This window comes from Hemiscyllium ocellatum, chromosome 15 (genome assembly GCF_020745735.1).
Source record: "Hemiscyllium ocellatum isolate sHemOce1 chromosome 15, sHemOce1.pat.X.cur, whole genome shotgun sequence".
Taxonomy (NCBI): Eukaryota; Metazoa; Chordata; class Chondrichthyes; order Orectolobiformes; family Hemiscylliidae; genus Hemiscyllium; species Hemiscyllium ocellatum.
The window spans coordinates 1,943,918-2,163,078 of NC_083415.1; the positions used below are offsets into that span (position 1 = coordinate 1,943,918).

General features: G+C 42.5%; 2 protein-coding genes across 2 annotated transcripts; one reads left to right on the forward strand and one right to left on the reverse strand.

Annotated features, from left to right (window-relative positions):
- Positions 1-46,488: 46,488 nt before the first annotated feature.
- On the reverse strand, positions 46,489-206,544 carry rtf2 (replication termination factor 2). Its single transcript, XM_060835926.1, has 9 exons — positions 206,408-206,544; positions 194,795-194,889; positions 192,517-192,610; positions 148,637-148,776; positions 142,758-142,836; positions 85,126-85,239; positions 67,883-67,937; positions 62,039-62,128; positions 46,489-47,080 (listed from the first exon to the last, which is right to left on the reverse strand). Exons 1-9 carry the CDS (start codon positions 206,474-206,476, stop codon positions 46,866-46,868), a joined length of 951 nt encoding a protein of 316 aa, XP_060691909.1. The 5' UTR covers positions 206,477-206,544; the 3' UTR covers positions 46,489-46,865.
- gcnt7 (glucosaminyl (N-acetyl) transferase family member 7) lies at positions 102,456-127,102 on the forward strand. The gene is made up of 4 exons (XM_060836234.1): positions 102,456-102,660; positions 120,009-121,016; positions 123,658-123,753; positions 125,584-127,102. Exons 1-4 carry the CDS (start codon positions 102,633-102,635, stop codon positions 125,775-125,777), a joined length of 1,326 nt encoding a protein of 441 aa, XP_060692217.1. The 5' UTR covers positions 102,456-102,632; the 3' UTR covers positions 125,778-127,102.
- Positions 206,545-219,161: the final 12,617 nt, after the last annotated feature.

Consider the following 219,161-nt stretch of genomic DNA (forward strand, 5'->3'; position numbering starts at 1 on the left):
GTCAAGTGAACCTCATAGAATATGAGTTCTCTGATTGGGGCTGTTAATCTGGTCCACTCAGGAGTCCTGGCTAACAGATGAGAACAAAAGTGTCAGACATCCTGTTCACTCTGAGAGCTGCATCTGAGGGAGCTGGATCAGTGACAGGGACTCTCTACATCTAAGTAAAGGTTTACTCGGTGATGGGATACCAGCTTCTGTGAAGTTATTTCAAAGACAAACCCATCACCTCTAGAATCAATCTAGTGAACCTGCTCTGAACTATCTCCAGTGTAATTACATCCCTTCTCAAGTAAGAGGACTAAAATTGTACGTGATATTCCAGGTGGGATATCATTAATGCTTTGTATTGTTGCAGCAGTACTTCCATACTTTTATATTCTGCTCCTTTCCCAAGAAATATCAAAATTCCCTTTGTCTTCCTTATTACCTCCTGCACCTGCGGTTTTCTGTGGTTCATGCTGGAAGGACATCTAGATCGCTCTGCACTGAAGCACTCTGAAGCTTCTCTCCATTTCGATATTAAGTCACCTTTCTATTCCTCTGATCTAAATGGATAATCTTACACTTATCCACATTAAACTTCATCTGCCAAATCTTGGCCAATTCTGCTGTTGTAGTTCAGAAATTTAACAGTAATTGTTGGGTCACTTGATTCAACTGCAGATTTTATTAATGCCAGGATAGCTTTTATTTTCACACATAGTGCAGAAGGTTGTCAACAAACAAGCCATTTTCATGCTCAACACTGATAGAAGCCAATTTATAATTAATATTGTTAAATAATTGCTCGTGACTAGAATGTTCAACATTCTCTGACTCATTATAGATTCGAATCTGCCCCAGCCTGAAGCAGCTATTAAGTTCCATAAATACAAACCAGAATACCTTTTAAATAATTATCAGCATTAACTTGCACTGGAATTAACCAAAACCGTGTGGGAGTAAAGGTTGAGGAGGATGTGTTTGATGATCGGAGCCAGTGACTCATAACTGAAAGAGAAGGAAGCCTGAGGCCTTCATGAAATGCAGCATTGCCACCCATTCCATTTTGAGCTGTCAGTCCAGCTTTTTGTAGCTGCCTGGAAATCCTATGCAATTTCCACAGCCTGCTCAACTCAACATTCAATCTTTTCTTATCAACGCAATCCAGATCGTTGCAGTGGAAAGCCTGCTAACATCATCAAAGACCTGTCCCACTCTGGTATTGCTCCCCTAACAACCTCTCCCATCAGGTAGACGATGCTGAAGCTTGATCATATGGATCAACAGGTTCAAGAACAGCTTCTTCCCTGCTGTTATTAGACTGATGCATAGGCCTCTCTAACTTCAAATAATGTTAATCTTGCTTTGTGAACCTCTCTGCAGCCTCATATGCCTCACTCTGTCTAAGTATCCTAAGATCTGTATGTCTTTGCTTGTTGTGATCTGCAAATACTGCTTATAAAACAAAGCCTTTCACAGCACTTAGGTACATGTGACTACAATCAATCAAATCAAATCAAACTTCACCATGGTCATCTGAGACCACCACCAAGTTGTCTGGCAGAATTATGATTGTCTAAAATAAATTCCTACGTTAATGAATCAGCTGCATTTTTCAACATCCCCTACACCCACACATTCTGCCAAAAATGGATTTCACGAAATGGAGCGATCATTCCATCTATTTGTCTCAGCCATCACCTTCTATGCTTTTGTTTTTTCACAACCTATATAGTTTACAAAATCATGCAGCATAAAAGATGGTTATTTGGCCCATTATATCTGTGCCAGCTCCTTGCAAACCAATGCCTTACTCGATTTTCATTATCCTTTGCAAGTATTCCCCTTTAAACTCACTACTTTCACTGTCCTTAGAGGCAGTATCTTCAAATCAGAACAATTAATCATAAAAGACACTCGCCTCACTTCCCCTCGGGTATTGTTTGTGCAAAACTGATTATATTCATCACTTTTTATGTCTCCCATTTCAAAAATTCCAACATTGAGAGACTGAAAGTAGCAGTTTGTATTGAGATCTTGGAGTCTGAAACCTAAAATGTAATCCTCTCCCACAGATCTGTGCACTTACCACCTCTTAGCTGGAAGAGAGTACATGGTTACAAGTGTAATGCAATGGTGCCCAAGCAACATTTCTTCCTTTATCATTAAATAGTTGCCAATAATTACTGTTCTTTAAAGTGCTTGGGAAATGTCTCATAGTGTTATCTGTGAGAGGGACAAGTGAATGCTAGCTTTTCTCGTGATCAGCATGAGGCTGTGCTCAGATGAACCTAGACTTGTCTTTAGATCTATCGGATGCTGTGGTATCTTGAAGGCAAAGCCCTTAGACTGACCACGGTAACAAAAAAAATCATCCTGTACCGATCAGCTTCACCTTCAAACACCTCCAAGAGACTTCATGCGAGCTGGCAAGAAGACTGTGCAGACTTTAAGGTTTTGACAGTTTTGACAAAAAAGCCAGGGAAAAGACAAGAAATAGTTAAGCGTCTTGATATAATCCCTTTTACCATCAGTATAAAGAAAGGACATAACCTCACCACGGACAAGTAACACGTGGCTTTACTTAAATATTTGCTGATTGTGCAATGTCAGCGATGACTATTATCCAATTCTTCGTGTGTCAAATGTTCCACTGAACTCAGTATTGAGCAGTACCAGGTAGGATGTAAAACTAACATTTGACTTGGTCTGATGTTTCCCCATAGGCAAGTTTGATTAAAATTGAAACAAATTTATTACTTTCTTCTCCCACACCAAAATTCCTCTTCTCCAGTTCCTTCCCAATGCCTTTCAGCACTACACCCTATCCAGCATTCCCTACCCCTGCTCAAAGCTGCTTCCCTCCTGTTTAGGAAATTGGCTTCACCCACTGAGGTATGATTAGATATTGGATTAGTGGTGCTGGAAGAGCACAGCAGTTCAGGCAGCATCTGAGGAGCAGCAAAATCGACGTTTCGGGCAAAAGCCCTTCATCAGGAATAAAGCTTTATGATTAGATAGTCAGGTCTGAGATCATTGCTCGACGAAAGAGAGGACTGCAGATGCTGGAGATGAGTCAAGAATGTGGTGCTGGAAAGGCACAGCAGGTACACAGTATCCAAGGAGCAGGAAAATCGACATTTCAGGCAAAGGTGAAGGGCTTGGATGCTGCCTGACCTGCTGCGCTTTTCCAGCAGCACATTTTTCAGAAAAGATACCAGTGTTCATTATCAAGGATTTTACGGCAGAGCATTTAGAAAACAGTGATAGAATCAGACACAGTCAGGATGGATTTACAAATGACAAATTGTGTTTGACAAATTGACAGGAGCTCTTCAGGGATGTAACTAATAGAATTGATCAAGGGGAACCAGTGGATGTGGTTTATTTAGACTTTCGGAAGGCTATTGATGAAGTCCCAGATGAATGTATAAAATTAAAGCACATGGGATTGGGGGTAGTGTATTGAGATGCATAATGTATTGGTTACAGATAGGAAAATGGGAGAGAAATAAAGAAGTCTTTTTCTAATGGCAGGCAGTGACTAACAGGGGACTGCAGGGATCAGTGCTAGGACCCTGGCTATTTACAATGTATGTTAATGACTTAGATGAGGGGACTAAATGTAACATCCCCAAATTTGCAGATGACACAAAGCTAAGTGGGAGGGTGAGGTGTGAGGAGAATGCAGAAATGGTGCAGTGTGAACTGGACTGGCTGAGAAAGTGAATAAATGCAAGGCAGATACAGTACAATGTGGAGAACTGTAAGGGTAGCCACTTTGGTAGCAAGAATAGGAAGGTAGATTATTATTTGAATGGCTGTAAAATGTGCAGTAAAGAAAAGTGAACTGTGTGCTGGTCCTCATAGTGAGAGGGTTTGAGTACAGGAACAGTGATGTCTTGCTGCAATTACAGAGAGCATTGCTGCTGCAGTTACACAGAGTATTGTATACAGATTTGGTCTCCTTATGTGAGAAAGGTGATCTATCTATAGAGGGAATGTAGCAAAGGTTTATCAAATTGAATCCTGGGATGGCAGGGCTGACATATGAGGTGAGATTGAGTCAGTTAGGAGAAAAACCAAAGAACTGCACGTGCTGAATATCTGAAACAAGATCAGAAATCAGAATTAACTTCTCAAGGAGGGTCACTGGACCTGAAATAGTAAAGCTGCTTTCTCTAAACAAATGCTGCTAGGCCAGCTGAGTTATTCCAGCAATTTCTGATTTTGAGTAGATTAGAATTGTATTCACTGCTGCTTAAAAGGATGAGAGAAGATCTCATAGAAACCTATAAAATTCTAACAGGGCTAGACAGTTTAGATATATGAATGATAGTCCTGTGGTGGTGGGGCTTGCGGTGGGGGGAGAGGTGGGGGGGTGGAGTCCAAAACAAAGTGCTTATGTTTCAGGATAAGATGATGGAGATGAGGAGAAATTTCTTCACACAGAGAGTGGTGAGCCTGTGGAATTCATCGTCACCGAAAGTAGTTGAGTTTTCAAGAAGGAGGTAAATGTGGCTAGACAGATCAAGAAAGATGGTGAGGAGGAGGTGGATTTTGTATTGAGCTCAATGAGCCTTGAGGTAGAGGAGGATCAGTATTGGGGCTCTTTCTGGGGCTGGTGGGATCTCTACAAACAGCATGGTCTTCACCTGAACCAGAGGGGTACCAATATCCTAGGGGGGAAATTTGCTAACACTATTCGGGAAAGTTCAAACAAATTCAGCAGGGGAATGGGAACTGAAATTGTAGTTCAAGTAGACAGGAGGTTGAGAGTAGTGAAGTCAGAACTAAGGTTTCAAGGTCACAAGAATGCACCAGTAAGCAAGAAGTTGGTTTGAAGTGTGTCTACTGCAATGTTACGAGCATCCAGACTAAGGTGGGTGAACGTGCAGCATGGGTTGGTACCTGGGATTTCGATGTTGTGGCTATTTCAGAGACATGGATAGAACAGGGACAGGAATGGATGTTACAGGTTCCGCAGGTTTAGATGTTTCAGTAAGAATAGGGAGGATGGTAAAAGAGGGAGTGGTGTGGCATTGTTAGTCAAGGGCACTATTACTTTTACAGAACGGACGTTTGGGGACTTGTCTACTGAGATAGTATGGACTGAGGTTAGAAACAGGAAAGGAGAAATCACCCTGTTGGGAGTTTTCTATAGGCCTCCAAATAATTCCAGACGTGTAGTGGAAAGGATAGCAAAGCTGATTCTCGATAGGAGCAAGAGTGACAGGGTAGTTATTGCGGGGGTCTTTAACTTTCCAAATATTGACTGGGAATACTATAGATCAAGTACTTTAGATGGGTCAGTGTTTATCCAATGTGTGCAGGAAGGTTTCCTGACATACTATGTAGATAAGCCAACAAGGGGCGATGCCACACTAGGTTTGGTAATGGGTAATGAACCTGGCCAGATGTTAGGCTTGGAGGTAGGTGAGCACTTTGGTGATAGTGACCACAATTCAATTATGTTTATTTTAGCGATGGAAAGAGATAGGTATAAACTGCAGGGCAAGAGTTATAGCTGGGGGGAGAGGAAATTACGATGCGATTAGGCAATATTTAGGATGCATAGGATGGGGAAAGAAACTGCAGGGAATGGGCACAGTTGAAATGTGGAGCTTATTCAAGGAACAGCTCCTGTGTGTCCTTGATAAGTATGTACCTGTCAGGCAGGGAGGAAATGGTTGAGTGAGGGAGCTGTGGTTTACTAGAGAAGTTGAATCTCTTGTCAAGAGGAAGAAGGAGGCTTATGTTAGGATGAGAAGTGAAGGCTCAGTTAAGGTACTTGAGAGTTACAAGTTAGCCAGGAAAGACCAAAAGAGAGAGTAAAGAAGAGCCAGGAGGGGACATGAGAAGTCATTGGCAGATAGGATCAAGGAAAACCCTAAGGCTTTCTGTAGGTATATCAGGAATAAAATAGAGTAAGATCAGGGCCAATCAAGGACAGTAATGGGAAGTTGTGCATGGAGTCAGAGGAGATAGGGGAAGTGCTAAATGAATATGTTTTGTCAATATTCACCCTGGAAAAAGACAATGTGGTCGAGGAGAATACCAAGATACAGACTACTAAACTAGATGGGATTGAGGTGCATAACGTGGAGATATTAGCAATTTTAGAAAGTGTAAAAATAGGTAAGTGCCCTGGGCCGGATGGGATTCACCCCAGGATTTTCTAGGAAGCTAGGGAGCAGATTGCCGAGCCTTTGGCTTTGATCTTTATGTCATCATTGTCTACAGGAATAGTGTCAGAAGACTGGAGGATAGCAAAGAAGGGGGTTAAGACAACCCTGGAAATTATAGACCTGTGAGCCTTACTCTGGTTGTGGGTAAAGTGTTGGAAATGGTTATAAAAGATAGGATATACAAACATCTAGAAAGGAATAAGTTAATTAGGGATAGTCAACATAGTTTTGTGAAGGATAGGTCGTACGTCATTAACCTTATTGAGTTGTTTGAGAAGATGACCAAACGGGTGGTGTATATGGCTTTCAGTAAGGCACTTGGTAAGGTTCCCCATGGTAGGCTATTGCACAAAATATGGAGGCATGGGATTGTGGTGATTTAACAGTTTGGATCAGAAATTGGCTAGTTGAAGAAAAACAGAGGGTGATGGCTGTTGGGAAATATTCATCCTGGAGTTCAGTTCCTAGTGGTGTACCACAGGGATCTGTTTTGGGTTCATTGCTGTTTGTCATTTTTATAAATTACCTAGATGAGGTGTAGACTGATAGCTTAGTAAATTTGCGGATGACACTAAGGTCGTTTGAGTTGTGGATAGTGTGGAAGGATGTTGTAGGTTACAGAGGGACATAGATAAGCTGCAGACCTGGCCTGAGAGGTGGCAAATGGAGCTTAATGTGGAAAAGTGTGAGGTGATTCACTTCGGAAGGAGAAACAGGAATGCAGATTACTGGGCTAATGGTAAGATCTTTGGTAGTGTAGATGTGGAGAGGGATCTCAGTGTACAGGTACATAGATGCTTGAAAGTTGCCACCCAGGTTGATAGGATTGTTAAGAAGGCATTCAGTGCATTAGTTTCTATTGATAGAGAGATTGAGTTTTGGAACCATGAGATCATGCTGCAGCTGTACAAAACTCTGGTGCGGCCACATTTGGAGCATTGCGTACAGTTCTGGTCACTGCTTTATAGGAAGGATGTGGCATCATTGGAAAGGTTCAGAGGAGATTCTTGAGAATGTTGCCTGATGTGGAGTGAAGGTCTTACGATGAAAGGCTAATGGGTTTAAGGCTCTTTTCGTTGGAGACAAGAAGGTTGAGAGGTGACTTGAGACATATAAGATAATCAGAGGGTTAGATTGGTTGGACAATGAGAGCTTTTTCCCTCAGATGGTGATGGCTAGCATGAGGGGACATAGCTTTATATTGAGGAGTGATAGGTATAGGACGGATGTCAGAGGTAGTTTTTTTTTACTCAGAATGTATTAGGGGCGTGGAGTGCACTGCCTGCAATAGTAGTAGACTCGGTGACTTTAAGGGCATTTAGATGGTCATTGGATAGGCATATGGGACAAGAATGGAATAGTGTAGGTTAGATGGGCTTTAGATTGGTTCCACAGGTCAGTGCAACATCGAGGGCCGAAGGGCCTGTACTGCACTGTAATGTTCTGTGTTTTATGTCCTATGATCTGCCATGATCATATTGAATGGTGGAGCATGCTTTATGGGTCGGATAGCCTACTCCTGCTTCTATCTTCCATGTTTCCAGGTCATTTACTGTAAATGGGACTTCCGATGAATTATCAGAGCAGGGGACAGAGAGGGGAAGGCCAATCATAGTGAGGGACAGGAAATAAAGACCCATTGAAAGTGAGGTTGAGGGGAACAAATACCAATGAGAGTGAGGGAAAGGAAGACAATGAGACTGAAGGACAGGGGTTAAAGACTCAATGCGAATAAGGGATGTGGACAAACACCAATAAGAGTAAGGGACAGGGAAATGAAGACCAATGAGAATGAGTGATAAGAGAGCAAAGACAAGTGAGAGTGAGGGACAGGTATGAGGAGCAATAAGTGTGAGGAACAAGAGAATAAAGACCCAGTGAAAATGAAGGACAGAGGAATGAAGACCAATGAGAGGAAAAAGGGAGCAAAGGCATCCTGCAAATTATTCACATTTATTCGGCAGCACATTATGCAAAAGATTTGTTTATATAGATTCTTCATGAGTAGTACCATAGGAAATGCACAATTAAAATTGATAATGGTACCAATAATGGCCAGGAAGGCCCCAGAGCTGTGTTAAACCGATCGATCACAGAAGGAAGAATGGGGGAAATGTCCATTTCTTTGCTGAGATCTGTTTCACTATTAAATGACATTACAGCTGGTTCATGGCCTAACTGCATAGACTCAACTATACCCGATATCCCACCAGAGCTTTTCAAAATGGAAATTTCTCAATCTCAGATCCATCATCGATCCAACAACAACAGTTTGGAGAAGAATGTTCGAAACCTCTTCTATCCCATTGTGTATCAAAATGGCTCACTTCTTTTCCGCTCCCTTTTTACTTAGTTTGTCTCTTTTTCTTTCTTCCTCTTTTTCTCTCCTGTTTTTACACCTTCTTCATTTCTTCCCTCTGAGTTTTAAATGAACTCAAAACATTAATTCTGTTTTCTCTCTCTATAGATGCTGTCACACCTGCTGAGTTTTGCCAGCAATTTCTGTTCTTGTTTCACGTCTGCACCATCAGCTGCTCTTTATTTTATTTTACTGTCAGTGAGAGGCTGGTCTTATCACTTAGATTAAGTGATTAAGACTTAACAGCAATTTAGGTTTGTTCAATACATTGCATCAGTTGTATGACACTTTGATCTTTTACTAAATATTCTGTGTCCTATGATCCTGCCCCTCTAGCTCCCTGATGAAGGAGCAGTGTTTTGAAAGCTAGTGCTTCTAAATAAACCTGTTGGACTATAATCTGGTGTTGTGTGATTTTTAACTTTGTCCACCCCTACCCAACACCAGCATCTCCAAATCATGGCTCTCAATGATGAATATCCCAGTTGGTTCTGCGAGTGATCCAGTTATCAATACCATTGCACCACGTCTTTCCTGGATATTTAGTCACTGGAGAACAAAGTTCCCTGGGCAGGCGATGGTTCACGGGATTATCCTTGTTCCATTAATCCACAGACCCAGATAATGTTCTGGGGACCCGGGTTCAAACCCCAACCACAGCAGATGGTGGAATTTGAATTCATTAATAAAAAAACTGGAATTGAGGGTTGAATGATGACCATGAATCCATTGCCGATTGTTGGAAAAACCCATCTGGTTCACTCATGCCCTTTGGGGAAGGAATCTGCCATCTTTAACTGGTCTGGCCTACATGTGACTCCAGACTCATAGTAATGTGGTTGTCTCTTAACTGCCTCTGGGCAATTTGGGATAGGCAATAAATGCTGACTTAGCCAGTGATGTCCTCATCACATAAATGAATAAAAAAAACTGGTGATGAATTTGTTGGGGATGGTCATCATGGTTATAGAGTCAGAGAGTCATAGAGGTGTACAGCATGGAAACAGACCCATTGGTCCAACCCGTCCATGCCGACCAGATATCCCAACCCAATCTAGTCCCACCTGCCAGCATCCGGCCCATATCCCTCCAAACCCTTCCTATTCATATACCCATCCAGATGCCTTTTTAAATGTTGCAATTGTACCAGCCTTCGCCACTTCCTCTGGCAGCTCATTCCATACATGTACCACCCTCTGCATGAAAAAGTTGCCCCTTTTATATCTTTTCCCTCTCACCAGAAACCTATGCCCTCTGGTTCGGGACTCCCTGACACCAGGGAAAAGACTTTGTCTATTTATCCTATCCGTGCCCTCATAATTTTGTAAACCTCTACAAGGTCACCCCTCAGCCTCCAACACTCCAGGGAAAACAGCCCCAGCCTGTTCAGCCTCTCCCTGTAGCTCAAATCCTCCAACTCTGGAGACATCCTTGTAAATCTTTTCTGAACTCTTTCAAATTTCACAACATCTTTCCAATAGAAAGGAGACCAGAATTGCACGCAATATTCCATCAGTGGCCTAACCAATGTCCTATGCAGCCACAACATGACCTCCCAACTCCTGTACTCAATACTCTGACCAATAAAGGAAAGCATACCAAACGCCGCCTTCACTATCTTATCTACCTGCGATTCCATTTTGTCCAGATACCATCAAACTGAAGCGTGCCATCCAAATACACTACCCACTGCTTTCCCCCAGCCAGATTATTGCAGGGTGGTATCACCAAGCCACATACATAATCACACAGCAGTAACAGCACAGTCAGAGACTATTCTTCCCATCATGTCTGTGATACGATGTTTGCTTTCCCATAAATGTTCTCCCACTGACACTTGATCCATTTGGTCCAGCAATGCCTCCTTTCTCGTTGGACTGGAAACATACCTTTTTAGAAAATTCTGCTGAATATATTCAAGCAAGTTTTGTTGCTCTTCGCTCTTCATTACTATCCCAGTCAATGCTCAAATAATTAAGAAAACAACTAATATAGCTATTGTCTAGTTAGAGTCATAGAGATGTACAGCATGGAAACTGACCCTTTGGTCCAACCCGTCCATGCCGACCAGATATCTCAACCCAATCTAGTCCCACCTGCCAGCACCCGGGCCATATCCCTCCAAACCCTTCCCAATCATATACCCATCCATGCCTCTTAAATGTTGCAATTTTACCAGCCTCCACCACTTTCTCTGGCAGCTCATTCCATACACATACCACCCTCTGTGTGAAAAGGTTGCCCCTTAGGTCTATTCTGTATCTTTCCCCTCACACCCTAAACCTATGCCCTTTAGTTCTGGACTCCCCAACCCCAGGGAAAAGACTTTGTTTCTTTATCCTATCCATGTTCCTCATGATTTTATAGACCTCTATAAGGTCACCCCTTAGCCTCTAACTCTCCAGGGAAAACAGCTCCAGCCTAAGAGAAAGTGAGGACTGCAGATGCTGAAGACCAGAGTTGACAGTGTGTTGCCGGAAAAGCACAGCAGATCAGGCAGCATCCGAGAAGCAGGAATATTGATGTTTCGGGCCTGAGTCCTTCATCAGGAATGTGGCTGGGAGCCGCGGGGGGGTAGGTAGATAAATGGGAGGGGGGTGGGGCTGGGGAGAAGAAAGCTAAGAGTGCAATAGGTGGATGGAGGTGGGGTAAAGGTGACAGGTTGGAGAGGAGTGTGGAGTGGAGAGGTGAGAAGGAAGATTGACAGGTAGGACAGGTTATGAGGATGGGGCTGAGCCTGAAGATCAGATCTGGGATAAGGTGGGGGGGAGGGGAAATGAGGAAACTGGTGAATTGATGCCATGAGGTTGGAGGGTCCCGAGGCGGAAGTTGAAGCGTTCTTCCTCCAGGTGTCGGGTGCTAAGGGAGTGGCGATGGAGGAGGCCCAGGACATGCATGTCCTCTGCAGAGTGGGTGGGGCAGTTGAAATGTTCGGCCACAGGGCAATGGGGTTGATTAGTGTGGGTGTCCCAGAGATGTTCTCTAAAGTGTTCTGAGAGAAGGCATCCAGTCTCGCCAATGTAGAGGAGATTGCATCGGGAGGAATGGATACAATAAATGACATGTGTGGAAGTGCAGGTGAAACTTTGACAGATGTGGAAGGCTCCTTTGGGGCCCTTGGGTGGAGCACCAGCCTATTCAACTTCTCCCTATAGATCAAATCCTCCAACCCTGGCAGCATCCTTGCTAATCTTTTCTGAACCCTTTTAAGTTTTACAACATCTTTATGATAGGAAGGAGGCCAGAATTGCATGCAATATTCCATCAGTGGCCTAACCAATGTCCTGTATAGCTGCAACATGACCTCCCAACTCCTGTACTCAATACTCTGACCAATAAAGGAAAGCATACTAAGCTCCGCCTTCACTATCCTATCTACCTGTGATTCCACTTTCAAGGAGCTAAGAACCTGCACTCCAAAGTCTCTTTGTTCAGCAACACTCCCTAGGACCTTACCATTAAGTGGATAAGTCCTGCGAAGATTTGCTTTCCCAAAATGCAGCACTTTACATTTATCTGAATTAAACTCCATCTGCCACTTCTCAGCCCATTGGCCCATCTGATCAAGATCTCATTGTAATCTGAGGTAACTTTATTTGCTTTCCACTACACCTCCAATTTTGGGGTCATCTGTAAACTTACTAACTATACCTCTTATACTCACATCCAAATCATTTATATAAATGACAAAAAGTAGAGGACCCAGCACCGATCCTTGTGGCATTCCACTGGTCACAGGTCTCCAGTCTGAAAAACAGCCCTCCACCACCACCCTCTGTCTTCTACCTTTGAGCCAGTTCTGTATCCAAATGACGAGTTCTCCCTGTATTCCATGAGATCTAACCTTGCTAACCAGTGTCCCATGGGGAACCTTGTCAAAAGCCTTGCTGAAGTCCATATAGATCACATCTACTGCTCTGCCCTCATCAATCTTCTTTGTTATTTCTTCAAAAATTCAATCAAGTTTGTGAGACATGATTTCCCATGCTGAAAGCCATGTTGATTACCTCTAATCAGTCCTTGCCTTTCCAAATACATGTACATCCTGTTCCTCAGGATTCCCTCCAACAATTTGCCTACCACCGGGGTCAGCCTCATTGGTCTATAGTTCCCTGGCTTGTCCTTACCACCCTTCTTAAACAGTGGCACCACGTTTGCCAACCTCCAGTCTTCCAGCACCTCACCTGTGACTATTGATGATACAAATATCTCAGCAAGAGGCCCAGCAATCACTTCCCTAGCTTCCCACAGAGTTCTTGGGTACACCTGATCAGGTCCTGGGAATGTATTCACTTTTATGCATTTCAAGACATCCAGCACTTCCTCCTCTGTAATATGGACATTTTTCAAGATGTCACTATCCATTTCCCTACATTTAAAAGCTTCCATGTCCTTCTCCACAGTAAATACTGATGCAAAACACTCGTTTAGTATCTACCCCAGCTCCAAGGTCTCTGTTCAGCAACACTCCCTAGGACCTTACCATTAAGTATATAAGTCCTCCACACAAAGGCCACTTTGCTGGTCTTTGAGGGGCTCTATTCTCTCCCTAGTTACCCTTTTGTCCTTGATGTATTTGTAAAAACCCTTTGGATTCTCCTTAACCCTATTTGCCAACGCTATCTATGTTCCCTTTTTGCCCTCCTGATTTTCCTTTTACATATACTCCTACTGCCTTTATACTCTTCTAACGATTCACTCGATCTATCCTGTTATACCTGACATATGCTTCCTTCTTTTTCTTATCCAAAGCCTCAATTTTGTTTTGTAAATTTGTTCCCCTACATTTTCTCCAGTAGTTGATGTCCAACAGATTACACATTGCAATGTAATTATATCTTTTCTTGTTCATTAGCTGAAGCTAAATAGATTCTGTCCTTCACTTCTCTAGGACATCCCACTGTCCTGCACTGTAATGTTCTCATTAATCGATAGTGTGACATCCTTCTTTCCTGAATATCGTCTATCCAGGAGAGGGTAACACTTCTGCGTTGCTCTTTTTTGAACCATGACTCCATCATCTCCATAACATACTATTTCCATGTGGCCATCTGCAACTTTGGCACACCGGTCCTCTCCATCAATAGTCTGTACATTCCGTCACAGCTCACTGGGGTGCCATATGAGTCATAGAGATAGACAGCACAAAAAAAGACCTTTCAGTCCATCAAGTCCACACCAGGTAAAAGCACCCACCTAACTATTTTAATCCCATTTTCCAGCACTTGGCCTTATCCACTTTGGCTTCACAAATGCAGGATGCTTCTTCAATATGATAAAAGTTTCTACCTCTACCACCCTTACAGGCAATGAATTACAGCTTCCCACCATCCTCAGGTTGAAAAGCTTTTTCCTAAATCTCCTCTAAACCTTCTGCCCTTTCCCTAAAGCTGTGATGCATGGTCATTGATCCTTCCATCAAGGAGAACAGTTTATTCCTGTCCACCTTATCTATACCCATCATTTTATACATTTCAATCATGTGCCCTCTCAATCTTATCAGCCCAAGGGAAACCAACCCCAGTCTGTCAAATCTGTCTTCATACTGAAACTCTCCAATCCTGGCAACATCCTGGTAAATCTCCTCTGCACCCAATATGGTGCAATCACATGCCTCCTCTAATGTCGATTCCAGAACTGCGTACAATACTCTAGCTATAAACTGACTACAAGTGAATCTGTTGAATAGAACAGTTTACTATCTGGTGCAGCTTCAGTCTCAGTGTTTAATTTTGAGGGAAAGATGTATCTGAAGAACTGTCAACTCCATGAAGGTCACACTTGTATTGTATATAGTCAGTGACTGACCTTGAACATGCTAGAATGTGGTATCTTTTTCCGCTTCCTCTCAATGTACTTATTGATCTTATAACTTCACATTTATCTACATTGTACTGCACCAGTCATGTGTTCAACCACACACTCAACTCATCTAAACCACTCTTAACCCTCCTTGCACCTTCTTCCCACCCAGTTTTGTGTCATCAGCAAACTTGGAAATGTTTCATTTGTTCCCCTGATCTGTGTCATTTCTATATATCTACTCCTGGTACTTTGTCACATTTGCCACATCTACCAGTCGGTGGCCCTGAGTGAGGTGTGGCTTGCTGCCAGAGATTTTCTCTTGTCTTGGGTCTATCAGTGATAGAGAATACAGTACAGTGGAGTATCTACAGGGACATTGTTCTGTCATAACAAAGAGGTTTATTGCATGATAGCAAGAAGTACTACTACATTTGGTCAGATATCCTCTGCTCACTCTCTCAGCAGAGCAGGTAACGGCTGTTTGGCAGGGGCTGCTTGAAGGTTCAGTGACGTTTGTTTAACGGTTTAAATTTGAAAGTTTGTTTTTAGAAAAAGCGCGGAGCGGACCCGGAAGCTGGTGTAGCGCAAGCTTACCTGGGTAAGTTGTGTTTTTCCCCTATAAAGGCACGCAGGAGATGGGTGACAGTGAGGGGTCTGGGAGGAAGCAGCCAGTGCAAAGACCCCCTACGGCCGTTCCCCTCAAGAACAAGTATACCGTTTTGGATACTTGTGGGGAGGACGACTTGCCAGGGGTAAGCAATGGGGTTCAGGCCTCTGGCACGGAGCCTATCCCCGTTGCTCAGAAGGGAAGGGTGGAGAAGAGCAGAGCAATAGTCATTGGGAACTCGATAGTTCGGGGCACAGATAGGCGGTTTTGTGGGGGCGAGAGAGACTCACGTTTGGTATGTTGCCTCCCAGCTGCAAGGGTACGTGATGTCTCTGATCATGTTTTCCGTCCTTGAAGGGGAGCAGCCCGAAGTCGTGGTCCACATTGGCACCAACGACATAGGTAGGAAGAGGGATGAGGATGTTAGGCAGGCTTTCAGGGAGCTAGGTTAGAAGCTCAGAGTTAGAACAAACAGAGTTGTTATCTCTGGTTTGTTACCCGTGCCACGTGACAGAGAGTCGAGGAATAGGGAGAGAGAGCAGTTAAATACGTGGCTACAGGGATGGTGCAGGAGGGAGGGATTCCGGTTTCTGGATAACTGGGGTTCTTTCTGGGGAAGGTGGGACCTCTATAAACAGGATGGTCTACACCTGAACCTGAGGGGCACCAGTATCCTTGGGGGGAGGTTTGCTAGTGTTCTTTCAGGGGGTTTAAACTAATTCTGCAGGGGCATGGGAACCTAGACTGTAGCTTTAGGGTGCAGGACCTGGAGTGTAGGGAGGTTAGGAACATGGCATCAATCTCGAAGGAGGGTGCCTGTAAACAGGAAGGTGGCTTGAAGTGTGTATACTTCAATGCGAGAAGTATACGAAATAAGGTAGGTGAACTTGCAGCGTGTGTTGGTACCTGGGAGTTCGATGTTGTGGCTATTACGGAGACATGGGTAGAACAGGGACAGGATTGGTTGTTGCAGGTTCCAGGGTTTGAATGTTTTAGTAGGGTCAGAGATGGGGGTAAAAGAGGGGGAGGTGTGTCAAAGATAGTATTACAGCAGTGGAAAGGACGATGGATGAAGACTTGCCATCTGAGGTAGTTTGGGATGAGTTTAGAAATAGGAAAGGTGAGGTCACCCTGTTAGGAGTTTTCTACAGGCCTCCTAATAGTCCTAGAGACGATGAAGAAAGGATTGTGAGAATGATTCAGGAGAAGAGTGAAAGTAATAGGGTGGTTGTTATGGGGGACTTTAACTTTCCAGATATTGACTGGGAAAGCTATAGCTCGAGTACGTTAGATGGGTCGGTGTTTGTCCAATGTGTGCAGGAGGGTTTCCTGACACAATATGTAGACAGGCCAACAAGAGGTGAGGCCATACTGGATTTGGTTCTGGGTAACGAACCAGGCCATGTGTTAGAATTGGAGGTAGGTGAGCACTTTGGGGACAGTGACCACAATTCAGTGACTTTTACTTTAGTGATGGAGAGGGATAAGTGTGCACTACAGAGCAAGAGTTATAGCTGGGGGCAGGGAAATTATGATGCGGTGAGGCATGACTTAGGATGTGTGGCTTGGAAAAGTAGGTTTCAAGGGAAGGGTGTAATCGATATGTGGAGCTTGTTCAAGGAGCAACTATTGAGTGTCCTTGATAAGTATGTACCTGTCAGGCAGGGAGGAAAGGGTCGTGTGAGGGAGCCGTGGTTTAATAAGGAATTGGAATCCCTTGTTAAAGGGAAGAGGGCGGCCTATGTAAAGATGAGGCGTGAAGGCTCAATTGGGGCGATTGAGAGTTATAAGGTAGCCAGGAAGGATCTAAAGAGAGAGCTAAGAGCAGCAAGAAGGGGACATGAAAAGTCCTTGGTTGGTAGGATTAGGGAAAACCCAAAGACTTTCTATAGGTATGTCAGGAATAAAAGGATGACTAGGGTAGGAATAGGTCCAGTCAAGGAGAGTAGTGGGAAGTAGCGTGTGGAGGCTGAAGAAATTGGGGAGACACTGAATGAATACTTTTCGTCAGTATTCACTCAGGAACAGGACATTGTTGCCGATGTGAATGTTGAGTCACAATTAATTAGACTGGATGGCTTTGCGATATGTAGGGAAGAGGTGTTGGAAATTCTGGAAAGGGTGAATATAGATAAGTCCCCTGGGCCTGATGGCATTTATCCTAGGAATCTCTGGGAAGCAAGGGAGGAGATTGCAGAGCCATTGGCCTTGAATTTTATGTCCTCGTTGTCTACAGGAATAGTGCCAGAAGACTGGAGGATAGCAAATGTGGTTCCCTTGTTCAAGAAGGTGATAACTCTAGTAACTATATGCCGATGAGTCTTACCTCTGTTGTGGGCAAAGTCTTAGAGAGAATTGTAAGGGATAGGATTTATGAACATCTGGATAGGAATAATGTGATCAAGGATAGTCAGCATGGTTTTGTGAAGGGCAGGTCGTGCCTCACAAACCTTATTGAATTCTTTGAGAAGGTGACTAAGGAGGTGGATGAGGGTAAAGCGGTAGATGTGGTGTATATGGGTTTTAGTAAGGCGTTTGATAAGGTTCCCCATGGTAGGCTACTGCAAAAAATACGGAGGTATGGCATTGAGGGTGAGTTGGAGGTTTGGATTAGGAATTGGCTGGCTGGAAGAAGACAGAGGGTAGTAGTTGATGGTAAAGCTTCAGCTTGGAGTGCAGTTACCAGCGGTGTTCCGCAAGGATCTGTTTTGGAACCATTGCTGTTTGTCATTTTTATAATGACAAACATTATAAAAATGTTTGTAATGTTTTTATATTACAAACATAAAATATAAATGTTTGTATTTATATTTTATATAAATATAAATATAAAACCTGGAGGAGGGGCTAGAAGGTTGGGTGAGCAAGCTTGCGGATGATACAAAAGTCGGTGGAGTTGTTGACATTGAGGAAGGTTGTGGCAGGTTACAGCGGGATATAGATAAGCTGCAGAGCTGGGCAGGAAGGTGGTAAATGGAGTTCAATGTAGCTAGGTGTGAAGTGATTCACTTTGGTAAGAGTAACAAGAAGATGGAGTACTGAGCTAGTGGTCGGATACTTGGTAGTGTGGATGAGCAGAGGGATCTTGGTGTCCATGTACACAGATCTCTGAAAGTTGCCACCCAGGTAAATAGTGCTGTGAAGAAGGCATATGACGTACTGGCTTTTACTGGTAGAGGAATTGAGTTCCGGAGTCCTGAGGTCATGTTGCAGTTGTATAAGGCTCTGGTGCGGCCGCATCTGGAGCATTGAGTGCAGTTTTGGTCACCATACTATAGGAAGGATGTGGAGGCACTGGAACGGGTGCAGAGGACGTTTACCAGGATGTTGCCTGGTATGGTAGGAAGATCATATGAGGAAAGGCTGAGGCACTTGGGGCTGTTTTCATTGGAGAAAAGAAGGTTTAGGGGTGACTTGATAGAGGTGTACAAGATGATTAGGGGGTTAGATAGGGTTGACCATGAGAACCTTTTTCCACGTATGGAGTCAGCTATTATGAGGGGCATAGCTTTAATTTAAGGGGTGGTAGGTAAACGACTAATGTTAGGGGTAGATTCTTTACGCAGTGAGTCGTGAGTTCATGGGATGCCCTGCCAGTAACAGTGGTGGACTCTCCCTCTTTATGGGCATTTAAATGGGCATTAGATAGGCATATGGAGGAAAGTGAGCTCGTGTAGGTTAGGTGGGCTTGGATCGGCGCAACATCGAGGGCCGAAGGGCCTGTACTGCGCTGTATTTTTCTATGTTCTATGTTCTATCCTTACCAGTAACTAGGTGGAGCTGGTCCAGATCCATCTACACCCTCCAAAAGCTAGAATAGAACCTTCTGTCCCCACTTTCCAACTGTGTGGCATCAGCACAATGGGTGGGGTTATTGTAACAGGAACATTAACCCTTCTAGAACATTGCATTGTACAACAAAGACCATTCTCCCCTCTTTCTGGAATGTGCCTTTTTAAAGTCAGTCTGGAGGGAGATGCAGTGGTGTTTGAGATCCATCCTGAGCAGTTCCACTACTCTATTTCCACTGGGATTAACATCAGTTATACCTGGAGGAGTATTAGCTCAGTGAAAGACACTCTTTGGCCTGCCTGAAAGTTGCTGAAGCCTGGCACAATCCAAAGTCCCACACGACACAACTGAGGGATGCACTAAAACTTCAGAGTGCACAAAGGTTGGTCTGTCTTCACCTGTGGTATTATAGCGAGGGCTAGAAACTGAAACCTCTTGGGTTGTATGCTTTACATAAAGTTTAAATGATCAAGACAACCTATAACAGTAAGTATAGTGAAACATCTCAGAGAGCTACACATATTTAAAGACATTGAACAAAGAAAATCACACAATATTAACCAGAATGAGATATGTCCCTTTGGCAACGGGCTCTTAAGTTAGCTAAAAGAGAATAACATAAGTGAAACCAGCCTGAGTACAGAGCTGTCATTTGGACGAGGGAGCAGAACTGACCTATAACGTGTGCACTGACAAGAGGAAGGAAAACATTTATTAAGTATGCCCAGACTCCTGCCGGTAGCCAGCAGTGTGAGGTGATGTGCAATTGATAAAGCCAATCTGCTTGACACTCTTGTTTCAGCAATCACAGGAAACAATAAAACATGCAGCCATTCGATGGACAGCTGAAATGAGAGAAGTTACTCAGTGTGTAGGAGTGTGGTGTGTATGAGGCAGCCGCCTTTTCCAGATGGAGTAAGTGACAACCTCTATTAATGAAACAGATTTGAAGTTACAAATGTGATTCCATCTGGCGTCTTTCAAAACAGACCTGGTAATGTTACAGAAACATACATGTAACGGAGCTTCCTAACACAATAGGTACCAGATGGAATCAGCCAGGAATCTCCAGAGCTGGTCCTGTTAACTTGTCACTGCCTAGGTCATGTTGTTGTTACTAAATAAATCAGAGGTGAACTGCACCATGTGTTTTATACCGACCTGAAATTCTCAGATTGAAGTAATGGTCTAAGTTGGAGTTAGTTCATCCAGGCCGGGGGAGCAGGTAAATGATGGAAAGCACAAAGGTGTTTAGCAGAATCAGTGAACTCTGTCAGAAAGTTAGAATCATAGAATCCCTACAGTGTGGAAAAGAGGCCATTCAACCCATTGAGTCTGAACTGACCCTCCAAACACCATCACACCCACCTCCACCCTATCCCTGTAACCCTGCATTTGCCATGGCTAATCCATCTAGTCTGCACATCCCTGGACATTATGGGCAACTTAGCATGGCTAATCCAACAAACCTAAACATCTTTGGACAAGGGAGGAAACCAGAGCACCCTGAACAAAACCCACACAGACACGGGGAGAATGTGCAAATTTCACACAGACCTAAGGCTGGAATTAAACCTGAGTTCCTGGCACTGTGAGGCAGCTAACCACAGAGCCACTGTGTCACCAACCAAGTTGGACTTGGTTATGATTGCTCAGACAGTTGAATTTGTGATGTTTTAGAGGGATATATACAAACATAAAAAATATTGAAAGGGTAGACCACTTGGCCTAGTGGGTCAGAATTATAAGGAGAGGTGGGATAGGCTGGGACTTTTTCGCTTGGAATGTAGGAGACTGAGGTGTGACCTTATACAGGTTTATAAAATCCTCAGCAGCATACATAAGGAAGCTAGCCAACAGCTTTTCCCAATGATAGAGGAGTCTAGGACTAGAGGCCACAGGTTTAAGGTAGAGAGCAGAGGTACAAAAGGGGCAGCACGGTGGCACAGTGGTTAGCGCTGCTGCCTCACAGCGCCAGAGACTCGGGTTCAATTCCCTACTCAGGCGACTGACTATGTGGAGTTTGCACGTTCTCCCCGTGTCTGCGTGGGTTTCCTCCGGGTGCTCCGGTTTCCTCCCACAGTCAAAGATGTGCAGGTCAGGTGAATTGGCCATGCTAAATTGTCCGTAATGTTAGGTAAAGGGGTAAATGTAGGGGTATGGGTGGGTTGTGCTTTGGCGGGTCAGTGTGGACTTGTTGGGCCGAAGGGCCTGTTTCCACACTGTAAGTAATCTAATCTATCAGAGGCAATTTGTTTCACACAGAGGATGGCGAGTGTCTGAAACAGGTAGCCAGGGTAGCAGTGGAGGGGAGTACAATTTCATAATTTAAGTAACATTTAGACAGATACATGAATGGGTTAGATATGGAAGGATATGGACCAAATGCAGGCAAAGGGAATTAGTTTAAATTGTGAAACTGGGCTCCATGGGCAGGTTGGGCTGAAGTAAACCTCTATGATTCCAGCAGATACATGAGAACACCACCACCTGCAAGTTCCCCTCCAAGCCACTCACCCTCCTGAGCCGGAAATATATCGCTGTTCCTTCACTGTTGCTGGCCAAAATCCCGGAATTCCCTCCCTAATGGTATCGTGGGTCAACCTACAGCAGGTGGAATGCAGCGGTTGGAAAAGACAGCTCACCACCACCTTCTCAAAGACAACTAGGGATGGGCAATAAATGCTGGAGCAGGCAGCAATGCCCAGTGAATAAAAACAAAGCAGCCTAATAGGGAGAGGAAGTAAAATCCATATGGAATTGAATTGTTTCTGTAAGCTGTCTCGTTCATCACTGAGATACATTATTCTGTGTATCTTAACAAACTTTAAATATTACTCATTTACCAGCTCTGATATAACCATGGACAAGTAGGAGATTGTAGGTGAAACCTGGCATAGGGATCTGGAATTTGTGTCTAACTTACAAAAGCAGAGTGGCAAGGTGGCTTACAGTGCCGGGGAACCAGGTTCAATTCCAGCCTCGAGCAACTGTCTGTGTGGAGTGTGCAGATTCTCCCTGTGTCTATGTGGGTTTCCTCCCACAGTCCAAAGATGTGCAGCTCAGGTGAATTGGCCATGCCAAATTACCCATAGTGTTCAGGGATGTGTAGGTTAGGTGTACTAGTCAGGGGAATGGGTGGGTGGACTTGTTGGGCCAAAGGGCCTGTTTCTACACTGTAGGGATTCTATTGTATTTTTTTGACAGTACTGGTGAGGAACTGTCTCCCTATGTTTCCACTCCATCACCCAGCCATACACCAGGACATCAGCAGAGGGGCAGGCTATCCAGCAGGCTCGGCTCACCCAACAGGGGCAGGCTTGAACAGGAGAAGGAGGAAGTGAAAAACACCACATCTCTCTCTGTCTTTCTTTCTCTCTCTCTCTCTCTCTCATTCTCTCCCCAGGGGTCTTAAAGCAGCAGGTCCCCTTTGCTATTGGGGGTTCACTGGGCAGAGGGGAGAGAGCCTGATTGAGAGCAGTCTCCAAGCTTGGCAATTGGCAGGCCTGGTGGAAATAGTGATGAAGTGCCATCCCTTCATTCCCAAACTGCCAGGGTATCGGTATGGAGTCACATATCTTATCCTTTTATCCTGCCCCCCCCTGCCAAACTTAGGACTTTCTCCCTCCTGTAAATGGGGAGTTGGGGGTTGAGGAGGTGCGGAGGCGTGAGGGATGTCAATATTCGAGCAGAAAATCTTCTCACACAGGATGAGACTGTTCGGCCCATTGCGCCGGTTGTAGCTCTTTGAAAATGGTACCCAGTCAGTCCCACTGTTTTTCCAGAGCCCTGCACAGCTCTCCCTTGCAAACGGAAAGAGATCCTCAAAAAAAGTGGAAATGAAATAAAAACAGGAAACTATAAGAAGCAGGAACTGACAGCAGACCTCTCAACACCTGAGTGACAGGAATGAGGTGACCCTCACAATTCTCACCTCACCTTGAGCTGTCTTGACTTTTTCTGTCTCTGATGTGGTTGAACTCACTTCGTGACAGAGTGGAGAAAGGAGAAACGGTATCGGTGTCACAACTGATAGCAGATCCAGCACTGACAAACGCCACCTTGTTTCGTGTTAAATCAGCCTTCTCAAAAACTCTTGATATTCTATCTTTGCACAGAGTTTCCCGACACAGGGAAGTGGGAGTCTGTTCTTTGTTAAACCACAGCGTGGCATGTTCCAGAAAATGAGAATTATGTCATTTTTTTCCCTGTGCCAAACAGTTCCTAATGATCCCGTTTTTTTTGCCTCGCCTCGGACTGACTCCATGTGGGTTCCTAATTTCACCTTCAATTTTAAAACAAAAGCACTATTTTGTGGTCGTTTTCATGTCTGAGTAACTCATGTTTTCATGGCATTTCGCTTTCCTTTTAAGTTCTTGTCTGTATCATTATTAATAACTCTATAGCTTTCCAACACTTCCAAGGTGTGTGTTTTTTTTTAAAAAACCAACTAAATATATTTCAGCGACGCAAGATTAGGTGCAATTTGATTTCGGGGTATATCTTGGTGTGGATAATTTTGACTTAAAGCTGCCGACAAACTGCCCGGTGGGATCTGGAGACTGACAGTTTATCTAACACTAACCCTAGCCCTGTTGCTGTTCACTGTCTCTGGTCACACAGAGCCTTTATTAATGTCCTGAGGAGCCAGGGAACACCTTTTGCCCTTTCTGAAGTCAGCTATAGGGAGCTCAGAAATTCAGGAACAAACTCACAGTCAGAGTGCATTGTGTGTGTGTGTGTCGCCGGGGGGATCCCTGGTTTTCTGAAATTGACTGGCAGCAATTGATGTGCATTATAGAGGGGCGGCAGAGTCATTTCGTGAACGGCGCATTGGAATGGCGCCGAGAATGATATGGACCTAACCAGCAAATAATGATATTAGACCGTGTATAATTAGACTGTGGACTTCTCCCAGAGCGGTCAGAGATGCGCAGGATTGATGCCAGCTCCGAATGGCTTATTTGCGAAGAAAGCAAGGAATTGCATTCCTGTAACGCCATTCACCACCCCGGAATACCCCGTGGGCAGTATGTTTGAAACGCAGTCACAGATATAATGTACGAAACACTGCGAACAATTAAACAAACTCCTGAAAACAGACCCCCCCCCCCCCCCCACCCCGCGTTAGGGCCACGTTAAAGACCAAATGCACAAGTATAGCATGATCTTCCCTGAAAAGAAAGCATTAGTGCTATGTTTGCTTTTCAATGTCCTTCTTAATCCGAGATTGGTGAACCTCTTCCAGCTCCTCGACCCCATTCTTGCTTTCCGAGTGCTTCCCCCTTGTTTGTTGTTACATAAAACGGGAATAATGGCAGTAAAACAGCCCTTGGGATCATCAAAGTGCACTTGCATCCTGAGCTGGCTTTTCTCAGTGCCGGGTTGCTGAAAGGGAATCAGTGCAATCCCTCAGGCTGCCTCTGTTCCTTGTATTATACCGCCACCTACTGGTTACAAGGGAACAGCAGCAAATAGCTCACACACCCCGTTCATTCAGTTAAAAATCACATTGTACTTTGCTCGAAAACTGCATGAATCATGTAAGATTCTGTTAATTCATTTTCTAGATTAGAATCAATCTAAACATTATGGCCCAGACAGCAGCATACAGGGGCCTAATACCTTCAACACATTTTATCTGGGCTGACACCGATTGTTAAAGTTAAGCTGAGAATGTAACTCGTAAAAAAAGTTCTGTGATTTACATATGAAAGAAGTGAAACCAACATGTCCATTCTAAAAGATGAGAGACTTAACAAACAATCAAGGCATTTTTCAATGTATAATTTCAGTTACATCACACTGTAAACTTTTGCTATAAATTCTGTGTATTACAATCTTATACTCCACAACCACCTGATGAAGGAGCAGCGCTGAGAAAGCTAGTGCTTCCAAATAAACCTGTTGGACTGTGTGATTTTAAAATTTGTACACCCCAGTCCAACACTGGCATCTCCAAATCATGATTAGAGCAAAAGTTTACAGTGTGATGTAAGTGAAACTATATATTGAAAAATGCCTTGATTGCTTGTTAAGTCTCTCATCTTTTAGAGTGGCCACGTTGGTTTTAGTTCTTTCATGTGTAAATCCCAGAATTTTTAAAAAAGTTACATTCTCAATAGGTTACATTCTCATTTAACAATAGGTGTCATGTGGGCTCAGATACTGCCTTGAAGGTGTGAGGTACTCTGCGTGAGGTTGTCTGTGCCCCAATGTTCAAACTGATAGTATTTCTAAAAAAGGCATTTACAGAATCTTACATGGATTCATGCAGTTGTTGAGCAAAATAAAATGTAATTCTGCAAGTACAAATTCACCCCACAAACTGATATGTGTGTGTGCATATGGGTGTGTGTGGAGGGTATGAGTGTGAAAGAGTCTAAATATGTGTATGTGTGTGCGTGTGAGTGTAAAGGGGTATAAGTCTGTGAGTGGGTGTGTGTGGGAGTGGATGTGCGAAGGTATGAGAGAGAGCTTGACTATGACAGAGGGTCTGCGTGAGTGTATGCGATCTGTAGGTGTGTGTGTGTGTGCGCGTGCTTGTGTGAGTGTGTGTGTGTAAGAGTGTGTGTGTGGCTGTGTAATGCAGTGGGGTCACCTGTTGTGTGACATGAACCCAAGCTCCCAGGTGAGGCCATCCCGATTGTTATCAGCCTCTGCTCAGCCACTTTGCGTTGTTGCCTGTCTGAAAGTCCGCCTGAAGGTCCAAGGTCGAATGTCCCAGACCGCTGAAGTGATCTCCGACTGGGACACTCGCACACACACAAACACACTGAAGCTCCCAAGCACTGAAGATGTCACCTAGAAAGGGGACGAAACGTTTGCAACAAAAACTCCCAGTTCGGCGAACAGAACCACAACGGTGAGCACCCGAGCTACAAATCTTCGCACAAACTTTGAACACACACACACACACACACACACACACACACACACACACACACACACACGTCGTAAGGCCAGCAGCAATAGGCCAGCAATGTCACTGCAGCAGTGGATTTACTAGGAGATGTCACTGCTAATCCTGCACGTGGGCAGCTCAGACCATGGGGTGACTTCTCAAGTGGATCTTCACAGTCCCTGAGTGACTGAACTGCCTTTTTGGGGGTACACTGCTTACCTCCTTTACATGAAGAAAGTTCCCTAAATATACACGGTGGCACAGTAGTTAGCACTGCTGCCTCACAGCACCAGAGACCCCGGTTCAATTCCCACCAAAGGTGTCTTTCTGTGTGGAGTTTGCACGTTCTCCCTGCGTCTGTGTGGGTTTCCTCCCACAATCCAAAAATGTGCAAGTTAGGTGATTTGGCCATGCTGAATTGCCTGTAGTGTTAGGTGTAGGGGAATGGGTCTAGGTGGGTTGTACTTCGACGGGTCGGTGTGGACTTGTTGGGCCGAAGGGCTTGTTTCCACACTGTAAGTAATCTGATCTCTGGTGATCGGTTTTTCATGGCTGCAGTTATATAAGAGTCATAGGGTCATAGAGATATACAGCACGGAAACAGACCTTTCTGTCCAACCCATCCATGCCAACCAGACATCCCAACCCAATCTAGTCCCACCTGCCAACATTTGGCCCATATCCCTCCAAACCCTTCCTATTCATATACCCATCCAAATGCTTTTTAAATGTTGTAATTGTACCAGCCTCCACCACTTCCTCTGGCAACTCATTCCAAACACGTACCACCCTCTAGGTGAAAAGGTTGCCCCTTTGGTCTCTTTTATATCTTTCCCCTCTCACCCTAAACCTATGCCCTCTAGTTCTGGACTCCCCGACCCCAGGGAAAAGAGTTTGCCGATTTACCCTATCCAGGCCCCCCATAATTTTGTAAACCTCTAAAAGGTCACCCCTCAGCCTCTGATGCTCCAGGAAACCAGCCCCAGCCTGTTCAGCCTCTCCCTGTAGCTCAAATTCTCCAACCCTGGCAACATCCTAATAAATCTTTTCTGAACCCTTTCAAGTTTCACAACATCTTTCCAAAAGGAAGGAGACCAGAATTGCACGCAATATTCCAACAGTGGCCTAATCAATGTCCTGTACAGCCACAACATGACCTCCCAACTCCTGTACTCAATACTCTGACCAATAAAGGAAAGCATACCAAACACCTTCTTCACTATCCCATCTACCTGCAACTCCACTTTCAAGGAGCTATGAACCTGCACTCCAAGGTCTCTTTATTCAGCAGCACTCCCTAGGACCTTACCATTAAGTGCATAAGACCTGCTCAGATTTGCTTTCCCAAAATGCAGCACCTCGCATTTATTTGAATTAAACTCTATCTGCCACTTCTGAGTCCATTGGCCCATCTGGTCAAGATCCTGTTGTAATCTGAGGTAACCCTCTTCGCAATCCACTACATCTCCAATTTTGGTGTCATCTAATAACTTAATAACTGTACCTCTTATGCTCACATCCAAATCATTTACAGAAATGATGAAAAGTAGAGGACCCAGCACCGATCCTTGTGGCACTCCACTGGTCACGAGCCTCCAGTCTGAAAAATAACCCTCCACCACCACCCTCTGTCTTCTACCTTTGAGCCAGTTCTGTATCCAAATGGCTAGTTCTCCCTGTATTCCATGAAATCTAACCTTGCTAATCAGTCTCCCATGGGGAACCTTGCCGAACGCCTTACTTCAGTATAGATCACTAATAATAAGCAGTTAACTATTTCAAGTAGTTAAGAAGCAGCAGTTTAAATATTCTGCAGGTTTAATTAGACAGCTCCAGCCTGTTCAACCTCTCCCTATAGCTCAAATCTTCCAACCCTGGCAACATCCTTGTAAATCTTTTCTGAACTCTTTCAAGTTTCACAACATCTTTCCAATAGGAAGGAGACCAGAATTGCATGCAAAACTCCAAAAGTGGCCAAACCAAAATGCAGTACACCCACAACATGACCTCCCAACTCCTATACTCAATACTCTGACCAATAATAGGCAGACATACCAAACACTTCTTCACTATCCTATCTATCTGCACTCCACGGTCTCTTTGTTCATTAACTCCCTAGGACCTTACTATTAAATGTGTAAGTCTTGCTCTGATTTGCCTTTCCAAAATTCATTTATCTAAATTAAACTCTATCTGCCATTTCTCAGCCCATTGGCCCATCTGATCAAGATCCCGTTGTACTCTGAGGTAACCTTCCTCGCTGTCCACTACACCTCCAAGTTTAGTGTCTTGTTCTATTGAATGGAGAAGCAGAGGAGCATGGAGTGTTTGATTCTAATGGGTCCTTCCCTCAAACTCCTGATAAAGAATATAGTGGCCTATCCCTCTCACATACTTTCACCTACCCTCATTAACATCCCTTAATTTCAGAAACTGCAGTCCATGTGGTGTCTGAATCATTTTAACCAATGACCACAGGACAGCTACTCATATTGTCAGGATGACCAAGTTGTTTAGCCCACTTCATCTGATGGTCAGTTCTTTCATAGACCAAATTTCCCTGATTTCCAAACACTGCATTGACATATGGGGCCAAATCCATCCAATGTCAGTTCAATGGAATATAGAACATAGAACAATAGAATACAGAACAGGCCTTTTGGCCCTTGATGTTGTGCCGATCTGTGAACTATTCTCAGCTCGTCCCCCTACACTATAACATCAGTACCAATAGATGTAGAGTTCCTGGACTTTCAGAAAGCTTTTGATAAAGTCTCACATTGGAAGTTAGTGAGCAAAATTAGGGCGCATGGTATTAGGGGCAAAGTACTAGCTTGGATTGAAAGTTGGTTGGCTGATAGAAAACAAAGAGTAGTGATAAACGGCTCCATTTCGGAATGGCAGGCAGTGACCAGTGGGGTACCGCAGGGATCAGTGCTAGGACCGCAGCTTTTTACAATATATGTTAATGATGTAGAAGATGGTATCAGCAATAACATTAGCAAATTTGCTGATGATACTAAGCTGGGTGGCAGGGTGAAATGTGAGGAGGATTTTAGGAGATTACAGGGTGACCTGGACAGGTTAGAAAATGTGTTGCTGGAAAAACAAAGCAGGTCAGGCAGCATCCAAGAAGCATGAGCCCTTCTTCTTCCTGAAGAAGGGCTCATGCCCGAAACTTCGATTCTCCTGCTCCTTGGATGCTGCCTGACCTGCTGCGCTTTTCCAGCAACACATTTTCAGCTCTGATCTCCAGCATCTGCTGTCCTCACTTTCTCCTCGACCTGGACAGGTTAGGTGAGTGGTCAGATGCATGGCAGATGCAGTTTAATGTGGATAAATGTATGGTTATCCACTTTGGTGGCAAGAACAGGAAGGCAGATTACTACCTAAATGGAATCAATTTAGGTAAAGGGGCAGTACAGAGAGATCTGGGTGTTCTTGTACATCAGTCAATGAAGGTAAGTATGCAAGTACAGCAGGTAGTGAAGAAGGTTAATAGCATGCTGGCCTTCATAACAAGAGGGATTGAGCATAGAAGCAAAGAGGTTCTTCTGCAGCTGTACAGGGCCCTGGTGAGACCACACCTGGAGTACTGTGTGCAGTTCTGGTCTCCAAATTTGAGGAAAGACATTCTGGCTATTGAGGGAGTGCAGCGTAGGTTCACGAGGTCAATTCCTGGAATGGCGGGACTACATTATGCTGATAGACTGGAGCGACTGGGCTTGTATACTCTTGAGTTTAGAAGACTGAGAGAGGATCTGATTGAGACATATAAGATCATTAAAGGATTGGGCATTCCGGAGGCAGGAAACATGTTTCTGCTGATGGGTGAGTGCCGAACGAGAGGACACAGCTTAAAAATACGGGGTAGACCACTTAGGACAGAGATGAGGAGAAACCTCTTCACCCAGAGAGTGGTGGCTGTGTGGAATGCTCTGCCCCAGAGTGCAGTGGAGGCTCAGTCTTTGGATTTATTTAAGAAAGAGTTGGATAGAGCTCTCAAGGATAGTGGAATCAAGGGTTATGGAGATAAGGCAGGAACAGGATACTGATTAAGGATGATCAACCATGATCATATTGAATGGTGGTGCAGGCTCGAAGGGCAGAATGGCCTACTCCTGCACTGGTTGTCTATTGTCTATTATCATCCATGTGTTCATCCAAGGATTGTTTAAATGTCCTTAATGTGGCTGAGTTAACTACACTGGCAGGTAGGGCATTCCACACCCTTACCACTCTCGGAGTAAAGAACCTGCCTCTGACATCTGTCTTAAATCTATTACCCCTCAATTTGTAGCTATGCCCCCTCGTACAAGCTGACGTCATCATCCTAGGGAAAAGACTTTCACTGACTACCTTATCTAATCCTCTGATCATCTTGTATGTCTTTATCAAATCCCCTCTTAGCCTTCTTCTTTCCAATGAGAACAGACCCAAGTCTCTCAGCCTTTCCTCATAAGACCTTCCCTCCAGACCAGGCAACATGCTCGTAAATCTCCTCGACACCTTTTCCAATGCTTCCACATCCTTCCCGAAATATGGGGAACAGAACTGTACAAAATATTCCAAGTGTGGCCATATTAACGTTTGTATAGATGCAGCATAATACTGCGGCTCCAGAACTCAATCCCTCTACCAATGAAACCTACCACACTGTATGCCTTCTTAACAGCACAATCAACCTGGGTGGCAACTGTCAGCGATCTATGGGATCCATTCAGGGGCGGCACAGTGACCCAGTGGTTAGCACTGCTGCCTCACAGTGCCAGGGACCTGGGTTCAATTCCTGGCTCGGGCAACTGTCTGTGCGGAGTTTGCACGTTCTCCCCGTGTCTGCGTGGGTTTTCTCCAGGTGCTCCGGTTTCCTCCCACAGTCCAAATATGTGCAGGCCAGGTGCATTGGCCATGCTAAATTGTCCATAGTGTTAGGTGGATTAGTAATGGGTAAATGTTGGGGAATGGGTAGGTTGCTCTTCGGAGGGTCGGCGTGGACTTGTTGGGCTGAAGGACCTGTTTCTACATTGTAGGGCATCTAATCTCATGTACATGGACTCCAAGATCCCTGTTATTCTTCCCAAAGTGCATCACCTCACATTTAGCTGCATTGGACTCCATTTGCCACCTCTCAGCCCAATTCTGCAGTTTATCCAAATCCCCCTGCAACCTGTAACATTCTTCCACACTGTCCACTACTCCACCAACTTTACTGTCATCTGCAAATTTACTAATCCATCCACCTATGTCTGCGTCTAAGTCATTTGTAAAAATGACAAACAGTAGAGGTCCCAAAACCTCTACTGTGACACACCCTTAGTAACCGGACTCCAGGCTGAATATTTTCCATCAACCACCACTTGCTGCTTTCTTTCAGAAAGCCAGTTTCTAATCCAAACTGCTAAATCACCCTCAATCCCATTGCATCTGCATTTTCTCCAACAGCCTACCATGTGGAACCTTATCAAAGACTTTACTGAAGTCCATGTATACCACGTCAACTGCCCTACCTTCATCTCCATGCTTGGTCACCTTCTCAAAAAACTCAGAGGTTTGTGAGACATGGCTTGCCCTTGACGAAACCATTTTGACTATCTGAAATCAAATTATTGCTAGCTAGATGATTATAAATCTTATCTCTTATAATCCTTTCAAAACATTTCCTACAACAGAAGTAAGGCTCACTGGTCTATAATTACCTGGGTCATCTCTACTGCCCTCCTTGAACAAGGGTGCAACATTTGCAATCCTCCAGTCCTCTGGTACTAAACCTGCAGATAATGATGACTCAAATGTCAAAGCCAAAGGCTCTGCTATCTCCTCCCTAGCTTCCCAGAGAATCCTCAGATAGTTCCCATCTGACCCATCTACTTTCACTCCTTGTAGAATAGATAACACCTGCTCCTAACTAACTTTGATCCTTTCTAGTCTAATATTTCATACCTCATTCTTCTCCTCTACAATACTTTCCTTTTCCTGAGTGAAAACTGATGAGAAATATTCGTTTAGCACCTCTCCGATCTCCACAGGGTCCACCTTCAACTTACCACTTCTGTCTTTGACTGGCCCCATTCCTGGCCTAATCATCCTTTTATTCCTCACATACCAATAGAAAGTTTTAGGGTTCTCTTTTATTCTATTTGCTAAAGACTGCTCGTATCCTTTTTGCTCTTCTTAACTCTCTTTAAATCCTTCCTAGCTGATCTGTAACTCTCCATCGTCTCATCTGAACCATCTTGCCTCATCAACACATAAGCCTCCTTCTTCTGCTTAACAAGAGATGCAATTTCTGTAGTAAACCATGGTTCCCTTACCTCATCACTTCTTTCCTGCCTGACAGGGACATACCTATCAAGGACATGCAATATCTGTTCCTTAAACCAGCTCCACATTTCCATTGTCTGCATCCATTCTATGCATCCTAACTCTTGCCTAATTGCATTATAATTGCCCTTGCCCCATTGGTAACTCTTGACTTTTGGCAAGTACCTGTCCCTTTCCATCGCTAAACTAAACGTAACTGAATTATGGTTACTCTCTCCAAAGTGCTCACCTACATCTAAATCAAATACCTGGCCTGGTTCATTATCAAGCACCAGATCCAGTGTGGCCTCTTCTCTTGTCGGCCCTTTGACGAACTGTGTCAGAAAACCCTCCTGTACACATCGGACAAAAACTGATCCATCCAACGTACTAGAGTTAAATCTGCTACATGAACTGTGTGATTATATCATGAACTGCATGATTCTTGCAACCTGTCTTATCTCTTTATTGACTAGGAGTTTGGGAAGATAGTTCCTGCAGTAACAGCAGATAATTGAGATTGGAAATACTGGGTCAATTGACTACAAGACAGGAAAAGGAGAGCTCACAGCCGAAGCCAGTCTGTATGGAATCTGCCAGCTGTATGAATGTCCTGGCTACAGAACTAACAATAGTGCAATGCCCTATCAAAATAAACAAGGGTAAATGTCTAACCATTTGGGATATGGACATAGGGGAAGTAGCTCAGAGGAAGTAGCTCCTGGATTTCCCAAGTTTAGAAGAAATCATGATACAAATATGCCACTCTGTGTTGCACCAGGGGTTGGCAGGAAGGAGATGGCTAATGAAATGCAACTCCTGTTACCTTTGGGAAATAGTGAGAAGCAGTAAAGTGCTCGCAGGCACCACATCTGAAAACATGATAGTGATACAAGATGTTCTTTGCAAGGTTCCTGTTGTTTCAGGAGAAGAGGGAACCTAATGCTGAAAGCAGACCAGGACTGGAAAAGTTCAAGACAACGTTGCCACTTTCACTACCTTCCAGCATGAACTGTCGGAGTGCCTTGTTGAACCGTTGGGCAAGATGAAGTCTGAGGAATGCCCTGGGCTGATCAAATCAACTTCATTCCAGCAGCAGACGCCATTGGAAGCCCCTTTCAGACACTCCTAATGGCTACAGCCTCTCTGTTATTGAGACTACCTTCCCTGAGTGCAATGCTGGCAGGTGAGGCTCCTGTCACTGTGCACAGGGCTCCAACACACCAGCACCATCCCGGTCTCAGATTACCAAAGGATAATAATCATGTGTTCCAATGATGATCCAGCATTTACAGAGTGCCACTGCGAATAGAGTTGGGAGAGATATTCAAATTCCTTCATAGCTGCAAATTAATTAAACTGTAAAAAAAAATCTGAAAAAGTAAAAGAAGACTTGTCTCAGTACTGTTGTCATGAAACCATAACATAACAGTTTTAATAAAAACAAACCCCATCTAGGTAACCAAAGTTTTTGAACTGCTCTTGGACGTAACTTGGTACATCTTGCAATTCAATGGCAATTAGGGATGGACAATAAATGATGCCCTTGCCACAAAAGAATTGACAGGGTGTTGCTCAGAATTCCAGATGAAGGGCTTTTGCCTGAAACGATAATTTTCCTGCTCCTCGAATGCTGCCTGACCTGCTGTGCTTTTCCAGCGCCACTCTAATCCTGGCGTTTCTCAGAATGTGTCAGCACTGAGAGATTGTTGCTGGGTTTGTCATTATTTACAGTATTCATAAGTAGTGGTGAGAATGTGTACTGCGTACAGTTAATCCCTGGGAGTGTATTATGAAACTATGCCCGTGTTTACAGGGAGACAGCTAGCTGCATGCACTTAACTACAGGTGGTCTCCACTTTGGATTCTCCCAATACTGTGAATCAGAATGCCATCATAAACAGAGAGTCCTCAATATTTGCACGAGGTTGCCTTGTCAGTATTTACAGAGGAGAAATCGGACTTCCTTGGCCACGGTAACTGGACCATCAACATTTTGCACAGCTCAATTAAGTTTGCCTCCAACTTCCTCTGGTCTAAGGAGGTGCCTACGCAACCTTCCTTCACTGCTGCAATTTACATTTTTGTAATTCTCTGCCATACTCTCACCTTCCTGTGATGTGGTGACCAGAAACTGTACACCAAATTCTAACTATGGCCAAACCAGCATGGAGTGGAGGCAATGAGGGTCTGTGGGCATAGATAGATGCTATGTGTTAACATGGAAGTTCAACAGATCATGGATGCGGTTGGAGAGGCATAAATGGGCAATAGAATGGCCAAGGTTAAGTTCAGACAGACCATAAGACCATAAGACACAGGGGTGGAAGTAAAGCCATTCGGCGCATCGAGTTAGAAGGGCATAGGCTGGCATGGAGACTAAGGACTGAATAAAGGCAATTAAGTTGACATGAGAGTGATATAGGGCCATGGGTGAAAGGAAGGGTACAGGTTGGTATGGACTGATGAGAGTCTGTGAAATAGGAAGAGGTGTATAAGTTAGCATGGAACCGATGTAGGACCACTGGGGCAGTGTAGAACAGCCTAATTGGATATGAGTTTGTAAGGGGCCATTCAAAATGGGAAGAGGCATAAAGTGGCATGAATAGGAACACATGTGGGTTGGAATGAGGGGATGTGAGGGCTGAAACAGCTTGAATAAAGTGCCACAACACATACAGACAGGGTGGTTAAAAAGGTATTTGGCATGTTTGCCTTTATTGCTCAGACCTTTGAGCGTAAGAGTTGGGAAGTCATGTTGAGATTGTACAGGAGATTGGCAAGACCTCTTCTGGAGTGCTGTGCCCTGTTCTAGTCACCCAGTTATAGGAAAGATGTCAAGCTGGAGAGGGCTAGAAGAGATTTACCAGGATGCTTCTGGGTATAGAAGGTTTGAGTTATATGGAAAGGCTGGATAGGCTAAGACTTTTCTCACTGGAGATTAGGAGGTTGAGAAGTGAGTTTATAGAAATTTATAAAATAATGCTGAGGTGTAGATAGAGTTAATGGTAGGTATCTTTTTACGAGGATGGGAGGGTGGCAGTGGGTGTTTCTAGACTGGAGTGCACATTTCTAAGGTAAGAGGAGAGAGGTTTAAAAAGACATGAGAGACAATTTTTTTTACGACGGTGGTGGGGGGGGGGGGGGGGGGGGGGGTTCTTGTGTGGAAAGAACATCCTGAGGAAGTGGTGGATGTGAGTACAATCACAACTTTTAAAAGACATTTGGATTGGTCCATGAATAGGAAAGGTTTTGAGGGACTTGGCCAGCAGGCATGACTAGTTGAATTTGGGATTATGTTTAGCATGGAGTGGTTGGAGTGAAGGGTGTGTTTCCGTGCTGAATGACTCGATGAGTCTATGATACGAGTGAGGCAGCTCTTTTAAACCTTCCTGAAGAAGGGCTCATGCCTGAAACGTCGATTCTCCTGCTCCTTGGATGCTGCCTGACCTGCGCTTTTCCAGCAACACATTTTCAGCTCTGATCTCCAGCATCTGCAGTTCTCACTTTCTCCTAGCTCTTTTAAACAACCTGTTTCCAGAGCCGGCTGAGCCTGCAGCTGCCTCAAAACTGATCTGGGGCCGACTATAGGCACAAGACCCAATTCATCCAACCCCCGCTTCCCGAAATGAAGATCGGAACTTCTGGGACAATTCCCCGAGAGTCAGGTTTGCAGAGCAGGAGATTGTCACAACATTGCACTCCTGAACAAAGAATGAAAATTCAGGCAGCAGAATTTACAGGGGCCCTCGGGCTGGGGGTCAGGATAAGAAGGAGATTCTCAGCAGGTGGGTCAGTATTTACCAAGGTCCCTGGGAAACATAATGATGAGAACTCCCTGAGAGCAGTAACAATATTTACAGGGGGGTAACATGTGTAAATTCTTTGGGTTGGAGATGGGGTTGGAGGAAAGAGGTTCCCCGGGAGTGAATCAGATTGTACAGGAGTTCTCTGAGAGCATCATTATTTACAGCAATTCACTAGGATTACATCAGTACTGTATATGGAAAGGATTTGGGGAGTGTGTCAGTATTTAGACAGGATCCTCAAGATTAGGACAATGCGCTGGGAGTGTGTCCATATTCAAAGTAGAGGGTGGGGGTAGGGATGCTTGGAGTTTGTCATTATTCACAAAGTTGGCCCCAAATATGCGGCAGATCAGCAGATCATTGTCTGATAGAATTAGACTCTGATGAATACAAGATGATGCACTTTGGAAGAAGCATCAAGACAAGGGAGTACACAATGAATGGCACAGAGGAACAGAAGGATCTTGTGAGGAGGTGGGACGGGGGCTTGCCCAAAAGTCTCTAGAGGGTAGCAGGACAGGTTAAGCGAGTAGTTAAAAAGGCACACAGAAGTAAGGACTGCAGATCAAAGTCGAGAGTGTGGTGCTGGAAAAACACAGCAGGTCAGGCAGCATCTGAGGAGCAGGAAAATCGATGTTTCGGGCAAAAGTCTTTCGTCAGGAATGAGGCTGGAAGCCTCGGGGTAGAAAGATAAATGGGAGGGGGGGGGGGGGGGGGGGGGGGTGAGAGTGGGGCTGGTGGGAAAGTAGCTGAGAGTGTAATAGGTGGATGGAGGTGGGGATAATGGTGATGGGTCAGAGAGGAGGGTGGAGCAGATAGGTGGGAAGGAAAATTGGCAGGTAGGACAGGTCATGAGGATAGTGCTGAGCTGGAAGGTTGGAACTGGGGTTAGGTGGGGGGAGGGGAAATGAAGAAACTGGTGAAGTCCATACTGAGGCCATGGGGTTGGAGGGTCCCAAGGTGGAAGATGAAGTTTTCTTCCTACCAGTCGGGTGGTAAGGGAGCAGCGGTGGAGGAGGCCCAGGACCTGCATGTCTTCGGCAGAGTGGGAGGGGGAGTTGAAGTGTTCGGTCACAGGGCGGTGGGTTTGGTTGGTGCAGGTGTCCCAAGAAGCGCTCTGCTAGGAGGCATCCTGTCCCTCCAATATAGAGGAGACCGCATCGGGAGCAATGGATACATTAAATGATATTGGTGGATGTGCAGGTGAAACTTTGATGGATGCGGAAAGCTCCTTTGCGGCCTTGGACGGAGGTGAGGGGAGAGGTGTGGGCACAGGTTTTGCAATACCTGCGGTGGCAGGGAAGGTACAAAGAGGGGAGGGCAAGCTGGTGGGGGGTGTGGACCTGATGAGGTAGTCGTGGAAGGAATGGTCTTTATGGAAAGTGGATAGGGGTAGGGAGGCAGAGGAATTGGGAATAAGGATAGCATTTTCACAGGAGGGAGGGTGGGAGGTGGTGTAATCCAGGTTGCTGTGGAAAGTCGGTGGGTTTGTAGAAAATGTCATGTTGAGTCGGTCACCATCGATAGAGATGGAGAGGTCCAGGAAGATGAGGGAGGTGCCTGAGATGGTCCAGGTGAATTGAAGATTGGGGTGGAATATGTTGGTGAAGTTGATGAACTGTTAAACCTCCTCACGGGACCACGAGGTGACACTGATGCAGTAATCAATGTAGCGGAGGAAAAGATGGGGAGTGGTGTCGGTGTAACTGCGGAAGATGGACTGTTCCATGTACCCGACAAAGAGACAGGCAGAGCAGAGACCCATGCTGTTCCGAACATATACAACAGTCTCAATAAGCAAACCCCTTTAAAACACAGTACTTTAAAAAAGGATCAGATGCTCACAGGTTGAAGTTAAAAGGGCAGAAGAGACAGTTCCATACAGCTCACTGTTGCTCTCCCAACCAAAATGCTGACCACGCTTCTTTCATTATACAGGTCACTTCTAAAACATGACCACTTTGGCCTGAAGTCTCATCTGTTTACGTATAAACAAAAGGCCTCTCAAATTCTGAACCAAACCAGTCTGATCAGAGTCTGGTCTGGTTTATTACTCCTCTGAAAATAATCAAGGACAGAGTCTCCTTGAGACAAGGAACAGCTTTTAAGGGGAAAAAAAGGACTAGGTTTGTGACAGGGGGAGGTCATAGTGTATATAGGGCCTCTCTGCAGTATGGTTCTGTAGGTAAAAACAATGATTGCAGATGCTGGAAACCAGATTCTGCATTAGTGGTGCTGGAAGAGCACAGCAGTTCAGGCAGCATCCAAGGAGCAGCAAAAGCCCTTCATCAGGAATAAAGGCAGAGAGCCTGAAGGGTGGAGAGATAAGCTAGAGGAGGGTGGTGGTAGGGAGAAAGTAGCATAGAGTACAATAGGTGAGTGGGGGAGGGGATAAAGGTGATAGGTCAGGGAGGAGGGTGGAGTGGATAGGTGTAAAAGAAGATAGGCAGGTAGGACAAGTCATGGGGACAGTGCTGAGCTGGAAGTTTGGAACTAGGGTGAGGTGGGGGAAGGGGAAATGAGGAAACTGTTGAAGTCCACATTGATGCTCTGGGGTTGAAGTGTTACCTGGATTACATCTCTTTCCACCCTACCTCCTGCAAAAATGCCATCCCATATTCCCAATTCCCGTGTCTGCTCCCAGGAGGACCAGTTCCACCACAGAACACACCAGATGGCCTCCTTCTTTAGAGACCACAATTTCCCTTCCCACGTGGTTAAAGATGCCCTCCAACACATCTCGTCCTCATACCTCACCTCCGCCCTCAGACCCCACCCCTCCAACCATAACAAGGACAGAAAGCCCCTGGTGCTCACCTTCCACTCTACCAACCTTTGCATAAACCAAATCATCCGCCGACATTTCCGCCACCTCCAAAAAGACCCCACCCCTTCCCACCTACCGCAAAGACTATTCCCTCCGTACTACCTGGTCAGGTCCACGCCCCCCTACAACCCACCCTCCCATCCTGGCGCCTTCCCCTGCCACCGCAGGAACTGTAAAACCTGCACCCACACCTCCTCCCTCACCTCTATCCAAGGCCATAAAGGAGCCTTCCACATCCATCAAAGGTTTACCTGACTATCCACCAATATCATTTATTGTATCCGTTGCTCCCGATGCGGTCTCCTCTACATTGGGGAGACTGAACGCCTCCTTGCAGAGCGCTTTAAGGAACATCTCCGGGACATCCGCACCAATCAACCACACTGCCCTGTGGCCCAACATTTCAACTCCCCCTCCCACTCTACTGAGGGCATGGAGTTCCTGGGCCTCCTTCACCGCTTCCTCACCACCAGACGCCTGGAGGAAGAACGCCTCATCTTCTGCCTCGGAACTCTCAACCCCAGAGCGTCAATGTGGACTTCAGCAGTTTCCTCGTTTCCCCTTCCCCACCTCACCCTAGTTCCAAACTTCCAGCTCAGCACTGTCCCCATGACTTGTCCTACCTGCCTAACTTTTTTTTCCCACCTATCCACTCCACCCTCCTCCCTGACCTATCACCTTCATCCCCTCCCCCACTCACCTATTGTACTTTCTCCCCACCCCCATCCTCCTCTAGCTTATCTCTCCACCCTTCAGGCTCTCTGCCTTTATTCCTGATGAAGGGCTTTTGCCCAAAATGTCGATTTTACTGCTCCTTGGATGCTGCCTGAACTGCTGTGCTCTTCCAGCACCACTAATCCAGTATGGTTCTGTGTCAGTATTTACTAGGAGTCTCTGGATTTTTATTCCTATTTACAGCATGTTCCTGGGAGTGTGCAAATATTTACAAGGGGCGACAGAAGTGTGTACCTATTTACAACATGTGTTTCTCTTGACAGCATGTCCCCTGGGAGTGTGTAAATATTTACAGGGGATCCCATGAATATTGTCCTTTACTTAACAAAAATTACTTGATACGTGCCTATTAGTATGTCAGTATTTATACAGGCTTCCTTAGGGTTTGTCAGTATTTACAGAGGATCCTTGGAAATATGTCAGTATTTACATCAATTCCCTGGGAGCATGCCAGTATGAACAACACACGCCCTCTGGGCGTGTCACTATTTACAGGGTGTCACTGTCAATGAGTCAGCATTTACATCAACCTTCAAAATTGGGTTTGTAATCACAGCAAGACTCTCAGAATATGCCAACATTTAGAGAATTTATCAGTGTTTATGAAGTTTCCCTGGGGATGTGACAATATTAGTAGAGGATCCCTGGTTATATGTCAGTATCATATGAAGCTCTTGGGAGTGTGCCACTGCTAACAGGTAGCCCTAGAGATGCATTCATATTGATAGGAATCGTCTGATGTGTACCAAAATTTTCACAGGTACTCTGTATTGGATGTTCGCAAATTCACATTTACAGAAGAACCCATGTAAGGAATCCAAAACCGATGGGGCCTTGGTCTCATTAAGGAGAGTTTGAGGGATGGAAACAGGTAGTACATGGCTAAAGCACTAGCAAAAATCAGTATTAATTAGTGACAAGTCCAAGATTATTTTATCAGATATGCAGCATGTTTACATCTTTGTGATTTTCCTTTTAATAGTAATTCTGCACTGTTCAAGACAAATGCCCCAGGATCACTGTTAAAATAGCAGCAGGCAGGTGACTGCTGCAATAGCTACATTTTCTAGTATTCATGTATTGATGCCCTAGCAGAGAATGCGAATCAGGACAAATCTGCAGAGAAAAAGAACATAAAAATGAACTCACTCTGGAAACTAGTTTGTTTTATGGAAATATGGCCTGTAAACAGTATGGGTAACCGAAGGACAACGATGCAAAGAGGCACTGGAACTATAGCTGGGTCCTGGGGCCCCAGCTCAGAAATTGACTGTAATGAAAAAATACTCTCTATTCAACTAAATTGTCACCACAGAACACTAAGTGCTGGGTCATTGCATCATCTATTGTTTCTATTTCCCAAACTGTAAGAGTCCCTCCTGAGTGATCCCCACAGTCCAAGTTGGTAGACTTTGGATTTTCTCTGTGTAGGATGTGCGATGGAATTCTCCCCATTTGCCTGGAAGAATGCAGCTCCAACAACAAGAAGCTTGACACCATCCAGGACAAAGTAGCCCACTTGATTGCCACATATCCACAAGCATCTACTATCTCCACCATCAATGTTCAGTAGTAGTAGAGTGTAGCATCTATAAGATAAAGACCAGGAGCAGATAGGTGGGAATAGTTTGGTTTGGGATTACGTTCAGCATAGACTTGTTGGATCGAAGAGTCACTTTTGGTGCTGTATGACTCTGTATTACAGAAATTTACCAAAGATTCTCAAACAGCATTTTTCCAAACCCACAACCACTTCCATCTAGAAAGACAGAGTTGCAGATAGGTCAGAGACCTTTTACAAATGAAACAGCCACCATGTGCAGTGGAAGCACCCAGAGGATGACTTAGAAACAACATTTGATCAGCACAACAATCATCTCAGCAGCCCGAGTGAACAGGAATGGCTGAACTGCTTTCCCATTTTGAAGTCCTCCATGCATAATGTCCCTGCTTCCCTGACCATGTGTGTGCATGTACGCAAGAGAGTGGAGAGTTTAATAAGGGATCAGAGTTTCAAATAGTGATATAGTGATGGTTCATAATGGTGTACTTGTAGTTAGAGTCTATTTATTTATAATAAAGTCATTCTTGCTAAGTACAGAAAACAAGGCGACACTACGTCAGATAAATTTGGGAATGTTGCATATTTTTAAAAAAAGAACTTCAATCTGTTATGTCTCCAGGAACAGTGGGGAGTTTTACTTCCAAACCACCACCCTGCAGGCATAACAAAGTTTAAGGTCCCATCCTGGAGAAATCTGAAACAGAAGCAATGAGGATTTGGGTGTGGTATTTGTAAATAACGCAAGTGAAGGAAAACAGCAGGCTCTGTACTGGGTCGAAGACATGGATGTGGAAACCACAAAGGGTTAGGGTTAGGATTAAGGTTGTGTTGTCCCTAAATTTGAAGGGAGATTTCTAAGATTCCCAATGAATGACTTAATGGGTAAACTGGAGTTAGCAATGCCTGACAGAGCTAAAGAGGCCGAGATAATCAAAGGCCTATGTTCACTCGCGTGTGTTTAAAGAAAGTTCAAGTACCCCAGAGAATAAAATATCAGAATCAGGTGACATTCAATTGCAGTTAAAGAAACTTGAACATGAGGAGAGAATGCAGAAACCAGAGATGGAAATAAAGAGACAGGAAATGGAAATGAGATTAGTGAAAGGCGGATTATGATCTGAAAGGTGATAGATTGGGAAAGGGGGAGGCACAATAACACCAGGGTGTCCTTGTAAACCTGTTGCTGAAAATAAGTTTGCAGGTGCAGCAGGCAGTGAAGTGGGATGTTGGCCTTCATGGCATTAGGATTTAAGTACAGGAGAAGGGATGCCTGGCCATTATGCTACAGAGCCTTGGTCAGACCACATCGAGTTGCGTGTGCAGTTTTGATCTCTTTATCCAAGTTCTGGTTTGTCAGGCTGAGTCCTGGGATGGCAGGACTGACGTACAAGCAGAGTTTGGATCAATTAGGATTATATTCACTGGAGTTAAGAAGAATGAGGAAAGATCTCGTAGAAATGTATAAAATTCCAAACGGACGAGGCAGGTAAATGCTGGGAGGAACTTCCTGATGATCAGGAAGTTCAGAACCAAGAGACACAACTTAAAGATATGGGGTAGGTCATTTAGGACTGAAATGAAGAGAAATTTCAGCAAAAAGTGGGTGAAGGAAAGTGTGTGTAAAATCTAGACAACTGTTGTTACTAGTGGCAAGGTTAGTGACGAAAGGAGACACATTTGATAATTTAAAAAAAAATCCAGGGATGAAATGAGGAGATTATTTTAATAATGAACTTGAATTTTGGTGGCCATTACGTAGACTAATCTCTATCCAATTTCCCAGAGATTTTCAAAGAGACATTAGGCCCTTGAACGATGCAAAGACGCCTGAGGCCTACATGATCAAGTCTGTTTGAGCTTGGATGCAGCCAAGTAGAGCTTTGAACATGTTTAATAGGTTAATTTCTGCGTTTCAGCAGTTGAAGCATGAATAAAATTACCAGTGCTCCACCAGATGGCACTCTGCCATCACACACAGAGATCAAAGCTTGTCAGAAACAAACAAAAACAGAAGTTGCTGGAGAAACTCAGCAGATCTGACAGCATTTATGGAGAGAAAGCAGAATTAACATTGAGTCTAATGACCCTTCTTCACAAATGAAGTCACTATAAAATCCATTATTCCAAGTCTCAAATGTTTCCTTCAGGCTATTTTAAAAGATAAAACTAGGAAAGGGAATATCGTTTATACTGTGTCCCATTCTGTCCATCCATCAAGGCTAGGGCAGCAGATGAAGAGGACCCTTGTAAAGTTCCATATCAGTTGCCTTCATGAGTAACTACTGGCTTCCTCCCTACAATTAGATACTAATTGGCGAGTCACCGCTGGCGTTCACTTAGCACTGGGAGCTTAACTGAGTATAGTATATGGCCCTGCCATAAGGTAGCTTCAACTGCTGAAATACAGAAACGGTCCTATTCAATGTGCTTATAACTCCACTTGGCTGTCTCTTAGCTAAAACAGACTTTATGGTCTGAAAATGATAAAATTCATTGAATAAGACTGGACAACCCATTCATCCAGACTAAAATCAACAATTTCAGGGAACAGCATTTTAATGCTTCAAAGATGGATATATTACTCAGCCAATCCCAGTCATTGCATAGCAGAGCAACCTGATCACATTTCAATTATGCAGCTATAGTGGTATGCCAATTGTAACTGAGAGAATCACAAGTCTGCGCTTTGGATCTGAATTGCTTTAGATCTTTAAGAGAGGAATCATCTACATGCAAAGGACAATTAGCGCTCACAGAACATCCACGCACAATGTGTCAGTTACAAAGCAGCAATGATAAAAATGAATGCTTACACTAAATACAAATACAACAGCCATATGCTATGGTGATACTTCTTGAATAATTTACCTAGAAGATCAAAATGGCAAGAACAGCAACTACACCTGAACTCTGACTGGGTTAGAGCAACCATATAGAACATGAGACAGACAGATCTGTCTTCCATGGGTGATATTTGATCTTTGCTCAATGCTACTTTGTGACAGACCAGCAGAAATGGGAAACTATACTTTATCAGACAATAGCATGCATCAATGCTTTAACATATTCTTCAGATTAATTTTTAAGCTGAGGATATGTTCCAGGAGATATTAAGAATGCTATAAGATTAGAGACAGATTTACAGCATGAAAACAGGCCCTTCGGCCCATGTTGTTAATGTTGACCAGTTTTCACAATTTGCCTTCATTTGGCCCCTATTCCTCCATATCTATCCCATCTACGCCCCTGTCCAAATCTTTCTTAAAGTAAAAAATTGTACTCATCTCCACCACTACTGTTGGCAGCCTGTTCCAGACACCCACCAACCTCCGCATACAACGTATCATCCGCCGTCATTTCCGCCACCTCCAAACGGACCCCACCACCAAGGATATATTTCCCTCCCCTCCCCTATCAGCGTTCCGCAAGGACCACTCCCTTCGTGACTCCCTCGTCAGATCCACACCCCCCACCAACCCAACCTCCACCCCCGGCACTTTCCCCTGCAACCGCAGGAAATGTAAAACTTGCGCCCACACCTCCTCCCTCACTTCCCTCCAAGGTCCCAAGGGATCCTTCCATATCCGCCACAAGTTCACCTGTACCTCCACACACATCATCTATTGCATCCGCTGCACCCGATGTGGCCTCCTCTATATTGGGGAGACAGGCCGCTTACTTGCGGAACGCTTCAGAGAACACCTCTGGGCCGCCCGGACCAACCAACCCAACCACCCCGTGGCTCAACACTTTAACTCTCCCTCCCACTCCACCGAGGACATGCAGGTCCTTGGACTCCTCCACCGGCAGAACATAACAACACGACGGCTGGAGGAGGAGCGCCTCATCTTCCGCCTGGGAACCCTCCAACCACAAGGTATGAATTCAGATTTCTCCAGTTTCCTCATTTCCCCTCCCCCCACCTTGTCTCAGTCGGTTCCCTCAACTCAGCACCGCCCTCCTAACCTGCAATCTCCTTCCTGACCTCTCCGCCCCCACCCCACTCCGGCCTATCACCCTCACCTTGACCTCCTTCCACCTATCCCACCTCCATCGCCCCTCCCCCAAGTCCCTCCTCCCTACCTTTTATCTTAGCCTGCTTGGCTACTCTCTCTCATTCCTGATGAAGGGCTTATGCTCGAAACGTCGAATTCCCTGTTCCTGAGATGCTGCCTGGCCTGCTGTGCTTTGACCAGCAACACATTTTCAGCTGTTCCAGACACCCATTACACTCTGAGAAAAAAATTACCCCACTGGAGTCTTTTGGATTTCACCCCTCTCAAACCTATGCCCTCTTGTCTTCAACTCCCCTACCATGAGGAAAAGCTGCTGACTATCTACCTTATATATGCCAATGATGACTTTAGAGACCTCAATAAGATCACCCCATAGTCTCCTACGCTCCAGGGGAAAAAAGTCCCAGCCTACCCGGCTTCTCCTTATAACTGTCATAAAGGTTTACATTGTTTGATGAGAAGGTACGTAAGTGTTTCTAATGCCCTAGTCAAGGTTCCTCCTTCAATCAATTCTAACAATAAAAGATCAAGTGGTCATTTGTCAGATTACAGCTCAGAGGACCTTGCTGAACTATCAGCCCAGAGTTGCTGTAATTCACAGTAATTCACTACGAGGTGCCGAGAGACACCTTGTAAAGGACGAAGATAAAAAGGATGTTGTGAAACTTGGAAAGGATTCAGAAAAACTTTACAAGGATGTTGCCAGGATTAGAGGATTTGAGCTATAGGGAGAGGTTAAATAGGCTGGGGCTATTTTCCCTGGAGCGCGGAGGCTGAGGGGCGACCTCAGAGATTTATAAAACCATGAGAGGCATGGATACGGTATGGGGGTCCAGAACTACAGGGCATAGGTTTAGGATGAGAGGAGGAAAATTTAAAAGGGGCCTAAGGAGCAATGTTTGCACGTAAAGTGTGGTGCGTGTATGGAATGAGCTGCCAATGGAAGTGGTGGAGGCTGGTACAATTACAACGTGCAAGAGACACCTGGATGGGTAAGTCTGTAGGAAGGGTTTGGAGTGATGTGAGCCAAATGTTGGCAAATGGGAGAAGATTAGATTGCGGGCGGCACGTGACACAGCGGTTAGCACTGCTACCTCACAGCGCCACAGATCCGGGTTCAATTCCTGCCTCAGGCAACTGTCTGTGTGGAGTTTGCACATTCTCCCCGTGTCTGTGTGGGTGCTCCAGTTTCGTCCCACAGTCCAAAAATGTGCAGTTTAGGTGAATTGGCCACACTAAATTGCCTGTAGTGTTAGGTGAAGGGGTAAATGTAGGAGAATGGGTCTGGGTGGGTTGCTCTTCGGAGGGTCGGTGTGGACTTGTTGGGCCAAAGGGCCTGTTTCCACACTGCAAGTAATCTAATTTAATCTAATCAGGTTAGGATATCTGGTTGACATGGATGAGTTGGACCAAAGGGTCTATTTCCCTGCTGTACATCTCTATGACTATTGTCACACTTGCAATTTTCTTCTGCTGCTCAGTTCTATTAGATAGTTACAATCATCTCCATGACAACTGAAGTAACTGGCTAAAAGTGGTTTCTTGCTGAGTGACCAGTGCTTGTGGTAGAGTACAAAAATAATGCTTAAAAAGAAAATTTGGTGAACATTTTAATTTGCCAGAGTTAGAAATGTCATCAGATACTTCAAAAAAAGTTACAAATTTGCAGGCTGAATCCTAGCCAACTAAACTGATATTGAGTAAGAAGTCATTGCCAGAAAGCACTTGCACCCATCAAGGAACGTTAATATATGGATTCTACAGATTTTCAATCACCGGAATAGTATGATACAAAGGCCAAGTTTTATCTTTTACAACGAGGTGATTAATAAATGCTGCAAATAAAGTATTCAGTTGTAGAATTAACTTCTCCTGCATGTAATAACATGGAGAAGGCATCTATCTCATGATAATAAAGCTAATCCCATCAATTTAATATTAGGAAAGACAAGAATTTAAGCATTGCTGGCCATCTCAGTAGTAGTAAGCTGTGTGTGTGATCCAATTGGGTTTTTCCTCCCTTAAGCGCTTAGCTGAGCTATGAGATGTGAAGATGGATTTGTAAGCCTCTGATTTCTCTTCAGTTTCTGTAAAAGATCGTTTGGTGATGCCAGAAACAGGTTTACCAAGTTTCTCAGCTTTCCCACCTGTAGTGGATGTAGATGAGGACGATGACGACTGTGCATTTGCTAGAAAGAAAAACAAAATCAAATCATTAGTCATTTGCCTTGCATGTCACAACAGTAGTTTGTTTTTACCCTCCCAATACAGACTGAGAACTAGTGTACGTTGTGATAAGATTGCACTGCTGGACTGATGTACTTAATTTTTACTGTAAATTTCTCCACAATATAGCCTGCACCTTTGAACTATTCAGATGTTTAAGTTTGAGCAAATCCCACCCACATCAAATCATGATCAGTTCTCAAATGATCACTGTTAAGCTGTAGAAACATAGAAGGAACAGCAGTAGGCTATTCGACATGGTGGCGGCTGATCAAGATCAATACTGTAAACCCCCCATCCCCACATCCCTTGATTCCTTCAGCCACAAGAGCTACATCTACATCCTTTTTGTAAAGACAACATTTTTGCACCAATTATTTTGTGGTTGTGGATTCCACAGGCTCACCATCCACTGGATGAAGAATTTCTCCTCACCTCAGTCCTAAAATGTTTACCTTCGCCTTAAACTATGATCCCTGGTTCTGAACTGCCCCACCACTGAGGTCATCCTTCCTGCATCTAACCTGTCTATTCATTTTATAGGTTTTTATGAGATTCCCTCATTCTTCTAAACACCAGTGAACTCAATCTCTCCTCATATATTAGTTCTGCCGTCCCAGGAATCAGTGTGGTAAATCTTCACTACACTCCCTCTATAGCAAGAGCAGCCTTCCTCAGATCAATAGATCAAAACTGCTCATAATATTCCAAGTTTGACCTTACCAATACTATATAACTGCAGCAAGATATCCGTGTTCCTGTCCTTGAATTCTCTCGACTGCCTGCTACACCTGTGCACTTACTTTCAGCAACTGGTGCTCAAATACACTCTCTGAGCATTCCCCTCTCAATTTACAGCCATTCAAATAAAACTTTATCTCACATTTATCCATATTATACTGCATCAGCCTGTCCAAATTATATTGCAACATCTCTGTATCCTCCTCGCCGCTCACCCATACACAGAAAGCAGGTTCTAATCTCATCAAACTCAACAAAGGGCATTATCTTCTGAACATTCTGAACTAGTTTGATATCTATTGTTATTTCCTGAAAAACAGCAGAGAACAGTCAAAACTATTCTGTTCTAATGATGTGTTGGTCTCTCATTAAATACAAACATACAAAAACCATTTAAAAAAAACACAAATGCTGGAAATCTCAAACCAGAACGGCAGCATGGTGGCACAGTGGTTAGCATTGCTGCCTCACAGCGCCAGAGACCCAGGTTCAATTCCCGCCTCAGGCAACTGTCTGTGTGGGTTTCTTCCGGGTGCTCCGGTTTACTCCCACAGTCCAAACATGTACTGGTTAAATGAATTGGCCATGCTAAATTGCCCGTAGTGTTAGGTGAAGAGGTAAATGTAGGGGAATGGGTCTGTGTAGGTTGCTCTTCGGAGGGTCGGTGTGGACTTGTTGGGCCGAAGGGCCTGTTTCTACACTGTAAGTAATCTAAATCTAATCTAATCTAAGTAATCTAATCTAACTATGAAAGAACAGAAATAGCTGAAGAAAGTCAGCAGGTCTGGCAACATCTGTAGACAGAAAGCAGAGAAAATGTTTTGAGTGCAGTGACTTTCCTTCAGAGCTTCATACGAAAACCATTCGAGACATTGAACACAAAAGCCAGGAGCAAAGATAGGCAATTCAACCCCTTGAGCCTGCTCTGCCATTTAATATGATCACAGGTGATTTCATCTTTTTTTGCCCACCTAATCCTTCATTTCTTAAATAATCCTTCAACCCATTACTAATTAAAAATCAATCTTCTCCTTAAAACGACTAAACTTCCCAGCATCCACTCTACTGAAATAGTGAATTCCACAGATTCATGACCCTTTCACATAAGCAATTTCTCCACATCTGTTTTAAATCTGCTTCCCCTTATGCTTAAACTATAACCCCTCAAAGTTTGTGAGAAGATTTGTAGCTCAGGTGCTCGTTGTTGTGGTTCTGTTCGCCGAGCTGGGAATTTGTGTTGCAGATGTTTTGTCCCCTGTCTAGGTGACATCCTGAGTGCTTGGGAGCCTCCTGTGAAGCGCTTCTGTGATCTTTCCTCCGGCATTTATAGTGGTTTGAACCTGCCGCTTCCGGTTGTCAGTTCCAGCTGTCCATTGCAGTGGCCGGTATATTGGGTCCAAGTAAATGTGATTGAATCTGTGGATGAGTGCCATGCCTCTAGGAATTCCCTGGCTGTTCTCTGTTTGGCTTGTCCTATAATAGTAGTGTTGTCCCAGTCGAACTCATGTTGCTTGTCATCTGCATGTTTGGCTACTAAGGATAGGTGGCCGTGTCGTTTCGTGGCTAGTTGGTGTCCATGGATGTGGGTCGTTAGCTGTCTTCCTGTTTGTCCTATGTAGTGTTTTGCACAGTCCTTGCATGGGATTTTGTACACTACATTGGTTTTGCTCATGTTGGGTATCGGGTCCTTCGTTCTGGTGAGTTGTTGTCTGAGAGTGGCTGTTGGTTTGTGTGCTGTTATGAGTCCTAGTGGTCACAGTAGTCTGGCTGTCAGTTCGGAAATGCTCTTGATGTATAGTAGTGTGGCTAGTCCTTGTGGCATGTCCTCATTCCGTTGTCTTTCCCTTAGGCATCTGTTGATGAAATTGCGTGGGTATCCGTTTTTGGCAAATACATTGTATAGGTGTAATTTCAGAATGTCACATGCTAGTGAGGCGAGGAACAGGGACAGAGTGCAGCTAAGTATGTGGCTACAGGGCTGGTGTAGGATGGAGGGCTTCAGATACTCAGATCATTGGGGTACCTTCTGGGGAAGGTGGGACCTATACATGAGGGATGAGTTGCACGTAAACTTGAGGGGCACCAATACCCAGGGCAGGAGATTTGCTAGAGCATTTCAGGAGGGTTTAAACTAGTTTGGCAGGGGGATAGGAACCAGAGCTATAGATCAGAGAGAGGGTAGTTGTTGAACAGGCAGAAATAGAATCCAAAGAGTCTGTTAAGAAGGATACACAGTTGACAGGGCAAAGGGATGGGTTAAAGTGGGTCAGTTTCAATGCAAGGAGTGTTAGGAATAACAGTGATGAACTTAGAGCATGGATCAGTACTTGGAACTTGATATTGGGGCCATAACAGAGACATGGATTTCACAGGAGCAGGAATGGTTGCTGGATGTTCTAGGGTTTACATCTTTTAAAAAGAACGGGGTGGCAGGAGAGGGAGGGGGGTGTAAAGAGATGGGGATGTATCATTGTTAATTAGAGAGTGCATTACAGCTGCAGAAAAGGAGGTTGTAGAGGAGGGTTTGTCCACTGAGTCAGTATGGGTGCAAGTTAATAACAGAAAGGAGCTGTTTGGATACACTTTATTGGGTGTTTTCTCTAGACCCCCCAATAGCAGCAAGAGATGGATGAACAGACTGGACAGCAGATCTTGGAAAGGTGCAGATGTAACAGAGTTGTTATGGGCGACTTCAAATTACCCAATATTGATTGGAACCTCCTTAGTGTAGATTTTGTCAGGTGTGTCCAGGAAGGATTCCTGACTCAATCTGCAGATAGGCTGACTCAAGGGAGGCCATATTGGATCTGGTGCTAGTCAACAAGCCAGGCCAGGTGTCGGATTTCTTGATGCGAGAGCAATTCAGTGATTGACCACAACTGCATCACCTTTACATTGCCATGAAGTGAGATAGGAATAGACAGGATGGGAAGGTATTAAATAACAAGTTATACTGTTATTAGACAGGTACTATGGAGTATAACATACCCTTGGGTCCAACTTATCCATGCCAACCAGATATCCTAACTTTATCTAATGCCAGTTGCCAGCATTTGGTCCATATCCTTCTAAACCCTTCCTATTCATATACCCATCCAAATGCGTTTTAAATGTTGTAACTGTACCAGCCTCCTCTGGCAGCTCATTCCATACAAGCACCACCCTCTGTGTGAAAAAGTTGCCCCATTGGTTCTGGACTACCCACCCCAGGGAAAAGACCTTGTCGATTTATCCAATCCATGCCCCTTATGATTTTATAAACCTCTATAAGGTCACCCAACAGCCTCCGAGGCTCCGGGTAAAACAGCCCCAGCCTATTTAACCTCTTCCTATAGCTCAAATCCTCTAACCCTGGCAACGTTCTTGTAAATCTTTTCTGAACCCTTCCAAGTTTCACAACATCCTTCCAATAGGGAGGAGACCAGAACTGTACACAATATTCTAAAAGTGGCCTAACCAATGTCCTGTACAACCACATGACATCCCAACTCCTGTTCTCAATACTCTGACCAATAAAGGAAAGCATACTAAACGCCTTCTTCACTATACTGTCTACCTGCGACTCTACTTTCAACTCTTTTACTCAATGCTCTGACCAATGAAGGTTGCAAGTGTTGGATAACTTTGTCCCACTGAGACAGGCAAGGAATGGTAAGGTGAAGAAACTTTGGATGACTAGACAAGAGGAAAAAGGAAGCTTACTTAAGGTTGAGGAAGCATGAAGCTGGTACAGCCTTAAAGGATTTCAGAGTAGCTACGAAAAAACTCAAAAATGGACTGAGGAGAGCAAGGAGGGGGCATGAAAAAGCCTTGGGTGGGAAAGATTAGGAAAAACCCAAAGACATTCTACACTTACATGAGGAATAAGAGAATGATCAGAGAGAGAGTAGGGTCTATTAGGGATAGTGGAGTCTGACGTGGTAAGGATGGCCCTAAATGAGTTTTTTGCTTCAGTACTCACTAGAGAGAAGGACCTTGTTGATAGAACATCGCGGATCAGGTTAGCATACTTGAACAGATTGATATTAAGAAAGTCAATGCGCTGGAAATTCCTTGAAGCATCAAGATAGATAGGTCCTCAGGGCTAGACCAGACAGATCCACGATTACTATGGGAAGCAAGGAATGAGATTGTTGCGACTCTGGCGATGATCTTTGCATCCTCACTCGCCACAGGAGTAGTACCAGATAATTGGAGGGAGGAGAATGTTGTTCCTCTGTTCAAGAAGGCAATAGGAATATCCCTGGGAATTACAGACCAGTCAATCATATGTCTGTGGTAAGCAAGGGACTGGAAAGGACTCAGATAGAATTTATAACTATATAGAAGAACATAGTTTGACTAAAGATAGTCAGCATGGCTTTGTGAGCGACAGGCCATGCCTCACAAGCCTTGAGTTCTTTGAAGATGTAACAATTTGATGAAGACCAAGCAATGGATGTGTTGCATATGGATTTCAGTAAGGCATTCGATAAGGTTCCCCTGGTAGGCTCATTCAGAAAGCTAGCAGGATTCAGGGAAATCTGGCGGGATACAGAATTGGCTGTCCGAATGACGACAGAAAGTGATAATGGATGGAAAGTATTTCGCCTGGAGGTCGGTGACCAGTGGTGTCCCACAAGGCTCTGTTCTTGGGCCTCTGCTCTTTGTAGTTTTTATAAATGACTTGGATGAAGAAGTGGATGGGTGAGTTCGTAAATTTGCCGACGACACAAAGGTTGATGGTGTTGTAGATACTATTGAGGGCAGTTGTAGACTACAACAAGACATTGACAGGACACAGAGCTGAGCTGAGAAGTGGTAGATGGAGTTCATCCTGGACAAATGTGAAGTGATTCATTTTGGAAAGTCAAATTTGAATGCTGAATACAGGGTTAAAGACAGGATTCTTGGCAGGGTGGGGAAACAGCGGGGTCTTGAGATCTATGCACATAGATCCCTCAAAGCTGCCACCCAAGTTGATAAGGTTGTTAAGGTGGCGTATGATGTGTTGAGGTTTTGCTGCAGCTCTATAAAACCCTGGTTAGACCATACTTGAAATATTGTGTCTAGTTCTGGTTGCCTTATTATAGGAAGGATGTAGATGCTTTAGGGACAGTGCAGAGAAGATTTACCAGGATGCTGCCCTGGATTGGAGGGCTTGTCTTATGAAGAGAGGTTGAGTGAACTAGGGCTTCTCACACTGGAGAGGAGGAGGAGAGGTGGCTTGATAGAGGTGAACAAGGTAATGGGGGCATAGAGAGAAGATAGCCAGAAGCTTTTCCCCAGGGTAAAAATGGCTGTCGCGAGGGATCATAATTTTGAGGGGATTGGAGGGAGGTATAGAGGAGATGTCAAAGGTAATTTCTTTATGCAGAGAATGGTGGGTGCATGGGATATATTGCCAGCGGTGGTAGTAAAGTCAGAGACATTTGGGACATTTAAATGATTGCTGGACAAGCACATGGACAGCAATAAATTGAGAGGTTGATCTCAGATTAAAATAAATGCTCAGCACAACATCATGGGCCAAAGGGCCTGTACTGTGTTTACTCTTCTATGTTCATTCCTAGCTGAAAATGTGTTGCTGGAAAAACGCAGCAGGTCAGGCAGCATCCAAGGAACAGGAGAATCGACATTTCGGGAATGAGCCCTTCTTCAGGAATTCCAATGTTAAACTGGTTTGAACAGTGTTATTAGACAGACTGTGGCTGTGAAAGCTGCTGTAAGGTGGTGCTTAGGAATCATAATTGGACTTTTCACTTCCTTCAGATTTATCTCGAGAATAATGATGAACAAGAAAAAGCTATATTTAATGCTTCTCCCTACATCCTAACCTGACAGCCTTGATATATATTCTGGATTAGTGGTGCTGGAAGAGCACAGCAGTTCAGGCAGCATCCAAGGAGCAGCGAAATCGACGTTTTGGGCAAAAGCCCTCCATCAGGAATAAAGGCAGTGAGCCTGAAGTGTGGAGAGATAAGCTAGAAAAATGTGGGGGTGGGGAGAAAGTAGCATAGAGTATAATGGGTGAGCAGGGGAGGGGATGAAGGTGATTGGTCGGGGAGGAGACGGTGGAGTGGATAGGTGGAAAAGGAGATAGGCAGGTCGGACAAGTCCGGACAAGTCATGGGGACAGTGCTGAGCTGGAAGTTTGGAACTAGGTTGAGGTGGGGGAAGGGGAAATGAGGAAACTGTTGAAGTCGACATTGATGCCCTGGCAGTGAAGTGTTCCGAGGCGGAAGATGAGTCTTGATATAGATTTTAGCCTTGATATATATGTAAAGGTTCTCAGCATTTCTTGAGCACTTCACAAATACATAGATATGCAAACATTTCACCCCATTGATGCATAATAACACTCTGTGTTGCATTTCAGACAATTCCATTCCTATGGCATGCAGAGTGGAATTTAAATTTTGCACCATCGCTTCCAATTTCAAAACAAGTTTGAAACAAAATTAATTGCAAGCTATTTAATATTATAAGAGATTTAAAATTTGTTTCAAATTGGAGATTCAAATCTAAGTCACTGCTAACCTAAAACCAACTTCTGGAAAAGGTCACTGTACTCAAAAGTTAACTCTGCGTTTTGTCCACAGATACTGCCAAACCTCTCGAGTTTCTCCAGCAATTGATGTTTTTGTTTCACTACATTTATGTTGTGATCACACCGATTAAACTGCAAGGCAGAGTCTGCAATTTTACACAGTTGAGAATGCTCAGTGCTTCAGTAACTGGAACAGAGCCTCAGAAACTCAGCACAGCTATTGCAAAACTCTGTTCACAACTTTATCGGCTCATTTCCATTTTCACTGACGCTAATGTAAAAACTTCATAGATTAGTGGACAGTCAGCCTAATCCAGCTGCATATTAAATTTCAGAATGAGATAATGCAACTTCACTGTGCAGGGTGGCTGGACGTGTCAGTACATCATTCCATCATTTTCATAGTTTGCATAACCTGATCTGCACATTGCCAGCAAGAGCTGTTTAGACTTGTCACTGACAGCTCTTTTGACTATACAAGCAAGAATGCTGGTTTCCCACATTGTTATACTGCCTCCAATGCAAGAGGTTACTTCAAAGGTTAGCCTATGGTGGAAAGGACACCAATAAATCAAATAATTAGCAAATGAGGAGTACAGACTTGCACTAGATTACAATTATGAGGTTAGTGTGCAGAAGGATCCAACGTGAGAAGTTTGTTACATTTTTGCAGAGGAGAAAACACATTAAGTGGAAAATAAATCAACATAAGAAAGAAAACACTTATCAAAAACAAATATCCAAGAAGCATGTAAACAATCAGAATCAAGGGTGGCACCGTGGCTCAGTGGTTAGCACTGCTGCCTCACAGCGCCAGGGTCCCAGGTTCAATTCTAGCCTCGGGCAACTGTCTATTTGGAGTTTCCACATTCTCCCTGTGTCTGCGTGGGTTTTCTCCGGGTACTCCGGTTTCCTCCCACAGACCAAAGATATGCAGATTAGGTGGATTGGCCATGCTAAATTGCCCATAGTGTTTAGTGCATTAGTCAGAGGGAGATGGGTCTGGGTGTGTTACTCCTCGGAGGGTCAGTGTGGACTTGTTCGGCTGAAGGGTCTGTTTCCACACTGTAGGGAATCTAATCTGATGATATGATTATTTCTGGGTATGTTTGGTGGTGGAGGGATGAAAGTGAACATTGACAAAACTAACATGATTAATATTTCAAAAACAAGAATAAGCATTCATATTTGTAGAATGAAGATAATTAGTTCAAAAGTTCAAATACAGAGGAAGGTAATACTTTAGCAATAAAATTAACTAGAAATGAAAGGATAATATTTTGTAAGAGACTAGAAAGTTGAATGATCAATTCAAAAAGTGACTTGTAAAGAGCTTGATTGAAATTTTCTTTTGTATGGATGCCAGACTCGGACCTGACTAAAGGAGGACATCAGCATGTTAGTAACCATGAAGTACTGGTTTGGAAAAGAATGGAATGGATCAGCTAGATGAAAAATATAAATGAGGCAATGGATAAAAAAAAGTTTATTGAATGTAATTAGGAAAAGGCAGAGAAACAGGTTCGGACTCATTTTAAGAGGAAGCGATTTTAACAAAAGTGTGAAAGGGAAGATTTTAAGAGAAAAGAGGGAGAAGAGAAGGTTAATGCTGAATGGCTTGAAAACTGAAGGAAACTACTGGCAAATATAACATTCATAGAAACAAGGAATAAGGGTAAGCCATTGGCCTTTTGCGTCCATTCTGCCATTCAATAAGATCATGACTGATCTCACATTCTTGCATACCCTTGATAATCTTTCAACCACTTGGTAATCATGAATCTACCTCTACCTTAAAAATATTTAAAGATTGTGCATCCACAGCCTTAGGATGGCAGAAACGGAGGACACTCCAGCCAGAACTCGCCTGTTCTTGTTTTTCTTCCTCTTCTCTTTTTCTTCCTCTAAATGTTTCTTCTTTCTTCTTTGTCTTCTCCTCTTCCTTTTCTTCCCTTTGACTCCCAGCCTTTGACAATGATTCCCAGCCTCTGGTGAGGCGCGTTGATCCCCGCCCTGACGTAGCAGCCTCCTGGTACAGCATGGCATCCTTCCGGCCTCCCGCAGTGGCCTCTCGGCATTGGCGTGGAAACCGCTCAAAATGGCTTCCCAGTGTGGTGTGGTGACTTCTCAACCTCATGCAGCAGCGTCTCGACATTGGCATAGTCACCTCTTGACCTTGTTCAGCAGCCTCCGGCATGGCGTGGCATCCTCCTGGCCTCCCAGATGGCATGACGTCCTTCCAGCCTCCCACAGCGTTCTCGTGGCATGATGTGGCTTCCTCCCAGCATCCTGCAGTAGCCTCCCGGCACAGCATGGCATTCTCTCAGCATAAGCATGACAATCTCCTGAGCTGGTGTTGCAGCCTCCCTGCTTGGCGACCTCCTGGCCTAATGCAGTGGTTTCCTCCAGTCGGGGCCTCAAGGCGTAGCAAGGTGACTCCTGACCTGGCACAGCGGTGTCCTGGTGCGGGGTGTCATTGGCGCATTGGGAGCTAGGGCCCGATGCAGACTGGAAGCTAAGTGCCAGCATGGTCTGCTGTACTGAACTTTTTTCTGTAATGCTGGACATTTCATTTCTGTAACAAAAGAGGCCTAGGTATTTTTGTACATAGCACGGTAGTTGGCAATATATAAACGTTTCACAACACTGAGTATACGGGACAATAAAAGCTATGCTATTCTATTTTGAGGAAGGGAATTTCAAATATTCAGAACCTTCTGAAAGAAAAAAATGCTACCTTATCTCTTAAATAGTGACTACTTATCTTTAAATTATGATCCCTTGTTCTGGACGCTCCCACAAGAGGAAATACCCTTTCAACATCCACCCAGTCAAATCCTCACAATTCTTATATTTTGCAATTAAATCACCTCTGACTCTTCTAAACACCACAGAATATTGGCTCAGCTTGTCTAGCCTGTCCTTATAAGGTAATCCACCCATTCCAGGTGTTAGCATAACAAACCTTCATTGAGCTGCTTCCAATGCATTAAAATCCTTCCGTAAGTAATGGTCATCAGTCCTGTGCACAATATTGTAGATACAATCTCTCAAATGCCCTGTTGAATGGAAGCATAAACTCCCTAGTCCTGCATTCAATTCCCCTAGCACTAAACCACTGCATTCTAATAATTCTTCTGATTACTTCCTGTATGTTCATATTCATCTTCTGTGATTTATGCACTAGGATACCCAAATTCTGCTGCATCTCAGAGTTCTTCAACCTCTCACGGTTTAAATACGTGATTTTTCCCTTCTGCTAAAACAGACAATTTCACACTTTCCCACAGTGTACTGCTTTTACCAGATCTATGTTTACTCACCTGACTTACTTTTATTCCTTTGAAAGCTCCTTATGCCTTCGGCACAATTTAAATTCTTACCTATCTTTGTGTCATCAGCAAATTTAACTACCACAGTTACAACAGTCCCTTCATCCAAATCATTTGTTTAACTTGTAAAGAGTGCCAGAGGATGTAGTGGAGGCTGGTACAATTGCAACATTTAAGAGGCATTTGAATGGGTATATGAATAGGAAGGGTTTGGAGGGATATGGGCCAGGTGCTAGCAGGTGGGACTAGATTGGGTTCGAATATCTGGTCAGCATGGATGGGTTGGACCGAAGGATCTGTTTCCATGCTGTACATCTCTATGACTCTAACACTCCTGTGAAACAGCACTCGACACACCCTGTTCACCTGAAAAAGATCCATTTACTTGCACCCTCTGCTCCTTGTTGGCCAGCTAATCTTGTGTTTTTTTATATTCTGTCCAAGCTTCCGACCTATTTTTGCAAAATGATATGCCTTTTCTTTGAGCCTCATACTATCTTTGGCTTTTTTTTAGTACACCACAAATGGTAGGTCTTTCCCGTAGAACATTTCTACTTAGTGTAATGTATCTACAATGTACTCCTTAAATGTTAGCCAACATATCTCTATTGACCTATCCCTTAATCTAATTTGCCAGTTCATTTTCATTGGTTGTGATTTCATGCCCTCATAATTGCCCTTATTTAAATTTTAAATAGGAGTCTTGGACCCACACTTCTCCACCTTAAACTTTATATAAAATTGAAAAATATTATGATCATTGCTACCAAGAGGTGCTTTTTGCTATGAGGTCAGGAATTAATCCGATTTTGTTGGTCAACACCAGGTCTTGCATAGCCTGCTCTCATGTTGGTGCCATAACATACAGATCTAAGAAAATGTCCCATAAAATTCAATGAATTGCTTCTTTTGAATTTTTTTCCCATCTGATTTCTCCAGTCTATGGATTAAAATCTCCGACAATAATTATTCATTATTTCTTTCACCATTTCTTCCTTGACACTCTGTTCTACCATGGGGTTACTATGAGGAGGTCCAATTCCCCAAATGACTTCTTGCCTTTATCCTCATCTCTACCCAGACTACTACTTTTTTCTAGCTTTCTGAATAAAGGTCATCCCTCTCTATTATGCTAATATTATCTTTAATTAACATAACTACACCTCCAATCTTTTCTAGCTTCCTGTCTTACCACTCATTATTTAGGCCCATTTTTAGGTTATCCTGCAGCCACATTGGTTATGGTCACCAGATTGTAATTATTTATCTCAATCTGTACCACCAGCTCATTTGTTTTGTTCTGAATGCTATTATGTTTTAAATTCAAATACAGTGCCTCAAGTTTTGCCCTATTATTTTTATAACCTCTCATCTGCTGATTTGCTCTTAGATTTACATTCTGTCCATCCTGTCATTGTCTGTTTATTATTTTATAATATTTATATTATAATTTTTATGTTTATATTAATTCCTTCCTCTGTTGCAATTTCCACATTTTTCGGTTCACCACAGCGTCGCAAAATAGGATACTGGTCCTCCATATTTAATTTAAAACCAGTTATACTTTCCCACTTCACAAAGACACCGGTCCCAATATGATTCAGTTACAGACTGTCCCAGTAGTAGAGATCCCACTTGCACAGTACTGGTGCCAATATCCCATGAACCAGAACTCACATCTCCCACACCAGTCTTTCAGCAATACATTCATCTTGGTTTACCCTATGCCAATTTGCACACAGATCAGAGTTTGTGCTTAATTTGGTGCCTAGCTTCTCATATTGCTGTGCAAAACCTCTTTTCTAGTTCTATTTTTGTCACTGGTGCTTACATAGACTATGACAACTGGATCCTCTCCCTCCCACTGCAAGCTTTCCTCTAATCCAGAATAGATATCCTGACATCAGGCAGACAGCACAGCTTCTGTGCTGCTGAGAACAGCTTCAGTTCCCCTGCAGCTGTTGTCCCCCACTGCCACCACATTCTGTCTGGATGGCTTCCTGTTTTTGATTTGATTTATTGTAGTCACATGTATCTAAGTACAGTGAGGAGAAAGTGAGGACTGCAGATGCTGGAGATAAGAGCTGAAAAATGTGTTGCTAGGAAAACGCAGCAGGTCAAATCTAAGTATAGTGAAAGGCTTTGTTTTGTGAGCAATACTGGTAGATCATAGCAAACAAAGACATACAGACCATAGGATGCTTGGACAGAGCGAGGAATAAAAGGTTATGGCTGCATAGGAGGCACGCAAAAATCAACATTATTTGAAGTTTGAGAGGTCCATTTAGCTGTCTAATTATGGCAGGGAAGAAGCTGCTCTTGAATCAGCTGGAGCATGTGTTCAAGTTTCTGTATCTTCTGCCCGACGGAAAAGTTTGGAAGACAATATTAACAGGGTGGAAGGGGTCTTTCTGTGGTAACAAGTAGTCCCATGGCATCACTGTCATTTCACTCATCCATCCCACAGTCCCCACTCTCACTCAAACAAGCTGAACATCAAACATGTTTGACATTTGCTTAGGCTGACGCTCCTGTCCTTTGGGTGCTCTTACCTGCCTTACCTACTTGACCACTGCCCATATGAGAAGAACTTATCGAGTGACTGCCTCCAGGTACAAGGAATCCAGGTAAACTCCCTGCTCCATGATGCATCACAGTTTCTGTAGTTCAGCCTACACAGTTCAAACTTTAAAGACTTACCACAGAGATGCTTGGCCAGAATCACAATGGCATCTTTGAGCTCAAACATATTGCAGTTTTGACACACTGCCATTTTTAATGAGATAATTATATTTAGTTGTTATCCATACATTGTTGCCTTTTATGCAGTATACTAACTTTACCATCAATGTGTTTACAGGGTTAAACAGGAGAATACTGTAGGCTTTAACCAATTAAAAAATACAGAACTTTGACCAATCATTGGCTGTGACAGGTATTGATCTGATGTTTGGTTTAATTGTCCTGCCCTCAATTCCTCCCTTTCCTGACTTATAGACTTTTGACGTCACTCTTGTTTCTTACTTGACAAGAACTAACTGCAGAACCCTCTTCCCAGTCTGCTTCCCTACAACACCGACTGCAGAACCCTCTTCCCAGTCTGCTTTTCTGTGACAGCGACTACAGGACACTCTTCCCAGTCTGCTTCCGTGTGACACCGACTGCAGGACCCTCTTCCCAGTGTGCTTTCCTGTGATACTGACTACAGATACACTTCCCTGTCTGCTTCCCTGTGACACAGACCACTAGACCCTCTTCCCAGTCTGTTTCACAACAATGTTGATTGCAGGACATCCTTCGCAATCGAGGAGAAAGTGAGGACTGCAGATGCTTGAGACCAGAGTCATTCCTGATGAAGTGATTATGCTGGAAATATCAATTCTCGTGCTCCTCGGATGTTGCTTGACCTGTTGTGCTTTTCCAGCACCACACTTTGACATCCTCCCCATTCTGCTTCACCAAGAAACTGACTGGAGACCACACTTACTAGTCTCTTCCCAATGAAAAAAAAACAAGATAGAAATATGAAAATAATACAGTGAGAGAAAGATCATATTTGGGAAGAGCATACATGACTTCTGAATTCCTGACAGCAGGGCAAGTCAACACAGGTACAAACTAATTACTTCACCCAGAATTTCTTAAGACCATAAGACCATAAGATCTAGGAGTGGAAGCAAGGCCATTCGGCCCATCGTGTCCACTCCGCCATTCAATCATGGCTGATGGGCATTTCAACTCCACTTACCAGCATTCTCCCCGTAGCCCTTAATTCCTCGTGACATCAAGAATCTACCAATCTCTGCCTTGAAGACATTTGGCGTCCCGGCCTCCACTGCACTCTGCGGGCAATGAATTCCACAGGCCCACCACTCTCTGGCTGAAGAAATGTCTCCGCATTTCTGTTCTGAATTGACCCCCTCTAATTCTAAGGCTGTGTCCACGGGTCCTAGTCTCCTCGCCTAACGGAAACAATTTCCTAACGTCCACCCTTTCCAAGTCATGTACTATCTTGTAAGTTTCAATTAAGTCTCCCCTTAATCTTCTAAACTCCAATGAATACAATCCCAGGATCCTCAACCGTTCCTCGTTTCTTAGTACAAAGTGTGACCAAAACTTTGGGGTGAACCATGGTGGAGATTAAAGAAATTAGTTAAGGAATGGTTAGACACCCAGAGTAAAAATAATTTCCCTGAAAGGAGAAGAAACTCTGATTGCAAGTAAACTCAGTCCATTACATAGTTTACGTCAAGAGCTGGATTTGGATCCTTGTTTCTCAGGTATGACAATCAGAACTGAAACATACAACAGGAACTGACCTGCACCAGAAGAGCTCGAAAATCCATTCAGCATCTTGTCAATGGCTACTTTAGTCTCTTTGGGTTTCTGGGTTGATGACCCCGCAATTTCTATTTATAAAATAAAGGAAAGGATGCAGTGAGGGAACGGAATCCTCAGAATAAAAAGGGAGACACAGAGAAACAGAAGCGATGTACTCGAGTCCAGAATAACAACTGAAACATTGACACAAACTAATATGGAGAAACTAACTACTGTGCTTCATTATGTTGCTCCTAAATGTAATGGTTACTAGGAAGGACACAAAGTGGGAAAACGGGATCGAGTCATAGGTCTGCTATAATTACTGAGATTGGGTAAAATCAGTGACAAACAAATTCTCTTGCGAGTGAGACTAGACATGATATGACAGGCCAAGTTTTGAGCAGCAAATTTCAATTCAAATATTTTCTGTGGCTACATACAATATTACATGCATCCCATCAGGACTACGCCAGTACCAGCAATCAAACAGAGGCAGGGGGCACAGAGAGAGCAGGTTGGTGGCACAGAGCGAGGGAAGGGGATGCGAGCGACATGGAGCGAGGGGGGAGTGAGCAAGTGACAGTGCGCAAGCTACAGAGAATGAGGGGGAGTGAGTAAGCAACAAAAGGAGAGGACAGATGAGCAGGTAGATGGTGCAGAGAGGAGATTTGCAAGCAGAAGCGTCAAGTGGTTGATTCATCCTGGCCTCTTTACACGTTCCCCAGCATAACAGGGGCCATTCTTCAACCAATTTAACTTACTGTGTGATAAAAGGAATTGGCTGGAGACTCTTTGCTGCCAAGGCCTTAAGCACTGAAATATCCTGGCAACAGTGCTGAAGATCATTTGGTACACAAACAACAGGACAAAATCAATTGGCCAATTACCTTGAACTGTCATCAGTCTGCTAACCATCTTGAACAAAGTGATGCATGATGTCATTGACATGTTATCAAACAGCTCTTACTCCTAATTAACCTGCTCACTGACACTCAGTTTGGGCTCCACCACACCCACTCATCTCCTGACCTCATTACATCATTGCTCTATTCACAGACATCTGAACTCAAAAGGGGAGTGAGGCGAACTGTCCTCACCATTAAGACAGCGTTTGGTAAGGTTTGGGAACAAGAAGACTGTGCAAATCTGGAGTCAATGGGAAAAATACTCTTTATTAGTTGGAGTCATACTTGATGCAAAGGAATATGGTTGTGGTTGCCAGACGTCAGTCATCTCAGCTCCAGCATATCTCTGCAGAAGGTCCACAGGGTGGCATTCTGGGCCCAAACATTTTCAGTTGTTTCGATAATTACCTTTCCTCACTATATGTCCTGAGATGAAGAGGTGATTGCACAATTTGCAACTTCTCAGATACTGAGGTTGCCCATGTTCAAATATAGGCATGATCTTCACATGCCACACAAGTGCCAAGGACCATCTCCAACAATACAAAATCTATCACTTCTTGACATCCAATAGCATTACCATCAGTCAATCTCCCACTAACAATATGTAGGGAGTTTTTATGGGCTCGAAACTGAATAGGACATGCTGTTGACAAAATACTAGGCTGACAAGAGCAGGTCAGAAACTGGGAATTCTGCTGTAAGTAATCAACCCTCTGACTCCCCAAAGCCTGTCCACCATCTACAGAGCAAAGCTTGAGAGAATGATGGAATACTCTCCACTTGGAGATAGTGAGGACTGCAATACTCTTGCTCAGATGAGTACAGCTCCAACACTCAGAAAACTTGAAACCAACCAGGATAAAGCAGCCTGTCTGACAGGCACCCCACCCACCATCTCTATCAATCATTCCTCTCACTGACATACAGTGGCAGCGGAATGTACTAATCACAATTTGCGTGGCAACAACTCACCAAAGTTTCTTTGATAACTTCTTCTGAACCTAAGACCTCAACCATTTAGTGTGACAAGAGAGAAGAATCAAGGAAATCACTATCTACATGATGCTCACTGCCCATAATTGAAACTTTATTGCCGTTCCTTCACCACTGAGATGGGGGGGGGGGAGAGAGAGACGGGTGCTGCTGGAGGGACAGGCAGGGGAGTCTGGGGGGGACACAGGGGTGGTGGCTGGACGGAGAGATGGGGGTAAGAGGGCGTGAGGGGAGCAGGAAAGGGGGAGGGCCGCATGGGGGGGAGCTGAGTGGGAGGGTGTGCGGATGGATGGAGGTAGGGGAGACAATGGGGGTGTGGGGAGAGACTGCAGTCAAATGTGAGAGAGACGGTAATGGGGAGGAATGGGGCAGGGGAGAGACGGTAGCAAATGGGGGAAGAGACGTGGGGGAGAAGGACAGATGAGGGGTATGGGAGATGCCTTGGGCAAATGAGGGAGTGGGGGGAGATACAGGTGGATGGGGGAGAGACAGGGGGTTGGATGGGGGTGGAAGAGAGGGGAAGGGTGCTGGAGGAGAGGAGGAGAAGAGTGGGAAGAAGGAGGGACTATGAGGCCTTTTTAAATCTTGAACTCTCCTTCCTGAGAAAAAAAGACCTTTGTCATTCACCTTATCTATCCCCCTCATGATTTTATAAACCTCTATAAAGGTCACCCCTCAACCTCCAATGCTCCAATGAGAAAAAGCCCCAGCCATTCCAGTCTGTTTTTCCATCTGACCTGATGTGACCTCTTAACTGCCCTCTAGAAACGTCATGCTGCAAAAGAGAGAAACGATTTTAAACCTATCAGCAAAGGAGCATTCATCAATGTGGAAGTCCGAAAATTTTGATAACACTGAGGTGATGAATTCCTTGCAATTGAATACGGGATCTCTATCCTAAGGTCACATATGTTCAGGAGCTACTATATGGGGTGAGTACAGTGCATGCTCATATTGCAATGAATAATTGTTAATTGATAATTTACAATCTGACATTGAGACCCGAGATACTGCCTGGTTAAAATCTTCCAGCTTTGCGCAAATGTAATGGAAATGTATCAGCTCTGACCTCACTAGTCTGTGCAATAGCTTAGCGTAACTGCATTTTGTACATAAAAGTGTGCATCAGATACTTTGACAGAAAACACTGCTGACCAATTAGCTGATAGTTCAGTTTTCTGGAAGGCACATTTGCAAGACAGAGTCACAACAACAAGATGGGTTTAAAGCTCAAACAAACACAGAACGTTAGAGAAACTCAGCAGGTCTTAGCGAGTTTTGAGAAGATTTGTCGCTCAGGTTGTGGTTCTGGATTTAAGTTTGCTCACTGAGCTGCAAGGTTCATTTTCAGATGTTTTGTCACCAAACTAGGTAACATCATCAGTGAGCCTCCAGTGAGGCACTGGTATTAGTGACTCACTTTCTATTTATGTGTTTAGGTTTCCTTGGACTGGCGAAGCCATTTCCTGTTCTGTTTCTCAGAGGGTGGTAATTGGGATCAAAGTCAATGCGTTTGAGTTCTGGTTGGAATGCCATGCTTCTAGGAATTCTCATGCATGCCTCTGTTTGACTTGTCCTGGGATGGATGTGTTATCCATTGTTCTTAGCAGGGGCAGTAAGGCAGAGACTCGAACAAAAGCTCTGCCAACTATCCAACCCAAACTCTGGGTCTGCCACGTGGATGACACCTTTGTCTTCACTAAATGAAACAAATTTGAGGAAACCTTCAAGACCATCAATAATACCTTTACTGGCATAAAATTCACTAAAGAGGAGGAAAGCAACAACAAACTGTCATTCCTAGATGTCACCAATAGAGCAAATAGTTAATAGGGAACTTCAAACCAGCCTCTACAGGAACACACACATATGGACCAAATACTGAACTACAGAAGCAATCATCCCAACATCCACAAACAAAGCTGCATTAGAACATTATTTCAATGAGCCACTACACACTGCAGCACAGACGAACTACACAGAGCGGAGAAAAATCACCTATACAGTGTAATCAAAAAGAACAGGAATCCAATGAACATAATCCGCTGATTTCTCAGCAACAAATCCAAACAAGCAGACAAAATGCACCCAGAAATCCTAGTCACCCTCCCCTACATCAAAGACATCTTGGAAATGACTGCCAGACTACTCAGACCCCTTGGCATCATGGTAGCCCACAAACCCACCAATACACTAAAACAGCAGCTTATGAACTTGAAAGACCCTATACAGACAACTATAAAATTAATGTCATTTACAAAATACCTTGCAAGAACTGCAACAAACACTACACTGGACAAACAGTTATAAAACTAGCCACCAGGATACATGAACAGCAACTAGTCACAGACGACATGACCCAGTCTCACTAGTATCTTGACATACAGATGAGGAAGGGCACCACTTCGACTGTGACAACACACCCATCCTAGGGCAAGTCAAACCAGGACACACACAAGAATTCCTAGAAGCATTGCTGTACATCTCCATGACTCTATGACTCTAAGCATGGCATTTCAACTGGAACTCTATCAACAAACACATTGACTTGGACACCATTTACTATCCTGAGAAAAAGAGCAGGAAACGACATCATCAACCCACTGAAACCTAAACATATGAATAGAAAGTGGGTCACGAACACCAGTGCTTCACCGGAGGCTCACTGATGATTAGATTAGATTACTTACAGTGTGGAAACAGGCCCTTCGGCCCAACAAGTCCACAACGACTCGCCGAAGTGCACCCACCCAGACCCATTCCCCTACATTTACCCCTTCACCTAGCACTAGGGGCAATTTAGCATGGCCAATTTACCTAACTTGCACATTTTTTTTAGATTGTGGGAGGAAACCAGAGCACCTGGAGGAAACCCACAGAGACACAGGGAGAATGTGCAAACTCCACACAGACAGTTGCCTAAGGTGGGATTTGAACCCGGGTCTCTAGCGCTGAGAGGCAGCAGTGCTAACCACTGTGCCACCATGCTGCCCACTGTGATGTTACCTAGTATGGGACAAAACTTCTAAAAATGAACCTTTCATCTCGGCGAGCAAGCATGCATCCACTCAGCAGGTCTGGCAGTATCTGTGGAAAGAGAAACAGAGTTAATATCACAAGCCTGGCATGACACTTCTTCGGAACAGACCTGCTGAGATCCTACAATATTGGGTGTTTGTTTCAGATTTCCAGCACTTTATTTTATTTGTATTCATGGGTTGAATTCTGATACCAGTTGAGGTCTCCATGAAGGCCTCACCTTGTCAACCTCATCTCTAGACTAAGGATTAGTTCACTCTCATGAGAGAGCACAAACTATGGTCCTCTGGGAATATGTTGAAGTGAAAATTATATGCGGTCTAAGAAAAAGAGTCTCACACGCAGACCAGGGCACCCAACAAATACAGCTTTATGAATCACTGATAAAATCAAGAATTGTGACCGCTAATTCCAGAATATGATTTTGTTTAAATAAATGAAAATGTTTCTAAAATTATAATAGATTACGCAGTGTTTGCTCTCTTGTTCTGCTTCAAAAAAAAGCACTATGTGAAGCAGCATAACAGTAACTGAGTACAACATAACAGGAAGGACAGATGTGAGCAGTTTCTAAAATAAACGAACAGCAAGTTGAGGTCTTACCCTCAGAAAAGATGAAATCACATACAATTAACCTGATGTATTTGCATATAAGTGCAATATCCACTTCATCTCTTTCATCAATTTACTGACCAAGATATCCAGCCTCTGTGGTTTATGAAAAGCATTATCAGCATTGTGCTTGCTGAAAGGTGCGTTTTTTTTAATAAAAGCTTATTTCACACTAAGAAAGCAATAAAGTGTAAATGCGAAAACTTGTGGAAGCATAGAATTGGTTGCAAAATTATTCATAACCATGGATCTAGGGGAATGTATTTTGCAGACAATTTGATACAGTACCTTCAGTACGTGCAGATTTCACACAAGATTCTATTGCCTTGGACTTCTTAGCTTTCTGGAAAAATAAACAAACAGTTAGATCCAACATGATAATCATAAACTGTGACGTGACATAGTGTGGTTTACAACTTAAGAGGCTAAGCCTGCAATATGACATTCTACAGACAGTGAAAACAGAGAAATTCTGGTCTAACTTCTGTATTTCATACTGCACAGAAAACTGCAGAATAATTATTCTAAGCTAATAATCATTGCCAGCATGGGGACTACAAACAAATTCCACGTACTTGAAGAGATCAAACAGGAAGGACTGCTTTTTCCAAATACTAATTCAAAGATTGCCTGGCAAGACCTCAAGATAATGGGAGGAATAGCCTTTAAAATGTTATGTTTATCATCACATACTTATAGTGTTGCTCATAGGAGGAAATGACAGTATAGTCCATGGGCTAGAAGAGCACCAATCATATGGGGAAATATATTTCAGCAGGTATTGGTCTTCCAGAGCAAGGGGTTGACTACGATTGAATGTTGCAGACTGGCATATTCCCAGAAAGGAGGACAACATGCCCCTATCTACATCGATGGAACTGAGGTTGAGAAGGTGAACAGTGTAAAGTTTCTCAGAATAACAATCACAAACAATGGCTCAGTGGTTAGCACTGCTGCCTCTCAGCGCCAGGGACCCGGGTTCAATTCCAGCCTTGGGTGACTGCGTGGAGTTTGCACATTCTCCTAGTGTCTGTGTGGGTTTCCTTCGGGTGCTCCGGTTTCCTCCCACAGTCCAAAAATATGCAGGTCATGCTAAATTGCCTGTAGAGTTAGGTCATTAGTTAGGGGGAATGGGTCTGGGTGGGTTACTCTTCGGAGGATCGATGCGGACTAGTTGGGCAAAAAGACCTGTTTTCACACTGTAGGGAATCCAATCTAAAACAATCTGTCCTGGTCTTCACATACAGATGCAACAATGAAGGCGCACAACACCTATTCTTCCTCAGGCAGTTCAGGAAATTTTGCATGTCTATAAGGTCTCTCACCAACTTCTACAGATGCACCACTGAAAGCGTACTGTACAGATGCATAATTGCCTGGTATGGCAGCTGCTCTGCCCAGGACCGGAAGAAACTACAAAAGGCAGCCCAGCCCAGACTAACACAGAAGCCAACCTCCCAACCATGGACTCAGTTTACACGGCTTCCTGCTGTGGAAAGGCTGCCAACATAAAAGACCCATCACACCTTGGTAATGATCTCCGACAACCTCTTCTGTCAGGCAGAAGACGCAGAAGCCTGAACACATGCAGCAGCAAGTTCAGGAACAACTTCCTCCTTGCTGTTATTATACTGATGAATGGACTCTCTAGTCTCAAATAATGCTGATCTTGTTAACATTGATCTCACCTAGTACATGCCCTTTGCAACATATGCTTCTAAGTCTTTTTACAACTATTTATCAATACATTTTTGCTTACTATGTCCTGCTTGTACTTTCCATAAACAAAGCTTTTCACTGTGATTTTATTGTCACGTACCAAAGTAATGTGCTGACGGACACTAAAATTTAGAGCTGCTGCCGCCAAGGCGCAGTAGGGAAATACCACAGTCTGAGGTCTTTCTGCCAAAGCTGTATGGGGTCTGTTCAGTTATTGGGTCCTCCTGATACCTCAAATATATGTAAATATAATCTTGCACAATTATGAGATGTCTTTGGTTTGTTTGGATAGAGTCAAACTTCAATGTTTATTTCCTTGATATGTTACTGTACAGAACTGGATTGCACTTGTGACTATGTATAAAAAGATACATTTTGTGAATAAAGTATATTTTGGAAGTAAAAAAGGTGACAATGGGAGGAAAAAAACAAAAATTAGCAAAGAAACCTAAAAAAGCTGCAATGTTGAATGTATTTCAGACAAAACTAATTTCAGCAAGTACATTCTAAAGATATGCTTTTTTTGACTTGAGCAAAGGTTTGGAGTGGCCTTATTGAAATTTATAAAAGTATGAGGGGCATAGATAAGGTGAATGACAAAGGTCTCTTTCCTACAGTAGGGGAGTTCAAAACTAAGGTGCATATTTGTACGGTGAGAGGAGAAAGATATAAAAAGGATGTGAGGGGCAACATTTCTCCTAGAGACTGGCTAGCGTGCGGAATGAACTGCCAGAAAAAGTGATGGATGCAGTTAAAAGACTGCATTTGGATAAGTTCATGAATAGGAACGATTTGGGAGGGATATGGGCCAAACGCAGGGAGGTGGAATTAGTTTAATTTGGGAAAATAGTTGACGAGGACTGGTTGGACTGGAGGCTCTCTTTCCATGCTGTATGATATTATTGACACTATCAGGTGGGGTCAACTCAGTTTTCCTGAAAGGGCTTGATAAGATGAGACAATGTTTCCCTTTATGGGGGGGTCTAGGACCAGATGGCATTATCTTAAATTAGCACCTCTACTCGGAAAGTGAGAGGATGGTGCATTGCTTCTCTCAGAAGTTTCAATCTTGTCACACACAGCTGTTGGGGTGGAGTCCTTGTGCATATTTAAGCCTAAGATTGATAGATTCTTGATCAAAAGGGGAATCAAGGGCTATGGACAAATCACAGGAAATTGGACAAGAGGAATGTCGGACCAGCCATGATCCAACTGAATGGTGGAGCAGGCTTGAGGGCTAAATGGCCTACCCCATTCCCTAATTTTTTTAAATCTTATGTTGTCAAGCAGAACAAAAAAACCCTCAGGCATTGACTGGGATGAAAGGCCATTTCTCTGCTATATTAGAATTAGAACCCCTCTAATGTGGAAACAGGTCCTTCGTCCCAACAAGTCAACACCGACCCTCCAAAAAGTATCCCACTCGGACCCATTCCCCTACATTTACCCTGACTAATACACCTAACCTATACATCCCTGAACATATGGACAACGTAGCACAACCAAATCACCTTACTGCACATCTTTGGATTGTGGGAGGAAACCCACGCAGACACAAGGATAACTCCACACAGACAGTCGCCCAAGGCGGGAATCAAAACCTCTAGCTCCATGCTCTTCTATCTACCCAGTTCTCCGAATGGCCCTGCTTATCCAGATGCTTGCATGATTAAATCACACAGAAGTCCATAATAACCCTAAGACATTGAATGATGTGATGCAGTATCAGGGACATCCAGGATCACGCCATTCTGATGCAGCTGTTTGCCAGACACTACACCACCTGAGATAAACATTTCCTCATTTTCCAGTCGGTTTTAGTGCCCTTTCACTCTATTAAGGATCATGGCAGCACTGCTATGCCTGTGTTGCACCAGCTCTCTGTAGTGTTCTGAGCAAGTAATAAAGATGTGTAGATGAAATTGGTGGTCCACAACCACCAATTCCTCCACAGCATTGTTTTACAAATCTCAACAGTTCTTTTTGATTCAGCTTGCAGAGCAGTTAATCTAGGGAAAATGGCAGTTAATCTAGGGAAAATGTGAGATTGTGCTGCTTGGAGGAGGTTCGCAACTTTCACCTCCAGTTTTGTACCATGCATGTTTTCAATGGCTTTCTCAATCCATGATCATAAATTGTGCCTCAGCCTTTTGTCGATCCTCCTCTCCTCTGAAACCTGTGTGGCTTTCTGCTATCTGGCCAGCATTACCCTGTAACACACACCTACCTTACAAAGCAATCATGTTTCCGGTCATTTTCCTTCCCTTTGCTTTTGATTGAATTTGCCAGATTAGAAAATTAAGCACAGTTCAGTACTACTGGCTCTGTGGACTCAGACTTGCTTCATTTTCTGTCACTATTTCCAAAGAGTGTGACGGGAAGGGGATTTCAATTTAGGTTGTGATTGCAAATGATGACACAGCATCGTACACTTCATCATTCATCACTTCCAATTTCTGTGTGTCATTTACTTCAACATTTACTAAGACAGGCAGTGAACCTCCATATAAGTAGTGGTAGGCCATTCAGTCTCTCTAGCCTGCTGCAATATCATGAATCATCTGAAAGTGGTGTCAAATCCATATTTCTGCATATCCCTAATAACTATCTTGTTGTCAATGTTCAAGGTGACTAAGGGTTCCAGGGAGAGAGAGGAGGAAATATAAGGTGCAATACAAACATTGATTACACTAGTTTAAGGGCAGCATGGTGGCTCAGCAGTTAGCACTGCAGCCTCTCAGCTTCAGACACCTGGGTTCGATTCCAGCCTCAGGTGACTGTGTGTATGGTGTTTGCACATTCTCCACATATCTGCGTGGGTTTCTTCAGGGTGCTCTGGTTTCCTCCCACAATCAAATGCACAGGCTAAGTTGCTTGGCCATGCTAAATTGATCATGGTGTGCAAGCGAGGTGGGTTTGCCATGGGGAGTGCCGGGTTACGTGGGTAGGGGTGGGTCTGGGCGGGATGCACTTCAGAGAATCAGTGTGAACTCGATGGGCTGAATGGCCTGCTTCCACTCTGTAGGGATTCTATTCAAAATAAAATTTTTGCAAGGTTTTATATTGTACATCTTGTCAATTATATTGTTAATAGCACCAACAGTAGATGGGCCTGAATCCCACTTGCCCAAAAAATCCATGCTTTGATGACTAAAAAATAAAAGTCTGCATATTTTCCTTTGATATTTCATTTTTGAACATTTCACTTTTATTTTGCCTTTAAACAAACACGCAAGCTGCAATTCACCACCTTATTAGCTGCCTTTAAAATTCAAATATCCTGAATTTAATTACTTCAATAAAACAGACAACTAAAGAAATGCACAGGAGGTTATGATCTCTGAAGATAAGAAACAGGCTAACTTTCTATGTATACAGCCTCTACCAGAAATTATTTTTTTTAAAAAAGCAGCAACAAATTAAGAATAAAACTAACATTTATTTACTGGTATTTGTCCTTAAATTTAAATTAAATATTTCAATTTTATCCTACTCAAAGAGACTGAACTCTCCAAGGCCTGTTTCCATGGACTTAAAATTATTTGGATTAAAAGATGTACTTTTTTGTCCTATCTCCAATCTTGGAAAATATATATGTTTACAATAACAGTGCAGATTTGTCCATGTTTGTATCGGAGGGAATGTCTTATTATTCCAAATCATAATTCTCAGGCAGGATGATTTATGGTCATTTCAATTGAAACAGTTGTCACATATGCAACAAAAACAGAAATTGCTGGAGAAACTCAGCAGGTCTGGCAGCATCTGGCGGTGAAGAAAGCAGAGTTAACATTTCTAGTCTGATGACTGTTCATCAAACTTATAAAACCTTTCAAAAATTAACTTTTGAATAGAATCCCTACAGTGCGAAAGCAAGCCATTCAGCCCATCGAGTCAACCTGCCATCCAGACTCTTCATCCTCTTCATCAACGGTGACCAACTCAACACTAACATCTTCTACAAACCCATAGACTTCCACGGCTGCCTGGATTACACCTTCTCCCACCCTGCCTCCTGTGAAAATGCTCTCTCTTATTCCCAATTCCTCCACCTCCACCACATCTGCTCCAAGGAAAAAGTTCCACCACAGAACATATCAGATGATGACCTTTTTGAAAGACCACGATTTCCCCTACCCAGTGGCTGATGATGCCCTCCAGCGCATCTCATCCACTTCCTGCACCTCTACCCTCAAACCTCACCCCTCCAACCGCAACAAGGACAGAACCCCCCGGTCCTCATCTTCACCGCACCAACCTTTGTACACATTGCATCATCTGCCATTTCTGCCACCTACAAATGGACCTCATCACCAGAGATATAATTTCCCTCCCCATCCTTATCTGCTTTCTGTAAAAACCGTTCCCTCGTCGGCTTCTTGCCCCTCCAAAAACTCACCCTTCCCCCGTCACTGCCAGAATTGCAAAACCTGCACCCACACCTCCCCCCTCACCTCCATCCAATGCCCCAAAGGAGCCTTTCACATCCAAAGTTACACCTGCACTTCCACACATGCCATTTACTGTATCCACTGATGCAGTCTCCAATGGGGAGGCAGGACGCTTACTTGCAGTGCACTTTAGAGAACATTACAGCGCAGTACAGGCCCTTTGGCCCTCGATGTTGCGCCACCCTGTCATACTAATCTGAAGCCCATCCCACCTACACTATTCCATGTACATCCATTTGCCTGCCCAATGACTACTTAAATGCACCTAAACTTGGCGAATCTACTACCGATACAGACGAAGCATTCCATACCCTTACGACTCTGAGTAAAGAAACTACCTCTGACATCTGTCTTATACTTTAAAGTTGTGTCCCCTTGTGTTTGCCGTCCACATACTTGGAAAAAGGCTCTCCCTGTCCACCCTATCTAACCCCCTGATTATCTTGTATGTCTCTATTAAGTCACCTCAACTTTCTTCTCTCTAAGGAGAACAGCCTCAAGGCCCTCAGCCTTTCCTCGTAAGACATTCCTTCCATACCAGGCAACATCCTAGTAAATCTTCTCTGCACCCTTTCCAAAGCTTCCACATCCTTCTTATAATGCGGTGACCAGAACTGTACACAATACTCCAAGTGTGTCCATACCAAGCTTTGTATAGCTGCAGCATAACCTCCTGGTTCCGGAACTCAATCCTTTATTAATAAAGGCCAAAACACTGCATGCCTTCTTAACAACTCTGTCAATTTCGGTGGCAACTTTCAGGGATCTGTGTACATGGACACCAAGATCTCTCTGTTCATCTGCACTCCCAAGAATCCTACCATTAGCCCAGTACTTTGCATTCCGATTACTCTAGCCAAAGTGTATCACCTCACACTTGTCCACATTAAACTCCATTTGCCACCTCTCAGCCCAGCTCTGCATCCTATCTATATCTTTCTGCAACCTACTACATCCTTCGTCACTATCTATAACTCACCGACCTTAGTGTCGTCCGCAAATTTACTAACCCACCCTTCTAAGCCCTCATCCAGATCATTTATGAAAATGACAAACAGCAGTGGACCCAACACCGACCCTTGTGGTATGCCACTAGACACCAAGATGATCATGCTCCATCAACTACAACCCTCTGTTTTCTTTCAGCAAGCCAATTACTGATCAAAGCTGCTATGTCTCCCACAATCCCATTCCTCCGCATTTTGTATAATAGCCGACTGTGGGGAACCTTATCAAATGCCTTGCTGAAATCCATATACACCCCATCAACTGGTTTACTCTCATCTACTTGTTTGGTCACTTTGTCAAAAAACTCAATAAGATTCGTTAGGCACAACCGACCCTTCACAAAACGTGCTAACTGTCCCTGATCAGATTATTCTTTTCTAGATGGTTATAAATCCTCTCTCTTATAATCTATTCCAACACTTTACCAACAACTGAAGTGCAACTCACTGGTCTGTAATTACCAGGGTTGTCTCTAGAACATCCACATGAACCAATCCCAATGCCCTATGGCCGAACACTTCAACTCCTCCTTTCACTCTGCCAAGGACATGCAGGTCCTGGGCCTCCTCCATCACCGCTTCCTTACCACCCGACACCTGGAAGAAGAATGCCTCATTTTTCACCTCGGGACCCTTCAACCACACGGCATCAATGTAGATTTCACCAGCTTCCTCATTTCCCCTCCCCCACCTTATCCCAGTTCCAACTCAGCACCCTCCTCATGAACGGCCCTACCTAGCAATCTTCCTTCCCACCTATCCGCTCCACCCTCCTCTCCGACCTATCACCATTACCCCACCTTCGCCTATCGATTGCACTCTCAGCTACCTGCCTCCCAGCCCCAACCCCCTCCCATTTATCTCTCCACTCCCTCGGCTCACAGCCTCATTCCTGATGAGGGGCTTTTGTCCAAAATGGTGATTCCCATATTCACAGGATGTTGCCTGCCTGCCGAGCACCACACTCTCGACATCAAATTATGCAGTTGGATTCAACTAAAAACAAGACCATTTACCAGACAGGACACCACTCTGGATTCTGCAACAGCCCTCAAGGTTAATGTGAATGTGAGTTTTGAATGCGATGCTTAGGGCAAAAGATGAATTTATGCTGGGCAGAACTAATTTAAATATGAGTTTAAGTACACAGTTTGTAATGTTTTTGTTACAAAAGTAGCAAGGGAGGCTATCTTTGTACAGTTAATACCTTGCAGGGGCATGCAACCGGTAATTATTTTAGCAATCATATTGGAAGCCAACCTGTAATAGCACATTAGAAATCAATTTTTGAAACTCATTTCCTGACAATGAAACCAACTTGAGATTTCCACTCCTTATCCACAACATCCTAACTAAATTCAATATAACATTTTCATAATTGTATAATATAGTCTTTGAGCTAAAATAGGACAGCTGGCCAATAAAGTTAGTATAAACGCAGAGATATATGATGGATCGTCACCATAGCGCTTCATGATGAAAGATGTGTCTGGCAATCACTCTTATGGTGAGGACCTAGAAGATTTGTTTGATCTAACATGCTACAGAAAATCACCAGCAATCTACCGAGAAGAGACTCCTGTCTTTAACAGAATGTAGTTTTTGCATAAAACCAATTCAGTACATGAAACATTGGCACGAAGATACTGTCACTAACACTGTCGTTCTCTCTTGAAGCCCAAAGTACAAATTCTGGTCCATATGACATCAACTTGGGCAGTGCTTAATTCACTCTTCAACATTAACCCTTTCAGATCCTTACAACTTTATTCCAAACACAGCAGAGGAGTGATCAATCATGCACTGACAATAAAATTGCCACTGTATCTTTTTCATATAAAGCCCTCCTGGCTACTCTATATTCTACCCTCTACAAATCTAACATTATTGCAACCTTTGAGCTCATGTGTTAACTCACAGCAAGTCTCAGTCCCCCATTGCTCCTATGTCTGTTGGCATACATGGCTCCTAGTCAAGAAACCTTTTAATTTTAGAATTATCTTTCTGTTTTCAAATCATCCACACCCCACCTCTCTAACATGACCCACAACCGAGAAATCAACTCCACTGCTCTAGTTCTGATATCTTGGAATTCCTGCAATGTATATAAGATAGCCTTCTGGACTAGTATGTTGAAAAATTAACCAGAGATGGCCCATCCTAAACTGGTATTGTGTAATGAGAATGGAATAATAGTTTTGCAAAGACCTGTGGTCTGAAATACCATAATATGATAGAATGTTTCATCAAGTGATGTAGCCAATTCTGAAAGTAGAATCCAGAATGTGAACAGAAGGATTTACAGTTTGACGATGATAGATTGGGAGTATTCTTTAAAAGTGACAATGGTGGCCAGCATTCAAAAAATGTATGGGTGAACTGCAACAATTGTTAATTCCATTCTGCAGCCGTTGTGGGTATGTTCACCGAGCTGGGAAGTTGGTTTGCAGACATCTCATTCCCTTTCTTGGAGACATCCTCAATGCTGTGGAGCCTTCTGTGACGCGCTGCTGTACTTTGTCTGCTGGAATTTATCTGGTTTTGTTCCCGCTGCTTCCAGTTGTTTGTTGCAGTGGTCGGTATATTGGGTCTAGGTTAATATGTTTATTGATGGAGTCCATAGATTGGCCATGCTAAATGAGTGCCAAACTTCGCGCTAGAGGGTTGTCCTTTGTTTGGCTTATCCTGTTATTGTTGTGTTGTCCCAGTCTATACATACAAATGACAAGGACCACAAATTTGATTGGGACAACACAACAATAATACGACAAGCCAAACAGAGGACAGCACTGAGGATATTACCGAGAGAGGGGACGAAACAGCTGCAAACCAAATTGCCAGCTAGGTGAACATACCCATGACAAGTGCAACCTGCACTGGAGCTACAAATCTTTACACAAACCTTGAATTCCATTCTGGCTCAAAAGTAAAATGGGAAACATGACCAAATCATGGCTTACAGGAGAAAGTCGAAATGATATTAGATCCAAGAAAGAGGCAAACACATTGGTCTGAAAAAAAACAAAAGACCTGAGTGGGCATTCAGCAAAGGAGGACAAAGGAATCAATGAGGAAAGGAGAAGGAGAGTAACCTTGCAGGGATCATAAAAGCTGACTAAACGTTCTATAGGTATGTGAAGAGAAAATAAAAATTGGCGAAGTCAATGTCGTTCTCTTACAGTCAGAAACAGGAGAATTTATAATGGAGAGGCAAAAAAAAGAACTTGCTGACAAACTAAATACATGCTTTGGTTCAGTTTTCACCAAGGAAGACGCAAATGACATACCAGAAAAATTGGGGAACACAGTTCACTGACAGGGAGAAACAAAAGGAAATGGTATTGGGGAAATTGTTGGGTGGAGTGTAGAGGTGGGGCAAAGAGGTTCTTAAATGATATGAGAGTTTCTGCCTCTCCAAAGCTTACATGCACTGAGTTCCAGATTCCCACCACCCTTTTGGTGAAAAAAGCTGACCTCATGTCTGCTCTAAATCTTCTGCTCCATACCTTAAATCTACGTGTCTGTTCATTGATCCCTCTCCCAATGGAAAAATGTTTCTTTCCTGTCTAGGCCCTTCATAATTTCATACATCTCAATCATGTCCCATTACTCAGTAGTCGGGGAGGGGGGGGATTGGAAAGCCCGCCTACAAACAATAGTAAACTCGCTGATGTTAAGGATGTTTAAATGGGCATTGGACATACGTATGGATAATAATGGAACTATGTAAATTAAATAGGTATCAGATTAATTTCACAGGTTGGCGCAACATCGAGGGCCGAAGGGCCTGTACTGTTCTGTAACATTCTATGTTCTAAGCAAACCTCCCCCGCTCTTAGGAGAGCAACCCCAGCTTATCCAATCTCTCTTCATAACTAAAACACTCCAGCCTTGGCGACATCCTGGTAAATCTCCTCTGCACTCTCTGTGCTACAACATCTGTCTTCTAATGTGGATTCTAATGTGCACAGACCTCGATGTTGGACTGGGGAGCACAAAGTTGAAAATCAAACAACATCAGGTTATAGTCCAACAGGTTTAATTGGAAGCACACTAGCTTTCGGAATGCCACTCCATCAGGTGGTTGTGGAGGGCTCAATTGTGAGGCACAGAATTTGTAGCAAAAATTTACAGTGTGATGTAACTGAAATTATACATTGAAAGATACTTTAATTGTTTGTTGAGGCTTTCATAAGACCATAAGACATAGGAGTGGAAGTAAGGCCATTCGGCCCATCGAGTCCACTCTGCCATTCAATCATGGCTGATGGGCATTTCAACTCCACATACCAGCGTTCTCCCCGTAGCCCTTAATTCCTCGAGACAACAAGAATCTTTCAATCTCGGCCTTGAAGACATTTAGCGTCCTGGCCTCCACTGCACTCTGCGGGCAATGAATTCCACAGGCCCACCTCTCTCTGGCTGAAGAAATGTCTCCGCATTTCTGTTCTGAATTGACCCCCTCTAATTCTAAGTCTGTGTCACGGGTCCTAGTCTCCTTGCCTAATGGAAGCAATTTCCTAGCGTCCACCCTTTCCAAGCCATGTATTATCTTGTACGTCTCTATTAAGTCTCCCCTTAATCTTCTAAACTCCAATGAAGTTAGAATACTATGATAGTTTCACCTCTTTCATGTGTAAAGCACAAAACCTTTATATTAAAAGTTGCATTCTCCGATTAACTGTAACAAAGGGTGTTAGCCCCCTGTGTTCTCTGTCTTTGCCATAATGTTTAAACTGATTGTAAACTAAAAAGTGAGATAACAGAGTTTTACATTAATTCATGCAGTTTTTGAGCAAAGTACAATGTAACTCTGCAAGTCCATATGGCAGGTACTCATGCGACTCAGCCAATGTTGTCTACCTTATACGTTGCAGGCAAGGATGCCCTGAGGCATGGTACATTGGGGAAACTGAGCAAAGGCTACAGCAACGATGAATGGGCACTGCACAACAATCAACAAACAGGAGTGTTCCCTCCCAGTTGGGGAACACTTCAGCGGTCCAGGACATTCAACCTCGGACCTTTGGGTGACCATCTTCCAAGGCAGACTTCGGGACAGGCAGTAGCTAAAAGTGACCGAGCAGAGGCTGATAGCTAAGTTCAGTATCCATAGGGAGGGCCTCAACTGGGACCTTGGGTTCATGTCACACTACAAGTGACCACCATTGCACTATACACACACAGACACTCCTACATACACACAGGCACTCTTATACACACACATACAGACATGTACACAGACACGCACGCAGACACTCACACACCCACACATGCATCCTCTCAGAGACTTAGACCACTCTACACTCACGCACACACATATGCACACACTCTCACAGACACTCACAACCCCCCACCCCAGACATGCACACACACACACACACACTCCTACAGACACATGCACTTCCACACTCTCACATGCACCCCCTCACAGACCTAAGACACTCTACACTCACATACACACACACACATATACAGTCTCTCTCTCTCTCACACCCCCCCAACCCAGACAGACAGACACACACACACACAAAGACACACATATACATATACGCTTGTGGGGTGAATTTGGACTTGCAGAGTTACATTGTACTTTGCACAAAAACTGCATGAATTAATGTAAAATTCTGTTATCTCACTTTTTAGTTCACAAACAGTCTAAACATTATGCAAAGACAGAGAACACAGAGGGCTAACACCTTCAACATATTGTCTAGTTAACACCCTTTGTTACAGTTAACCGGAAAATGCAACTTTTAAAATAAAGGTTTTGTGATTTACACATGAAAGAAGTGAAACTATCATAGTATTCTAACAGATGAAAGCCTCAGCAAACAATTAAAGTATTTTTCAATGTACAAACATTTGCTATAAATTCTGTGTCTGACAATTATGCTGCCTTCAACCACCTGATGAAGGAGCGTCGCTCCGAAAGCTAGTGTGCTGCCTATTAAACCTGTTGGACTATAACCTGATGTTGTGTGATTTTTAACTTATTTAAATCAGCCAGCTCTCAGTTGAGAACTTAGATTTCAGGCACATCCTTGACCTGTTCCATAACAAATTGAATCTAATGGAGTCATCATCGCTGTCTGAAAAAGCTGCCCTGCTGATTCTTGCAACATTGATAATCTCGATAATTGCCCGGCTCCATTAGCTAAAATTAAGAACAGGACCACACCATGTCAGGCAAACAGGTTTGAAAAGCACTCCCAGATGCATTTTACGAATTCCGCTTTCTCCAAGTCTATGAACTAGGATTAGGAAGTTTGGGAAGTTGAAATCCCCTATCATTGCTGTTTTATTTTTACATTTCTCTTAAGCAATGGGCTGAGAAGTGGCAGATGGAGTTTAATTCAGATAAATGCGAAGTGCTGCATTTTGGGAAACAAATCTTAGCAGGACTTACACACTTAATGGTAAGGTCCCTAGGGCGTGTTGCTGAACGGAGAGAGCTTGGAGTGCAGGTTCATAGCTCCTTGAAAGTGGAGTCGCAGGTAGATAGGATAGTGAAGAAGGTGTTTGGTATGCTTTCCTTTATTGGTCAGAGTACACGAGTTGGGAGGTCATGTTGCGGCTGTACAGGACATTGGTTAGGCCACTGTTGGAATATTGTGTGCAATTCTGGTCTCCTTCCTATCGGAAAGATGTTGTGAAATTTGAAAGAGTTCCAAAAAGACTTACAAGGATGTTGCCTGGGTTGGAGGATCTGAGCCACAGGGAGAGACTGAACAGGCTGGGGCTGTTTTCCCTGGAGCGTCAGAGGCTGAGGGGTGACCTTATAGGGGTTTACAAAATTATGAGGGGCATCGATAGGATAAATAGACAAAGTCTTTTCCCTGGGGTCGGGGAGTCCACAACTAGAGGTCATAGATTTAGGGTGAGAGGGGAAAGGTATAAAAGAGACCTAAGGGGCAACGTTTTCAAGCAGAGGGTGGTACATATATGGAATGAGCTGCCAGAGGATGTAGTGGAGGCTGATATAATTGCAACATTTAAGAGGCACTTAGATGGATATATGAATAGGAAGGGTTTGGAGGGATATGGGCCGGGTGCTGGCAGGTGGGACTAGATTGGGTTGGGATATCTGGTCGGCATGGACGGGTTGGACCGAAGGGTCTGTTTCCATGCTGTACATCTCTATGACTCTAAGTTTGTTTACATATTTGCTCTTCTATTTCTCTTGGACTGTTTGGGTGCCTTTGGAATGCTCCCAGCAATGGGACTGCTCCTTTTTTGACCTTTATGCTTGTCCAAGATGGTGGTGGAGTAGGACTCCTCAGCCAGAGTTCATCCACTCGATTTCTTTTTTTTCTTTATTTTCCTCTTTTCGTGTCTTTCTTTCCTTCCTTCTTCTTACGTCCTACTCTTGAGCCATAAGTGAAGTCATCTCGGACTACCAGCCTCAGTGAGGACTCCTGGCCTTGAGGTAAATCCAGAGTAGACTCCTGGCACTCTCAATCTGAAGAGCATCAAGATGAAGGATTGCGCGATCTGGAGGCAGGGGCTGGGTTAAAAGGACTCTTGTTCTGAACTTTTTCTTTCTTTATTTTTCTAATTTATTCCAATGATTTTGTACTTTTGTAAATAGGATGGCACAAAGTTCTGTAATGCTGGATTTTTTATTTCTTCATTTTTCTAATTTTATCCCTCAGAATTTGTACTTAAAAATCTGTACCAAGATACAGCAGCATCTTTGATACAAAGGTAAGTGGCAACTTGCAAATTTCTCTTTGCACTCATGCGAGTCCATGACAGTAAAATTAATTCTAATTCAATTGTATGGCTCCATTTGAAGAGCCTTTTGAGATGCTATCCCTCCTCACTGCTGCAATAGATTGGGGGAAAGTGAGGATTGCAGATGCTGGAGATCAGAGTTGAGAGCATGGTGCTGAAAAAGCAGTAAAAAATGAGGTCTGCAGATGCTGGAGATCACAGCTGCAAATGTGTTGCTGGTCAAAGCACAGCAGGCCAGGCAGCATCTCAGGAATAGAGAATTCGACGTTTCGAGCATAAGCCCTTCATCAGGAATAAGAGAGAGAGAGCCAAGCAGGCTGAGATAAAAGGTAGGGAGGAGGGATAGGTGGAAGGAGGTCAAGGTGAGGGTGATAGGCCGGAGTGGGGTGGGGGCGGAGAGGTCAGGAAGAGGATTGCAGGTTAGGAGGGCGGTGCTGAGTTGAGGGAACCGACTGAGACAAGGTGGGGGGAGGGGAAATGAGGAAGCTGGAGAAATCTGAATTCATACCTTGTGGTTGGAGGGTTCCCACACTCCACCTCCACACTCACTTCCCTCCAAGGCCCCAAGGGATCCTTCCATATCCGCCACAAGTTCACCTGTACCTCCACACACATCATCTATTGCATCCGCTGCACCCGATGTGGCCTCCTCTATATTGGTGAGACAGGCCGCTTACTTGCGGAACGCTTCAGAGAACACCTCTGGGCCGCCCGAACCAACCAACCCAATCACCCCGTGGCTCAACACTTTAACTCCCCCTCCCACTCCACCGAGGACATGCAGGTCCTTGGACTCCTCCACCGGCAGAACACAACTACACGACGGCTGGAGGAGGAGCGCCTCATCTTCCGCCTGGGAACCCTCCAACCACAAGGTATGAATTCAGATTTCTCCAGCTTCCTCATTTCCCCTCCCCCCACCTTGTCTCAGTCGGTTCCCTCAACTCAGCACCGCCCTCCTAACCTGCAATCCTCTTCCTGACCTCTCCGCCCCCACCCCACTCCGGCCTATCACCCTCACCTTGACCTCCTTCCACCTATCCCACCTCCATCGCCCCTCCCCCCAGTCCCTCCTCCCTACCTTTTATCTCAGCCTGCTTGGCTCTCTCTCTCTTATTCCTGATGAAGGGCTTATGCTCGAAACGTCGAATTCTCTATTCCTGAGATGCTGCCTGGCCTGCTGTGCTTTGACCAGCAACACATTTGCAGCTGAAAAAGCACAGCAGGTCAGCCTGCATCAGAGGAGCAGGAGAATCGACATTTCAGGCATAAGCCCTTCATCAGAAATGTGCCAGGGGCTGCAGAAGCCTCTGTCTGTTCCCCTTCAATTGTATTACCTACTACTACATTCTTGCTGTTCTACTTCCTTCCCTCTTGTGCAGCATGGTGCCCTGAAGTTGTGCTTTCTCCTGCACAATCATCATCACCCCCAACAGTATCCAAATGGTATTTCTGTTAGAAATGAGAACAGTCAAAATAGATTCCCTGATAAAGATTGTGACACCACCTCTTTTACCTCCTTCCTTGTCTCATCTGAAGATCCTATTTCCTGGAGTATTGAACTGTCCTGTCCCTCTCTCAACCAAGTTGCACTAACAGCAATGACATCATATCTCCCATGGTTTAATTTGTGTCCTCAACTCATCTGCCTTGTTTGACAGACACCTAGAATTAAAATAAATACCATTCAAACTTGCCAAACTCTTAACTGACCAATAATGTCTATGAATACTTCGCATAGTCAGAATGCCTTGTAGCCAGTGACATCCCTGACTCTGGCACCAGTGAATCTCCTTTGTGGCTGCAGAAGCCCCTGTCTGTCCTCCTCACAATTGAATTCCCTACCACTACATCCCTGCCATTCTACTTCCTTCCCTCTTGTGCAGCAGGGTGCTGTGAAGTCATCTTCCCCCCAACAGTATCCAAATGGTACATCTGTTAGAAGGGAAAATGGTCACAAGGAACTCCTGCACTACCTGCCTTTCTCTGCCTAGGTGGTCCTCCATGCCTTTTCAGTCTTCACCTGCGGTGTGACCCACTCACTGGACATGCCAACCATGACTCAGCATCACGGATGCTCCAGCACAAATTCAATCGCAGCTCCAGCTCCAAAATGTGGTTCACTAGTAGCTGCAGCTGGAAACACTTCCTGCACACATGGCCACTTCCATGATTTGCCATATAGCAGAGGAGGAGGATATCACAGGTACAAGCTTTACTACCATGACTTCTTTTAACACCTGAGTTAGTCTTTTCTTTAAGTTATTAATTATGCTTATTAAATTACTCCCTTACCCTACTTTGCTTCATTATATTGGCCTTGACTTTAACTAATTCATGTTGTTTCCAAATTAACCCCTTTTTCCAAAAATTACACTTTTTATAATCTAAAACCAATCAACACACCATTCCTCTGTAATGCCACTGTTTGTTTTCCCAATCACATTAATCAGTGGTCACAATACTCTAGCCAAGTGCAAAATGGCATTGAAATGGTGATGCAGAAATGCATTAGTTGCTGTACAGACTTAACCTCAGATTATACTTTGCCTGAGCTTGGGAGGAGGCTCCATGGATCATATTCTCCGTAACAAGCCTATTTGTTTTGCAATCATACCTTCAATAGTTTGGCTTTGAGTTTTCTTTCCTCCATTTTCCTTTGGAGATCTGCTATTTCTTCTTTATTCCCATTCAGTATAATCACATCATCTTCTTTGAAAGGTTTCCCACACTGAAGAAAAATGGGGAAAAATATTAAAATTGAATCAATGGTATATTTATTTCATCAATCCAGTGTTACCATGCACTCAGATGGCCAGACTAATACAATTCTTGATCTTATTACCTCAACTGGAAACAGATATTTCGTCACAAGAACAAGGAAACCCAACCTCTGCATAAGTTTTCCAAGTGCTTCAGCAAGATAAAATGTGCCTAATTAGAATTATCATGATTTACAAAAAAAACTTGATAAGCCGCAACAACAAAGTCAATCCTGTACTTACTCTAACTCCGATTTCCTGATATCTGTGACATCTTTAATTTTATATGAACTTTCAGCCAATATGTTTAAGAATTGGACACATAGAAGCAGTTAAACTGTCTGCCTCAAATCATGTGACCTTTTGCTTTGGACTACACAATATCAAATCGCCAGTGGATACTTATTTAAACACAGACAGAGAATTGAAAACTCGCAGACACTTGTAGAACTTTTACATCACTGTTTCAGAATGTCCAATCTTAGAGATTCTAGGTGAGCTTTCTGCATTTTTAATATGGAACAAGTGATATCAAAAGGTCAACAGCCAGAGGAGCTTTCCATTGTATCATGATCCAACTTCCCTGATCAAAGCTAAGCCAGATGTGAAAGGCCACCAAGGGATTCTCCTCTCTCCCACACTTACTCTCACCTTCTCCCTCTCCCCCAAGTCCCTTTCACATGCATGCTCTTCCACGTGGTGCTCAGGTTTGACCTCCATGCACCTTCCCCTAATGTACTCATATGCTATCCCCGCCCCCTTAAGATGGCGATCTCTTTCACCTTATGCATGTACTCTTTTCTCCCATTCACCATTTGACCTCTCTTCTTCCACTCTCTGCTCCTTCATGCCCCATTCCCTCCCCTCCGTTCTCTTTTCCCCCCACCAAATGTCTAACACGTGCTCTTCACTGACCCCCAGGGGAGTCTTTTCTGCTCCCCTGTTGCATACTCTCACTAGTTCCTTGCCATCTCTCTCCTTCTTGCACTTCCAATCACCATCACACTCTTTCCCTCAATCATGTTCTCTCTCCCGCTACCCACACTGGTAGACAGCCTTCTTCCTCCCTTGCATGATGCTGGACGCTCTCCATGCCCCATGTGTTGCTGGACTTCCATCTCCACCAACCCTACCCAAACCCAACTCACAAATATCGTCTACAGTGATTGTTAGGAGGGAAATGAAGAAAAAAACATTCTCAATCAGAGGGTGGTGGGTGCCTGAAATTCACTGCCTAGTCTCGCAGTTGAGGCAGAAACCTCCAACTATTTAAAAAAATTACCCGGCTCTGTGCCCGAAATTCTGTAACCTGCAAGGCTACAGGCCACTGATTTCATTCAGCAGCAGCAGCAGCATCTGAATGGCCGCTTACTGTCTGTAATGCGTTTATGGTTCAGTGGTGCACTATTTTACAACACAAACTTCAAAAAAAGGTCTGGCAGATAAGTTACAATGACGTAATGAGTGAAAATAATGTTCTACGTTATGTTACTTTCTAAACTTGCAATGTGTTACAGCCAAGAAAATCACGTTCTGCTATAATAAATTACGAATATTTTGTTTTAGAATCGAGTTCCATCTTGGTTTAGTCTTTTATAACGTTTATCACTTAAGACAAGTGCATTTCAGAATCACTTTATGAACAAGATAGAAAGTCCTGCAAGCAAGAAGTACAGAACTGGAAAGAAGATAAAAGGACAGAATCCAAATGGTCGTAATCTTGGGATTACTTCTACTGAGTATAGAAATAGGAGGCATATTGAGATGAATAATTTCTGAGACACTGGGACCACTTTTAGGGGCAGTAAGATCTATGCAAGGAGGCTTGGTTGCAGCACCTGAACCAGAATGGGAACAGCATTCTTGCAGGGATGTTTGTTAGCACTGCTGGGTGGATTTAAACTAACTTGTGAGGGGGGATGGGGTCCAAAAAGAAGGTTCAGCTGGGTGAAAGCAGTGTGAAAGCAAGCCACTCAGCCGAAGAAATACTTGCATCACTACTAGGACCACAAACCCCAAACTGCACCAACTTCATCAGCAAAGACATCCTCAAGCTAGTGCACCTGTGCCTCACCACCACTTCACATTCAATAGAAAACCTACAAACAAATGTATAGTTCTACTAACTATAGGCCGGTGAGTCTTACCTTTGTTGTGGGCAAAGTCTTAGAGAGAATTGTAAGGGATAGGAATAATGTGATCAAGGATAGTCAGCATGGTTTTGTGAAGGGCAGGTCGTGCCTCACAAACCTTATTGAATTCTTTGAGAAGGTGACTAAGGAGGTGGACGAGAGTAAAACGGTAGATGTGGTGTATATGGATTTTAGTAAGGCGTTTGATAAGATTCCCCATGGTAGGCTACTGCAAAAAATACAGAGGTATGGCACTGAGGGTGAGTTGGAGGTTTGGATTAGGAATTGGCTGGCTGGAAGAAGACAGAGGGTAGTAGTTGATGGTAAAGGTTCATCTTGGAGTGCAGTTACCAGCAGTGTTCTGCAAGGATCTGTTTTGGGACCATTGCTGTTTGTCATTTTTATAAATGACCTGGAGGGGGGGCTAGAAGGTTGGGTGAGCAAGTTTGCGGATGATACGAAAGTTGGTGGAGTTGTTGACAGTGAGGAAGGATGTGGCAGGTTACAGCGGGACATAGATAAGCTGCAGAGCTGGGCAGAAAGGAGGCAAATGGAGTTCAATGTCGCTAAGTGTGAAGTGATTCACTTTGGTAAGAGTAACAAGAAAATGCAGTACTGGGCTAATGGTCGGATACTTGGCAGTGTGGATGAGCAGAGGGATCTTGGTGTCCATGTACACAGATCTCTGAAAGTTGCCACCCAGGTAAATAGTGCTGTGAAGAGGGCATATGGCGTACTGGCTTTTATTGGTAGAGGAATGGAGTTCCGGAGTCCTGAGGTCATGTTGCAGTTGTATAAGACACTGGTGCGGCTGCATCTGGAGTATCGTGTGCAGTTTTAGTCGCCATACTATAGGAAGGATGTGGAGGCACTGGAACGGGTGCAAAGGAGGTTTACCAGGATGTTGCCTGGTATGGTAGGAAGATCATATGAGGAAAGGCTGAGGCACTTGGGGCTGTTTTCATTGGAGAAAAGAAGGTTTAGGGGTGACTTGATAGAGGTGTACAAGATGATTAGGGGTTTAGATAGGGTTGACCATGAGAACCTTTTTCCACGTATGGAGTCAGATATTACGAGGGGGCATAGCTTTAAATTAAGGGGTGGTAGGTATAGGACTGAAGTTAGGGGTAGATTCTTTACTCAGCGAGTCGTGAGTTTATGGAATGCCCTGCCAGTAACAGTGGTGAACTCTCCCTCTTTATAGGCATATGGTGGAAAGTGGGCTAGTGTAGTTAGGTGGGCTTGGATCAGCGCAACATTGAGGGCCGAAGGGCCTGTACTGCGCTGTATTTTTCTATGTTCTATGTTCTATGTAAATCAGCAGAACACCCATGGGATCACCAATATCAAGGCTCATAATGGAAGCAGTAATGCAGAGATTTGAACAAGCTGCCCTCCCATCTATCCAACCCAAACTTTGGGCCTGCTACGTAGATGACATTTTCGTCAGGGCAAAACAAAACAAGTTAGAGGAAACATACAAAACCATCAACAATATCCTGACAGGCATAAAATGTACAAGACAGTTGAACGTACAGTTAATGGAGACCTTCAAACCAGCGACCACAGAACGGCAACAAACACATATCAAATACTTAACTTCAGAAGCAATCATCCCAACACTTACAAACAGAGCTGCATCAAGACATTATTTCAACGAGCTACATCACACTACAGCACCCAAGAACTACAAAAAGAAAAAAAACATCTATATGATATTTTCAAGAAAATCGGTACCCAATAAACACAATCTGCCAATTCCTCAGAAACAAACCCAAACAAGCAGACACAATGCAATCAAGAACTATAGCCACGTTACCCGACATCAAAGACATATCAGAAATGACTTCCAGACTACTCGGACCCCTTGGCATCATGGTAGTTCAGTGGTTAGCACTACTGCTTCACAGCGCCAGGGACCCGGGTTCGATTCCCAGCTCAGGCGACTGTCTGTGTGGAGTTTGCACATTCTCCCCACATCTACGTAGGTTTCCTCTGGGTGCTCTGGTTTCCTCCCACAGTCCAAAGATGTACAGGTGAGGTGAATTGGCCATACTAAATTGCCCATAGTGTTTGGTGCCTTAGTCAGGGGTAAATGTACGGGAATGGGTCTGGGTGGGTTACACTTCAGAGGATCGGTGTGGACACGTTGGGCCAAATGGCCTGTTTCCACATTGTAGGGATTCTAATCTTCTAAACTAATCAAAAAATCTACAACACACTTAAACAGCAACTAATGAATCTAAAAGATCCATTAGACTCCACTAGCAAAATGGGCTGAGATGTGGCAGATGGAGTTTAATTCAAATAAATGCAAAGTGCACCATTTTGGGAAAGCAAATCTTAGCAGAACTTACACACTTAATGGTAAGGTCCTAGGGAGTGTTGCTGAACAAAGAAACCTTGGAGTGCAGGTTCATAGCTCCTTGAAAGTGGAGTCACAGGTAGATAGGATAGTGATGGCAGCATTTGGTATGCTTTCCTTTATTGGCCAGAGTATGGAGTACAGGAGTAGGGAGGTCATGTTGTGGCTATACAGGACATTGGTTAGGCCACTGTTGGAATATTGCGTGCAATTCTGGTCTCCATATCAGAAAGATGTTGTGAAACTTGAAAGAGTTCAAAAAAAAAGATTTACAAGGATATTGCCAGGGTTGGAGGATTTGAGCTATAAGGAGAGGCTGAATAGGCTGGGGCTCTTTTCCCTGGAGCGTCAGAGGCTGTTGGGTGACCTTATAGAGGTTTACAAAATTATGACGGGCATGGATAGGGTAAATAGACAAAGTCTTTTCTCTAGGGTCAAGGAGTCCAGAACTAGAGGGTATAGGTTTAGGGTGAGAGGGGAATGACATAAAAGAGACCTGAGGGGCAACATTTTCACACAGAGGGTGGTACGTGTATGGAATGAGCTGCCAGAGGAAGTGGTGGAGGCTGGTACAATTACAACAATTAAGAGGCTTTTGGATGGGTTATATGAATAGGAAGGGTTTTGAGGGATATGTGCTGGCAGGTGGGACTAGATTGGGTTGGGATATCTGGTCTGCATGGACAGGTTGGACCAAAGAGTCTGTTTCCATGCTGTACATCTCTATGACTCTATGATTGTACAAGATGCCATGCAAGAACTGTAATAAAAAATACTACATCGGACAAACTAGCCAGAAACTTGCCACCAGGATAAATGAACACCAACTGGCCACCAAAAGACACGACCCACTACGACTAGTTTCTATACATAGAGACAAAGGAGGACACCACTTTGACTGGGATAACACACATCCTGGGACAGGCGAAACAAGGACACGCATGAGAATTCTTTGAGGTATGGCATCCTAACCAGAACTCCACCAATAAACACATCAATTGATATCTTACCTTCACTTGAAACAAAGAACCTGAAATAACATCACTCACTTTAAGAAACCAAGACCTATAAACAGAGAGGCAGGACATACTACCAGCGCTTCAGTGGAGACTCTCACTGATGATGTTACCTAGTATGGTGATGAAACATCAGAAAACAAACGTTCAAGCTCAATGAGCTAGCTTACGTACTTACCAAAACAGAATTATCACATTGCTGGAAATTTGCTGTTGGGCACCTAACAGTCTGAAAGAAATAAGAGGGAAGGTATGTAGATAAAGCTCAGAGAAGTGTAAAAGTAATATGGTAGTGATAGTAGGGAATTTCAACTCCCCCAGCGTTATGAGAGGTTTGAAGGGATCAACATTGTTAAAATGTATCCAGGAGAGCTTGTTTAAGCCAGTGTGTAGACCATCATGCAAAAGCATGATCCTGGACTGAATTTTAGGTACTGAAGTTGGGCAAGTAGTTGAGGTATCACTAGGGGAAGATCTTGCAGACATTGATGATAACTCCATTAGAGCCAAGATTATTATGGAGAAGGACAAGATTGAGCCTAAAATAAAAGTTCTAAACTGGGGGAAAACTGATTTTAATAAGACGAACTACGATTTCACCACAGTGGACTGAGAGCAGATACTTCTACATAAGTCGGCAAGAGCATTCAAGAATGAAATTGGGAAAGGATAAGGCCAACATGTTCCAATAAAGACAAAGGATAGGTGCAACAAATCCTGTGTATCCGTGTTGTCATGGGAATATAGAATTGGATAAAGAGTAAGAGAGGCTTATGCAAATACTGATGCTCAAAACAGCAGAAGCTCTAAATGAGTACAGAAGGTGGTATAAGTGGAAACTTAAAAAAGAAAATTAGTAGAGTAAAAAGGAACATAAAAGAATAATGGCAGGCAAAATAAAGGAAAACCACAGTTAACTTTATAAGTATGTGGTGGTCACCTGGAGTCTCCGCTCTGGCCATACCACACTCCCGCCATTTCAGCCACCACTTCACCCTCGTTTCAGGCCTATCACAACCTGGAGTCGCTGGCTCCACTGCCAGGCCAGGTCTCTGCCTCAACAAGAGTCCCACTTTGGCCGCCCTCCTCCGCGATGTTATCTTCTCCACTACCACCGACAGGAAAAATAGAAATCAGGTGCCATTTGGCCCTTCAAGCCTGCAACACCATTCAATATGATGAAGATGAAGAAGAAACAGGAAAAGAAAAAGAACAAAGACAAAAGGAGGAAGCAAGTGGCCGGTCTAGAGTAGACTGGCCCAGCAGCCTGAAAGTTGCCTACTTTGCTGGCACCACCACCTTGTCTTGGGGAGGCATTAGAGGGTGGTTGATCAAGAATGTCAAAAGCTGCACACAGATCAAAAAGAATAAGAAGGAATAATTTACCTCTGCCAGTGACAAGAGAAATTGACAAGGGAAATCAACAGCAATAGCATCCAAACAATGGAAGCCCTCTCTTTGAAAAGTCGAAGAACTGAAACATTAACTGCTTCTCTCTTGAAACAAACACTGCCTTACCTACTGCATTCTTTTCCCCCAACATTTTCTGATTTCAGATCGAAAACAGGATACCACATATTTTCAATTAGGGTATGGTCAATACTGCTTTTAGTCTGCTTGCTACAGAAGAGGCCTTTAACATGGAACTTTAATTTTTGTTCAAAGCTTGAGAAAATTTGTATATCGGGTGCTCGTTGTTGTGGTTCTGTTCGCCGAGCTGGGAAATTGTGTTGCAGACGTTTCGTCCCCTGTCTAGGTGACACCCTCAGCGCTTGGGAGCCTCCTGTGACACACTTCTGTGATCTTTCCTCCGCCATTTGTAGTGGTTTGAATCTGCCGCTTCCGGTTGCCAGTTCCACCTGTCCGTTGCAGTGGTCGGTATATTGGGTCCAGGTCAATGTGCTTATTGATTGAATCTACTATTATAGGACAAGCCAAACAGAGAACAGCCAGGCAATTCCTCGAGGCATGGCACTCATCCACAGATTCAATCAATAAGCACATCAACCTGGACCCAATATACCGACCACTGCAACGGATAGCTGGAACTGACAACCGGAAGCGGCAGATTCAAACCACTACAAATGGCGGAGGAAAGATCACAGAAGCGTTTCACAGGAGGCTCCCAAGCACTGAGGATGTCACCTAGACAGAGGATGAAACATCTGCAACTTTAGTTTTTGTCTCCTTTCCAAAATAACTGCAAGCTTGAACTTTGTTTTAAATTTTAATGATCTCTACGGGAATCATAAAAGGCAATAATCAACCATGTCAGATGTTGAGAAGTTAAGAAAAACAAGGACACAATTAGTTATCAAGATCATTAATTTTCCACTTTCATAAGAAATCAAACTCCAAAAGAGAAGTCCATCTTTAAAGGAAAATAAATTGAAACCTTGATGAAAAAAACTACTGTGAAATAGCTTAACCTTACTGTACTATAATTGGACTTATAATTCTTGTACTGTAATAAATACTTCTGAAGTTATTCCTCTGAGCTGATGTGTTATTTTTGTTAATTATTGTAAACTGATGTGAATTTATATGGCTTAACAGCCACTGTATGGAACAATGGTTCTATGTTCCAAACAAGGGTCATTTTATTATTAAACAGAATACTAACTGGAAAAACAATTGGTTGCACTCCTCAACAAAAAGGACACACAGTTTTTGTGGCCTGCAACTGAGAGCAAATGATGGATACAAGGGAACATCAAAAATACAATCCAATAATTAACTGCAATAGAATGACAGCTGTGGATGCTGGGGAAGCAGACTGCTCTGGGGCTTGCTCTGTATTCCACAACTCGAATCTCACCAAATTATTTTCCTACCTTGTTACTCTTTTAATACTTTTTCATTGTCACACTGCTTTCTCCAAAAAACTGTATTAGTTCTTAACACTTAACAGTTTGAGACAGAAAAGCTTATTTGGGCACCCTAACCAGCACCTTGTCCTTTCTATTTTGGTTTATTCAATTCTACTGAAGGACTCACATCATTCAAATAAGATGTAATTTATACGCAAAATATTAACATGTCTTTTCTGTCTACTTTAAAGCAGGTTGTGTCACTATGTATTCTTGGCGGTATCTGCATTTATTTAAGTTAATATTTAACTTCTCAACATGAGATTTGATGATAGTCATCTGTTACAGTACAATGAAAGGTTTATGATTTGTTTCTAACCTTTGACTGACAAGCTATTCTCTTCGGTTCAAAGACAAAGTGTAGTCAAACACAATTTACTGTCTCACATTTTCCAGTTTACTAAAACTGTTCAAATTTGAGTAGGAAATGCTTTATTCCATAATGCAAAGTCTGAACTTTCCAAATGCTTGGTCAGATACAAATGTCACACATGGTAGTTATTCTGTTAGGTCACATGGGAAAAAAACTATATTAAAATGAATCTGATGTTCAACAAGATTACAGCCTCCTTAATTATACTTCTGTTGAAGCAAAACAAGGGAGAACTAGCCATTTGGATACAGAACTGGCTCAAAGGTAGAAGACAGAGGGTGGTGGTGGAGGGTTGTTTTCCAGACTGGAGGCCTGTGACCAGTGGAGTGCCACAAGGATTGGCGCTGGGTCCTCTACTTTTTGCCATTTGCACAAATGATTTGGATGCAAGCATAAGAGGTATAGTTAGTGAGTTTGCAGATGACATCAAAAGTGGAGGTATAGTGGACAGCGAAGAGGGTTACCTCAGATTACAACAGGATCTTGACCAGATGGGCCAATGAGCTGAGAAGTGGCAGGTGGAGTTTAATTCAAATAAATGTGAGGTGCACCATTTTGGGAAAGCACATCTTAGCAGGACTTATACACTTAAATGGTAAGGTCCTAGGGATGTTGCTGAACAAAGAGACCTTGGAGTGCAGGTTCATAGCTCCTTGAAAGTGGAGTCGCAGGTAGATAGGATAGTGAGGGCGTGCGGTATGCTTTCCTTTATTGGTCAGAGTATCGAGTACAGGAGTTGGGAGGTCATGTTGCGGCTGTACAGGACATTGGTTAGGCCACTGTTTGAATATTGCGTGCAATTCTGGTCTCCTTCATATCGGAAAGATGTTGTGAAACTTGAAAGGGTTCAGAAAAGATTTACAAGGATGTTGCCAGGGTTGAAGTATCTGAGCTACAGGGAGAGGCTGCACAGGCTGGGGCCGTTTTCCCTGGAGCATCGGAGGCTGAGGGATAACCTTATAGAAGTTTACAAAATTTTGAGGGACATGGATAGAGTAAATAGGCAAAGTCTTTTCCCTGGGGTTAGGGAGTCCAGAACTAGACGGTATAGGTTTAGGGTGAGAGGGGAAAGATATACAAGAGACCTATGGGGCAATTTGTTTCACACAGTGGGTGGTATGTGTATGGAATGAGCTGCCAGAGGAAGTGGTGGAGGCTGGTACAATTGCAACATTTAAGAGGCATTTGGATGGGTATATGAATAGGAAGGGTTTTGAGGGATATGTGCCGGGTGCTGGCAGGTGGGACTAGATTGGTTGGGATATCTGGTTGGCATGAATGGGTTGGACCGAAGGGTCTGTTTCCATGCTGTACATCTCTAGGACTCCAAATGGGCAACTTTCAACAAGGGCTAGCTCCATACCACTCCTTTTCTTGTAGACCTGCATTTCTTCCTTGAAGTACTTACGTAATTCTCTTTTAAAAGATTCAATCTGCCTTCCCCCACACTTTCAGGCAGTGTACTTCAGTTGACCTTTTCCTAATTTAAAGATTACAAAGGGAACCAAACATGTTCACTCAGTGGCAACATATCCACTTGGGAGGAATGAGAAACTTTTAAGAAAATTGTTCTAATTTGTGAAAACCAAGATGTACCTCAGCAAGGAAAGAGGATTCTAGGAAGGGGGTAAACTGACAATGGTTAACAAAGGAGCTTAAAGACTGAATGAAATTGAAAGAAAAAACAAAAGTAGCAAATATTACTGATACACAAGAGAATTGGGAATGTTTTAAAAGCCAAAAAAAACCTATTAAAACTTACAGAATACTGAACAGCCTAGACAGAGTGAACGTTGGGAAGAGGTTTCCACTAGCAACAGAGACTAGGACTTGAAGGCATGGCCTTACGTTAAGGGGAAGATCCTTTAAATGGAGATGAGGAGACACTTCTGCAGCCAGAGAGTGGTAAATCTATGGAATTTATTGTCACAGAAGGCTGGGGAGGCCAGGTCATTGAGTATTTCTAAGACAGATGGATAGGTTCTTGACTGTCAAGGGGCCAAAGGTTATTGGAGAAGGTCGGAGAATGGGATTAAGAAACTTATCAGCCATGATTGAATGGCGGAGCAGACTCAATGGGTCAAATGGCCTAATTTCTGCTCCTATGTCTTATGGTCTTCTGAACATAGGCCCCTTAGAGAATGAAGCTGGGAAAATAATAATGGGGAACCAGGAAATGGCAGAGAAGTTGAACAAATATTTTTCATCAGTCTTCACAGGAAAAGATACTAAAAGCATCCCAAAAATAATTATTAATCAACAGCTAAATGAGGGAGATTGAAAAAAGAACTATCACTCAGGAAAAAGTACTATATAAATGAACGGGACTAAAAGGTCAATAAATCACCTGGACTGAACGGATTGCATCCGATGATTTTAAAGGAATAGCTATAGGAGATAGTAGATATATGATAGCAATTTTCCAAAAATCCTTAAATTCTGGAAAATCTGTAGTAGAGTATAAATCTGGGATGTAACAACTTTACTCAAACGTGAGACAAAAACAAAAATCAATTATAGGCTACTTAGCTGTCGTTGGGAAAATGTTAGATTCCCATTACAATGGATGCAATAAAGTATGTTCAAACACACAATATAACCAAGCTGAGTCAGTATGGGGTATATATTATGGATAGAAGACTAGCTAACTGGCAGAAGACAGAGATGGGATAATGGTGGCTTTTTCACAGTGTTAACCTCTAACAATTCCCACCTCATGCGACTGTGTGGAGTTTGCACATTCTCCCCGTGTCTGCGAGGCTTTCCTCCGAGTGCTCCGGTTTCCTCCCACAGTCCAAAAATGTGCAGATTAGGTGAACTGGCCATGCTGAATTGCCCTTAGGTGTTAGGTGAAGGGGTAAATGTAGGGGAGTGGGTCTGGGTGGGTTGTGCTTCGACGGGTTGGTGTGGGCTTGTTGTGCCGAAGGGCCTGTTCCCACACTAAGTAATCTAATCTAAAAGTAGAATACCTGTTTATGGACCAGACCAAACCCCCTCAAAATATATCAAGGAATAGCTTTGACCCTAACCTTTATATTATTTAAAGGTAACTAAGGTGCTGTGCTCCAGATGTGATTTGATTGGTCACACTACTAGGCTTTAAAGCAAAGCAAACCTTATTCTTCCATACAGTTAAAATACAAAACTAAAAATGAATTCGCATAACTTTAACTCCACTAAAAGACCAAATAAAAATAATACATTGTTTAACAACTACTTATCTATTGTTCCAATATAGCAGCAGCCCATAACCACACCCTTTGCAAATATAAATTCTGCAAAACAGGTTTCCCTCTCTTGCTGTCAGCTTCCGATTCGGGAGAAAGGAAAAACCCAACTAACTGAATGCAGCACAGTGAACTGAGTTTTTTGCAGCAGCAGAGAGCTGATTCCAGCAGGTTCAACTCCAAAACTCCCAACTTTAACAACTAAAAGCAAAACTAAAACTGGAGTCTGTGTGAGCCTGATTCCACCCACTCATACCCTTTGTCTGGAAAACAAAAGGATCTAAAACTACTTGCTCTGCCTACCATGGAGCAGACACATTGGCATTAGATTTACAACGAGGGGGCCAGGACAGAACAAATCCTTCTTAACAGCACACGTCGGCACAAAGCCACGGGAAAGATATACAGGCATTGGAGGCTGCCCAAAAAACGTTCACTGGGCTAATCATGGGTATGGGGGGATTTTATGTGGAGAGGTTGAGGCATTTGGAGGTTAGAAGGAGAGATATCTTGTTGAAACACAAGGATTCTTAGGGGCCTTGGCAGCGTACTTGCAAAGAAGTTGTTTTCCTTTGTGGGAGAGTCGAGGTTCAGAAGCCTAACCTCACAGTAAGGAGTCACCCATTTAAGACCGAAATGAGAAGGATGTTTTTCCACCAAGGGCAGAGTGTCTGTGGAATTCTTTCCCGTAGATAGTTACAGAGGGTGGGTCATTAAATATATTCAAGGCCGAGAGACACAGATTTCGAATCATCAGGGGCATCAAGGATTACGTGGATAAAGCAGGCAAGTGGAGTTGAGGATTATCAGATCAAGTATAATATCATTGAATAGTGCAGCAGACTGCATAGGCTGAATGACCTACTTCTATGTCTTACGCTCTACGGACTTCAATGGAAGGAACACGCTAAACAAAGTTACTACCCTGGGACCTCTTGCAGTGACTAATAGCTTCCAACAACTACAAGCATTTCCTTTTTGCGAGATGTGACTCTACAGCTACTGGAGAATTTTCACCAGATGCTAATTTAATTGTACAAAGTTTCTTGTTGTCACAGTCAAATTCTGTGTTGATGCCAAGGACAGTAATTTTCACCTCATTTCTGCAATTTGGCTCTATGTTCAGATTAAGGTTGAATTGAGTTTAGGAGCTGAACAATCCTGACGAAATCCAAGTGAGCAGTGAACAAGTTGCTGATGTACAAGTATTGCTTGTGGCAGGATGGTTATTAGCTGGACTGGAATTGTTAACAGACAGTTGGGGTAATTTCTCACTTTGTTAGATGCCAGTGTTGCACCTGCATCAGTAGTTGAGAAACTCAAGTTTTCAACAATACACTGAGACACTGTTAGCAACTCAGGGCATTTGCAAAGTCCAACACAGTGATTTCTTGACAAGGCACTGAATGAATACTCAGGGAAAAAGGTGGTTGCACTGCTCGCTAGTGTCACTGGACTAGTAATCCAGAGGCCCAGGCTATTGGTCTGGGTATGAGAGTACAAATCGCACCATGGCAGCTGGTGGAAACAAATTCAATTAATAAATATAGCATTGAAAGCTAGTCTCAGCAATGGCAACTATGATAGCGATTATCATTGTTGTAAAAGCCCATCTGTTTCATTAATGTCACTCAGAGAAAGAAATCTGCCATCCTTGCCTTTTTTGGCTTACATATAACTTGAGATCAACAGCGAGTTGATTGACTTAGATGCAGTTCAGCAAATCACGTAGAACAAGTATAAATGGAGATGACTAACACTTGCTAGGCTTGTCACAAACATGCACATCCCACTGATTACTCTGAAGATTGATTCCAAGATGGCAGAGACCTCAGATGGGAGCAAGATGAATCACTCTGTATTTTTGGCTGGTTTTAAACATTTTCAGCCTAATCTTTCTCATTTACACTGGATCCCGCCCTTCATAAAGAATGGGGATATTCACAGATGCTGCTCCTTTCAGTAGCTGTTTAAACAAGTTACAGAATTGTGATCTCTCTGTTTGTTATGTGATTATTTGCCTTTATCTATAAGCTGCTGTTTACACTGTTGAGAATGCATGTGGCTCTGGCAGCTGGCACTTCATTTCCAGATATATCCAGTGCTCTCCCACACTCCTCACTGAATCAAGGTCAGTTGCCACAGGATTGTAGCGCTGTCAATCAATAAATCTGGAATAGAACATCAGAGCAGATGATGGTGGCAGATCTCCTTATGAGTGGATAATTTTTGTAGTCACCAGAGAGATTGGCTTTCTTTTCCAGATTTCTTTTATAAATTGAATTTTTTTCCACCAGCTGCCATGACAGAATTTAAACTTAAATCCCCATTGCCTTAGTGTGGATTATTCTCCGCTGTACCACTGCATCCCTCTAGAATACACTCTAGTTTTCTGATTGGAGTGTACGAAACTACCTTTCATTACACTACTTGAAAAAAGGACAGAGACTAGCAAAGGTCCAAAACGAGCATAAGGGGCAAGTTACTATCCAATTGGCTCAACAGCACACTAGAGTCATAGATGCTTGCATTACAAAAAAATCTTCAGCCCACCAAGTCTGTGCTCATCAAAAACAAGTACCTAACTATTCTAATCCCATTTTCCAGCACTTGGCACGTGGTCTGGTATGCCCTGTACTTCTGCCTCTACCACTCTTTACAGGAAGTCAGTGAGCTCTAGATTCCACCACTCTCTGGATAAAAAAAAGATTTTTCTTCATATCCCTTTTCAACCTCCTGCCACTTTCCTCAGATCCATTGTCCCAGGTCACACTACTCATAAGTTAGTCAGGGCCTGAAGGCATAGCTGTCACAATGAGCTTCTTCACAATTCCTACAATAGATGCAGCCATTGTTGTCAAGGCCAATATTTGTCACCCATCATTTTGCTCTCGAATTCCTTGCTAGAAGAACATACTACAGCAGGTCTAGAATCACATGTAGCCCAGGGCCAAGCAAGAATAGCAGATTTCCTTGTTAAATAGACATCAGTTAACTAGATAGGCTTTTATCTCAATTTGCTATCTACATTGTCACCACGAATGATACCTTTCTTCCCCCAAATTCAAGACTTATTCTGAGAGATATTGATCCCCTGCAGCACACAAAGTTCCTGCCACTGGCCATGTGCCAAAACTTCTCCAGGATCAAAGAATGCACCTTCAAAAGACATTCTCCCTTTACTAGAATTAATATTCCTACTGGGGTCCTCCTTAAACCAGTTTTGCAATGCATTCCGTACCAGTGCCCCAAGAGGATAAAATTCCATTTTTTTCCATTTTGGTATGATCATTCTCCATATTCCATTTGGATGCCTTAGAAACCTGAGTTCTGCTTTACAAAAATGCCTTTATTACATCAGGCTCCACTTAAAATCTGGTCATTCATTAGCAGGATCTGCAGTATTTTATGAACTAGATACTATATATATCCGAGGTTACCTCGACATTATTCCAAACAAGACCAAAGATTTCCACACTGTAAGTAATCTAATCTAAACAGTTACAGCACAGAAACATGCCCTATGGTCCAACAAGATTATGGCGACACAACACCTCTCTAAACTAAAAGCCTTTTGCCTTTAAATGGTCTGCATCCCTCTATTCCCTGCCTATTTATGTATCGGTCAAGATGCCTAAATGTTGCTATTTGAATGTGCTCCTAACACCACCACTGGGCAGCACATTCCAGGCACTTAACATCCTCTTTGTCAAAAACTTAACACTCACATCTCCTTTAAATTTATCTCCTTTCACCTTAAAGCTATGTCCCCTAGTAACTGAAATTTCTACCTTGGAAAAGAGACTCCAACTATCCATGCCTCCAATAATTTAATAAATTTCTATCAGGTAGCCCCTCAGCTTCTAACTTCAAGTGAAAACAAACCGAGCTCGTCCAATCCCATAGCTAACATGCTCCAAACCAGGCAATGTCCTGGTAAACTGTTCCCGCACCCTTTCCAAACATCCCACATCCTGCTCGTAGTGTAGTGACCAGAAACGTACGCAACATTCCAAATGTAGCCCAACTAAAGTTCTCCGCAGCTGCAACATGATTTTGCAAATTTTATACTCTTTGCCTCAACTGATGAGGGCAAGCGTATCACTTTCTTACTATCTTTTCTACTTATTTTGCCACTTTCAGGGAACTGTGGACCTGTATGCCTAGCTCCCTCTGTACATTACTGTTTCTGAGGTTTCTGCCATTTACTGTGTACTCCCCTCCGACATCATCTTTCATTTCGCCTGATAAAATCTGCCATTTCTCTACCCGAGTCTCCAGCTGAACTGTATCATCCTCAGGATCTGCAGCTCCCCCAATCTTTGTGTCATCTACAAACTTACTAATCAGGTCACTTACATTCTCCTCCAAATCATTTATTTTCATATAATTATTACAAACAACGGGAGTCCCAGCACTGATCCCACTGGTCATTACTTAACGAATTTGAATGGCGGATCTGAAAGTAAACCAACAAACTGACCTTGGGTTTGTTAAATGAACATATACAATAAGCAAATTGACCTGCTACACATTAATTTTCAGTACAGAGGTTCACCACTATTTACTGCAGCACTGCTTCTGTTCAACCAGTCCATGCTGAACATAATCCCAAACTAAACTAGTCCCATCTGTCTACTCTTGGCCATATCCCTGCAAACCTTTCCTGTTTGTGTACAAATGTTTTTTAAACACTAATTGTACCGATATCACCACTTCCTCAGGAAGTTCATTTTACATACGAACCACCCTCTGTGAAAAATTTGCCCTTCATGACTTTTTAAAATCTCTCTCCTCTCACCTTAAAAATGTGCCTCTTAGTCATGAAATCCCCCACCCGAGGGGGAACACTACGACCATTAACTCTAACTGTATCCCTCATTATTTTATGATCTTCTGTAAGATCATCTCTCAACCTCCCACGCTGCAGTGAAAGAAGTCCCAGTCTTCTTAACTCAAACCTTTCAAACCCGGCAACCACTATATTCTTCGCAGAACTGAAAGAAAAGGGTGGCTAAAGACAACAAGAAATGGTGAGAGAAGTATTAATATCCGTAAAGTGGATATGAAGATCCCTTTTATAAGCAAATACTGAGGGCAGCCACCATAAAATCAGCAGCATTTTTGTCACACAGCCAGCACCTAAACTGGTGTAACGATAACGATAATCTCATGACCAAAACTCCTCCCCACTCTGAGCAAATTCCCTGAAGCAGCGACTGCATTTGATCGTCATTTCTGCTATCAACTGTGAAAATGCTGCTTGGGTGCAACAAACAAAAGTATTCTAGGTTATCATATAGCTAAGCAATGAAAGCAGTGTCTATGAACTCAGATCAAACTCAAATGTTTTACCAGAATGACTAATCGCAAAACACGATGTTATTTCACCTGACTGCGATACAAGGTAAGGTTTTGGTGTTTAAGTTCTATTTAAAACCAATCAAGTTTCAATCTCTAAAACCGGAGACTTTAAAGCTACAAGTGTAATGTGGCATGTATCAATTTGATCAGTCTGTCTTCAAATGAAAATGCTGTACATTAGAACATACTGCATAAAACGTGCAGACATATTAAGCTCTTGTCCTGTGACGAAGAACAGGAAGTGAAAAATGTGAATGTAATGAACTCCATTCGATCCTAAAATGTTTCACTCACAACGAATCTTAAAATGTTCCACAATAACTTGTCTTCCATAACTGTGCCAGAATTGTTAGAAATATAAGTAAACTTGGATATGAAGGAAACAAAGTTCAAAGAAATTTCACAAGTACTGATTTGGATCAAAAATATACAAAAAAGGCGTAGCATAGGAACACAGCTTGCACTTACACTGTCATATTTCTGAAGCATATAAATTTGGCTACCTGAAGATTATTATTTGGCTTCAAAACAAGATTTTTTTAAAAAAGGTCATTGTTGAACGTACAAACATAATGCAGGCAGCATTGTCTTTAACTGCTAAGTGTCCTGTACTATAACTGAATGCAAAAAGAAAACAATGATTTTTCCATCCAAAAAGAACTGTATCAAATCACTAGTGGGTAGCTAGAAAATTCTTTCAGTCATCAAAAACAATTTCAGCAAGAAAACTTGGGAGCCCCTCATCTGTCTCAGGATTTTATGCAAAACATGTTATAAATGCTGCAGCCTGAAAAGTTTTTCTCGCCATCAAATCAGACTGGATTTGGGTTATCAATCAGTGGAAACTATCAACAACATGAATCTTTGAATCTGAAGGAAGAATTTCATTACCGAGCACTTCTCAATATTTCATATGAGAAGACAGCACTGCCTGAAATGGAATCTAAGTACAAAATTATAACTTTCAACTGCCTTCGTAGGCAGAGTGGATAGCAAAAGACTTTGTCTCATGGCAGAAATGTCCATCATGAGGGGGCATAATTTTAAGGTGATTGGAGGAAGGTTTTGGGGTGGAAAAAAAAGTGTTGGAAAAGGTTAAACATCTAGAAAGGAATAATATGATTAGGGATAGTCAACATGGTTTTGTGAAGGGTAGGTCATGCCTCCCCAACCTTACGGAGTTCTTGGAGAAGGTGACCAGACAGGTGGATGAGGGTAAAGAGATTGATGTGGTGTATATGGATTTCAGTCAGGCATTTGATAAGGTTCCCCACTGTAGGCGATTACACAAAATACGGAGGCATGGGATTGAGGGTGATCTGAATCAGACATTGGCTAGCTGAAAGAAGACAGAGGGTAGTGGTTAATGGGAAATGTTCATCCTCGAGTTCTGTTACTCGTGGTGTACCACAAGGATCGGTTTTGGGGTCACTGCTGTTTGTTATTTTATTAAATGACCTATCCATGCTCCCCAGTGACCTATCACAATCAACCCCCATCTACATCTACCTACCATGTTCCCAGCTTCCTTTCCCCACCCACCTATTTGTCTCTCAGACCCCTTCCCCCTCCACATTCCTAACAAAGGGCTCCTTGATGTTACCTAATTTGCTGTGCTTTTAGAGATCAGAGGTAAATGTGTTGTTTTTCCACATGCTATTCGGTAGGTCATTCATAAAGATTTTTTTTTCTGTGAAATGAAGTTCATGGATGATGTCTTGAAGAACAGTTATTCTGACGCCATGTCAACTAAAATGTGAGGTTGCTAATAATTGCTAATGGAAATGGCATCCAGATTGCATAATTGGTGGAGAAAAGGAACAGCTGAAACAAAGGGGAGCTCAACAATAAATGTATCCTGGTTAGCAGATTTGGGTTAGAGTTGAGAGTGTTGCTAGAGAAGAACAATAGGTCAGGCAGCACCCAAAGAGTAGGAAAATTGATGATTTGGGCCAGAGCCCTACATCAGAAATGAGGCTATGAGCCTCAGGGGTGGAGAGATAAATGGGAGGGGAGGTGGGGCTGGAGAGAAGGTAGCTGAGAGTGCAATAGGTGGATGGAGGTAGGGATGAAAGTGATAGGTGGGAGAGGAGGGTGGAGCAGATAGGTGAGAAGGAAGACTGACGGGTGGGACAGGTTGTGAGGGCAGTGCTGAGCTGGAAGGTTGGAACTGGGGTTAGATGGGGGATGGGGAAATGAGGAAACTGGTGAAGTCCAATTGATGCCATGGGATTGCAGGGTCCTGAGGGGGGAGATAGAACATAGAACAATACAGCACAGAACAGGCCCTTCGGCCCACGATGTTGTGCCGAACATCTATCCTAGATTAAGCACCCATCCATGTACCTATCCAATTGCCGCTTAAAGGTCGTCAATGATTCTGACTCTACCACTGCCACAGGCAGCGCATTCCATGCCCCCACCACTCTCTGGGTAAAGAACCCACCCCTGACATCTCCCCTATACCTTCCACCCTTCACCTTAAATTTATGTCCCCTTGTAATACTCTGTTGTACCCGGGGAAAAAGTTTCTGACTGTCTACTCTATCTATTCCTCTGATCATCTTATAAACCTCTATCAAGTCACCCCTCATCCTTCGCCATTCCAACGAGAAAAGGCCGAGAACTCTCAACCTGTCCTCATACGACCTATTCTCCATTCCAGGCAACATCCTGGTAAATCTTCTCTGCACCCTCTCCAAAGCTTCCACATCTTTCCTAAAGTGAGGCAACCAGATCTGCACACAGTACTCCAAATGTGGCCTAACCAAAGTCCTGTACAGCTGCAACATCACTTCACGACTCTTGAATTCAATCCCTCTGCTAATGAACGCTAATACACCATAGGCCTTCTTACAAGCTCTATCCACCTGAGTGGCAACTTTCATAGATCTATGTACATAGACCCCAAAATCCCTCTGTTCCTCCACCTGACTAAGAACTCTACCGTTAACCCTGAATTCCGCATTCTTATTTGTTCTTCCAAAATGGACAATCTCACACTTGGCAGGGTTGAACTCCATCTGCCACTCCTCAGCCCAGCTCTGCATCATATCTAAGTCCCTTTGCAGCCGACAACAGCCCTCCTCACTGTCCACAACTCCACCAATCTTCGTATCATCTGCAAATTTACTGACCCACCCTTCGACTCCCTCATCCAAGTCATTAATAAAAATTACAAACAGCAGAGGACCCAGAACCGATCCCTGCGGAACTCCACCTGTAACTGGGCTCCAGGCTGAATATTTACCATCTACCACCACTCTCTGAATTCGACCGGTTAGCCAGTTTTCAATCCAATTGGCCAAGTTTCCCTCTATCCCATGCCTCCTGACTTTCCGCATAAGCCTACCATGGGGAACCTTATCAAATGCCTTACTAAAATCCATGTACACTACATCCACTGCTCTACCCTCATCCACATGCTTGGTCACCTCCTCAAAGAATTCAATAAGACTTGTAAGGCAAGACCTACCCTTCACAAATCCGTGCTGGCTGTCCCTAATCAAGCAGTGTCTTTCCAGATACTCATAAATCCTATCCCTCAGTACCCTTTCCATTACTTTGCCTACCACAGAAGTAAGACTAACTGGCCTGTAATTCCCGGGGTTATCCCTATTCCCTTTTTTGAACAGGGGCACAACATACGCTACTCTCCAGTCCCCTGGTACCACCCCCATTGACAGTGAAGACGAAAAGATCATTGCCAACGGTACTGCAATTTCCTCTCTTGCTTCCCACACAATCCTAGGATATATCCCGTCAGGCCCGGGGGACTTGTCTATCCTCAAGTTGTTCAGAATGTCCAACACATCTTTCTTCCTAACAAGTATCTCTTCTAGCTTACCAGTCCATTTCACACTCTCTTCTTCAACAATACGGTCCCTCTCATTCGTAAATACTGAAGAAAAGTACTCATTCAAGACCTCTCCTATCTCTTCCAACTCAATACACAATCTCCCACTACTGTCCTTGATCGGACCTACCCTCGTTCCGTCATTCTCATGTTTCTCACATACGCATAAAATGCCTTGGGGTTATCCTTGATCCTATCTGCCAAGGATTTTTCATGCCCTCTCTTAGCTCTCCTAATCCCTTTCTTCAGGTCCCTTCTGGCTATCCTGTATCCCTCCACTGCTCTGTCTGAACCCTGTTTCCTCAACCTTATGTAAGCCGCCTCCTTCCTCTTTACTGGACATTCAACCTCCCTCGTCAACCAAGGCTCCCTCACACGACCATTTCTTTCCTGCCTGATAGGTACATACATATCAAGGACGCGTCGTATCTGCTCCTTGAAAAAGTTCCACATTTCCACCACATCCTTCCCTGACAGCCTATGCTCCCAACTTATGTTCCTCAAATCCTGTCTTATAGCATCGTAATTTCCCTTCCCCCAATTGTAAAACCTACCCTGTTGTGCGCACCTATCTCTCTCCATGACCAAGGTGAAAGTCACAGAATTATGGTCACCATCACCAAAATGTTCACCCACTAACAAGCCCATCACTTGTCCCGGTTCATTACCGAGTACCAAATCCAATATGGCCTCCCCTCTGGTTGGACAATCTACATACTGAGTTAGAAAAGCTTCCTGGACACACTGCACAAACACCGCCCCGTCCAATCTACTTGATCTAAAGAGCTTCCAATCAATATTTGGGAAGTTGAAGTCGCCCATGACTACGACCCTGTGGCTTCTGCACCTTTCCAAAATCTGTTTCCTAATCTGTTCCTCCACATCTCTGCTGCTATTGGGGGCCTATAGTAAACACCCAACAAGGTGACTGCACCTTTCCTATTTCTGACTTCAGCCCATACTACCTCCAAAGGCAGATCCCCCTCAAACTTCCTTTCTGCAGCCGTTATACCATTTCTAATTAGCAATGCCACCCCCCCTCCTTTTTTACCACCCTCCCTAATCTTACTGAAACATCTGTAACCAGGAACCTCCAACAACCATTCCTGTCCCTCATCTATCCACGTTTCCGTGATGGCCACAACATCATAGTCCCAGGTACCGATCCACGCCTTAAGTTCACCCACCTTATTTCTGATACTTCTTGCGTTGAAGTATACGCACTTGAGCCCATCTCTGTGTCTGCAAGTATTCCCTGTCAGTGCCACCTTCTCCACAGCCTCCCTACATTCTTGGACATCCTGAAACACAGCTAGCTTACTTGCTGGACTACAAGTCCGGATTCCATCCCCCTGCCAAATTAGTTTAAACCCCCCCGAAGAGTGCTAGCAAACCTACCCCCCAGGATATTGGTGCCCTTCTGGTTCAGGTGCAACCCGTCCTGTTTGTACAGGTCCCACCTTCCCCAGAATGCAGTCCAATTGTCCAAATACCTGAAGCCCTCCCTCCTACACCATCCTTGCAGCCACGTGTTCAACTGAAAAGCATTCTCCCTCCTAGCCCCATTCCTAATGAAGGCTTCTGGCCCGAAACATCGATTTTCTTGCTCCTTGGATGCTGCCTGACCTGCGGTGCTTTTCCAGCAACACACACTCAACTCTGATCTCCAGCACTTGCAGACTCACTGTCTCTCAGATTTAGCTCAGCGCAGAGTAATGATCTGGGACAGAAGGCTGGTGGAGTTCTACCCTAGCTTGAGATCATGATGATGATGATGGGTAGTGACTTGAACAAGGTGTACAGCAAGGGATGTATACAATCGGGGATAGGAAGGTGGGGTTAGCTGGGATGGGGTTGATGCAGGGGGATGAAAGGAACAAGTTACATTTGGCACAAGGAGGATGGAATGGATGGCAGAGGGAAGTAAAGTATAGTTGCAATGAGCTGAAAGTGTGTTGCTGAAAAAGCGCAGCAGGTCAGGCAGCATCCAGGGAACAGGAGATTCGACGTTTCGGGCATAAGCCCTTCTTCAGGAATGCAATGAAACTAAACAATTTCAACAGAAATGTTTTGTGGGTCACAGGTTGGTTGGGTTGTAATCTTCAGCAGGAGTAGATCCAATAATATCTGCTACCAGTCAAATTTGTCCTTGCTCGTTTTGTGACAATGATATTAATAGCACTCACCACTAAAAAAAAAGTAAACAGACAGCTAATGGAAAGAAAAACAAAGTTTAAATATGCATGCTGCACTGCTGAATTAATACTTTGTATGGTGTTAGTAGCAAATTGTGGGGTGCTGTTCATGCATGAAGTGTTGTCATATCATTCAAAAATGCATAACATTCAATTCAGTTGATAGAAAGATGGTTTGTTGTGGAGGGATGATTTTGAAGACAAAACAAAGTGGAATCCTTACAATAATGTCATTAATAACTATGGCCTGCACACTGACAACAGATATTTTCATTTTAAAAAGATATGCTGCATATGGTGGTCGGATGTAGAATGTACGCAAATGTTTGGTGTGTAGAATTTACAGCAAAATTTCAGTTGATTACTTGGGCCAGATAAAGGCAACCTAAATTATGGAGCTGAGTGTGACTAGATAATGCTAACTGGTTGTTTCCACAGAGCAGAAGATAAGCTGCAACAATAAACTTAACAAAATCTCATCAGTGCATAAAGCAGTGTAACTGATCCAATTTGGCACAAGTAACAGCTACTCTTATATTCTGCTTTCTCTCCAACATTGTTTCTAACATGTTTACGCTTAAACGTTTAAGTTTCTTGGGAGCAAATGATGAGAGTTGGAAATTCATCTATTAGTTATCTGGAGATGGAGTTTGTAGTCTGCAATGTATTGACTGTGGCATTCCTTGGGGAGGGATTCTCTGAACTCCTGTCATACGAAAATGTCGAAGTAACCAATCACATTAAAAGACTTTTACAGCCACCCAAAGAGAAAACCCTCAGAAATTTATAATAAAATCATTTTTAGAAATAGTTATGTAGGGCAAACTAAGATAAGGGCATACTAATATACACATGGCATGAAGGTGGAAGCTAAACCATTCTGAATTCTAGTTCATCAAATTCAAAATATAGCTTAAAGTTTCCTTTTAGCAGCATCAAACAAATACAAACGATCTTTTCATTGCAAGCTTTATCATGTTACACCTGACAGAATAACTGTAATCTCTGTGTGTTTTCTCTTTGGATGGTATAATGGATTATGTGTACATGGGCATATGGAATCATGGGAGGAGGTAGAGGGCATTAGCTGATTTGAATTGGGCATGGAGAATGTGTGGGGTCAGGGAGGAGTGAAGGATGAGGGCTGGAAGAATGTTTTATATTTTATTCATTTATTTTGATCTTTGGGTACAATGCTGAAGGACCAAGACAAGTTTTCCATTCAGCCTGCCTCAGGAACTGGCAGCTTCCTCAGCCTGCCTCCCCATAAACATGAAATGGGAAATGCAGGCATCAATTTTCAAAGAAGTGGGATTTTAGGGCTAGGCCTCATTTACCTGTGGACTGTAAATTTTGTGTTTACCAGATCCTGCCGGAATCATTCTTGCACCCCAGAATAAACTTACACCTAAACACTATGATAACTTTAATCTTTCTTATTCACAGGCCTTTTACTGGAAATTTGATCAAACTTACAACACTTCTTTCAAATTCTGATTCCTTTATTTGCTGACATTTTTGAGACTGCTAACTTTCCAGTTATTCATTATTCAAAAAATTTTTGGTCTGTTTCCAAAGGGTTTTATGATGGTTTTTCTACCATTAAATTTCTAATTCCAGACTCCAGCACTCCAGTCATTACCTTGGGCATCTCAAATCCTTGGCATACGAATCTCTACATAAATCATAGCCTCTTGCCAAAACCTTTGCACAAATGTCTTGTTTTCTCTTGTAATGACTTCATAATGAGTTCATCAGGATACTGTTGTAAAATATTTCTTCTCCTCACAGCATTGATATCTTCAAACAGACAAACAATCTTATGCAACATCTAAATAAGGATAGTATGCAAGTCGTTTGCTCATGCTGAAAAGCCATGACACACTGAAATGTCATTTAGTGGAACACTGCAGTGGCTAGTCTTCATTCAAAGGACAGGAACTGTGATGGGCCACTGGCACTTTATATTTTCCATGCTGAAACTTCAATTGTGCACACTAAATTTGATGTTGCAAATCATGAGCGATCTCTTTATTTACAAGAGAAGTTCCAATTTCTTTTAATCCCAGGCCTAAATATTTTACAGAGTAGATGAACTTATCCAGCATGCCAAGAAATTATTGTTTCTCTATGCAACGTTCTACTGACAGTTTGGGGTCAGTCCTTCTAGCTTGCTTTGCAAAAGCTCTATCATTACTGCAACCTCAAGGTATCTTTGACTCCACGAGATATTAAATTTTATCTGCTTTCTCAGCAACACATAGGATTGAAAACTAAATTTTATATATCACTATTGTCTTTGCAGAAATCTGCAAGCTCGAGGCTAAGACCCTGGATGGCTCATTTTACAATGTAATCTTTCCATTCAACTTACTGAATATGCAACATGCTGAGCTATTACACAGGTGAACGGGGACCAATAGCTTTGGCAGTGAAGTATTGAATGTGTCCCGAACAGCTAGTATGCAACTTGCGTGATAATTTCCTACTAAATCATCAACACCACCAAACTGGCACTTGTGTACAGTACATCCTTACAGGCTGCATTCTGGTGGGATGGGGTGCGAACAAAGCAGGCCACACTCTCCAAAGACTGTTGTCAGAAAGGAGCTCTTCCTAATTATTGCTCCTTTGTCAACCTTGCCCAGCCCTCGCTGAGTTTGCTGCTGCATTGTTGCCACCCAACATCTGCTGCTCCCCTTCATCATCATTATCAAAGAAGGAATAATTCACCTCCTCATTCAGAGACATATAGCCATTAGCGGATTCAAAGATAGAGTTGCTGAGATCAACTGGCCATAATGCTGTATTCCTGCACATCAAGCCTCAATGCTCGCAACAGACTTGTCGGAAATTGCAATCCATACAGAGCTTTGAAGAGGTTTATTAATTTAATTACAAATGGTGTGAACATTATACGATAGATGCATGTTTTGTAGAAAGGTGCATTTAATGCACATCTCCAGACCCTGAAACAATAGTGCAAGGCAGGCAAACAGGTTGACAATATTTTAAACATGAAGAAAATCAGATAGGTGAGAGCTTCAAACTAAATTCATGTGAAACTGGACACCAAAGCTGATAATCATTCTACTTAGCTCAAGTTTGTAGTTGGTGGCATTGGATGGAGTCAATGACAAGGAAGTAGAGAGCTTATGGCAAAACCCAAGTGGACAGCATCAGTCTTCGATAGTGGGGGAATTTAATGATGCCAATACCATTTGATGTCAAAAGGCTGATAGTTAGATTCTCCCTTGTTGGAGATGGTCACCATTTGGCCTTTATTCTCATTCTTCTTTGGCAAGGAAGATTAGTGCCAGATGCAAATTGTGCATGAAGTTGACACATTGTTTTTCTGCACAATGCCCCTTGGTCTGCAAAAATATTGATTAATATTTAATTTTACAGACAAGGGGTAGGATGGAGCAGAAGAAAAGCAGCTCAGATGGCTCCACAAGAGACCTGAAAGTCAGCATCTGAGGACTTCTGCATTGACGAAGTCATCGTTCCAAATTACAGTCTAACATTCTTAATGCGCAGATTATTGCGCAATGTGTGGAGTAATAACACTGAGTTACTCTTATTAAATAGCATCCAAATAATAACTGTAGTTACTTTAAGAAACTCACGTAAGCAAACTCAGAAGATATTGAGCTTGGGTTTCATGAAGTATAAAGATTAGCAGGACAATGTTGAATGGTGACTCATCAAAAATATTTCAATGCTGGTTAAGAATAAAGTCAGTGGTTACAATTGTTATACACTTTGATTTATTACATTATATTACTGTATTGTAATCACTTCCAATAAAAATGTTACAAAGAGCGCAACATTTCAAAACACAGTTGGCAGTTGAAGGATATGCAACATTTCAACAAGGAATTTGGACTTTGGATTTAGGACTGGGATCTGAAGTAATTTCGTCAGAGGGATGGGACTTTTAACTTCTCCACCCAACACAACTATGAAAGCTCAATTGTTGAGTACTGTACACTCACTCTTAGTTATATGCAGATATGCTACCCACAGATCAAAGTACTTGTGAGTTCAGCCTGAGTTTTTTTCCTGACTGATAAGTCCCTATGGATTGTGTGGTTTTCTTGTAATAGTTGGGGGATTTTTATTATAGTACTATCCATGTTATTGTGTTATATTAGTGAATTCAGCGCTCCTATTCGGATAACGATGATTTGGTACATATTCAAACAGACTAATAGACTTTTGGACTCGAAAGATCAAGGTATGTGGGAGTGGGATGAAAAGTGAAATTAAAATCAAACATGAACCACAATCTCACTGAATAATAGAGCAGGAATGCAAGATCCAATTTTACTCCTCATTTCAAGGTCATGATGTCAGATTATTCCCAGATTAAAGAAACATATTTCTAACACCTAGTCGATGCACATCTCTTTACTGTGGTTGAAAAATTAACCTGTTTCTGTTGCACACAATAACATCACAATGGAGAAATTTAGCCAACCACAGCAATAACACTTAACAAATAAATCCCTCATACAGCAATCATCTTCCTTGCCTCTTCAAAAATCAAATCAATGTAATTTTAAATATCTGAAAAGTAACTTCTCACCAGAGCAAACTGCCCCAAAATAAACCAATGACTGTGAAATGGATCCAAGTTAGATTGTGAAGCACAAACCTTTTCCTTGAAAGTAGATATTCATATGATGCAAAACAGATCTCTGCTTCCTTCCTGTCCCAAGTGATTTTCTTTCAAAACAAAATCAATCTGTTCTAACATGTTATGCTACACTGGAGAGAGGTGGGACTTAAACCTGACCCAGAGGTAGGAGCACTACCACTGCATCAAATAACTCAATTTTATTAAGTCACAGTCAACACAGATTTATGAAAAGTAAATTATTTATGCATGCTCAGTTCTTAATCAACAATACCAACAACCATGTATCTTCAACATAATCAACAAACTATTAATAATTTGCCCTCACTCTGATACTAGGTACCCCAAATGAGCCCCTCACTCATTGCTGAAACCAGGCAGGAAAATGTGCAGCCTCTGGCTAATCAGTAACATCCCTGCAGCAACAAGACGACTTTGAATTGCCTCAGTAGGACCAATTGCTGCATCTTTCCCCAACTCTTCCACTCACCACTTCTCTACTGCCACTCCTTCCCCTCCTGCTCACCATCATCTCATCCACCGTCTCCCTCTGTTCTATTCACTTTGTTTTGGCAGAACTTACAGCTATGATGAGAGGTTTATTGAGGAATTCTGAAGGAATGAACATTTTAGTGAGGGGATTTAGTGGATAAGGTGGATGGAGGTGAGTGAATTAGTGTTATGGTGAAGACCTTTTGGAGGCGTCAGTGCAGTGACAGGGTCTCACTAAGTTAGTTTAGTATTGTGATGTGCATTAACTGAAAGGAGAGGATTCTAGGTAATCCAAGATGGAGGACAGGAAAAGTTTCTGGCTGAAAGAGCTGTTTTTTTGAGGTATTTTAGATGTTGGAGGTATTTCCTCAAATTCCAGGAGCAGCAATTACTGTTTTATATGCTGTCGCATTGTTTTGGAACTTTGGGGAAAAAAAGTCAAAACAACAGCAGTTTAAAAGGGAGAAGAGCAAACAAAGGAAGCACATGGTGAGGACAGTGCAGCAGACAGACAGACAGAGAACCTGCACAGTTACCACCTTTGCTGTTTGAATTCGTGTATCGCTGGATATCAGAGTGCATCTGGGAAAATTAACAAACAGTGAAATTCACAACTAATCTTGGAGGAACTGTTGGGCGAAGTTCACAGCACAGAATCAGATAAGTGAATTGTTTTAAGTCTGTCCAAGAGAAAGGCTGCAGTAGTGAGTATAGTGGATTCTCTCTTGATTATATGTTTTTGGAGATAAGTCTCTTGATTAAACTTAAAATATAAGCCAGAGCTATTAATTTAACCTGGGACAGTGTTTGTAGAGGAACAAGACGATGTTATTTTCTGGGTCTGTGGATTGTGAAGGAGCAAAAATGGCCTTTGCAGTGAGATGTACTTCTTGTCAGATGTGGGAGTTTAAAGCGAGTTTAAGGGTTACTGCGGATTATATCTGCCATAAATGCTGTTGGATGCGAACCTTACCAGATCGAGTGGATCGGTTGGAGAGACAGATAGAAGCGATGAGGAATTTGTAACAGCAACAGTATGTGATGGATGGCAGTTATAGGAAGGGGAGAAAGTCTGAGATACAGTCACAGATGGGTTAACGCCAGGAAGGGTAAGAGAGGTAGGCAGCTAGTGCAGGAGTCTTTTGTGGATATACCCATTTCAAACAGGTATGCTGTTTTGGAAAATGTAGGGGGAGATGGATTCTCAGGGGAACGAAGCACAAACAGCCAAGTTTCTGGTGTTGAGACTGGCTCTAATGCAACGAGGGGTATGTCGACTTCCAAGAAATCACTTGTGTTAGGGGATTCTGTAGTCAGAGGTAGAGACAGACGTTTCTGTGGCCAGCAGAGGAAAAAGCAGAATGGTGTATTGTTTTCCTGGTGCCAGGATCAAGGATGTCTCAGAGAGGATGCAGAATGTTCTCACAGGGGAGAGGGGCCAGCAGGAGGTCATTGTCCACATTGAAACCAACCACACTGGAAGGGAAAAGGTTGAGACTCTGAAGGAAGATTAGAGAGAGTTAGGCAGAAATTTAAAAAGGAGGTCCTCAAGGGTAGTTATATCTGGATTACTCCCAGTACTACGAACTAGTGAGGGCAGGAATAGGGAGGATAGAGCAGATGAATGCATGGCTGAGGAGCTGGTGTATGGGAGAAGGATTCACATTTTTGGATCATTGGAATCTCTTTTGGGGTAGAAGTGACCTGTACAAGAAGGACAGACTGCACCTAAGTTGGAAGGGACTAACATACAGGCAGGGAAATTTGCTAGAACTGCTTGGGAGGATTTAAACTAGTAAGGTTGGGGAAGTGGGACCCAGGGAGATAGTGAGGAAAGAGATTGATCTGAAACGGGTACAGCCGAGAACAGAAGTGAGTCAAACAGTCAGGGCAGGCAGGGACAAGGTAGGACTAATAAATTAAAGTGCATTTATTTCAATGCAAGTGCCTAACAGGGAAGGCAGATAAACTCAGGGTATGGTTAGGAACATGGGACTGGGATATCATAGCAATTACGGAAACATGGCTCAAGGGCAGGACGGGTAGCTTAATGTTCCTGGATACAACATTGGTTTTTTTTTGGCATTTTTATAAATGACTTGGACGCAGGCATAGGTGGATGGATTAGTAAACTTGCAGACGACACTAAAGTCGGTGGAGTAGTGGACAGTTTGGAAGAATGTTACAGGTTGCAGGGGGACCTGGGATAAACTGCAGAATTGAGCTGAGAGGTGGCAAATCGAGTTTAATGTAGCTAAATGTGAGGTGATGCACTTTGGGAAGAATAACAGGAAGGCAGAGTACTGGGTCGATGGAAAGATTCTTGGTAGTGTGGATATGCAGAGGGATTTTGGACTCCACGTACATAGATCCCTGAAAGTTGCCACCCAGGTGGATAGTGCTGTTAAGAAGGCATACGGTATGTTAGGTTTCATTGGTAGAGGGATCAAGTTCCAGAGCCGCAATATCATGCTGCAACTATACAAAACACTGGTGCTGCCACACTCGGAATATTGTGTACAGTTCTGATCCCCATATTTCGGGAAGGATGTGGAAGCATTGGAAAAGGTGCACAGGTGATTTACCAGGATGTTGCCTGGTCTGGAGGGAAGGTCTTATAGGGAAAGGCTGAGAGACTTGAACCTGTTCTCATTGGCAAGAAGGAGGCTAAGAGGGGATTTGATAGAGACATACAAGATGATCATAGGATTAGATAGGGTAGACAGTGAAAGTCTTTTTCCTAGGATGATGATGTCAGCATGTACGAGGGGGCATAACTACAAATTGAGGGGTGATAGATTTAAGACAGATGCCAGAGGCAGGTTCTTTACGTAGAGAGTGGTAAGGGCATAGAATGCCCTACCTGTTAATGTAGTCAACTCAGCCACATTAGGGAGATTTAAACAATTCTTAGATAAGCACATGGATGATTTTGGGATAGTGTAGGGGGACGAGCTGAGAATAGTTCATCGGTAGGCGCAACATTGAGGGCCGAAGGGCCTGTTCTGCGCTGTATTGTTCTATGTTCCAAATGCTACAGGAAGGATTGAAAGGGAGGCGAGAGAGGTGGGGGAGTGGCATTTTTGATAAGGGATAGCATTACAGCTGTGCTGAGGGAGGATATTCCTGGAAATACATCCAGGGAAGTTATTTGGGTGAAACTGAGAAATAAGAAAGGGATGATCACCTTATTGGGATTGTATTATAGACTCCCCAATAGTCAGAGGGAAATTGAGAAACAAACTCGTAAGGAGATCACAGCTATCTATAAGAATAATAGGGTAGTTATGGTCAGAGATTTTAACTTTCTAAACATCGACTGGGACTGCCATAGTGTTAAAGGCTTAGATGGAGAGGAATTTGTTAAATGTGCACAAGACAACTTTCTGATTCAGTATGTGGATGTACCTTCCAGAGAAGGTGCAAAACTTGACCTACTCTTGGGAAATAAGGCAGGGCAGGTGAACTGAGGTGTCAGTGGGGGAGCACTTTGGGGCCAGCGACCATAATTCTATTTGTTTTAAAATAGTGATGGAAGAAGATAAAGCAGATCGAAAAGATGAAGTTCTAAATTAGAGAAAGACCAATTTTGACAGTATTAGGCACGAACTTTCGAAACCTGATTGATGGCAGATGCTCGCAGGTAAAGGGACGGCTGGAAAATGGGAAGCCTTCAGAAATGAGATAACAAGAATCCAGAGAAAGTATATTCCTGTCACAGTGAAAGGGAAGGCTGGTAGGTACAGGGAATGCTGGATGACTAAAGAAATTGAGGGTTTGGTTAAGAAAAAGAAGGAAGTATATGTCAGGTATAGACAGGATAGATAGAGTGAATCCTTAGAAGAGTATAAAGAAAGTAGGAGTACACTTAAGAGGGAAATCAGGAGGGCAAAATGGGGACATGAGATAGCTTTGGCAAATAGAATTAAGGAGAATCCAAAGGGTTTTTACAAATACATTAAGGACAAAAGGGTAACTAGGGAGAGAATAGGACCCCTCAAAGATCAGCAAGGAGGCCTTTGTGTGGAACCACAGAAAACGGGGAAGATACTAAATGAATATTTTGCATCAGTATTTACTGTGGAAAAGGATATGGAAGATATAGACTGTAGGGAAATAGATGGTGACATTTTGCAAAATGTCCAGATTACAGAGGAGGAAGTGCTGGATGTCTTGAAAAGGTTAAAAGTGGATAAATCCCCAAAACCTGATCAGGTGTACCCGAGAACTCTGTGGGAAGCTACAGAAGTGATTGCTGGGCCTCTTGCTGAGATATTTGTATCATCGATAGTCACAAGTGAGGTGCCGGAAGACTGGAGGTTGGCAAACGTGGTAACACTGTTTAAGAAGGGCGGTAAAGACAAGCCAGGGAACTATAGACTGGTGAGCCTGACCTTGGTGGTGGGCAAGTTGTTGGAGAGAATCCTGAGGGGACAGGATGTACATGTATTTGGAAAGGCAAGAATTGATTCGGGACAGTCAACATGGCTTTGTGCATCGGAAATCATGTCTCACAAACTTGATTGAATTTTTTGAAGAAGTAACAAAGAAAATTGATGAGGGCAGTGTAGTAGATGTGATCTATATGGACTTCAGTAAGGCATTCGACAAGGTTCCCCATGGGAGATTGATTAGCAAGGTTAGATCTCATGGAATACAAGGAGAACTAGCCATTTGGATACATAACTGGCTCAAAAGGTAGAAGACAGACGGTGGTGGTGGAGGGTTGTTTTTCAGACTGGAGGCCTGTGACCAGTGGAGTGCCACAAGGATCGGTGCTGGCCCTCTACTTTTTGTCATTTACACAAATGATTTGGATGTGAGCATAAGAGGTACAGTTAGTAAACTTGCAGATGACACCAAAATTGGAGGTGTAGTGGACAGCGAAGAGGGTTACCTCAGATTACAACAGGATCTGGATCAGATGGGCCAATGGGCTAAGAAGTGGCAGATGGAGTTTAATACAGATAAATGTGGGGTGGTGCATTTTGGGAAAGCAAATCTTAGCAGGACTTATACACCTAATGGTAAGGTCCTAGGGAGTGTTGCTGAACAAAGAGATCTTGGAGTGCAGGTTCATAGCTCTTTCAAAGTGGAGTTGCAGGTAGATAGGATAGTGAAGGCGGCATTTGGTATGCTTTCCTTTATTGGTCAGAGTATTGAGTACAAGAGTTGGGAGGTCATGTTGCGGCTGTACTGGACATTGGTTAGGCCACTGTTGGAATATTGCTTGCAATTCTGGTCTCCTTCATATCAGAAAGATGTTGTGAAACTTGAAAGGGTTCAGAAAAGATTTCCAAGGATATTGCCAGGGTTGGAGGATCTGAGCTATAGGGAGAGGCTGAACAGGCTGGGGCTGTTTTCCCTGGAGTGTCAGAGGCTGAGGGGTGACCTTATAGAGGTTTACAAAATTATGACAGGCATGGGTTGGGTAAATAGACAAAGCTTTTCCCTGGGGTTGGGGAGTCCAGAATTAGAGGGCATAGGTTTAGGGTGAGAGGATAAAGCTATAAAAGAGACCTAAGGACAACTTTGTCACACAGAGGGTGGTACGTGTATGGAATGAGCTGCCAGAGGATGTGGTGGAGGCTAGTACAATTGCAACATTTTAGAGGCATTTGGATAGGTATACGAATAGGAAGGATTTGGAGGGATATGGGCCGGGTGCTGGCAGGTGGGACTAGATTGGGTTGGGATATCTGGTCGGCCTGGACAGCTTGGACCAAAGGGTCAGTTTCCATGCTGTACATCTTTATGAGTCTATGACTAAATTGTTGTGACTAACTGGAAGATACTGATCACCTAGGTATTTTGCAAGCCCCTCAATTTTCTCATGTGTTTTCCTGACAATTAAGTTGTTTGAATTATGCTACACAGGGACGGCAATATTTTTCCTTACACTTATGTTTTCTAGAGTATGTTTTCTGGCAGCATTGAATTGCAAGTATCTTGCAACATTTGCCTAAACTAGAAATCAGGAAAGTGATACAATACTTGATATGTACTCTTGTTGAGATCAGATAACAACTCAGCACAACACCCAATATCACAGTTTTGGACAGGATTACAGCATGTGATTAGTTAGATTTTCTACAACAAAAGTTGGCTTTAACGGGAGTTTATACCTAACTCAAAATCCAAAATTTTAATTATCTAATCATGCTGCACTTAATGACAAATACTAACTCCATTCTGATTATTTACAGCTAAAAGAAGAAAAGTACTCAGCTACAACATGGTCTACTTAAACTCCAACATGAGCACATTTGGAATGAAGTGGTGCTTCGGGTTAATTCTTTTATCAGCTATCTTCGTATTGGTAGAAATTATCAAACATCCAAATTGCTTTAAGATTGTGCAAAGGAACAGCACCAACGTGGTTTTGCATATTTGTAGTAGATACTGTCCTGCAATAATAAATGGTGATGAGGAAGCATGCCAACTTGGAAACCATTGCCAAAAGGAGGACGAGCCAGAAACATTTCACATTCAAGACCCAGTCAACTGCATCAGATTCAAACAAGAATACCACTTCATAACAGGTTCACTGTCGGAAGAAGAAGCCAGCTATCCCTTGGCTTATATTATCACAATTCACAAAGAGTTTGAAATGTTCGTAAAACTTCTGCGAGCAATTTATAACCCAGACAATGTTTATTGCATTCATGTTGACCAAAAGTCACCAGAAGATTACAAAAGAAAAGTGAAGAAATTGACTGACTGCTTTGAAAATATCTTTGTAGCTTCAAAAATGGAACATGTTGTTTATGCTGGTTTTTCACGCCTGCAAGCAGACATAAATTGTATGAAAGATCTTGTAACCTCAAAGGTTAAGTGGAAGCATGTCATCAATCTCTGTGGACAAGATTTCCCAATTAAAACAAACAGGGAAATCATTTCGCACATTAAAAGTAAATGGCAGGACAAGAATATTACACCAGGAATACTACAACCACCAAATATGAAATACAGGACAGAATACAGCTACAAAGAGCACATCAATAATGCTGAAGCTTATGTCTATCGACTTGACAAAAAGAAAGCCAAATTACCTCTGGATATCTCTATTTATTTTGGAACTGCATACTATGCACTCACAAGAAACTTTGTGCAATTCATATTGGAAGATGCACGTGCCAAAGCTCTTCTCGAGTGGTCGCGGGATACATACAGCCCTGATGAGCATTTCTGGGTGACAATGAATCGTTTAAAGGGTGAGCTCGAAAAAGGTCAATGAGGTTATTTGCTGGTTAGACACAAGTGAAAGGTTTTTCATGGTTAACGGAGCTGAATATGATAGGGTTGGTTTCAGAAACAAACACTGCAGGCTCCATTTCACAGTATGAAAAAAATCATGAAGAATAGCATGCCCAGTTCACAGTCTGTGTGTTCAGTCTGTAATTGGGGGGCACATTGTTCTCTGGTCTGTATAAAAGTGATTAGTCATGGAACAAAATGATATAAATCAACACAAATAAATAAATAAAATGTACAGAACAAGATGCCCAGAGATGTATTTCCAAATTTAAACTGGAAAGAAAATGCTGTGCATTGTGGTTTTACTCTACATATACATTAAAACTTGTAACATAACTAAATTATGTGTACACTATGTGCTCAAAGTGAGCAGGTGCTCTTTTTTTCAGAAGACACCCTCAAGTAGATGAATACTGAAGAATTTTAAAAATATATTTCCTACATTCTCTGATATAATAATACAAGCTACAGGTTGATATAAGAACTAGATTGGCATTCATTTTATTTGGAGTTATTTTAGTCAGTGCAAGAAACTGTAAATATGGCTCATCATTTACATAATGATATGAGCACCAATTGTCACAAGAGCATTGCTGACCATAAAATATGCCTTTGAAATCCACGATATTTCAGCTTCATAAATTCCAAACAAGCATGGTCAAATTCATGGATTTAGAATTTAATTGAAATACTCCATAACTGGTTCAATAATTCAAAAGGTAAAAAGGATTAATTCTGAAGTGGTAATAGCAAAAAGTCACAACTTTGAATTATTTGGATTTTTTTTAAGGACTGTAGTAATAATGATTTTTAAAGCAACCCATGTGAGTAGACTTTTTGCACTTTTGGACTTGATAGCTATCCCATTTTTGTAATCAGCAGAAAGTAGCACTAAACACTATAACCTCCCACCAGTGTCAATAAGTGACTCTCCAAGTTCTATCAACAAATGAGACAAGGACAGAACGCCCCTGGTGCTCATCTTCTACCCTACAAACCTTCGCATAAACCAAATCATCTGCCGACATTTCCACCACCGCCAAGAAGACCCCACCAACCGGGGATATATTTCCCTCCCCACCCCTTTCCGCCTTCCGCAAAGACCGTTCCCTCCGTGACTACCTGGTCAGGTCCACGCCCCCCCTACGACCCACCTTCCCATCCTGGCACTTTCCCCTGCCACCGCACGAACTGTAAAACCTGTGCCCACACCTCCTCCCTCACCTCTATCCAAGGCCCTAACGGAGCCTTCCACATCCAAAGTTTTACCTGTACATCCACTAATATAATTTATTGTATCCGTTGCTCCCGATGCGGTCTCCTCTACATTGGGGAGACTGGGTGCCTTGTAGCAGAGCGCTTTAGGGAACATCTCCGAGACACCCGCACCAATCAACCACACCGCCCCTTGGCTCAACATTTCAACTCCCCCTCCCACTCTGCCAAGGACATGGAGGTCCTGGGCCTCCTTCACCGCCGCTCCCTCACCACCAAACGCCTGTAGGAAGAATGCCTCATCTTCCGCCCCGGAACACTTCAACCCCAGGGCATCAATGTGGACTTCAACAGCTTCCTCATTTCCCCTTCCCCCACCTCATCCTAGTTTCAAACTTCCAGCTCAGCACTGTCCCCACGACTTGCCTGGACTTGTCCGACCTGCCTAGCTCCTTTTCTACCTATCCGCTCCACCCTTTCCTCCATGACCTATCACCTTCATCTCCTCCCCCACTCACCCATTGTACTCTATGCTACTCTCTCCCCACCCCCACCCTCCCCTAGCTTATCTCTCCACGCTTTCAGGCTCACTGCCTTTATTCCTGATGAAGGGCTTTTGCCCGAAACGTCGATTTCGCTGCTCGTTGGATGCTGCCTGAACTGCTGTGCTCTTCCAGCACCACTGATCCAGAATCTGGTTTCCAGCATCTGCAGCCATTGTTTTTACCTCATTGAAATTTGAACCCTAGCCTGGTCCTCTGGAATAGTAGCACAATAACATGCTTACTACATCATTGACTACATTTCTCATAGTTTCAATCAGGATTCGAACTTACGTAGAGAAACACCAAAAGATTTCAAATCCATTACCTTAACCACTCATTCACAGCTACATGTCTTAATTAAATTCCACCATGATATTTTTCAAACACACATTCCCAATGCCTGGTCACTTGCAATTGAAACTGACACTCCTTTAAAAGGGACTCCATGGCTGAAACAAAAACTTCAAAGAAAATTAAATTAAAATGTCATTCCTGAAGCTAGTGATGATCTCCAGCTACTGCATTAACTCACTGATCACAGAAGGTTTCGAGTACAATGACAACACCATGTGCTCCCTCTCCAAAGCCAACCTGGGCATACATGTAACCATAACAAAAGGGAGATAAGTCAGGTCATGCTGAAACAATTATCTAATGGGTATCCACAACATGCAACCACTTAACCTTCATTTATACAACACATTATCCTCTCCCCCAGCCCCCACCTCCAACAGCCCCAATAATTTAGGAATAAATGTTCTCTTCAAGTTGATCAGAGATTTTAAGATAGTATGGTACTGTATATAAGAAAATGTTTATCAGTCATTTCTCTTTCCAGATGCACCTGGTGCAACCCCAGACTGTACATGGGAAGGCAACGTAAGGGCAGTAAAATGGGCACCCAATGCAGGACCATCACCTGTTAACTGTAATGGTAAGCAGCAGAGAATATTTAATCCTACAGTTGAGGATCCTTCACTCTCACTGAACTGTATTTTAATAATGCAAACATACAAAAATAAAAATCAGTAAGTGGCTCCCGCAACAGAAAACTCAGTTTTCCCTAAGGCATGGAGTTACCAATTTTGCCCCAGTCACAGCGCCAGAGACCCAGGTTCAATTCCCACCTCTGGCGACTGACTGTGTGGAGTTTGCACATTCTCCCCGTGTCTGCGTGGGCTTCATCCAGGTGCTTCAGTTTCCTCCCACTGTCCAAAGATGGGTAGTTTAGGTGAATTGGCCATGGTAAATTGCCTGTACTGTTAGGTGCAGGGTAAATGTAGGGGAATGGGTCTGGGTCGGTTGCGCTTCGGCGGGTCGGGTGGGCCGAAGGGCCTGTTTCCAAGTAATCTAAAAAAACACTCCAAAAGCAGAGGTTAATGTTCTGGAGCGCAGGGTTTGAAACCCATTATTGCATAATCGGAAATCTTCAGCTATTGGAGATCACGTAACCACTGCTGATTGTCATAAATATTGATCTCGTTCATTAATTCTTTTAGTGAAGGAGGTTTCCTGGCCTAACCTCAGCTAACCGTGCAATCCACGGTAGCTCAGTGGTTAGCACTGCTGTCTCACAGCGCCAGAGATCGGGTTCTATTCCAGCCTCAGGCGACTGTCTGCGTGGAGTTTGCACATTCTCCCAGTGTCTCTGTGGGTTTCCTCAGGGTGCTCTGGTCTCCTCCCACAGTCCGAAGATGTGCAAGTTAGATAAACTGGTCATGCTAAATTGCCTACAGTGTTCTGGAATGTGTAGGTTAGGTACGTTAGTCAGGGGAAATGTAGAATAGTAGGGTAGAGGAATGAGTCTGGGTGGGTTACTCCTTGGAGGGCTGGTGTGGACTTGTTATGTTGAATGGCCTGTTTCCACACTGTAGGGATTCTATGATTCTAATCTACATGTGACTCCACACCCACTGCAATGTGTTTGGTTCTTAACTGCCCTGTGGACAATTAAGGATGGGCAATGAACACTGGCTTCCACTGTGTTGTATATTTTCTCCGTGTCTGCGTGGGTTTCCTCAGTCTAAAGATGTGCAGGTTAGGTAGATTAGCCATGGAAAATGCAGGGTAGCAGTGTGGGCCTGAGTGGGATGCTCTTCAGAAGGTCAGTGTGGACTAGATGGATCAAATGGCCTGCTTCCACATTGTCAGTGTTCTAGCCAGTGACATCCAAATCTCGTTAATGAACTAATTTTAAAAAGGTATTTTCCAACCCCATTTTTTTTTTGGCTTTAGCAAACTTATTAAGTGGAATGTAGCCTGTGGTCAGTCATGGCTCTTTTAGACTCAAGAAAGGAAGATTCTTTTAAAATCCTAATTTCTCCCCTCTTTGGCAAACAGCATTGGCTCGTAATGAGGACAAGAGTTCCACCCTTGGTAACTCGGGCAAATAAAAGTAGAGGCAGTGAATATCAAGCTACGTGATGATTTGATCATACACAACAAACATAAATTGCAGTTTAAAACAAAAATACAGCATCTCAATGCAATCTTGATGACTGTCCCGCTCAATGAACTAAAAATACGACATACCAGGCTTGAATGCCAACAGACCAACCCCATTTTGCATCACAGCTGCTAAGTCAATTGAAGCAAACTGACAGAGCACATTGTGCAACATTCTCTCTAATGCAGGAGAACTGTAGCTAGAAATAAGGCATTACATGTGGGCCTACACAAAACTCAAGATACCAGTTTCAAATCATTACCTTTGTTGTAATGTGTTCATGTCAGTATTTTAATAACAGATGCTTTTATTTTCCAGGACATTACGTCCACGACATTTGTGTGTATGGCCTCAAAGATTTAAAATGGATTGTTGAACAACAAGCTATGTTTGCCAATAAATTTGAAATGTCATCCCCTCTGACTGTTAAGTGTATCGAGAAATGGCATAGGAATCGCACACTTAGCCAAGCTTCAGGAACTATACAGCCACACTGGTACCTCGAGGATTAAGAATATTTTGATATGAGGATTAAGATTTAAGCAAGAAGGAAGATTTGACTAAAAGCAGTTAATATAATTCTAAATTAATCTCGGAATTCTGGGACTGGTTCTCCGGTGTCTACCACAAGCTTTTAGACGGCTAAAGAATTTTAGGAGATAGTTGTTGATGTACATGGATGCAATAAAGAATAAACAAAACTGGATGAATGACTATTTAATTCCTAATGAATCATAGAAGATATATATTATTTACATCTATATAAATTGCTTGCCTCTTGACACCACTTACGTAATTTAATTTGTGGAAAATATCACTTGATTGACAACTGCACTGCACCAGTATGAGACAACTAACTTAATTTATTTTGTCATATGTTTGAGATAGTTGCCTTTCCAGTCTACTTGAAGACAGCTTAGCCATTTCTCAAACTAAGGGCTAGTATTACTGAAAAACAGGACATTCATTTAAAATTGAGATGCCAAAAAAATGCTTGCTCCCAGAGGGTGGTCAAGTCTGAAACTCTCGACCCCAAAGAATTGTGGAGGCTAAATCATTGAAAATATTTAAAAAGAATGTAGGTAGACCTTTGAATTAGAAGAGTGAAAAGCTACGAGGAGCTGACACAAAAGAGGAATTGAGGTATCAGGCAGAAAGACATGACTTTACAGAATGGTGGGGCAGGTGCGAGAGCTGAATTACCTACTCCTGATGCTATTTTGTACGTTCGTATATTCTGATGAAAGATTAGATTAGCTAGTGTCGTTTTCTTTCATGCAACAAAGGTTGAGACAGGATCTAACGGAACTGTGTAAGATAACGAGGGGAACAGATAGTTTGGGGGATAGAAACACACTTTTTCCATTAGAAGAGTTTGTCAATAACCAAGGGCCAAAGACTTAAGGCAGGAGGTAAAGGCTAAGAAAGGAGTTGAGGAGAAACGTTTTGACCCAGAGGGTGGAGGATGTCTGGAACTAATTGCCTGGAGTCAGAACCTTTTAACTTTGGAGTAATATTTAGATATTCACTTGTATTGTAATAGCCTCCAGAACTATGGGGAAAAGCTGGGAAATAGACTTAGCGTAGTCAGATCTTTGTTGATGGGTGCAGACATGATAGGCCAAATAGCTGCCTCCTGAGATGTAAATGTGTATGAGGCTAAATCTCATGTAATCAAAAATACATGCTCTCTCTACCTCAAATTACCATGGAAAAGCAATCTTTATCAACTTTAAGATAGCTTTTGTAATTCAGGCAAGCCATTATTTTCTGTTTTATAAGAATGTTATCATGTACATTGAATCAGGTGTGATTCAATACTCATCTATGTGAGACTTTAATAAAATTGTATTTAAAAACTGATTGTACAGAAAATTAAACTCTCTGTGTTAGTAATGTTAAATCTCCAATTGCTAAATTAATTGCGCGTTGATAATAAAGTAATTACAGAGTTCTATAAAAAAAGATTTCCAGAATCCCTTAATTCTATGTCTGGTTTCAGCTTACGTTATTTGAATTCTGATTTCCAAATTTAAGAGCTGTGGAATCAAGGTACATTCTAGAATTTGAGCATAACATGTAGGCTGACAGTCATAGAATCCCTACAGTGTGAAAACAGGCCACTCAGCCCACTGAGTCCACACCAACCCTTCGAAGAACAACCTATCCAGATCCAATCCTTACCCTATCCCTGTAACCCTGTAATTCCCACAACTAATCCACCTAGCTTGCACATACCTGAACACTATGGGCAATACAGCATGGTCACCCTAATCTGCACATCTTTGGACTGTTGGAGGAAATTGAAACACTGGGAGGAAATTCACACAGACACGGGGAGACTGTGCAAACTCAGGGGTGGAATCAAACTCAGGTCCCTGGCACTGCAAGGCAGCAGTGCTAACCACTGAGCCAGCATGCCACCCAGTCATTGCAGATATTTTGAAGGCAGCTGTTAATTCATTCTGAAGCCAATCTTTTACTTAATACAAGAGTTACTTACAAATTACAAAGGTCTGCCATAACATGCATCCATTGCCTCAAAAGCCTCTTTACATAGGTACTCAAGACACGGAGTCATAAAGTCATAGACATGTACAGCACAGAAACAGACTCTTCGGTCCAACTCATCCATACCGACCAGATATCCTAACCTAATCTACTCCCATTTGTCAGCACTTGGCCCATATCCCTCAAAACGTTTCATATTCATATACCCATCCAGATGACTTTTACATGCTGCAATTGTACCAGCCTCTACCACTTCCTCTGGCAGCTCATTCCATACATGCATCATCCTTTGTGTGAAAAAGTTAGGTCCCTTTTATATCTTTCCCTTCTCATCCTAAACCTATGCCCTCTTGTTCTGGATTCCCCCACCCCAGGGAAAAAACTTTGTCTATTTATCATAGCCATGTCTCTCATGATTTTATAAACCTCTAAGGTCACCCCTCAGCCTCCGATGCCATAGGGAAAACAGCTCCAGCCTATCCAGCCTCTTGAACCCTGGTAATATCCTTATAAATCTTTTCTGAACCCTTTCAAGTTTCACAACATCCTTCCTGTAGGTAGGAGAACTGCATACAATATTCCAAAAGTGGCCATACTAATGACCTGTAGAGCCACAACATGACCTCCTAACTTCTATACTCAATGCTCTGACAATAAAGGAAAGCATACTAAATGCCTATCCTGTCCTGTCTACCTGTTATTCCACTTTCAAGGAACTATGAACCTGGAGTCCAAGGTCTCTTTGTTCAGCAACACTCCTCAGGATGTTACCATTAAGTTGTAAGTCCTGCTCTGATTTGCTTTGCCAAAAAGCAGCACCTCACATTTATCTAAATTAAACTCCATCTGCCACTCCTCAGCCCATTGGCCCATCTGATCAAGATCTCTTTGTAATCTGAGGTAACCTTCTTCGCTGTCCACTGAACCTCCAATTTTGGTGTTACCTGCAAACTTACTAACTATAGCTCCTATGCTCACATCCAAATCATTTATATAAATGACGAAAAGCAGTGGACCCAGCACACCACTGGTCACTGGCCTCCGATCTGAAAAACAACCTTCCATCACCACCCTGTCTTCTACCTTTGGACCATCAATACCTTCCAACTGGAAGGTAAAACAGTGAAGTCATCATAGTCTCATATCTATTCTCTCAATAGAGAGGGAAGATTAATGATGGGTTCACCTGAGGGTGGCAGAGTTAAGCAGAGTCCTGAATAGTGTGGGAATTTAATCCATGCTGTTGGCATTACTCTATCACAGAACAGCCATCCAGCAACTAAGCTAACCGACATCTAAGTGCATAACTTAATAATACAACTAACAGTCAACTAATAGATGATCTTCTCTTTAAAATAAAATTTTATAACAAATAATATTTTAAAAGAAATTTAAAAACAAAGAAAAATGTAATACTCCATATGACGCATCATAATAAAGAGCCTCCTTCTAGAATCTCCAATAATACAATCAATCCGTTTTGTAAAGTAGTCCAAATTTGGTCACCTCCATTGACCCATATTATCTGAGATTTACTGTCTAAGATCTATTTTACACTAGCAAGTTAATGAAGAAGCTTTCTTCAATCCCACTTTTACTTAATGTACAATATTTCTCGGGAATATTTATTCGGTAAACTACTCTCATGGAGCTGCTTGCACAAAAATTTCAGTAAAATAATCGATAATTAAAATTCCATCACAATTAATTTTGCAAATGTCAGCATTTTTGCAGCTAAAGTACTTTAGACCACTTTTTATTTCCAGAGCTTGTCAGGTAAAGAGACAACATATATTTGATCCAAAAGGGTATCTTTTTTGTGTACATTAGTTAAGACCAAAAGTTTATCCATGTGCAGTGCTTTACCACAATCGAGCAATTTACACGAAAGAACTAAATGAAGAATTTCCAAGTTGAATTTCTGCAATCATCCATACAATACATGATATATATTCCTCTATGAAATGACTGCCCATTTTTCAAAATCTATCAAAGTTGCATAGGCAACTAATAAATCTTGTTTGTCAATTTTATGCTTGAAGTTAAACGATCCAAAAGTTAATTAATATCCAAGAAAAATATTTTGCTTTTGATTTGGCTTTCATTTGGAGCAGTGTCTTTGCTTCAAAAGGACACAACCTGCCTCCACACATCCAGCTATTTTTTTCAAATGGCAGTAAAGTTTGGATTCAGAGAATGTTAATGGATTACCATCCTGACAATCTACATTTGATTTCTGCCGCTCTTCACAAAACTCAGATTGTAAACTGAATAATCTATCTGCGAATAAATAATCTTGGCTTTCAATTTTTACAATGAGGCAACCATCCTCCACCACCACATTCATTTATTCTGAAGCCAGGTGGTGAGGTAGGAAAGCAGAGCCCAATCTTTCATTTAATGCCAGAGTTAATGACAGAAGTCTGCCTCCTCTTGAACCAACACTTGGTCACAGAAGTCACTTTTCATGTACTCAAGATACTTAATCAATCAATACACTCTACCTATATATCTTTAAGCTCATCATTACAATTATTTACATACTTCTAACAATAGATCAAGATCATTCTTCCAGTCTCTATCCATAATTTATCAATGAACAATATTAAAACAGATTAATTAGTCTTTTGTGTTACTATTATGGGATCTATGAGCAAATAGATGGGATCTATGAACAAATTGGCTATGTTTTGCTTTCATAAATCAATAACATCATCAATAAATAATAATTGGCCCTGACAGCACACAAGGAATTCCAAAATTCAGATGAGCATCAGAATGTTATACTTACTGCACAAACTATCTTAACAACAATATTGCTATAAACATTAAATAGAATGGTGTTTAAAAATCCAGCAACTGTGTTTTGGTCATTAGTCGCGTCGAATGAGAGTAAAAATGGAGAAACAGTTCCTTAATGTACATTACTATTATCAAATTTACAAATGACAAAAATAGGTGGTAAGTAGTCAGGATGACAGTCTGCAGAAGGATATAGACAAGTTAAGTGATTGGGGAAAAGCTTGGCAGGAGGAAAATGTTAGACTATGCACTTTGGCTGGAAGAATAAAAGAGCTGAATATTATTTAAATAGCAAGATTGTAGATAGCTGCAGCACAGAGGCATTTGAGATTCCTTGCACATGACCTACAAAAAGTTCACATTCAAAATCCATGGATAATAAGAGAAGTCAAATAGAATGTTGGTCTTTTGGCAGAGGGAATGAAATATAAAAGTAGACAGTCCAAAGACTCAAAATGTTAAATAAACATCGAAAGAATAAAATCAGCAACAAAAACAGAAGTTCCTGGAAAAGCTCAGCAGATCTGGCAGCATTTGTGAAGAGAAATCAAAGCTAATGTTTAGGGTCTACTGACCTGTCTTCAGAACTGATGGTAGCTAGGAAAATGTTGGTTTATATGCAGAAGATAGGGTGGCGGTGGTAATGGTTAAGTAGTAGGTGATAAGGGATAAAACCCAATGAGAAAGCAGTTGGACAGACAAAGAAGTCAACAACAATCTTTGGGAGGGTGAATACATGTTAATGGAGACTGTTAGTGGCTAATAAAAGGTAGTGTGTAATGGCAGACTGTATGATAAGGCCTGGCATATTTGGTACGGGAGTTCAGGCCCTAAAATTATTAAACTCAATATAGAGTCCGGAGAGCAGCAGGGTCCCAGGCAGAAAATAAGGTGTTGTTCTTCCAGCTTGCGCTGAGCTTTGCTGCAGCACTGCAGCAAGCCTGAGGCAGAGATGTTGGCCAGGGAACAGAGTGGTGTGTTGAAGTGGCAGGCAACTGGAAACTCAGGGTATATTTTGTGGGCAGATGCAAATGTTCTGCAAAGCAGTCACCCAGACTGGTCATACCCGGTTGAGGGCCCTGTCAACAACGGTGCAAGAGAATCCTCGATTGAGGAAGAAGGTGGACATTTCAGAGACTCCCTTATTGAAGTTGGCCTCATTAGAGCATATGAGACAGAGACAGAGGAACTGGGGGAATGGAATGGAGCTTTCAGAGGAAACAGGGTTACCTTCTCCCTCCTCAGTATCCAAGGCCCAAACATAGCTTCCAGGTGAAGCAGCACTTTACCTGCACTTCTCACAATCTAGACTACTACATTCGCTGCTCACAATGTGGTCTCCTCGATACTGGGGAAACTTTAACACACCAGCCTGTCGCATTACCAACATTTCTGTCTCAGGCTTGCTGCAGTGCTCCAGCGAAGCTCAGCGCACACTGGAAGAACAACATCGCATATTCTCCCTGGGGCCACTGCAGCCCTTCGAGTTCAATAACTTTAGGGCCTGAACATCCCCCCCATGGGCAGTTGTCTGTGTGAAGTTTGCTCATTCTCCCAGTCTGTGGGGTTTGCTCCGGGTACCTCGGCTTTCCCCCACTGTTCAAGAATGTGCGGGTTGGGTGGATCTGCTGTGCTGAGTTGCCTGTCGCATCCAGGTATGTGCGGGCTGGGTGGACCATCCATGGAAAAAGCAGGTATGGTATAGGTGGATGGAATGCTCTTCGGAGGGTCGGTGTGGACTTGGTGGGCCGAATGGCCTGCTCCCATATTAAAAGGATTCTATGAGTTGATTACTATCAAGATATGACAGTAGACATAAGGCTAAAACCAAATTAAGTTAGGAAGTGAACTCAGTAGAGATTTATTATCGCGATAGTGGTTGAATTTACACAACTTGTCAGCTAAAACAATCTATACAACCTAAATAATTGCTATTAAGACGACTGCAGCCAATGCTGTTCAAGAATAATACTGACAGCATGACAAGATGTTATTTTTCTTTCACTAATGTTTTTGGTTGGCCACAAAAATTTTTTATTCTTTTTAGCTTTTAGCTTTACAACACTTCAGTTAAAAAGCAACTTGCTAATTCAAGAATAAAGGAGTGAATTAAGATTGAGTGAAATTTATTGATCTAAACCCAGAGAGAAATAATCAAATATGACCTCAAACTCAAAAAAGGGGGGGGAAGATCCAGTACAAAAAGAAGAGACCGGGATGTAATTTGAAAAGTCCTGAGAATCTTTGAAATGTCAAGTTTAACCTGAGATAATGGTTATTTAATTGATGACTTAAAACCTCAGCACCGACAAAAATGTGTGGATACAAGAGTTTTTGGTGAATGGGTGTTTCTTTGATTTTCTTTTCATTGATGTTATGTTTGAAAGGCTGGGAGGAGAAAAAAAAGCAGACATTCCAGTTCTGCTGTTACAAATTGATTTATTGTTCTCTCTACTAAAACGTTGTTACTTGAAATCGGGTTCACTTGTGTATTCCTATGTCTGTCTTCATTGATATTTCTCCTCCAACAAAAAAACTAAATAATCTGCAGTTGGATCTTTTATCTTCCAGCAAGATGAAAGAAAAATCAAACACAAATCTGCCATTTTGATGACATATTGATGTGTTCATACTGGGTCTTGTTTATTGGTGGTTTCAAGAAATTGGTTCAGTCTGGTCAGATAAGCACTGTAGCTATTTTAAGTCATTTTTTCGCCTTTTACCAGGTGATGGTAGTAAAGTATTGAGAATTAATTTTTTATTGTCTTAAGATGGAGGAAGACATGAAGTGTGCTTAAGCCTAGGAAGAAGTCAAACAGAAGTTTAGAAAAAATGATATGCACAAGTTATTAATTTTTAAGAATCCTTAATTTCATTGTGCATTTAATATAATCAAACCACTTAAAGTTATACTCTATAGTGACTTGTAGCAAAATAATTGGGAAGTTTGAACATCTTGCTGTGGCTTCTAGTCCCTCTGGATCTCATGAAGATGTTATCGTTTCAAGCTGCAGAAGAAAGTTGGAATAGTGCGCAGAATTCTGACCTCCCTCCTATCAGAAAGATATTGTGAAACTTGAAAGGGTTCAGAAAGGATTTACAAGGATGTTGCCAGGGTTGAAGGATTTGAGCTATAGGGAGAGGTTGAATAGGCTGGGTCTGTTTTCCCTGGAGCGTCGGAGGCTGAGGTTATAAACCTTATAGAGATTTATAAAATCATGAGGGCATGGATAGGATAAATAGACAAAGTCTTTTCCTGGTGGTGAGAGTGTCCAGAACTAGAGAACATAGATTTAGGGTGAGAGGGGAAAGATATAAAAGAGACCTCAGGGGCAACGTTTTTACTCAGAGGGTGGTACGTGTATGGAAAGAGCCATGTGTATGGTGGAAGCTGGTGCAATTGCAACATTTAAAAAGGCATCTGGATGGGTATATGAATAGGTAGGGTTTGGAGGGATATGGGCTGGATACTGTCAGGTGGGACAAGATTGGGTTGGAATATCTGGTCAGCATGGACGAGTTGGACCGAAGGGTCTATTTCCATGCTGTACATCTCTATGACTCTATAACCTAGCCCCCTACCACACAACTGGGCCTTGTCTTCAGTTTGCCATTACATACTACCTACTGTTAGCTACTAACAGTTTCCATTAATAGCTATTCGCCTTCCCACCCAGATAGTTATCGATTTCTTTGTCTTATTACGAAATGAGGTAAACTCCTTTGCTAATTTAAACCCGACACACAGAGAGGATTACTTCGCACCATAAGCTGTTAAATTTCGAGAGGCAAAAAACTATCCCAGAGGTCACTATTGAAAGTAAAAATGAACTTTATTCTTTAAGTCCAACAGAGAATACTAAAGCCAACTATTTACAACTCCTTTCTCTTAAACCTATCCTTTAGCTCCCACTCTACAATACTGGTCCGAAGAAACACCCAGTTAAGATTTACAAACAAAATTCGACTTTCAAAGCAATCCAGCTGTCGAACCATCTCATTTTATTTTCCTCTGCAGATTTTCCTGAAGTCTTTTCTTCAGTATTTCATATGCACAAGGATCTTTCAGAGCGCTATTCGGCTAGCAGTCTATACTTGGTTTTTTTGGCATTTTCCCCCTAACGGTTCAAAATGTCAGATTTTCTACCCCAAAACATCGGATCTTTCATTGGTTTGATGTTCTTCCAAATAGTAAAATGCAAATTTGATTGGATTTTGGTACCTGGGGCATAATTTGAACTGATTGGCAGAACTTGCATTTTGTTTTGATCCATGGCAACACAACTCCAGCTATTTGTTTCGACCAAGTGGTAAATTTTTAAATTGTTCAGGACGCACTGTACTTTGTCAGTCCTTGCTAGCTTCTCTCTCCAAGGTACAGTACAGCTCTACGCCTTCATAATAGTCTGTCCAACTGTTCTTCTCTCTCATTGGACAAGATCCCCACCTATTGCTTACTCCTTACCCCTTCCCCCATCTTATCTTCTGCATGTTCAAATAACGACCAAAATTGGTGAATGGAGAAAATAGCCTCTCTTACTCCACAACCACAAGAGTATGAGTTCGCGTTGGCAATAGAATCCCAAAATACAGTTCTTACATTTTTAAAATTCCATTACTATGGTGTTACATTGGTTTATCTTTCATACAGAAAAGTTTGAGGGGCTTCTGTCTTGGGAGACAGGAGATGGGTTAAGACATGTGCTAAGTGCTGGCTGCTACTTCTGATGGGATAAAGTGCGTCTATTCGGTCTGCTTGCACAATTAAGGGATGTTAGTTCTTTTGTCTTTTAAGTTAGCAAATATTAATAAAAATACTAGGCCCATATGATTTAAATAAGTTAGAAAGTGTACCTGCATTAAACGGATTACCTGCAGTTGGGTTGAGAGATTTGTTTACTACTTGCTGGCGTGAATTTCATTCATTCATGCAATTTCACTTAAGCTCTATTTTGACAGTTGGTTTCTTCAAGGGATAATGGGCTAGTTAAAAAGGTATTTAACAAGTACAGGCTAACTGGGGAAACTGCTTGGTGTTCTGTAATCTATTCAGGTCCATGAGACAGTTGCTAAGGGCTGATTAATGTTTAATGGAGACTTGATGGGGATGGCATTGTTTACAACACTGAAACCTATTTGGAGGTGGCAAGGCCTAATAAGGTGCAAAAAATGCAACCCAGGACAACCTCAATTACCCGAACGAGATGGGCAGGGAGTATTTTGTGGGGATAACTGATCTGATCGTAAACAAAAGAAGCATTTACGGGACCTTGAGATCTTGTTTGGATAATCCGAAATGAAGATAATTGATGTTTGGATAACTGAGGTTGTTCCATAATGTTTTTGAAAGGTTGTTTTAAGTTTGGACTATCTTATGACAGTAAAATATACAGCAGAACCACAGTTTTATGAATGAATGAAACAGTGTTATAGTAGGGAGTTATGAATGAAAGAAAGAAATGAGAATGCAATGTTTGCTTGTGAGTAGGTTAGTAAAGTACTTATGAATGAATAGACATAAAATGCTTGTGAGTGGAAAATATATAGTAAGTGGATGGACTTAGAATACAATATCTCACAAGAGTAATCAACATTTTCCTAGCTACCATGAGTTCTGATGAAGGGTCACTGGACCCAAAATATTGACTCAAAATGTTAATATGTTGTTTTCTCTCTCCACAGATACTCCCAGATTTGCTGAGTTTCTCCAGCATTTTGTGTGTGTGTTGTAAAATGAGGGAGGTCTTGCTGAAACAAATGCACTGATCAGACCACGCCTGGATCAAAATATTGAATGCTTTCAAGGAGTTAGATCTAGTTAGAGTCATGGAGTCATAAAGATATACAGCATGTAAACACACCCTTCAGTCCCACTTGTCAACGCCAACCAGATATGCTAATCCAATCTAGTCCCACCTGCCTACACCCGGCCCATATCCCTCCAAACCCTTCCTGTTCAAATAGCCAACCAGATGCCTTTTAAATGTTACAACTGGACTAGCCTCCACCACTTCCTCTGGTTTTGGTCCCCTTATTCAAAGAAAGATATACATACAAGGTTAATTCAGAGTATACAGGGATTCTCTTCTGACTGAGGTTGATGAGGTTGGGTCTGTGCTCAATGGATTCAGAACAATGGAGGTGACCTTATTGAAACGTATATAATTGTTAAGGGGGCATGACAGTCTCAGTCTAGAGAGCCTGGTGCCAGAGGGTATCATTTCAGAATACTGGGTTGCACATTTAGAAGAAGACATGAGGAAATATTTGAGGATAATTGAACTGTGGAATTCAACTTGACAGATCTTGAATTAGTGAGGAAATCAAGGGTTATGGGGATAACGCAGGAAAGTGAGACTGAGGATTATAAAATTAGCAGTGATCTCATGGAAAGAGGAAGCAGACTGGATGGACCAAATAGCCTACTTCTGTTCATGTGGCTTATGGTTTTCGGTACAATGTTAGTTGCTGCAGCACATCTGTGATAGGAAACTGCACAGATTCTTCCATGCAAGTCATACTGTTTGAGATTAGCAGGGAAGCAATAGCCGAGAAGAATTATAATTGGGCTAGTAATCCAAAAACTCAGCGCATATTATGGAGATTGACTTCGAGAGTGCAACAAAAGTTTTACCCACACATTTGAAGGATACAGGGTAGGCTGCTTAGGACTGAGAGGAGGAGAAATTTCTTCACTCACTGAGTGAGTGAGCCCATGGAATTCTCTGCCACAGAAAGCAGTTCATGCCAAAATACTGAATGCTTTCAATGAGTTAGATCTAGTTAGAGTCATAGAGTCATAAAGATATACAGCATGTTAAAAGACTCTTCAGTCCCACTTGTCAAAGCCGACCAGATATGCTAACCCAATCTAGTCCCACCTGCCTGCACCTGGCCCATATCCCTCCAAACCCTTCCTATTCAAATAGCCAACCAAATGCCTTTTAAATGTTGCAACTGTACCAGCTTCCACCACTTCTTCTTGCAGCTCATTCAATATACGTACCACCTTCTGCGGGAAACAGTTGCTCCTTGGGTCTCTTTTATATCTTTCCCCTCTCACTCTAAACCTATGCCCTCTAGTTCTGGACTCCCCATACCCAGGGAAAAGACTCTGTCTATTTATCCTATCCATGCCTCTCATGATTTTATAAACTTCTATAAGCTCACCTCTCAAAATCCAGGGAAAACAGCCCCAGCCTGTTCAACCACTCCCTATAACTCAAATCCTCCAGCCCTGGCAACATCCTTGCAAATCTTTTCTGAACCTTTTCAAGTTTCACAACATCTTTCTGATAGGAAGGAGACCAGAATCACATGCAATATTCCAACATTGGCCTAACCAATGTCCTGTACAGCCACAACATGACCTCCCAACTCCTGTACCCAATACTTTAGTATGCTTTCCTTTATTGGTCGAACACCTTCTTCACTATCCTAGCTACATTTGACTCTACTTTCAAGGAACTATGAACCTGCACTCCAAGGTCTCTTCGTTCAGCAGCACTCCCTAGGACCTTACCATTAAGTGTATAAGTCCTGCTAAGATTTGCTTTCCCAAAATGCAACACGTTGCATTTACCTAAGTTAAACTTCAAATGCCACTCCTCTGCCCAGTGGCCCATCTGATCAAGAGCCCATTATAATCTGAGGTAACCTTCTTCGCTGTCCATTATGCCTCCAATTTTGGTGTCATCTGCAAACTTACTAACTATGCCTCTTATGCTCACATCCAAATCATTTATACAAATGATGAAAAGCAGAGGGCCCAGCACTGATCGTTGTGGCACTCCACTGGTCACAGGTCTCCAGTCTGAACAACAACTCTCCACCACCACCATCACCCTCTGTCTTCTACATTTGAGTCAGTTCTGTATCCAAATGGCTAGTTCTCCCTGTATTCCATGAGATCTAACCTTGCTAACCAGTCTCCCATGGGGAACCTTGTCAAATGCCTAACTGAAGTCCATATAGATCACATCTACCGCTCTGCCCTCATCAATCTTCTTTGTTACTTCTTCAAAAACTCAATCAAGTTTGTAAGAATTAATTTCCCACGCACAAAACAATGTTGACTATCCCTAATCAGTCCTTGCCTTCCAAATACCTATACATCCTGTTCCTCAGAATTCCCTTCAACAACTTGCTCAACACCGACGTCAGGCTCACTGGTCTATAGTTCCCTGGTTTGTCCTTACCACCTGTCAAAGAATGGCACCACGTTTGCCAACCTCCAGTCTTCCAGCACCTCACCTGTGACTAATGATGATATAAATATCTCAGCAAGAGGCCCAGCAATCACTTTCCTAGCTTCCCACTGAGTTCTAGGGAACACTTGACCAGATCCTAGGAATTAATCCACTTTTAGGCATTTTAAGACATCCAGCATATCCCCCTCTGTAATATTTACATTTTTCACGATGTCACCATTTATTTCCCTACATTCTATACCTTCCAGGTCCTTCTCCACAGTAAATAATGATGCAAAATACTCATTTAGTATCTCCCTATCTCCTGCACAAAGGCCACCATGCTGATCGTTGAGGGGCCTATTTCTCCCTTGTTACCCTTCTGTCCTTAATGTATTTGTAAAAACCCTTTGGATTCTCCTTAACTCTATTTGTCAAAGCTATCTCATGTCCCCTTTTTGCCCTCCTGATTTCCCTATTAAGTATACTCAAACTGCCTTTATACTCTTCTAAGGATTCACGTGATCTATCTTGTCTATCTTGTCTGGACCTGACATGTGCTTCCTTCTTTTTCTTAACCAACCCCACAATTTCTTCAGTCATCCAGCATTCTCTACACCAATCAGCCTTTCCTTTCACCCTAACAGGAATATACTGTCTCTGGACTCTCGGTATCTCATTTCTGAAGGCTTTCCATTTTCCAGCCATCCCTTTACCTGCAAACATCCACTCCCAATCAGCTTTTGAAAGTTTTTGCCTAATACCGCCAAAATTGTCCTGACTCCAATTTAGAACTTCAACTTTTAGATCTGGTCTATTCTTTTCCACCACTATTTTAAAATTAATAGAATTATGGTCGCTGGCCCCAAAGTGCTCCCCCACTGACACCTCAGTCACCCTGCCCTGCCTTATTTCCCAAGAATAGGTCAAGTTTTGCACCTTCTCTAGTAGGTGCATCCATGAACTGAATCAGAAAATTTTCTTGTACACATTTTACAAATTCCTCTCCATCTAAACCCTTAACACTACTGCAGTCCCAGTCTATGTTTGGGAAGTTAAAATCCCCTACCATAACCATGCTATTATTCTTACAGATAGCTGAGATCTCCTTACAAGTTTGTTTCTCAATTTTCCTCCAACTGTTAGGGGGTCTATAATACAATCCCTATAAAGATGATCATCCCTTTCTTATTTCTTAGTTCCACCCAACTAACTTCCCTGGATGTATTTCCGGGGATATCCTCCCTGCTACCTGTTGTAATACTACCCCTTATCAAAAACATCACTCCCCCACCTCTCTCGCCTCCCTTTCTGTAGCATTTGTATCTTGGAACATTCAGCTGCCAGTCCTCTCCATCCCTGAGTTATGTTTCTGTAATTGCTATGTTTCTGTAATTCCTAACCATGCAGAGTTCATCTGCATTCCCTGTTAGGCCCCTTGCATTGAAATAAATGCAGTTTAATCTATCAGTCCTACCTTTTTCTTGACTTTGTCCCGGCCTGCCCTAACCGTTTGACTCGCTTCTGTTCTGAACTGTACCAGTCTGAGATTGATCTCTTTCCACACCCAACACCTCCCGCAACTGCCCACCCCACCTTACTAGTTTAAGCCCTCCCGAGCAGCTCTAGCAAATCTCCTTGCCAGTATATTAGTCCCCTTCCAATTTAGATGCAATCTGTCCTTCTACAGGTCACTTCTACCCCAAAACAGCTTCCAGTGATCCAAAAACATGAATCCTTCTCCCATACACTAGCCCCTCAGCCATGCATTCATCTGCTCTATCTTCCTTTTCCTGCCCTCACTAATTCACAGCACCGGGAATAATCCTGATATCACTACTCTCGAGGACCTTTTTAAATTGCTGCCTAACTCTCTGTAATCTCCCTTCAGAATCTCAACCTTTTCCCTTTCTATGTTGTTGGTTCCAATGTGTACAATGACCTCCTGCTGGCCCCTCTCCCTCTTGAGAATATTCTGCACCCTCTCTGAGACATCCTTGATCCTGGCACAGGGAAGCAACACACCATTCTGATTTTTCTCTGCTGGCCACAGAAACATCTGTCTATACCTCGGACTAGAGAGACTCCTAACAGAATTGATCTCTTGGAATCTGACTTGTCCCTCAATGCATGAGAACCAGTCTCAAGACCAGAAATTTGGCTGTTCTTGCTACATTCCCCAGAGAATCAATCACCCTCTACATTTTCTAAAACAGCATACTTGTTTGAAATGGAGACAGCCACAGAAGACTCCTGCACAATCTGCCTATCTCTCTTACCTTCCCTGGAGTTTACCCATCTGTGTGACTGTATCTGCAACTTTTCTGCATTCCTGTAACTGCCATCCATCACATCCCCTTGTTCTTGTAAATTCCTCATTGCCTATGTCTCTCCATCTAATCCACTCAATCTGATAGGATTTGCAACCTCGAATTGCAGATATAATCCTCCATAACATATGAACTCTGCCTAAACTCCCGTCCGACAAGAAGAGCATACCACTCTACTAAAGGCCATTTTTGCTTCTTTCAACCTACAGACTGCCTTATTCCTCTAAAAAAAAACCGCTCCAGGTTAAATTAATACTTATGGGTAAAATGTGAGGTCTGCAGATGCTGGAGATCAGAGCTGAAAATGTGTTGCTGGTTAAAGCACAGCAGGTTAGGCAGCATCCAAGGAACAGGAAATTCGACATTTCGGGCCAGAGCCCTTCATCAGGAAAGATGAAGGGCTCTGGCCCGAAACATCGAATTTCCTGTTCCTTGGATGCTGCCTAACCTGCTGTGCTTTAACCAGCAACACATTTTCAGCAAATTAATACTTATGGCTTATATTTTTAAGTTTAATCAAGAGACATATCTCAATATAACATATAATCAAGAAAGAACCCACTCTACTCACTACTGTAGACTAACTGTAAGGCCATGCTTAAAATAAACACTTATCTGTTTCTGTGCTGTGGCCTCTTTCAAACACATTCCTCCAACATCTGTTGTGAATTTCACTGCTTGTTAATTCTCCCAGGCGCACTCCGGCATCCAGCAATAAATGAATTCAAACAGCAAAAGGCAATAACTGTGCAGTTCACTGCTGTGTCAGCTATCAGTGTGGGTTTCTTTCTCTCTCTCTCTTCCCTGCATCCCCACACACACACACAATGACCTCACCATGTGCTTCCTTAGTCTGACCCTCTCCCTTTTCAAAGTGCTGTTGTTTTTACTTGTTCTCTCCAAAGTCCCAAAACAATGCAACAGTACAGAAAACAGCAATTGCTGCTCCTGCAATTCGAGGAAATCACCTCCAACACTTAAAATCCTCAAAAAAAGGAGCAGCCTGCGACAGGCAGAAATTTTTCCCATCCTCCATCTTGAATTACCTAGAATCCTATTAGCCTTCCTCGGGCTAAAAGGATCAAAAGATAAGTGGAGAAAGTGGGAACAGGGGACTGAGTTGAATGATCAGTCATGACCACACTGAATATCAGAGCAGGCTCATGGCCACCATCTGCCCCTACTTCCTTTGACTATAAAATATGATGCAAATGTCAGGATGGTAATTAATAAAAGCAAAAACAAAAACTACTATCAGTTAATTGTAACATTACAGCAAGGAAAACAGCATTGAAATGTTCAGGATTCTGAATGTAACACTTGCTTTCAATATTTCCAAACATATACAACTTAGCTTCATTCTGGGTCCAAGTGCAACCTGGAGGTATTTTCCCTTCTGTGACTAAAACAAAATTCAAAAGCTACGCAGTTGGAAAACATCTGTTTGAAAAGGCTTCCATCATCACAGGTGATCAATAGTGAAATCACAACCAATGAACTGACAACCAATCCAATACCTGAACACTTAAGACAGAAGGGAGGTTTCAAAGAATATGCAGAAATAGGCAAAATTGATTTGTCTAATCAAGCATATTTATTGCCTTTGAGCATACACTCAGCAGGGTGGCAATATACTGGAGCACAACATTCCAATGCTTACCCTATGGCAAACTTCAGTCTTTATCTCCTTCATAGCACGCTCCGAAAAGACACAGCCACAGTCGCGGAGATAGCAAAACCTGCAAGATACCAATAACATGACTAACAACAACAGTAACTACCTTTACAAAGAATGTTTTTGCAATAAAAAAAATTATTTGTATTTTTAATCTAGATCATAGAGTCAGAGATATGTACAGCACATACTGATGTACAGCGGCAAGGAGAGAGGGTGGAGAGTAACAAGGGCTGTGGAGAAGTTTTTAAGCGGCTGAGATCTAAACCAGAGACCTTACATCATAGGGCATCCCACCCTCCCTCTCACCCATCCCCCTCTAACCTTACCCAGAGTCTGTAAATTCGGTAAGTTTGCGGATTTTTTCTTCTCTTCCTTGTTTAGTCCTGTGTGGGCTTTCAAATTGGCAAGGTTTGGCTGATAGGGCAGTTGCATGTTCCTCCTGCAGAATGTGGCAGGTGAGTGACATGACATGTCTCTGCCGACCACATCTGCAGGAAGTGCACCCAACTCCAGCTCCTTGAAAATCAAGTTAGAGAATTGGAGCTAGAGTTGGAGTTGGATGAACTGCAGATCATCCGGGAGGCTGAGGGAGAAATTGAGAGAACATACAGGGAGGTGGTCACTCCTCAGACACAGGATAAGGATAGCTGGGTTACAGTCGGGGGAAGAAATGGAACCAACAGTTAGAGTAGGGATCCCCTGTGTCCATCCCCCTCAACTGACCACAACTGCCTCACATTTACCATAAACTTGGAGGGGGAAAGGAGCAGTTACAAAGGGAAGATCTATAATTGGGGAAAAGGAAAGGATGACGCTATCAGACAGCAGTTGACAAGTACAGATTAGGAGCAATTATTCCACAAAAAGGGCACAGCAGACATGTGGAGACTATTTGAGGAGCAGTTGTTGCGAGTGATGCACCAATTTGTTCCTCTGAGATAGGTAAGAAGGGCTCAGATTAAGGACCCTTGGATGACAAAAACAGAGGAGCTTCTCATCAAAACGAAGACGACAGCCTACGTAAAGTGGAGGTAGCAAGGATCTACCATAGCTTTCGAGGATTACAGGCTTACTAGAAAGGACCTCAGAAATGGACTGAGGAGAGCCAGGAGGGGGCACGAGAAAGGCTTGGCAGGAAGGATTAGGGAGAACCCAAAGGCATTTTACTCTTACATGAAGAATAAGATAATAATCAAGGAGAAGGTCAGGCCGATCAGGGACAGCGGAGGGAACTTGTGCATGAATTCTGAGCAGATAGGGAAAGCCATAAATGAGTTTTTAGCTTCGGTTTTCACTAAGGAAAGGGACCTTGTTGTGAATGAGAACTTTGAGGAGCTGGGAAACAGGCTTGAACAGATCAAGACTGATGAACTTGATGTGCTGGAAATTTTGAAAAACATAAGTCCCCAGGGCCAAACCAAATTTATCCTTGGTTGCTTCGGGAAGCGAGAAAGGAGGTTGCTAAGCTGTTGGCGAAGATCTTTGCTTCCTCACTCTTCCACGGGAGTCTTACCGGAAGATTGGAGGGAGACGAATATTGCTCTTCTTTTCAAGGGGAATAGGAAAATCCCAGGCAATTACAGACCAGTCAGTCAGTCTTATGTCAGTGCTCAGCGAGGTTTTAGAAAGCATTTTGAGGGATACGATTTATGACTATTTGGAAAAGCGTAGCATGATTAAAGATAGTCAGCATGGTTTTGTGAGGGGCACGTCATGCCTCATAAATCTTATTGAGGTGTCAAGACAGGTGGACGAAGGTTGAGCAGTGGATGTGCTTTATGTGAACTTTAGCAAGGCATTTGATAAGGTTCACCCTGGTAGGCTCATTCATAAAGTCAGGAGATATGGGATACAGGGAGATTTGGGTTTCTGGATTCAGAGTTGGTTGGCTGACAGAAGACAGAGTGGTTATAGATGGAATGTATTCTGCCTGAAGGTCAGCGGTGAGTAGTGTCCTGCAGGATTCTGTTCTTGGGCCTTTGCTCTTTGTAGATTTTATAAATGACTTGGATGAGGAGGTTGAGGGGTGGGTTAGTAAATTTACAGATGACACAAAGGTTGGAGGTGCTATTGATAGTATCAAGGGCTATTGCAGACTGCAGCGTGACATAGACACAATCTAGAGCTGGGCTGAGAAATGGCAGATGGAGTTCAACCTGGATAAATGCGAAGTAATGCATTTTGGAAGGTCGACCTTGAATGCTGAACATAGGATTAAAGGCAGTGTGGAGGAACAGAGGAATCTTGATGTTCAAGTGCATAGATCCCTCAAAGTTGACACCCAAGTGGGTTAAGAAAGCATATGGTGTTTTGGCTTTCATTAACAGGGTGATTGAGTTTAAGACGTGCAAGGTTTTGCTGAAACTCTACAAGTCCCTGGTGAGACAACACTTGGAATATTGTGTCCAATTCTGGTCACCGTGAGATTAGATTAGATTGGAAACAGGCCTTTCTGCCCAACAAGTCCACACCGACCCGCCGAAGCACAATCTACCCAGACCCATTCCCCTACATTTACCCCTTCACCTAACACTACAGCAATTTAGCATGGCCAATTCACCTAACGTGCACATCTTTGGACTGTGGGAGGAAACCGGAGCACCCGGAGGAAACCCACGCAGACATGGGGAGAATGTGCAAACTCCACACAGTCGCCTGAGGTGGGAATTGAACCTGGGTCTCTGACGCTGTGAGGCAGCAGTGCTAACCACTGTACCATCATGCCATCCAATTATAGGAAAGATATAGAGGCGTTGAAAAAGGTGCAAAGAATATTTACCAGGATGCTGCCTGGACTAGAGGGCTTGTTTTATGAAGACAGGTTGACTAAGCTCGGACTTCTCTCTCTGGAATGAAGGGGGAAGAGAGGTGACCTGATCAAGGTACACAAGTTAATGAGAAGCATGGATAGAGTCAATAGTCAGATACTTTTCCCTCGAGCAGGACTGAGTGGTGCAAAGGGTCATGGTTTTAAGATATTAGGAGGAAGGTATAAAGGAGACATCAGAAGAAGATTCTTTGCACACAGAGTTCAGAGTGCATGGAATGTGCTGCCAGCGGTGGTGGTAGTAGCAGAGTCATTAAGGTCATTTAAGTGACTGCTGGACATGCACATGGACAGCAATGAACCGAGGGGTGCATAGGTTAGGTTATTTTATTTTATTATTCCTTATAATCCTCAGCACAACAGCGTGGGCTGAAGGACCTGTTCTGTGCTGTACTTTTCTATGTGAAACAGACCTATCAGTCCAATTCATCCATGCCAACCAGATATCCTAAATTAATCTAGTCCTATTTGCTAGCAGTTTGCCCATATCATTCTAAACTCTTCCTATTCATATACCCATCCAAATGCATTTTAAATGATGTAATTGTAGCAGCCTCCAACACTTCCTTTGACAGCTTATTCCATACACTGACTTGACCTGTAGTTACATAGAACATGAAAGCATAGAACATGCCCTTTGGTCCGCAATATTACACCAACCTGAGGAACCAATCTGAAGCCCATCTAACCTACACTATTCCATTCTCGTCCACATGCTTGTCCAATGAGCATTTAAATCCCCTTAAATTCGCCAAGTCTACTACAGTTGCTGGCAGTGCATTGCACTCCCCTATTACTCTCTGAGTAGGACATCTGTCCTATATCTATGACCCTTCAATTTAAAGCTATGTCCCCTCATGTTAGCCATCGCCATCTGAGGAAAAAGGTTCTCACTGTCCACCCGCTCTAACCCTCTGATTATCTTAGATGTCTCAAATAAGTCACCTCTCGATCCTCTTCTCTCTAATGAAAACAGCCTCAAGTCCCTGAGCCTTTCCTTGTAAGACCTTTCCTCCACACCAGGCAACATCCCACTAAATGTCCTCTGAACCCTTTCCAAAGCTTCCACATCCTTCCTACAAAGCAGTGACCAGAACTGTACGCAATACTCCAAATGTGGCCGCAGCTGCAGCATGACCTCATGGTTTTGAAACTCAATCATTCTACTAATAAAAGCTAACACACCAAATGCCTTCTGAACAACCCTATCAACCTGGGTGGCAACTTTCAAGAAACTATGTACACGGACACCGAGGTCTCTCTGCTCATCTACATTACCAAAGATCTTACCATTAGCCCAGTACTCTGCATTCCTGTTACTTCTTCCAAAGTGAATCATGTCACACTTTTCCACATTAATCTCCATATGCCACCTCTCAGGCCAGCTCTGCAGCTTATCTATTTCCCTCTGCATCCTTCAGCACTATCCACAATTTACCAACCTTAGTGTCATTCACAAATTTACTAACCCATCCTTCTATGCTCTCATCCATGTCATTTATAAAAATTACAAACAACAGTGAACCCAAAACAGATCCTTGCGGTAGACTACTAGTAACTGAACTCTAGGATGAACATTTCCTCTCTGTCTCCTTTCAGCTAGTCAATTTCTGATCCAAACTGCTAAAATCACCCTCAATCCCATGCCTCCGTATTTCACGCAATAGCCTACCGTGGGGAACCTTATCAAATGCCTTGCTGAAATCTATGTACACCACATCAACTGCTTTACCTTCACCAACCTGTTTGGTCACCTTCTCAAAGAACTCAATAAGGTTTGTGAGGCACGACCTACTATCTCTAATCAAATTATTCCTTTCGAGATGATTATAATCCTACCTCTTCTAACTCTTTCCAATACTTTACGCACAACTTAAGTATGGTTCACAGGTCTATAATTTCTAGGGTTGTCTCTATTCCCCTTCTTGAACAAGGGAACAACATTTGCTATCCTCCAGTCTTCTAGCACTATTCCTGTGGACAATGACGACATAAAGATCAAAGCCAAAGGCTCGGCAATCTCCTCCCTGGCTTTCCAAAGAATCCTCTGATAAATCCTATCTGGCTCAAGGGACTTATCCATTTTTAACACTTGGGGATGGAGATAGCAAATGTCATGCAGGGAGGTAGAAAGTGGCATTCAAAGGGGAGACATAGTGCCAGGAGGGAGTAAACAGTAGAGATGAAGGGGGGAGATGGCACAGGAGAGGTTAGACCAATAATACGAAGGGGAAGATGACAGTATTGCTAATATCAATCATATTTAACTAGTACAATCTGTTATTTTAAGACTATAAGATGTGAAGCAGAAGTAGGCCATTTCTCCCATCATTCCAGGAGACCACGGCTGATCTGATAAGCACCAACTCCACATCCTGCCATATCTCTATATTCCTTGATTCCATAGCCAATTAAAAATGTCTATCTCAGCCTTGAATATACTAAATGATCTAGCTTCACTGTTTTCTGCAGAACTCCAAAGATCAACTACCATCAGAAAAATCTCTTCCTCATCACTACCTTAAATGTGCAAACTCTAATTCGGAGATGATGCCCTCTGGTCCTAGACTTTACCACATGGGGAAAACATCCTCTTCCTATGTTTCAATAAGGTGTCTCTTCTTTATCTTCCAAAAAGAGTACAGACCCACCCGACTCACTCCCTCCTCACAAGTAAGTCCCTCCATACCCAGGATCAACCTTGTGAACCATTTCTGGTCTGTAAAAGCTTTCCTGTTGATTTTTTGGTTGACAAACACTGCCAAGCACAAGTCTTCTAGGTTACCCCTATCAGGGTGAGTTGGTCAAGTCCCACCTGTCCCAGAGGTGTGTAACAAAATCTCTGAACAGGGCAATTACAATATATCACAATGGTTACTAAAAGGTGCCCTTAAAAATCTTTTTTAAAAAAAGTTTTGTATAACTCACAAACATTTACACAGTTTAAAGCTCATCAGTTAACATATTTGTATATGCAATTCTCATGAATCATAAAGTCCTAACATTAAGGAAATATTAAAATCAAATAACTCACTTCTGTCGACCATTCATTTCCAAACCAACGACAGGACAGATGAATGCAGCACCTTGCAAATCTTCATACTTGTCACCTTTTGTGTTCACCTTGTCACCTTTCCAGGCTGGATTGTCAGTCAGATTTAGCTCCTTCACATCCTGAGGATCAAAACAGCACAGTGAAAACAAGTCATAACATCTTGGTCCAACTAACTCGGAGGCAGGTGTTATGCCTATTGCTTTATTTTGATGGGTGGTTTCATTACAGGACCTCTGAAGGAACATATTTTTAAATCCAAATTTCTCAGAGCAACTCAGCTCAAATTTATAAGGTTTGTCTCATTAGCTTATTGATGCCCTCAGTAGGTTGATTTTACCTTAACCACCAGGGAAAAAAATGTACTTACCTTACATTTTCCCCACAATGCTAAGCCAAAATGGGGGGAAAAAAGGAACACAATCAACCAGCACAGAAAGCTAGAGGGGCCTCTGGCTGCTTTGCATGCAAGCTAGGTCAATTGCCCAAATGCAAGGAGGAAACGTACAGAATGGAAAATGTAATCATTACAGAAGTTAATGCCCAAGACAGGGCAGCATTTGAGGGCAAGGAAGCGACCAAATACCAAAGGATGTCTGACTTGCAGACTACACTGTAACTACTACATAAAGAAGCTGGGGGATAGAGATACCAAAGGTTCACTGTTAAGCAGTTGATAGAGACTGGACAACATTAGCAGATTGTAGGTCCTTTAGAGCCTGAATCTGGGCGACATTAATACAATTAAAGTGTCTCAGTTTCTCTTTGGTTTGTGGAAAGGTTTACTGTAATACAACTTTGTATAATCTGAATCCAAGTTTAAATGAGTATGGACTCAACAAAAATGTACGGTTTCAGATATAAATTAGCAATTTAATTCTGATAACCTCCCAGCTCCTGTGTTGTTATCTTGAGGTTACAGCAAAGGCATATTTGTAAAGCAAGCAAACAGTTTTTCAAAAAACCTTTTCATCATTTCACTGAAAATTAGCCACTAGCAGCAAAAATGTTGAATTCCAAATGCAACACAAATTGTTCACCTCAAACATTGAAAAAAAGCTAAATTTACAATTACATAGGCCTTTATTTCTTCAAGAGTCTTCAATCATACAGTAATCGCCCCAACAACTTCCAAGTACTATCTTTCTTCACTGCCAAATCACATTTAAAGGTGGGTATGCTGCTCTGAGGCTTGCAAGCACGAGTTAGTTGAGCATGATCAATAGGCTGTGAATAGTCAATAAGATGCATTGTTTCATATGGTCCACATGTTGTTAGTTATGTGAAGAAACTATCGAGCATCACACCGTCACAAACTGCGATTACATCACTCAGCTATAGGCTGAACAAATGTTATTTTGGCTTGAAAATAGCCAAGTCCACAAGTATGCCTACCATGGGCTGAGACTGTATTATAGAAATCATTTATTAAATAATTTGAAATCAAATCAAAAATCTGTCGAGCATGCGACACACAACATATCTAAATGCACAGGACCCTGTTTTATGAACACTGAAGGAATTTGTCCATTCATTGCATCTTTTTCATGGAAGGAAAGCAGTTACGTAGACTTCCAACCTCAGCATTTCTATGGCACACACTATTGGCTGTCTGCCTGACCAGTCAAAGAATCAAAACAGGAGAAAGTGAGGACTGCAGATGCTGGACATCAGAGCTGAAAATGTGTTGCTGGAAAAGCGCAGTAGGTCAGGCAGCATCCAAAGAGCAGGAGAATCGACATTTCTGGCATGAGCCCTTCTTCAGGTCCTGAAGAAGGGCTCATGCCCGAAACATCGATTCTCCTGCTCTTTGGATGCTGCCTGACCTACTGCGCTTTTCCAGCAACACATTTTCAGCAAAAAAATCAAAACAGTCAGATAACTTGTTGCTGCATCTTCATGGCAAAGATGGCCTCACCATTCAACACCTGTTTCTCACGCTGTGTAATGTACTTTTTCCAAGACTGCTTCTTACATCCTAGTCCCAGATAAGTGCAAGTGCAAAGCTTTGACTTCTTGTTTCCTTTCAGCAAGGCTATGAAATAATTATTGCCTGCAGAAAATCAAAAAAAGTCGATGAATTTTTTTCCCTGAACTTTATAGTTTACCTGATTCAGCATGATTATCTTTTCAGTACATCCATGGCTATTTGAAGTCACTTTTCCATCTCGTGACCTTGCAACTTTTACAGCATCAAAAAACAGACAAATGGTTCTAGAAATACTGCATACTTTCCAACCTATTAATTGCGTACTGAGATCATTGCCAACTGTTTAAAAAGATTAAGCTACTCATGTTCTTTAGATAACATGAAGACCACAAGTTCATAGAATCACAGAATCCCTTCAGTGTGGAAACTGACCGGGCCCAATAAGTCCACACTGAACTTCCGAAGAGCATCCTATCCAGACTCATTCCTCTACCTAATATTTTACATTTCCCCGACTAATGCACTTAGCTTTAACATCTCTGAACACTATGGAGAAAGTGAGGACTGCAGATGCTGGAGATCAGAGCTGAAAAATGTGTTGCTGGAAAAGCGCAGCAGGTCAGGCAGCATCCAAGGAGCAAGAGAATCGATGTTTCGGGCATAAGCCCTTCTTCACTATGGCCAATTCACCTAACTTGCACATCTTTGGACTGTGGGAGGAAACCCACGCAGACGCAGGGAGAATGTACAAACTCCACACTAACAGTCGTCCAAGGCTAGAATCGAACCCGAGTCTCTGGCACTGTGAGGCAGCAGCGCAAATCACTGAGCCACTGCCACCGTTTTTTTAAAATCCCTGAACTGCGACAATTGGCACCTCCCCTAGGATTATATTCTTTCCAACGCGTTAACTGTGTACTGCCAATTGTTTCCGAAGATTAAGCTATTCACATCCTTCAGATAACATGAAGATTACAAGATATAGGAGTAGAATTAGGCCATTTGGGCCATCAAGTCTGCTCCATCATTCGATCATGGCTGATATGCGTCTCAACCGCATTTTCCTGCTTTCAAAGTAGCCTTTGAATGCCTTAGCAATGAAGAACCTATCTCTGACTTAAATACACTCAATGACTTGGCCTTCCTTAGTAATCAGTTTCACAGATTCAACGTGCTTTGGTTGAATAGTCCGCTTCACCCCAGTCCCTTCACTGAGACAGTGCCTTCGAGTCCTAGTCTTTCCTAATAGTGGAAACATCTTCTCCACATCCGGGCTTCTCAGTATTCAGGAAGTTCCAATAAGATTCCCCTTCATCCTTCTAAACACCATTGCATACAGACCCAGAGCCCTCAAGTGCTCCTCATTATGACAAGCACTTCATTCCATGATCATTCTTGTTATGAAGGTGTAGATGTGTATTGTATCTTTAAGAGAGTAAAGGACCTTAGCAGGTACACAGAGTGCTGGAGAATTTATAATGTAACATTTCGTTCAGCAGCTAGCACTGGCTAAGTTGCTATGAGACAAAAACAAATTTGACTTTGGCCAATCAGTTTAAGTTATACCCCAAAATACCACCCTCCAATCAAGTTTGAATTTAATATATTGACAATATTAAAAAAGAATGAAACAAATCCAATGCTTTGGGGTATAAGACCGGGAAAAATTGAACAGTTGAGGGGAGAACTGCCAAGCCACCACCAAATCACAACTCTCTTAAAAGGCACCTTTATCTATCAACGACCTGTGAAACAGAAATCCCCAAGAAGAAGAAAATATACAGTGGAAGATACAAAGGGAAGATTCGACAGCTACCTGGTTTTGAAATTTGAATTTTTGGTTAATCTTACTCAGGAGGTTTTATCGGACTAGTATTATAGAAGGGAAAGTAAAAGATAGGTTAGAGAAAGGAGTCAAGATTAGAGTGGCGCTGGAAATGCACAGGTCAGACAGCATCCGAGGAACAGGAAAATCGACTTCATCAGGATTAAGGGCTCCTGCATGAAACTTCAATTTCACTGCTCCTTGGATGCTGCCTGACCTGCTGTGCATTTCCAGCGCCACTTCAATCTTGACTCTAATCTCCAGCATCTGCAGTCCTCACTTTTGCCTACAGGAAGGAGCTGCAAATAGTTGTTAGTTAATTATACTCTGTTATACTTTAAAAAATAGAGCTGTTAATTTTTACTTCAAATAGCTCTTGGCCTCTCAAATTTTCAGATGACTGCATGGGATAAATCTTTTCAGTGTTGCTGGTTTAAATTAAGCAGAAGAGTTTACCAGTGAACCTTCTCCAGATCCCGTCCAATACCAGTACATATTTCCTTAGATACAGGGCCCAAAATTGTTCTCAGTATTCCAAATATGGTCTGACCAGAGCCTTATCCACCTACAGCAATACATTCTTGCTCTTATAATCTAGACTTATCAAAAAAAATGGAGTTCTGATATTGTATTTGTATTCCTAACTGCCAACTGAACCTGCACGATAATCTTAAGAGAATCCTGAACTAGACTAAGCTCCTCTGTGCTTTGGATTTCTGAAGCCATTCCTCAATTAGAAAATGTTCTATGCCTCTATTCTTCCTATCAAATAGCATAACCAAATAGCACTTTCCAACTTTGTATTCCATCTGCCATTTCTTTGTTCACTCACCTATGCTGTCCAACTCTTTTTGCAGCCTCACCACTTCCTCAACATGACCTGCCCCTCCATCCACCTTTGTATCATCTGCAAACTTAGCAACAGTGTTTCTTCGTCCAGATTGTAATGGGTAAAGTGAGCATCTGTGGCCATAACACTAATTCCTGTGGAACTCCACTAATCACCATCCTAGCTGTTATCCTGAAAAAGACTCCTTTCTGCCAGTCAGCCAATTCTTTATCCATGCCAATACCTTACCCTAACACTACAGGCTCTCATTTAGCAGCCTCCTGTTCAGCATCTTGTCAAAGGCCATCTGGAATCCAAATAGATCACAACCACTGGCTCTCCGTGTCTAACTTGCTCATTACCTCCTCAAAGAATTCTAAGAGATTTGTTAGGCATAACCTTCCCTTGATAATGCCAAGCTGACTCAGCCTACTTTACCTTGCACTTTCAAGTACACACCATCTCATGCTTAAGAATGTACTTCAAAACCTTACCAATGACAAAGGTCAGGTTAAGGAGCCTAGAATTTCCCATCTCCTGCCTCCCTCCTTTCTTAATGGGGATGTTACATTAGACATTTTTCAGTCCTCTGGGACCCTCCCTGAGTGATTCTTGAAGGATTACAATCAATGCCTTCACAATCTCTTCAGCTACCTCTTTCTGAACGCTGGAGCATAATCCTTCTGGTCTCGGCGATTTATCCACCTGCTTTCTAGCACGTTCTCCTTAATGAAAGCCACTGCTCTCACTTCAGCCCCGATTTTCTCAAAGTTCTGGAATACTACTGATGTCCTCCACTGTGCTGACTGATTAAAAATAATGATTCAGTTCTTCTGCCATTTCTTTGCTCTACATCACTACTTCTCTAGCCTCATTTTCCAGCAGTCCAATGCCCATTTTTACAGCTCTGTTATCTTTTTATGCTCAGTCGGTTCTGCTATAATGCGTGTTTCTTCAACTCGAATTGGGTTTAACGAGCTTGAAGAATTTAGATCATTATTTGTAGAAAGAGAACTTTCCTTACCTGTATGGCTATAACACAATTCTGGTCCCATTAATTTAAATGGCGCTGCTATTACACGATTTTCTTATAACGCGAGATCGCACGAGAATGGAACTATTGTGATATATCAGAAGCAACTGTATCTAAAAACTCTTGCAATCTTCTTTTATATTACTAGCTAGCTCACACTCATATTCCATCTTTCCCTCCTCCCCTCTCCCCCCCCCCGTTTTCTTAGTTATCCTCTGCTGCTTTTGAACCATATTTCTATTCTTCACCATATTTCTTTTGCTTTCATGCTTTCTCTGACTTCCCTTGTCAGCAATGTTAGCATCACCAACACCTCACTCCCTAAGCAGTTCTGCAAACCACATTACAGAAGCAATTTGATTGCGTTGGAAAGGATGCAGAGGAGATTTACCAGAATGTTACTCAAACCTTCCAGCGCAGGCACCAAAGACAGATTGGATTAGAAGAGACCGGCAGGGGAGGGAAATGGCAGAGATGTATAAAATTATGAGGGGCCAAGTTAGGGTAGAAAAGGAACTTTTCACCTTGATGGATGAATCAATGATGGGGGCATATAGTTCAGATAAGGGACAGAAGCTTAAGAGGAGATGGGAGGAAAAAGCTTTTCATCTAGAGAGTGGTGGAATCTGGAACTCTCTGGCTCTAAGTATGGTAGAGGCAGAATCTATCATACCATTTAAGGAATATTCTGATGTGCACTTGGGATGCTAAGGCACACAAGGCTATGGGCCAAATGCTGGAAATCGGATTCGGACAGTTAGCAGATTGGCTCAAGTCTGCGCTGGTCAGAAACAAAGGGTCTTTTTCTGCACTGCTGGATATAGCAGGATATCAATTCTGCAACATGATCAAAGAATCAAGTATCCACTGTTAACCATAATGCAGTTTTGAAGTCCAAAGTAGGATACAAGTCCAACTAGGACAAAAATGTAAAAACATCATACTGACTGCAGTTGAAACACAACGGCCAAAGGAATGATCTCATATCAGATCTTGGCCTGTAAATTATCTGATTAACTCAACAAATGCCAGAGGGTAGGAATGATATGCAGATTGAAGCTCACGTTGACCATGTGCTTAACACTACAAAGGAAACTTAGCACATCTGATGGTCACTGCTATTGATTGGTCTTTGTACCATTTAGTATATTATACAGATATACTAGAGCATGTCAAACTGATAAAGACTCTTTCAGCAGAAGAACGAAGACACTGAGCCCAAAGTTAACTCTGCGTTCATGTATATGTTTCAAAACCTTGCCCATTACTTCTGTGGTGCTTCTCGCTACTTGCCATTCCAAATTACCAGAGGGCAGTTTGGGTTCAACCACTTTACTATGGAGTCTCATGTACATCAGACAAGTTAAGGATGACAGATTTCCTTCCAAAGTATTTTTGTTTATTTGCGATAATCGACAGTTGTATTAGGCTAAATTCTTAATCCAACAAGGCAACAGTGAGGACTACACATGCTGGAAATCAGAGTCTACATTAGTGTGATGCTGGAAGAGCACAGCAGGTCAGGCAGCATTCGAGGAGCAGGAAAATCGACATTTCGGGCAAAACCCCTTCATCAGGTACGTCGATTTTCCTGCTCCTCGGATGCTGCCTGACCTGCTGTGCTTTTCCAGCATCACACTAACCTAAATTCTTAATCTAGTTATTTGCAGAATTTAAATTTCACCATCTGCCAATGACATTCAAACTCATGTTCCAAGACCAATTGCCCACGGTTCTGGATTAGTGGTAGTTAGTACACCACGACCTTTCCAAGATATAATAATCAATTCTAGTGATTTACATCCCAGAGATTGTGGGGGCTTTTGTGATCATCTACTCCTACGATTTAAGGAGGGAGAGAGAGAGAGAAAATGGTGAGCTTCAGATCTGTAGTAGCTGATGTCTGTTGGGGATCAAAAACGAGAATCTATTTCCATAGATGTGGCATTTGCACGGTTAGAAAACAATTATAATTGGGCCATGTCAATATGGATTTAAGACAGAAATCATGTATGATAAACCTTTGTAAATTATTTGAAAACGCTGTTAGCAGAGCAAATGAAGAGAAACTAATGAATGCGTTGTATTCGGAGCATCACAAGGTTTGAGATAGGGTTTCACACAGGAAGTTAGTATATGGTGTAGGGGGTAACATATTGGCATGGATTGAGGATTGGTAAACAGAAAGAGACAGCAAGAATAAATGGAAGCTAAGCTTGGTAGGTCAACTTACAGGAAACTGCTAGAATCAGTGCTTAGGCTTCAAGTATTCACAATATAGATTAATTATTTGGATACATGGGCCAAGTGGAATATTTCCAAGTTTGCAGATGTGAGGATGAAAAAAGCTTCAAGGAACTTAGATGGGCTAAGTGACTGGGCAAGGAAGTGGCAAATACAATTAATGTGGATAACTGAAAGGATATCCACTTTGGTGAGAGGAGCAACGTTGAGACACTGGGAAGTATGGATGCCTAAAGAGACCTGGGTGTCTTTGTTCACGAGTCAGTGAAGCTTACACAGATACAGCAAGGCATTAGGAAGACAAATAGTACCTTGGCCTTTATCACAGAGAATGCGAGTACAGGAATAAAGATAAATTGCATTATTCGTATAAAACCTCAACAAGGCTGCACTGGAATATTATGCGCATAGAGTCACAGAGATGTACAGCATGGAAATAGACCTTCGGTCCAACCTGTCCATGCCAACCAGATATCCCAACCCAATCTAGTCCCACCTGCCAGCACCCAGCCCATGTCCCTCCAAACCCTTCCTATTCAGATATCCATCCAAATGCCTCTGAAATGTTGCAATTGTACCAGCCTCCACCACTTCCTCTGGCAGCTCATTCCATACACGTACCACCCTCTGTGTGAAAAAGTTGCCCCTTAGGTCTCTTTTATATCTTTCCCCCCTCACCCTAAACCTCTAGGTCTGGACTCCCGGACCCCAGGGAAAACACATTGCCTATTTACCCTATCGATGCCCCATATAATTTTGTAAATCTCTATAAGGTCACCCCTCAGCCTCCGCGCTCCAGGGAAAACAGTCCCAGCCTGTTCAGCCTCTCCCTATAGCTCAAACCAAAAAGCCATAGGAGTGCAGCAAAGGTTCACTTGGCTAATTCTGGAGACGGTGGGACTGCCCAATAACAACAGATTGAGGCGGCTGGGCTTGCATCCTCTGGATTGAGATTGAGATTGAACATAATAAAATTCTCAAAACGCCTGGCAGGGTGAATGATGAAAGGATATTTTTCCTCAGTTGGGGCCCTACATTCCAGGGACACAGTCTCAGTGTAAGAGGCAGTCTATGTAGGATTGACAAAAAAGAATTTCTTCATTCAAAGCACACTCTAGATGGCTGCATAAATTTAATCACTTTGCATCTCCAAGACACAGATCAATCGAGTTCCACAAACTAATCACATCAAGGAATGGAATAGATTAGATTAGATTCGATTCGATTCCCTCCAGTGTGAAAACAGGCCTTTCGGCCCAAACAGTCCACACCTCCCCTCTGAAGAGTAACCCACCCCAGACCCCTTTCCCTCTGACTAATACATGTATCACTATGGGGAATTTAGCATGGCCAATTCACCTGACCTGCCCATGTTTTGGACTGTGGGAGGAAACCGGAGCACTCGGAAGAAACTCACGCAGACATAGGGAGAAAACATCTCCAGGCTATTCAACCTCTTCCTGTAGCTCAAACCTACAACCTTAGCAACATGCTTGCAGATCTTTTCTGAACCCTTTCAAGTTTCACAACATCCTTCCAATAGGAAGGAGGCCAAAATTATACATAATATTCCAAAACTGGCCAAACCAATGACCTGTACAACAACAACAACAACAACAACAACATGATCTCCCACTCCTATACTCAATACTCTGACCAATAAAGAAAAGCATACCAAATGCCATCTTCACTGTCCCATCTACCTGCGATTCCACATTCAAGGAGCTATGAACCTGCACTCCAAGGTCTCCTGGTTCAGCATCACTCCCTAGGACCTTACCATTAGGTCTATAAGTCCTGCTAAGATTTGCTTTCCCAAAATGCAGCACCTCACATTTATCTAAGTTAAACTCCATCTGCGACATCTGAGCCCATTGCCCCATTTGGTCAAGATCCTGTTGTACTTTGAGGTAACCTCCTTCACTGTCCACTACACCTCCAATTTTGGTATAGTCTACAAACTTCATAACTACACCTCTTTTCACATCCAAGTCATTTATATAAATGATGAAAAGAAATGGACCCAGCACCGATCCTTGTGGCACACCACTGGTCACAAGCCTCCAGTCTGAAAAACAACCCTCCAGCACTACCCTCTATCTTCTACCTTTGAGCTAGTTCTGTATCCAAATGGCTAGTTCTCACTATATTTCATGAGATCCAAACTTGATAACCAGTCTCTCATGGGGAACCTTGTCAAACACCTTACTAAAGTCCAGAGAGATCATGTCTACTGCTCTGCCCTCATCAATCCACTTCAAAACGTCTTCAAACAACTCAATCAAGTTTGTGAGATACGATTTCCCATGCACAAAGCCATGCAGACTATCCCTGATCAATCTTTGCCTTTGCAAATACATGCAAATCCTGTCCCTCAGGATTCCCTGCAATAACTTGCCCACCACCAACGTCAGGCTCACCGGTCTACAATTCCCTGGTTTTTCCTTACCACCTTTCTTAAATAATAGCACCACATTAGCCAACCTCCAGTCTTCCAGCACCTCATCTGTGACTATCGATGTTACAAATATCTCAGCAAAAGGCCCAGCAGTCACTTCCCTAGCTTCCCACAGAATTCTAGGGTACACCTGATCAAGTCCTGAGGATTTATCCACTTTTCAATGTTTTAAGACATCAGTACTACCTCCTCTGTAATACAGACATTTTTCAAGATGTCACCATCTATTTCCCCCACATTCTACATCTTCCATGTCCTTCTCCACAGAAAATACTGATGCAAAATACTCATTTAGTATCTTCCCCAGCTCCCCACACACACTGCCTTGCTGATTTTTGAGCGATCATATTCTCTCCCTAGTTACCCTTTTGTCCTTAATTTATTTATAAAATCACTTGTACTTCTCCTTAACTCTATTTGCCAAAACTATCTTGTGTTCCCTTTTTGCCATCTTGATTTCCCTCATATACTCTTCTAAGGATTCATTCGATCTATCCAGTCTATACCTGACATGATTCCTTCTTTTTCTTAATCAAATCCTCAATTTCTTTCATCATTCAGTATTCCCTGTAACTACCAGCCTTTCCTTCACCCTCACAGTAATATACTGTCTCTGGAATTTTGTTGTCTCATTTTTGAAGGCTTCCTATATTCCATCCATCCCTTTACATCCAAACATCTGCCTGCAATCAGCTTTTGAAAGTTTTTTTTAAAGATTCCCTACAGTATGAAAACAGGCCCTTCAGCCCTACAAGTCCACACCAACCCTCCCAACAGCAATCCACCCAGATCCATTCCCCTACATTTACCTCTGACTAATGCACCTAACACTATGGGCAATTTAGTATGGCCAATTCACCTGACCTGCACATCTTTGGACTGTGGGAGGAAACCAGAGCACCCAAGGGAAACCCACGCAGACACAGGGAGAATGTGCAAACTCCACACAGACAGTTGCCAGAGACGGGAATTAAACCCGGGTCCCTGGCACTGTGAGGCAGCAGTGCTAATCACTGAGCCACTGTGCCACCCAGAAAAGTTCTTGTGTAATGCTGTCAAAATTAGCCTTCCTCCAATTTAGAACTTGAACTTTTTGATCCAGTCTATCCATTTCCATCACTATTTTAAAACTAATAGAATTAATGGTTGCTGGCCCCAAAGTACTCCCCCACTGACACCTTAGTCACCTGCTCTGCCATAGTTCCCAAGAGTAGATCAAACTTTGCACCTTGTCTAGTTGGTATATGCACATACTGATTCAGAACATTTTCTTGTAAACATTTAAATTCCTCTCCATCTAAACCTTTAACACTCCCAGTGTTTGTTTGGAAAGTTAACCATCCTATCATCTTACAAATTTGTTCCTCAAATTTCCTACTGACTATTAGGGTGTTTATTGTTACAGAGCCGGTCCTTTTCTCAAAGGTACTGTGCCCTTGAGTTTTTTCAGAGGAGTCTTAAAACAGCCCAGGCTCCGAAATGGCAGAGTTGGTACAGAGATGAATAGCTCAATGGGACCCTTTTTGTTTACCCCTAAACAGATGATACCTCACGTCAAAGGATTTCAGTTTTAGAAATTACTTGTACAATGAAAGGGGAGTGGCCAGCCCTGGCAGCTGAGGTTTTTTTGGATCAGTTACAGCAGGGGATGTGTGAAACAAGCTGCTGGACTTCTCACTCTCTCCTTGCAAATTGTAAGTTGCTTGTGTCATGTTTTACTGTTTGTGCTCAAGGGTGTGTGTGTTTTTAGAACAGCATCATTAAGTCAGGTTTGGATAAGTTATCGAGTATTCTATTTTCTGTTCTGTGTGTTTCATTCCTTAATGTTGTAAATAAATTTTTTCTGTTTAAAACTTGGCAGTCAACCCAGCTAATTTACACCAGGAATGTCCAATATACACTTAGCTAAACAAATAGCCAAGTTAAGGTCTGGGTTACCTGCTTAAAAATGTTTTGAGGGATCTGGCCTAGTCATAACAGATTGGGTACTCTTAGTAGGATTAATACAGCGAGTGGTGTATTTTATTTCGGCTGGTGATTTGGTTGGTTTAAACAGCACTCTGATAGCAATTGCTCTTTCAGTCACTGAGGTGGTTCAAGAGGTGGAAGAAGTGACCTTGGGGTTTTACAAAAGGCAATCAAGACCAAGCGGCGGAAATTAATAGACAAGCTGGGGTTGCATTTACCTTCTAATGAGGAGAGATGTGATGATTTCAGTAGTAGTTCAGTCTTAAAATTTGCTGGAAACACATCATGATATGTAGAAATGGCAAGAATTCAATTGCAAATGAAGCCATTTGACTTAGAGGCGAGACAGAAGGAAAGGGCAGCATAAATTAAACAGTTTGAGTTACGATTAAAATCAGAAGAAAACAAAGGGCTCGAGCAAAAGAGAAAGAAGAGAGAGTTTGAACTTCAGAAATTGATACTTAAAAAGGAAAACGAGCATAAAAGGATGGAGATAAAGCCTGAAGATAGACTTAGTGAGGAAGAGAGTGAGGATAAGCAAACCCTTGGAGGTCAAAAGCCTGGTGATAAACTGTTTAACTATGTTCAAGCATTGCCTAAATTTGATGTGAAGGATATGGAAGCCTTTTTCATCTCATTTGAAAAAGTAGCTAAACTAATGGAGTGCAGTGACCATGTGGGTTTTATTGATCCAAACTAAACTTGTAGGTAGAGCTAATGAGGTATTTGCATCACTATCAGAGGTGGTATCTAGGGTGTATGAGGAAGTGAATAAAGCTTTAAGTACATATGAGCTTGTACCAGAAGATGATAAGACAACATTTCAGGAATCTAAGGAGGGTCCCTGGTCAAACCTATATTGAGGTTGAAAGGATCAAACAAAGCAATTTTGATAGGTGGATAAGAGCTTTAAAAATAGAGCAAACGTACGATGCCCTGAGAGAGAATTATTTTGGAGAAGTTCAAAAATTCAACGTCTGACATAGTGCAACCTCATGTGGAAGAGTAGAGAGTTAAAAAGTTGACACGGCTGATGATTAGGAGTTGGTCCATAATCCATGGGTTGACTTCCTGAATCAATTTCAATCCATGAGGGAGAGAAGTTAGGGAAAAGAAAAATCCTCATATGGAAAGTGAAAGCTAGATCTCAGTGAAAATCATAAGGAGACCTTACCACAGGGTAAAAAGGTAACCCTTGAGAGGAGCAAAGAAGTTAAACAGCTCCTGTGTTTTCATTGTAATAAAGTAGACCACATGAAATCAGAGTGTTAGTGGGCTAGGAAAAGCACAGGAAAACCAGACATGGGAAGGTGGGGTAAGCTTGAAAGTTTTGTTGGAGTGATAACAGGAAGCTAGAGTGCACAAGCTGATCAGAGGGTAGTGAAGGAGGAAGTGCCATATCGGCTTAAAAAAAAACTGCAAAACTTATTCACATAGGCCAGGAGTAGAAGGTAAAGAGGTTACAATATTAAGGGACACAGGATCCTCTCAGTCTGTGATGCTGAAGGATGAGAAGATATGTACTTCTGAGGGGCTATTGCCAGAAAAGGTACTGGCAACAGGAATTCATGGTGAGACAAAAAGGGGTCAATTATTTAAAGTGAGGCTGGAGTGTCCAGTAAAAGGGGAAAATTTGTGTTAAGAGTGCTGGACAAACTCTCGGAACCAGGAATACAATTTGTCCTTGCGAATGATATAGCTGATTTACCGCTAGGCATGTTGCCTACTCTAGTTGAGTAGGGATGCAGTGGAGATGCAGGCAACTGAAGCAATGCAGTATGTTTATCCAGGAATCTTGCTCGAATGTGTAGTAATGAGATCACAGATTCACCAGCTGAAGCAGGAAAGATCAAAGAGCACAGAGAAGGAAGCTGAAGTAACACTAGCAGAGACTGCATCCAGTCAGTTGGTTGGGACAAACCATGAGCAAATAAAGGATCATGCAAATACCTTTAGCTCTGCTGAGCTCATTGAGTTACAGCAGAAGGATGAAAGGTTAAAGCAATTGTATCAAAAGACATACTCAGTAAATGAGTCTGAATGCATCCCTGCATGTTATTACTTGAAAAATTATGTCTTAATGAGGAAATGGAGACCATCACATATTTAAGCAGATGAGAAATGGTCATCAAATTGTATGGCCAGTGGGGTACAGAAAGGTGGTATTGAGAGCGGTGCATGAGCTACCACTTGGAGGTCATTTAGGGGTGATGAAAACACAGGCTAAAATACTAAGACATTTTTACTAGCCTGGACTGCAGAAGGGTGCAACTGAATTTTGCCATGTCATTCGTGTCGTGGAAAATTACAGGTGATAATAAAACCTGCACCTTTAATATCTATATCAACATTTGAGGAACCTTTTGCAAGAGTCTTAATTGATTGCGTAGGTTCCCTAACTCAAACAGAAAGCAGGAATCAGTATTTGTTAACAACAGTGACTGCATCAATGAGATTTCCAGAGGCCATTCCATTAACAATATCTTAGCAAAAAGGATTGTGTAATTTTTCTACAAATTTTCTTTTACTAGATACGGACTACCAATTGAGATACAGTCACATCAAGGGTCAAACTTCACATCCAAACTATTCAAGGAAGTTATGGACAGCTTAGGCATAAACAATTCAAATCCATTGCGTACCATCCAGAATCGCAGGGAGATGGCATCAAACGCTAAAGACCACGTTGAGGACTTATAGTCCGGATTAACCAGATGATTGGAATAAGTAAATTCCACATGTGTTTTTTACAATCAGAGATGCACCAAATGAATCAACCAAAGTCAGTCCATTTGAGTTAGTTTTTGGGCATGAAGTCAGAGGACTACTAAAATCAATTAAGGAGAAATTACTAAGTCAGTATTCGGAGACCACACATTCGGACTGTGTCAAGTCTTCAAGAATGATTAAGTTGAGCTGGGGAGTTGGCTAGACAGCATTTAACAGTTCAATACAGACTGAATGGGTCTGTACTGCATGACTCTATTTACCTGTCACTTCCATGCATCTTCGGTTCACTCCTTGAATAAATATGAAAGACAGTATTGTTTTATTCACAATTATTAGACACTAGCTTGCAGGTAAGTTCATAGCTTAGCAAGGGAAAGTGGGTTATATTTAAAAGCAGAAAAATGCAGTTAGAACTCTGACAATCTTTAGGTGGTGTCACTCCTGCCATGACATAAGGTCAAAAGGTTCAGGCAAAGTATTTAAAGATCACTCAGGAACCCCTTCGCTCATTGCAAACCAAAAGCTTGACAACAGATTTCCATTATTGGCAATATTTCACACTCAGTGTCTTGGGTCAACAGAAGTTTCTGAACAGAAACTCTCAGTTGCTTGTGGGAGTTTTCTTGGACACACATTGGCTGGTTTGTTTCTTCACATGACAGTAGTGATGACACTACAAAAGATGCTCATCGAATGTGATATGTGTTGCAACATCCCGAATTCATGGAAGGCGCTATTGAAATGCAAATTGTGCACCACTTCCAAGTATTTTATAAAAATACAAATGAGTCACTGTACATATTTGCATTAGCCTTTGTAAGTAATGCATGTCTCATCACGACAGTGATAAGTCACTGTTCAAATCACTTACACTTTGCATTTGCATAAATTACACCAGTAATGCAAAACACCACTCTACATTCTACAGATTTGACCAATTTTTATAGGAATTCTGACAGAAGATCAGTGCTGTTGTGTCATTCTGTTTGTTTTGCTTATTTTTCATTAAAAAAGCGGTGATCGCTGCATGCATATTTAAATAGGCTACAATCTCAGGAAAAGTAGCTTAAGCAATCGGTCATTTGCAAACAATGACACTTTGTTGGATCTTAACATCCACCTATTTGATACATTGGCTTTCCACCTCATGAGGGTGAAACACGGTGCTTCATAAATTTGTACAATGGTTATGACACAGAGCAGGCCATTCAGCCCATCAAATCCATGGCAGCTCTGTGCAAGAACAATTTAGCCACCTCAATCCCCCCTGCTTTCGCCGTTGCCCTGAGATTATCTTCGGGTGTTTGCCACATCTCTTTTGAAAGTCAGGATTGTTGTCCCGTAATTTCAGTGCAGGTCGGAACACAGTCCTGGCAGCTAAGGTCTTTTTGGTACAGTTACCGCAGGGGGTGTGTGAAACAAGCTGCTGGACCTCTCTCTCTCCTTGCAAACTGCAAGCCTGCGCCATGTTTTAGTGTTTGTGCTAAGGGATGTGTGTGTTTTCAGAACAGCATCATTAAGTCTGATTTGGATTAGTTATCGGGTTTTCTATTTCATGCTTGTATTTCATTCCATAATTTTCTAAATAAATTTTGTTTGTTTAAAACTTGGCAGTCGACCCAGCTAATTTACACCAGTAATCTCCAATATAGACCTAGCGAAACAAATAGCAAAGTTACGGTCTGGGCTACCTGCTTAAAAATGTTTTGAGGGGTCTGGCCTTGTCCATAATGCTCTAATACAATCCCAATACTGCTGAACAATTTTGTTTGAAATCAAAGGCTTAAGAGTTAGAAAGAACGTTGTTCTCAAAAAAGTTCCAAATTTAACTTTGGAAAATATAGCGTCAATTTAAAAAAAATTAGATACTTGAACTGACAAACCTGACCACTGCAAAATTGAGATGATTGGCAAAAATCACAATAGCACAAACTTCTGATTAAATTTCCAATGATTAGAATCGTTATCTGATGAGTTTCATATGTCTGTTTTCAAAAATGTACTTGGTCACTTCACATTAGTGATACAATGATTATGAATGTGCTGAAAATCAGATTGCACTGCTAAACTCAAACTTAGCAGGTGTTTTGTAGCCTCTAGTGGTCAAAATTATGTAATACACCAAAAAGATCAGACTGGAGAAGCTAAAATTCATCCCTAGCAATTTCAGTATGTATATCTGCTGTCATTAAGACAGTGAAATAAAAGTCTTGTAGGATTCGCTCAGATTTAAGAAAAATAATTGTTGGTATGTGCCATCATTGTTTTTATTGTTGACTCCTCAGAAAAGGCATGGCGAGTTTTCATCTTGAACTGAATCAGTCCACGAAGAATTCTTTACTCAGCAACTAGAAGTATTTAAACCAATTGCATATTTTCAATCAACAGCAATTTAGAGCTTGCAGACGCAGTGGCTCAACTCATTTGTTTAAAGGTCAGTTCACAGCACTTGCACACAAAGAACTAAAATTTTCTTTTATGAATGAAGAGGAAGCAGCTCCTAGTTTAAACAGAAAACCTTCCATGAAGTACTCCACATTAGGCTATTTAATAGCCTAAAGCTCTGTGGAATTAACAAGATGCAATTGGATGGGATAAGCAACCAACAGCATTCTCAAACAGCTGTTAAAGTGATTTGGAGACTGGTCACAATTGAAATGGTACATATTTCTGGCACTTTTTTTTAAATTAACAATCTCGCAAAATTGCCACAAGTTTGCAAATAAAATTTAAGAGACATTTAGACATACACATGTTGAGGCAGAGAAGACAGGGATACAGATCATAAGCCGACAGTTGGATTAATTTATAATTAAATCAAGGTCAGCACAAACATGGTGGGCTGAAGGGCCTGTTCCTGCAATGCACTGTTTGATGTTCTATCAAGATACTCCTATCCCTCTGCATATCAAGCTCTGCACTCTTTCACCATTTACATACTGTGCTCCTTTCATACTCTTTCTGCTAAAAATGGACAATTTCACATTTACCCACATTACACAGCATTTGACACATGTTTGTCTACTCAATTCACCAATCTACATCTTTTGTAACCTTATGTCGTCTTCACAACTTACTTTTCCACATATCTTTGCATCTGTAGCAATTTTTGAACCATACCTTCTATCTTTTCTTCCAAGTTTATATAGTTTATATAAGCAGTTGATGCAGCAGCACCAATCCTAGTGGTACAACACTCCTGATGAAGGGCTTATGCCCGAAACGTCGAATTTCCTGTTCCTTGGATGCTGCCTGACCTGCTGCGCTTTTCCAAGAACACATTTTCAGTTCTGATCTCCAGCATCTGCAGACCTCACTTTCTCCTCGTACAACACTCTCCATCTTGGAACCAGAAAAAGACCCACTTACACTTGTGCTTTGCTTCCCATTAGCCAGCCAATCTTTTCTCCATACAAAAGTGCTAGGATTACATCATTACCTTCTATTTTCTGTAATAATCTTTGATACAGCAATTTGTCTGTGTCTCCTTGCTTACTATGATCTGCCCATACTGACAATAAATCAAATCAATTTATCAAATGGCTTTGGAAATCATGGACAGGGCATCCACCACTTGCCCTTTACCCATAGTAAATTTTACCTCAGACTCCCTACAGTGTGGAATCAGGCCATTTGGCCCATCGAGTCCACACAGACTCTCTGAAGAGCATCCCAATCAGGCCCCCACCCCACCACACCTCCAAATCTGCAGCTGCAACCCCACATTTCCCACGGCTAATCCATCGAGCCTGCACCTCTGTGGATACAACGGGCAATTTAGCATGGCTAATCTACATAACTGGCATATCTTTGGACAGTGGTACGAAACCTAAATTCCTGGAAGAAACCAATCGGACAAATGCCATTTGAACTGAAATCCTCCAAGTGCCCTTTTATAACTTAAGTAATAGCTTAACGTCTATCACAGGGAAAATGTTCAAAGCTAACTGTCCTATAGGTTCTTGCTTTATTTCCCTCCCCTTTTAAAGGGGAGTTCCATACTGTACATCTCTATGACTATGAATGGACAAATTCGAAGCGGCATCTTCCAATCTAAAGGGACCACCTTAAATCAATGTAGTTTTGGAAAATTAACAACTTTGAGTCATAGATTCATAGATATGTACAGCATGGAAATAGACCTTTCAGTTCAACTTGTCCATGCCAACCACGCCCTAAATTAATCTAGACCCATTTGCTAGCATCCAGCCCATATCCCTCTAAACCCTTCCTATTCATTAACACATTCAAATACCTTTTAAATGTTGTAATTGTCCCAGCCTTCACCACTTCCTCTGGCAGCTCAATCCATACACACACTGCTCTCTGCGTGAAAAAGTTGCCCCTTAGGTCTCTTTTAAATCTTTCCCCTCTCACCCTAATCCTATGCTACCAAGTTCTGGACTCCCCAACCCAGGGAAAAGACCTTGTCTATTTACCTTATCCATGCCCCTCCAGATTTTATAAACCTCTATAAAATTGCCCCTCAGCCTCTTCTCTGATGATTGCAGTTTTCCTGAGTTCCTCCCTTCCTTCCATTTCCTGATTTTTCATGGCTACTGGGACGTTAGCCATTCTTTGTCATGAAGACTGATGTGAAAGATCTGTTCAAAGTATCTGCCACCCACCTCCAATAAGACTAACATTGATTTTGCCAACTGTTTTTTAAAAAACATTTACAAGATTTACAAATCAGTTTTTTTTTATATTCCGAGCCATCTTTCTCTCATACTCTAGTTTTTCCCTCAATTCATTTTGTTGCAATTCTTTGTTGTTTTTGACATTCCATCCAACATGTTACCTGCTACATGCCTTTGCACAACTACACTTTTTTCCAAGTTCGATACTATCTTTAATATTTCGACATATCCACTGATAATGAGTCCACCCTTCAGAAATTTTCTTACTCATTGGCAAAAACTATTCTGTATATTCTGAGATATCACTTTAGTTGTCTGTCATTGCATCTCAAATTAAGCCATCCTCTGGCCAGTTGTATTTTCAAAGCATCATAAATACCCTTATTTACATTTTAAACTATAACCTTGAACCCACTGCCCTCTCCTTCAAACTGAAAGTTAATTTCAACCACATCATAGTTTCTGCTACCTAGGGACATGTTCACTTAGAGAACACGAATAAATAACACAATGTACATTATCAAGCTAGGTACATCCTGTACTCTGGTCAGCTCCAGAATAAGCTATTCTAAAAAACTACCCCAAAAACTTTCTATAAATGGCTCATCTAGGCTACCTTTTCCCACCTGACTTTTTCAGTTGATACATGAATTAAAATATTTCAGATCATAACAGAGAAAAATAGTAGGTTGATTTGCTCATTGAGCCTGCTCCACCTCTCAATAGAATCATGGCTGGTCTAACATTTGCTTTATTCCTGATGAAGGGCTTTTGCCCGAAATGTCGATTTTACTGCTCCTTCGATGCTGCCTGAACTGCTGTGCTCTTCCAGCACCACTAATCCAGAATCTGGTTTCCAGCATCTGCAGTCATTGTTTTTACCTAACATTCATCACACCCACGTTTTTTTAGATTACCGATTAGATTAGATTAGATTAGATTTCTTTAACATTTGATCCCTGACTGATCAAGAATCAATCTATCTCAGCCTCAAATATATACAAGAACTCTGCTCCCAATAGCTCTCCATGGCAAGGACTTCCAAAGACTCTCAATCCTCTGACAGAAATAATCCCTCCAGATCTGTTTTAAATTGACGCCCATTTCATCTGATACTATGACTAAACTCTCTCATGGAGGGGAAACATCCTCTCAGCATTTACACTGTCAAGACTCTTAAGAATCCTTTATTTCTCAATGAGATCACCTCTCACTCTTCTAAAATCCATTGAGTAGAGTCCCAAAGTTTTTAGTTTTTGCTCATAAGACGATCTCTCCAGAGCAGGGATCATCCGAGTGAACCTTGTCTGAACTATCTCCAATTAAATAATATCTTTCCTTAAATAAATGAGATCAAAACCACTCAGTATCCAGATGCGGTCTTACTAGCACCTTGTACATTTACAGTAAGAATTCCTCATACTCTAACCCTCTTGAACTAAGGGCCAACATCCCATTTGCATTCCTGATTACCTGTCACATGTGTATGCGAGCTTCATGTTTTATGCACAAATAACCCCAAGTCCCTTTATGTTGCAGTTTTCTTCAGATTTTCTCCACTTAAATAATACTGATCTTTTGCTCTCCTTTTAAAGCGAACTTCACATTTTCCCATATTATACATCAGGTCGCCTATGATTATCACTATACTTTTCTGACAAGTTCTTATTATTTCCTCTTTAAACTCCCACACCATGGGACAATTGCTGGAGGGGGAGCTGGCCATATACTACCCCCACAAGTAACTTCTTGCCTTTATCATTTCTGATTTCTACCCAAACCGTTTATGTATTTTGGTTTTCTGAACTTAAATCAACATGCTTTATTGTGCTAATACCATCATTAGCAAAGAGCCACACCTCCACCTTTGATTACTTTTCTGAATTTCCTAATTAACTATACCCATCAAGATTCAAGTCCCAATCCATGTCATCCTCCAGCTATGTCTGTCATTGACAACACAACATACTTACATATTTCTACTCGCACTCTCTGTTCATCTGTATGGCTTCCAATGCTAAATGTATTCAGATACAGAATTTCAGCTTTATAGTTACAGTTTCTTTGTAAATTCTAGTCTTATCCAACAGTTCATCCAGATTCAGATTTTCAATCCCTGCCTGTCATAGTCTGTTTACCATTTCCCATATTAAAACCTCTCTTTTTTGGCCATATTTTAACATTTGCATTTATTACATCTCACCAAATCTGATCCATTATCTCCGTTAATTAACTTATAAACATATTGGTTAAAAGCAATAACTTACAGCAATTAGTTGGCGCAAACAATTAGCTTTCATTAGTTTTAAATGTTTTGACTGGGGCGAGGGGCAGGGTTGAAGAGAAAGAGAAACGAAGAGGGAGGGAGTTGGCGGTGGGACACTACCTCCTGTTTTGGAGGGCCAAAGGCTTCTTCCAGTACAATTCACATCCACAACAAGTTCAGATATCCAGGGACCAAACAGCTTGTCATTAGGTTGATGACCTTTGGTGTCCACAACTGGTCAAAATTCTGCAAACCATCAGCAATGTTTTGCGGGCCACATCTCTCTTGGTACATACAAAGTACTGTGCCATTTCCTCTTACACCTCCCCCAAATTTGCAAACCAACAGCATAAACATAACCCACATGAGTTTCAGTAACTTGCTTTTTAAAAATGCAGCAGTTGTTCCTCAGTCCTGTGTTGTCCAACAGTCCTTTTTCCAGTTCAGTCTATAATCAAAATGAAGTAAAAAAAAAGACATGCTCTTTCCAGGCTTCCACTCTCATCCAATGAAAAGCCATTTCAAAAATGCATTTCGTCACAAAATGCGATACCCAAACAGCAGGAGAGTTAACAGAGTCCAATACAAATCTCCTTTAGAACCACTCAAGTTTTTTTGTTTCTCTCTCCACAGATACCGCCAAACCTGCTGAGTTTCTCCAACTCTTTGTGCTTTTATTTTTTGCATCCACAATATTTTGATTTTCTAATCTTGCTAACTACCTTGTACAAACCAGTGAATTTCATTTTGAGATTCAACTTTCAAAAGGAAACAATGTCAATACTTTATCTCCTGTTGAAAACATTACAGTTATTGAATGTTTCAGTCCATTCTTCCATTTTCACTTCCAAAACCTTCAAATGCTCAAGTTACCTTACATGCTCCTGTCGGTCTTTCCTGAAAGATGGACACAAAGTATAACATGGAGAATTCATCTTTTGGGTGCAAGATCCTTTCTTGAATCAACTTCAAAGGATTTCTAAACTCATGACCATAAATTAATTCCAAGGGACTTAACACAGTCAGTTCATTTGGGGAATCTCTAGTGGCAAACTACAAGAAATCTACTCCTTTGTCCCAATCTGTAATCATGTTTTTCAGAGTCTGATGATATCCCTCCACAGCTCCGTGTTTGTGGATGGCATGCAGTTGACTTCAATTATTTTATATCCAAACTGCTGATGATGGCTTGGAGAACTGTAGAGAAAGATCTCTCCACCCTTCAGGCACTTTGCCGGTATTCCTGATGAAGGACTTTTGCCCGAAATGTTGATTTTCCTGCTCCATGGATACTGTCTGAATTACTGTGCTTTTCCAGCACCATTGTATTCTAGAATCTGATTTCCAGCATCTGCAGTCATTGTTTTTACTGAACTGTAGAGAAAGTTCAGACTGTATCGTAATTGATAGCTCATAACAAGTTAAAAGAAGAATTAACTTTTCCATTACCACCTTAACTGTTACAATTCTTAAAAGGAGTAGTTTTTGCAAATGAGGTTGATCATGTTTATAGTTGTAAAGACTTACTGATGCCTTTGTTTTGTTTTTGGTCATGACCCTGCACCATCTGCTAATACTCAATAGAGTGGCTCTTCAAGAATGCTGGTTTCATAACAAGTTGAGGCTTTTGATCATCCTGATATATATGACATGCTCCGTAGAACTACACTACATCTTCCTGAAGTTTAGCCATGTTAAACACCTGTTTAATCCATGCTTTCATACTTCGTATTTATTTTGTATTCCTCTATGTCCTGCCATCGGAATTTCACATGCAATTTGCACTCTGGGCAGCACCACTACAGAAAAACAACCATCCATCCTTCAGCCCAATTTGTCCATGCCACCCAGTTTCACAAGTTATCTAGTCCCATTTTCCTGCATTTGGTCCATATCCCTCCATACCTATTCCATCCATGTACTCAACCAAATGTTTATTAAATGACAAAATTGTACTCTCTTTCATAACTACCTCTGGCAGTCTATTCCAGACACACACTACCCTGTGAGAAAAGAATTGCCGTTCTGTACCTTTATAGACATCTCCTCTCTCACCTGAAGCCCATGATCTTTTGTGTTAAGACTCCCCAACCATGGGGAAAAAGCTGCTGACAATGGCACCCTTCAGCCTCTACACTCCAGGAGAAAAAGGTCCCAGCCTATTCAGTGTCTTCTTATAACTCAAACCTTTCAGTCCAGGTAGCATTCAAGGAAATCTTTTCTGTACTCTTCCTAGTTTAATAATGACTTGGGGGTGCCAGTGTTGGATTGGGGTGGACGAAGTTAAAAATCAGACAAGAGTAGGTTTATCTGGAAGCATTAGCTTTTCGAGCACGTTCCGAAAGTTAGTGCTTCAAAATAAACTTGTTGGACTATAACGTGGCGTTATGTGATTTTTAGTTGAATAATATCCTTTTTATAGTAGGGTAATGAGAACTGCACAGAGTTCTCCAAATGTGGCCTTCGCAATATTTTGTACAGCTACAACAAGGCACCCCTACTCCTATACACAATGTTCTGACCGAAAAAAGCAAGCATACTGAAATGCCTTCTTCCCCTACTAGTGATTCCACTTACAAGGAGCTATGAACCTGTACCCCTAAATCTCTTCATTCTACAAAACTCCTCAGGGCCTACTATAGACAGTGTAAGTCCTGCTCTGATTCGACCTACTAAAATGCAACACCTTGCATTTATCTAAATTAAATTCCATCTCCTATACCTCAGCCCACTGGCCCAGTTCATCAGGATCCCTCTGTATTTCCAGATAATCTTCTTAACTGACTACTACACCATTAATCTTAGTGTCATTCGCAAACTTATTCACCATACCTCCCAAATTCTCATCCAAATCATGTATATAAATGATAACTAACAGTTGACCCAGCATTGATCTCTGTGGCACACTGCTGGTCATAGGCCTCCAGTTTGAAAAACAATCCTCTACCACCAAGAGAATTTTGTATCCTATTGGCTAGCTCTCTCTGGATTCCATAAAATTTAACATTACTCAACAACCCACAACATGTTATCTAATTAAAAAGCCTCGCTACAGTCCATGTAGACGCTTGCTGCACTGCCGTCATCTACTTGTTTGGTCATCCCTTTAAAGTTTGAGACACACAATTTCCCATGCACAAAACCATGTTGACGATCCGAAATGAGTCCCTGCATTTCCAAATGTCTGTGGATCCCAACTTTCAGAATCCCTTCTAACAAGTTATACACCACAGGTGTTAGGCTCACTATCTACTGTCCATAGGCATTTCCTACAGCTTAGGGTATAGGTTTGCTCGCTGAGCTGTAGGTTTGATATCCAGACATTTCATTACCTGGCTAGGTATCATCATCAGTGGCGACCTCCAAGTGAAGCGAAGCTGTTGTCTCCTGCTTTCTATTTATATCTCTATAAAGATATAAATAGAAAGCAGGAGACAACAGCTTCGCTTCACTTGGAAGTCGCCACTGATGATGTTACCTAGCTAGGTAATGAAACGTCTGGATATCAAACCTACAGCTCAGCGAGCAAACCTACATGCTAAACGTCCATCTGAGCTACAAACCTTGCAATTTCCTACAGTCTTTCTTAAATAATGGCACAGCATTAGCCACCATCTAATCTTCGGTCACTTTACCTTTGGCTGTCAGCGATACAAATATTTCTACTAGGGACCCTAAAATTTCCTCCTCAGTCTCCCACAAATTGCTGGGATACACTTCATCAGGTCCCACGGATTTATCTTCATGCGCATTAAGACTTCCTGCAATGTTGCCTCTCTATAAAACATCACTATTTATTTCCCCGAGTTCCTTAGTATTCACACTTTCTTCGATGGTAAATACTGATGAGTAATATTCATTTCGGATGTAACCTCTCTCCTGTGGCTCCATACATAAAATCTTGATGATCTTTAAGAGGCCCTAAACTCTCCCTCGTTACTCTTTTGCCCTTCATGTACAAGTAGAACCCCTCTGGTTCTCCTTTACCTTATCTACTAAAGCCATCTCGTGTCCCCTTTTATCCCTCCGGATTTTTCTCTTAAGTGTAGTCTGACACCCTCTACCCTTAAGGAATTTACTTAATCCCAGCTGCCTAAACATCATATGCCACCTCCTTTTTCTTGACCACTACCTCAACAATTCTAGTCTTTACAGGTGTCAGATCTTGAGGTGGGAGAACACTTTGGTGACAGTGATCCCCACAACTGCCTCACATTTACCATGGCATTGGAGAGGGAAAGGAGCAGCCATGAAGGGAAAATATTGAACTGAGAAAAAGCAAATTATGACGCTGAATATAGGATTAAAGACAGGATTCTTGGCAATGTGCAGGAACAGAGGGATCTGGGTGTGCAAGTACATAGATCCCTCAAAGTTGCCACCCAAGTAGATAGGATCGTTAAGAAAGCATATGGTGTTTTGGCTTTCATTAACATGGGGATCGAGATTAAGACCGTGAGGTTTTGCTGCAGCTCTACAAGTCCCTGGTGAGACCACACTTGGAATATTGTGTGCAGTTCTGGTCGCCCTATATTAGGAAAGAGGCTTTGGAGAGGATACAAAGAAGGTTTACCACGATGCTGCCTGGTCTGGAGGGCTTGCCTTATGAAGAGAGATTGAATAAGCTCGGACTTTTCTCTCTGGAGAGAAGAAGGAAGAGAGGAGACCTGATCGAGGTGTACAAGATAATGAGAGGAATAGATAGAGTCAATCCCCAGGGCAGGATTGACTGGTACAAGGGATCATAGTTTTAAGATATTAGGAGAAAGGTATAAAGAGACGTCAGGGCCAGGTTCTTTACGCAGAGAGTTGCAAATGCATGGAATGCATTGCTAGCGGTGGTGGTGGAAGCAGAGTCATTAGGGACATTTAAGCAACTGCTGGACATGCACTTGGATAGTAGTGAGTTGAGGGGTGTGTATGTTAAGTTATTGCATTTTATGTTAGGATTAAACCTCGGCACAACATCATGGGCCTAAGGGCCTGTTCTGTGCTGTACTTTTCTATGTCTGTGTTCTAGAGTAGCCTACTCCTGCCAGCCTTACCCTTGACTCTAACTGAACAGCTGGCCCGGAACCTTCATTAACACATGTGAAAGCCTCCCACTTATCAAAGATCCCTTTGCACACAAACAGCCTCCCCCAATCAACTTTGAAATTTTCTGCCTAAAATCAACAAAATTGGCCTTGCCCCAATTTAGAACTTGAAATTGTCTACCGGACCCATCCTTTTCCACAGCTATTTGAAAACTAAAAATTACGGTCACTGGTCCCAAGGTGCTCCCCTACTAACATTTCCATCACTTGCCTCGCTTTATTTCCTGAGAGGAACTTGGGAAATTCTCAGGTTTTGCCCCATATCTAGTAAGGCCATCTACATTCTGCATAAGAGATTCTTCCTGCACACACTTAAATTTCTCTCCATCCAATTCAATGGCAGTTCCACTCAGTTTTAGGAAAATTAAAATTCCCTATCACAACCCTATTATTCTTGCAGCCATCTGCAATCTCCCTACATATTTGCTCCTCAATCACCAGCTGACTATTGGGTAGCCTATAGTACAAAGTGATCTCCCCCTTTTTATTTCTCAGTTCTATCCATACAGACTCAGGAGGACAAACTCTCAAGAATACTGTCTCTCAGTACTGCATGATGTGTACCCTAATCAAAAACCCAACTCCCCATCGTCTCTTGCCTCCCCTTCTATCCTTCTTATAGCATCTGTACTCCTGGAACATCGAGCTTCCAGGTCTGTCTCTCCCTCAGCCATGTTTCTATAATAGCTGTAATATCCCAGTCCCATGTACCCATCGATACCCCGAGTTCTTTTGCCTCTTCTATCAGGAGATGCATTTCCGCCACCTACAAAGAGACCCCACCACCAGAGATGCATTTCCCTCCTCACTCCTCCTGCGCTCCGCAAAGACCATTCCCTCCACAATTAACATATTAGGTCCATGCCCTCCACCAACCCTCCCTCCACTTTCCGCACCTTCCCTTGCCACCGCAAGAGGTGTAAAACCTGTGCCCACACTTCCCCTCTCACCTCCATCCAAAGCCCTGAAGGATCCGTCCACATCCCACAGAGATTTTCCTGCACCCCCATACACATTATCTACTGTGTCCGTTGCCCTCGATATGTCTCCTCTACACTGGGGAGACAGGACGCCAACTTGCAGAACATTTCAGGCATCATCTCTGAGACTCACACACGAATCAACACCACCGCCCTGTGGCCAAACACTTCAACTTCTCCCCCCACACTCCGCCAAGGACATTCAAGTCCTGGGCCACCTCCACTGCCAAATTCTAGTCACCTGACACCTGGAGGAAGAACACCTCATCTTCTGCCTTGGGACCCTCCAACCACACGGGATCAATGTCGATTTCACCAGTTTCCTCATCTCCCCTCCTCCCACCTTATCCCAGATGCAAACCTCCAACTCGGCACTGCCCTCTTGAACTATCCTACCTATCCATATTCCTTCACTCCGTTCCGACCTATCGCTAGCAACTTCCCCACCGTCCCCAACAGCATTCCCCCCCACCCCCCTCAATACCTCGCATTTATCTGAATTAAACTCCATCTGCCACTTCTCAGCCCATTGGCCCAGCTGGTTCAGATCCTGTTGTAATCAGAGGTAACCCTCTGCGCTGTCCACTACACCTCCAATTTTGGTGTCACCTGCAAACTTACTAACTGTACCACTTATGCTCACATCCAATCATTTATGTAAATGACAAAAAGTAGAGGACCCAGAACCTCTTGCTGAGATATTTGTATCATTGATAGTCACAGGTGAGGTGCTGGAAGACTGAAGGTTGGCTAACGTGGTGCCACTGTTTAAGAAAAGTGGTAAAGACAAGCCATGGAACTATAGACCAGTGAGCCTGGCATTGGTGGTGGGCAAGCTGTTGCAGGGAATCCTGAGGGACAGGATTTACATGTATTTGGAAAGGCAAAAATTGATCAGGGATAGTCTGCATGGCTTTGTGCATGGCAAATCATATCTCACAAACTTGATTGAGTTTTTTGAAGACATGGCAAAGAGGATTGATGAGGGCAGAGGTAGACATGATCTCTCTGGACTTCAGTAAGATGTTCGACAAGGTTCCCCATGGGAGACTGGTTAGCAAGGTTACATCTCATGGAATACAGGGAGAACTAGCCATTTGGACTCAGAACTGACTCAAAGGTAGAAGACGGAGGGTGGTGGTGGAGGGTTGTTTTTGAGTGACCAGAGGAGTGCCACAAGGATCGGTGCTGGGTCCATTACTTCTCAACATTAATATAAATAATTTGGATGTGAGCATAGCAGGTATAGCGAGTAAATTTGCAGATGACAACAAAATTGGAGGTATAGTGGACAGCTAAGAAGGTTACCTTACATTACAACAGGATCTTGATCAGATGAGCCAATGAGCTGAGACGTGGCAGATGAAATTTAACTCAAGATGATATCAAGGTGCTGCATTTTGGGAAAGCAAATTTTAGCAGGACTTATACACTTAATGATAAGGTCCTCCGGAGTGTTACTGAACAAAGAGAACATGGAGTGCAGGTTCATAGCTCCTTGCAAGTAGAGTCGCAGGTTGATAGGATAGTGAAGAAAGCATTTGGTATGCTTTCCTTCATCGGTCAGAGTATTGAGCACAGGAGTTGTGAGGTCATGTTGCGACTGTACAGGACATTGGTTAGGCCACTGTTGGAATATTGCGTGCAATTCTGGTCACCTTTCTATCGAAAAGATGTTGTGAAACTTGAAAGGGTTCAGAAAAGATTTACAAGGATGTTGCAATGGTTGGAGGATTTGAGCTACAGGGAGAGGCTGAACAGTCTGGGGCTGTTTTCCCTGAAGCGTTGGAGGCTGAGGGGTGACCTTATAGAGGTTTACAAATTTATAAGGGGCATGGATAGGATAAATAAGCAAAGTCTTTTCCCTGGGATCGGGGAGTCCAGAACTAGAGGGCATAGGTTTAGGGTAAGAGAGGAAAGATATTGAAGAGACCTAAGGGGCAACGTTTTCATACAGAGGGTGGAACGTGTATGGAATGAGCCGCCAGAGGAAGTGGTGGAGGCTAGTACAATTGCAACATTTAAGAGGCATTTAGATGGGTATATGAATAGGAAGGATTTGGAGGGATATGGGCTGGGTGCTGGCAGGAGGGACTAGATTGGGTTGGGATATCTGGTTGGCATGGATGGGTTGAACCGAAGAGTCTGTTTCCGTGCTGAACATCTCTATGACTCGATAACAGCTATTGTGTCCTCGATAAGTATGTACCTGTCAAACAGGGAGGAAGTGGTTGAGTGAGGGAGCCATGGTTTACTAAAGAAATTGAATCTCTTGACAAGAGGATGGTTGCAGCCTATGTTTGGATAAGGTGTGAAGGCTGAATTAGGGCATTTGAGAGTTACAAGCTAGCCAAGAAAGACCTAAACAGAGAAATAAGAAGAGCCAGGAGGGGATATGAGAAGTCTTTGGCAGGTAGGATCAAGGAAAACCCTAAAGCTTTCTATAGATATATCAGGAATAAAAGAATGACTAGGGTAAGATTAGGGCCAATCAAGGAAGTAAAGGGAAGTTGTGTGTGAAGCCTGAGGAGAAAGGAGAAGTGCTAAATGAATATTTAACTGGACAAAGACAATGTTGTCAAGGATAATACTGAGATACAGGTTACTAGACTAGACAGGATTGAAGTTCACAAGGAAGAGGGGTTAGCAATTCTGGAAAGTGTGAAAATAGATAAATCACCTGGGCCGGATGGGATTTTTATTTTAGATTACTTACAGTGTGGAAACAGACCCTTCAGCCCAACAGGTCCACACCAACCCGTCGAAGCACTACCCACCCAGACTCATTCCCCTACATTTACCTCCTCACCTAACACTACGGGCAATTTAGCATGGCCAGTTCACCTAACCTGCACATTTTTGGATTGTGGGAGGAAACCGAAGCACCTGGAGGAAACCCACGCAGACACAGGGAGTATGTGCAAACTCCACACAGAGAGTCGCCTGAGGCGGGAATTGAACCCGGGTCTCTGGCGCTGTGAGGCAGCAGTGCCAACCACTGTGCCGCCCTAGGGTTTTCGGGGAAGTGCAGGAATAGATTGCCGAGCCTTTGGCTTTGATCTTTATATCATCACTGACTACAGGAATAGTGCCAGAAGACTGGAGGATGGCAAAAATTGTCCCTTGCTCAAGAAGGGGAGTAGAAACAACCCTGATAATTAATTATAAATCAATTATAATTAATTGATATTTCAGTTCTTTGTAAAGTGTTGGAAAAGGGTATAAGAGATAGGAATTATAATCATCTAGAAAAGAAGTTGATTAAGGGTATTCAACACGGTTTTGTGAAGGGCAGGTCGTTCCTCATAAACCTTATTGAGTTCTTTGAGAAGGTGACCAAAGAGGTGGATGAGGGTAAAGCGGCTGATGTGGTGTATATGGATTTCAGTAAGGCATTTGAAAAGGTTCCTCATGGTAGGCTATTGCAAAAAATACAGAGGCATGGGATTGAGGGTGATTTAGCGGTTTGGATCAGAAATTGGCTAGCTCAAAGAAGACAGACGATGATGGTTGATGGGAAATATTCATCCTGGAGTTCAGTTACTAGTCGTGTACAACAAAAGATCTGGTTTGGGTCCAATCTGTTTGTCATTTTTATAAATGATCTGGATGAATGCATAGAAAAATGGTTTAGTAAGTTTGCAGCTGACACTAAGTTCAGTAGAGCTGTGGAAGCGCTGAAGGATATTGCAGGTTACAGAGGGAAATAGATAAGCTGCAGAGCTGGACTGACAGATGGCAATTGGAGTTTAATGCGGAAAAGTGAGAGGTGATTCACTTTGGAAGGAGCAACAGGAATATAGAGTACTGGGCTCATGGTAAGATTGTTGGCAGTTTAGATATGTATAGACATCTCTGTGCTCACGCACACAGATCCCTGAAAGTTGCCACCCAGGTTAATAGGCATATGGTGTGTTAGCTTTTATTGGTGGAGGGATGGAGTTTAGGAACCATGAGGTTATGCTGCACCTCTGATACTGCCACACTTGCGATGTGTTGCATGCAATTCTGGACATCGCATTATAGGAAGGATGTGGAAGCTCTGGAAAGGGTTCAGAGGAGATTTACTAGGATGTTGCCTGGTATGGAGGGAAGGTTTATGAAGAAAGACTGAGGGACTTGAAGCTGTTTCATTAGAGAGGAGAAAGGGGTGGTACCAGGGGACTGGAGAGTGGCGAATGTTGTGCCCCTGTTCAAAAAAGGGAATAGGGATAACCCCGGGAATTACAGGCCAGTTAGTCTTACTTCGGTGGTAGGCAAATGGAAAGGGTACTGAGGGATAGGATTTATGAGTATCTGGAAAGACACTGCTTGATTAGGGACAGCCAGCACGGATTTGAGAGGGGTAGGTCTTGCCTTACAAGTCTTATTGAATTCGTTGAGGAGGTGACCAAGCATGTGGATGAGGGTAGAACAGTGGATGTAGTGTACATGGATTTTAGTGAGGCATTTCATAAGGTTCCCCATGGTAGGCTTATGCGGAAAGTCAGGAGGCATGGGATAGCGGGAAATTTGGCCAGTTGGATGGAGAATTGGCTAACCGGTCGAAGTCAGAGAGTGGTGGTAGATGGTAAATATTCAGCCTGGAGCCCAGTTACAAGTGGAGTTCCACCGGGATCAGTTCTGGGTCCTTAGCGGTTTGTAATTTTTATTAGTGAGGGAGTTGAAGGGTGGGTCAGTAAATTTGCAGACGATACGAAGATTGGAGGAGATGTGGATAGTGAGGAGGGCTGTTGTCGGCTGCAAAGGGACTTAGATATGATGCAGAGCTGGGCTGAGGAGTAGCAGATGGAATTCAACCCTGTCAAGTGTGAGGTTGTCCATTTTGGAAGGACAAATAAGAATGCGGAATACAGGGTTAACGGTAGGGTTCTTAGTAAGGTGAAGGAGCAGACGGATCTTGGGGTCTATGTTCATAGCTCTTTGAAAGTTGCCATTCAGGTGGATAGAGCTTGGAAGAAGGCGTATGGTGTATTAGCGTTCATTAGCAGAGGGATTGAATTCAAGAGTCGTGAGATGATGTCGCAGCTGTATAGGACTTTGGTAAGGCCACATTTGGAGTAGTGTGTGCAGTTCTGGTCGCCTCACTTTAGGAAAGATGTGGAAGCTTTGGAGAGAGTGCAGAGAAGATTTACCAGGATGTTGCCTGGAATGGAGAATAGGTTGTGCGAGGATAGGTTGAGCGTGCTAGGCCTTTTCTCATTGGAATGGCGAAGGATGAGGGGTGACTTGATAGAGGTTTATAAGATGATCAGGGGAATAGATAGAGTAGCCAGTCAGAGACTTTTCCCCCAGGTATAACAGAGTGTTACAAGGGGATACAAATTGAAGGAGAAGGGTGGAAAGTATGGGGGGGATGTCAGGGGTAGGTTCTTTACCCAGAGAGTGGTGGGGGCATGGAATGCGCTGCCTGCGGGAGTGGCAGAGTCAGAATCATTGGTGACCTTTAAGCAGCAATTGGATAGGTACATGGATAGGTGCTTAAGCTAGGATAAACGTTCGGCACAACATCGTGGGCCGAAGGGCCTGTTCTGTGCTGTATTGTTCTAAGGTTCAGAAGTGACTTAATTGAGACATATAAAATAATCAGAGGGTTAGTAAGTGGAGAATGAGATCCTTTTTCCTCCAGTGATGATAGGTAACATGAGGAGGACATAGTTTTAAATTGAGCAGTGACAGATGCAGGACAGATGTCAGAGGTAGTTTCTTTACTCAGAGTAGTCAGGGCATGGAACTTCCTGCCTGCAGAAGTAGGAGACATGCCAACTTTAAGGGCATTTAAATAGTCATTGGATAAACACAAGGATGAAAATGGAATAGTGTAGGATAGATAGGATTCAGATCAGTTACCCAGGTCTGCACAACATTAAGGGCTGAAGAGCCTGTATTGTTCTATGTTCTATCTCACAGAATTCAGGGCGAGCTGGCAAATTGGATACAAAATTGGTTTGATGATAGGAAGCAGGGAGTAATATTGGAAGGATGTTTGTTGGACTGGAGGCCTGTGACTAATTGAGTGCCTCAGGGGTTGGTGCCAAGCCCATTACTGTTGGTATCGACATCAATGATTTGGATGAGAACATACGAGGCACAATTAGTAATTTTGCAGATGACATTAAAACAGGGCCTATTGTGGACAGGAAGAAAGGCTATTAGAAATTGCAGCAAGACCTTGATCAACTGGGGAAGTGGACCGAGAAATGGCAAATGGAGTTTAGTATAGCTAAGTGTGAGGTCTTGCATCTTGGAAAGTCAAATCAAGATAGGAGTTTCATGGTGAATGGTTGGGCCTTAAGGAGTGTAGTGGAACTAAGGAATCTCAGCTTCAATGTTCTCTGAGAGTGGAGTCACAGGTAGACAGGGCAGTGAAGGCGGCTTTTGGTACGCTGGCCTTCATTAATCAGGGCATTGAGTGTCTAAGGTGGGAAGTTATATTGCAGTTGCACAGGACGGTGGTGAGGCCACACTTAGAGAGTAGTGTGTTCAATGTTGGTTACCTTGTTATAGCAAGGATGTTATTAGACAGGAAAGAGTGAAGAAGAAATTTACAAGGATGTTGCCTGGACTCAATGGTCTTGAGTTATAGAGAGAGGTTGGACAAAATAAGACATTTTTTCTTTACAGTGTAGGAGACTGAGAGGGTACCTTATAGTGGTGTATAAGATGATGAGAGGCATGGATAGAGGACAAGAGGGCATAAGTGTAAGGTTAGAGGGGAAAGAATAAAAGGGAACCTGAGGGGTAACTTTATTACACAAAAGGTGTACACATATGGAATGAGCTGCCAACACAATTGGTTGAGGTGGGTACATTTAAAAGGCATTTGGATACATACATGGATAGGCAAAGATTAGAAAAATATGGGCCAAGTGCAGGGTAATGGACCAACATTTTGGTCAGCATGGACCAGTTTGGGCCAAAGGGTCTGTCTCTGTGCTGGAGGGCAAAAAAGGGACATGAAATAGCTTTGGCAAATGGGGTTAAGAAGAATCGAGAGGGATTTTAAAAATACATTAAGGACAAAACAGTAACTAGGGAGAGAATAGGGCCCCTCAAAGATCGTCAAAGCAACCTATGTATGGAACCGCAGGAGATGGGAGAGATACTAGGCAAGTATTTTGCATCAGTGTTTATTGTGGAGAAGGACATGGAAGATACAGATTATGGAGAAATAGATGGTGATATCTTGAAAAATGCCCATATTACAGAGATGTTGGTACTGGATGTTTTAAAATGCATTGAGGTGGATAAATCCCCAGGACAGGTCAGGTGTACCCTCGAGCTCTGTGGGAAGCCAGGGAAGTGATTGCTGGACCCCTTGCAGAGATATTTCGATTATCGATAGTCACAGGTGAGGTGCTGGAAGACCAGAGTTGGGCAAACCTGGTGTCACTATTTAAGAAAGATAGTAAGGAAAAACCAGAAAACTACAGACCGGTAAGCCTGATATCAGTGATTGGCAAATTGTTGGAGGGAATCCTGAGGGACAGGACTTACATGTATTTGGAAAGGCAAGGACGGATAAGGGATAGTCAACTTGGCTTTGTGCGTGGAAAATCATGTCTCACAAACTTGTTTTTTTCAAAAAGTAACAAAGAGGGTTGTTGAGGGCAGAGTGCTGGACATGATCTATATGGACTCCTATAAGATGTTTGACAATGTTCCTCACGATAGACTGGTTAGCAAGGTTAGATTACATGAAATACAGAGAGAACTAACCATTTTGATACAGAACTGGCTTGGAGGTAGAAGAGAGAGGATGGTGGTGGAAGGTTGCATTTCAGACTGGAGGGCAATGACCAGTGGTGTGCCACAAGGATTGGTGCTGAGTCCATTCCTCATCATCATTTATATAAATAATTTGGATGTGAGCATAGGTGGTCTAGTTAGTAAGTTTGCAGATGACACCAAAATTGGAGGACAGCGAAGGCGACTACCGCAGAGCACAACAGGATCTTGATAAGATGGACCAATAGGCTGAGGAATGGCAGATGAAGTTCAATTTAGATAAATGAGGTGCTGCATTTTGGAAAGGCAAACCAGGGTAGGACCGATACACTTAATGATAAGGTACTGAGGAGTATTGCTGAACAAAGAGACCTTGGAATGCAGGTTCATAGTTCCTTGAAAGTGGAGTCGCAGGTAGATTGGATAGTTTGGAATGCTTTGCTTTATTAGTCAGAGCATCAAGTACAAGAGTTGGGAGGTCATGCTGCAGCTGTACAGGACATTGGTTAGGCCACTCTTGGAATATTGCATGCAATTCTAGCCTCCTTCCTATTGGAAGGATGCTGTGAAACTTGAAAGGGTTCAGAAAAGATTTACAAGGATGTTGCCAGGGTTGGAGCATTTGAGCTATAGGGAGAGGTTGAATAGGCTGGGGCTGTTTTCCCTGGAGCACCAGAGGCTGAAGGGTGACCGTATAGAGCTTGATAAAATCATGAGGGGCATGGATAGGGGGATATTCAAGGTATTTTCCTTGGGGTGGGGGGTGTACAGAGCTAGAGGGCATAGACTTAGGATGAGAGGAGGAAAATTTAGGTTCTTTTTAAAGGGCAACTTTTTCATCAGAGGGTGGTGCATGTATGGAATGAGCTGCCAAAAGTAGTGGTGGAGGCTGGTACAATTACAATATTTAAAAAGGCATCTGAATGGGTATATGAATAGGAAGGATTGCGAGAGAGATGGGCCAAGTGCTGACAAATGGGTGTACATCAGTTTAGGATATCTGATGAGCATGGACAAGTTGGACCAAAGGCTCTGTTTTCACGCTGTATATCTATATGACTGCATGGTTCTAATTTCTGCTGCATTCCTTTGCACATATTTTCAACTCATTCCTGTTACTTTTATTATCATTCACCTCTTCACTTCCTTGCACCTCTGTTCTTTCATTTCTTTTTGATTTTTTAAACTTCTCTCCAACTGAACCGCCACCCCCTCGCACTATCACTAATTAGTTAAAACTCCTATCTACAGCCTTTGTATTCACCAGGATACTGGTCCCACCATTTTTCAAATGAAGCCCATACCAAGAGAGAAGCTCTTTCCCCAGGTGCCAATGGATAAACAAGAATTGGAACCCATTTTGCCCATAGCAATCTTTGAGCCATGTATCAACTTCTCTCATATTATTTACCTGATATTGATTTGCATATGCCTCACCAAGTAACCTGGAGATTATTGCTTTTGTAGTTCTGCTTTAGAATTTAGCTCCAAGCTGCTCCTAACTACTCAGCAGAAATTATTTCCTTGTCGTTGGTACCTAAATGGACCAGGAAAACTGGATCCCTCCCCTCCCAAAGTTCTGCTCCAGCACAGAAGAATGCTCTCAAACTTGCAAACACAGACCCTAATATTCTTATCTCCTATTACAATAGTATTTATTTTATCTTCCCCCATTTGAATCTTGTTGGACAAGAGCTGTGGTCAGTTTGTTAATTCTTGCTGCAGTCTATGACCCCACCCATACTCGGAGCAAGAAACTTGTACCTATTAAATAAGGGCACTGGCTGAGTCTGTTACAAAGTCAGGATCCTCATATCCTCCCCACTTGCAGTCACACCTTTTTGTCCTGACTGTGGTCCAAATTTGATGTAATTAATCTAAGAAGTGTGAATGTCTCTTGAAACATTATCCAGACACCTTCACCCTTCTCTAAAATATCATTGTGTCCAAAATTCAGAGTCAAAGCTTATATTCATGATTCCATTTTTCCTTTGTCTCCCATCACTTTCCCTTTCCAATTCTAATTCTAGCTTCCTCGTTGTTATTCCCCTTTCTTTATCTTTTCTTGCACTTTGGAATTCCATCTTGAGCACTTTCACCTTGTCTTTATGCTCAAGTTGCTTTAACTGTAATTCAGCATTGCTCTACTCTGATGTATCAGTATCTGGATTACTTCATCTCACTTGTATATCAATTAAATCAAAGTGCTGTGCTCGAACAGCAAACTTTGTTTTAACAGTCACTCTTAATAAAACTGCCAAAATTACGTATTTCAAATATCAGTTTACTGTATTATTCTATATAATAAATTAAAAAGGCTTTAATAATTTACCTCAATGTAAATATACTTATTATTCAATCCAATGACCACATAAATATCAACAACGGAATTCAATTTTGAGTCAATGACTGCGTTATCAGAGTAATCAGTTAAGGCTGCAAGAGAGTAGGCTTTGTGCTGGTCAATTTTATTTCAGGCAAAGTTGATTATTGAAGTGATTTATGCTGTAAATAAAGCACAACAATTATGTGCACACTCCCTGTATTACATTTCTATGACTTAATGTGTGTTTTTACATTAATTATGTGGACCTCTTGATTATACAGAATATTTGATCAACTGGCACACTCCTGGCCCCCATAGATGCCTGATAATAATAAGTTTGCTGTATTTTACATTTATGTGCTTTCCTAGCTCTGACAGGCAACACTGCCTCCAGTTTACTTGCCAACACAATCAACTTTGGTTTTGAGCGTTCACTTAAGACTATCAGGTTCAACTCTGCCCCATCCAGGAGACCCTTTGAGATTCCTAGTGCCATTTCTTTTGGAGTGCAGAACCTGACGTTTTCTTCACCTTTACTTACATTACCACACCCAAGTCCTCATTGTCTGTTTCAAATTCTATCCTAACAAGAACCAAAAAATTGTGCTACACCTCATTGAGTTTGCACGCTTGACATTAGGTCCCACTAGCCCCAGAGTCATCACAAAAGTTAAATATTTGGAATTGTGTAAAGTCCCCTTTCTAATAACGTCAGATTAACAGTAAAACGGAACAGATTTCTATACTAAACTATTGATTGAATGGTGGAGTGGACTCGATGGGCCGAATGGCCTTACTTCCACTCCTATGTCTTAATACAAATATACAAATTCTAACCAGTGATAAACAACTATGAACATTGTCAATATATCTCTCTACTAGATAAAACTCTAACCCTCTTCTAAAACTCCCCTACACACAAACAAATTTTAAAAATTTGGTGTTGTGTATGGAGGGAGAAAAAAAAAGAGAAGAGTGGAAAAATAATTCAATAACAACAGTCCTCAGGATTCAAAATGAGGTTCCTTTTGCTTGTTGTCATTGTGGGTTTGTTCGCCGAACTGGGAAGTTGGTTTGCAAAGATTTTGTCTGCTTTCTAGGTGCTCAGTGCTGTAGAGCCTCCTGTGAAGTGCTGCTGTACTGTGTTGGTTGGAATTTATTTGGCTTCGCTCCCACCGATTCCGGTTATTCGATGCAATGGTCAGTATATCAGTCTAGGTCAATGTGTTTATTGATGGAGACCATAGATGAGTGCCATGCTCCTAGAAATTCTCTAGCTGTCCTCCGACTTGCCCTATTATTTTTGGTGTCCCAGTTGAATTTATGGTCCTTGGCATCTGTGTATAGCTACTAAGGACAGCAGCTTGTGGCGTTTAGTGGCTAGTTGATGTTCATGAATGCAGATTGCTATTGTCTATCTGTTGTCCTTCATAGAGATACGTGCAGCCCCTACATGAAATCTTGAATACCATGTTCTCTCTGCACATGATGGGTGTTGGGTATTTTGTTCTGGTGAGTTGTCAGAGCACGGTTGCCAGTTTATGTACTGTCATGAATCAGAGTGTTTGGAAAGTCTAGCTGTCAGTTCCAAGACATTATTTTTTATATAAGATAGAGTGATTAGTATATTGCATATGGCATGTCCTTGATGCGTTGTTTGTCTGCCAGACACCTGCAGATGAAAGAGGGAATATCCATTCTTGGCAAAGACTTTGTAGAGATGTCCTTCTTCCTCTCTTGACAGGTCGGAAGTGCTGCTGTGTTGTAGCCCTTTTGAACAGGGTCCTGATGCAGCTTCTCTTGTGTGTGTTTGGGTGGTTGCTGTTAAATTCAGGACCTGGTCCGTGTGTGCTTTTCTGTACACTTTTGTTATGACTCCCCATTCTGTATTCTTTTTACCATTACATCTATGAATGGGAGTTGATTGTTAACTTCCTCCTCTCAAGTAAATTTGATCCCTGTGAGCATGGTGTTGCTAATCCGATGTATGCCCTCAATTTCTGTTCTTTTAATTATTATAAATGTGTCATCCATATATCTGATCCAAAGTTCTCGTCTTTGCATCACAGCTTCTACTATGAGCCCGGAGATGGGCGAGTCCATAGATGCCCATTGATTTGTTCATATATTTGCTGCTGAATTAAACAGCGTTGTCAAGCACAGGTACAATAGTTTAAGTATGCAGTCCTGTTGATTGATTCCCTGTTATGTCATCTATTGTGTTTTATCCAGGAGATTGGCTAATGTTTCCTTGGCTAAGGTTTTGTCAACTGAGGTAAACAATCCGTTACATTGAATGAAACTATAGTTTTGTCCTTGATGTTGTCCAGGAATTCCTGTGATGATTGTATGGAGTGTTTGGAGTGTTTGGATCCACAGATTAGAAATTTCAGTTTTTGTTTAAATTCTTTTTACCAGTTTATCTGGAAAGCAGACAAAAATTGTGCTACATCTCATTGAGTTTGCACGCTTGACATTAGGTCCCACTAGCCCCAGAGTCATCACAAAAGTTAAACATTTAGAATTGTGTAAAGTCTCCTTTCTAATAAAATCAGATTAACAGTAATACAGCAACCACTGCAACAAACAACTGAAACCAGCAACCAGAATCACCAAGAATGAAGCCAAATAAATTCCAACCAACAAACAGTATAGCAGCGTTTCACAGGAGGCTCCAGAGCACTGAGGGCACCACTGAGAAAGGGGATGAAATGTCTGCAAACCAAGTTCTCAGCTCAGTGAACATACCCACAACAATTGCAACCCGCAACCAAGCTACAATTCTTTACACAAACCTTGCTTCTTTTGTTTCCCCAGGTCCTTCAGACCCTTGCTTTCACAAATGTTCGCTTCTTCACAGAAGGCACAGAGCAACTGGTTCACAACTGTTAAGTTTCTGACATATTGTTGAGTGTGCGAGGAAGTGCAAGTATGGAAGGTAACCACGAGGCAAAGTGAAAAACATCACCTCCCTTTCCAGAGGTGTAATGGCTTCTCCCTATATCAGAGTCACAAACTGTTGAATTGCCCAGGAATCATAGAGCTGTTGTCAAACTGTCCTTTGGTATCTACAACTGGTCAAACTTCCTCCAAATCAGCAACCTGAGACAAACATACACATCCTGGTAGCAAGCTGTCTCCTCTTACACCATTCCTCACTGCTTGAAAAACAACAGAGTGAACACAAGCCACAACGAGTTTCAGTAACTTGCATTGTAAAAGTACAGCAATTCCTTTCTCAGTTATTTGTTGTTAAATAGCCCTGTCTTGTTCAATCCACAATCCAAGATAAAATCTTTACAATTCTCTTGCTTCTCTAATTGTACAGTTGATAAAAACACCAGACTGGTTCTGATGGGAGTGCCCCATCAGTACAGGCCCCACTCTTCCCAGTACCGTCAGTTCTATAATGCGATGGTTGCGTTCTTGTGCAACCCTGCGTTATAGAAAAATCATGCTTTACAGACAGTGTTAAAGTGTTGGCAATGTAATCCCCATTCAGTCATACACTCCTGCCCCTGAACATTGACTGAATCAAACAATCCAATTCTGAGAGGTGTGGCTGCCTCCTAGTACTAAGAATCCCTCACTGATATATTACACTGTCTGCAGCTCAAATTCTGAGATAAAGCAACCTGAACTTAAAACACTTGGGTAGTCAATACTTACTCAAATTGGAGTTTGGGAACTGTTGCAACCATGACACATTATATATCCTGCCATACTCGAGGTGCTCTATGAAATTACATATTTATTATTTTTAACTTTATGCTTTTATACATGGTATTAGCCTTACCACCAGCTGTACTATTTCCAACATTAGGGATAAACTTTAATCACTTACCAGATATTTACCGATTAAACCAGTTACTTGTTGTGCAAGAGCAAGAACCAATTCCTTTAAAGTGAAAAGGCTTAGGCAAAAACAAAAGCAACAAACCATTTGTTTCCCTTCCTTTGCTTAATTCCTTGAATCATTTAACTCTGGCATTCCATTCGAATTTGTACTCACGGAAACACAAAGTAGGATCAGCAGACTGCCAACCGTCCCTTTGAGCCTGCTCCGCTAATCACGATCATGGTCGATCATCCAACTCAATAGCCTAATCCTGCTTTCTCCCCATAATTTTTGGTCCCATTCGATCACAGTGCACGAGTTGGACCGAAGGGTCTGTTTCCATGCTGTACATCTCTATGTCTCTGTCTCCCCTCTCCCATTTTACAGCCATTCAGGTGGTAATGTGTTTTCTCCTTTTTTACTTCCAAAGTGAATAACCTTGCACTTATCCAAATTACACTGCAACTGCCATTGATATGCCCACTCTCACAACCTGTCCAGATCATGCTGAAGGATCTCTGCATCATCAGAATTCACCCTCCCACCCAACTTGGTATGACAGAGTCATACAGATGTGCAGCACGAAAACACACCCTTCTGTCCAACGTGTCCATGCTGACCAGATATCCCAACTCAATCTAGTCCCACCTGCCAGCACTCGGCCCATATCCCTCCAAACCCTTCCTATTCATATACCCATTCAAATGTTACATTTTGCTCCCCCATCCAAATCATTGATATCTATTGTGAATAGCTGGGGTCCTCACACCGATCCCTGTGGCACCCCACTAGTTACTGCCTTCCAATTTTAAAAGGACACATAAATTCTGTTGTTTCCTCTCTGCCAACCAATTTTCTATCCATCTCAATACACATCCCACAAAGGCCAGAATCACTTAATAGATATGCAGTTTCAGCTGTTTCTTAATTAAGCCACTGCTTCACTCAATCACTTGAGAAACCCTGCTTAGGGGCTGGCAACAAAAGAAATTAAGCTGCTGAATTCAGTTTAATGTCAGTGACAAACTAAAATACACTTGTACTAGATAGAAATTAGACTTTTATACCCAACAACTACACATACACAGTACTACCACCTAGAAGGGCAGCTGCACAAATACATCACAATGCTTAAAGTCTGGTTGAAGATTTGTAGCTCGGGTGTCCGTTGTTGTGGTTCTGTTCGCCGAGCTGGAAGTTTTTGCTGCAAACGTTTCGTTCCCTGGCTAGGGAACATCATCAGTGCTATTGGAGCCTCCTGTGAAGCGCTGCTGTGATGTTTCTTCCGGTATTTATAGTGGTTTGTTCTTGCCGCTTCCGGGTGTCAGTTTCAGCTGTAGTAGTTTGTATGTGGGGTCCAGGTCCATGTGTCTGTTGATGGATGTTCTTGCCGCTTCCGGGTGTCAGTTTCAGCTGTAGTGGTTTGTATATGGGGTCTAGGAACATGAATTTGACTGGGAAAACACTACCATCATAGGACAAGCCAGACAGAGAACAGCCAGGGAATTTCTAGAGGCATGGCATTCATCCACAAACTCCATTAACAGACACATGGACCTGGACCCCATATACAAACCACTACAGCTGAAACTGACACCCGGAAGCGGCAAGAACAAACCACTATAAATACCGGAAGCAGCGCTTCACAGGAGGCTCCAATAGCACTGATGATGTTCCCTAGCCAGGGAACGAAACGTTTGCAGCAAAAACTTCCAGCTCGGCGAACAGAACCACAACAACATCACAATGCCACTACCTACAAGGTCAAGTTTTACAGCTCCTGTCTTCGAACTGTATTGCTGTTAGCTCGCTGTCACTGGGTCATAATCCTAGAACCCCATTCCCAATAGGAGGCACAACTGGACTGCAGTGGTTCAAGGACTATGACACTAACATCCACGAAGAATTGAACAAGAATAGATAGTCAGCATTATGGCTATGCATTGTTAAGTTATCAAGTTACAGACTCACCTTAAGGTTCTTAATGTGTGCTGCAGTCTCTATAATGCATTTCTCTGGAGATGTGTCCAATAAATATTCAATGACAACATCTTTGTTGTACAATCTAAAATGTAAAAAGTGATCAGTCAAACAGAGCATCAATCCCAAACACTAAGCATCAGATATAGAATTGCAGTTAGAAATATAAGGAGTTAAATTTGGAAAGGAAACGCTAATTGATTTTAAACCATTGAAATAAAAGGACAACTGAAGCTGTCCGAAAGATAATTTTACTTTTATATTGCATTTCAGTGGGATTATCGAGACATCCAGCTCCAAATAATCATGGACGTCCATCTGGGATAACTGTGAAGACTGCAAATTGAGACAAAAGATCTCAATCAATTCTTTCATAGATTTATAGAAACCCAGAAAAAAAACAAAAAAGGGACTCAAAAACATTCAAAGAAGTCAATATACTCCTGGAAAAAGTACAGAAACTTCCCTAATCAGCCTTGACACAATGGGGTCCCCTCTGGTCCAGTCACAATAGCATACCAGATTGCAAGTATCCTGAGCAGATAATAGATGTGAACTAACACGCAACTTAAAATCTGACATCCATCAGGCACTGTAGGACAACAGTAACAAAACTGTATTCAACCAGAATCTGTCATCTCATTTCCCAGCATATGCTTCACTCCTCCTGGCTCAACAAGGTGTGGAGGAAGGTGTGAGAGGAACAGCACCTCGCATACCTAAAACTGAGGTTCCAATCAAGGGAACGTACAAGACAGGACCACATGGATGCCAGACAGCAGAAACAAAAATATATAATAGTGTTAATCAAACCCATGAGCAACAGATCAGATCTAAACACTGTCACATGCAGTTGTGAAGGAAGTTGGACAATTGAACACTGAAATGGATGAGGAAACCAAATAAAAAGCTTCATGCTGAATGATGGGGGAATCTATGTCAGTGCAAAATATTTGAAACTAGTTACAGTTAGAAGTGTTGAATAGATGACCCATTTTGGCCTCCTGCTAAGTTCTCCAGCATCAGAGATAAGTCCTCTGTCAATTCAACTCACTGCATGCATCAAGAATACCTAACGTCGCAAGGATATGGGTCCTGACCACATCGCAGGGATAGTACTCAAGACTTCTGCTATAGCTCTAGCCATAACTACAACCAAACTGTTTCAACAGTTACAACACTGCCAACTATCTGACAGTGTGGAAAATTGTCCAACTAGCACGCAACATGGATAATGGCCTATCAGTCTACTGTTAATCATTAGCAAAGTGGCTGAAGGTGTTGTCAACCATTCTATCAAATTTCTCAGCAATACTCTGCTCAGTTTGGGTTATACTGGGACTACTCAGCACCAGGCCTTGTTACAGTCTTGGTCAAACATGGATGCAAGAACTGATTTCCAACAGTGTGCTGAGAGAGGCTGTCCTTGGCATCATATCTAGACCAATGCAAAATTGTTGCAACAATTGGAGATGTATCATGAACACAACATTCAGGCTTGGGTTAATAGTTGGCAAGTATCATGCACACTATACAAGTCCCAGCAATGAACATTTATAACAAGACACAATTTAAGAATCTCGTATAATCCTGAATGAATCATATCAAATTTTAATATTTAATTGGATCGACCATATAAAGTTTTTTTAAAAATGTCTTCATCAGGTATTGTTGACATTTGTTATCCATCCTCAATTTTCTCTCAGCTGAGAGGGTTGCTTGGTCATGAGAAGCTGATGGATTTGAACCTGGAAATTGCCCTCCAAGTCATACACCATGGTGACTTGGAATATCACCAGCCCTTCACTGTTGCTGGATTAAAATACTGGAAACCATCCCTAATAGTGCTGTTCAAAGAATCACAGAATATTTTCTGAAAGAAATTCTGCTGTTGTTCCTCAGCCATGTTTCAAGTGTGAGACCACAAACTTATCTTCCAGCAAGTGATTTCACTCACTTTGAAAGATTGACACATGCCCCATTTAATCCTGCATTTCTAAGTTTTAAAATTCCAAAACATCAGCAAGGACAGAATCTTAGTTATTTGAGTCAATGAATCGTGAGGAGTACACCATTCTTGGCACCACTACTACAAAACTTCCATTTAGAATCTTTGGCTAAGAATTGCATAGCAGGAAAGTAATCATAGATAGACATCAGAGGCAGGTATCAATAAGTGTACAAAAATCCCATCTATAGCAGGCATTTTGAATGGAAGACAATTGATGAACATGCCCAATTGACTATACCCTCCCAATTTAACTCCTACCTGCCAAGTTCGCAAGCGACTATGGGTTTCCTCAGAGGTCTCTGACTGATCGCACAGTAGTTCCAGCGGGCAACTAATGCAGCATTTTTGTCAACCTGAAAAAAATAAACAAATTTATACAAATAAAGCACGACCAAGTTTGTGCACAAGAGGAGAATGACACCTACTACACACCCCAAAATGTATATCCCAAAACAAACATTTACAAAAAGGCTTCAATTTACTAAATTGTCCTAAATTAATAAAATTGAAAAATCCAAATCAAATTGGTCACAAGTAAATCACATCAATCACAGTTTTGGCCATCCCATTCCAAAGTTCCATCTAGCTATCCAATAACCCAAATGTCCCATGCAGGTGGCAAGTCAGCCACTTTAAGGCACTGCATTCAGGAAAATACTTTAAGGGGGCAATGCACTTAATTAAATTTCTTCAATGAAGAAAATTTAAACATACATCGCCGGCAACTCGGTCCCTGCTGCATCTGCCCTGAGAGAAATCTCATCAAAATATTCGCTCGTATCAAACCACTCAAGGAAAATCAAATACAATCAGACAGATCAACTGGCATTGGCCAAGACATTAGAAATAGCAATGACTAACCACCCCCAATTGATCCACAAGTCTATAGAGTCTGAGAGTCATACAGCATGGAAACAGACCCTCCAGTCCAACTAGTCCACGCCAATCATGATCCCAAACTAATCTAATCCCACCTGCTTGCAATTGGCTCATATCCCTCCAGTCTTTTCCTATTGAGGATATTATCCAAATGCTTAAGGATTGTAACTGTACCTACATCCATCACTTCTTCTGGCAGTTCCTTCCACACAGTAACTATTCCTGTGTGGAAACCACTTCAGTAATAGCTGAGACTTGTGCCAAAATTAGAAGGCTACCCTACAGACTAGTCAAACAAAAGCTGGACACTATCATAGTCACCAAATTATGCCATACAGCCAATGTCAAAGCTCCACCATCACCATTCCTGAGCCTGCTCTGCCGGTGGGAAGGTGCACACCTATAACCAGACCCTAAAGAGTACTGTGTTATTCTTAGCAATACTTGGAATACATGCCTCAAAGTATCTAGGGCATCTCACCAGTCTATGCTGGGTACTTATGCTCCATTGAAGCTTTCATGTATCATTCATCACTTAAACTTCGATCATGGCCCACTCCCTTTCTCTCTCTCTCGGTTTGGTAAACTGCCCACAAATGCATTGATACATTTCTAAAAAAGTTTCTTCTGAATTCCAAAGTGGATTTCTTTGTGAGAACATATACTGATGACTTTTTGTAGTGCTCTTCCCCAAAATAGGAAACATACTATACCTCAAATCAAAACATTTCCTAATTTTAAAAGATCTCGATTAGCCTTTGTTTTTGAAGACATAAGAGGCTCAGCTTGCCAATTCTTCCCTGACATATATCTCTAAGTGTTCTGGTATCCGCCTTGCATATACAGGCAACTGGGCATCTATCCAACAATACAAAACAATTAGGAGAAAGTGAGGACTGTAGATGCTGAAGATCAGAGTTGAAAATGTGTTGCTAGAAAAGCGCAGCAGGTCAGGCAGCATCCAAGAGTAGGAGAATCGATGTTTCGGGCATGAGCCCCTTTTCAGGAATGAGGAGAGTGTGCCGAGCAGGCTAAGATAAAAGGTAGGGAGGAGGAACTTGGGGGAAGAGGCTTTGGAAATGCGATAGGTGGAAGGAGGTTAAGGTGAGGGTGATAGGCCAGAGTGGGGGTGGGGCCAGAGAGGTCAGGAAGAAGATTGCAGGTTAGAAAGGTGGTGCTGAGTTCGAGGGTTGGGACTGAGATAAGATGAGGGGAAGGGAAATGAGGAAACTGGAGAAATCTGAGTTCATCCCTTGTGGTTGGAGGGTTCCTAGGCGGAAGATGAGGAGCTCTTCCTCCAGCCGTTGTGTTGCATGACCAATACAAAACAATCGTCAAGATATGCCCAATTACTTTCTTAGCAAAAAGAGGTCAGTTAGCTGGGTTGACCGGACCATTAGGTTAAACCACCACCAATCATCTCTCAGTCCAAAGAGGCAGCTAACCTATAATCCAGTAGGAACATGGCAATTCTACCTTTGCATGGCAAGTACCAACTCACTGCTGCTCAACTTAGGTCCCTCCATGGGTACACAACTCTAGTCCTTATCACAACCTTGACCCAAACACGGACAAAAGAACAGAATTCTGGAGGTCACCGGAGGGTGACTGATCTTGATTCCAAATAAACCTGTTAAGACTATAAGTTGTTGTGAGCTTAAGCAAAATCAAAGTCCATGGGAAACAAGGAAAAAAACTCTTCTTGAAGTTATTGCTAACACACAGAGGGCATTGGTTGTTGAACCCCAATTATCTCAACTCCAAAATATCACTGAAGTGGTCTTAGGCCCAACCATCTTCAAGTTCATCATTAGGTTTGAAGTGCGGATATTTGCTATGATTGCAGAACGTTCAGTGAAGATATACTTGAGACTTAAGGAGCAAGGAACAGGTGATAGATAAATTAGATAAACGATTAATTTGGTGAGTATGGCTTGTAAAAATATAGTCACAAATGTGGTGAGAGTTATATGCAATGTGGTTATCTGAAATAAAGCTGTCACTAAAAAGTGTGGACCTGAACTGTTTTATCTTTTTCTGTACTGCACATACAGCAGAGGATGGTTGAGTCAAAATGTGAAGGTTCAAAGTAGATTTATCCACTATTCTCTGAAACTGAACCTAAAAGAACAAGGAAGGAAAACAGTAACTATGTGCACTTGGGTTACTTTCTTACCAAAGTTAAGACAATGTATGTCCTCAGTACTTTCATTAACTGGATGTAGGTTTGCTCACTGAGTTGAAAGGTTAATTTTCAGATGTTTCTTCACCATACTAGGTAACATCTTCAGTGAGCCTCAGGATGAAGCACTGATGATTCCTGCTTTCTATTTATAGGTTTGGGTTTCTTTGGGTTGGTGATGTCATTTCCTGTGATGTTATTTCCTGTTCTTTTTCTCAGGGGATGGTAAATCGTGCCTAAGTCAATGTGTCTGTTGATAGAGTTCCACTTGGAATGCCACGCTTCTAGGATTTCTCGTGTGGGTCTCTGTTTAGCTTGTCCTAGGATGGATGTGTTGTCTCAGTCAAAGTGGTGTCCTTCCTTATCCGTATGTAAGGATACTACTGACAAAGGGTCGTATCATTTTGTGGCTAGTTGGTGTTCATGCATTCTGGTGGCTAGATTTCTGCCTGTTTGTCCAATGTAGTGTTTGTTACAGTCCTTGCATGGTATTTTGTGAATGACATTAGTTTTGCTTGTTGTCTGTACAGGGTCTTTCAAGTTCATTAGCTGCTGTTTTAATGTGTTGGTGGGTTTGTGGGCCACCATGATGCCTAGGGGTCTGAGTAGTCTGGCAGTCATTTCTGAGATGTCTTTGATGAAGGGGAGAGTGGCTAAGGTTTCTGGATGTGTTTTGTCTGCTTGTTTGGGTTTGTTGCTGAGATGTCTACGGACTGTGTTCATTGGGTACCCGTTCTTTTTGAATATATTGTATAAGTGATTTTCCTCTGCTCTGCATAGTTCCTCTGTGCTGCAGTATGTGGTGGCTCATTGAAATAATGTTCTGATGCAGCTTGGTTTGTGGATGTGAGGGCGATTGCTTCTGTTGTTCAATATTTGGTCCGTATGTGTTGTTTGCCTGTATGCGCTGGTTTGAAGTTCCCCATTGACTGTTCGCTCTGTGAAATTTAGGAATGGCAGTTTGTTGTTGTTTTACTCCTCTTTAGTGAATATAAATAGAAAGCAGGAATCATCAGCAGCGCTTTGTCCAGAGGCTCATTGAAGATGTTACCAAGTAAGGTGACAAAACATCTGAAAATAAACCTTCCAGCTCAATGAGCAAACCTACATCCAGAACCTCAACCTGAGCTACAAATCTTCTCAAAACTCACTTTCATTAACAGAAGCAGGATTGTCTTTTACTCATTCATAGAATGTGGCCATCCCTGGCTAGGCCTGCATTTGCTGCCTATCCCTAATTACCAGAGTAAACAGTCAAACACATTGCTGTGGGTCTGAAGTCACATGTAAACCAGACTGGACGAGGTTGCCACCTTCCGTCCCTAAAGAACATTCGTGAACCAGATAGCTTTTTGACAATTAATAACAGTTTCAAGGTTAAAATTAGACTCTCAATTCCACATTTTTCTGAATTCAAATTCCACCATCTGCCATGGGATTCGAACGCAGGTCTCAGGAACATTACCTGGGTCTCTGCACGAATAGTTTCATGATAGTACTGCTAATGCATCACCTCCCTTCACCTTACTGCTACAATACAAGGCTTTAAGACCACTCCTGGAGTGGTGCTAAATAAGGGCTTATTTGAGGAATGGTATAATTGCATTAGAAACTAATTCAGATGAGATTAAGCCCAACTCATTCCTGGGATGAAGGGCTTATCATATGAAAACTGGTTCACCAGTTTCCACAATGCAGCATAGAAGAATGAGTAGTGGTTATACTGAAGCATACAAAAGCTTGAGGGAATTTGAAAGGAAGAATATAGAGAGGAGAACTAGGGGGTCACAGATGAAGTGGAAGTCTCGATTTTATGATGGAAATGAAAACGATTTTGAGAGTCAGCAATCTGTGCAATTTTCCTTCTCAGAAAATGAAGGAGGTTGAATCATTGAATTTATTCTGCATTGAATAGACTTTTGACAGGAAACAGAATCAAGGGTTACAGGGTGAGGAACAGGAAAGTGGAGTTGAGACCACAATCAGATCAGCCATCATGTTTAAAGGGTCATATGGCCTACACCAGCTCTCCTATCTAACCAACTATAAAACAATTTAAGCAACAACTCAATGTTTTTTCCAAATGTATGCTTTATTCATAAAATTTATGCTAAGTGTACAAAGCACACAAAGTCATTACAACTCAGTTGCTCCAATGTTGTACATTGCTCACTCACTGTATTTACAATTACAGTCAATATTTATAAAGTTCACTTCATGCTAATGTATAGCCCAAGGGAGCCCTATGTCCTACGGCCATAGACCTTTCAACAAGCGGCATTTTGAAATTGGAACTTGATCATTTGAACAAGGAGTGTTTTGACAGGTTAACTTTGTTGAATACCAAAGTAATTCATTTTGATAATGTAGAAATACCTAGGAAGAATACATGATGGAATTCAGCAGACAGAATGCAAAACAGCAAGAATCTTATTTGGAAATTCCATAATCTGCGCTGGTAGTCAAGTTAATGGACTGTATGAAAATATTGACTATGGACATACTTCTTGTCTTGACAGGAATTAAATTTGCAGATAAACATACACGAAAGCATTCTTTCCAGCAATGTTTGTAGCAAAAAAAGGGCAAATGGCATACAACAGTAAGTGGAAGATACAAATATTAAATTGTCAAGACCATCTAGAGACAGGGCACATTATGAAAGGAAACTTTAACAAGAGAAATGAGGTCGGAAGTGCGATTGATGATCGAGAAGCAAAAAGAATTTGGAATTTAGAAAAAGAGAATGAACCCCAGAAATTATCAGGATGTAGGCAATGTTTCAGGTACAATTCAACATTCCAGAACCACACCAGACGGTATAATAAATTACTTGAAACTAAACATGAAATGGAAAATTTGTAGGTCAAATGGATCAAAGAGAGCATTTTATTGGTCACAAGAAGCTTCAGCCTAGTGATTCAAGGAAATAGATCAACACCAACTTGTCAAGAGCAATTACGAAACAACAATTCTGCTCTGCCAATGATGTGCACATCCTATGAATTAATTTGATCACAATGGAATGCACCAGTCATAATAACCTGTAATCTGAACCGGATGCTTGAATGTTTTGAATTCCTTCAAACTCTCTGAAAGGAAGCTGTGCAATGCTGGAAAATAACAACATTTGAGACAATTCCTTCAACTAATTTATTTTATACCATATATATGTACAAATCACCACTTTTGTTTTAGCAAGTTCCAAATGATTGTTAGGAAATTAGAAAACAATGAATGTGCCATGCTTCCCCAGATAGGTATTACTGCTCTATTCTACATGCAATTTTGGGTGCAAACAGTTTCCATACCTGAGTGCATTCACAAGTCGATTTGCAAACAAGTGGGAACAATGTAGTACAATTTACAGCAGCCGTTAAGTACTAGAAATGTTTGTCTGTTGGCCCTTTAAAATAAAACCTCTGTACAGGATCGCATTCCTAAGTACAAGTATTTTGGCATCATCACAGATATGAAAATTAATGAAATTACCAATTGCCCAATTTACCTACCTAATTCAGGTTAGAAAAATACACACCATGTTTATGTCATGAACAAGCAAGTAATAATTTTTTTGTAGCCAAACTAATCTGCTGATGGCAAAAAATGAAAAATGAATTGCTACGTTATAACTGCAAGCTGTACTTTAATCCTTCCGCATTCTGCACAAACAAAGACAAGACACAAATATGGACAGAGAAAGAAGTCAGGCAAACAGTTGTGTACCACCAGTCCAGATCACAAAACTAGCTTGGTTGTTCTTTCAATCGTTTTGATTCCACAATATTATTTATACAATAGTTTTTACATCTATAGGTAGATTGGTTGGACCCAGGATCTTAACTATTCCTTTGGATTTTAGAATAATTGCTTCCAGTGTGCAATTTCCTGCTTGTTAACACAATGGGTGAGCAGTGCTTATTAACTGTCAAACAGGTTAACAAACTGGCTAAAGATCTGTAGGGAAGAGAATAATTATTCTGATTTACAACAAAGTACTTGCATTAAAGCACATATTTACTCTAAATATTAAAGTTTTAAAAATAATTTGTTCGCACCCACCCCCATCAAATCCTTTTGCGGATAAACATTTTAAAAATTAAAAAAAACTCGGAGCAATTGATTTATTGGGAGCTTGGGGGGGGGGGGGGGGGGGGAAGTCGGGGGTCTGGGTAGGATGCTCTTCAGAGGATCAGTGCGGACCCAATGGGCCAAAGGACCTGCTTCAACACTGTAGGGATTCAATGATTCTTCTCTATATTGCTTCCAATTGTAGTATGTTTTATTAAATATGGAGGTAAAATTGTGTAGATTACTGTGGGTACATTTTTGTCAAGTCACTACAGATTTGCAACTAAATTTCTTTACCGTCATACTCCCATCTTCCTTGCAATACAAGCCATTAGACATTTACACAAGAACAGGCCCGTCAGCCCACTATGTTTGTGTTGACCATGATGCCATTTTAAACCAATCCAATCTGAATACAAGTGGTCCATATTCCTCTATTCCTTACCTCTACAGGTGTCTGAATAAATGCCTCTTAAACACTATTACCATATCTGTTTCTACCACCTCCACTGGCAATACTTTCCAGGCATCCACTACCTCCCACAGCAGCATACTCCAGATACCTATCATCTTTGTTTGAAAAAAAATTGCCTCACCTGAAACCTATGCCCCTGAGACCTAAACCTAAGTTGAGGCGCTACTGTACTCCAAATGTGGCCAAACCAAACATGCCCATTTTTACATTCAATCCTCCAATCGTTGGAAGGCAAGCATACCGTTCACCTTCTTTACTACGTTTGCCACTTATGTTGCCACTCTCGGGTCGCTATGGACTTATATCCTAAAATCCCTCCGAATATGAATGCTCCAAGGGTATTGCCATTTACAGTAGTGTTTCCTTTTGCATTTGACCTAAAATGCATCACCTCACTCTTGTCCAGTTTAAACTCCATCTGGCATGTTTCCACTCAACTTTCTAACTGATCTATATTCTGCTGCATCCTTAGAAAACTTTCTTCAATGTGGACAACTCCTCCAATTTTGATGCCATCTGCAAATTTACTAATCAGACCGCCCACATTTCCATCCAAATAATTTTTATATCTTACAAACAAGAAACCCCAACACTGACCCTTGTAGAGCATCACTGTCAGAACATCACTGCCATCCAGTCAGAAAATTACCCCTTTTCACAACCACCTTCTGCCTTCTATGACCAATTTGTCATCCTAACTGTTTACTGTTATTGCAAACTGGTTTTCTGTATTCACCTAAATCTTTGAGTATCATACCTTATAAAAGCAATACTTTTCTATTTTAATACCAAACTGAATTACCTCATATTTCTCACACTGTACTCCATCTGTGACTAAACTCAAATTTTTCACTCTCTTTTTCCAGTCTCATTATGCCATGTTCATCTGACAATTCCCCCGAGTTTTATACCATTAAATACATTCTCAGCCTCTTGATCCAAGTCATTAATTACATAGCTGAGGCTCCAAAACTGATCCTTGCACCATTCCTCTCATTACAAACTACCAACCCAAAGTGTTCTGTTTATCCTTACTCTACTTCCTGTCCATTTACCAATTTTGTATCTTGGTTGATATATTAGTTGTCAACTCCATAAGCTGTTAAGCTTGAATATCGCATTACCTTTTTGTGGTGCCTTTTGAAAATCATTCACTGGTTTCCCTTTATGTAGCTGGTTTATGGAAAGAGGAAGGCTTTCCAGCAATGCAAAGATGAGAACTCAAGAAAAGTTAGGGAAATCAAGAAACAATTGTGGTTTTGGAAAGCTAAGGAGCTTCAACTCTTTGCGAATAAGCACAATGCCCAGGGTTTCCTCAGTAGCATGGAAGTAACATGTGGACACAATACCCCTGGCCTCAACCAGTGCAGAATAAAGATGGCACTCTTGAGAAACAGAAAAAACATCAGCTATTGATAGAGAGGATGCTTCAAAGAACTCCTCAACTATGATAATATTGTCAATAAATAAGTTTTTGCGGAAATCCCCCAACTCCTCAAAAGATGATCTCGGACTCCCAACCAGTGTGGCTGACGTTGAAGCCTCCATTAGGCACACAAAGAATGGAAAAGCTGCAGGAGTGCACAGGGTTCCAGCAGAGATTTTCAAACTTGGAGGAGCAGGGCTTATTCGCTATCTTCATCAATTGTATGGGACAGAAACATTCATTCAGAAAAAAATCAACTTGGAGGAAACTCCTTTACAAAGCAACGCAATCCTTCGAGAACACTCAATGGCAAGAGGAAATGCTGAAAAGGAACCACAGAAAGGAACGCCAACGATCTCAATGCCAAAGTATATTTTCACCTGCTGGAAACACCTGCCAAACATGCAGTTCTACGAACGGACTCATAAATCATGTAAATACGCACGGAAACCATGACCACAGAATTGCCTAGGTGGATAATCACACACGTGAGTGATTGCCAACAATATTCTGGTTTGTAATGGACTCAAATAATTAATAAAATCATTTTAACTAAGTCTGAGCATTGTGATCTTCTCAGTGCTTGGTTAACAGGCTGCAATTTTGCAGAAATGATGTCAGGCTAAAACTCTGTATTTCCCAGCTTTCCCTCTCTCTGCCTTTCTTGAATACAATGTTAGATCCCAATCTGCTGGTAAGCTTCTAGATTCAAAAGAATGTTGGAAAATCATAATCCTAGAGTCATACAGCATAGAAACAGGCCCTTCAGTCCAACTAGTCCACGCCAACCATGGTCCCAAACTAAACAAGTGCCACCTGCCTGCATTTGGCCCAAATCCTTCCAAATCTTTCCTATTCATGAACTTATTCAAATGCCTTAAGCATTGCAACTGTACCTCCGTTCACCATTTCCTCTTGCAGTCCATTCCACACAGTAACCGTTCCTGTGTGGAAAAGTTGCCCATCATGTTCTTTTTAAATCATTCTCCTCTCAGCTTAAAAATATGCCCACAAGTTTTGAAATCCCCCACTATTGGGAAAAGACCTTTGCTATTCACCTTATCTATGCCCTTCATAATTTTACAAACTTCTATAAAAGGTCACCCTCAACCTCTTATGCTCCAGTGAAAGAAGTCCCAGCCTATCTCGTCTATCTTTGTAACACAAACCCTCCATTCCCAGCAACATCCTGGTAAATCTTTTCTGAACCCCCCTCCAATTTAATATTTCCCTTGCTATAACAGGGTGACCAGTACGGCACACATTACTCCAGAAGAGGCCTCACTAACAGCCTGTACAACTTTAACATGATGTCTCAATTCCTACACACAAAAGTCTGAACAACGAAGGCAAGCGTGCTAAACATCTTCTTAAACACCCTGTCCACCTGTGAAGGGCTTATGTCCGAAACGTCGAATCTCCTGCTCCTTGGATGCTGCTTGACCTGCTGCGCTTTTCCAGCAACACATTTTCAGCTCTGATCTCCAGCATCTGCAGACCTCACTTTCTCCTCCTATCCACCTGTGATGCAAACTTCAAAGAATTATGTACCTGAACCCCTAGGTCTCTCTGTTCTACAACTCTACCCAAGGTCGTATTATTTGTTGCATAAGCTTTGTTTTACCAAAATGCAATATCTTGGTGTTTATCCAAATTAAACTCCATCTGCTAATCCTCAGCCCCATTTTCCCAATTGATCAAGATCTCTTTGCAATCTTAGACAACCTTCAGCACTGTCCACTATATCACCAATTTTGGTGCCATCCACAAACTAACCATGCCTCTCCCATTCTTATCGAAACCATTTATATAAATGGCAAACAAATGTGGACCCATTGTGGAACACTACTGATCACTGGCCTCTAGTCCAAAAACAACCCTCCACCACCAGCATCTCTGACCTGAAAGCCAATTTGCAAAGAATCAAAATCCCTACAGTGTTGAAACAGCTCATTTGGCCCAACAAGTCCAGAACGACACCCAAAGCATAACCCACCTAGACCCATTCCTCTACCCTATGACTCCACATTTACCCCGACTAATGTGCTTAACCTGTACATTACTTAACATGATGGACAATCTAGCATGGTCAATTTAATAAACCTGCACGTCTACATTATGGAAGGACACCAGAGCTCCCAGAGGAAACTCACACAGACATGGGGAGAATGTCCATCTCCACACAGTTGTCCAAGGCTGGAATCAAACCTGGGTCCCTGGTACTGTAAGGCAGCAGTGCAAACCACTGTGCCATTCAATTTTGTATCCAACTGACAAGCTGACATTTAGATCTCATAGGATTCACTTTACTAACTAATTGGCCATGAAGCCAACTCTTTTAGACCCCTCAGATGATTTTCATGGCTCATGTTTTAGCTACAATAGAGCAGGTGCAACATGACATATGACCACTGAACTACTGTGTATCCAAACACCATTTTTCCAATGGATTAACCAATAAGATGATAATGCAACAAAAAGTATTAATGTTAGTCCCTTGGAGTAAACTAAGGCACAAAACAAGCACCATCAAGTTCATTATTGCTGTCATTCAGACTCAGCATGTACACGAACACTGTAAAAACAATCGAAAATAGCTTTAAAAAAGATCTGTGCACCTTAGGGTAATTTTCTAAGTATATACATAAGCCTGGTGTTAATTTCCCTCTCCCTGTCTAGCCTGGCTTCACCTTGGTCAGCACTCACCACTGGCTAAACGGTATGGCCTCAGGCCTAGCACCAGACACTAGGGCGACCGCAGTTCCGACCAGTAAACACCGCGGGGAGCCTGGGACTAGGCCACACTAACCGGCGAGCTTGGACAACATGGTTCCTCACCTGCTCCACCTTCTTGGGCCCTTTCACCAACTCATGTCGTTTCGGGATAGTTCCTCCATCACAGCCCATGGTGTCCTGGAGACGGACAACTCACTCCAAGGTCCCCAACAACATCCGCACTGCGCATGCGAACCCCGACTCCCCGGATGTCGCTGACCTAGCCCCGCCCACACCGCCGGCAAAACCCGGAAGTCCCTCCCTGGAGCCACCGGCCCGGCCTCGCCGTCTCCTGAGCTGGAGTGGTGGGTGGACACAGGGCTCTGCTCAGGCAGTCCCAACAGTGGGGTTGGGGAAGAATGCAGAGCCAGGCTGTACTGGGTGAAGGGACTGTGAGGTGGGAAGTCCCACACATCCCCTTCACCAGTTTCCAATATCCTCCCTCCACCTGGGACCCTCTCTCAGCCTGTTCATTGAGAATGGTCAACATGACATTTGTCACCCATTCAAACCTATACCGCTCTGAACTGACTGCATTCCGTACTCTCAATCCAGCCCTGACTTTGTAATTAAACCTACCAATGGTGCTGTTGTTGTTGTTGTCTGTCTTGTGGGGAGGGGGGGTTCAACAATGGACACCTCCTCCTATCTCCCTAGGACCATGACACAACCGTCAAACATCAAGCTATTGTCTCCAATAACCGTCACCAACCTCATCTGGGGATTTCCCCCTCAAAACAGCTTCCCACTTAACTGTCCTACAAATCCATGCAGCCTGTTTCTGAATTATTCCCAAAATCCACAAACCAGATTGATTAGCAGGCTTATTGTTTCTGCTGGTTCCTGCTCCACGGAACTTGTTTCTTCATATCCTGACTCCCTTATTCCCTTATCCAGTCCTGTCCCATTTACATCCATTATTCTTCTGATGCTCCATATCTGATTCAAAATTCCATTTTGCCTGCATCAGCCATCCTCTTTACCATGGACACACAATCCCTTTACAATCCATTCCCACGATCAAGATGTTCTAAGGGTGCTCCGCTTCTTTTTTGACAGAAGTCCTGAACCATCCCTATCCACCATCTTTGTTACCTTAACTTCATATTTTTACACTCTGCTTCCTGTAAGGATTCCATCTCATTTTCCCAGCTTCTCCATCTCTGTTGCATCTGTTCTGAAGATGCCACATGGAGTGGGGGGTTAGGCTCAAATGTCTAACGTTTCCTCAACCAAGGATTCCCTGCCACCATAATCAACAGTGCCCTCAGCTGCGTCTGACCCATTTACCATACTTCTACCCTCATTCTTTCCTTCCTACACAATGACAAGATCTTCACTTTCCACTCCAACAGCCTCCCTATCCAAAGGATCATGAGCTGCCAATTCCACCATTTCCAGCAGGAGGCAGCTACCAAACTCACATTCCTCTCCTGTTCCTTGTCAGTCTTCCAAAGGCATTGTTCCCTGTGGGATACCCTGGTCAACTATTCATCCACTCTATTCACTCCTGACACCCTCCAGCAACTTCACATGCAATCTCAGAAGGTGCAATCCCTCCCTCCTCTATATCAGGCCCCACACGCCTTCCATTGAAGCATTGATTTTCCTGCATTTTTTCAATCTAGGCTCACAATGTAGACTCCTCTAAAAGTTGAAGTTCTAAATTGGAGGAGGGCCAATTTTGACAGTTTTAGGCAAGAACTTGCAAAAGCTGTTTGGGGCAGACGTTCACAGGTAAAGGGACGGCTGGAAAATGGGAAGCCTTCAGAAAGGAGATAACAAGAATCCACAGAAAGTATATTCCTGTTAGGGTGAAAGGAAAGGCTGGTAGGTATAGGGAATGCTGGGTGACTAAAAAAATTGAGGGTTTGGTTAAGAAAAACAAGGAATCAAATGTCAGGTTGAGACAGGATAGATCTAGTAAATCCTTAAAAGAGTATAAAGGCAGTCGGAGAATACTTAAGAGGGCAATTAGGAGGGCAAAATTGGGCCATGAGATAGCTTTGACAAATAGAAGTAAGGAGAATCCAGAGTGTTTTTAAAAATACATGAACTACAAAAGGGTAACTAGGAAGAGAATAGTGCCCCTCAAAGATCAGCAAGGCGGCCTTTGTGGGGAACTGCAGAGAATGGGGGAGATACTAAATGAGTATTTTGCATCAGTATTTACTGTAGAAAAGGACATGGAAGATATAGACTGTAGGGAAATATATGGTGACATCTTGAAAAATGTCCATATTACACAGGAGGAAGTATTGGATGACTTGAAACGCATAGAAATGGATAAATCTCCAGGACCTGATCAGGTGCACTCTAGAACTCTGTGGGAAGCTGGAAAAGTGATTGCTGGGCCTCTTGCTGGGATATTTGTATCATCAATAGTTACAGGTGAGGTGCCGGAAGACTGGAGGTTGGCTAACGTGGTGTCACTGTTTAAGAAGGGTGGTAAGGACAAGCCAGGGAACTATAGACCAGTGAGCCTGACGTCAGTGGTGGGCACATTTTTGGAGGGAATTCTGAGAGACATGATGTACATGTATTTGGAAAGGCAAAGACTGATTAAGGATAGTCAATATGGCTTTGTGCGTGGGAAATTGTGTCTCACAAACTTGATTGAGCTTTTTGAAGAAGTAGCAAAGAGGATTGATGAGGGCAGAACGGTAGATGTGATTTACATAGACTTCAATAAGGCATTCATAGAACATAGAACAGTACAGCACAGAACAGGCCCTTCAGCCCACGATGTTGTGCCGACCACTGATCCTCATGTATGCACCCTCAACTTTCTGTGACCATATGCATGACCAGCAGTCTCTTAAATGTCCCCAATGACCTTGCTTCCACAACTGCTGCTGGCAACACATTCCATGCTCTCACAACTCTCTGTGTAAAGAACCCGCTTCTGACATCCCCTCTATATTTTCCTCCAACCAGCTTAAAACAATGACCCCTCGTGTTAGCCATTTCTGCCCTGGGAAATAGTCTCTGGTTATCGACTCTATCTATGCCTCTCAATATCTTGTATACCTCAATTAGGTCCCTTCTGCTCCTCCTTTTCTCCAAAGAAAAAAGTCCGAGCTCAGTCAACCTCTCTTCATAAGGTAGGCCCTCCAATCCAGGCAGCATCCTGATAATCTCCTCTGAACCCTCTCCAAGGCATCCACATCTTTCCTATAATAGGACGACCAGAACTGGACGCAGTATTCCAAGTGCGGTCTAACCAAAGTTTTATAGAGCTGCAACAAGATCTCACGACTCTTGAACTCAATCCCCCTGTTAACGAAAGCCAAAACACCATATGCTTTCTTAACAACACTTGGGTGGCCATTTTAAGAGATCTGTGTACCTGCACACCAAGATCCCTCTGTTCCTCCACACTGCCAAGAATCCTATCCTTAATCCTGTACTCAGCCTACAAATTCGACCTTCCAAAATGCATCACCCCTATGGCAGACTGGTTAGCAAGGTTAGATGTCACGGAATACAGGGAGAACTAGCCATTTGGATGCAGAACTGGCTCAAAGGTAGAAGACAGAGGGTGGTGATGGAGGGTTGTTTTGCAGACTGGAGGCCTGTGACCAGTGGAGTGCCACAAGGATCGGTGCTGGGCCCTCTACCTTTTGTACAAATGATTTGGATGTGAGCATAAGAGGTATAGTTAGTAAGTTTGCAGATGACACCAAAATTGGAAGAGGAGTGGACAGTGAAGAAGATTACCTCAGGTTACAACAGGATCTGGATCAGATGGACCAATGGACTGAGAAGTGGCAGATGGAGTTTAATTCAAATAAATGCGAGGTGGTGCATTTTGGGAAAGCAAATCTTAGCAGGACTTAAACCCTTAATGGTAAGGTCCGAGGGAGTGTTGCTGAACAAAGAGACTTTGGAATGCAGGTACATTGCTCTTTGAAAGAGAAGTCGTGGTAGATAGGATAGTGAAGAAGGCGTTTGGTATGCTTTCTTTTATTGGTCAGGAGTTGGGAGGTCATGTTGCGGCTGTACAAGGCTTTGGTTATGCCACTGTTGGAACATTGCATGTAATGCTGATCTCCTTCCTGTCGGAAGGATGTTGTGAAACCTGAAAGTGTTCAGAAAAGATTTACAAGGATGTTGCCAGGGTAGGAGGATTTGAGCTATAGGCGGAGGATTTGAGCTTTGGTCAGAGGATGAACACGCTAGGACTGTTTTCCCTGGAGTGTCGGAGGCTGAGGGGTGACCTTATGGAGGTTTACAAAATTATGAGGGGCATGGATAGGATAAATAGAGAAAGTCTTTTCCCTGGGGTCGGGGAGTCCAGAACTAGAGGGCATAGGTTTAGGGTGAGAGGGGAAAGATATAAAAGAGAACTAAGGGGCAACTTTTTCACACAGAGGGTGGTACGTGTATGGAATGAGCTGCCAGAGGAAGTGGTGGAGGCTGGTACAATTGCAACATTTAAAAGGCATTTGGATGGGTATATGAATAGGAAGAGTTTGGAGGGATATGGACCGGGTGCTGGCAGGTGGGACTAGATTGGGTTGGGATACCTGGTGGACATGGACGGGTTGAACTGAAGGGTCTGCTTCCATGCTGTACATCTCTATGACTCTATGACTCAACATTGGAGAGATGACATGCAGGAGAAAGTGAGGACTGCAGATGCTGGAGATCAGAGCTGGAAATGTGTTGCTGGAAAAGCGCAGCAGGTCAGGCAGCATCCAAGGAGCAGGAGAGTCGATGTTTCGGGCATGAGCCCTTCTTCAGAGATGACATGCAGACTGGGTGTCTGCTTTATTGCTTATGCTTAATCTATTAAAATAATCCCAAGGTTCCAGTTACCTACCATTTCAACACACTACCGTACCAACATTTCTGCAGCAGTGCTCCAGCGAGGCTCAGCACAAACGGGATGAATGGCACTTCATCTTCCAGTTGACACTGTACAGTCTTCAAGACTCAATATTAAGTTTCATAATGTCAGAATGTAATCGCTCTCCTCCATGTCGGTTAGCCTCCCCAAAAACCCATAGGTTCCTCCCTGCACAGCCAGCCCAGTTTCACAGCCATGGATACTGAATCAGTTGGTAGTTTTAAATCTGAGAGAGATACATTCTTGTTTAGCAAGGGATTTGGGACAAGAGCAGGTATATGGAATTCAGCGACAATCTCACTGAATGGTGGAGCAGGCTCAAGGGACTGAACAAATCATACTTCTCATTGGCACTCTGTCAGCTTATCATTAGTTATCTCTTTTGTTTGCATATTCTATTTGTTCCCGCTCCCCCCCCCCCAACACGTCCCTCTGGGATACGACTCCTTGTACAATATTCACTCTTCCCACCCACCCCTCCCCCACCATCTTTTCATTAGCATAGATGCTACTTTTTCCCAACTATTTTCAGTCTTGATGAAGGGTCACCGTACCTAAAACATTTACAAGGATGTTGTCAGGATTGCAAGGTTTGAGATTTAGGGAGAGGCTGACTAGGCTGGGGCTGTTTTCTCTGGAGCATCCGAGGTTGAGGGGTGACCTTATTGATGTCTATAAAATCATTAGGGGCATAGATAGGATACTAGTTAAGGTCTTTTTCCTGACTTGGGGGTGGAGGGCGCGTCTAGAACTAGAGGGCATAGGTTTGGGGGAGAGGTGAAAGATTTAAAAGGGACCTAAGGGGATACATTTTCATGCAGAGGCCGGACTGCTGTGTTTCACTAACATTATTTTTGTTTCAGCTTAAACTTTCTCAGCCTCAAATATACCTTCTTGTATTTTATAAACACTTATGGTATTGAATATTTACTGATCTCCTTATACTGAGGAAACCTCTTTTAAAAATTTTAAACTGTCTTCTTTCTTTCACAGGATCAACCACTTTTCACATCCAGCTTCAGTCAAGACCCGAGCAGAATTGCTCCAGGCTGAAACTAAAACACTGCTTTTCAGCTATATGTGTTTCCTTTAAGCCAAAGAAATCAAAAATCAGAAGCTTCCATCTGAAAGCCAGACACATTGTTTGTAATAAATTGCAGGTAAAGCTGTGGAAACAATGTCCATATCAAATGCATGAACGTTTGGGCAGAACACCAGGCAAAGACTGAAAATCAAACCATTGTCAAATGTCTTCTGTGCAGAGCGGAGTTTGCACCACTTTCTCTCCTGCAAGAAGAATTTTAAAAATCCACAAAATTTCTGACTGCAGAAAGAGAAAAACTTGATAAACACCTTGGTATTCCATACAATAACTTCAGGACAAATGTTACAGGTAAGCTGATTTCTATTTCAAGTTGATAAAAATCTAATATGTAGTGGTTTGTTATTTTGTTTAGAGCATCTACACCACATGCATCTTATATGTGTTATCTTTCACATTCACAGTACAGATCTTATTAAATGTTCTCTAGAATGATGAAACATTAAATGATCAAACTTTTGAAAAATTGGGTTCTTTTCATTCGAGCAGAGGAGATTATGTGGTGACCTGACAGATTAAAGTCATGAAGATATGCAAAACTGTAGATAGAAACAGATTTTCCGGTGATTGACAGATGTTGAAATGCCTTGCAGCCCACCACCTTGCTCTACACTTACTCTAAAACTGATGAACTGTGGCAGCAGTGTGTACCATCTATAAGAAGCACTGCAGTAACTCAATGCTCCTCTGATAGCACTTTTCAAACAAAAGACCTCTGCCACCTAGAATGACAAGACCACTGGATTCATGCAAACAATTAAACAACTAACAGGGAGAGGGGGCTCTACAAAAATTGCCATTCTCTAATGGTGAGAGAACCCAGTAAGTTCATGAAAAAGACAAAGCATTTTAGCCAAAATGATCTATATTGGCCTTCCCTTGAGGTCCTTTGTAACATGGATGCAAGTTTTCAACCAATTTAATTCACTCCATATGATATCAAAAAAAACATCTTCAAAAGTTATCCGTCCTGTAAGCATTCTGACTATTGTAATTAAGACTCTGGTTTCCAACATCCATGATCCAGAATTAGCTGTGCCCTGAATCAGGCTGTTCAAGCACAACCATAACAATTGAACCGATTCAGCAATGTGGAAAACTGTCAGTTATATCACATCTACAAAAAGCAGGAGAACTAATTTAGTGTTCCATCAGTCTACTCTCAATCACCAGCAAAATGGAAAGTGTCAGCAATAGTAATCAATATTCAACAGATCACTCACACAATTTTGTATGATCTTTTCATCTCTCTGTCCATTGATCTCTCTGCCTATAAATTATGTGCCTGTATGCTTTTCCTCATTTCACCTAATGAAAGGGCAGTGCTCTGAAAGCTTGTGATTTCAAATAAATCTATTGGAATATAACCTGATGTCATGTGACTTCTGACCTTGTCCACCCCACTCCAACACTGTCACCTCCAGGACTTGGATCAGGGAGAGTACAGAACAGGCAATTGGATTCAGATCAGATCAGAAGTTTGAGAGTCGGAAAAATTTGGAGTCTGGATGGAGGTGCAAGAAAAACCTCAATAGGGAATTAGGTATATCTTTGGAAACAACATTACACACTGAGCATGGAAGAACTGCAGCTGATAACAGGATAAGTGAGAATATCACTGAGATCAACAAGCAGTAAAGCAGAGAGTGTAACGGAGAGCTTTTATGTAAACAAACAATGAAAAATTGTTTTCGGTGGTGAATGAATTGAAAAAGCTGTCATAGTTTGAGGATATTTATTGGGAGAACCAAATGGAAGAGACTCGGAATGTTCATGAACTGAGGGTCTTTCTGAAAGAGAGAGCAGTATTTAATGGAGGCGGGGGGATCTCACCCAACTACTAGATAACCAGTAAAATCCTGTGTTGCTTATTTTCGGTAAGGTCCAGCAAATTGGGTGTCAGTCAGGCATTTAATTGGGCAACAGAAGGCCTTCCCTGAATGCATGTGGACAGAAATCCTACCTATACCATTCTTCCCAAGAATTGCCAGCAAATCAGAGGCCACTATTGTGCATTAATCAGCAGGAACAGCACCACCTGCAAGTTCCTTTCCATTGCCACTCACCATTCCTTCAATGTCAGAATCCTGAAACTTCCTGTCTAATATTACTGTGTGGCACTCACACCATATGGACTGTAGCAGTTCAAGAAGACAGCACACGACTACATTCTCAAAACACCTAAAGATGGGATATAAATGCTAACCCAGCAATTAATGCCCCTATCCCATGAATGAATTATTTAAAAATGAGAAGCTGCTACTAGCAATGCATTGACCCAATGCTCAGAATCCAGGGAATAGGTATATAATAGTAAAATATCACAAGGAAGGGGATTCAGCAGCATAACTCACATCCTTCCATTGCCACTTCCTTTTATTAGGCATTGAGTGCTTTTGAACACAAGGCACTCCTGGAAGCCCATGGGCAGATGAATAGGTTTTTGCTTTTTGAGCTTCAGTACAAGTTCCCTTTCCATCACTGAATGAATTCTAACACAGCTTGTTGAGGCCTTTAAGTGAACAGTAATTGCTCATTTAAGAGCTCTGCATTTGGCAGCAGGTGGAAAGGCCACCCATGAGCTCTTCTATCCCATATTGTAATCAGGGCAGAAGTTGGAAGGTGGTGAGGCTCCAACCTGTCATGTTCAGCCCAATTTAATGGCCTCACCTGCCCTCAGACACAATGGGCTGAATGGCCTTTTCTGTGTTGAATGAACGTATCACCACCATCTGCCTTTGGAGAATGTTTTAGAATCTAGAGTGCTATTTAAAAAGGAATGTAATAAACATTGGTTCTTCCTTTTATAAAGTGAACCAGAGTAATAATGATATCAGAGATCATGGCAGCATTGGTGCCACTGGGCTCATTCTATTCAATGATTTGTTTAATTCTGTTAGAACACATCATTCCATGGAGTGGTTTAGAAATATTGGTGCTGACCTGAGGAAATCAGTTTTGAAGAAAAGCTCTTGAACATATATTATGGGAATGCTAAATTCCCGAGTAGAAATCCCTAAAGTTTTTAGGCAAGAACTACTTTTTGTCATTTCTATAAATAATTTGGATGTGAGCATAAGAGGTATAGTTAGTAAGTTTGCAGATGACACCAAAATTGGAGGTGTAGCAGACAGCAAAGAAATTTGCCTCACATTACAATGGGGTATTGATCAGAAATGGCCAATGGGCTGAGGAGTGGCACATGACGTTTAATAGGACTTATTCACTTGATAATAAGGTCCTAGGGAGTGTTGCTGAACAAAGAGACCTTGGAGTGCAGGTTCATAGTTCCTAGATATTAGTGTCACAGGTAGATAGGATAGTGAAGAAGACATTTGGTATGCTTTCCATTATTGGTCAATGTATTGAGTACAGCAGTTGGGAGGTCATGTTGCAGCTGTACAGGACATTGGTTAGGCCACTTTCGGAATATTGCGTGCAATTCTGGTCTCCGTATTATTGGAAAGATGTTGTGAAACTTGAAAAGGTTAAGAAAAGATTTACAAGGATGTTGCCAGGGTTGGAGGGTTTGAGCTATAGGGAGAGGTTGAAAAGGCTGGTGACCATGTGGGAGTCAGTGCTGATGACTTACCTTTATTGATCAGTTGTTGTGGCTGTGGGTATGTTCACTGAGCTGGGAAGTTGATTTGCAGATATTTGGTCCCCTGTTTAGGTGACACGTCAGTGCTTTGGAACCCCCTGTGAAGCACCTCTGTACTATGTCTTCTGGAATTTATTTGATTCCGTTTCTGCTGCTTCCGGTTCCAGTTGTTCATTGTATTGGCTGGTGTATTGGGTCAAGGTCAATGTGCTTGTTGATGGAGTCTGTGACTGAGTGCCATGCTTCTCAAAATTCCCTGGCTGTCCAATGTTAAGCTTGTCCTATGATCATTGTATTGCCCCAGTCAAGTTTGTGGTCCTTGTATGGCTACTCGGGACTGCTAGCCGTGGCATTTAGTGGCTAGTTGGCGTTTGTAGATGCAGATTGCTATTTGTCTGCCTGTTTGCCCTATATAGTGTTTCATGTAGTCTTTGCATGGAATCCTGTAAATTACGGTGGTTGTGCACATGATGGATCCTGGTGGGTTGTTGTCTGAGCGTAGCTGTAGGTTTATGGGCTGTCATGAATCCCATTGGGTTGGAGAAACATCCACAAATCAACTTCCCAACTGGGTGAACATGCTCACAACTACAACAACAGGCACTCAAGCTTCAAATCTTAACACCAATCTTTATTCGTCAGTACATTGAGTATAGGAGTTGAGATGTCATTTTGCAGCTGTACAGGACATCTGTTAGGTCACTTTTGAAATACTGCATTCAATTCTGGTCTCCCTGCTATAAGAAAGATGGTGTTAAATTTGAAAGAGTGTAGAAAAAATTTACAAAGACTTTGCTGGGTTTAGAGAGTTTGAGTTATAAGGAGAGGTTTAATAGGCTGGTGCTATTTTCCCTGGAGCGTCAGAGGTTTATAAAATCATGAGGGGATAGATAGGGTGAATAGTCAAGATCTCTTTCTCAATTTAGTGGAGTCCAAAACTCGACATGATAAGTTAAAGGTGTGAGGAGAAAGATATAAAAGGAACCTAAGGGGGAATTTTATCATGAAAAGGGTAGTGTGTGTGTGGAATAAACTGTCAGAGGAAGTGGTAGAGGCTAATAGAATTGCAACATTTAAACCCATCTGGATGGGTACATGAATAGGAAGGGTTTCAAGATATATGGGCCAAATGCTGGCAAATGGGATTAGATTAAGGTAGGAAATCGAGTTGCAGAGACAAGTTGGATAGAAGGGTCTGTTTCCATGCTGTACAATTCTATGATTCCAAGGTATATTCCCTGCCACCACTTTTCCTCCTGTAGCTGTGAAGTATTACTGGCAAATGGCTGGAACAATGCCTAGGGTAGGTGGAATAAATGTCAATTTGAGGGCATAATGCTTGGACTTTATGGAAATTAATATATGAAGTAGCTGTTTGCAAGATTCATCACATTAAATTTGAAATTGTTTGCTATGCATTCAGATTGAAGCTGCTGAGGTTTCAGATGCTGGTCAAAGGTGATTTCCCAAATACCATTGGAGCTTGCAAATTAAATTTGGGCATCTCAATGACATGGAAGTGAGCAACAATGATGCTAATAAGGACCAGTGCTCGCTAAAGGTGAATCACAGTTTGCCCAATTGTCATGGGTCCTGTGTGAGCCACACGATCCTCATTTATTCCTTTACTCTTGGTCTGTTTTAGGTCCTTCCCACCAAAAGTGATTGACAATGCCGCTGGTGGCTGCCTGCATAAGAAGGCAAAAATGGATGCAGGAGGACTAGGGCTGATGGCAAGCTGAAGAGCAGCAGCAGAGCAGCATGGAGGACAAGGAACATGCAGCACAGGGAGAGACCTCCAGGACCCTTCAGGATGTGTGAAATTTGGAGGCACACAGCTTTCCAGCCCATAATGGATTTCCTGGGGATGACTGGACTGTGAAGAAGGTTACCTCAGAGTACAACAGGATCGTAATCAGATGGCCAATGGGCTGAGGAGTGGCAGATCAAGTTTAATTTAGATAAATGTGTAGTGCTGCATGTTAGAAAGGCAGGACATACCCACTCAAAGGTAAGGTCCTGGGGAGTGTTGCTGAACAAAAGAGACTTTGGTGTGCAGGTTCATAGCTCCTTGAAAGTAGAGTCACAGATAGTGAAGAAAGTGTTTGGTGTGTGTGCCTTTATTAGTTAGTGTGTTGAAGGATTGGGAGGTCATGTTGTGGTGTACAGAACATTGGTTAGGCCACTATTGGAATACTCCGTACAATTCTAGTCACTGTGCTATAGGAAGGATATTGTGAAACTTGAAAGGGTTCAGAAAAGATTTACAAGGATGTGGCCACGGTTGGAGGATTTGAGCTATAGAGAAAGGCTGAATGGGCTGACTAGACTGAGGCTATTTCCCTGGAGCCTTGGTGGCTGAGGGATGACCTTATAGAGGTTGATAAAATCATGAGGGACATGGATAGGCTAAATAGACAAGGTCTTTTCCCTGGAGTGAAGGAATACAAAACTAGAGGGTATAAGGTTCAAGGTGAGAGGGGAAAGATTTAAAAGGGACCTAAGGGACAACCTTTTCATGCATGGGATAATGCATGTATGGAATGAACCGCCAGAGGAGGTAGTGGAGGCTGGTATAATTACAACATTTAAAAGGCATTTGGATGGGTGTATGAATAGGAAGGATTTAGAGGGATACAGGCCAAATGCCTGCAAATGGTATTAGATTTATTTAGGATATCTGGTTGGCATGGAAAAGTTGGATCAAAGTGCTTGTTTCCATGATCTCTATGATCCTATGAATGAGATGCAGTGCTCACACAGGCTCCGTATGTCCCAGAACACTTTGATAAAACTGTGCTGGATGCTGCAGAAGTACCTGACAGCCTCCATCCATTCCCAGTGGCTATGAAAGTCACTGCTACGCTGAAAGTTTATGCTGCAGGTTCCTTCCAGGGGATCATGGGTGATCTGTGTGGGATATCTCAATCATGAACTCTCAAATGCATTAGGACAGTGACCAATGCTATCTGTTCAAAATCACACCAGTTCATTTCCTTCATCAATGACGAGATCAGTGCTACAGCCGAATAGGAGTTGGGAACATAGCTGAGAATCCCCCAGGTGCAGAATGCCATCAAATGCACACATGTAGTTCTGAAAGAGCCACACAACAACACTGCAGAACTTACTAAGAGGGGCTGCAATCAAATAATATTTGGGTGATCACTCTTCCCACTTCCTAGAGTGTGTGGAAAAAAAAGCAAATTACTGTGGATGCTGGAATCTAAAACCAAAAGAGAAAATGCTGGAAAATCTCAGC

What these genes read in the sequence shown, in the direction of transcription:
- rtf2 (XM_060835926.1), bottom strand. Translation starts at nt 206,476, where the DNA reads ATGGGCTGTGATGGAGGAACTATCCCGAAACGACATGAGTTGGTGAAA. An exon ending in GGCCCAAGAAGGTGGAGCAG is followed by an intron (nt 194,890 to 206,407) that starts GTGAGGAACCAT and finishes TATTTTTTTCAG; the next exon opens with GTTGACAAAAATGCTGCATT. An exon ending in GAAATGAATGGTCGACAGAA is followed by an intron (nt 142,837 to 148,636) that starts GTGAGTTATTTG and finishes GGTATCTTGCAG; the next exon opens with GTTTTGCTATCTCCGCGACT.
- gcnt7 (XM_060836234.1), top strand. Translation starts at nt 102,633, where the DNA reads ATGTTATTTCACCTGACTGCGATACAAG. An exon ending in GACAATGAATCGTTTAAAGG is followed by an intron (nt 121,017 to 123,657) that starts GTGAGCTCGAAA and finishes TTCTCTTTCCAG; the next exon opens with ATGCACCTGGTGCAACCCCA. An exon ending in ATCACCTGTTAACTGTAATG is followed by an intron (nt 123,754 to 125,583) that starts GTAAGCAGCAGA and finishes TTTATTTTCCAG; the next exon opens with GACATTACGTCCACGACATT.